At 43.6% G+C, this 286,183-nt stretch overlaps 9 protein-coding genes across 16 annotated transcripts; 3 read left to right on the top strand and 6 right to left on the bottom strand.

Annotated features, from left to right (window-relative positions):
* Positions 1-3,707: 3,707 nt before the first annotated feature.
* ZNF831 (zinc finger protein 831) lies at positions 3,708-20,954 on the bottom strand. 2 transcript variants are annotated; one of them, XM_066198901.1, is made up of 6 exons: positions 20,711-20,954; positions 8,528-12,734; positions 7,877-8,019; positions 6,024-6,193; positions 5,746-5,897; positions 3,708-5,450 (listed from the first exon to the last, which is right to left on the bottom strand). In XM_066198901.1, the coding sequence occupies exons 2-6, from the start codon at positions 12,701-12,703 to the stop codon at positions 4,599-4,601; spliced, it is 5,493 nt and encodes a 1,830-aa protein (XP_066054998.1). In that variant the 5' UTR covers positions 12,704-12,734; positions 20,711-20,954; the 3' UTR covers positions 3,708-4,598. The 2 variants fall into 2 exon arrangements, with proteins under 2 accessions (XP_066054998.1, XP_066054999.1); XM_066198902.1 differs by lacking the exon at positions 20,711-20,954 and adding an exon at positions 16,350-17,863.
* A 16,242-nt stretch (positions 20,955-37,196) lies between these two features.
* PRELID3B (PRELI domain containing 3B) lies at positions 37,197-43,347 on the top strand. The gene is given in 7 exon segments (XM_066198839.1): positions 37,197-37,315; positions 37,934-38,102; positions 38,472-38,561; positions 38,931-39,001; positions 39,823-39,925; positions 40,612-40,678; positions 40,681-43,347. Coding segments are annotated over 7 exon segments (687 nt in total). The 5' UTR covers positions 37,197-37,283; the 3' UTR covers positions 40,836-43,347.
* Positions 43,348-48,914: 5,567 nt separating this feature from the next.
* ATP5F1E (ATP synthase F1 subunit epsilon) lies at positions 48,915-50,100 on the top strand. The gene is made up of 3 exons (XM_066198873.1): positions 48,915-49,018; positions 49,194-49,320; positions 49,963-50,100. The coding sequence occupies exons 1-2, from the start codon at positions 48,987-48,989 to the stop codon at positions 49,315-49,317; spliced, it is 156 nt and encodes a 51-aa protein (XP_066054970.1). The 5' UTR covers positions 48,915-48,986; the 3' UTR covers positions 49,318-49,320; positions 49,963-50,100.
* A 736-nt stretch (positions 50,101-50,836) lies between these two features.
* TUBB1 (tubulin beta 1 class VI) lies at positions 50,837-54,956 on the bottom strand. The gene is made up of 4 exons (XM_066198872.1): positions 54,816-54,956; positions 53,270-53,378; positions 52,997-53,107; positions 50,837-52,876 (listed from the first exon to the last, which is right to left on the bottom strand). Exons 1-4 carry the CDS (start codon positions 54,870-54,872, stop codon positions 51,798-51,800), a joined length of 1,356 nt encoding a protein of 451 aa, XP_066054969.1. The 5' UTR covers positions 54,873-54,956; the 3' UTR covers positions 50,837-51,797.
* A 3,440-nt stretch (positions 54,957-58,396) lies between these two features.
* On the top strand, positions 58,397-63,470 carry CTSZ (cathepsin Z). Its single transcript, XM_066198652.1, has 6 exons — positions 58,397-58,742; positions 59,408-59,571; positions 60,880-61,059; positions 61,632-61,782; positions 61,970-62,132; positions 62,599-63,470. The coding sequence occupies exons 1-6, from the start codon at positions 58,603-58,605 to the stop codon at positions 62,710-62,712; spliced, it is 912 nt and encodes a 303-aa protein (XP_066054749.1). The 5' UTR covers positions 58,397-58,602; the 3' UTR covers positions 62,713-63,470.
* Positions 63,471-64,209: 739 nt separating this feature from the next.
* Positions 64,210-72,805, bottom strand: NELFCD (negative elongation factor complex member C/D). The gene is made up of 15 exons (XM_066198651.1): positions 72,731-72,805; positions 72,190-72,305; positions 71,916-72,025; positions 70,975-71,084; positions 70,559-70,666; positions 69,845-69,997; positions 68,962-69,092; positions 68,335-68,500; positions 67,577-67,711; positions 67,063-67,202; positions 66,770-66,884; positions 66,362-66,457; positions 66,017-66,157; positions 65,552-65,681; positions 64,210-65,151 (listed from the first exon to the last, which is right to left on the bottom strand). Exons 1-15 carry the CDS (start codon positions 72,794-72,796, stop codon positions 65,117-65,119), a joined length of 1,752 nt encoding a protein of 583 aa, XP_066054748.1. The 5' UTR covers positions 72,797-72,805; the 3' UTR covers positions 64,210-65,116.
* Positions 72,806-79,774: 6,969 nt separating this feature from the next.
* Positions 79,775-213,380, bottom strand: GNAS (GNAS complex locus). Of its 5 annotated transcripts, none has more exons than XM_066198663.1 (12): positions 213,122-213,380; positions 161,017-161,089; positions 129,945-129,999; positions 129,740-129,859; positions 116,829-116,926; positions 88,968-89,022; positions 88,544-88,617; positions 88,062-88,120; positions 86,339-86,459; positions 85,201-85,331; positions 84,609-84,676; positions 79,775-83,734 (listed from the first exon to the last, which is right to left on the bottom strand). In XM_066198663.1, the coding sequence occupies exons 1-12, from the start codon at positions 213,363-213,365 to the stop codon at positions 83,588-83,590; spliced, it is 1,245 nt and encodes a 414-aa protein (XP_066054760.1). In that variant the 5' UTR covers positions 213,366-213,380; the 3' UTR covers positions 79,775-83,587. The 5 variants fall into 5 exon arrangements, with proteins under 5 accessions (XP_066054760.1, XP_066054761.1, XP_066054764.1 ...); XM_066198664.1 differs by lacking the exon at positions 213,122-213,380 and adding an exon at positions 164,722-164,931; XM_066198667.1 differs by lacking the exon at positions 213,122-213,380 and adding an exon at positions 164,646-164,703.
* Positions 213,381-235,315: 21,935 nt separating this feature from the next.
* NPEPL1 (aminopeptidase like 1) lies at positions 235,316-248,624 on the bottom strand. Its single transcript, XM_066199014.1, has 12 exons — positions 248,471-248,624; positions 247,446-247,631; positions 246,066-246,236; positions 243,414-243,503; positions 242,666-242,747; positions 242,341-242,483; positions 241,694-241,771; positions 239,069-239,169; positions 238,267-238,390; positions 237,753-237,929; positions 237,009-237,119; positions 235,316-236,249 (listed from the first exon to the last, which is right to left on the bottom strand). Exons 1-12 carry the CDS (start codon positions 248,618-248,620, stop codon positions 236,091-236,093), a joined length of 1,572 nt encoding a protein of 523 aa, XP_066055111.1. The 5' UTR covers positions 248,621-248,624; the 3' UTR covers positions 235,316-236,090.
* A 2,404-nt stretch (positions 248,625-251,028) lies between these two features.
* On the bottom strand, positions 251,029-261,607 carry STX16 (syntaxin 16). 3 transcript variants are annotated; one of them, XM_066198869.1, is made up of 8 exons: positions 261,278-261,607; positions 257,844-257,951; positions 256,786-256,926; positions 256,014-256,176; positions 255,004-255,095; positions 254,698-254,841; positions 254,100-254,180; positions 251,029-253,027 (listed from the first exon to the last, which is right to left on the bottom strand). In XM_066198869.1, exons 1-8 carry the CDS (start codon positions 261,410-261,412, stop codon positions 252,923-252,925), a joined length of 969 nt encoding a protein of 322 aa, XP_066054966.1. In that variant the 5' UTR covers positions 261,413-261,607; the 3' UTR covers positions 251,029-252,922. The 3 variants fall into 3 exon arrangements, with proteins under 3 accessions (XP_066054966.1, XP_066054967.1, XP_066054968.1); XM_066198870.1 differs by having other exon boundaries at positions 261,332-261,607; XM_066198871.1 differs by lacking the exon at positions 261,278-261,607 and adding an exon at positions 258,973-259,002.
* Positions 261,608-286,183: the final 24,576 nt, after the last annotated feature.

Below are 286,183 nucleotides of genomic sequence, written 5' to 3'. Positions count from 1 at the left end.
ACCTGTTCCTCCTCCCAGCCAAGACACAAACATGTATGTGCACAGAACCCTCTGAATTGCTGCTTGTGCTAATCTCGTAATTGCATTTGTACTTACAAGTTTGGAGATTTGAGGTAACTCTTACAGTCCTGGCTCAGCTTCCCAGTGAAGTATTGCTCTTCTCAGACTGTGGTTTCCTAACACAGGTGGGAACAACCCTGCCTCCCTTTTCCCCGTTTAATTGCTCATCTCAGTTGTTGCCAAAGCATGTAACGGAAATTTTTTTTTTCTTTTTTTTAATTAACGATTTTGAGGGAGAGGAGGAAATCTCTGTAATGGCTTCTCTTTACAGAGGTGAAAGGACAGCAGCTCAGCTGAGTGATCCTGTCATACTCCCAGCTGTGTGTTTGAGACAGAATGTTTAATTTGACCACGTGCAATGAAATAAGGATGTTTTCCAAAAAAATCTGACGGTGATATGTATAATACAGAATGATAAATCATAGATTTTTAGATACAAACACTGATTATAGCTCTAAAAGTGTAAAAATAGTGGGGAGGGATGTTGATATGACCTGAATTGTGCCCTGTGAATACCTCTGTAATGTGTGAGAGGCTTTGCTTCGCAGAGGTTAAGTGTAAGGTAGAAAATGTAATTGAAGCCTGACTCCATCAAGGCTTAACTATCTGTGCTGGTCCTGAATGTCTGACCTCAGCAGCAGAACCTGAGTGGCAGTCACAGTCAGCTGGAAAACACCCCAGGAGGTTATGAAACAGCTCCCATGGCTCTCATCCAATCCCTCCTTTTGTTAATGGCATAAGAATCTTTGAAAAGAATCAGTCTAATATATCCCAACTAGCTCACCCTGAAACACTTCCAGTCCGGGCTGGATTAAGAACATGCTCCTGGTGTTGTACTCAGCACTGCTCGTTTTGTCAATCGGTGAATCAAAAACATGCGGCAGATGCACGTGCACAATCCTTGTGATGCTCTAAAAAAAGTGGATTATAGATTAATGAATCGACTCTGTTAGAATCACCTTGTTTAGCATTGGGTTTTGAACCCTGACAGTCATTAGGGACTGGTAATGAGACTTTTATAGTGAGGGTTTTAAAGATGAAATAGTCTGTACACCCATGGCACAAGAAGTCTCTTTGACTACTGTGCAAAGCACACAGAGATTTGTTCAAGTGACTTCATCCCTTGTTTAACTGGCTCTTGCCCCTCTAAACCTCAGGCATTACATAAATGCAGAACATATCCAGGCAGTTGTCATGAGTAGTCAATAGGTACTTTGACTGTGAGAAAGAAAACCATGGTTTTTTTGTTTAAGTACTTAAGAGGATGGCTTATAACCAAACTGTGGTAACATTACAGCTCCCTGGAAGACACAGCCCCTAAGTACTTCTACGTGACATTTATCCAGTTCCATCAGGACACTTTAAATCAGTTGTTAAAATCTCGAAGTATTTTAAAGTCTAAAAAAAAAACCCCCACTATTGACCCTTTCATCCATGTGACTCATGGAACGCTGATTGTAAATGAAAAATACAAGCCAGAAGTCTTAATGTGTGGCCATAATTCCCCACAAATCCTTAAGGTAAAATTAATGGGTTAACAAAGCTACTTAACTACAGGAAAACTCTTACAATATAAACACTGATGAATGGGAACCAATTTGTTTGTGCAAATAAAACCTAGGCAGGACACAAAACCAGGTGTAGGTGTGTTTATAGGTACCGCTCTGTGTGTGTGTGTCAGCAGGGCATATACTGAAGCACTAAATATATTAGGAATTGTGTTTGGGGAAGATGTTGACAAACAAGATTTTAAGGGTAAAAACACGACTGGAAAGAAAGTCTGTTCCAGCCCTAAATAACATGATGCTGTATTGGGTTTGTGTGGCAGGGTGTTGGTAGTGAGGGGCTGCAGGGGTGGCTTCTGTGAAAAGCTGCTGAAGTTTCCCCTACAGAGCCAATTCCAGCAGCTGCAAGCCAGAACTTTTATTCGAGGTATATCTTTGTATTTGCTGGGGATCTCAGGCTTGCTCTGGTTGTTTCACACCCCTCTCACCCTCTAACCTTTGTGTAAGAGTTGGGGGGTTTGCCAGGCAGATCACGGAAGTATCAATATTTAATAGGATCTACTAGAAAAGTCTGAAACAGTAAGAAAAAATGCACTCCCAGTTAGAGGCAAAATCTGAAACATCCACTAATTTGCATCTGCCTGGGTAGATGTAGGTGGTGAAAATAAACCTTATTAGTAATGAGCATTCCTTATTAATTTGCTTCCTTCACTGGAAGGAGAATAAAATTGATGAGGTGCATTCATGTGCAAAGGAATTTTAGCTTTGCTTATAGCAAAGAGACGATCCACCGGAACTGCCGCTGGCTTTGGAGGAGAAGGAAACACCGATTTTTCCCTCTGTGCCTGGTGCCCTCCTGTGGTTTTTATGTTCAGCTACTTGGGAGTGAATTAAACACATCAGTGGCAGATTCTCGTGCTGTGTAAAATGTACAGAAGAGATTGTTTAGTCTTTTATGTGAGCACAGCATGTTCTGGAAAGCTGGAATAGTTTTTCCATACAGCCAGTTGGATTTGGATGTGCAAACTCCCTGAGTTCCCTGACTTAGACCAAGCCCATTTCTCCCAGTCCTCACTCACTGGTGTACCTGACTCACACCTGGCTCCTCCAAAGGCTGTTATGGCTAAAAGGATTTGTGCTGGAGTCTCTGCCTTCTGCAGTGATCCTGTTAAAATGCCACCACGGGTCTATCGGCACTTTTAAAGAACTACTGTTAGGTCAAATTGTTACACAGGATAGGGAACTAAAATGTCAAGGATTCCTTCTGTCAGGATATGGAGTTTAAAATTTACTTTCCCAGCTACCTTAATCTTGTCCCGTTTTTCTTCCAGCTACAGCTGCAGGATGACAAAGTAATTTCCATGCTGCAAAATATATGCAGGATAAAAGTTTCTTTGCACAGCACTTCTGAGTCTGTCATTAGAATATTTCTAAATTACTGATCTAGAAATTTCACTTTAAAATACATCATTTAGCCACAAATATTATGCAGAAGCGCTTTATACAGAATATTCCTTACATATCCATGTATTATAATAATTAGCTCTTGCACAAGCAAGAGGTGAAAATTGTTGCTGTGGAGGTGTCAGTGGGGTTTGGTGCAATCATTTTTGTGCTGTGCTTTCTAAAGGTGCTTGGCCAACAGCATGGCTGGGAACACTGGTCTGAGGATCTCGATAAGCTTTGTGTTTCTTCTTCTCCTGCTTTTGCTACAAATTCAGAATCCAGCTGTAGCTTTGATTCCATCAGAAAAAAAAAAAAAAGCTCCTGAACTTTGAATGGCTCAATATTGTGTCAGTATTGATGGTTCCTCCCTTTCTTTGCCTCTTCTCCTCCCCATATGCTATTTGTGTTCTTCTCTGAATTCACTTTATTTAAATCCATTGCACCCCAATACTCACCAGGTTGTCTGGGAGCACAAATACTGAACAGAGCAAGATGAAGGATAAATATGAAGGTAATCTTTTACCTGAGCTGACTACAAAGCAACTCCAAATATCCCATGTAGGTTAATCCATTAATCTCTACGTGTGAATCAGAATACAAGAACAGTAGAAGTTTTAAGTACAGAATTTGACTATAATGTAGAAGTGGAATGTTTTTAGTGTTCATCAGTTTAATCAAGCACGTGAACACACTTGGTCAAATTGAAATATCTAATTATTTATTCACATAGAAACCAGTAAATTTTAGGGTTTGTAGCACAAAACTTGTTAAGAAAAGAAAACAAGCTATGCCACATAGCTTCTTTACCCTCCATAAAACGGCATCATTGCAGTTAAAATGACAATAAAAATGAAACATTCCAGATGGCATCAGTTGGAGCACAATGTGACAAATATAATGAGAAAATCCTTGTCAGAAATTTTACCACAAGGAAATACCAATAGCTAACACCCATATTCTCCACCTAGAAATCAAGAATATTTGAGTAGATCTTGGCATAAAAGGCACAAAACACAAAGCAAAGCATGCTTGTGTCATTTCTCACACAGAAGCATTGACATTTGTGCAACATGGAAAAAGACCAGCATTTTTCCAGACTCTTCCAACATCACAGATACCAAGGGAACAGATCTTCCCCTTAATGCCGGTGTGTCATTCCCAGAACAGAGGCAGTGACTACAAGAAATAGGAATATAGAGAAGGGAACGCATCCGTGCCCTTCCAGGAAATCCGAGCTGAGGAACTGAGGAAGCTGCTGCAGCTGTATTGTTGAAGTCACCCAATCCACACCCACGAGCAGCCAGCACTGGTGGGAATTCGGAGACTGGCAGGAACGTTAACAATGCTGGAAACCTGTCAGGAACACAGGGCTGCCTCTTGCATTTAAATGTGCGATGCCAGCCTCAAATGAGCATTTTAAAAAAAAGGTTGAGTCCTTGGAAGGAAGGGCTCTTCCAAAGAGGGTGTTGCCTCTGGCACAGAGGAATGGCTTTGCTGATGTTCAGGTGTTTCAGAGCTATGGATCAAAGATCCCTGGCATTTCCTGCTGTAACGGGCTGGCACACAAGCCCTGGCTGCAGCCTGTTGCTATATTTCTATAACCAGCCTGTCCTCATCATCACTGCTCGTGTCATCATATTCCACCCGCGTTTGTTTCCTCATCATCTCTAAACCTCTCTTTTTGTATGTCTTGGGGGGTGTGGCAGAGGAACTCTTGAACTCAGGGGATCTGAGAGTAACTGGGGGCTTTTTGAAGGTAGCAGTAGCTGTTCCATGTGGCCTTCCATAGGGATTGGGCTGCAGGTGGGATCTGTTCTTGTCTGCACTTCCGTGCAGCTCCAGGAGACGCTGAGGTAAGTTTGCCCTCTGTGAGTGTTCTCTGCTGGGTAACTGAGCCCTCGTGACTGTCTCAGGAACAGACTCTGCTTGTGAGCCAAACAAACACGAACATCCTGGCTGGGAACTGGGAGCTGAGTTTTCAGTGGGAGGTGAATGTGTGTTTTCTTCACTCGGAGCTTTCTCCCTTCTGGAGGCCTGGCTCACCGGGTCTGATATTCCAAATATCTGGCTCTCTGACTTTACCCTCAATATGTTTTCCTGGTTTGCTTCTGGATGTAAGGAAAGAGGAGCTGCAGCCTCTGGGTTTGTGCTGTCAGTTTGGTCACCTGTGCCTGTGTTTGTAAATTCAGGACAAGCCCCAAAGGAAGCTGCCAGGGGGTCGCTCTGAAGGCTTGGCTGGGATTCCCCAGGCAGGGATGGCTGGAGCACGAGGGGCTGTGTCACCCAGCAGCAAATGGCCACGTCCCTGCTGAATTCCTGCAGGGATGTGTCAGCTGTGGAGGAAAAGGAATGAGCTGTCACAGCTATTCCCAGAGGAGCTGCAATGTTCTGGACAGAGGCGTTTGTTCTTGGCTGTTCCCTGATTTGCCCAGAAATGTCCTGTAGGAAATAGGAAGGGGAAAAATTTACAAGTAAAGTTTTCAGTCCAGAGAAATTTCATCCAATTGATGCAAGTTTAATTGTTATTTTAGCTAATTCTAACATCAGTAAGTTTTCATTTTATTTTAACCCCCAAAAATACCTTTAACCCATTTTTAAACATTTTAGCCAAAATCTTCAATACAAAATAGTTTCAACCTCAACTTTTAAAAAGCTGAATATAATTCTGTTTTCAATTAAAAATTCTTTTTTCTGTTAATAAAAAATAATGCAGGAATTAAGGTACAATACCTACTTTTTTCTCCATTTTATCTTTTTGTTTAACATGGTTTAGATTTTCAGTAGGGGAAGATATTCCTGAGTTATTCTTTGCTTCTCTTTTCCTTCTGCAAAGTTGCTTGTCTGAGGTGCAATATGATGTGTCTTTTTGCTGGTGTAGACAATTTTCTATTGAAAAGAGGTTGGATAAACTTTTACTTTGATTTTTATCCCCCCACATGCTTGCACTTGCTACGCTTCTCATCGTATCACTGAAACAACGTGAATTTTTACACCAATATTTCAAATACTTACCTTGCATCTTGGATTGAGGAGGATGGCACTTCTTATGCTTATTAAATCTGGGGGATTGGGATGAGCAGCCCTTTCTCAAAGCATCCAGAGCTCTGTTGGGAAAACAGGGCCTCTTGCTCAGCCGGTTCATTTTCAGCTGAGCAAATCCATGGATGTGCCTCCCTCTGTACCTGCAGTGCCAGGGGCATTAAGGGCATAAACAAATATGGGAGATGTAAGAGCAGCCAGAGGAGAATAACACCACCTTATCAGGTGCATTAAAGTCTAGCAACAATTTATTATTTGGGAGGAGATGCTTGTTTATGTCAACTCAAAAAAAAATCTGGATTTTAGGCAAGAGACCCACAATTATTTTATTATCTTTTTTCCCTCTGTAGGATTCAGTAAATCCTTGATTTTCTAAGAGAAAAGGATTAAGGAATCACAGATCCTTTTTCTTATATCTAGAATTCTAAAACAATATACTTCACAAAGACTTGAACCACACAGGAATCACCTGAGGCTGTGTGGTTGTTGGTTTTTTTTCCTTTTCGCTTCTTGAGTGCTACCTGTTCATTATCACTAAGAGACAACATAAGGATTTTAGTTATCTACCAAACCCACACTGAATAATCCAACTCTGCTTCATTTTCTGCTCTGGCTCCATCTTTTAGTAACTCTGAATGAGTGACACTAAGGTCCCATCCCTAAATCAATAGACTGTCACAATCCAGAACAAGATGTAAATCTAAAAGGATGCACTTATTCAGGTGTTTGGTGTATTAGAAAATTAAATTACATTTGATGGTTACCAGTGGAGCCTACCAGTTACCTACTGATAGGCATGACCTGAGCTTTCAGGACACTGCACTTAATTAAATCCCTGCACTCATTTGACACAAATAAATTCGGTGTAAACAAATTCTGAGACCAGCAGGGAGAAAAAAAACCATAACAACAAAACACCACCCGAAAATCAAACGAGAAAAAAGTCCTAGAAGAAGAATGTCACTCAGCTGGGTGACGTAGACCTGAATCTTCTATTTCTGTTCTTATGACCCTTCAAAACTGCAGTGCTGTTTGCTGAACTAGACACAGTGATTAAGTTACTGACACTGATTTGGCCTCAAGGGAGTCACTCTGTCTGATTTTGGTCATGAAATAAAGAGGGATGTATGCACACAATATGTGCTCCTTACTGAAGCATTCATCAGACTTCCTGCTGGCCCACACTCCTGGAAGAATAGAGGGTAAATGTTCCACTGATATGAATTCCCATTGAAAAGGGGGAGCTGTGCTGATTGAGACAATGTGCCCTTTTGATAGTTTTATGCTCAAATTCTTCCTGCTTTTTTATTTAAACCAAATGATCCTTTGAACTACAGGTGGTTCTGTTCATTTGTGTTAAACTTGATATTTATTCTTCTGCCTTCTCTGGTGAATAGCAGTTCAGGATATGGATCTTCCGAGGACAAAGGGCCTCGCACACTGCTCTGAGCTGTGACAGGATTGAAAGCAGAAGCATTTTGGTTCCCTTCAAACAAAAGTAAATGCTGACAATTTTGACAGATAAGAGTAATTTCAAAGTCACAGAGAGAGTCAACTGACCAGGCATCATCTTTCTATGGGATATGTCTGGCTTGCTTAGAAAAGTCTGTTTCTAATAGTAAAAAACATATTGATATTTTTAGAGTTTACCTTTGGGGCCCTGCTGTGGTATAGGAATAGCCCTTTCTGAGAGATTGGTCTCTTTTTTTCCTCCAGTTTTGACAAGGTTGAGTTTTGGGCATGACTTTTATTTTCTGTGGAGTTTTTACAAGCCTTCCAACAAAATTATGTCTATATCTAGTGAACCTGAAAGCCATACTCCTTACCATTTAGGGGTGACTTTAATCCTTTTCTGTTTGTGACTCCTCTTCAGTTTATTTGTTGAGAGTTTTTCCTTTTTGCAAACTACTGTTTTCTTCTTTTGCTCTGAAATATTTTTGAAAGAACCACCAGGAACTGCTGAGCTTAACTGTTGAGAATATTGGGAAAAAATTGAGTACATGAAAACTGTGAATTACATTGATGGAGAAGTTGGAAATCAGTGCACTTTTTAAATAGCACTGAACAGCATAGGAGTTCAGTAGCACAACTCTGTATTTAAGTCCTACTCTAGGTCAAATATTCATTTAGAATGAAAACAATGAAATACAGATGATATTAGAGAAAAATATTAAAAATCTCCATAAAGGGAAAAAAATCAAGAAATAGAAATTCACTCTTCTCACTATCAGCATTCTGAAATGGTCAAGTGAAAGAAACTTAAATATTCAGACAGAAATGTATCTTTCTGATGCATCAAATGAATATAAGACTTATCTTATAAAAACATGAATTGTAAATTCTGTGTCAGCAAACCCCTGTAAGTGTCCATAAATGCACTTCTGATAATTATTTCATTTTTTTCTAATAAGAGGGTGGAGGTGGGCTGTCAGCCAATAACACCCTCTGGAGAAAGCAAACGGGATTATTAATATTACCTCCTGCATCTGGTGTCCTTTAGAAAAGGATGAAACCAACGTTTTTAAGCTCGTGTTTGTTAAGCCATATGCCACAGTCTTGCTAATATTCCTCATTTTGAAAATGGAGATGTCGTACTTGGACAGGGTGCATTCCTTGCTGGGTTCCTTGTCCCAGGTGTGCACGGAGGGGTGGGCAGAGGCTGCATTCCCACCCTGCTCCCAGGGCAGAGGGAGGCTCCTGCTCAGGCAGCACCAGGTCAGCCGGGGCTCGGCACTGAGGGATGGGAAGGTGCTCTTGGAGCCTGGGACTGCAGAAGTGCCAGAGAAGCTGGTCCTGTTGTTGTGGGGCAGCACTGGGAATCCTTTACAGTGGGTGCTGAGAGTGTGGCAGTAAAAAGTGCCAAAAGAATGGCAAAAATAAGTGGGGTTGTCTCTTGAGCTCTGGCAATGCTGCAGATCCTGCAGTGGTGGTGGGCTGTCCCTAAGGATGCGTGGAGTTCCCGCTCTGTCCCATCCCAGGATTGTTGGCTCGGCACCCTTGCTGGAAACTGATGTCTTTATCAAAGAGTCACTTCCTGAGCAAAGGTGATGTAAAGCCTTCCTCTCGTCTTTGATGTCAGCAGATATGAAAAAGCCACTTGTATACACAGAAGTAAAGCAGACTTTCTTCTTCGGAGTCTGTGTAGAGCAAGTACTTTTACTCATCCACTTCTCTTCTGTTTGCCTTTGATAATTTAATTTATTTTTGTTCTGTTTGTTTTTCCAGTCCTCTCTTCCAATATCTTGCTGCTTGGAGTTTTGGTTACGAAAGGTGTTCTCTGCCGTGGTTAAGATATTTGTGGTTTCTGAGCTGACTGGTGAACAGAATCCTGGAGTTTTCCAGTTTGTGTGAAGATTCCATTGAATTTCTCCTTTGCCAGCTTTTTGTCTCACTTCAGATTTTAAAGGGGACCAAACCACATCACTGCAATGAGAATGGAGGGATGTGCCACTGGAAGAGCAGGGTGGGGTGGTTACGGTGTCTATCACAGGTGTGCCGGGTGTCGTCTCCTCTTCAGATCGATGCAAAGGTGACAGATCTGAAGCTCTCTTGTCCTGTGGCAATTTAAGGATGTATTTTGGAGAGAAGGCATTTTGTTGTGGGACTGGACTTAAATGATCAGATTGCAGGTGATGGCTTTTAGAAGACACATCCACAGCGTTGTCATTGGGAAGCGGCACTTTTGCTCCTGTTTTGTCACCTCCATCTGTTGCATTGTGCAAGGCAAAAGAGTTAGAATCACTTCCTCTTAATTCAGACCCTAAAAATCCCACCAGTGAAGCTTTTGAGATACCCGCAGGATGTGAAAGGAGGTTAATGTCACTGTGTTTAACAGCTTGTGTGGGAAGTTTGATTGTTTTCCTATATTCCACATCCTCAGTACCTCCAGTAGCTTCATTAATTCCTGTGCTTGGTTTTTGCCTCTCTGCTTTACTGGAGAATTTCACCAGAGCTGTGGGAAGACACTGAGTGCCAGAGCAGTGGCCTCTCTCTGCTTCATTTACTGCAGTGGTTTCACTACTGGGACTAGGGCAGGACACTGAAATCGCATTTTGCGTCTTCTCCACTTCGAATTTCAGCTTCTTCCTTTCTGATGGCAAAGTCTGGGATTTCCCTGCAGTTCCTCTGTTGTTGCAATGGACCCACGGGGGCGCCAGGCCATGCTGGCCACTTTCCTTAGTCCCGAGATGGTTCCCATAATTGCGTGAAGCGCTTTTACAATCTAATCCAAATGCACTGGATTCTTTCCCAGGGCATGGTTTCTCCCAGTTGCTACTCTGTGCTGGCAAGCAGTCATCATCCCTCCCGTGGCTGCTCAGCTGACACTCAGGATTTTGATGCCTGAGCTCACCACTGCCTGGAGCCAGCAGCGTGCTGCTGCCAGCTGTGCATTTCTCCTTGTCGTTGCCACTGAGCTCAGGGGAAGTTTGGCCGGTTACAGCTCCGGCAGTTATGGAATGTGATGTCTCCATTAGGTTGGACACTCTGTCTGCAGTTTCCTCAGAGGACACATTCTGCAGAACACGATTACCATCAGCAGAGGTTCCTGATTTACCCGTGGTTGAAGCTGCTGTCACAAGGGAGGAAGGACTGTCACTTGCAGAGCTCCGGCCATCTCTTTCCTCAGTAATTTCGGTGCTGCTGGCTGATTCCCTTGAACTGGGAGTCAAGCTTGTAATATCTGGAACCTTATTCTCTCTTTGTTTAATTTTCTTGGCATTTTGACTGCTTTTCATTTTTTGGTAGATTTTCTTAAACGTTTCGTCTCCATACATTTGCCATTTTTCTTGAGAGAACATCTTCAACTTCCTTTGATTGTACTTCTTATTTTTAGCACTGATTACTTCTCCGGCCCCAAGCTTTTTTGTCCCTTTCAGCTCCTCTGACAGAGGAGGATGATCAGCCACATTACCTAGGGGCAAATCATCCACTGCCGTTTGTCTGACAAGAGCTCGGGGATGGCTATTAGGGAAATCCACTGAATTCGCAGTGAGATCGTTGCTAGGCAGCAAACCAGCAGTGCCTGTGTTTACAGACTGCTTAGTAAGAGAAAGTGGTTTTGAGCAACCTGGTTTGTCATGCACCATCCTCGCTCCCTCCACAACAGGCAAGGAGTTGCTCCGAGTAACAGGCACAGTGTCGATCGTTGTGGAGAACTGGGTGGGAACTGAATGGAAAAACATTGGCTTGCATTTCTCCAGGGGTGCAAAGGTAGATTTTGCCGAACAAAGAGAAAGGTTCTTTTTCCTATTTACATCACAAGTTCTGATATCAAAATGGAAAGAGTCTTTGTACGTGTAAGGCATTGGCAGGTCAATGCTTCCCTGTTTAGAAAGGACAGTTTTTCTGGGCCTGACGTTGTCTAACTGGGTGTCGTCCACCACACTTTTGTTATGAGAAATCAGCTTTGAAATGTGCTCTTCCAGCCTCTTTTTCTCTAGCATCGAGGCTGTAGCTTTGTCAGCTGCCTCTGGCTTTGCAGTGCTTCCGGAGGCACACCTTGGGCTGCTGAAGGCAGTTTCATTTTCCAGTTCCGTGCTGTGCTCGTAGAGGCTGTGCAAGGGGCTGGATGATGTCAACTGCTGCTCCGTGCTGTCGGAGCGTGACAGATACCCCGAGTCAGTGCTCTCACACTTCTTCAGCTTGCAGTCCAAGGGTTTGTAATCCCACTGCTTCTCTGAAGAGGTTGCCTGCTGCCTTTGCAGCTGAACGTGCTTGTTGGCAGTCAGAGTCCTTTGCTCCTGCATCTTCTTTCTCAGACACGGACCATTTGTCAAAGCCCCTGGAGATGATAAACTTTGAAGTTCTCTCTCAGGAACCCCCTGAACAGCCTTTGATTGATTCGTTGTTTCTTGATTTTCTGAAGCAGCTGATGAAGAGCTTGTCGCTGGCAGTGAGAGCTCATGGGGTTTCTTAGTGTCTGTTGCTGCACTGGTCTCTGCACTGGGTTGTTTGATGTGTATCTCCTGGTCTTCACTGGTGCTACTCAAGACTTTGCTGCCTTGGGGAGAGGTGGTGCTCTCTGCTGATCTCTCATTTTGCTCTGCTGCCCCGCTGATGTCAGAGTCTGAGGGCAGCCTGGTGTTGTTGACGTGTGTTTGAGTTCTCCTGTGTTTGTACAAGTTGCTCTGAGTTTTAAATGCGATGCCACAAGTGGTGCACGGAAAGGGCCTCTCTCCCGTGTGAGAGCGAATGTGTTTCTCAAGGACACTTGGCTTCAAACAATCTCGTCCACAGTGCTTGCAAATGTATTTCCCAGATTTTTTGGATTTTCCCAGGCTTCCAAGAGATGCATTTACACAAGAACTTGGCGATGATAAAACTGGTAAAGCGCTGACTATGCTCAGCGTTAGGCTTTGCCCAAGCTGTTTCTGGAAAAGCGGCTGAGGCCGCTCCGCGCCCTCCGGAGGGACGAGCGGGTTGAGGATGAGGGGAATGCTGCTGCCGTCGAGGTGGACGCAGCTCCTGGCGGTCACCAGGGGCCCGTGTGGCTGGAAGCAGCCAGGCTGGACGGGCTGGAACAGCGGGATGGTCAGGGCTTTGAGGTACAGGGGCTGGGGCAGGGCCTGCGGCTCCGACGAGCCCCGTGAGGGTCGCGGGGAAGGGCCCGGGCCCGGATCTGCTGCGGCGGCCGGCGGGTTCGGGGCCTCCATGCCAGGGGCCGGCTGCCATGTGCTCACGGACCTGCCAGGAAAGGGACACACAACAACACCCGTCTGCAGGCAGCAAACAACACGCACACTAACTTCAAATCCTAAAATCTAACTTCCCAGAATTCCAGCATGCATCCCACTGCTGGGCGGCTAAAATGCTAAAGCAACTAAGAATATCACTAATCAACGGTAAAGCAAACGAAGCAACTAAAATGGTAAACTGGTAAGCAACTATAGGAATATCACAAATCTTGCATGCAGGCATTACACAGACAATCATTACTTTCTTTCCCAATTAAACTGATTAATCTTTCATTTCTCCTCTAGGAGCTCAGTACAGTGTAAAGAACACTGAACACCTCACTCACAACCATTCTTACAACCTACACTGAGTGCCAAATCTGAAAACAAATCTGGAAGTTTCAGTTTTGCAAATGGAGGCTCTAGGCACACCAGAAATAATGCAATTTAAATTTTCTGGAACCATATTTCTATTACATATTCACGTAATGTTTTTAAATTTATTTTAATATTAATAATTTGTAATGCAGGGACACAGAACAGCTGAGGTTAAAGGGGACCTCAGGACACCTCTAGTCCAAACACCTGCTCACAGCAGCGTCAGCACCCAGGTCAGATGAGGCTGCCAGGGTGTTACCCGTCTGGTTTTGAAAAACAGGATAAAAACTGCACAGTTTCTTTGGGCAACTGGTTCCAAACACAGGACGTTAAACATGCCTGTGTATTATCTGTGCTTACCCAATTTAAGGGAGCTAAGGCCAAACACATTGCAGCCAGTGGTGTAAAATGAAAATATGTGAACAAAATGAAACTCATGTCCTGTTTTACAAGTCAAACTTGCATAAATATGTGCAAAGTAGACAAGATGGTATCATAGGAACATAGTGTGAGAAATGAAAGCTGGCTTTTGTGTAGACCAAATTAAGTTGGTATAATTAATGGAGATACTATGGTGTACTGCTTGTTTTTAGATGCTCTCAGTGCCAGATGAAAACATCTTCTAGACACAGTTTTTGAAAAAGGTGAAGCTATTCCTTTGAAAACTATCCTAATATACGCAGGGCTGGTGCTGGTCCAGACTACTTCTTATTTCAGCAAAACTTTGTATTGTCTTTTCTTTTTTCTTAGAAACAAAAGAGAAAACTATCAAAATAAGCACGTGGAAATTTTTCTTTGGAAAAGTTAGGGGCATGAGCATAACCCCTTGAAATTACAGCTGGAGTGAAAATCAGGTGATCTGTGAATGTTTATTTGATTCTTGCTCAGCTATGCTCACTGGATGCACTGGCTGCTATGAATAATGGGTTGCTCTCATGCAAACAGCCATTAAAAACCCATTTGGAGTAACATAATCAGTGGCTCAATTTGAAATCTGCAATTTGTTGCTTTACTACATAATCTCTAGCGGTGTTTCTGTAACTTCCTCGGATCATTTTAATAGGTTATCATTACTGGGAAACAGTAAAATAATTGCTTCAAAATGTGGTTTGAAATTTTTACTGGTTCCATCCAAGAAAACAACATATTAAATGAACTGATCTGTGCACAGCAAAATGATAGATTTTTGCCTTTTGTTCTTATTCATAAATGTTATAAATTAAGCTCAGTTATCAAGCATGGACTTTTCTTATGCACTTCTGACATTTCTATGTGGAATAATCACTTAAGTGGCTTTTTATTACAGATAGTGACTATAATGATGAAAGAATATTAAAAGAATATGGCTTGTCAAAGAAATTAAATTATTATCCATATTGAGCAGTGTGGTTACCCCTACAGAATAAAAATGGGATTCTCTAATTTGCAAAGTGATGTTATCAACATTTCAAGTCCATTTAAGATGGCTTCTAAGTTATACTGTCACTTTTAAATTTAAACACAGCATACAATAAGGGTTAAGACATGAGGTAATGATGCAAACTAAGTATGCAGTAGTTTTTCCAAAATATTTAAAAAAAAAAAAAAAGTTTGGGGGAAAAAATATGCTGCAGAGAACAGACTCTAAGAAGAAAAGTGAAGCCTAAATACCCGCTGGGTAGAAGGTCTAACAAGTACCACATCAGACAGAACAAGTCACTGTGTCTTTGCTCCCCTCCCTCCCCCAGAGGGAAGTGTGGAAATACACTTCCACATATTTTACATTTCCCCCCTCCCAGCCTGCACCAGCGGCACAAACTATTTCTCTCTCAGGTTTCCTCCCGGCCATGCAGAGCTGATGGGCCCTTCAAGGCCACCACAGACAGATGTTTTTCATAGGAATCCTGTGGTTCCCAAGTACCAGAGGCTCTGTAATTTCACTTAATGCTGTTGAGTTCCTGGGGCCCACAGCACAGCCTGAGACTCATTTCGGTGTTCTGTAACGCTCTACAAAGAAAATACCTAAGTGGTGACAGAAAATTTAAAGGGAAGTTTTGAATAAAGCTCAACAAGTAAGCTAAAGGTGATATTTAATGTACTTTGAAGAATGTAATAACACATCTCTACCAGGTGTGGTAGTTTGCTGCTTTTCACAGCAAGAAAAAGTCCTTTCTTCCTGAGTGAAACTGCTGTGACTTGTATTCTGCTGGGGCAAACACCATCAGACTTTTCACATCTGTTATTTACATACCAAAAGAGGCCACTGTATTTCTTTGTACCTGGACAAAAATAGCTTATCTCAAAGTAATCCTGCCCCAAGGCCGATTCAGGGTAGTCCTTGGCTAACGTAGAACTTCCTCTGGTGGTTATGCCCAGGGCTCTCTTACTGAGCATCCACCCCTTGTTCTCAGCTCTTTGGAGCTCATGCCGTTGAACTACCGGCAGAAGAATTTGATCCTAATTGGATAAGGAAAATTTTCCAATAAACAAAACTAAATGCAGGATTTGGCCAGCTCCAAATTTTCTAAACTGATTTCTTAAGCTATCAAAACTGGTCACTAAAATTCCATTAAATACAGTTACTCTGTTCCTGGTTTGAAATTCTGTCTTCAGGTACCCACCACAAGCAGGTCTGTGGAACACTGAAAAGTGGAGCAGTTTCAGATAAAAAAATCATTGTAGCAGAAATTGTCTTAGTTGCTTTATAAGTATAAAGTATTTTAATACAGGAGGTTGATTTAAAAAACTAATTTTAAATCCAGTAAGCTCCATTTTTATAGACTTTCTCCTGAATTACAAACACATTTTATAAATCTTGTTTCATTTTGTCAGCACTAGTATAATGATTTTGTACTACAAAATGAAAAGGTTTTTGTCTTCTGCATGGCACATGCGATGCTCTGTCAGCTGCCCATCATTATTAACCAAATCAGTGACTAAACATGTAAATACTTATTTTCTGCACTTTCATATCATTTTTTTGACACAGCACCGAGCAGAGCACCAGTCTCTAAGCAGACTCAGAGCTCAGTTTCTCAATACCCCACCCCGGTCTGCAGGTACGGCCTGGAGACATGACAGAGTTCCTTTACTTTTCTAACCCCACAAAAGCAGGTTTTCAACATGCTGAGCATACACAATATACTCAATTATACCAGGAGTCTTTACCTTTTTTAAAAGCTTTTAGTGATCCCCACCTTAAATACCAGGGAGCAGAAGTCTGGCAATAATTAAATCTTTAGTCTGGAAATAATTTTAGCTCACGTACCTTTGACTGATCCAGGCATTTCAGCAAAAAAGTCTCATTTCTGTCAATACTTGATGCAAGCAGAGAGAAACGAGGACAAAGACTTGAAACAGATTAGAAGTAGGAAGTTGGGGTTTTCTTTTCTTTTTTTTTTTCTTTTCTTTTTTTTTTTTTTTTTTTTACATTGGTGTCACATTAACAACCTTCAGAAAACAGGAAGAGTTGAAACACAAGAAAATGAAGTGGCATTTCAATCTCTCCGTATCCTTTATCACTATTTAATTAGGAAGCTCTAAACAGAATCTTTGAAATGTGGGGGGGTTGTACTCTGCTTTCAGTTGTATTGTCCTGAAATACAATGCTAGGAGTTTTAATTTATACTCCTAAAGCTAAATTTGTTTCAGCTTTACAGTAAAGGGATCTCTTTAGATACGTTGGGAAAAAAAAACAGTGGTGGAGAGAAGACACTTGCCACTTCTGAAATGCTAAATTGATCCAGCGTGGGTGCTGTCCCCCAGCTTCGTCTAATGGTGCCCTGTGGGGCAGGAGAAAGCAGTGACCGGGTGGGGAAAGGCCTCAGGAATGTTAAAAGCACTCAGCTCATGCACGACAAACCTCCAAAAACGTGTGGAAAGCTACAGGGAAAACAGGATAGGGCACAATCAAGTGCAGTGAAAAGGTAATTTAAAAATTAGATTTTATTTGTGGGTCAAGTTCCTAAAGAATGCTCAGGTAACAGAGTGAACTGCACCGAGGGGTCCTGGGAGGGACGTCTCTTCTTCATGCAAACACTTGTTTAAAATAGGGATTGGGATGGCTGCAACCTCCTCTGCTGGTAGACTGAGAGAATCCTAAACTGGAATATGCATTCCCAATAATGTTAAAAATTTGGCATGTCTGGCCTGTATAATTTCCTCAGGAACACCATATTTCGGAAGAAAAAGCTTTTATTTCCCCTGTGAAGAGCAGCTGCCCAGTTCAGACACTGCAGCCTGGCCCTTGTTGGGTAGTGGTGAAATTGAAATATTTAAATTGTCCAATATCCACTTCTGTGGGAGCTCTTTCTTTTGATAGTTCTGGTGATAGACTAATGCCAGAGGCCTCGGTGGATTTTCATTCCAAACAGCTTTATTGATCCTGCAGAATTTCGCCTGTCGTTTGGATTGCTTTCCATTTATTTCTGGAGCCCTGGTTTAGCAGGCCTCTAATTTTGGTGGTGGAGAAATATTTCTGTCTTGTTCTTGCCGTCTTTCTTGCCTGTCACGTAGTTATTCAGGGGGCAGAAAAGCTCCTAACAGGGCCCAGGATTACTGCTTAAAGTCCTCCTGGTTTCTCTCATACCCTGAAATGCTCCCAGTAATTGGTAATGGCGCTGCAGACACTTAAAATCTGTGAATCTAGAAAATACTTGACATTCTGAACTACTTTACAGTGACTCATGCTTCTGCTCTGCAGACTCAGTCTGTCCAGATGGAGAGAATTACATGCAGCAAATAGTTTCAGCTCTGCTGGGAGATACTTTCCTAAAGGAATGTGTTCTCACCTCTAAGTGAGATCTTCTGGAGGATTACTGCATGCTACAGTCAACAAACCAACGGGGAAAAAAGATGCACATCTTATAATAGAACACTGGCATGAATCAAATCATACAAACAGATGATTATGGGCATTTTACATAACCAGTCAAAATTAGTTTGTCTTCAGTTTGATCACATTTCTGGAGCCCATTATATTTTATTCCGCTTTGGCTATTATTAAGTTAAGGTGAATTTACTTAAAGGGGACACAATTTAAACAGTACTAATAATTGCAGCAGTATGCTGGACCTAGTAACAAATTGAAAACATGTATAAGCATTTAAAATTCATTATTTAGATCACTCAGTTTCAAATTCCAAATGCTAAAACTGCAAACTGCTTATCCTGAGAGGCTTAAAGAGGCAATAATTAATTAAAGCAAGTTACAACAAAAGCGAGCGGCCGCCTGGATATTTGCCACTATCACAGGGGTTTCAGGGCTTAGCAGAACCTTTTGAAGCTGGATCTAAAATCTCTACATCTTGAATAAGTGACTCTGGAATCAGGGTCCTTCACAGCATCCTGTGATTCTTACCATTTATATGGATGAACAGGCTGCTGCAATGGCTTGAAGCAACAAAATACAGAGCACCAGTATTACACTGAGTTTTTTTCTGTTTGAACTTAAGTGATTTTTTTTTCTCTTTCTAATCAATCTATTTATGTGTGGTGCTTCCTCAGCTGCTATCTCTATTCAAGATTGTTAATATTAATTAAATTCAAAATATTGTCCTGCTCAGAGAAACTCAGCTAACTTCAGTTGTCTCAATAGACAGCAAAATATCAATCTAAACTATGCACAGAGCTGAGCCCAGTGTCAGGTGCCGCACAGGAGGGAGTTCTGGGGCTACGCTCCTCTTTCCATTCATGTCCCCATCAGGATCTGAGGAGTTAAACCCACACACCATTAGCACACATCTCTGGGTCCCAAGTGGAAAAGGTCCCACCCCAGGTGTTTAAAACCCGGCATCCTTCAAAGACACCTACAGAGTTTTGTCAGGGGTGTGAGCAGGTGAAAGCAGCAATAAACATTCTTCCTGTGCTGGTGAGGGAATAGATTCCAAAGAACCCGCAACTACACGTTTTAAAGAACTTTGCAAAGTCAAATGAAAATGAAGTATCTTCCAGGACTGCTAATTATTATTTTTTCCTGTGAGGGCAGTGATGCTGAGAGCAGCACTCAGAGGAAGATACAGACAGTGGGATTATCATTTCCATTTGCTCATCCAACACTGACAGACGACACAACTCCCTTGACAGACCACACAAAACTTCTACTTCAGTCTTAGCATCATAAAGTCTGAAATAAACTTTGTGCAGGTACTTTAAACATCCCATCTGTGATGGAAGCAAAATGTTTGTGAGTGTACCCCAGGTCTGGAGGTTTTTTACTTCTCAATTCGAACAAGCGAAATGGAACCGACACATTTCCTGCTTAGCCCAGAAACGACTGTTAATCTTGTTCTACTTAAAAACTATTTCTGCCATTGCTCTCTTCTCAGTATGACTTCCTATCTTGAAATGCCTCATACCAGAAGTACTGAGTTCACCTTTCCCCTTGCTCTTAAGGGCTGTGTCTGATCCCACAACTCTGCCAGTTCCACCCGCAGCCTGCACGCTGCCGGTACCTCCTGAACAAAGTTGGGAGCCTCAGTCCCCTGCAGAATCAGGCTGAAAATGTTTCACTCCATAATCTTCTGAAACCTTTAGAGTCTTTCCATGGTAACATCTCAAATTCTGACTTTGGAAAATCTTGCTGCTTGGTACAATCGTTGTTCTGAAGTTTTGCCCTTCTTTGTGTGTTATTAAAGTACAAAGCCACTGGAAAACCTGCTGGGAGAACTTTGAAATTCTTGTACCATCTCCTAAGGACAAATATTTTTGACACTTACTTCCACAATTGTATAACATCAGCAAAGCTGGTGAGGTTGGGCTTTTAAAAACATTTATTTCTGTAAATACTGTACCAGAATACAGTATTAAAATCTTCCAGGAAGAACAGGATCTGCTTTACCTTCCCTTTGTTCCAGAATAGCAGCAACTGGTTTTATCATTATTACACAGTTTTCTATATTTTTCTATGTTCCTTTTCTTGAATATCCATAAATGAAAACATTCTAAAGGCTTAGATCAGTAAAAATATTGTTACCTGAAATACATTTTAATGTGAAAGTAATTGGCCTTTTTGACCTCTTCATGCAATTTGTATCAAGAATATTTCCTTTTCTACTTCTTACACTGCTACTTTTCCCAGCTCCAGCCATAAGAAATGCTTTCTAGTTTATTATATGTCTCGAGTTTAGATTTACATCGCTATTTCTACAAAGAAAGATATCTAACATATCTGTCGGTCTTGTAACACGCTTGGTGGCTTGACAATGAGGAAAAAATTGGATTTTTAGTGCTTAAAAACCTCAAAGGATTTAGATTCTTTTATCCTTTCATCAAATTTGCTCCTGTGCATTTCCCGTGTTAGGAAAGAGTTAACAACCTCCAGCCAGCAGACTGCAATCAACAGGTTGCTCTAACAGAAAAATAATAACCCTAATCCATCTTTTAAAGTTTAGGAGGTTGGACTAAATGATGAAGAAATACCGATTAAAGCCCTCTGAAAAGCTGAAGTGGGGCCAGAACTGAAATGCTTTGTGTTTTATGAAAAAAAATCTTTCTCGTTGCTAAGTGAAAGAACCATCACAATTTAAAAAAAAAAAAAAAAAAAAATTGTAACTTTAAAATTTCTGTCTTGCCATCTAGAATTGAATTCTCTCTCTGTCCACAGAAAATGATAACAAAACACTTGCTAACCTTTAGGTGGCCAATTCACAGGCAGGTGGAGAGGTTCAGGTCCCTGGAATAGCGTTGAGACAAAAGCAGCATCCTGTTTTCTTTTTTCAGTGTCTTTCTCTTCTCCTTTTTTTTTTTAAGCATTTGAAACAGTGAAGGGTGGGTGGTGGGGTGTGTGCAGAGAGAGCAGGGGGTGCAGGCAGCCCACGCTGGTGTAGGAAGAGTTTTAATGGCCGATGCTGGGAATATGGTTTGCCTGCTACAGTGTCTGCACTACTGCAGCTCTGTGTGTGGGCGTAAAGAAATGACACGACTGGGTTTCAAACCATTACACTGAAGATTTGCAAACAGTTAAAAAAAAAAAAAATAAAAGAACAACACACAACCCCATCAGGCTCAAATGAAAAATTATTACTTTTCTCCTTTTATCTTTTTCTAAGGGTTGTTTTTTTTTATTGCTTTGTTTTAACTTAGCAGATGTAATCCAGTCAAGTTTCTTCCTCAGCCTCGAAAGAAAAAAAAAAAAGGTAAATTGAGTATTTAGGAAGGTTTTATATTTTACAGAGTGTGGATATTTTGTTATCAGTTTTGCTGCTATTATTTAATTATTCTACAAGAGCTTGTGTTCCTGAAGGGTATCCAGATTTCCCCAGTGAAAGTCTTCAGAGGATACCTATATTTCTGCTTTAGAGCATGCCAAATAAGTGCCTAAATCTCGGTAGCACCAAGTAGCACAGTACCAAAGACAGCAGCCACTCCTCAACTGGCCAGGCAGGACATCCGAGCCCAGGACTATCCCTTGAAAATCCCACAAAACACAGCCAAAAAAAACAGGACATGCTGGCATCCCACTTTGTTCAGTAGTCCAGCAACACCTCAGGTTTGCTGATCTAAATTGGGCAGAAAACAGACTTGAATGTTCGTTGTAACTTCTGGGGACCAACAGGAGTGAGACAAATGGGCTGTTCCCTGTCATATCATGGGGAATGAGAGGAAAATGGGATTTCAGCTGATATAAAAGTGCTGACACAAGTGACAATGACTAAAACAGTTATGAACACACTGTTGTCAGCAGGGACAGGTGGAAGGTTCTGTCAGAAAACCAAGAACACTTCTCAAACATATTTTTTACCACAAAAAGTGAAAGACAGACAGAACAGTTTTAGAAAGGAACTTGAGAATTTAAAAGAATCTTTATGATTTGGCTGCTCCATGATAGTAAGGGACTGACACTTGATAAATGTGTGTCTTCGAGCGTGTTGAGAAGAGAAAGCCAGGTTGAAAATCTCGTGCTTGGACAGAAGGCATGGGCACTCCGGGGTGCAGGGGTTTAGGTGTCCATCTTTTCACACATTCAGATGAGTCCCAAATCAAGCAGGATTTCTGGTGCCTTTGGTGTTGTGCTGACAGTGAAAAGCAGAGCAGCTGCATGCACAGGGAAAGGGGAGGGAAAGAGGGGAGACTCTGGGTGCTGCCCCCATTGCTGTTCACTGCAGGGTACCCCTGGCAGTCATTTGCCTCCTCTCCCAGAGCTGAGCAGCCAGAGCTGAAAGTCAAACCAGCGCAACTCAGCGTGAGTAAAACCAGCAGGACTGGACTGGAGGGCTTCAGACTGCTGATCCCAAACTTTGACAAAGACTGATAAAGGAGTTAAACAGTGAATCACCCAGCAGAGAATGAACAACGATGCTCAGTTCTGTGTCTGTGTGGTAAAACTCTCCGATATTGCCATTATTACACAGCAGTACAACCTGACTCGCCACTGAGTGGGGTCTGGCTACTGGCCACAGGAGAAACCTAAATTCTTTTTCCATGTATACACTAACAGCTGAGGTCAGCTCCAGGAAAATTTTCCTGGAGAAATATCTGTGTCCTCGGCTGGTATAGAAAAGTGAATGTCTGGAGAGACAAGAAATCTGCCTGCCAGCAGGGTTCCATTCATGCAGACCGAGGGCCATTGCACAGCCCGATGTATTTTGCAAGCTGACATTGCTTAAATCAATTCAGTAAAACTGGTCCTTTTCCTGGCATTCTAAACTTGTGTGTGTGTGGATAAAAGTAAAAGAAAAGAACAACTTTTTTTTATTACTTGTTCTCTAAACTCCAATCTTTGTGTTCTGTCTGCTCAGTGAAGACCTTTTTTTGCCCAGTTAAGCACTGTTAACATTATTAATGAGTGGTATCAGCTCAATCTTTTATTATCATTCATATTTTTAAAAAATTAGGTAATTACTACTTTCTTGCCTCAGTTTGAAAAGTGTAGTAACAAAATACACATCCTGAAGCAGTAACTCTCAGAGGGGCATGTGTTGCTCATTTTTGACTCAATATGACATGAACAACTATTTCATGACCCTGGAGCTGCTGTAATTCCAAGTCACCATTTCTCCATGGTGTTAGTAACTGTGAAGTAGCACCTGGAATGTCTAAATGCACCTGATCCTCCTCTGAGGACTAATCCCCACGAAGAACCATTGTGTAATACGGATACTGATTATCACAAATGCCAATATTTCTTTTATAGACATGAACTCTTAAGTTTGAAGGTACAGAAATCATGGTTGCCTACATATCTTTCATTTGATCATTTCCAGAACGGTACTTAAGGTTTTTTTTTTTTTTCCCAAAGATCCCAGCTTTGTGAATTGGCAGAATCTTTTAAAGCGACTATTAAAAATCTGGGAAAAATATTAAATATATAAAAATATTCCAAAAACTACATTTCTTGAAACTGGACAGCCAACTACTGCCCTCCTATCAACATTGCATAACAACTACTAAGATTCATCTGGCTGTTTATTCTGTTTGTTGAGCCAGCAAGAACTACCACCCAAAGAGGAGTATAACCCTCACAAACTGGTCAGGCCATACCAAGAGCAAAAAAAAAAAAAAAAACCTTAAAGGCAAAAATGTGCTCGAACAGCAAAAGGGAGAGACAAAGCTTCATTAGAAGCAAACATGGGTCTCCTTGCCAAAAAAAGTCAGTTCAAGGAAAATTAAAACAGAAGGCAAAAGTAATGGTTCCCATAGGGAAAAGACTCAAGGGCTGCTGAGAAAATGCTAAGGCAGCCACAAAACTGAAAAGGTTCAGCTGGTTGCAGACACAACCTCAGTGTTTCACTAAAAATTGGATTTTTCCATTAAAGTACTTGGGTTCTTTCCATAGCCCAGCAGCAGGGCTGGACAGGCGGACACTCACCCAAAGGAGAAAGGAAAAAAAAATGAAAGGAAAAAGTCCAGCCTCAAGCCATCTTCCATTAAAATCCCATCGACCTTTTTTCCAAATGTAGTTTTAATGTGCGTTAGGTAAGGCTCTAAATGCTGAATCATCACACTGTTTGATTTGGGGCTTTATTTGGTTTCGGTTTTTAGTATTAATCAATCATAAGCAGGTGTGGTGAAGAGCTGTTTTATGGACTAATTTACAAGGATAGCCTAAAATCCAAAAAAGCCTCTTGGATATCAGAGAAGAATAGCAGATGAGTCCAGCTTTGCTCCTGAAGTATCAGGTGATGGGTGGGAATTAAGAGCTCCAGTTCCTCCTCCTTGTCCAAATCTTTCTTTTGCTGACAGTTGAAAGGTTAAAAAGTGGAGGATGTTACGGTGCCTATGCCACAAAAGAGATGTTTTTCTGGAGGAACAGGAAGGGTCTTTGCAGATCCTACAGACTGCAAGATTAATGAGCTGTAGTTTTTTCAGGCATATCACATCACAAACATGAGTAATTACCATTATGACACACTTAGAAGCAATGTAGCTTTCCGAGGAACAGTTGCTCCAACTCGAAAAGGCAACAAGGTTCAGTGGTTTGTACGTGCACAGACTACAGATGTATTCATTTTTCCATCTGTTTCTTATTTGTCACAGAAAAACAGATAACTCAGAACTACTGACAGCACTTAGAAATGTTTTGAAGCCCACCAAGTACACTGACTTGAATGTGTTTTACAGAGAAAGAGAATAGAATTTGACAGGGTCATTGATCACTTGAACCAACTCAGATCAATGTCAAAACCAGTAAAAGGAAGCATCAGTAACTATAAATAGAGAAACAGTATTCCCATCACTGTGACCCCAGGGCAGCAGCAGTCACCAGTAAACCCACTGTCCACACCATTCAGACAACTCAATTATGTATTTCTTTTTATTTTCCCCATAAGTTTCTACATAGTAGTGGCTTTTCCCAACATGTTGTCAAGGAAACTCTACACTCCTGTAGCTTAGTATCCAGCTCTTTATTGCTATTGACACACCAAAACTTAGGATTTTGAACCAATTGATTGTTCACTGTCCTTCCCATTAGGAAGAGATCTTCACTTAGACCATAAGCTGGGTAGAGTTAAAAGGAGACCTTTCTTGAAAGTTCAGCTCTTCTAAAGTGCCTGGGAGAAACTTGCCAACCAACTCTTCTGTTTATTATTTTATTAATCATTTTACATATCAATATTCTATTATGCTATATTCTATCCACTGAAAAATAGCCCTGGACCCTGACTGGTGTTTTCTTATTTAGCTCTTTCTCAATTCCACTCTTGCGTTATCTTTGAACAATGTTGAGCTCCTCTGATAAAAAATATTTTGTGAATTTTGTGAGAGCTGCCAGCTAAATTCCAAGTGATAACAATTAAGTTGCAGTTGCACATTGCTTGTATCTGTGTCATACTTTTATCCAACAGTTATACAGATTTTCACTGGGAGAAGAGGTGCTATATATAAATATATATAGATATATATATATGAACACTGAATTTAGGATGCACTGCAGGGAACAGGAGCTCTTCAACCCCTGCGGGTGCCACAGTGGTGTCCCCTGTGCCCACGCCCAGCTCATGTGGAGCACATGAGTCACATCCACACTGCAGAGCACCAGGGCAGGCTCAGATCTGGAACTCTGCCTCTCACCCTGGGGTCTGAGAAGCTCCTCCACATTCCACACAACACTCACCTGTTCCAGGAGGGCCCCAGGAGGGTTCCAGTTCTCATCTCCTGCTTTAAGGCTGCGATTCTTACCCTGAGTGCCTCATGCATGAATAACTGCGGGATAAAGGCAGGGAGCGGTCATGTGAAAGAGAACTCTTGGCAGAGTGAAGTTTATTATTGCACTGGACTTGGATTTCAGTTGTCTGCCATGGTGAGAGGTATTTCTGTCCCTCTCTCCTTTGGGTCTCATGGAGCTTTGCTTTTATCTGTCGTCAAGGAAACACCAGGGTTTTTTCCCCCTTGCTCATTAATGTCTGCATTTTTGTTTCCATAGCTACAAAGGAACCTTAGTGTTTTAAAATAGCAGTAATTGGATTACCATGACTTTTTCAAATTTATTGACACCATTAATGGCTCCGATTTTCAAAAGCAGACACCGAAATTGTATCAGCAGTTTTTCAGCTATTACCGTGTTATCTCCTTGTCCTGAAATCCTGGGTACATGCTCAGAAAAGTCTTCAGCAGTCAGACTCACTGCAGCCAGACTCGGGCTCCATACGTGGTGCTCTGAAATTACTGAAAATAGTAATAGTAATGCTCTTTACTTGGATTAGTTTCAATTTCTGGTGGTCTCCTGCAATGGAGTGCACGGGTTCTGTTGTGAATCTGCTCGGTATTAACATATCACAGATCCTTTGTGATTTGACCCCAGAAGAATAATCTGGAAGAATTTTTACAGCCAAGGATCTAGGCAACTCAGGATGCAGGAGCATGGGAAAAGCACAAAGAATTGAGAGTAGCAGCATTGTTAACGACTGGTATTACTTAGCAGGGACATAATTCATGTTTTGAGACAAAAAGTGACACTCCTACACTGTCTGTGGCTCTATGCACCCTCCTACCACCCTGAAAGTGTTCCTGTGCTGCCTTCTAGCACTTCTCATTTACCTGTTACCGTTGCCTATTTGAGGTGCTCACAAAGCACCCCAAGTGCATACCCTGTACCCCCAGCCTTTCTTTCCTGCCCCTCCTGCCCTCAGCCAAGGACAGAGAGCAGCTGAATTCACTGCATGGACGTGCCAGCAGCGGTGCCACCACTCCTTGTGCTGAGCCCCAGCCAGAGACACACAGCAGTGCTACACTGGAACTGGAAGAAAACGATCCAGCAGCTTAAAAAGCTGTAAGAGGTGGACAGACAGAATGTCCAGATACCACCTATTGTTTTAGAAAAGCAAGCTCAAGAGAGTCACCAACCTCAAGTCTAGGCATAGCAAAAAGGTGACAGGTGGCTAAACACAAATAAGTGTGAACAAGGAAGTCTCTTGAATCTAAAATATTAGTTCCTATTTTTCATAATGGATTTGTGTGCAGCCTCGAGGCTCAGACATTCTATTACCATAGAAACAGCATCCTGTGTCTCTGAGGAGCTGCTGTAGCTGTGTGCTGTTATGGAAACAGCCATCTGAACAGCTCAACTCATGTCTGTGTTCCAGTGATTGTCTTTGTGAAGATCCATTGCTAAATTTTCCTTTCAGGATTCACTTTAATAAAAACTAAGTCCCTGAAGTACATGGCAATTTAATAAACTCCTCAAGGTTTCTCCAAATCAGAAATACAGGAATGGAAAAAAAAAAATATGTTAGAATCACCTTGCTCTTTTAATAATTAGCAACCTCTCCTAATCCCTACCATCTGCAGAGGTTTGGGGAAAAGATGGATCTGTCCTCCCCAACAACCATTTATAAAACTGCTTCAGGAAAGCAAATTTTGATGTCACGTTCTGTGCAAGGACTCCTTCACACACCCATCCTACGTGCCAGCATGGAAGTGAAATTCAAAACATAAGAAGGTGCAGGGAGCAAATGTGGCTCACAGGACTGAACTGAGAATTCTCACATTTTAACTCCAGGTGAACCATTCTTTGTCTCAGAAAAGCCATCCGAGACAGATTTTGGAAAAGATAACATGTGAGTTGGAAGCTCAACTCCCACTAATTTTTTTCCTGGGAATTGAGTCCTTAGTTGATCCTAGAAAATCTCCTCAACATTTTCATATTCGTAACATCTGAGATACTACTACTTACATATTTCACTAGAGTTCTGTGGGCATGAGGATTTTGTATTTTCTTGAATAAAGCCATCAAAGAATCAGGAACACAGCTAAAAGGTGCTGTTCAGGTTAACAGTCAGCTGTAAAGAGCTTCCGGCCCAATCACACAATTTTTTCTATGCAGCTACTGCAACTTAAGACTGTAAATTCACACTTTTTATCTTAATCTTTTTTTTTCTTTAATCGAAACCATCCACACCAACAAGGTCCTTTCCAACCCAAACCATCCCAAGAAGGTTACATCCTATCTCTTTATTCCTACACCAAATACTGGTTATTATGGCTGGTAAAGGGAACACTTCCTAACACTGAATATCTGAATATCTCTGATTACAGCAGCATTTTATAATGTATAAAGAAATCACCCAAACATAATGAATTTGTGAGTATAATTCAAATACCTCCCCTGGACTTCAGGGAAGCAGGAAAACAAAAGCTACTCAGAAATGTGTCCGTTTCAAAACGCAGATCTTTTCCCCTCTTGAGAGGGATGCAGTGATACCTCAGCAATATCACCATCAGCATCATCTATTTTTTTTTCCTTTAGAATATTTACAGCCTCTTTTTATCAGCAAGGATTAAGATATGTGACACTGAAACACACATTTATAACAGGAACAAACATTGCTTTTTGGAGTAAGCAAATTAAATGAATTTTAGTCGTCGCTGATACGAGGTTGCCTCCAAGTTTTGTGATTAATGAAGCTTTGTGGAGGCTTTTTATTAATACCATCATTTTCCTTAGAAGTCTCCTTGCCTGCTGCTCCCCTCAGTGATGGATCTGGCAGCACCAATCCCTGTGTGAGTCCGTCTGCTCAGGAGTGTCCAGCTGGTCACACAGTATTTGTTTTTCCCGTTCCTATGCTACTCATCCCACTGCACGTTTGGGAGCTCCTGGCTTTGAAGACACATAGAATGCACATCTTGATTAAAAAGAAGAGCTCTGCTCTTCATCTTGTTTTTTACAGACTTTTATTTTTAATAATTACTGCTTTGCAGTATTTTGTGTATTTCAGAGAGCTCCTGGATACTCAGAATTTTTCATCAGTTGAAAGTGTATATAAAAATTTCTCCTATTTCTGAGCATGAAAACCAAACATTGACACTAAGACACTTAAACTCCATTTCTTCCATTTTATCAATCATGAACCCGCTGGATATCCCATTGAATCAGTGCACTAGAACTGAGATAAATATTGCTTACTTGTGCAGCAACTTGGAAGTGGTTCCTAAATGACTTAATTTAGAGAAAAAAAAAAAAAAAACTTGAGGCAGCTAGGTAGAAAGTGCTTTAATGTACACTGTGCAAGACCTAGATATGAAAAATTGCATTTCAAATGGTTTGGTGAGAAGAGCAGTCAATGCTAAAACTACTTATTCCTTTTTTAAAATATTTTTAACTTCAGTTTGTAGCTGTCTGTTAACATTTTGGACTCTGTGCTCATGTAACAGAGAACATATATGCATCCTCAGGAGATGGATTAATTCAAGCTGACTTAATCATACTGGGATGAATTTGATGATTTCTCGGTGCATGGAATTCAACTTTTCCTTTTTTTATTTATACACGTGGCTTATCCCTTTTATTATTGCTGAAACACTTAAGTTGCAGACAGCTTCCTTTCAGCAGCACAATGGTGAAAAAGCTATTTTCTCTCAAAGGGCTCTCTAATTAATCATCACTAATGAGGCTGTGCTAATTAACAGGCCTAGAAGGGTCTGAGGGCTGAGTCCAGGCTGTGAGCATTTTACTCGCTGTCCTTCACAAGTACAACACACCCAGGGCTGGCCTCCAAATGGATATTTAACAGCTCATACGTTCCTGCAATATTTACTAAATTCTTAGATCCTCTTCAAGTTGTTGCATATGTTTGACTCAAATTTTCTTGGTCTGTGTGTAGCAGGTTTGTACAGGCCTGCTAAATGTGTCTGGCTTTGGATCAGGACAGAATGTAGTGGAGTTCTTTTGCAGGATTTCCAAGATTATAAGTATTGCCACATATTCCTCTCACTTTCCCTAAGTGCTGTAATATTTCACAGCTAAGTACATACAAAAGCCCCCATGGCCTGGAGAGTCACACAGCGGTTACAAGAAATGCAGATTCAGGATTTTATCAACCTGGACTGAACAGTTTTGATCACACCACCCCATGGCCTTTGATCTTCACTTTTCCTAAATGGAATCTATGACTTTTACATTAGTGAAGATTTTATGGAGTTTGCTTACTTTCCAGTGTAATATGTTTATTAGAGCATACCATGAAAGAAAATACTTTTGTCCCAACTGCGCATGACGATTATTCTGTTACTTTATTTGCATGGAAAATGCTTGCATTATGTTTCCATCTTAAACTCTCCTATCTGATTACTATTTTTCTTTTTCTTTTATAGTTTATCCCTTAAATTGGATAAAATGAACTCATGAGAATCCCTCAGAAGGCTCTTTGGAAAAGAGAAATATTTTCAGTGAAGCTACAAACAGGAAACCAGATAAGATATTAAAAATTTAAAACGGTCAGAGCGCCTCATCCCCAGAAGGACAAGGATCATTTTCAGGTGCAGTTTTTGACTTCCATGCTCACTGTTTCCCTCTGAGTTGTCAGTCCTGCCCAAACACCAACATCTCTTCTCAGCTTGGCGTTGGGAATTCCCACTGTCAGGCCCAGAGGAGTGGCTGGGGCTGAGCCTTAAGCTGCTGTTCCTATTAAAGATCTGAGGACTGAGGTCCCAGAGAGGAGGTCTTGTGCTCTCAACTGCTGAGACTGCATCCTCCCCCTGCAAAGAAATAGCAAATACAAGCCCATCACTGAGGACAGCAAAAATACTCTTAAATCCAGGATCCACCTGTTCTCTGGCCCGCAAAACTTCAAAGGAAAAACAGTTTAATGGCTTGTCTTCACCAGAGCTGTGTGGTCAGCCATGGGCACACAGAAGCCTACGTGCCTCAAGACAGGTTTATAATTGATCTGATCATTGTCTTGGTGACGGTTGAGATGTCAGCACTGATGGCTGTGGCCACTCCATGTTTTTATATGAACTGTTGTCATCTTGTGAATTACACAAGGATCACTGGGGAAGAAACATGATTATCTCCAAACAACATAAAACCATCAGCACTTTCAAAGTACTTTAAAATTTGTGGTTTTGTCTTTAATTGTGCTGTTACTGTGCTTGCTCATGAGTTGTGGGTGATAACATATGATTATCATCTGCCTACTTGATCACATGCACATTTGTGATGCTTGCAAGAGCAAACATTATCTGGCTGGGATCTGTCACATTCTCAGAATTCCAGAGGCTGTTTCCCAGACAACAGGACAGTCCCCTTCATCCACCAGCCGCGCACCACCGTGGACCTGTGCTCAGTCTAACACCTGGTGGCAGCTGCTGCTCACACTCCTGACACTGACAAGATGTTTGCAGAGCCATAATCCAACTGCCTGAACTCTGCAAGTCAAGGAAACTGCACAGCCGAAATTAAAAAGTCAAAATGAGTCAAACAGCACCTACCTTGTTACGAATTCTCAGTTTTTAAATTGAAACCAGATCATTCCTTACCAAAAGCCATTTAAGGGCCGTGTACTACCTGTTTAAGACCTCTGCTGCCAAACATAAAGCCAAGAACAGCTGTGTAAGGTGGTAAATCATTTCTCTGTGGTAATTTGAGTGTGTTAAAACAAAGGAGCCCAGAGGGCAGGTGGAAGAGTGTGTGTCAGAAGCAGCTCAGGCCAGCTGGGTGGGATCCTATGTGCAGGGCGTTTACATTTTGGATGTTGTCAGGTGGGGGAGGAAGCTGATAAGAAAAATAATTATTTGCATTCAAATTATATAAACAGTGCCAGAGCCTGGTTAGTGTAGGCAGTGTTAGACAGTGTTTCCCAACTGCGGGAGAAGGATCACATGCTGGGTAAGGAAGGTATGTGAGGCAACAGCACTCTGAAGGTGTGCAGCTCTAAGCCTCTTGGCACATTTTATGGCAGAAGAATAAAATAAAAAGGATCTGAAAATCAATTGTTTGTCCCAGATCATTCTATTAAGAATGCACATTTTTAATATGCCCTAACTTAAACTCTGTGTTGGGAAGCCAAGAAAATGTCTGAGGTTGAATTTATTAAGAGGGGGGCAAGATATTGGCGGGATCTGGGCAGAGTTCTTCAAGGTGTGCAGGGGCATTTGGGGAAGGGAGAGATACTAAATGACAGGTAACAAAATCTCAGTCTCCCCTTGATGTCCTTGGGTCCAATCAGCTAAAAATGAGCTGCTGCAGCAGCAGTGTAGCATCATCCCCAATTAGCAGTTCAGACCCCAAGCCGTCCTTCCGCATCAGGTGGCCACAGGTTTCTGAAGATCTTATCACTAATGTGATACTTGTGATTTATTTTTCACTCGTTAAGAATGACTTCAAATGTGAGTGGAAAATTAAATTATTTTGCTTATTGATCCTGTGATGCTCAGTCTGAATAACCTGTAAATTTGCAGAGGGGCTCTCTGGGCTGTGCCATTCCCTCTGTGGGTACCATGGGAGATCCCTGGTAGGATCTGATGGGAGATTTACCACCTCCTATACCACTCTCTCACATCACTTCTGACTGCAACTCTGCCTTTCAGAGCTTCTCCAAGAAAAAGCACATCCATGGCCAAAATGAAGAGGCCGTTCTTTCTCCAACCAAAGACTGCTTTAAATTTTTTAAAGGTATCTCTCACCTGTTGAGAGCTTCCTCAGCTGCATTCTTCGAATGAGGTCCTTGGCTCTCCTCACTGTTTCCATGAAGCACTAAATGGAAACATTTCGTTTCTTATCTGACACTGAGTGCACAGGTTTACAACAGGACATTGACACTCTCAATTGTTCTCAGGTTTTCCCTGAGACATTTCCGTTACCTGAGACACTGGACCAGCTTTATTGAAATCACATCCCAGAGACTTGTGCAGTGTAATTGTAGCTGGGGTGACCAATACCTGCAAAAGGAAGAAAAGCTACTTCATCACAGATGAGGACTTGTGCAAATTGAAATCCAAAAGACTGTTCTCACAGGGACACACAGGGAGTGGAATACACAGACAACACATGTGATCCAGGCCCCCCTCCTCGTGGTTTTTCCACACAGAAGGCAGGAATCTATTCCAACTGATTTCTTGGGAATGATATAAACATCTGCAACTCTTCTCTGAAAGCTGATATGGTTACTGGAATTTCATCTCTTCTTAGGGAGTGATAGGTATTAGTCTCAAGATAGAAAATGATAATCTGCAAAAATTTTTATTTGTATTTCCTAGGCAACTTGACAGCTATTTCTGGTGGAATATGAAGGACTACAGGAAGGGGATTTGTTGGCTATTTCTATAAGCTGTTTTTTCTTCAAAATAAGGGAGGAAGTAAATACTACAGGATAGAAAACAAAACTCTCCTGGTCAACTGATAAAGTGCAGAAACAAATACAGGCATTCGGCTGTCTTACCCTGCTCTGTGTTATAATTGAGTTGAACTGAATTGTGTGATACAAACAGCAAGTCAGTGCTTGTCAGCAGGTGAAGAACAAATGCACTGAACTGACAGAACTGCTGCAGGTCTGGCTAAAGCCAAGCTGGTTCCAGTGGGCGTTTTGGGGGTGCACAGCACTGGCCAAATCAGCCCTGATCAGTTGTTCTTGCTCTGCAGCACTAGCACGGCCTTCCTGTCATTTTCCCATTTCATTTATGGCTCACTGTGCAAACAGAAATTTATCTGCCTTGCTCCTTCACAGTGCTCGTCCTGGCCACGTGAAGAGCTGTCCCAGAGCAACATGAGCAGCAGCCCCAGCACAGAAATAACTGTCCTCAGGTGGCACCAGGGGCAGCTCACACAGCTCACACAGCCTGCCCAGAGCTGCAGAGCAGCTGCACAGGGGCAGGTTGGCAGTGCAGCTCCCCTGCTTGAGGCTGTGAGGTTCATGGAGCTCAGGGAGCCCTCCAGTGCTGTTTGCTGCATTCTGGTCCTTCCCCTCTGCCCTGGGTCAAATGAGGGCTACAGGCCTCAGTGATGAGGAATTTGGGACACCATCTGTACTGAAGAAGGAAGGTGAAGGGCTTTGGAGGAATATTTTTATTCCATTTATATTCCTCTGAAGAGACAAAGAGATGCACCAAAGCACGTGAATGTTAATCCCTGCTACAGTGTGAGCTCTGTTCTGACCTAATAAATGTCTCATCATGGAAACTCATTTGTGCCTAACACCACTTTTCCAGAATGTTCTGTAGTGGCGGCATCTCCCCATTGGAGTCTTCTTTAGATATTAATCAGAAATCTGGAAGGACCCAAATTACTTGAACAAAACTCCTGTTAAAGCATGGGCAACGCTAGAGGAGTTGGCACCATCCTGCACTGGGGTATTGCTGCGCTTTCTTTCTGTCACTAAAGGTATTTGTTTATTAAAAGCACCATTTGATGTGACCTTGTCATGAGGGATGCATTATGACTTGCCAGGCATTAAGGAGCCAATCCTGGAAGCACTGAAAAGGAGCTTTGCCGTCCAACAAAGTTTTCTTTAAGAAGTACATTCAGGAAAATACAGCCAAGCATGAGGAGGCTGAGATACTGAATTGACAGCTGATGAAAGAGTGTTTATAGATGGGCAGCCACGAAGAATTGTATAATGAAGGTCACTGAAGGGGTATTTCTGGAAAACACTGACAGTTTTCTATCATTACAACTGCCAGATTGACAGAGGGAGTGGGAATTTGTTTTTCCAGCTCAAGAAAAGAGCAAGGCCTTTGAATGGTTCTCATTAATATTGCCTGTGATTACCAATATTTCACACAAATAAAACTTGGATTTCAGATCAAGGAACGTGTGCAGCGTTGCCGCAGCACAGCCATATTTCAGAATATGACAGGGGGGAAAATACATCACAAAATACAGATTTATTAAGTGTAAGAAACAGTAAACACCTCAGCTGTCTTGTGAGAAGTGCAGAGTTGTGACACCTGAAGCGGGGAAGCAACCAGAGCCCGTGACGGGGAGTACAGCAGGTGGGTACAGAATTCCCCACTCACCCCTCTCTGTACCAGTCCCCTGCAGTGTCACCTCTGCACAATTCAGTTCTCACCCATGAAGCACTTCAGGCTTGCATTCATTTCCCTCAGAAGCGCAGCTTGAGTCGCTGCCATTGTCACCAAACCCTTTTCAGGGTTGAATTCAGTGACATCTCGCGCTGCAGAGTGCGCTGGTTGATGTCTGGAGCAGGACCGCGAACCAGGGTGGTGTTTGCTTTCCTCACAGAAACACAATGCCTGTATTTTTACCTATCTGTGTAAGCCTAATTGGGTTTGACAGTCTGGGGTTTTGGTACCCACTATGGAGAGCAGGAATGATCTGGACATAATGCTGGAAATAAAGAGACCTTTGGATTGTGAGTTATTTCCTGATATTTATGCTTTTTGGTCAAAATGATGAGGCTGCTAAAAGGGGACAAGTCACACCTGCCTACTGGCAAATATGGGTCTGGTAATACAGAATCTTCATGCCTTATTGAGCAGATAAATTGTTTGGGACCTCAGAGCACTTTCCCACAGAATTCCTAAGGCAATTTCCAGTATTTCTTACCCATGCCAAGGGGATTGCTCTGCCAAAATCTGGAATGTAGAACCACAAGGCTCATTTCAGGCATCAGCTGCGTTTAGCAGTTGTGAGCAAACAGCCTCTGTAAGACACATATGGACTAAGGAATCTCACCATGGGTTTCCACCGGTTTTTATATTCTCTTGTAGGTGTCCATCATTGTCCTCAGTGATCATTTTGTTTGTCCAGTCCTACTGTCTAGGACTGGACAAACAGCTGACAGAATGCTTTCCTTTATTTCACTTATTAGACAGATAATGGCAATATATAGGGGCAAAAATATTGGAATTTATGGTATTATGATCTATGCAAATAATTCTAATGTTTAGGATGTGCCACTTTTTATTCTGCAGCTACAAATGTGCATTTTATTTTCATAAAGTCTGGCTGTATTATTTATAATGGTGTTATTTCTCTTACAAGGCAGGTTTATAAGTAGTCCCACACTTGGTATCACTCAGATATAGAAACCTACTTTAACAAATCTTGTTAAAATAGCCTGAAGTTTATGTGAGCAAGAACTGCTGAAATGTAGCTCCTAATTTGCGCCATATGTTGGCAGGCTTCCTTCTTGGAGATGACATTTTGCTTTGCTTCCAGTAGACAGCATTTCTTTTACAGAAAAAAAAAAAAACCCTGAAGAGGCTACAGGCAGCCTGATGGATAAGGGACGGGTACCGGCTGCACTGTCCCTGCCGATTTAAGGGTCACCACCTTCCGCAACTCTGTGTCACACTGAGACCTCTCGAAATGCTTGGCATTTTTAACATCCTTTGCAAAATTCTCCAGCTGAAAAAAATCACTCAGTGGGTATTGAGGCGACAGCGGATTTAGAGCTGGATCACCATCTCCCAACAATAACTCTGTCCACTCTGACAGATCAGCAGTGTGTTAGGAATAGTCCATGAGGTGAAAGAGACAGGGAAAACAGGATCAAACAGGTACGCCCAACAAAAATTTATTCGCTTAATAGCTCTCATTTAAGTACTCCTACTGGCTGAACCTGGTTTTTATCATTAAATAGCAGCTTCTCGGTAAGAGAGCTGCTGGGTTGATGTTGGGATACCCACGGCTGTGAGCCCTGGCACAGGCTGGCCGGGGTTTCTGGCAGGCAGCGGCTGTCAGCGATGTCCCTGTGCCACACAATCTGGGAATGTTTCTGGGAAGTTTCCCTCTCGTGCTTTTCCACTGAGGCTATTTCTGCGCGGTTACGAGTGCAGAGGTCACTCCCTCTTCGAGCGCATGAAACGCTGTCCCGCAGTTTGACAAAAGCCCCGTTTGCACTGAACTCGCGGCACTTCCCAACGCTGTCGAGAATTTTAGGAGAAAGCGCCTGGTGGCGCGCCAGGCACCGCGTGTGGGTGTGTTTGGTGCCGTGCCCGCTCCCCGGTGCAGCCGCACATCGGCCGGACCGCCCCGCGGGTGCCACGGCCCGGGGCTGGCAGCGCTGCGGGTTATGAAACCCTTACGAAACCTCTTACAAAACCGGCCGGGCCGCGCCTCGCGCGCGTGACGTCACCGCCCCGCCCGCGCCCCCTGCCGGCCCAGCGCGGTAACGCCACCGCGATGTGACGTCATCGACCACCTACGGCCGCGCTGACGTCATAGTGCACTCGCAGCCCGTGCAAAGCCCCGGCCTGACCGGAGCGCGGCTCACAGACCGCAGCCGCCCGTATTTGCGCCATGGGCGGCGGAGGCGGCGGAGGCGCCGGTGCCACGCCCGGGCCGGGCCGGGGGGTCCCGGGCGCGCCCGCGGCCGCCGCGACCTCACCCCGAGCGTCCCCGGCCGGGCACGGCCCCGGTCACGCGGGACGCGCCCCGTGACGTCAGCGCGGCGCCGCGCGGCGATTGGCGGGCGCTGCCGGCGCAGGCGCGCGCTGCCGGCGGCGGAGCCGGGCCCGCGGAGCCGAGCGGCGGCGGCGGCGGCGGTCCCGGAGCGCGGCCGGGCCGGGCCGGGCCCCCGCAGCCATGAAGATCTGGACCTCGGAGCACGTGTTCGAGTAGGTGCCCTGCGGGCCGGGGGGCGGTGGGGCCGGTCCCGGGCGCGGGGGGCCGTCTCCGGCGGGCCGGGGGCTGTGAGGGCACCGCGCCGCGCCGCGCCAGGGCCGCCCCCCGGGAGCTCCGCGCCGCAGCCCCGCTCCGGCGGCCGCGGCCTCTCGCCTCCCCTCGACCTTCCCCCGCGGCCTTGCCGGGCTGCGGAGCCTCGGCGGGGGCTGTACCTGTGGGCGCCGAGCACGTCCTTGTGCTGCCCCCGCCCGCCCGGGGCAGCGCTGCCCGAACACACCGGGGGGCCCTTCGTGGTGTCGGGGCACAAGTGCTCCGCAACAACTGCGTTAAAAATAATCTGAAGGGAATACTCGTTAGAGGGAAGTAGAAACTTAATAAATCACTCGAGTATTACGAAAATCGGGATAAAGTGCAGTCTTAGCACGGTGTCACGGGGAAAACATTCTTACCGAGTCATAACAGAACTCAGCACACGCAATTAATCAGGTGTGTTGTGTGCTTGATTTTCATGTGCACTGCTCAGTCAACGAGATAGAGATTTTTCTCCAGGGAAAGATACAATCCTGTTGAAAACAGGTGTGCAGCTTAATGCCGTGATTGTGTTTGGGCAGTCACCCCTGGGAAACCGTGATGACAGCGGCCATGAGGAAATACCCCAACCCCATGAACCCCAGCGTGGTGGGAGTCGATGTTCTGGACAGACACGTGGATGCCAGCGGGAAGCTGCACAGCCACCGGCTCCTGAGCACGGAGTGGGGAATTCCGTCCATTGTGAAATCGGTGCGTGTTGTGTCACGGGCGGAAAGTGACACCGCGGGGAGGGGAAGCTCCTGAGCCAGCTGTTGTCATAGATGTGTATCATTTCATAGCTTTAATGATTTAAAAGCTTAATGGTTTAAGCGTTTGTGTATCGGGAAAGTTGTAACAGCGGCACACAGCGACCCCCATAGCCAAAAGCTGCCTGGATCTCAGACTGCTTCCATCTGGAAAAGGAGATCTACCTCACCTGAACAGCTTTGTTTTCAACTAAATCTTGTTTGTGTTCTCTTGGTGTCTGTTCAACCCCAACGCCCTGCCTGTGCATTTAAAGGCATGAGGAATTGCAGTGGGGCAGTGGAACTGATCCCATCTCTGTTTGCCTGTCCCCAGCTCATCGGCACCTGCAGGACAAGGACCTATGTGCAGGAGCACTCTGTTGTTGACCCTGTGAAAAAAACAATGGAGCTTAAATCCTGTAATGTAAGTAGTTGTGTTTGTGCCACTGACAGGGATCACAGAGTGTCACAGCACCTTGTACATATGAAAAGCAAAATCATCTTGAAAATTGCATTAGAACAGTACAAGTTAAAGGTTTAAGGAATGTGGTTATAGTTGATCAGTTCTGTTTTTCAGGAAGGAGCCACTTGGCTCTTGGAACATGTCACTGTTGAAGCTGTGAACATACTAATGAGCAGGAGGAGTTTTGGGGGTGGGGTTGGTGTTAAGAAAAAATGTTTTAAAGCCTTTTGGTGTGTGTACACTGTGACAGTTTCCTGATCACGTCATATTTTGCTCTCGGTAGTACTCTGTTATTTGTGTCAGAGGGTAATCCTGTCCTGTGTTCTACAGATTTCATTTACAAACCTGGTGTCAGTGGATGAGAGGCTTGTCTATAAACCACACCCTCATGAACCACACAAGTGAGTACACCTCCCTGCTAAGATTGCCCACAGCTACTGGATTTTGTTTTGAAAATGCCCCTGGTTTCCCTTGATCAGAAGATGAGGTTTACATGGTCTCTGTTAGAGTAAATTGTCTAAGACACGATTAGATGGACTGTCACTTCCTGCAGTGACATCGGTTCTGCAGAGTCACTGGGAGACTTTGGGTCATGCTGTGCTGGAGTCCAGTTCAGGGAGTTCTGTCTGTAGCTGAGTTTGTGTACATCTGCAATTTTCAGCTCCTTGTTCCTGATCTCTTTGGCAGCCTGAGCACAGATCTGCACTAGAAAGGGCATTTATGTGCCTTTAACCTCTGATTTTGGAGGCTTGTGTTTTGGTGGTTGCTCGGGGTTTTTAAGGCAACTTAGAGCTTATTGAGTCTGTACTGCTGAGAGTGGTGATAGTTCTGAAGAGTCATTCTAGGGATTCTAACACTGGAGCTCTTTTCTGTCATGACAGTCAGAAAAGTCCAATCCCTAATGTTGAAGGGGATGTTTTAATACTGTTTTCCCAGTATACTGGAACTCCAAATCTGTTTCCACTATTAACATCCTGATGCTAAAGATGGAAATGGCTGAGAGCCACAAAGGGAGACCTGGGCTTGGCGAGCACTCTTAGGCTTTATTTTTATAAGTAGAAGCATAATGCTTTACTTACACAGTGTGGAGGTGGGTTGTGTTCAGGGGGCAAGAAGTTCTGTGCTACACAGCAAAGCTGATGAGGGAATGTACTTGTAGGGGGGGATGGAGTTGCTTTTTTAAACTACTCAGAGTATTTCAGTTTCCTGCTCTCTGTTCCAGAACCATTCTGACACAAGAAGCAATAATATCTGTAAAAGGTGTCAGTCTCAGCAGTTACCTAGAAGGGCTAATGGCAAACACAATTTCTTCCAATGCTAAAAAAGTAAGTATGGCCTTTGTGTAAAATGTGTGGTCACTGGCTAAATGTCAAAGGGAATAAAGATCTCTGTTTTACTTTTCGGCTTTGTCAGCAATCTCAGGAAGGGGCCACATAGTTCTGCTGCCTTTATTGCAGGGACTGAATGCTCAACATGCTGAACTTCCTCTTCTTTTTCCTCTTGTGAATGGAGATAATAAATTGTTACTGGCAAAAATCTCTGAATCTTCACTAGAGAAAACATCTCCGCTCACCCAACAGTGTTGACACTGTCATTCTTTTGCTGCCCTCTTGATGCCATCCGTTTGTTTTTGCTGTCAAAAAAGCATCTACAGATCATACAGATCTGAAATAGTTATGTGGGAGCAATGAAACAATATTTTAGTTGAGTCTGTCCTCTGGCAATCCAAAGATATCTGGAGTTCAGCCTCGAGGATGATAAAGCAGTCTGGGTAAAAAGTCTTTTGTGGATCATAATGTGAGAACTGCTGATATAAGGGATTGTTTTCATTAAATGTAAGGCAGAACATGTTCCAGCAGTACTCCAGTAATTGAAATAATAATTATCAGAGGCATGTATTTCTGTTCCTTCCTGTCTCAACTACTGTGTCTTTAGTTATTTTCAGTAAGAGTTTAACTGATTCACTTATTTACTAAGAATTACACACTAATACACTTCTTTTTAACTGTAGGGCCGTGAAGCATTGGAATGGGTAATTAAAAGACTGAATGCTGAAATTGAAGAGTTTGCAGCTTCAGCAAGAGGAACCATGAGGAACTCGATGGCAGCAGCAGCATTTGTAGAGAAATGATGATAGTTCTTAGACCTGTGTCACTAACGAGGCTTAACGACCTGCAGCTTCTCTCCAGGCCTAAATACATGGATCCTTTATTATTTAAAGGATCTGTGTATTAGGCATGTTATAAATTTATCTGGAGAAAAGCTGAATTCTTACCAAGGCTGAGGCTCAAAGGCTTTTTAATACATCGGGTCAGCTGGACCGAATTGCGGTTACAGATGAAGAAATAAATTTCAAGTGTAGTTCCTGTATTTACATGAACACTAATTTATAATGTTTGCAGATATGAAATAGCCTCATTTAGTGGTGAGGCTGCATATGGTGGAGGACACTGGCATGTTAGGCTAACTTTTATTTTTTTGTGTGACTTATGGACTACCTCTTTTGGGACCAAGCCCAAAATTAAGCAGAATGGTTGTTCCAGCATTGTTCTTTTTGTTGATTTTTGACAGTTGTGTGATACAACTTGGTTTTACAGAAAGCTTATTACTTGATGCTTGACATATAAAAGAATGTACAAAATATTTTTTGATAAGCTTTTTAACTTGACTGGTTGAACTACCACGGTACTCAAATAGTTTTTCAGTCACTATAGGTAAAACATCAAAGTGTCTCTTACCTATCTACCAAGACCTAAATCCTGCTCCTAAATGCAAATTAATGAGCTGGGCATGCAGTACCTTAAAATCAAATTTTATCTTAAACTTCTGCAATAAGTATCTCCATTTCTAGAAGCCCATTACATAAAGGTACAGTGAGCACAGAGCCTTAAAATCTTGTAAGCTGCTACAGTAGTAGGTGTTCACTTCAAAGAACCAACTAAAGACTAAAAAAACCTTTGTGAAGGTGGCTGAGGAGATACCTAAACGAAAGAGGAAGTAGTATTTAACAATATACTCATTAATTTGATCATGTTGCAGAAATAACCTGCTCCATCCACTGGATATTGTGTTGTCCTTTAACCAGTGTTCTAAGTTCCAGATCCTTTTCCCCTTTGAACTAATTTGCTCACAGTCCAAGGCCCTTTGTATTGCCAAGGGTTTCACTTGGTGTTCTCCAGTCTCTGTTTCCTGGTACTCGTTGCAGGTTCTTGGTACTGTCACCAGTCACTGGCTGCAGGAACTGAAAGGTCAGCCCTTGGCACTGGTCTGTGCTCTGCAGGATGTCCTGGGCCCCTCACAGGGACTCTGTCCCTCGAGGCTCCTTCAGCGTGAACAGGAAAATGCAAAGGCACAGCCCAGATGTAGCTGATGGTGGTATTTTGGTGCCCAAGGGTTTTTCCTGGAATTTTGATTCTAAGTTTACAAGAGATTTCAAGACCCTCTTAGCCTTTATGAACTGTAATGTCACCCGGCCCAGCAGATTTGATTTTGCATGCCATTTCTGTTACATCAAATTGCCTATTAAATAGTGTCTGCTATATAGAGAACCAGAGCTTATTTGAACAAACAGGAACACTTCCGTGAGGTTTGTGCTGGGGGAAGAAAACAGGAATATAGATATATAACTTTTAAAAATTAATTATTCTAAACAGAATATTTTTCTAAACAGAAATGGTTTGAGACTACCTTACTAATAGAAGTAATTGAGATTTGCCATACTTTTACAGGACATCATTACAACTGAAACAACATTTCAATTTTAAAAGTATATGTGAAACTTCTGCAAAACTCTCATTTCTGATGGTACCATCATTTCTGATAAAAATGCTTAGCTTGAAACTCATTTTATATGTTTGCTCAGCCATTAGCATCATTTGAAATTCTAAAGTCAATTTTCTCATTTCCAAATTTTTCTGTACTAAGGACTGCATAACAGAACTCACAGTTTGGCCTTGCACTGAACCTTACTGTTCAATTTTTACAGGCATTCAACAACTTCTTTCTTCTGTTTTATTTATATGCCTGCATTTTCATTCTGTCAGAGTATGGCTTTCTGTATGTGGCGCTTTTTAAATAAAATTTTGTTTCAGTTCTGGCTAATTCCTGAAACTTTCTGGTCTATTTGCGTTTTAGAACTAGGAGGTGAGTAATCTAAAATGAGAGAGGTGAAGAAATCCCTGGAGTGAGTGGCTTCTTTTCTTGAAATGTGTATCCTAAAATGCACATTCACAGCTGCTGTGGTCTTTTTTGCTTCTTAATAACTCTGCTTTTCTGCAAATCTGGCTTTAACTAGCAACCAGATTTCACAGTTTGCTGTGGAGAATCCATCCTGTGGAAAGATTTTTCAATCTGCTTGCGCTGAGATTTGTGTTCATGTTCACTGCAGTGTGGGTTGCTGTGGATGAATGCAGCAGTGCTGAGAGGGGCAGTGCAGAGGAGCTCTGGGCTCTGGTAGCTGGAAAGCAATGGAGGAGGTGGGGAAGGAAAAGCTACAGCTGGAGGAACAGAACTGAGTGACCAGGAGGAAAGAAGAGCTAACAAAAAAAGGGGAAGGAACACGGGAAGTGGAGGGGCAGAGGTGGAGGAATGTGATGTGAACAAATCGGTGCCTCCTGCTGGTGCCAGCCAGGGGTTTGCTTCCAAAAAAGCAGGAAAATTGTAACCACCATTTCCTGCAGCATTGCTGATCTGTCTCCTGTGGTCTGTACTTGCATTTACATTTCCAATAAATGTCATATATAGTAAACATGAGCACCCACTGTGTGATAACTGCAACATTTCCAATCTGGCCTTGACAGAGGATTGGTTCAAAGGGAACGTCAGCAACCTGTTGTTCACTTTTATGGAAGAACTGAAGAGTGCTGATAAAGAGCTTGTGTGGAAGCAGTGAGTCATTTTAGAATCCTTCCATTTCTTAAGGTGGAGGTTGTTCTTTCACTTGCACAGGACCTGTTAATTTCTATCTTAAATGCTTTGCTTTACACGTTGCTGCAGAACTGAATTATTTACAGGTAAAGCTACATATTACAACCAAGCTGAACTAATTGCTTTCCTTAGGAGGACCATGAGCACCAGCTGTGGACAAAATATCTTACATCATCATGCTATTTTGTTATAACCACTTTCAGAAAGCAACACAAGCTACTAAACACATGAAAAGAGGAAGTAATGCACGAGATTTTTAAAAATTGAGTGTACCTGAATTCTGCTCTGCAGATCCTGGGTCCCTCCTCAGGCTATTTATGCCAGATTTTGTAGAATGGACAGCTGAGACTTGGATGACACTGCAAAATTATTTTTGAAATAAATAGTTGAAAATTTATGTCTTCATCTGCTTCATCAACTAACCTTCAAAACACTGTCCTGCACAGAACCGAATCTTTATCTCAAGACTGGAGCTGATTTCAGCGAGGTGTTTGCTGGCACTCGGGGCAGTGCTGTGCTCAGACAGGAGATTTACCAGGAGATGACCTGTATTGTCATCAGCATGGCATCATTTCCAGTAGCTGTGCTGCAGATTAGGGTCAGCAGCAGAGAGAAGAGCAGAGCTTTACCAGCACAGCCCAGTATGGCTTACCCAGGCAGAGAAAGGAGGTAAATCCACAGCTACCCAAGGTAGGAAATGTTATTACTGACCTCTACATTTTGTACAAAGGTGACCATAATTCCACATTTCTTGTCAGTGTTATATCATAGGAAAAAGTGCAATAACTTTGTTATTTTAAATTAGGACAGAAATAACTCAGTGCTAAGAGGTGATGGAATTTATAGCCTGTTGGACACTGGCTTTTTATTGTAATTTGCCTTTTTAAAAAATACTTGTTCTCCCCTGTAAAATGCATTTGAGAAACCTTTTAGGTTAAAGATAGTGGCAAAATTATAGTGGTTTTAGATAGCGAGGGATTCTCATGGGGTTAATTTTATGTTTTATTAAAAACACAGGGCAGCAAGCAAACTTGTCATTTCATCATAAATTATGCATGTTTGGAAAATGTAATTTGTTTTGCCTCTTGATCTATAAACAATTGTACTCCTGAAAGAATTGCAACCACGTCACAACAGCTCTTAAATTATCTATAAATGTTAAATGCATTCAAGAACTTTTGGGGGTGTCATCAGTGGTATGTAAGCAGCTCTTTTTTTAGCCTGGCAATTTTTGCATCGTGCTAAATCCCCACGATTTTAACGTTTGCATAGTAAGACACCATTCAAATTGAGTGGCTGTTCGGATGACACCTGCTTCGGTTAAGAGGTGACCTGGGTGGGAGTTGCACCCGTGGTGATTATGTTAAATCCATTACACACTCATCTGGACGTGGGTTGTGTAAGAACATGGGCAAAGCTGGGGTGTGTTCACCTGCAGCCTCCTGTACCTGTATCTTGCACTTCCTTGGTCGGTAAAACGTGGTTGTGATGGGGGAAGAGCTTTTTGTGCCTCCCCGTGCCTGTCTGGAGAGGCAGCTGCAGGTCAGAGTGCTCTGAGCTTTGCAGTCTGGAGATGAGAGGAGGCAGCTGTGGATCAGCCTCTTGATCTACTCACACTATAATTAGATGCACCTTTTTGAACTGAAATTTAAGCTGTTCTGTTCCCTTTTTAATCACATGTCTGCCTTCTATTACTTCTCTTTATGATATTTTTATTAAAACAATTCAAACCAGCACAAATAGTTGTTGCTACTATACAGGTTTTATATTCCAGAGGTTTAAAAGAAAGGTAACAAGACAAGACCTGTGTTTATCTGAATAACAGTTAGAACCGGTGTTGCTGAAATGTGTATTTCTTGGACACAGAGTCAGTTCAGCACATTGTTAGCTTCCATAAACAAACCCTGCACATGTTACACAGAAAAATAAATTTGGTTGAGCAAGGACAGACATGCCAGGAGAGAAGACTTCTCTGCAACTGGATGTGTAGTTCTGTGGGCTCCTATTACTGGAGCTTTTCTGCACCGGAAGAGAAACTACTAAGTTTGAAACTACACTATTTGAATCATTATTTTCCAAAAAGAGTAATTTTGGGGGTCATGCTGTCTTTTTGTTTTGGTGTGATGATAGAGATCTTTTGTTTAAAATACTCCTGATTTAACACCCATCATGTTGGGGATTTATTTGGCTTTTCAGTGTCATCTCTTCAACTTACCTGGACCTACTTGGTCTCACTTTTTTGGCCTCCCTGGACCCCTCCAGTGTCAAGACTTTAGCCTCCTTGGAACTCTTTAAAATCCCCTTTTCAGATTCATTGGATTTATCCAGTCTGAGCTCTTCATCCTCTGTGGAATTCTCCAGTCTCACTTCGTCATCCTCTCTGGACCTTTCAAGCCTCACATCTTCATTCTCCTCAGACTTCTCCAGTACGTCCTCTTCAATTTCCTTAGAGCTCTCCAGTCTCACCTCTTCAGATTCCTGGGAGCGCTCCAGTTTCTCCTCTTCATTTTCACTGGACCTATCAAGTCTCACTTCATCGGGCTCTCTGGATCAGTCTGGCGACAGTTCTTCAATCTCTTTAGATCTCTCAAGCGTCACCTCCTTATCCACAGATTTCTCCAGCCCTACTTCTTCACTCTCTCTAGACCTGTCCAGTCTCACTTCTTCATCCTCCACAGATGTTTCCAGTCACACCTCCTCAGCTTCCCTGGACTTTTCCTGTACAATCCCTCCATCCTCACCAGGTGTCTCTGAGTACAGCTCCTCCACCTCGTCGGAATCTCTAGACCTCACAGATTTTAACTATTTCATGTTTCAGCGCTCCTCTGGATTATCTTCATCGACCCCTGAGGATGTTCCCAATCTCATCTCTACACCTTTTCTGGATGTCTCCAATCTCACCTTCCAGGATGATGCTTCTTCCCTCACTCCCCCAGTTTCTTTGGACATGTCTAACCTCACGTCCTTAGTTCCCCCAGACCTGTCCATGCTCACGTTTCTGGATGTTGCTAATTGCACCGCAGCGGCTTCTCTTGATCTCTGCATCTAACCCTCCTAACCCATCCCCTTCTCTCTGCAACCTCTCTCTGTCCTAAACTTCTCTCCTTTGTCTGCCCTCTCCTTTGTTCTCTCTCTGAAAATTCTTACCTGAGGAAAGTTCAGGGCTTTACAGAATATCTCCTGGCATCTAAACTGGGCATGAAAACAGGTCGTTCAAATCTCTGACGGTGCCTTGTAACAGCTGCAAAAACATCAATATTTATTCTGGAATTTTTGTAGAGCACAGTTTCTGTCACTGACTGATATCCAGTCTGCCTCAGCATGGTTGGTACCTCTCCCAGAGGTTTATCTTTTTCAGTTCATGCTCAATTTAATTTTTCTTTATCAAGACTAACAAATCGTAAATAAAGCTAAATGTGTAAATAATTGCATACAGGTAGTGTATCCCCATTATGGATTAATATCTGATTTAATTTCACAGAAATGCAGGCAGAGGCATTTCGCAGGGAGGTACAGAGAGAGAAGATGTGGCAGGAAAAGAAAATTGAGGAGCAAAAAACAGTTGAGGAATGGGTCAGGGAGAGGAACCAGAGAAGTTGTGGGGCAGGAATACAGGGGCATGTAGCTGGGGAAAAGATGCCCAACTCTACAGGCATGATTTTTCTCTGCCAAGCCATCTATGTGGCCTGGGCTGCCCGAGAGGCTTAAAATAATCTTAGTGCTGATTATTTTGCCTATCAAATAATCAGATGTTCCCATTAAAGAAGCATTTGCATGTAACATCCCTTTTCTCAATATATGTAAGCTACTTGTTTTTGCATCAAATATGCTGCTTAGTTAGCACAGAGGGGCTTCCCAAAATCTTTGGTGCTGTCTTGTGTCTTTTTGTTATCATCGTTATGGCTGGGGCTTTGAAACCAAACATATTTCCTTTCAATATCACTGGCACCTCTTTGTGCTAAAGGTGCAGAAACACGTTTGTCGTAACAAATATTTTTAAATTTATTTCATTTCTGCAAATTGGAAAGCTTTGCTCCAATATGCCACGTCTGTCACAAAATTAGAATACGTTTCACGCAAAAATAAAGAAGAAAACAAATGCATGAAGTAAGATTTGTTTTCTGCCTCATTTACACTAGCTATTTCTTTAAAATTAAGTAGGAACAATTGCAATATGTGGGTTTAAGGAACGAAGCCAAAATTCTATAGGAGCAGAGTTGTTTAACGGTTAAAAAAAAAAATACAGATCGCTGGTGCAGATCTTACTGTATGCTGGAGACAGACTGACATATCTGGTGAACAGTTGTTCTTTTCGTTCTGGTGGCTCTTCCCTGACATTACCGTGCGGATTGTTAATTGCAATGGTTCTGGGCTAAATGAGACCTCGAATAAAGCTGAAAATTACACTGTGCTTTAAAAATGGTTTGACTTTGGATGAAAGGAAGTAGGCGAACAAGGCAAAAGCGAAAGGATTTGTTTAAAAGCCAGTATTTAATCTCCTTAAGTATTTTGTCTTAATTACTTAAATGAACATTAGGTTAGGACCAAATTGCTCGTGTATCAAACATGATTTGAATCATCTAATAGCTTTTTGATTATATGTGGGATATATATAATTATATGATTGTTATATGTGGGATATATTACATAATATATATTATTTTTTCTTTGTGTCCACAGCTTCTAGTTTACTATGTTGTCTTTCACGGATTTGTTTAGAGCAAATGATTGAATTTCAGGTTCTTGTATCAACGTCAGGAAACCCACGGCAAGGCACCGTGTCCAATGGGAACTGTCACAGCCCGGCCACAACCAGATCAACTCTAAAATGAAGACAATCTGTTAAAAAAAAAAAAAAAATCACTGGCTCCTCATGCTTGTAAAATGGGGGAGTTTTTTGAAATGTCTTATCTAGAAAAAAAACAAAAAGTGACGGCATAGAGTGGTAAAAACACACCCTTTTAACTGCTTGCTCCGATGTTTAGATTACAACAGGATTACTGGGAAAGGAGTTAATGTGCAGCTAACACAAGTGCTCTCTAACTAGCCCCGAGCCTCATAGACAACTCGGCCTTTAACTGATGTTCCTTAGGTAACTGACGTCCAGTTTATTTCCGGCAAATTACTCTGAACCACTGAACCGGACACACACACTCGCGCGGTTTTAACAGGCCGGGGCCGCCGTGAGGAGCCGCAGCGCAGCCCGCCGCCGCCATGCCCCCGCCCACCGCCCCTCACGGCCGCGGGGCCGACCGGCCCGAGGGGAAGGGGCGGGGCGAGCCCGGGGCGCGGCGGGCGGAAAGGGCGGGAGCCGCGCGCCGCAACGGGGCCCTCTGATTGGCCGCCGCCGGGGGCGCGCGCCCGTGAACGCCGGCGCGCGTGAGCCGCTCCCGCCCGCTGATTGGCCGGCGGGCGCGCCCCCTGCGGCGCGCGCTGACCTTGCCGCGCGGAGCCGCAGCCATGGTGGCGTACTGGCGACAGGCCGGGCTCAGGTACCGCTGTCGCGACAGCCCCGCGACAGGGCGGGGGCCCGGGGCTGGCGGGGCGGGGCTGTCAGGGAGCGCCTGGCGGGGTCACAGCGGCGCGGGGAGAACGCGGGTTTGGGGCGGGGGAGGCGGCTTTGGGACCGGGCCCGGGTCTGACCGCCCTCTGTGCCCCCGGCCGCAGCTACATCCGGTTCTCGCAGATCTGCGCCCAGGCTGTGCGCGCCGCCATGAAGCCGCAGTACAAAGCGGAGGCCGAGAGGGCAGCCGTGGCCACGGTGAAAACGGTGAAACCCAAAAAGGAGTGAAATGTAAGTGGGTGGGGTGGGCTGGGTGCGTGGCTGGAGCGCTGTAGTGCAAGAGTGGCTTTAGCGATAGTCTGTAACTGCTGAGACCATTAATCCCCAATATCTAGCGATAATCGGCTCGATTTCCCGGCCTGGGAGTGGAGGGGATTGCGGCTGGTGCGGTGCGAATGTGCGCAGGTGTCTGTGACCTGATTGCGTGTGGGATGGGAAACAGCCTAATCCCATTAGTGAGGTGAGATGGAGTCTGTCAAGCCCTGCATTGAACCTCTTGGGCTTTGGTCGGACTCTTCATGGGCTTACACAGAACAGCTGGGGCTCTGTAGTGATGCTCACAGGTTTCTCTGTGATATCCACATGTTTCATCCTTGCTAAGCCAGCAGACAGCCTCTCTGAACAGCTCCTTCCCCTGATCAGCATATTCATTGTATGGGTTATCTGCTCTCTCTAAGGCAGATGTTGCTGGTACCTTTATTTCTGCCATTCCATACATCACAAGCAGCTGAAATATTTTCTTTTCTGGACAGAACTTCTCCTCTGAAAAGAGCTTCTATTCCTGATCTGAGATTAAATATTATTACCTTTTCTATGAAGTGTACCTTATACCCATTCTTGAGTTGAGTAACTTGTGTTTTTAATCTCTTGTAGGAGCTGATCTGTGGTAAATAACAGCAAACTGCAAAGCTGTAGGCAAGCGCAAGACTGCAGTGTAATGTCATCATGTGAACTGTAGAACTTGCCTCTGTATGTAAATTGGCATGCTAATAAATGTAATTTCTGAATGTGTGGAAAGTGTTGTTCCTCTTGAAACAAAGCTTCTGTTCTGCAGAGACATTTACTTTCAGTTCAGTTGAAATAACAGACTGCTTTTAGCGTAGTCTGGACATTCAGTAGCAGCATTGTTCGTTTTTAAGCCAAATTTCTTTTGGGGTTTCATGCTGATATTTCAGGTACTTTAATGAGTGAGAGATTTGATTGTTGTTTAAAACTTTTCTGCCTACTACATTTTAATGATGACTTTGAAAAAAGAATCCTGGCTAAAATCTGTATTAACAGGTAATACAGCATATAGTTTTGAATACTGGAAGCAGGATAATTGTGCCATGGATGTGCTGCTGGGGATCTGATCTCCAAGTCTGAGGCACTGAGCAGTGAATCAGGAATTGGGAGACCTGGTGTCATGTAAGAGGTGGAGAAAGAGACACAGGAATCTGAATTCTTTGTCCTCATTAACACTTTGTCATGAGAGGGAAAAACGTTCTCTGGGGAGCAGGAATGGAGAAGGACACTTCTCTTGGCTGGGTGGAAAAGATGCACTTCAAGCTGCCTGGTTTTTGGGGGAAGTTGTTGCATTTTCCTGCTGCTGTGTGTCGTCACAGCAGAGACAACATTGTCCCATTGCACAGGAGAATTGGTTTCAGGTTCCTTCGCCAAGACTGAGCTCAAACATGAGGCATTATTGTCTTCAAAGCACAACAAACCTTTTCATCAAAGAGTATAACTAATGTAATTCAGAGTTAGTTCTTGCAAGAATAAACTTAGGGGGTTTTGTCTATCAAATGTTTCAAGTATAAAACTTGCATAGAATGGTATATAATCTTTATTTAACAGAATATTATAAATACATCGTAGGCAGCTGTGATGGGAAGAATTTTTTTTCACTGAAGGCAAATATGGCTTTGTTTTAGTGACTGCCACAGAATTTATATTAACAAACTACAAACCATTCTATGTCATTTTTGTTGTACTGAACGTTAGGGGAAAAAAAATTTACAGTAGTTAGTACCTAGGAAAAAAAAATACCACACCAAACTTTTATACAACATCACAACTTAGTGTGCTAATGTAACTCAACGTTGTAGTTAGAAATAGAAACAAACCACACCATGATAATGAATACAAGCTCTGCAATAATATAAGCCAGCAATGTGATAGAGCAATTAGAGTACTCATAAAATAAGAATGTGCAGATTCAGTCATTTGCCCCATGTTTCTGCAGATCTACATCAGTCTGTGGAGTGATAAAAGAGTCACTGCCATTGCAGGCCTTAGAGATGTGCACATGTTCCTAAAACAGTAACAAGTTCACAATCAGCAGGGACTGTGTTTACCTGAGAATAAATAAATGTGATGAGCTGACAGCATATTTTACTATTGCGTATGATCCTGGTCTATATACACAGGCACAGCGGCTGTATAGTACATTCAGTATCTGGTGATTATATTCTAAAAGTGAATCCATTTACAGCAAAGGCTGGTATGAGATAACGTGTCTTCACAGTGGATTGGTTTTGGGAGAGATTCAGTGTCAACAGTTGTTTAAGACAGTACAGCAGAGCTGCCATTAATTTCAAAAGCACTGTGATATCAGATGCAGAGAAAAAGTCCTGAAGAGATGTGTTACTTTGGGTATGCAGATGATGGCTGTTGCTTTGTCCTTGGTGAATGTGAACAGGCTCAGTGGGAGAGTGTTTGGATACTTTTTACTCTGCTTCCTTTTCTGGCTTGGGTTCTGCTTCCACTTCTACCTCTTCAAATTCCTCCACGTCTGCAGTGGCATCCTGGTACTGTTGGTACTCGGACACGAGGTCGTTGGTGTTACCTTCTGCTTCAGAAAACTCCATCTCATCCATGCCTTCCCCCGTGTACCAGTGGAGAAACGCTTTCCTTCTGAACATGGCTGAGAACTGCTCGGACACCCTGATGAAGAGCTCCTGGATGGCCGTGTTATTGCCAATAAACGTGGCTGCCATCTTCAGCCCCCGCGGCGGGATGTCACACACAGCCACCTTCACGTTGTTGGGGATCCACTCCACAAAGTAGGAGCTGTTCTTGGTCTGGACAGACAGCAGCTGCTCGTCCACTTCCCTGGTGGACATCCTGCCCCTGAAGATGCAGGCGACGGTGAGGTAGCGGCCGCGGCGGGGGTCGCAGGCTGCCATCATGTTCCGGGCATCGAACATCTGCTGGGTGAGCTCTGGCACGGTCAGGGCCCGGTACTGCTGGCTGCCCCGGGCTGTCAGCGGGGCAAAGCCGGGCATGAAGAAGTGCAGGCGAGGAAAGGGCACCATGTTCACCGCCAGCTTCCGCAGATCCGCGTTCAGCTGGCCAGGGAAACGCAGCGAGGTGGTGACGCCGCTCATCGTTAGGGACACCAAGTGGTTGAGGTCCCCGTAGGTGGGATTGGTGAGCTTTAATGTCCTGAAGCATATATCGTACAGAGCTTCGTTGTCAATGCAGAAGGTTTCATCTGTGTTCTCTATCAGCTGGTGGATGGAGAGGATGGCGTTGTAGGGCTCCACCACCGTGTCGGATACCTTGGGTGAGGGCACAACGCTGAAGGTGTTCATGATCCTGTCAGGATATTCCTCTCGGATCTTGTTGATGAGGAGTGTCCCCATGCCTGAGCCTGTGCCACCGCCGAGGGAATGGATGAGCTGGAATCCCTGAAGGCAGTCACAGCTCTCACACTCGTTCCTGACCACATCCATGACGTTTTCTATCAGTTCAGCACCTTCTGTGTAATGGCCTTTGGCCCAGTTGTTGCCAGCACCTGAATTACCTGTGAATGGAATTAGAGAAAGAACAGACACAAAGTTAACAGGAGACTTTTTAAAGGACCTCCAAGGCCCTTCTGGGACAGTTGCCTGCAGTCAGTTTGCTGGCAGTGTGCTGTACATACCATGGATAAAGTTGTCAGGTCGAAAGAGGGGGCCGATTCTGCTGGACCGGACACTGTCCATCGTCCCAGGCTCCAGGTCCACCAGGATGGAACGGGGCACGTATTTATGGGCTGTAAGAAAACAAAAGGAATGCAAATAATTACTGCTAGCAGTCAAAGAAACGGGCTTACAATCCACTCTGGAAAGTCCAATCCACCTAGAGTGGTTTAGGCTTTCCGTGGGTTTTTTAATTACTTGTTTTACCCTCCCTGTTGGCTCTGCTGGACACTTACAATAAGCCTCATTGAAGTACACGTTAATTCGCTCCAGCTGCAGCGGTGAATCCCCACGGTAGTTCCCAGTGATGTCAATCCCATGTTCCTCACCAAGCACCTCCCAGAACTGCAAAGGGAAAGAGGTACGCTGAGAATGATTTATTTATTTTCAGCACATGTTCAGCACCAGCTCTGGGAACTGTGCCTGAAGCAGGCGATGCTTTGCCATTTACTTACTAGATCAGAACAGGGATCCTCCTCTACCCCTCCCAAATAAATTTGAGGGCAAACTTAAGCAGACCATTTATGCTGTTTAGCTATTAGCTGTGCACTAATAGGTGGAGGGCCTCAGTTTGTTCTCTTTAGAGTAAAAGAAAAGGGATGTTAGTTTAAAAGTTTAAATGACAGTTACTACTTGGTATGAGCTTAACAAAAAGGTTGTGAGGGTGTGGATTAGGGAGAGTTGCTTTGAGTCCTGTCATGCACAAGTGGGACCATGGCATGACAAAGCTGGCACAGAAATTTGTACGTGAGCAAACTTTCCACAAACAGCTGCTGGTCCTAAACGTCCTATCTTGACACTCATATGGATGTGCTCTTGTGCTGGGCTCTTATCTGGGCAGCAGCCACAGCAGTGTTCATGCAGACACACCCACCCACTGTAATGACCAGGCTATTCTAATATTAAAGGTCTCCTGGGTTAGCATCCAGTCCCGTTTTGAGTGTACAAATACACCACTGCCAGCATTCCATTAAAAGGAATCAAGGTTAGGTGTGGGAGAAAGGGGGAAGAACACAACAGAAAAATCCCTCAATTATCCCATGACTTAAAATACCTCCCAGCCCAAAACAGATAATCTTTAGACAACTTCCTACTCATCAATTAAAAAAAAAAAAAAAAAAAAAAGGATGGATATCACACAGCATAGTAATTGGTGGGTCTTTTTTACTCCTAGCCCAGAAAGTCAGCAATAGTGACTACTCCCTGTGTCACAGCATGCCAGTGTTTGAGCTACACAAAAATACTCCAAAAGATACCTGTCTCTCACAGGAGGCCAGTGACGCTTTGTGTCATTCTACGCTCTAACACAGGTTATGCTGTTGATTAATATGATCCCATATGATCTTTAGGAGCCCTTCCAACCCAAACCATTGTATGATTCTGTGATATTTAAGAATAAAATGTGGCAGAGCTGCTGCTGCATGGCTGAACTAAAGTACCAGCAGCACAACTTCACAGCCCTGGAATTACTGGCTCTGTCACTTGCTCCAGTATCTTGCAGAGTATATGAGTTCCCCCAGGGAACAGGAGTCCCAGCAGGAATGGATGCTCTGGTGCACTTGTAATCACTGGGCCATGGTTATTACAAATGAACATTAAACTTTGCATGAGGAGAATATCCAGCTTTTACCTTTCCTATACAAATACTCAAGTTCCCTGCTAACACGCCATGCTTCCCGCCACTGAGTTACAAGTTATCCCCCCCAAAGTCCCCATGCACTGATGATGAGTGACCTGCTACCTCTGATCTCCTGCTGATGATCCGCGCTGAGGAGACCTTACCTTGGATCCAATTTGGTTCCCACACTGGCCAATCTGCAGGTGCACGATTTCACGCATTTTGTGTGTCTCGGACGTGTTGGTGGCTACAACCTCTCCCAGGCTCTCCAGCTCCCCAGAACGAGCCCTCTGCCTGCTGCTCTATCAGCTACACCCAGCACAGCCCGGCCCCAGGGGCCCTTTTATACCCCAGGGACTGTCACTCAGCCAGCCAGGGGAGTAGCCAGCCCCAGGCACTGCACCAGGAGCCCAGGGCCTCTTTACTGCCTGGCTACACATACAACAGCACAGGTGCACCTTGGAAAGCAACATTTGTCACATGAACCCCTTCCCAGTTCTCTGTGCATCAGTGTGGTGCATGAATATATGTGCATATTCTGTTTCTGTTTCATTATTTTATATTAGACGTAATATATATACAAATATATGTGCATATAGAGAGATCATAGCCCAAAGTGAGGGATCTTAATTTATTAAGCACATGTGCTTCTGCCACATAATTTAAATTTTAGCATCGTATGAGTCATAGAGGACAACACCCATAATAAAAATGGTAACAACTTGTGAGCAGGAGCCTCCTATAATCACAACATTCAGTGCACTGCAAGGCAAACTCCAGCTCACTAACAAGCATCGTTGCTGATGTTTGACTGCATGAAGGAGGGAACAGGAGCAGTAACAAAAAATACTCTGTAACACATAAAAATAACACTGTACTCTCAGTGATGCATGGTCCTTAAATAGTTCTAAGAATCCATCGTTTTTAGCCAATTCTTGAATTAACTTGTGATTGACTTGCACAGGTGCTCTTTCTTTCTCCCTCTCTCTCTTCCTGACCTTAAGAAATACAGCATTTCTAATATTTCTTAATTTCTTCTATCTCAGATGTACTTCAGATGTACTTTCCTTGCCAGGAAAATGCTAGAGGTGAAAACCCCGTTTCACAGAAGTTCTCTGAACTGAACTGTAACATTCACTGAGTGAAACATCTCACTGTGCTAAAGGAAACGATGTGAGGCAGAACAAAACACAGCACAGTCGTGTTTGGCTGCTGATAACCAGGGACCAGTATCACTGAGCAGCAGAAACCCAGGATAAAATGACTTCTGCAAGCCTAGAGCAGTTTCATTACGTGTCAAATGACTGTCACTGCCTTGCAAGTGTTCCTTTTAAGGATGGGGAAAGGGACTATAATTAGGAATTATAATTATAATTAGGAAAGCACCTTAAACTATTTAGCATAAAAGGGTGACAGTGGAAGGGCTTGACTCACTGAACCTACTCTACCACTTTATGGGTTGCTAGAGATAAGGGATTTCTGAGCTTCCATATGGTTCCAGAAGAAAAATCAGCTTAGTCCAGGCTTCCCCTCCACTTGATGACTTCCACTTCTCCCACCAGCCAATGAAGGAACAGACAACCGCTCTGAACACAGAGTTCAGCGCCAGAAGTGCATTGTAAAAAAGTAGAGAGCAAACATCCATCATCCTCTGCCATGCTGTGAGCATACTGAGCAGGGAGCAATAAAAGGAAGACTTTAAATTCAGGTAGATTAATTTTGTTTGTAGATTCATTTGTTTCTTTAAAACACAATCATTTTATTGTTTTCCAAAAGATAAGTATTCTCTAAGTCATTCAGTTTACCCAGCAAGACACACAAAACGTTCTGTTCCATTGCCACATTGTCAATATTTCCAAGGCCTTTGGATATCTTCTACAATTCCCTAAGAAAATTCTGAAAAGGTTCTTTGGACATTCACTTTACAAGCATATCTCATTTTATTTATGCAAATTTCATACTTGTTTTCTCCAACCATCCTTAGCTAAGAGTGAGTGGTAATGCACATCTGAGTTATAGATTCAACTACTGCACTCTGAATGGGACCTGCCTTGACACAATGTCAATAATAAATACAAAATGAATACAATTTAAAGTATGCAGTGTATTCACAATAGAGACAGCTTAGGAAGAGGCTATAGGTGCTAACTCAGTGTCCAAAAAATATGACAGAATAATTCCAGGAATAAATATATTCGCTGAGCACATCTTACAAGGAAAGGGGAAAAGGGGAAGTGAAAGAAACATGCAATCACTCAATAGGGGCTTTTCCTCTCGCTGAAAATAGGTCCCCAGAATCATGTGCCTCCTCTGAAGCACTTCCTTACAGAGTCTAAAGAATTCTGGCACATGACACCAGGTAGCTGAGATGCTTTGTGAAGCAAATGTGGGTTTGGGCCTCTTTTCCTTGTCCTCATGTGCATTTCTGCGAACCTCTAAGTCTGACTTTATCCCAAACCCAGCCTAGCAGGGCCCTGTTTCTGTGTCGATTGAGTTGCAAGCCTGTCTTTGCTCAGCCCTGAGAAGCCCCAGACCTGTTAACAGCCCGAGGCTCTTCCCAGGCACAGGCACGGCACATGTGCAGCTGCAGATTAGCAGAGAGAGGCTCTGGGGAGAGAGGGGCTGTGCTGGATGGGCCGGCTCAGAGGGACGTTTGGCACTGGCGAGATTAGGAGCAGCCTGGCACCGGGCACAGCTATTGCAGCTGTGCCACAGTGGCTATTATCAGGCTGCCCACTGCTTCCAGTGGCTCCAGAGCGAGCCCCAGATACCACAGCCCTGGTGATGGGCTTGAGCTGAGACCACAGGCACCAGGCTTTTGTGGTTGCTGGGCTTTTTGTTGTTTTGTTTTCTTGGTTGGTTGGGGTTTCTTTTAACACTACCCCCAATAAATATGCACGTGTGAGCAGGCATTCTGGGATACTATTTTTTAATGGTTTGCTTGGGAGGAACTGGCTTTTCAGAGTAGCAGAGAAGATTGTAGAGAGGAAAGCCTATTCAGTTTGAGATAAGCCTGGCTACAGGACATCAGATAATTTCAGAGATCTGTAAATGGCTACCAGACAAGCTGATGCAAATCTTAACTAACCAGGGCTAGCTGAATCACCCTTAAGAATGATACCAGAAAACGCGGCATTCAACTCACAGGCTCCATTCGTGCTCTGCTGTTCCTTTTGGTGCGTTGGTTCTCTGTGTCTCAGTTTCTCTGATCATAGTGTGGAGCTAAGAAACCTCAGGCCCTCTACAAAAGTGCTGAAAGCTAAGGAAGAGAAGCTAGGAAGGGAGAACTGTCTGTGGTTTACTAAACCTGTTTATCAAACATGAAAGCTTCGAGCTAACGTATGGAAAAAAGACTGGTAATCCATTCACACAGCCACCAGAAGCTTCTGCAAGGAAAATTAGAAAACTATTTTTACTATTGACTATATCTTCTAGCCAATAATAAAGAATCTTCAGATGTTCAAACCCTAAGGAGCAGCCTAGAAAATGGACACAGGCCTGCGTTCCTTTGCTGATTGTAGCATTAAAGGGCTTGAGAAATCCAGAACTCGGGACTAGGAGAAAAACACCAACCAGACAAAAAAACCACAGTCACGGTCGCTGGCCAGTCGAGCACAATGCTGAGGTGTTAGGCCAAAGGTGAAGAAGCCTGGAACAGCGCCTGTCCCAGACACAAGCCCTCTGCCCACAAACCCATGTGACCACAGTTTTGACCGTGCGAGCTGGAAGCGTCACTGGGGCGGCTGGGAAGGCGGGATCAAGGCTTGTTCCTCGTCCCCAAGAGATCCATGGGCCGGCCCTGGGCGCTCCCGGCACAGACCCAGGAGCCGTGTCCCGCTGTCCCCGCCCGCCGCAGGTGAGCGCGGCCCCGCCCGGCCCGGCCCGGCCCGGCCCTCCCGCCGCCCTCAGCCCGCGCCGCCGGCCGCGTCCCGGAGCCGCCGCCGTCCCGGCATGGCCACGCTGCTGCAGCCCCTCAGCCCGCTCCTGCTGCTGCTCTGCGGCTGCCTCTGCCCGCCCGCCCGCGCCGGGCTCTACTTCAGGGAAGGGCAGCACTGCTACAAACCGGCCGCGAGAAAGGCGCCCGGCCTCAGGTGAGCTCCGGCCCCTCGTCCCCTCACGGGGCCGCTCCCGGCTCACGTTCCCGGCTGCACGGCGGGGAGAAGCGCTGGGGAAGGGCTGGGCAGGCACGGCCGGGGCTTGGGGTGGTTCGGGGGTGCCCGGGGGGGTTCGGGGGTGCCCGGGGGGGGTTCGGGGGTGCCCGGGGGGTTCGGGGATGCCCGGGGGGGTTCGGGGATGCCCGGGGGGGGGTTCGGGGGTGCCCGGGGGGGGTTCGGGGGTGCCCGGGGGGGGTCCGGGGATGCCCGGGGGGGGTTCGGGGGTGCCCGGGGGGGTTCGGGGGTGCCCGGGGGGGGTTCGGGGGTGCCCGGGGGGGTTCGGGGGTGCCCGGGGGGGTTCGGGGATGCCCGGGGGGGTTCGGGGGTGCCCGGGGGGTTCGGGGATGCCCGGGGGGGTCCGGGTCCGGTCCGGCCCTGCCGGGGTTGGGGGGGGGGCGGTCACGAGACTTCGGGGCCGGAGCGGTCACGCCGCGGTCACGTGACCCCGCCGGACAGTTGCGGCATCGTTAAGAAATTCGGTGAAAGCCGTGTGGTTTTGTTTGTTTGTTTGTTGTTTGTTTGTTTGTTTTTTTGTTAATAACCCCCGCCCGTCCTGCTCCGGGGAACGCCGGCTCTACCTCCCCGTCCCCGTCCCCCCGCAGGACCTACCCCCGCCCGCACGAGTACCTGGACGTGTCGGCGCTGCCGCAGAGCTGGGACTGGAGGAACGTCAATGGGGTGAATTACGCCAGCACCACTCGGAACCAGCACATCCCCCAGTACTGCGGGTCCTGCTGGGCCCACGGCAGCACCAGCGCCTTGGCAGGTAGGCTGGGGCTCACCCGCCGGGCTGGCTCCCCGCTGGAATCAGCGGTTTTCGAGGAGTAAAGGAAGTTTAGCTTCAGCTTACTGACAGCTGGTGTAAGGTGCTAAATCACTGCAGTGACTAACGCAGAAAAACTGAGGCTGAGGTGTCTGTGAATACACCAGAACAGTGGGAATGCCCAAGCTGAAGGCAAGGAGGGTTGGTTTCAATAGAAAAAGCAAGCAGAGTGTGGCTGTCTCCACCTTATCCAAAGGCAGCAACGGGGGAACACTGGTGTGTGGTGTCTGCAAAATTCCTGTTTGCAGAAGGAATGTGGCCATTGCTCTTCCCAAAGTGCTCTTTAGGTCCTGGGGTAAGAGCTGGGCTTTCTGCCCTCCCCTCGGAGTGTGCTGGTAGCAGCAGCAGATGCAAAAGGGTTGTCAGGTCTCCTTCCCCTTTCTGGTACCTCAGCCTGTGGCACTACAGAAGGGGCTCTCCAGCCGTGATGTGAATGAGGAAATGAAAGAAATTGCCTCTCGTGGGGTGTTTGCTACAGGAGCCCTGTCATTACAATGGACTGACCACCACAGCAGACACACAAGTCTGATTTCAGCAGGAATCTTCCTATCAGCTTTTTTCTTAGTCAAGGGGAAGCAGTGGTTTGCACATTAAGACTGTTAATGCAGAGAAGCAGTTTATAAATACTCATCAGGAAGCTTTTCTGCCAAGTAAGTTCATTGTTTCTGAGAATATAAGGCAGCAGAGGGGTGGTGCCTGTCTGAGATGGCAGGATAACAATGAGATGCTGATGTAACAGCAAGGAGATACCTCTGAAAGCTTTCTCGTGCATTAAGACTGTCTCACAGAGCCAGCAGCCTGGGCTCCGTGGGATTATGTTTATGTATGGGCTTATACACAGATCTCTACTGCTGTAAAAGATGCTGGTCTGAGTTGTTTTTATGATGTGTATTTGAAAACTCTTCGCTGTCAAAGTCAGGAAACATCTTGAAGTTTTCAGAAACTGTGGCTTAAATTAAAGGTCTAGGGCTCTTCAACGCTTTAGACAGATCTTGCTCATCTGCACGTTTTTGCTGAGTTTTTAATGGGAAAAACCCCTCCTAATGGAAACCCACAGTAATAACTCAGCCTTGGGTTTGAATTGGGTCATGCTGTGTTCCCCACTGCAGACAGCAGAGGCTTTTCCAACCACAAGTGCTGCTGTCTGCAAACAGTTACAGGTTCAATGAAGAGGTGACAGTTTCTAAACCAGATGCAATGTGTAGCCACCCACGTATTCCAGTAGCAAAACCCTGTTTTTTACCTTTCCAGACCGAATCAACATCAAGAGGAAAGGTGCTTGGCCCTCTGCCTACCTGTCCGTCCAGAATGTCATCGACTGTGCCGACGCCGGCTCCTGCGAGGGCGGGGACCACTCCGGGGTCTGGATGTACGCCCACGACCACGGCATCCCCGACGAGACCTGCAACAACTACCAAGCCAAGGATCAAAGTAAGGCTGTCTCTGCTTTGCTGTGGGATTTCTTCCCAGGTTTAGCAGATCTTAAAAAAATAAAAAAAAAAGTCTTGGGTTTCTTGCTGTTTGACTGACAGAACAGGTTTTCATTCTGGGCCTGTGTGTGTCTCCTACCCCAGGCAGACAGTGTAGCACCAAATCATGCTCAGGCAAGTTTGCACAGCTGAATTGTTTTAACTTTATCTCTTAAATCTGTGACACACAATCTCTAATGTACTGAAATATTTGCAAGTGTCACCTCAAGCTGACCAAAGGAGAAATTTAACCTTTGGCTGGTCATGTATGACTGGAATGGTTTGTCTATGTCCTCGACAAAGTATTTATACCTGTGAAGTAAAGAACAGTAAGTGGTGATAATAGGGACTTTAAATGTGGTTTCCAGAAAATAATTGGAGTTCACCAGAGAGAATATGTATTAATAATTACTCTGAAGTTATTAATATCTGCCTCAAATTATAAAAACTCAGTGTCTTACAATCACTTCACTTGAAGAAAAGCACCTTTCTGCAGATGATCTCCAGTGGTAATCTCACTGCTGTTTGTTACAGAGTGTAAGAAGTTCAACCAGTGTGGAACTTGTGTCACTTTTGGAGAATGCCACGTGATCAAGAACTACACTCTCTGGAAGGTCGCTGACTATGGGTCTGTCAGTGGAAGAGAAAAAATGATGGCAGAAATCTACACTAATGGACCAATTAGGTAAAAAATAGAGACATGAAACTCAGTGTACATGCTAGAGTGAAAACGTATCAGCAGCTCTGCACTAACATGCAGACTTTAGTTTGTACATAAACTGAGATCAGAATTCAAAATGCAAGAAAACCAGTTGGTTTTTAGCCAGGCCCCTGATCCCCTTGTATAAAACCTTCTCTCTCTTTTCTTCCAGCTGTGGCATAATGGCTACTGAAAAGCTGGATGCCTACACAGGGGGACTGTACACGGAGTACAACCCCTCACCTACAGTGAATCACATCGTGTCTGTGGCTGGCTGGGGCGTGGAAAATGGGACAGAATATTGGATAGTTCGTAACTCCTGGGGGGAGCCCTGGGTAAGGAGACCTGGGAACACACTCCTGGCTTTGGAGGGAGGGTGGGGGTTGTCACTTGTGCAGAACTGCAGCCTGTGGATATAGAACTGAAACTTTCTTTGAACTAGACTAACAGTTTAAAAATGACACCCAGCTAATCTGTAGACCAGGATATTTGGCTGAAGCTACGTGAGTAATGTCAGCTCTTATCCCAAATTCTTCCTTTCAAGGATGTGCAGCTCCTGTTACGGGCAAGTGGAGGTTGCTGTTAGTTGTAGGCAAAGATCAAGTCACGTAGCTGGACTGGATGAGTGGGATGCAAATCCACCAAAGCAGGTGGCCCCATGACTCCAGGGTTACACTTCAGCTAAAGTGAATTCCTCCATTCCCTTAAATCACTTATATTTGGCAGACAGAACAGACTCACCACCATAAAATTCCTATAGTTGTGTTTCCTAATTTGCAATGCAAATTAAATCCTTTACAGGGTGAAAGAGGGTGGCTGAGGATTGTGACCAGTGCCTATAAGGGTGGAAGAGGAGCAGACTACAATCTGGCTATTGAAGAGGACTGTGCATATGGAGATCCTATACTGCCTTGACGTGCTACAGCTTTTTGTTTAGGTACTTGGTTTGGAAGCTTCCCAGCACAACCTCCTTTTGTTTAAAGAGTAACAGCCTAAGACTCTTTCACAGTTCAACACCATCAGGCAGTTCTGTGAAATTAGCCCAGATGCAACACACAATGCCTTCAAAAAATACAGAACTGCCCTGATTTTATTTACATCTTGAAGTAATTCACTCATGAAGGAGCTGTCTACCTTGATGCACAGTATTAAAATCACACTGACTGAATCACAGAACCTCTATGTGTAAATATCTATTTTTTTAAAATACAAATCATGTAGCTGTTCTGGAAAAGTATACTCAATATTTGGGTCCAGAGCTTCTTTTACGTTCTGTGACAGTACTGACCAAACATGTTGCAATGATGCAAAAGCCATGATAAGTCTGGAGAGGATAAATCCAAAATCCCTGTTGCCTTTCTGGTGAAACAGTGGTGTTGGAAGTCTCAAATAACAAGGTTCCTTTTATCCACCAAAATTATATAATGGGAATTACTTTGAGCAAAAGACAGTCTAAACACTTCCGACCTAATTAGTCTTGTCTTTGCACAAATTTCTTGCTTTAATATGTGATTGTGCCCCCTTTTTTTTTTTCCTAAAGAGGCAAAATATAAATTGCCATAACCCAGAATTCCTCACTAGTATGACAAATCAGTGCCATGATTTGCCATGACAAATCCAATGTTACTACCTGGCATTGCTAACTGCATTTAATAAACAGACTTTTTCTCTTACAGGACTGAGTATTTATTTTAAGAGCTTATTCATACACATGTGGTTGTCTCCACCAGGATGGTGCTGCTTTCACTGGTCTTTTTCTTGTGAAAGGTCTGCTGGACAAGTTTATACAGCAACGATGCTGGTTCAAACAATTGGGTATGAACAGGATCACAAAGGGTTTAACAAGTTAAAAATCATCTACAGGACTCAGTGCAGAGGAACTGTTTAGAGGAAGTGATACCAAGCTGAACACAGGAAAGTAAAAATAAACCTTATTTAAACTGCTGGCAAAACTGCAGTGGACAAAGAGGAAACTGCTCTTGGTTGTCACCAAGAGCTTGTACAGGGCTCTATCCTAAATTAATTCTCCACAAGCTGAATCATTTCTGTTGTTAATTCTACAATTTACTTAAATTATGAAGACTAGGTGTCATGCAAGTTTTAAATGGTGAGAGTTAGCTGGAATAATAGTAAACCTATTTAAAGATAAGCAAGAAAGTTCAAAACAGTCTCTACAAAAGCAACTTTTGCCCTTTTCAGGTGCTTTCCTTTTTAAATTTGCATCCAGCTGGACATAAAAGACTTTCAGTGTCTTTTAGAAAGGTTCTTCAGAAAACAGATGTGCTTGGAAAAGCAAAAAGTGCTGGTTTGTTCAAGAAAATGACTTGTTTGTTTAAAAGTGAGGGCTGTAAAGAGGAATCCGCCCCAATGAACAAAGAGAATGAGTGATATTAATGAAACTAAAGACAGCTCTGGAAAAGAACAAACACCTTTATTTAAAGGTAAGTTATATTGTTGGGTTTATCTCCCACTGTTTGGCATTAGCCAGGACAGAGTAGAGAGAAGTATAAAAACAAAGCCACAAGGAGCTGTAATGAAATTTCGGCACACATTCATATTTTGGGACAGTAATGACACGGTAATGAAACTTACCAGTAACATCTGATGCATCTATTTAGCAAAAAATAGATTCTGAAAGGTAACACACATACACACATAGAATTCATCTCTTAATACAAAACTAACCTTGATTGTTACAACTCTTGTGTTACACAAAACAGGCTTTTTGTTTTCATGTAGGATATTTAGCATTCTAATATAATGCAAAGGGGAGGAACAGCCATCAGGGCTTCTCTGCAGCACAGAGCAAATCTCACAAATTCCTGTTTTTTACAGCTTGCAACATCATAGCCTAGAGCATTCAAGACCTATTCAGAGATCTGCAAAGTGTTTTTAGTAGGGATTGCCTTACCTGTTCTTCATATTTTTTTATCACACAATGAATCAGTGACAAATTCTTCAAGTAACCAAAATAATATTCTTTCAAATAAATCTGTTTCTTGCTATCCATACTCTTCAGAACATTGATTTATACTGATTTGTGTAACAACACAAAATCCTTTGGTATCATTCCATTTTCCAAATGTCATTAACAGTTGTCTGATATGAAACACAAACACTCCTCTGATAAGAATTTCAAGGTCACCGTGCAAGTCAAGCAAAAATGCCCTTCAGCCTTTTTCCTCCTTGTTTTAGGTTTGTTGGTTTTGTTGGGGGTTTTTTTTGCTGCTTTGTTGCTCATTTGTAGAACCTCACCGGTGGAGAGCATGGCAAAGCAGTGATCATGAGCTCTGGCTGCATTCTTGATGTTTTCCACTGCTTAGTTCATCATAATAAAGTTAGATTTGCAATGTGCTTAAAAGGAGAGAGGAAAAAAAAGACACTGTTCAGTACATTACCTATGAGTCTCTGATTTATATATTTGCATATGAATTTCTGCATTATGTAAATAGGATTTTAGGGCCTGGACTTCGTTTTAGGATGGAGTATGTTATGACAGACAACTTTCCTTCCTCTCCTTTCCCTGCTGCAGTGCTGGTTCCCAAAAAGCAGTATTTATCTTCACTTTCCTCACTACTGCCCACAGATTCTTGATCACAGGAAAATTGCTAAACAGTTTGGGTCCCTGAAAGGGAAGTTGTCTGAGAAAATAGCTGGCAGGCATTCCTATATTTAGCAATCTTCCCCCTAAACATTATTTGCAAGTTGCAACACACAAATGGAAGCAGGTATGCAAGGAATAAATGTGACTTACCTATGAACTCCGTGACAGGATCATGTTCACCCTCTGTTTTTATGGTGCCTGCAATACTTTCATTCTCCAAGATCGGGAGAAAAAGCTGTACAAAGTCGGAGGTATAAGGAGGAGCAATCACATCGAGCACCTGAAACAGCAGACAAAACCTGATGATTCTTGCACTTACAGGGGGAGGAAGGACAATATTTAATTCATATACCAGTCTTGGAAGCATACAAGTGAGCTGTATGGAGAACAAGAGGTCTCAAATGTAATTAATTAATTATGTATTCTCAGGGTGCTCTACTGAGTACCTTATCACTTCCAGAAGTCAGGATCAGTAGGACCAAGTCACATCCTGGTGAGCACTGAGACACTGCTCAAAATCTGACCCGAACTTGAGGTAGTTCTGACCATCCAAAACACATGGAGCTGATTTTAACCTTGATCTCTAGACTTCAGTAAACAGTTTTTGCTGCTGACCTCTGTCACAAAGTATCTGATGAGCGAGATGTCGGTGTCCAGCTTCTCCAGGCATTTGCGGATGTAGCTGACAACGGGCAGGACGTACCCTCGGCTCAGCAAGTGAACCATCCTGTCCAGGAGAGTCTTCTTCAGCTCCAGCTGATGGAGAAGGGAGGGGAGAGCCAACACATTAGAACTTGCTCTCAGAATCTATTTTATTTAATTAATTTTTTCATTATCTGCTACACTACATTTTAACCACTTCAAAATTAACTCTGCCATGAGAGCAAAAGCTGTTGAACTGGGTAAGAGTGACCAATGTGAAGTAACAAAAAACAGTATTCAGAATCCTCTGAGTATCACCTGCTCCATGACATCCAGCTGAGAATGTTCTGTTTCAAAGAGCTTGACAAGAAGTTGCAGAACTTGGGGATGAAGCAGCTGATGGCATGTACTGATCTGCAAACAACACAGCAAAGTGAGCTCCTCAGAACCGCAATTTAAAACACAAGGCACCAGACAAGTTTACATGGATGTTCAGTTCCAGACAGAAATTCATCTAGAAAAGCATTCCATCATTTTTTTCTGTGACGCCCAAGTTTTCCTGGTGTAAATAGCGCTGAGCTGACAAAACCAAACAATTTACTCTAAACAGATTCATCCCTGCATATTTACTGCCTTACTGCAAATGACAGGCACTCAGTGCACTGGGTGTTACACAAGAATCAGAACTGGTTTTGCTCTGCAGCAAAGTTTTACAGACACTCTTACCTCATCCAGCAGTGCCAGGTGAACTGGGGTGTGATCAGTCTGCAGCTGGAAGTACCGTGGCTCTGACACTGTCCAGTCCACCCACTTCAACACACCCATGGCCACCACTGGGAACCTACAGAGACACAGCACTTCAGCACAGCAGCATGAAAAATAAATGGAAGTTTTATTAGGAATCCCGAGTAATCTGCCATCATTTTCAGAAAAGCATGTTCTGCCACCCAAGGAGGACAAGTTGTGTGTGAAAAACAGGATTTCTGTCCTCATGAGAGATTCCCAGCCTCTCTGCTCACCTGATGCACTGATAGAGAGTGCTCAGTTCTGCAACCAGCTCTGATGCCCCTTTGTTCTCATTGCAACACAGGTTGTGAACAGTTTCAATGGCTTTTGAGGTTGACTTGAGTTCATCCTTGTTGATGCTGACTCTCTTGTTCTGCAAAATTATTGCGAAGTTGGAATGCAAAAGTTGCAGATGTCTGGTTATTTAAGGAAAGGAGCTGTAACCTGTAATAAGCCTAGGATTGCATCCAGTGTCTCAAAATACAGTCACATGCAAGTTTCAGAAGAATTAATTACGAGTGAGCTGAAGTACAAAGACGTTTGCAATATTTAATTCTCAGTGCACTCAGACTTTTGTTTGATCATCAGGATCTACCTCAGTTGGAGGCAGAAGCATTTCATACTAAACTAAGTAAAAAAAGCTTAATATACTATTTTAAACTGAGGAACTTCACAACCATACATTTTCTTCAGCACAGGCAGGCTGCTGTAGGTAAAAATAATATTATTCACAGAAGTGAACATTACCTTTTTCCACATCTCCACAACACTAGCTGCATATGCCAGTATGTGGATATATTTATGTTTGTGATCCTGGTTGATCTTAGCGCCTGGTTTAAATAAGGACTGCATGAAGAGGTCCAGAAATGCAGGCACTCGAATCTGTGAGGAGAAAGAACATTTTATCAGAGCCTAAGAATCGTGAGAGGTGACTAAGAATGGAGTTTTTGCACCTGATATACCTTACATAGAACAAGATAATGCATTTTCCTTTAAGAGTATATTAAACAGTTTTCTGAAAAGACCCAGACTTTTGAAAGAAAAAAGGAATCAGTTACAGACCATATTGCTAACGCACAAAATCTTGCCTTTTCTTACCAAAACCCATGTTAGAATAATGCAGTGAGAAATGTAAAATGCAGGCCTGCTTATAACAAACTGCTAAAGTGGGCAAGGATTTTTTTTTCCAGATTTCTTTTTGTTTGTTTGTTTAAAGACTTAGTTCCTTGCAATCTTTATTTCCTATGGAAAAGTCCTTTAATTTAGTTATATGTAAAGCCACAACTTGCAATGATTAAAAAACCCCAACAAAAGTACCATGAAGCTAATGCAAACCAGAATACAAGTAGCAGCCTCACTTTTAAACATCACTTACAATTACAGATGGACAAGTGAGTGCTAATTTAATTTTTGTGTCCATACAACACTTGGCACAAGGCACCGCATTTCCAAGTGCTACTGTAACAGAAATAAGTTTCAGAGGTTACACACAGGTAAATACTGACCAGTTCTACTGGAGGTGGGTCCATGCTTGTAAACATTTTGAAGAGGACAGTGATATCTGCTGGATTCAGAGCTCCTTTGGACAGCATTGCCCCCAGAGCCTGGCAAGCTCTGGGGTAGGAGGCTGCAGTACCCAGTGCTAAGGTGATCTGACTGGCATCGTGGCCTCTGCAGGAAGAGCAAACACACACAGTGACTTATTTTCTTAATTCAGACATTTCAGATGAAGCCTCACTGAGTCAACAGGACATATTCTACAGAATGTAATGCCTTAGGGTAATTACAGAAATAGGCCTGTGTTTGCCTTGATAATTTCCAAAATGTTAATAGAAAAATAAAAATAGGTATTTCTTAATAGACAGAAACTTCAAGTAAAAAAAAAAACACAAAAAAACCAAACAAAAACAAAACAGAAACTTCAACTTTTCCAGTTTCTCTGCAGGTCTCTCTGGTACAGGACACTGAACTTTTCTGCTGTTCCACAACTTCAAGCCCTGCTACAAGAACTGCTCTGCTGCACCTAAAATCTCTCCTTTTGCTGGTGAAAGGTGACCAAGAAGGAGCAAAAGCCAGCAGAGCTTACAGCCTGTGGTGGGTTCCACCTCCCTGAGCCCAGAGCTGGCACTCACTTCTCGTGGGCGTATCGCTGCACCTCCTGCGCGATCCTTCGGACGGCGGAGCCGCCCTGCTCCTCCTGGGCCAGGATGGACATCATGGACTGGGCAAAGAGGTAAGTGTGTTCTCCGTGGCACACCATCTTCTGTGAAAGCACAGCACACAGACCTCACCAGTCAGCAAGAAAACACCCCAGTGTCTTTCTGTGATTCACATTGCCGTGAGAGCAAAGAGGGAAAAAAAAAAAAATTGCAAAATGGCAAAGGAAGAAAAAAAAACCCAAAACACGAACAGCGAAACAACAAAGCCAAACCCCAAGAGCCAAGAGGAAAACACAGAAATGCACTGACACCACACAGGAAGAAATGGCTGAATTGAGAGCTTCATTTCTCAAATGCCAAAACAGAGAGGAAAATCTATTCTACTTATGCTCAATACTCTCTCTGCAGTATTTAAACACGAAGTTCAAAGCCAGCTGAAAATCGCTGTGCTGTTTCACAACACTGAATGCATGCTGGGTTGTTCAGATGGAAACTTTCCCACCAGTGTGGATGATAAGAGAATTATTTTCATTTCCCAGGGGACTGACAAGACTGACCTTTAGACCTTGTAGTACATGTGAAGGACAACAGTTCTACCCCCACCTTTTTACAACCCATTTAATAAATATAAAAAGTGTCACATAAAGCAACCCAAGGAATTCCTGGTCACAGAATGACATTAAAAGCATAAATTTCTGGATTTAAACTCAGATATACCTTCTCTTCATAAGCTTTTGTAGGACATCAAGATTGTAGGACATCAGTCCCACAGTGATCTGTATCTGCGAACTGGAAAGCAGAATATAAATTCTTTTTCTACATAAAAGGGGGGAAAAACACCAAAAAACAAACTTACAGCAAACTCAGGTAGGTTTTTCTCAAGGTTTTCTTCTCCTCCATCTAAAATTGTTGCCAGAGATGTACGCAGGACTCTGGAAAATACTTCTAGTTGCTGACATGCTGTTGAAACACTGGTTATTTCCCCTTGATACCCAGCATCAGATATAAGCTATAAAAATAAAAACATCACAGAAATCTTGTGTTATTTACATTTCTATTTCTGATATCCTAACAAATCTAGATGAACACACAGAATCGAAGTTTCATCTCTGTATACACTGGAATTCACATTTATACTGTGGTCTACAGAAAAGAAAACCAATAAAGATGTAGCAAAACCAAAGCACAATAATAAAAAAACGTAGCAGAGCACACCAAAATGTAACATTCTTTTCTTGTCACAGAAACATAAAAAACTGACTGAGACTTTCCACTGCACCAGAAATCCAGAATTTTCAAACAGAGATCAAAGGAAAACAAACAAACATCAAAAAAACCAAACCAAAACAAAAACAAACCTCTCACACCTCAACAAAAAATGAAAAAGCAGTACTTCAAACTGGCAAATTACACTTACTGCAACCTGTAGCACAAGTCCTCCCACCAAGGTGTACTTTTACTAATTAGTATTAGCAGGAGTACATAAAAGATACAAGCAAGACCACAACTAATATTTGATGCCGGAACAATTAGCCCTCTATGGATATTCTTATTCATTAAACTTTAGTACCTTCACAGTAAAATTAAGCATTAAACAATCAGGATGGGCTTCTGCCAATTTGTAAAAAAGATCTCTCCACGTGGTATGTGCTATCATTTGCTCAAGCCAGGCTGGAGTCTGAAAAGAACAGAGCAACAGAAAGAAATGTAAGAATACCTTGTTGTCAGGATCATAAAAAAGCAAGGCTTTTACCTCTCAGCAGTCCTGTTAGTTGTTCTACAGAGCTCTATTACAAAGGAGGATGCATTCCAAATTTCCAAGTTCTCTAAACCTCTGAGGACTCTAGTGAGACAAGAGCTGGTTTTCTAAAACCAGTTATTCCTCAGCCAAAGAGCTGTGAAGGTTCAATTTCCCTTCCCTTCACCACTCCCATCAGATGAAGGAAGGATCCACTGCAGAGACAGCAACAGGGATTGCATGCACACCTCTCCTTCCTCCGTAAAGATGGAATCTGCTTTCCGAGGGTCAAAGTGCTTGATCAGTAAACTCTTCAAGTGGTTCTCTACAGTCTCCTGGACCTGCATTGGCTCAACACCTGCACAGAAGGAACAAAACACTTGGCAGATGCAATGCAGTCCAATGGAACACAGCAGCAGCATCCCACATTTTCCAGTGAGAACAGGAACTACCCCAAAATTTAACAACACAGAGAAGATGAGAGGAGAGCCATCAGTGCTACTATTGAGCCACACTGATACAGATTTTCTGGCTTTTTTTTCCTAAATGCTAAACTGTTTAGGATCTCAGGCAGGTCACAACCTTCCTCTTGCTCTCCTCATCAGACACACAAAAAGCAATGCCAGTCATCCCCAGGACAGTTACTGGTGTAACAGCAAAATGCAGGGGTCTCTTAACCGAAAAAGGAATTACCAGGGCTGGGGCACAAAATCACATTACTACACACTAAAGTTGATCCTTTTAAATATTGGTTATCAGTAGCTTTGACAGTATTCTACAAAATAACACACAAGTAGCAATGAGCAGTTCTCCATTTCTAAAATCAGAGTACAGAAATTGTGGTCATGTAACAATGATTCTATAATTAACTCTATTACAAGATATCTAACACTGCTTATACTGTCTATAGAACAGCACCCTGGCTCTTTGAGTGAAATTAAAAAGAAACTGTAATTTATGCAGTTGTTCCACCTATAAAACTCTTTACAACAGTTTGCTGGCATTTCATCAACATATTGCTTCATTATTCTCCAAGCGGAATAAACCTATTATTATAAAGGATTTAGCCACATACAGGATGACAATATAACAATCCACTTCCTGTGTATGATCAAATTTGCCACAAATTCAGACACTGCTGACAGAATAACAATTACAGACCCAAGCTACTCTGTATCTTGTGTCATACCTGTCTGAATGAGCCACTCTGCCAGCAAATTGACAGTCTGTGCCACTGCAGTGTAGTTTTCAGAGAGAAGCTGAATAACGTTCTCTGGAGATCCTCCTGCTTGGAAATATCTGATGAAAGGATTACAAAAGAACTATCTGAGTCATATTAAACCCAAAAAACAATCGAAGTCTAAATTTAAAGGGAATACAACAGCAACATGTATACATTTGCACGCATTTCCATATGAAGTGACACCTCTAACACACCGTAACACACATCATGTCATGCTCACCTCTTTAAGGTGTTAAATATAGACGGTTCCATTATATAGTCAGGGGTCGAAAATTTCTTCAGGCACTCCTGCTGGACCTCGGCATCATCTTCTCCCTCCCCATCCTCATCATCTTGCTGTTCACAAGCACAGTCAGGTCATCCTCCCCTGCCCCGTTTCCCCCCACACTCCCACATTCCGGCTCTTTTTGCCCACAGCAGCACACACACCTCGGCTCAGCGCCGCAAGCGACCCGCACCCCCACAAACAGCGACGATTAACGGAGAAGGCACAAAAACCAGCGCAAAAGGAAGGCACGAACGCCGCCTTCCCCCCGTTTACCGCGGAGCCCCGGCAGCCCCGGCGCCCTGCCCTCACACCCGCCGCTTGTCGCCTCAGCCCGGAGCCCCCGCGGCGGAGCCGGAGGGCCCGGGGGACGCTCCGGGACCCCCCCGGAGGATGCTCCGGATTCAGGGGAATGCTCGGAGTCTACGCCCAGGGGTTGCTCCCGGACACGCCTGGGGCCGCGGTCATCCCTCGCCACGCTCCGCCCGGCGCTCACCGCGGCCCCGTCCGCCTCGCCGCCCCACTCGGCCGCGCTGCCCTCGAAGTAATCGGCGTCCTCCATGGCTCCGCAGGCCGGCCCTCCCCGCCGAGCGGCCGGAACGGGCGGGGCGCCGCGGAATGGCGGCGGCGGAGGCGGGCCGGGAGCCGCGGCATGGCGGCGGCCGAGGGCCGGCTCGCGGCTCCGGGCGGGCGGCGCATCCCGGGCAGGCGCTGAGGGGAGGCGGGCAGGGGGCACGCATTGCCTCCGGGGGAAAAGGAACCGGTGGAAATGTAAAATCAAACTGCCCTGCGGAGCCTCCCAGCGCAGCAGCAATCGGACGGGAATTGCAAGGGAAGAGGGGGAAAAAGGGCTGCGCTGCTCCGTGGAATGTGTTGCTCCAAGGGGTGTGTTGTCCATGGGATGCGTTCTCCATGGGATGCGTTGCTCCGAGGGATGTGTTCCTCTTCTGGCTGCGGCTGGACAACAGCACTTCCCTCCCTCGCGCGGAAGCGTGAGGAGGATGTTGAACAACCGCAAGCTGACAGGAATGCTGAAATGTTACGGTAGAATAGAAAAACTGACCAGTAGGAAAATAAAACAAAACAAGGAGGGTGGTGGGGGGGGATAACTTTGGAGAACCAAAGTGGTTGTGTCTGGGCGGAGGAGAGGTGCTGTGAGAGCCGCGTCCCCTGTTCTGAGGGCAGAAGTGATGTCTGTGACCAGGCGGGGCAGCCTGTGGCACGGGATTTGTTCCCCGTGCACAAAACTGGATCCCCGCAGCACCGGCTGCGCGCACCCCGGGACCATTCCATGCTGGGCAAGGACAGCGGGTCGAGAGGGTCCCTAAGGAAGGGAGGGACGAGGAATTAGATGAACGCGGGACAAGCCTGCGGTGAAAAGTGATCACATCATCAGGCCTCAAGGCAAGGAGAGAGGCATTTCTGAGACCATGTGAAGGAACAGAGTCCCTTTGTCTCTCTTCAGATCCACTCCCGTTCTTCAGCTGTACAAGAGCTGAACTGTGAGAAAGGGGAGGGTGAGGGTGTGTTCTGGGATTTGGAGGCCAGCCGGGAGTTTTGCTGATTAATTATTTAAAAGGTCATTTATTCTCATTCAGGTTCTGACTGAAAAAATAGTAAAAAGAAACGACATTGTCTTCCATGCGTCGCTTGCTAAGAAAGGCCAGAACCCCCCCCTGTTCAGAAACAAATTACAGGCTCTCCGACAGACAAAATCCTTGTTCAAATGTGCTAATCAAAGGATTTGCTGCACTCAAGGTTCGGTACGGAGGATGTAGCCCAGCACCTGAGCTGCAGCACAGCACGAATTGTGCTGTCGTGTGCTGCCCTACAGTGGTGAAGCCCTTCCTGAAACACTGCTGGCACAGTCGGGAGAGCCCGGGATTGTGTTCTTTGTGCCCTGCCAGCAGAAAGGAAAAAGGACTTTTTCGGAATAAACGACATGGATTGAAGCAGAGCCACAAGGGACGCGTTGTCCACTGCGGGCAGGGGGACACTGAGGGGCATCCCAATAATCGTGGAGTCACCGGTCTTTTCTTATGAGGGACGAACTGGGAGCGAAGGGACAAGCTGAGGCTGGGAGCCAATGGAAATATCCTTGAGAAAAAGCGTTTGGCTCATCTCCATTCGGTTAGCAGGCAATTTCCATCCCGTGGATGTGAGAAATAACAGGGAACTCGGAACAGACAGTGTGATTAACCAGTCAGAGCTTCCTAAGAAGGTTCCGGATCTGAATTTAATCCATCCCAAACCAAGAAAGAAAAAGTGCTTTCTGAGAGTCTCATAAGAAACACTTCTACACCTCCTGTGCTTCATCAGTTTGTGGGTTTGTTTTGTTTTGTTTTTTTGGCTTGCAATGAAGTTATAGGATGTGTAATTAGGTGTAAAACAAGTCCTCTGGAGGTGATTTCAGAGTAACCATTATAGTACCTTAACAGAGGGTTCAGAAAACTTCAAATTGGAGAAAAAGTGAGTCCAGAATTTAACACTTCAGTTTAACTGAATGGGAAAACCACAAGTCTGAGACTTCACGAGGCTTAGGACGAGATCCTGGTTCTTTACAGGAAGTTCAACTAAATACACTTTGCATGACAGTTTTTATATAGGTAGGAGAATCTTCCTTTCCACAACCAAAATTTGCATCTCCTGGGCAGGACATTGGGATCTGCAGCCTGGAGAATTTCATCTTGCCAGAGCTTATAGCCTGAAACACTCTCAGCTTCAGTAAAGCATTTCCAGAGGAGGTAAAAGTTTTGTCTGGTGACAACAGCTGGACTTGTGGGGCTTCAGTGGTAATTATGCTACAGAACTTCCTGCTTAATTGAGCAGAAAATGGGAACAGTCCCCAGCACCAACTGCCATTAAGAGACATAGTGGAATTAGACATTTACGATACAATTTCAGTGCCTGAATCTTAAAACTAGAGGTTTTCCGTCTTTGTATATCTCTTTATTTTGATTGCAGTAAAAGAAAAAGATTTTTTTTTAATATATAAAGAATGAACAATACTCAAAGCATTTACTTTCAGCTTCCCTTGAGAAGAAAACTGGGATCTGTAACAGCCAGACATTTACTGAATAGCCCTTTGCAGAATTGCAATATCCAAGTTTGCCTCGCTTCAGGTCAAAAAACAAGAGGTAAAATCAGATTAAACCAAACAGTTTCAAGAAATCACTTAAAATATGATTAAATATTAAATGTACCAGAAATTGATTTCGCTAACTAAATCTTTACAATTTTGAATGGAAACAATGTTGGTTGTCTCTTGGGCTTAACTGCATTTCCCCCATATGGATTTGTGTTTTACGAAGTTTCAGTGAAATGTTCATGACTAAAAGCACTTAGATTTACCTGAATGTCCCTGAAAGGTTTTATTTTGCAGCAAATTAATGCAACAAATTTTCCCCTAAATGTACATGTGACTACATTTAATATGTAAAATATTCTTGAGGGACAATTTCTATCTAATGAGATTTTGATGAGGCAGAGAGCAAATTTTGAGATAAATTTTGAGACAGAGAGAAAATTTGGAGCCCAATATATCCAGTGAAGGTCAGCCTTGGTGTCCCTGCTGCATGATTTGAGGAAGCAGTAAAGGCATTCTGGAAAGTAAAGTGTGTGAAGAAGAGCCAGATGTACAGGAACATGGAAAATTACATTATTTTTTCTTCTTGTACCTTTTTTTTTTGTTGTTGTTGTCATTTAACAGAAAAGTAAACAAAGTATCAAATGATCAAGTTTCAATGCCAACTATCAAAATTTGCTTGATTTTTGACCAAATGATTGAACAACTCTCCTTCAGGATTTGCTACCAAAAGGTCTAAATGTAATACAGCTGACGAAATCATCCAACTTCACTTGGTTCCTTCCTAAAATACAGAAGAAAAATCCCAAACAGAAGAGCCGACTTCCAACAAAGCTGTTTGCCTTTTATTCATATGTTTTTTAAAAATAGCCAGTCTGGCATTCATTCTCTGTCATTCCCTCTGCTCCTTGCCCTCTACAAATTCTTTTAGCATAAATTTGTATTTTTTGTAATCGTTAGCCCTTTACAAAGCAGCCAATACATTCAACTAGAGATAAGGTAATAACTTTCCAATGGAGTAGGAAATTACAGCAGCATCGTTAGGCTAATGAATTTTGACTAAAGAGATCTTCCTTCTCAAGCAGAGCCTCAAGACGAAACATTTGTTTGTAGCTCGAGTACTGCTAACAGTTATTCCAGACATGGAACACACAACACTTCACCAGGTAACCAAGAATGTTCTGAGACAAAACAAGGTGGGTTTGAGGTTGCTGACGTGGTGTCATTCTAGTGTCCTTCAGATGTCAACTTAAAAGTTGGAACTGTATTTTATCTACTGAGGATTGCTTAAAACACTCTTAAAAAGACTGAGCCTCCCAATGCCCCAAGTGCTTCTCAAGATGAGCCTGTGGTGGAAACATTTTCTTGCTTCAAAGCAAGTTCCAGTTGATTTTCACGCTGATCATTAAACTCACCTTTCACTACACTATCTCCCAGCTCTAATGGTTGCACAAAGTACCTTTTTTTTGCAGTTCCTTAACTGGGTATCCCTGGCCTTTTGGGACAGATTAATTCTCTGACCTTGAAAAGGTCAAGAGGATCCCAGACTGGGTCGCTCACCTGGGGAATGAAGAATTTCCTCCCTAAATCTCTTTTTCATTGTCCAAGGTGATGGATTTTTAACTGAAGTTACCTCATAGCTTTCTTTAATTACTGCTCTATTCTCTTATCAACCACACCATTAAAAGAGTAAGGGGGGGGGATGAGGACAGGAGAAAGCAGCTGAACCCAGAGGCAGCAGGGCTTTGGGACATGCTGCAGGACAGAGCTGTTAAGTTTCCCAGTTTTAAATCACAAACAGGTTCACAAAAGCTGTTGCTCGTGGCTGCTCTGGGCTCCCAGTCTGCCTTACACAGATGAACCTCTGCAGCCCAGCAGAGCTTTGCCCTGTGAGAAACAGAACTCAGGGTTAGCACCAAAACTGTCACAATCTGTTACTTCATTTTGGATGTTGTGCCTTCAAACAGTAAGAGAACAGAGATTAAAACCACTGAGATATTCATCACCCCTCACACCCCTCTCAGGACACATCTCCATGGCTCTACCTCAGCACCAGTCTGAAACGCTTCCCATTAATACTTTGAGCTCTTCCACAATATTTCGTTTTATCACCCAACCCCTAATGTGTCTTTTTTTTTTGTGGAAGCTCTTCTGATCCTGCCAACAGCAGACTGAAAATGAAGCAAAACAAGAACTGGAATGTGCCCCCGTGATGTGGCAATTCCTAACCCTGACACAGCTGCTCCTTCCTCTGCCGGCACTCTGGCATTTCAGCTGCAAGAATGATACAGTTCCAAAGTCACATCAAATACCAGAAAACTACAGATAGAAACACTGTACTTCACTATAATTAATTCACATAAAATTCACAGCCTAAAACAATAGTTTGCATGACAGTACAAGAGAACTGAGAGAATTCCCAACATTACTGCCTCTGTCCTAGGCTTGTCTTTCTCCAAACTTGAGTAGTAGTATATTAAAAAAATAAATTAGCCAACTCATTCAATAAAACGACTGGGTAAATTAAAGTGAAGAGATAAATTCACATTTTAATTTTGAATTTGCTTACATTTGTCTGCTGGAACCCCAGCATTAGAAAGCATATTACACAAAAATCCCTAATGTCAGTATGTCCCTCAAAAATGTATCCTTCTCCCTAGCTGGGACAATGCTTAAAGGTTTTATTTTGTTCTGTCATTCAATAATTTCGAGTCAGACTTCCTAAGTGAAAAAAAAAATTAGGAAAATCTGTAAGTTTTGTTTTTTGGTGGATTTTTAATTATCTATTACATATTTGGTCAGTTATCCACGTTACAGAGGTATCAATGCTGTTGTTACCTGGGGAATTCTGTTTTCCACAGAACCAGGCTAAGTTTATAGGACACAGAAGTCAGGAAAAAACCTCCACCATATAATTTTTACATTTAATGCAGTGAGAGATTTTATTTGCCTCCCCAGCTCATCCCATGTTGCTTTTCCAGGTCAGATTTGTGCTTTGTACCGCACCCATTTTGCTCAGCTCAGTACACTGAAAGTAACCAGGGTAAAAAGCAGTTTGAGCTGTTAATGAGAATCAGGGATCACAATTAATTACAAAGCCAGTACTTACGGCTCAAATTTTAGCAGTCTGTGCACTACAGTAAAACTCTGAAGCAGTTTTGCCTACCCTGACACACATCCACTCACGGGACTGAAGCCAACTGGGTATGACCAGGATTAAAATAGGCTCACTCTTGGAATTTGTCTTGTCAGTTACCAGAGGGATTTTTCAGTGTCAGGCTTTCATCAGCAGAGCTTCAGAAATCCCCTTTGTAGCTTATTTTATTTACACAGACACTTCAAAGTTTGTCATAGGACAGGAAGATTTTTTTCCTAACAGATGAATTTTTAGAGATACCAAGCTGAGGAAGAAGGGCACAGTTTGGTTTTGGACTGCAAACAGATGTTTGCTTCTAAATATTTTTACTGTTACACAAACTCAACATGTATTTTAGAGATGAGGACCTGCTCCTGTGAGAGACTTCCACTGATAGTCATCTATGGCCCTGATCCTGCTTATTGAAGTTAGTAGGAATTTTATCATCTACTTCCATGGAAGAGGTCTTAGGAGTGCCAGCCCTGTTAGGAATACACACAGCACATTAGGTACAGTTGGGCAAAGAAGAGAACTTACTCTCTTCCACAATGAGTTACATAATTTTATAACTGAGAACAACTTTATCACTCTTAAGACAATTGTATAGCACCAATCACCAAGAGCATTGTCACTAAGGCACTGGACTGGTACTCAGCTGTCACGGGCTCTGCCTCCAGGTCTGGGGTCAATCTCCTGTGTTTATGTCTTTTTTTTTTTTTTTTTACTGGCACAAAGTTTTTGACATTGGAAAATAAGATAAATAATACAAAACATCCTCCATCATTTACAGGAACAACACACCACGACGAATTACAAGGTGCCCAAGTTCTGAAGCCATGAACATGAATATTTCTGTGCATAGATTTACTGGCAGAAGGAAATTACCCTGCAGGTATCAATTCCGTGCAGCACAGTGGAGCAGTGTTAGCTTCCCTTCCTCTGGAGTTAGGACATACCCTCAGTTAAACCCTGCCCTGATGCCACGAATCAAAAGAGTTTTCAGATAAATGAAGAAAAGCCCTCAGGACTCCTGCCTATGACAGCTGATCCAGGATGCCTTCCTAGGCTTTTGCATCAAAGTCTGCTCCTATCAACTTGCAGAGCTCCACTTTCAGCCTCTGAGAGCAGTTTTTGATGCTTTCACAGGCAGCTGAATCCGTTTTTAGTCTGTAGTGGATTTATCTCTCCACATTATTAAAAAAGAAAAAAACTCTTTAGGAGTTATCCCTACTCTGCTGCACCACACTGAATGTGTGCTCTGATGCACAAATTAGTAAAAGTTCTTGGGTTGAAATAAGTTACTGCAAATGCACAGTAGCTGATTTTGAAACCACAACATCTCTACAATTTATTATTATTTTTACAAAATACCCAAAGTGATCAGACCATATTTGTAGGTTACTGGCTTGCCGAAGGTTGTTTTAAAATCAAAACCATTTCTGAGTTACAGAAGTGCCAAAAACAATCTTGAACCGGGTTTGTTTGTTGTTTTTTTCTTTTTTTTTGTTTGTTTTCTTTTTAAACCAGCCCCCATCCAACAAAACAGCTGTATAACTTAAAACAGAAACAAGAGTTTGTGTTGGAAACTGTTGAAAAACCAACCCACCAAATCACGCTTGAGCAGAAGCCTCGTATGGCAAAGATTCAGCTTAGGGCAGTTTAGTGCCAAGGTAAGACCCTCCAGAGGTTTACAATGGAAATACTGACACAACCTCAACTACAGCGATGCAAATGTGCCCTAAAAACACTGTATTTGCTTTTATTAATAAAAGTGGTAGTGTTTACATTTGCAGGTATCTTACACTTCAGCATCACGATGAATACTGAGTAGAATGAGTTAAGTTTTGGCTGTAAGGTCAGAAGTTTCCAAACAGATGAATGAGACAGAAGTGACAGTCCTCAATCATGAAAACAGGAAGTTCAAATAAATAAATAAAACAAAACTAAGAAATATGGGTAAGCATTAGGTTGGAATGGTTCAATTAACTGCAAATTATGGCCACTAAATTAGAGACAGAAGAAAACACAGTTACGTATTAAATAGCAAGCATTAAAGCTTTATGGTTTTGTATTAAAAAAAAAAAAAAAAAAGAAAAAGGAAAAAGAAAGCTGTTAAAAATAAGACTTGCATTTACCAGGCCACCAAACTGCATGGACTAATAGAGACTAACAAAGGCAATACTGAGACATTAAGACACACACACGCTCCGTACTTGTGCAACTCAACCATATTCAAAACAATTGCCTTTTTCCTCACATAAGGAAAAAAAAAAAAAAAGCATCCCCTAAACATGTCTGTTCATGTAAAGCTTTAGGTTTCTTAAACTGTTGCTGTCTTATATAACTCATTGTTATGATGTGTCCTCCTCATCAGAGGAAGAAGCTTATTTTGTTAATTGTTTTAATGGAGGTGCTTTGTTTCTCTCAGACAAGAGATTACATTCCTCACACTACTACAGGTTTTCTCCCTTTATAAATTTGGTGTTCACACCAACTCCTCCTAGGCTTAAAAAGATAAGGGTTGGCACTAAAATAAAGATTTTGGCTCCTGTAACTAAAATTAAGGCTCACAATGAATTTCCTTTCCACTACGTGTCCCATTTTTACCTAGTGGAAACGCCAGCCCTTCAACTACAGGCACTGGATACATTCGGAATTGGAGGGGGCCTATTTTCAGTCATGTTTTCTACAGCTCTACAAAGTCCAGGTGGCAACTGTCTAAACCTGTGAACAGGAAAGATCCTTCTTGAAAGGCGAGCAACCACCGCAGCTAAAATGTTTCGACTATTCGGTGTCTTCTGGAACTAATTCTGAATGGAGATGGGACAGTAACTCCCTCACATCCCTGCTCTCCAGTGAAAATGGACTGTGTGATTCATTTTAAGACTTCAGCCACAAAAGCAAACGAAAAGTCACAATTCTGAGCAGTTGCAGTTCTTAGTATTGAAAAGGCATCCGATACCTGAAGCGAATCTAGCTGCACAGACATCACTGACCACACCCTCACCTGAATTTAAACTGGATCTCTTCCCAAAAAAAGAAAAGCCAACACGGTCTCTTGGGTGGAGGGAAGCTAGTGTGAAAGGCAAAGAGGCAAGAATTTTGGTGTTTGTTTTTGTTTCTTTTCCTTTTAAAGTCACTGCAGTTAAGATCCAGATCAGTTTAGGGGTGTAAATGAAGGGGGAACAGGGGTGTTTGAGTAATATAGGCTAACACTGTTCTAGATGTGTTATTACAGCTGTAATTTCTGACTCTGTACAAATTGTACACGTAGGTTTAGACACATGAAAAAGTAACACACTCACAGAGACATAAAACACCTAGGTATAAAATATAAAGCAGTGTAGTAGTTACTAAAATTACATGCTCTCTTATTGCTACAGTGATTTTTGCTCTTTTTTCTTTTTACTGTACCACATGTTGTTCTAAGCATATAATTTGCATAAATTATTCAAGTTTAAGAAAAAATCCACACATCTTCACTTTTAAGCTACTTATATAGTTAATATAAAACAAAAAAAAAAAAGGTTCTAAAGTATCTCTTTATTAAAAGAGAAATAAAAATGTCGTTTGAAACTGGAATTCAGTGGCCAAATCCAAGGGCAGTGCACACCTTGTCATTCCGGTAGTCGTTGCCCACGCAGCGCAAGCCGAGGTTGGTGGGTATTTGGCCCAGTCTAGAGATGGTCACCAGACCTGCATGATGCCCTACGTGTCTGTTATTGTTCTGGTTTGTTTGTTTTTTTGTCTTTGTTTTTTTTTTTGTCTTTAGCAAAAAAAAAAGGACTATGAATGACCAAAGACTAACATTTATAATTTGTAGCAAAATTTGGTTTTATGTAGAAACAAGCCATGTTTTGCATTTGGATAGAGATTTAAATGAATTAAAGCTAAAAATTAAAAAGCACGATGCTGCAACATCTGGTCACTTGTTGAAGACCTCACTTTTAAAGTGGTTAAGTTTGCACAATTTGTACTTTTTTCTTTTTTTTTTTCTTTTTTTTTTCCTTTTTTTTTTTTACTAAACAGTATTTTTCCTTCTTTTATAAACCAGAAAAACTAAACTACAGATAAATTTTCCCTACCTTGAGCTAATGCTGAAGATAGGGTTGACAAAGCTGTACAGCGCAATCAAACATACTTACATCTTAGCTCATTGTACAGGTACAGCCATAATCAAGGCACAAAGATCTTCTACAAGTTATTTTCAATAAAGTTGTACAAAATAATACATTTTACAGTCTGTACAAGAATAATAATCCAGCAGTAAAATAAAAAATGAGGGAAGGGAAGAAGAAAAAGAAGGGAAAGACTGTGAGGACTACAGTCCAGATAATGATTTTTAGAGCAGACGGGATCATCAGTGGACAAACTGAAAACAGTGTGTGGTTAACTCTTTCTGCAATCACAGGCCATACGCAGTTCAATTCATAAATGTCCATGGTTGTCTTTAGACCACCAAGACTGGATTTAAAAATACCCTTCTGAAAGGTAGCAGTTGGTTTTTGCACTGTCTAGGTTCTGTTGGAGAATTGTCAGTATTTCCGCCCAAAGCCACATTACAGTCAGAGAACCAAACTCAAGGGTCTGTCTTCAAACTTGGTCTGTGACTTGGCACCTTCGTTACTCGGATGCAGTGAGTGATACAAAGTGGAGATCACGGGTTATAGGATTATGCCCACAGCAGTGCTAAATTACCTAAAGTTTTCTCTCCCCCAATTTTTGTTTCAACGTTTTAATTTTTTCATCCCCAATTCTTTCAGGTGCTCCACATTCAGGGCTTTTAATTAATTAGGTTTTATTTTTTTGTTTGTTTGTTTGGTTTGGTTTTTTTGTTTTTTCCTCTCTTTTTTGTTAATAACAGTGTTAGGGAATCCTCATGGAAATGGCCTTTTAATGTTAGGGGCCATCTCAAACTGTCCGAGGGGTACAGAAGCAAGCTTAGAAGTGCTGCTATTGTCCAGCAAGGAGAAAAAGTTGAGGGGTGCAAATCAATGGGAGATTTAAACAGTTCTCTTCCACCCTGTGTGGGCAAGGGTGGTTTTCTTTCTTTCTTTTTTTTTTTTTTTCTTTTTTTTTTTTTTTTTTAATAAGGAATAAGGAGTCCAAAACACAGAAAAAAGTGCTCTCCATCACAACAACTCGTATTGGCGAAGGTGCATGCGCTGAATAATGTCCCGACAGTCATTGAAAACCCTCCGGATGTTCTCTGTGTCCACAGCACACGTGAAGTGAGGGTAGCAGTAGTGCCTTCCATCTCCACTTGCTGTGCTGATTCTCTGTGCAAAGCAAGAGAGAGACACTGGGTTAAAATAAAACCCACTGGGGGAACTCCGGCCCGTCCCCAAAGCTCGGCTGAATGAAGGTGAGATGTGCACGCGTGAGCTGCGCCTTCAAAAAGTGCAACTGAGGGGCAAAATGCCCACAGGGTTTTCACTCTCTCACCTGAAATTCAAAATGATTAGAATTGCACAGTGCTCACTGCAAGCTGGGGAATTTGAGAGAGGAATGAGGACTCAGGAAAATGCCATTATTTATGTGCAGCTTTGGTGGATTTAGCAACACAACTCCTAGTCCATTTGGCCATGACAAAAGTAGGATTTTGCCTCCCTCTACTAAGATTTTATCCCTGCTTCACTCTTACAGAAAGCCTCCCTTTGACTTTTTGTTTTGCTCCGTTTTAAAATGAGTCCACAATTTGATTACCAGGCTCACCATTACAAGTAATTGTAAAAAAACATAATAATCTACATCCATTATACTTTCAGCTGACCAGTAATGGAAGAGATAATACGAAAAGAACATTAATATCTGACTAATGAGGCATTTTTTGATTAGTCTCTATTTTTAGAAAAAATGCATGGAATAAAAATCTGTCCCCATTAATAACAGCAGGAGTTCACTCATCTCATTCTATTTGGGGTTTCTTAATTCTCACCAATTCTTTTAATATTTAATTATATACAAACAAATATCCAAAAAGCAGGTAAGAAACAGCAGTAAAGATCATCAGTATAACGGTGGCTGATGCAACGTGGATGTTAAATATAAACAACACAAGAAGTGGCAGCACTTTGCAGTAGCAGAAGGTGAGAAAGAGCTTGGGTTTGAGAAGAATCATGGAAGAAATAGCCAAAGAAAGGAAATACTTACAAGAAACTCGTCTCTAATAAAATACTTGGCCCTTGTAACTCTGGGATCCTCACCAGGCTCTGGTGTTGCTGATTAATAATAAAATAAGTATCTTATTAAAACAGGTGTTTTCTGGTAATAGCACCTAAAAATCTCAACTTGTTCTGTTTTCTGCTCACATATGACAGAAACACACTTGGCAAACTGACTGTGAGACAAGACAAACCATAACATTATTTAAACCAGCAGGATTTCAGGAGAACAAGGGAATATTATAATGGCAATTACAAATACCAGGCATTTGGCAGGTAAGAGAAATGACCACAGGCAGGATTAGGGGCAGTCCTGAGGACGCATTTGTGACAAAATGTCAGACTGTGATCTACACCAAAGTAAAAGGATTTTGTCGTGATGAAATTATTAACGTATTAAACAAGAGGCAGGAATCTCTCATTATTAATACCTTAAATTCATCATTAAAAGATGATGGCTAAAAGACATTAATAATAACATCTACTTAAGAGTTTTCAAGTCTTAGCTGAAGCTACCAAAACCATCACAAATGTGATTAACAAGGAAATGATAAATTGCAAACAAAACTTAAAAAGCTTACCATCATCTGGTGTAGTGTAGCGAGCAAATTCTGGAAAGTAGTCTTCAATTTTAGATTTCCCTGCCAAAACTTTCTCTGCTAGCAAATCTTGTTTATTCAGGAAAAGGATTACTGAAATGGTCCGTAGCCACCTGTGGAAAATGGAATCCAAACACTGTGAGGAGGCACAGCCCAGACCATACATACAGAAACCTAAAATAAACTAAGTCACACAAAATGTCTAGAGACGAGATCATATGACACACTGGAATGATTTGGAAAGGTTCCTTTTACAGCTGAATCCAAGGGTGTAATTCCAGGTGTGTCCTCACACCCTGAGGCTGTTTGGGTGCTCCCCACTTTGTGCTGTTAACCCAAACCCATCCCAGGGGAGCATTTCCACATCCCGGAGCACTGCTCCATCACTACTTGAATTACTTCAGCCTCAATATGACAACCACCAATTAGCAGCTGCGCAGAGCTCTTTTCAGTGATCTGAGTGCAATAAACATTAAAGGTGGGAGGCTGTGACCAAAGAACCAGCCCAGACTGTGCTGGGAGATGTAAACAACAGAGCTCCCCGTGCCGTTAACCCTGGGGGGCAGCCAAGCGCCACACAGCTCCTCACTCACCTTCCTCCTCAGGGGATGGAGGAGGAGGAAAGGAAGAATGAGAGCAAAAAAATCTGGGGGTCGGGATAAAATAGAAATGATGACTGTTTAATTAGTGAAGGATAAGTAAAAGCGAGGTGAAGACAAAACAAGTGATGCAAAGGCAATCACTCACCACCTCCTGTGGGCAGAGCAATACCCAGCAAGCTGGGTAACCTCCCCAAATCCCCTCTTTTCCCCCTTACTGAGGTTATGTGGCATAGGAACACACCCTCGGTCAGTTTGGGTCTGCCCACCTGTGTCCCCTGCCAAGAGCCCTGAGGATTCACTGCAGGGACAGAGTGAGGAGCAGAGGGCCTTGATGCTCTGCACACACTGCTCAGCAGCACCAGTGTGTTATCAGCATTGCTCTGGGCAAAACCTAAACCACAGAACTCTATGAGCTGTTACGGAGAAAATGAACTTTGTCCCAGCCTGGCCCATCCACGAGTGGTGAGTGCAGTGAGAGACAGGAGCAGTACTGCCAGTGATAAGAGCCTTTCACAGACCTGTTGTTCCAGATACTCTTGAAGAGGTTTAGTGCTTCCTGCAGCCGGTTGGTCTGATTGTCCTCTCGTATCACCATGTTGTAGCTACTGCTGGCCACCACAAATATGATAGCAGTCACATCTAAACCAAGAAATAATCTTTAGTTAATGCCAAACGTCAGAGGAAATATCCAGGAATCATGAAGTTCAATAAGAAGCTGCCAGACTTTCAGCTCCCTGCAGAGAACAGGCTGGGATGCTGGTGCTCACAGCTTTTTAAGTATCAGGAATCAAAAAAGAAAGTGAAGAAACCACGGAAGACAGGCAAGGCAGGCCCCAGAACAGAAGCTGACAGAAATGACAGAAAATGTAGCAAAGAAAGGAACTGAAGCAAGAGAGAAAAGCTGAAGAAGCCAAGAGGAGAATTCAAAGATTTAAAACGTGCCAAGAAAATTGGAAAGAACTGTGAGCTTTTGGACAGGGAGGTCCTTGGGGGAAAACCTCAGGACAAACAGCACTTTTGATTTGTGTGAAGAGTAGTAATAACAACAGCAGACTGCAGTGAATTCATGGTTAATTGCTCTGTCCCCCGGTAGTGTGTTTTACTGCTCAGAGCCCCATCCCTTCCTGGGAGGCATCCCCAGGATCACAGGATCCACATCCCCGTGTCTGTGCTGCTCCAGCCCCTCACACTGACTTCCAGGCTCATCCACCTCAGCAGCAGAACAGATGAGTCAGACCATGAGGTAACAGGAAGAGGAAGGAGCAGAGGTAAAACCCAAACAAACCTGTTACTAATAGCACAGAAGAAAATACTGCACAGTCCTTCCACACACATACACAGTGTCCAGGTGATCCTGTGACAGGAACTGTGGCAATGTACCGTGAATTTCCAGTTGCATTCTGCCTTGTTTATTCTCTAGGACCTCATGGTAACCTCTCTACAAAAGGTGGGTTTTTTTGTGTAACTTCATTGTGGTTTTGTCCAAACAACAAAGAAGAGAAAATATTTTCACTAAGTCTAGGTTTAAGAAAACCTGTGCGGAGAAAGGTTTCTCATCTAAAGAGATACAGAGTAAAACAAAGAGCTGCAGTGAAGGTACCTGTCACACTTCAGGACAGACACAGAGCTGCCCATTTCAGTCATGTGGGAATTAAACCTGACCTCAGCTCATGGGGACACTAGTGCTAAGAGATTCCAGCTGCCACCAGTGTGTCCAACCAGACAGAGGCTCCCTACAACCCCATTCTGCAATGTCTCAGTGCTGATTCAGAGAGAAGCACCGCAACAGAGCCAAGTGGCTGCAATTACACACAAAAAGGTGATAATCTGATTTTATGCATACAATAATTATCCTGAATTTTGTATTTTGCACAGGCACATCCATACGTCAACCTGCACGTGGAGGACAGAACATGGCTTGGAATTTACACTCTCACAGCTGGCAAATAATGCGCAAAGTCACCTCCAAAAATACCTGAGTAACTGAAGAGAGGGGAGCCAAAAAAATGGACAAGCTGAAGTTACCAAACACAAATTCCTCCCCACCTACATTCTCCTTGAAGATATTCTATGTAGTTACAGGAGTTTACATGTCAAGAAAAACTCAATCCTGTATGACTGTTAGGTAACTCCTTACTGAGCTACGTGGAAAGATGATGGATTTCACTGAGAAAATGAAGATTAGACACTACAATTCTGCAGAGAACAATTTCACAAAGGCAGCAGAAATCCTAATCCTACCATTAAAACACTGGATCCATTTTCGGCGTTCATCTCGTTGCCCTCCAACATCAAACATACTGAGGAAAAAAAACATAAATCCAGTCAGTCAGAATCATTTTATGCTGAGTTTTTTGTTTGTGTCTGCATGCAAACAGAAAAAGTAGGAAACTTCAGGACTTCTGTGTCACAGAAGTTACAAGAACCTGAACAGGTAAACAGTCCATGAACACATGCATGCAGAGGAAATAGATTTAAAACATTTTGCTCTTTGTGATCTAAAATAAAGCAGAAATTGCACACCAATTTGCATTTCATTTTCAAGCCAGACTACTAAATTAAAAAAATCAAAATATACTTCCTTTCTATTAAACACTGATACTTGAGAAATACAGTAGGCTCAATGAATATATGGTAGGTTCTCCTCCCATTTTACACCTTGGTATTTCTCTGTGTTGTATTAAAAAAATACAAAAACATAAAAAAGGAAGAATTATACTTACTGAAAATTTACTTTATCCACCTGAAACTTGGTTTCAAAAATTCCTGATGTCAAAACTCTGCATCTGAGAAGATCCTAAAGCATAAAGGGAAATGCATTGATTCAACACAGATACTTGATGAATTTCCACATATCCAGCAATGGAAATAAACCCTTTTTTTTCCCAATGCTGTACTACAACACCAGGGAACAGCACTGGAGTGTTCAGTGTCACAGAAGCACGATGGAAATCTTGTAAGTGATGCAACCTTGTACATCATTTATGTGTATAAACATAATCCAAAGGACAAAGCCATTTTTACTGGAGTACTAAATACGTACAGTGCATGGCAGTATCTGAAATGGCCATTAGAAAATGAATGAATTACCCCCAAAGCTGAAAGGGGCAGATAAATTGTGCAATTTCCTCACCAAGCTCCACATACCTGGTCAGACGGGGTGTACTCGTTCTGTTTGACTATGTCAATCTTGTCTAGAAAACTGGGGAAGGGAAAAAAGAGAAACTTGTCACTCTCAAATCAGACAAACTTTCCGATGCTTTAGTAACCGACAGTGCCCAGGCAAATTTTGGCACAATTACCGCTCTCAGGCTCACAAAATGATGAAAAATCACACAGAGAAATGGCTCGATTTGGCTTCTTTCCTCAGGACGGGCGTTGCCAGCAGCAGCCGGCAGAGGGCTGAGCGCAGTTTAATTAATCCAGCCAGCGCAGTTTAATTAATCCAGCCGGGAATGTCACTGCAGCCCCTCCCCACAAACACACCGCGAGTTCCATCTGGGTCATTTGTTCACACAGATCTGGGATATAACCTGCTACTAGGAACACTAAAGCGATGACTCAAGCAAATTGCCCACATGTACTTCCCCTGAAAGCAAAATGAGTGTTTTTAAACAACTTATCAACTCTATAGTTCTTGAGATAAATGAAAGCTCTAAACCAACTTCGGTACGATTTCAGTGAAGTGAGAGGGGACGCTGATTCTTCTGTCAGCTGCTCTATCAGTGTCTCAGGAGCAGCCGCAGGAGCTGGCTAAATGGATAATAAGAGATGCATTTTGTTCAAATTCATTAGGCATTACCTACAGATGATATTCTGCAGTATTTAATTTTTTTTTTAACCAATTAACCATAACCTCATAATTCTCTTGCACTTCAACTCAAAGAGCAAGAATCTCAAGGACTCGGTTAATTCTGCTTTGTTGTGGCGGCAAACCTGCGGCTCAGGACGCAGATTTTATGGTGTTTGCCCCAAGTCCCACTGCCCAACACCAGGTCCTCGGCCAGGTGCCCCTTTGCTCAGCCCCTTCCACTTCAGCAGCGCCTTTACCCCTAACATTAATGATTAATCAGCCTTTACCCCCATAGGCTTTGAGCTCCCTTTGAAATTCCTCTGCATGAATTGTTTTCTCTCTGAAGCAGAAATCACAAAGGAAAGGCGAGTTTTCCCTGCCTCCTTTAAAGTGCACTAACAACAGTCAAAGCTTCAACAGGGGAAAAGGGAGCCTTGTGCCAGATTCACGAATCACAAACCCAAAAAACTCCCAGCAAAGCCACCACACGTCTCAGCCCTTTTCAGCCCCAACTGACTTCCTAAAACACCTAATGAGGAGCAGGGAAAGGGGGAAAAAATAATCCTATATTTTGACAACTGCTTCGGTGCAATGCCCTTTTCACTGATGATCTTGCTTCAGAGACACATGAAAATTACTTTCTGCTTAGACTGAATTACAGAATTCTAAACATATTAAAATGCTTCTTAAGTTAACACGCTACAAAACCACGTGAGACAAAGTGCAAAGATCAATCTCCATCACGGAGCGTGACATGGCCACAGACACACAAGGATCAAGTGGTGACAAACTGTGCTCTGCAATTTGCAAGCTGGATTTTTTTTTTTTCCTCGTATTTTCCAAGCTGTTAAGTCATTTTTTTTTCTTTTCTTTTTTTTTTTTTAAGTCCAAAGGGAAGGAATAAAACTCTCTGTTCAGTACACAGAGGATGTTAAATACGTACAACAGCCGTGCGTTCCAACTAGCACGAGTGTTTCCACCCCATCCTCTCCCCTCAGAGAACAGTTTCAGAATCACGTGGCAATTTCACAAGTTGGAGGATGCTTGAAAAATGTTCCGAACAGAACATGTTCATCAAGATACAAAGGTGATTACTGCAATCACCCAGCCTCTCTGTATGAATTTATCCAAGCAGAACATTTTATTCCAGGTTCCACAAGAGGTGGGTTTTTAGGTTTTGTTTCGGGTTTGGGGTTTTTTGTTTTGTTTTATTTTTAAACACTCTGCTAATCAGCTTAATGGATTTTGGAAGCTGGAAATTAGAAAATAACAACAAGATATTACTAAAACCTGGAACTGAAAGTACAAACCTCTTACTGTTGTTTGTGCAGACTATTTTTAGGCCTATGATTTCCTTGAAAAACATCAGCCGCATAGGAGCAGTAGTACTGTACTTGAGATGAATTCCAACAGCAACGCTCATGCCAGGTAAAACAAGTTCGAATGGAATAAACATTTCTTCTTCCCCCCCCCCCGCCCCAAAAGAACAAGCTTCAACATTCAGCAACATCTGACACTCCTAACAATGCTCCTTGGAGAAGGAAGTCTTTCACTGTGTGACAGTCACCAGAAAACCCCTCCTGCTTCCAGGGTATTTTAGGGAAAATGGAGCACAGCGATACGTTCAGTGAAGATTTCCCCCTGTGCCAGTGCCTTTCATCAAAGTCTGCTCCAGCAGCTTTACAAAGGGCTGAAGGCATTCAAAAGCAGTTTGATTTTTTTTTTGCTCACATGTAAAGAAAGGGGACTGTTCTTTCAGTTAGCCAGTGTAAAAATAAATGCGAGGAGAAATGGGGGGCAGAAATTTGATCCGCTCTGATACACCTGAAATAAGGAGCAACAGCAGGAGCATGAGAGTTCAGAGAAGATCAATACACTGTGTTCAGAGACTTCTCAGCCAGTGTTAGTCAAAACCAAACAATTTATCCAGTAAATTAAACTAATAATCCAGTCAGATGAGAACAAAGCCCAGTTCAAAATAAACACAAATTCACCATCATTAATTTCTATTTTTAATTCTTGCTATGCTCTACCCAAAACATAAGTGAGGCCACTTGAGTACTACTCTGTGTGCCGAATTCACTGCTGGGAGAGATTGTTCTAAGCCTACTGGAGACGTGCCCACCATCTACTGTGTCAGCAGTGAACTTACAGGCAGAAACAGAAGTGACCTTGATGAAATAATTCACATAAAACTGTCAAACCACAAAACCAAATTTTATACTGCGAGCAAGCCTTGAACCGAGTTACAAAGTTAGTGTTTTTTTTTTTGTTCTGTAAAATCTGCCCAGAGATTATATGGAAAAGCTGTTTTCCAGAAAGCAAATAATTCATTCAGCATTGCTGCCAATTCTCACTTTGGGCCACATTCTGGACATGGACTAAATAACAAGATCAGCTACTGCTCTGCAAAATTCTGTCACGTACTAAGAGGCTCTTTTGCCTGTGTTATAAAACGTTGATACTGCTCTGACACTTACAAAAAAAAACCTCCAAAGACTTCAGGTCACTTGTAGTCAGCAACACTGAGAGGAAGCATCTCTAGGACAGCACCACTTGTGTCTCAGATATATTAAAATGAAAGGTATTTTAAAAAAATAAAATAATCTGAAATTTAAAAAAAATGCTGCATTTTTGTGTCCACTTTTTTTAGCTTAGGGAAGGAAAACCACATATGAAATGCTCCAAGCAGATCTTTGTGAGAAATAAAGTGTCTTTAATTTTAAGGATGCGCTCAGGAGGCAGATTCACAGAGAGAGCCACACAGAGGCTTCTCCTTAGCTCCAGCAGGTCTAAGTAATTAAGCCATACACGTATCCTCAATCCTTTCCAAGTTTTAACTAAAACCTATTATGTCAAAACCACGTCCCAATTTTCAGACGAAGATACATGCCAGTACCCGAGTGATTCTGGAGTTCTTTCATCCAGAGAGAGCTGCTTTATCCCTAAGAGGAGGGAATTTCCTGAATGAACAGTGCTGCTGCCAGACAAAGAAGTGCCGCCTGTTTTCCCTGCTGGAAAGGTGTGTAACACACGAAACCTTCCACCCCAGAAGCAGCACAGCTTCACTGTCTGGAGCAGCACGGGAGGGGAACTCAGGCTGCCTTTCCTCCAGCATTTCCTGACAGCATTCCCAATAAACTTTAAGTCAAACGTTACTCTCTGTCATCTGATGGAATGGTTGGCAGACAGGATTTTTTTTTTTTTCCTGCTTTGTGAAGAAGAGCTTTTGTTTTCAGTCTAGAACAACATTGGAAAGGTGTCTTCAAACTGACAACACACCTATATTTGAAGAGCTTTATTTCCATCAGGGTTTGTTTTTTTTTTTCTGGTCAAGTCATAACTTGAATTTGCATATAAAATGTCTCCCTTAAAAGACACAATAAGATCTCATCTTCAGTGTCAGCAAGGTACTTCATGAAATCAAGATTTCAATCCCAACTAAAGACAACCTTTATTTATAACTTATAAGCCTCAGCAGTAGCACTGAAACTCTGTATTTGTGAAGTTGCTTGCCTCTGAAAGCCTCAAGGCATTTTACAGACAGTAAATCAGACTTCCAGCTCCCGCCTGCCTTCACTGAGGCTGCATTTCCTGCCTCCATCATCACACCCCAAAATGCACACTTGGCATTAACTCTGTTTTAAAGGCAGGCACACTGAGCAGTTAATTGCCCCAAGTCCCTCGAGTTAATGGAAATGATTTTTCATTTCCACTGAGTCATGTGTTTCTACCGAGATACTACTAAGAACTCACCAGAATATTACTAAGAATTATCAAGATGTTACTAAGAATTACACTGGCATTTCTCCTGATCACCTTTAAAACAGTCTTTTCAATTCAGCTTTCTACGACCAGAAAGAAATTACTATTTTTCACTCATCACCCTAAAGACCAAACTGTGCAAATGCCCAGCGGATTTTTATTTATCTACACAGTATCAGAACTACAAAGTACTACTTAAATTAGTTTGAAGCTGAAATTTAATTCAACATTAACAGTGTTTATTGTAAACAAGAGTGCATTTCTTATTTTTCAGAACAGACCCTGCTTTACTTCTGCTTTCCTGCCTCTTCAGTCCTTGCCATAATCCTTTATGTTATTCAGCAAAGCTTTCTAAAAGCTCTGCAGTTAACTCTTTGATAAATTTCCTTCAGCTACGCTGTCCGTGCTGAGCCAGAGACAGAGGATGAGTACAAAGATATAAAACTCCCTTTTAGAAGGGTATTTGTGTGTGAACGAATTGACTGTCCCTCGACTCTGTCCCTTTCTGCTGCTCAGAGCAAGCAGGGGTGGGGAGAGGAGGGAATCCTATTCCTTAAACTGGTGATAAAGATTCCAGCTCGTTTATTTTGCAAGAGGAGCAGAACGGCAGGCAAAGTTACAGGAATGATGCAAATAAAACAAGCAAACTTTCAATCTGCTGGTATTTATAGTGTCCTGTAAGCATGGACAGCATGGGAAACCAAACTGGTCAGGTTTTTCCTCAAAAATAAGTTAAAAATCAAAGCTGAGACATCAGGAGATTTTGATTGTTTGTTTTCTTTTCAGATATACTGGAATTTTCTATTATGTGCAAAGGGGGAGCTTTTACTGCTGAGGGAGTAGCTGAAAACGTGCCACAAATGTTACTGGAAAATTAAAAACGCTCAGAAAGGCACAGCTCTTTTTTGTGCCTAAATAAAACTCGATAAGGAGAGAGAAATTCCAAAAGCTTTGTGATTACTTTAACAACTTTACAATTAGGAAAGAGAAAAAAAAAAAAAAACCTTTACAGAGACAGGCACATAGGGACTGTACTGTACCAAGTGTTATTGGTATAATTAGGAGAGCACTATATTGCGTCGAAAAACATCTCATATCCCATGTCCCTGTAACAGCATTCCCCATGTCAGTCCTCAGACATAAGGATCCCATTGAAAACCAGATTTCTGTTGGAAATGAACCTCGAAATGTAGCGTGAGACGTCAGCAGAAGTAAACCAAAATGCGACTCTCCAGAAAACTTCCCCAAGAAGCTGCAAACACTTTTTGATTTCCAGTTTCAAGCTGAAGGGTTAGGATGATTTTCTTATCGAAACTCTTAAGTCAGTCTAAAGCTCAGAATTTAATTATAGATGGCATCAATGCGTACATATCCCAGAAAAGTGATTCTGAGAGCGGCCCCAGCTGTAATTCCAAAAGAACCTCGAGCATTCCAGCCACTTGGAGGCGGAGGGGCACCATGGGTCTAATTTTGAAGCAAATAATGAGAAAGCCGAAAAGTATGACTCCATATATTTGGAATCATCTTGTGGCAATCAAGGTTACAGTTCCTTATATGGCATGGAGAACATGAAGCACACACAAAAACCAGAGTATTAAAACGATGGGGTACAACCAACTGCAACTATTGCAAAAACGCCGGGCCGGCGAAGCCCCCTTCGGTTTTTGTGTCTCGGTGAAGTTCAAACCTTGCCCTACAAACGAGGCTGGCTCCGCACCCGGCTGCCCAAGCCGCCTCATTAAAGCAGCGTAACCCGCCGGGAGGCATGAATGAATTGCACAGAAACCCAGCGCAAGGCAAAGCGGCCCTTCAAAAACTGCCGAAAGGGAAATGGGGAAATGGTAGGAGAAAGAGAAAAAAATCTATTTGAAGAGGTTGTAGTTGTCTCTCTTTTTTTTTTCTTGTCCCCCCCCCCCCCCTTCTCTCTGCCTGTCTAAAGTTAGTCTGGCTTAGAGGATGCACTAACTTTCCCAATCAGTTTTACATTACAGCACAAGTCCAGAAATAGCTCCCAGCCGCCTTGGCCTCTAGCACGGTTGCCATGACAATGGAACCACAGGGCTATAAATAGCTCATCAGCACCAAATCTTGTGAGACACATCTGGAATGGGGCCAGCCCAGCCCCGGCCTGACAAATAAAAATAGGCACAGGCAGTTTCAAAGGCTGGAAAGGTACAATGTGGCTCGGGCTGTGCAGAGCAGGGCAGGGAAACGGGTTTGATTGCTTGTTAGCACGAGATTTATTTGATAGGAGATTGGGAGAGGTATAAAAGTCACTTTATTGCATGCTAAACAGCCAGCCTTTCTCCAAGGTCTATTTTTCTTTCTTCTCCCCACCCGTCTGCAGCACAACCACCCTGCTTTTGAAACTGTAACAATGCAGCCTTTTGCCCAGGAGACCATTAAAATAAGGAAAAACAGAAGGGAAGAAAAGAGATCTTCAAACCTTCCCCCCCCCCCCCCCCCAACTATTTCTGTACGTTTTTGGCTCAAGTGCATTGAGCGCTCCTGCGGGTCTGACAGGCATCCTGGCCGGGATCCTGGCCGGGCTGGAGCACTTTGCTCCAGCTAAAATCAGTCCCCGGCTGCCCCAGGAGCCTGGAGAGGGACGTGGTTCCCAAACCCTTGTGCCAGGGCTGCTCTCAGCCATCGTCCCTTTGGACCCTCAGCACGGGACAGAACCAGAGTCACAGCATATCCCATCCCAAGAGCTCTGTGCCACCCGACTGCCTCTGGAGTGAGCATTTTCTTCCACTTAGCGGGTGAGAAAATGTCGTATTTTTAGCACAGACTCTTGATCAACCCATTCAATTACATCCAAATTATCTGTGTGGGAACAGAATGTTATGTCAAAAATGTTATTCAGTGTATTTGTCAATATTACCCAACAGAAGCCATTTGTGTAATGAGGAGATTCAATATTTTCTCCAGCACAGGAAAGCAGCAGCAGCTCAGGAATCAGACTGAAGCTGTGAGACTTTGTTATTTCACAGACACTGGAAGTAGTAAGTCAGCATGATATAAGACAGAGAACACCACTCCCAAAATATAAAATCCTAGTCTCTCTATCAAAAACCAATAGAGACTACAGATGGTGATCAAGAAACTGCAACTATAATAAGCATTCAGGCACAGTAAAATATCTTCTGTCTGCCAAAAAGGCACCGTGCACGCGCTCCACGCAAACTGCACCATCAGCCCACAGGATTCCTTTAGGTCCCTACGTGGGGATTTTCATTGCTAAAAATTGTGGAGTTACTTCCACCCAGGCTTCAAGCTGTATGTAAACTTCCCTCCCCCCTGCCTTTCACCGCATCCAGTTTGCCCCCCCGCCATCTGAACAATGTGCGCCTCAGGAGCAGCAGCTTGCACAGAAGGATTTCGGATAATGTACTTTAAAACGTGCGAGGCAGGATTTATTGGTTTTTAGAAAGATACTCCAAGGTAGTCTAAGAGCCTATCACCAGCTGCAAGTTCTGATTTAAATCACATAAAAAAAGATTTTCTTTTTTGTTTTCTTCCTTAAGAAAGCAAGTCATACATCACTACAGGACAGCCCTTTCTGCCCCACGTAAGGGACAAACTTTTCTCATTTTGTCTGGGGGAAAAAGGAGGGGGAAAGGGCTGTAGAGTAGCAAACATCACAAGGGATGACCCCAACCTGGCCAATATTCCAGTCCTTCACTGGAAGGGCTTCCATGGCACCCCCAGATCCTCTCTGCCAGGAGAACCAACACGACCCCAGGGCAAGCACTGAACCAGACGGATTAAACCACGCCATGCCTGCGGCTGCCCCGGCCAGACAAGCCTGGGGATGTTCAACAACTCTGGAGCAGCCCCTGACCCCAGCCCGGATGAGCTCAGCAGCTCCCAGCCCGGGCTGGAACACAAGGGGAAGGTAACGGTGTGGATGAGATCACCACCATCATCCCATCCCAGGGCAGGCCTGAGGGAGTGGGGAGGAACATGGCGCAATCCCTGTTAACCTTTTTTTTTTTCCTCTCCTAACAAGGCTGCAAAAGGAGACAAAAAACCATGGGGAAAGGCGAAGAGATGACGTGTTCATGCAACAGAACTCCGCACTCCGCTTTGCTCGCTGCTCCTCTGGTGTTTCCTCCCGAATTTTGGAGGGCCATGCACACCAGAAACTTGGGCCTAATTAATGAACCTGTTTCTTGCAAGACACTATGAAATCTATGGCTTGAGATATGGGATATTTTATCTTCTCTACACTTTAAAGCAATTTTGCTTGCCTACCTTCATTTTTACTTATCCTCATTTCTGTCCTTCCTGACGCTGGCAGTGATTCTGACCTCCTGTGACTCTCAAAGATTGTCATCTTAAAAAATCTAGGTACTCCACCAAGTTTGCTATCTTTTCCAGTTATTTCAGCAAAAGTTCTGCACATCAAAAACTACAACTTTCAATTTTACACATGGAATTAAAAGCTGAAGCCTAACACTTCATTGTAAGAAAACAACTAATTATTTCCATGGTCTTCACTATCTAAAAACCAACAAGCTGGATTAGTGACAACTCCAGTGTGGCTGCTGGCGAACTTCTCTCCCACCTGGCTCCCCCTAAATATCCATATATTTAATACAGTTTTTGTCATGCTCTGTTTTCTGAAAGGTGGAAAAGTATCTATTAACAAGGTCAGGGATTTTCCTGTTTCAAACCCTTTTGAATTGTAAGCTAAAGTCACAGACCTTATATGCTGCAGAAGAAACCAAAAACTGCATCACTGACTGCAGCATCCCTCCTGTGCTCTGTGAGAACTGAACTTGGAGAGAAACTCGAAATTTAATGATTTTTCACGATCTAATCTAACTTAAATCCATCAGGTGCAATAAGGATCTTCTCAAGTTTAAGAATACTTGCTGTCAACTTAGACTAAGGAGTCTGTTTAAGTGAAGTCAAACTCAGAATGAAGAATTTTTAATGAAATGTGAATATGAATTTGTTGGAAATTCCCCATATCTGATTTCAAGTAAGGATATGAAAGCTTCCTTCTATGCCAGATGCCATTTTTAATATGGCAACAACCTATGCATGTTATAGGTGTAAGTCCCCTACTGTAGGCTGCTCTGAGCAATTAAAAAAGGTGAACCTCATGGGATATCCTTTCACTGTGTTTCAACCAAGTATTTTTATGAACCTTGTCCTCATGGTCTGTAGCTCCCTCCAGTGCCATCAAATCCGTAAAATTGATTTCAGCTGATAAAGATCAGCATGTGTCTATAATTTCAAAGCTGCATTATTATGACAGAATTAATGGCATCGCTAATAAATAAAAAAAATATGTTAACAATTTAAAATATTAATAAAAGTACATTCAGATGATAAAAGAATTAACAAGCTTAATACTCCATGCTAGTTTCCCTAAACTGAAGAGACAGAGCTATCTGCAAAACCAGATAAAATAAAGGTTCAGACAGTTCTCACATTTTTTCAGCTTGAGTGTGGCTTGTAAACCTAAACCGGGAGAACACAGAACCAAGCACTTCCCCAACTACTACTGGAAAAATGGGCAACATCATTTGTAACTGGAATTTTAGGGACAAGGCTAGGTGGAGCTGACAGGACCTCACGTGACACAAAAGGAATTTTGAACCGAGACCGAGTTTCCGCAGGAATTAAGGAAGCAGTGACAGCTCAGGGAAGGAATCGGGCCCCAGATGGGCCCAAAACAATGGGAAGACAAACCTCTGCCGGGTTCTGAGCAGGGTGGTGAGGGAGGACTTCACCTCCCCCTTTAAATACCCTTGTACCAAGATCTTCAGAAAAACAGTTTGCATATATTTAGATGCAAGATATAAATCCAGTGCTGGAACCTTGTCTGCTTAGGCACCAGCCCAGCTGAGATTTCTGTTCAGTGCTTTGGGAAGTTGGGTTCTCCGGCAAAAAGGCAGTAATTTTGTCTCTGATGCTGCTCACAGGGCACTGAAATGTTCATTTCTGTCCCAGGCAGGCCGGGGCTGGAAGGGCCTGGGTGTCTCCACAGGACTGAGAACCTGTCAATACCTGCTGGGGTGACAGTGCCGCAGCTCACTTGCATTTCCACTTCTGCTTTCCTCAGAGGAATGTGGCTTCCCCCCCTCCTTCTAGTTCAAATGTTCTGCTTTCAACTCAGCAAAAACGACTGCAGGCCTCTGTCAAAGCAGAGGCACAAGCTGGCACCTGGAGCTGAAAGCATCTGTAAAGAGCACACCTCTCATCTGGAAGCGAGTTGCAATAATGCAGTTAGTATTTTTTTTTTCCTTTTCTTGAAAACCTGTGCTTGATCATGAAATTTAATACCAGGCGTATTTGAAAAATATAATTTTAAACTGGGCTGAAAATGATACAGAGCTGCAAAAGGATTTTATACTTGAATTTTGAGCAGTGCAGGGACGCTCATCTTTGGCTGCAGTGAAAAGCAAATACCTGGTTCTGTGTTCTGCCATACAACAAAATGAAGAAGTCAAGTTTAAGTGCTTGTCTGTCCCTGGCACACATTACACTCAGGCAGATAAAAGGAACAAGAAATCAAGCTTGAAGCCAAAATCAAAGGTAAACAATAAAGGTGACCACACTACTCCTGTGGAAAAGCCATTCACAGGAGTCACCATGGCTCTGGAATAGTGCAGCCCTCTTTTATTCCCAGTGAAAAACGTTTCAGTCATCCAGTTTCACGGTTCTGCTTTTTGCCGAATGTTTTGCTGCTCTTAAGAGGAAAATCTAATATAGAGCCTCCATCTTTGCTTACTCACGTGTCTGTGACAACCTCAACACACAGCCAACAACAAGACAATGCAGTGTTTCCACAAACTGCATTTGGGTATTTAGTGCTTTTAAGCCTGCAATTAAAATGGACACCTCGCAGAATAATGTACTTCTACAGAGCCTCACAACAGCCCTAATTTAACAGGGGACATGACAAGCCATTTTAGAATTTTTAAATAAAATATTTTGTCCCTTCCCCCTCTCTTCCCCACTGACCTAACTTGACTCAACTCACTCTGAAGCAGAATTTAAATCATTACGAAAATACGAACTTTAAATCTCACCTCTCAAAAGACACAGCTGGCTATAAAAGACCTTAAAATAGTACTAAAAGCTCTAGTCATTCAAATGTCTGCAAAACACAGCAGGACAGACTTTGTATTTACGAAACATACTCTAACATTTGCAAAACGTGCTTTTTCATGCCGACTTTTCTAAGCCGTGCTCTTTTAGGGCACAGAGTCACAGGGAATTTAGAATGAAGCGTGCACAGGAAAAGTAAAATCCCTGACAAGGCACAACCCCCGCCTGTTTCCTCTCTCAGCCCAGAGTCACCGTCGGTTTGGGCTCAGCGAGGTTTTCCATGGCAGTCCGACTCACAGAGGAGCAGTGAGGTTCTGTAAAACACGGAATCCAGGCAGGACTGGAGCGAGGGGTGTGGGTGAGGCTTAGGGAAATTCTGGGACAACTCTTAAAATCCCTTATTCTCTAATTAGCTTGTTTTGTAATGTTAGAACGAGGAAGTCATTCGGCTGTTTCAAGTGGAATTAGTTCTTTTAAACTAGCTTTATTAACTCTATTTATTACCTATATAAAAGTGTTGCAATTACCTAAACAATTACCCAATGTATTATTCACAGAACATAATTATTTCAGCATTACAACCCCAAAAGCCCTCAGCAGCAAAAGGCAGAGCTCTATCTTGAGGTGGAACCTTACACTCAGAAGAATTAAGACTGAATGAAGATTCAGGAGGTACCAGCGGCGACATGCTGACCCTTCAGCATCCTCACTGGCCTCCCTGTTGGCAGACTTTACAGAGGCCAAGGACTGGGACAGCCTGGGCAGGGAATCTTCTCCCACAGCCCCATCCCTCTCTGACACAGCTCTCTGTGCTCCCAGGCTGTGCCAGAGCCCTGACCACAAACCACCCTGGGCCGAGGCTGGAGAGAACCTCTGCGCTGAGCTACCCCGGACTAAACTGCTCCATTGAAATTCCTGCCATGTTCTCTGGAAACCTGAACTCCAGTCCCACCTTTCCTCTGCGGATGGGGGCAAGGAGAAGAAAGAAAGAAATAAAGAGAGAAGGATCCTACCCATTTCATCATGAAGCAAGTACAAAATGGTGCAGCGAGCTCTACCTGTGCAGGGAGCATGACACAAACACCGGGAGGTGGGGAAGAACTTCATCTCAGTAGGCATTAATTCTGAAACGCCAGTGATACTGGGTTATGCTTTTTTGGTTTATTACACTGAAAAGAAAATATCACAGAGCTGTGAAAAACAACTCATTTTTGCACCACCAGTGGGTGGACTCCCGACCCTCATGCACTCAGGCACAGCCAGGCAGCTGGGAATCCAAGGGAAGGAAAAGCCAACCTGAAGAGCCAAAGGTATGCACTGAAGTTACAAAAAAACCTCCAAAATCCACTGGATGACTAAAAGCCATGATTCCAGTAGAAGACATGCACATCTTCACCATCTCCTAGTCTGCAGAGGGCAGTGTCTCATGTTTGCGTCTCAACTGGATGGAAACCTAAACCTAAACTACTCATTAACAGATTACAAATTTCCTCTTCTACATGAAAGAAACATTTAAACAGTCTCAGGAGAAGAACTGAACCAAAAAAGACACTACAAACCGTGTGTATAATTGCTGCAGTGGGAAAGATGAGAAGGGGTCTAAGATGGTATTTCTCTTCCCCAAATATTGTGCTTATTCCCACATCAACATTAGTTAAGTCCCAGCTGGGGCTTTTGGCTGCCCAATATCCAAGCCTGTTATTTTGCAAAAAGACATAAAAACCAGCAAGCCTCTTATAACGTCTAAAGAAGCACTAAATGAACGACAGCACCCTTCAGATTGCAGTCTGGGTTCAAACGTATGCCCAAAACTTAGTGGCCACAGATCTGGAAATAAATGTGCAACTCAAAGCTGTGCTGGGAAGCAGAGGCATGAGGCAGCTCCAGGGAACAACCCCGGGCTGGCTCACCTAGTGCTCTGATACCTGCAACTGGCAACTGTGTGATTCCAGAGTGCTGCAGACAATTCCAGGATTTCCATTTGTTCTGCATTGCTATAATTAGAGCTTCCGGATCGTGGTTTACTCTTAAGCACAGCAGTAAAGGTGGAAGAGACTCAGATCAGATGGGTCAGGAGAAAGTCTGCAGAGAACACTCACAGGTTCTGGTGAAAGGGAGGTGTGTTCCTACATTACCTACCCCCGTATCAGGTGCTTATTTATACATACACAGTCTATAAACACCATAACCATATGTGAAACACAGCTTTTATCACACAACAGCACATGAACTCCACTTCCTGTCCTCAGCAGCAAATTATTAATTCACCACAAAAAAGGGGTGTCTGAGCACAGCAACTGGTACATCACACAGAAGTTAAGATTATGCGACTACTAAATTTAGCAGCTCCTGCTTTTCTTCTACATTTTGCTGCCTAAGAGATTTTTGCAGCATCTTGCACACACACGCTGGCTTGCCCTGCATGGATGGTGATGCTCAAAACTAGTGACAGGTGCAGAGCTTTCCAAACAGCACTTTTCCCTCATGCCATCCCACCCACGTTTAGCTCCAGCTTGTAAAACTGCAGTTATCTGCTTTGTAGGAACGCACACGCACAGGAAGTCCAAGGAACAGACTGCCAACAAGCCGATGAGAAAATTAAAAAAGATCTGAGATGCTAATAAACCGTGCCAGAATTACACACTGCATCTAAATACAGGTTTTGAGGGAACATCGCTGGAGTACTTCTGCAGATAAGCATATCCCTCATTTTAATTAAGGAAGAAAATTTCCCTCCTTCGAATGAGCTCGCTTCCATTGGAGAGACTTGTTTCACTAACATATCTTATGGTTTTTGGTTTCTTCGCCTAAAGATAACAGAGTGGGGAAGGAAAAAAACCTTAAGGCCTGCATGATTTACATTTGGGTCACTGACTTTTTTGGTTGTGGCTCCAAACATCAAGCCTTTAAAAAAACCCCACAAGCCCCACACTGCTCTGCAGCAGAACTTCCTCCTGTTACCTACATTCATTTTGATCAGCACCAACTGCAGATATTCACTGGGGTCACACTCAAAAAGTATACCAAGGGGAAAAAAAAACAACCTTTGACTAACATCACAGTCAAAAAATGCATATTTTTAAAAGCTGCCTGGACACAACCCTGAGTAAGGTGCTTGAGGGGACCCTGCTTGAGCAGGGAGTGGGACTAGACGGCCTCAGTGGTCCCTTCCAACAAGACCCCTTCTGTCTGATCCAGTGATTACTGCTTTCTAAGAAGGAACGCAGGGAAACTGCCGTACATTTACATAGACAGATCGAACTCTGCAGAGAAAAATCTGCTTCAGCTTTCTGAATGTCCACCTTTAATCCATTATGATCCCTCGTGGTGTGGACGTCAGGAAAAAATGTGAAACAGCTCAGAACTTAAAAAAATCCTGTAGCTTAAACATGGATATTCCAACCTGATTCACCCTGTAAACCGTGTATGTATAAAAGCAGCATGTGCTTGTACGGATTCTGGTAATTACAGAGGTTTGTTTCAAAAAAACACCGTGTTTCACACAATATAAACACGGTAATTGTCACATTATCTCACAATCTACATTGTGATTTCAATTATGCACAACAAAGGGACTGCTCATGAGAACTGAACTGAGAGAGTAAATCACACCCCTCATAATAATAGTAACAAACCTGTGTTCATTAGTGTTTGTTTGTTTTTAGAAGGTATTTGTTCAACTACTACAAACATCTCTTGCAGACTGGTGAAAAAGAAAAATGCACTGGGTGCGGCGTCAATCTTTCATTTGTAAGACTTGTCTTGAGAGAAGTCAGTTCCATATTCTTCACAGCCACGTGACTTTACCAGAAAACCACAGTGCACAACTTTGGCATAATTAGCAGGACCTTCTGAAATACAGTCCAGAAGAAAGCTCTGAGGGAAACAAACACGTTTCACATCATCAGGGAAAGTTAGAGCTGGAATGGACGTACCAGCCTCTGCACACAACAGCAGGAATCTCACCTATTTTTAGTTCACAATTCCAATAAGAAAACAGCTGGGAGTCTAACGAAATTATCTTGGTGACAAATTTAATGGACTGAACACTAAAGTTACTATTTTTAAGTAAAGTTCCTGATTATCCTTCAAAACAAGAAGCAATTAAGCAGCAGTGGAGCTCCAGCTTCCCAAGCGTCTGCAAGGCTCGGCTCCAATCAGATTGAAACTGGGAAATGGCTCAACACCTTTCTGATCCTAAAACTTGGTCGAGGGCCAGGCTTGGGGTTTGGTTGGGGTTTTTTTTTTTAGTCTCATGAAAGCAGTTCTGCTTTGACCTGTCCAATCCTGCCTGGTGCTGTTTTCCCTGCCTGAGCTCCGCGCAGCTGCACAGTTCACACCGCGCCCGGGAGAGGAGATGGCAGGGAGGGAAAGGGAGCACGGATGGGCTGGAGAGGGCTGTGAGAACCCGAAATGATAACACACGGCTTGGATCACAGAGCAGCTCAGCTCCCTGCCAGAGAGGTGCACAGGGAAGTGCTCCAGGAGCAATGGAGAAGGGCCAAGGATCCCACCTAGCAAAGAGCTCTGAGAGAGCACAGAGGAATTCTGGTATTTTTAAATTTACTGAAACAGCCACATTAATCACAATAAAGCAAGTTATAATCTGACGTGTTCTTCTCCAAAAAGCTTTTCAAAACTGGCCATTTTAATTAGTTTCCCTTGGTGACACACTGTGGTACTAATGAGTCTGTTGCACTTTTAACCTCACATAAGGCTATTCCACACTTCATACATACCACACACCTTCTTCTGAAACAAATTTTGAACGATAGGGGTAGAGAATTAGAGTTAGCGCTGAAAATACACAGATAATGTATTAATATCTGCATTTTAATGAGACATGGTAACATCCTAGAGTCTGGAATGCCCATTTGGGGAATATAGCATGGTAAAACAGGAGATCTCTAAACCCGTCCTCTCATCCCCTCCACCAAACCACTTCATCGTGAGATTCAAGATCAAGAATCTTGATGACAAGATCTTGATCAAGATTCTTGATGACATCACAATACTTCTTGGCATTAGAACCATGAAAGATTGATCATCCTTCATTCGAGACTTCACTTAAAACCTTACACCATCCAAAATCACCCAAGGGTTTTTGCAGATGTGAGCTTTTATAATCCTCTTGAAGAAGAGCCGTATCAAAACACCACTTTACAAACGGGGAAACTTTGCTTCACCCAAGCCTGGCCTCAGATAACAAAACGTGCCTATCCTAAAGCAGTTCAGCTCCCTGGGACAGAGGTGAACAGGGAAAAACAAGAAGCCATTCCAACCCAGGGAAGAAAAGCAGTCTGCAGACCTTAACTGCAAACCCTGTTCTTCCTCATGGCACACACAGTGATGTCAGGGAGAGCTAATGAAAACACCAAAATAAAACAACAATCAGGAGGCTCACTCTTGAGACTCAGTTCGATGAAAGAATATCCAGAAGAGCCACACTTTATGAAGCTGTGTAAGCAAATTGTCTCGCCAGACACAAAGCTTCACAGTCCCTTCACACACCTCCTCATCTTGGAACATTATAAATGTGTAATTAAAGTCCCTCTTAGACACCTTAACAGCAGAAGTGTGGTCCTCAAAAGTCTGCAAGTATTACCAACACTGGCAATAAACAAACAAACAAACAAGGCAGTTTTACAGTTGTGGGGATTTTATACGTATTTTCATTCATTTATAAAATTTACTTAGGGTTCAGAAGGATCTTTTTTTTTAATAAAAAACCACAGATCTGTCAGCCAAGATCCCACAGCAGACCTGGCCACCTGACCCGGGCTGGATGTGGCTCCTTCAGCAGCCCAGGAGCCAAGGCTCCTTCCCTCCCCCAGCTGCAAAAGGCTTCCTAAAAATAGTCCTTTGCCAGCTTTTACTGGGGCTGCAGCTTACATGAGCCCTCTGGGGGAAGGGGAACCTTGCAGAGTACCCAAGGCACTGGCTGAGAATTTACTGGGCAGCCAACACGTTTCAAGTGTAAATTATCATCCAGACACTGAAACCCCTCACTTCCACAACCAACACATTACAATTTAGCTTTGTTGGTGCAGATCCTTCTGAGAGACTTAATTAGTGTACCACAACACAAATATAGTGAACTGAGATTTATATTTAACTACAACAACTTATTTTAACACGTTTCAGGTCCAAAATCAATGTATAATACGCTACAGAGTAATCAGTTCAAAATCACAACGCCTATCAATGACATCCTGCTACAAAATTACTCCTAATCACATGTAAAATTAGCCAGCAATTTCTTTCAGTTTGTTTAGAACTTAGTCACATATTAAAAATACCGTATTGAAACTTACTTAAGCTCAGCTTCGGTTTGAGAACTTCACCTAATAGGAGCTTAATCTACTTTTTAATTTTCAGCTTGCCCCTCCTTGAAGTCAGGATTTTATGACCATGTTCTCCTCATGCAAGCACATGGTCTCAATAAACTTTTGAGCCTGCTGGTAAATTTATACCAAATGTCCTCCAGACATCTTTGTCAGGGGTCTCTAAAAAACAGAAACTTCAGCAATACCTGTGATTGCAGGCAAGCACCCAGACAAAAGAAATTTAACTGGAAGTCCCCAGTGAAGGAAAGGCTTTGGCATATCACCGAGCAGTGGAGTGCACAGAAGAGGAAAACAAAGGGGAGAACGTGCAAGTCAGCAGCATCCAGTGCTCCCTCTCCCCAGGACTGGCAGTGATGCATCTGCAGTGTTTCAGCCCAGGGAATAATTGGGAATCGAACGTGGTGCTTTCACATTGTACCAGCAAATGTACTGGCCTCATTTCATCCTTGGATCAGGAATTTTCTGTTGCCTCCCATCTTTCGGAACACGGGAGATGTTTTTACTTCCTTTTCTAAAGCAAGTCTTTAATAAGGTTTACAGTAGCTTTTTAGGTCTTAAGCTTGATAAAAATATTCTCCTAATTGTCATCCTGTAAGACAACATCGTCCTGAGACGTTCTTTTTCTGCAGCAATGCAGATGAGCCATGAGAGCTCTCATAAAACCCTCCCGTGCTCCAAAAGCTGTGGTGCCTGCTCACGGGGAACACCAGAAACAGCAGCTCCCAAGGTCAGGCAAAAAGCTCCAGCACCCACTCACCCACCCAGGCAAGTGAATTGCAAAGTCCTGAAAACACTGGTCACACCTGCTTCAGGACGGTGGCTGTCAGAGCACCAGGGATGCACATCACTCCTGCAGCCCTGTCCTGCTGCAGCAGCATCTTCTGTGGCTTCTACAGCAGCAGCAGCAGCAGCAGCCAGACCTGGGGGTCCCCTGCCAGGCCCCCCAGCCAGTCCAGCAGTGCATCCCACATCAGCTTCCCAACCCTCTAAACTATGGAATCCACCCAGGAACGATGCTCCGGCCTTACACGGGCCGTGCAAAAATGATGCAACCAATGCCAAGCTCTTCCTTGTTTCCTCAAGTGTTTATTTGTAGCTTGCCCTGTGTTTTGTGCCTGCAGATCTTCCTCCTGGCAGGAGGGAGTCCTAGGCGAGGCTGCTCCAGCCCCTGTGGAAGTCTTTTATTCCTCTTGTTTCTGTCTCACTCTGAACTGTTTGTTTGAACCACAGCTCAAAACTAACCTCGTTCAGGGCTTTCTCTGTGTGCACAAAGGGACCCTGCAAGAGCCTGGGAGGGGCAGTGAAAATTCCTTCTCAGGAACTATTATGAGTTGTAAGAGTTGTTTGGATGGATTCTCACCATTTGACAGCTACAGTGTTTCACCTGTACAGCAATCCAACACTGCTGGACCATTAAGCCCAATACTCACAAGTCAAGAAGGGATCTGCTCTGCTTTATCGTAAGTTTATGTGAATTTTATGGTAAAACTGAGCATATTTTTTACGTGAATGGGTAAAACTTTAAAAAACTTTCAGAACTCTAGTAGACCCGAGGTGCATGACAAACTTAAGAGTTTACAGTCACAATTCCTCCTCTTATTTAACTTCTCACCCGAATTCATTCTGACCAATTCATTAATGACATTTATTCGTTTCCAGGTCAGACTGACCACTACCTGTCTTCACAAAAAACCAGAGGATTGAAGGATTACTACGTACACAACAATCTACCATTTTACTCATTCCAATTTTTTTAAAACATTTGAGCAATGCGATTACAGAAGTTTCACCTGCAGTAAACTGTTACTTTCAGGGTGAATTTGTTGCACTTTCCTTAACCAAAAAAAAAAAAAAAGGTATATTCTCTGCCAGGCGAAATTAAGATTAAAAATACAGAAAACCAAGGAGCATCATTGCAAGACCCCTGTAGAGCAAAGCCAAACCCAAGGATCTGGAGCTTTCAGCCTTTATGTGGCTTTGCCAGCTGTCTGACTCTCAGCATGTGTCAAACCCCACCAAGCACAGGGGCTGTCCTCAGCAAAAGCACCGAGGGTGTGCTGCCCACCACGGTGTTCACTGCGCTGCTGGGATCCCCCCGCTCCAGGAATGTTTGGCATCACGGGCAGGATGAAAGGCTGCAGAGCACCACGGAATCCACACAGTCAGAGATACCTGTGAAACCTGTTGTTAATGAGTTCACTCACAGGAGGAGAGTTTTAACATCATCTGCTTCAAGAGAGTTTCTATTAGCGTGGATCCAGTCTCATGAATTTTTCTTAATCTTTGCAATCATGAAAGAAAAATAGAATTGCGTAGTTCTGCTGTGGGAGTAGCTGCACTTAATGACCTTACAGAACAATCAATGCAACATACTAATTCCTTAAATACATTATTTTGTCTGTAACAACACTGATGATTTGCTCAGAATGGATTGCACATTGAGTCAGGGCTGTGAACAGACACGGTATCTTTACTAATATATTATTAGATGTTTGAAAACTATTGGTCATTTTAATTATGTGGAAAATGATTTATGAAGCCTCAAAACTTTACAATCAATCAATCAACAAAAGTCAACCCTACACATCTCCTCAATGAGAAGTTTGGTAGCAGCTCTGTACCTGTCTTTGCAGCACTAACCCCAGGTCAGGTCAGCTTTAGGCACAATGTGCAGAGCCACTATTGTTCACTAATTCTCATTGTATTACAAACTTGCACCTATCAACAGAGCAAGAGACCAATACAACATTCACAGCGTCTCCTCCAAGAGCCTCAGTGGACAAAGTAGGTTTTTTCATACATTTCTACCATATTCACTCACACTATAACTTAATGCCACAACAAAAACTTTTGAGGATGGAAAAAAAAAAACCTACAGTGGGAAGGAATGAGGAACCTGTTGCCATTAAAATGCAAAAATTTGTGAGAGTTTAATTAAACAAAGGTTTCGGCTTATATTCCATCTCTTGCTGTATTGCATTGCAACACTTTCCCCTCACCCACAAAAAAAATTCCACTGTATTTGCATTTGTAGGTCTGCAGAGAACAGAACCACAAAAAACAAAGCAGAAGCCTGAACAGGTATCAGAAATATGTTGACTAAGAAGTCCAGACACTACTGAGCCAAACAGACTTGAAAGCAATTACAAAAATATGCATCAGATATTTGTTTTAAAAAAAGCTCAAGATTACTTTATTTTCCCTTTCGGAAATAGAAATCCCTGGGATTAGGCATATTTTGTCATTTAACTGTATGTTTAAAATCACTTGCTGATGCAAGCACAATATTCTTCACCAAACAACACAATTTGCCATTTTTAGCACCAGTAACAAGGAATCCGTTCTTCTCTTTACTGAATTATTTTTAACTCTGTTAATTAACATTATGGGTAGAGGCCACCCATCAAGAAATTTGGCTAAAGAACTTTGTCTGCAGAATTCTGGACTGTAGCCAAATACTTTCAGTACAGAATTATCTTCTGAAGATGCATCATTCTTAGGTTTATGCAGCAGTACTTATACATTTACATTCTTTGGTAATAACAACTTTGGTTTCAAAGCTGACTAATAAAGTGAAATTTTAATGGAGCAAATTACACCCTGGACTCCACTCCAGTATTCTCCTCCAGATGACTGAAATGTCAGTAAGTTTGTTATCTAACCCTGCCTTCATTGCATTCTCCTCCTGTTCTTCTGACATTCAAAATGAAACTTCTCAGTTAGAGGAGCACAGCAACCTACTGACCAAATCATGGGGGCATCTGCTTATGATCTCAGCAAAAATCACTATTTTGAAGACAAATTTTATTTAAATAAAATGCTAACATTCATGCCAAACTTTGACAAATACTCTTGATTCAGCGCAAGCCTAACCTGAACAAATGTGCATGTGAATTTTGTCTGAAACAAAGAAATAGCTGTTGTGAGAGCAAATCCACTCACACGTGAAAGCAAATATAAAACACCCATTTCCACTGAATCAGGCATCCATGAACACTTGAGTTTATCCTTAACCCCTGCAGGCATTAGCAAGTGATGCACTTAAACTAAAAGGTGAAGTTTGAATATTTGGCCAGAGGACTGTGTCAAGAAATTGGGGAAGAAGTTCCAAGCCAGCTTTTTCATGCTCTACAACCAGGTCAGCCCTGCCTCCAGCTGAAGGCAAATCCTCAGTATTTACAACCAGGCAGGGAAAGGAAGTTGCATCTGCAGCCAAAGGCCAGAAAGGAACTGGCACATTCACAGATGTGTGGAACAGAGGAGAAACAAAAGCAGCAGATGAATGAAGGCAATGAATTCAGGAGGCTGGAAGTGGCCGAGGGAGTGAAAGTGGAGGCAGAAACCAGATTCCAGGAGCAAACAGTTAAACCCCTTGACAATCATTCAGGATGGTGCAACGGGCATGGGGCTGTGGTATGACTTCTTCAATTATTCACATTTTGGACTTCTAAAGGTCTTTCTGCCATTATGGCCCATCAACTTTGTATCTTCCTTATTGAAGCACCTAATTCATAACATTGAAGCGACCTATTCCAGGACACCTTTTGGTTTATCTTGCTTCAGACTGGGATGTAATTTATTTTGAAGACAGAGGAGTTTATTTAGGGTTGAGTGTAGCTTGAATTTATGATCAGCTGTGACAAGAGTGGGGTCACGTGCTGGATTCATAATCCATTTATTGGGTAAATTTAGGTAATCTGGTTTTCAGAGCACTTGCCAGCAGGCACATCCCTGCTATGGACAGTCAGCAAGAGGGCACACACACGCGGAGGAATTGGGTATTATTCAGCTATTATAGATTTGGACTCATGTTGCTGGCAGTGACTTCACTGAAGTCATGCAAAGACAGGAGCTACTGTGCTGCCCATCACACACACCTAATACCCCACTGGACTGCAGAAAATGTATAGCCTGGGCTGTACTTTTTTAATTGAAATTTAACCTTGTTTAAAACACGATCTTCTATTCCCTCAGGCTGAAGATGAGCAGGGAAAAGACGCTAATTCAGTTATCTCTAAGCACTCTGGAATAGAGTAATGTGGATTTTGTAATCAAGACCAAAAATTGGGAGTTAGATGATCTGGGTCTGCTCTTCGGCTTGCCAAGGAATTCACACAGCAGTAGGCAAGCTCATCAGTTTTATTCCAGCAAAAGGGGACATGAATATTATTCTTCCTCATGGAAATGTTTAACAATGTAATTGTTACTGTCCATAAGAAGCTCATGTACGCCAGGAACACGGGCCAGGGAAATTCCTGCTGTTCAATGTGAGCACTCAGAGGAGCTGCAGACAAGAGAAACCACTCGGTCAAAATCACACTGAATGGAAAGAAAGTAAAAGGGGAAAAAAAAAAAGTAATAAATAATATGGATAAGAAACCAGACTAACAGCAGTGGCCCTGATAAATCAGGCACTATTTAAAAAGGTGAGACTTTGAGCGAACACACTTTACTGCGCGTTCACGAAGGGAACTTTGTCATGAAGAGAAAACATGGAAGAAAATCATTAAGTGCACAGATTGGGGCTCTTAACTGCTCCCTGCAAGTCTGCAAATCCAGAAATAAAACACACCATAAATCTCAATAAAAACATAAAGAATTCACAACATCAGAAATTAAAAAGCCTGTGTGTCCACACGTGCTGATCCTTCGGCAGCCCTGCACAGCAGTTGGCTAATAGCTGCACTCCCTGCCTTTCTTTGATAAGTATTTTAAAAACAAACATCTTAAAAAATACTCCTCATAAAACCCTTCTGGAGGAGCCTGGCAGAGTTTCAAGGTATCAGCGAGGCTCTGCTGGTGCCGGAGTTCCAGAAACGTGAGCGTGCACCTCCAGAGCCTCCTCCTTCCCCGAAATGGCAGCGCGGGAGAGGAGCGGGGGGCAGGAAATCGCGTGAGAATGGGCTCCCTCGTGCTGCTTCCAGCCCTTCCTGACTTCCAGGCTGTGAAATGGGCTGCAAACACCGGCTCTCACTTTATTTCCTTTTCCACCCCGGCCAAAACCAGGAAGTACCAGCGAGGAGATTCGCAGGGCAAGCGCGGTGTAAAATGAGGCACAAAATCAACTGAGTGGCCAAGGCTGACTAAAGCAAAAAATTCAGGGATCTGCGGGCACAGCCTGATGCCAGCCACTCTAGAAAAACCACTAGAAGGCTCGTGTAGTGCCCAGGCTTTGCTCTTAATGTGCTGAGCAGTTCACCCAAAGGCTCCTGACATCAACGCAGGTTTCTCCAGGCCATCCACAGGCTTTGGGCAAGACCTGCCAGGACAGTGCGGGCACCCTCCATGTCCTCATGCCACAAACAGCACGTTCCATGGGGACAGATCCTGCTCACTCTGACTGCTCTGCCAGGTATTTTGTGAGGCTTTAAAACCAGGGCTGCTCAAATGAAACCTGAGGTGGAAGTACTGGCAACAACAGCGCTTCAAAGAGATCCTGTTTGTAGTTGACAGAAGGCAGATTTGACAAACAGGCTTTGGCACATCGCAGTGGAAAGACCTCCTGTATTTTTTAATAATGAGTTATATATTCTAAATAAAATGCGACCCTGTGCCTTCAAGGAAGTCATATGAAGGATGGTGAATAATTTAACACTGTTTGGGATTTTCTGTATTCTAGACACTTCTGTGTTCTTCTGTTTATTATTAGCCAAGAGCAGGATCATGTGGCAGCTTCATACAAACACTCGGTGTCGACCCCTGCAAGCTGCAAGAGCAATGAAATTTGGTCTCCCCACAGATAAAGCTCCCTCCTCACTGCTGAAACACAAACTGGTGACAGTGCCACAGACTGTGTTGTTCTAAACGCAGAATTGAAACTGATTTCTTAGTAAGGCCAGTTAAGAAAAGGGAAACAAACCTTCTTTCCTCTCGCTGCCTCTCAAGACTGTAAAATATGCCTGGGCAGGAAGTACAGTAAAGCTCATGACGAGCAGAGGCAGCTACTCTTTCAAAATGAACAGGGCTCCTCTGAAGTGACATTTTCACTTAGCCAGTGAGCTGGAGGATCCAGGGCAGGATACCAGAAGGGCTCTCCAGCAGATGAGGTTACTGGCCTCCCAGCCTCACACCTCCAAAGATCACAACTGCAGGGAAATGGGAAACCAGGATGGTACCTGTGGCTTTTTGTAAAGCCGTCTTTTCTCAGCCAACACAACCGGAGACTCAGGGGAGCTACAGTAAATGTGCAATAATGTCACTTCCTATGGGAAGACGCTGAAAATTGCGGAGATGCAGAAGGAAGCGCCGTACATTTAAAGTTACTGCTCCAGAACAGGTGAAAAATACCATTTTTGGACTCTAAACCCCTACACCGGAATTAGGGAGATAAAACATCGAGAATTACATTTGTTCCCACTTTCTTGGGAATAGACATGCAGCAAAAAGTAGCTTTTCCCTCACTCTCTGTCCATCCAGGAGAGCTCCTGACCCATCAGCAAATTCCCATCCCTCCTCAGCACAAATTCTGCAGAAGTTTAAGCTGCCATCTCTCCAGAATCTTTCTTTTCCAGATTCTCCACTCCTAAATCCTGGAAAACCTTTCCTCCACCTGGATTAGAGCTAAAATGTCCACATGGAGAACTAGCTTTTATCCATGGAAAGCAGAACTGCTGAAAGACAGGCAAAACTGATTTTTAAATGTTTGGCAGAATCTCCTTGCAAAGCTTCCTATATAAAACTGTGTCACAACACTGACAAAGCCTCCTTTTAAAAAAAATTCAGAATGTTAAATAAGTTCATACCAAGACGAACTTTACACCAAGCGACTCAGCCTTCAAAAAAATGACAACTGAAAAGCATTAAATTCTTTTACAAATAACTCTAGAAAGATAATTTCTGTGAACAAGAAACATTGTTTAAAACTTGAAGGCAAATCACTGAGCAAAGAATCCATTAATATTTAAGATTTTATTCAACTTCCAAGTGCAAGAAAGGATTTTTTTTTCCGCAAGAAGGGAAGCCAGATCGATCTTGAAAGAGAAAAAGCCTCTTTTCCATCTCCCATTTCCAGTGTAACTTTTCTTGCTTTAAATGGGGACTTCAAAGCGGGAAAAGTATTCAGAATCCAAAACTCCTCTCTGAAAGAATGGACAAGCCCAATAAAGTTTGCTCAATGCTCTCTTTTAACTTCTATTGGCACTAACAACAGTAACTTGCTAAAATAGCCACGCTTTAATAAATCTCAGATACATTTTGCATTTTGCCATTGCCACATTTTTGTTAGTATGTGCTCAACAGGTTAATTTAAAGGTATCAGTCAGGTCAGATTTTATAGGAAGCACGTTTTGTCAGGTCCCTCGAAAATTTAATGTGACAAAAGCCAGTTCAGCATTTCAAAGTGACATTAATCTCCAAGATAACATTTTGCCATTAAAAAACACCTACTGTGCACATTCTCTTATAACAAACAGCACCACTGCAGGGTCAAAAATGCCAGAAAGGACAAGAACTACCAAAATTAACAATTAGAAAGCTCCTTCTGGAAGATTATAGTGTCATATGTTTTACTATCAGACTGAATCAATTATTAGCATTATTAAAATATTTTGAGAAGAAGACAGCAATTTTAATTTTATTTTCTTTAGGGGAAAAAAAAATCTAATTTGTCAGCAACGTTCAAAGTTTATTTTTGGCTCAACAGCCCATGATGTAGAATTAAGTGTTCCACTAGATGGAGCAGGATGGTAAAGCCATCATGAGGGCCACCTCCCCTGCTGATCTATGGAAAAGTCAGTGTCCAGGGATGATAAGAATTTCACTTTTCTTCAGGGCAGAAAAAGGGCAACACAAAACCCTCTTAGTGCTCAACAATTTCCCTCTTCCCAGCACAGAAGACATTAACAAACACTGATCAGAAACAAACTCAGCTTTTCCTCCCTTCTATCAACTTTACACTAGAAACACAAAACTTACTGGGTGCTTGTCTGAAAATGAGAATCTTTGTACTTTTTTATTTTGTAGCAACTGAACTTGCAAAAAGCTCCATGCCAAATGATCAAACATTAGTCAACTAATGCAAAAGACATCGTTACACATCAAACAAATTCACTCTGGAAACAATGGCAAAACTTCAAAGAGGCTCCTACAGACCTGGAGCTGTGCAAGGCATAGTAAAATTATCTCTCTTGTCTCTTTTCAAACAGAGCTAATTGTTGATTTACCTTTAAGTCTACCTAAACAAACAAACAAAAGAAGAACTTTGCAGATTTTATTTCATCAGATGTTCCTTAAGAGATGCAGTATTAGACAAACTGCAGTTGCCATCATGGTGAGAAATGAGAAACCTTCATTTTCTTGACCACTAAACCTTACTTCAGCTTCTCCAAAAGAAGCAGAGATAATATAAACAAACGAAGAACAGTTTTAACCATTAATATCTCAAATTTAAGTCCTGCAATTCTTGAGTATGCACAACAAAAGTACCAGGAATGGTCACAATTAACTCGAGCACCTTGCCATAAAAAATCCTGAGCCACAGTGTATTGCTGGATGTGATAAATAACTGCAAACATGCAGCAGACTCTCAGGACAATACTAATTATCCCAGCAGTATAAATACCAGAAGAGAATGATTCTCAGATATGTGCATGAAGGCACACAAGCAGAACTCTGGTGACTGATCACAGGCTGCTTCCCACGATTGTCACTCCCAACTCTTTGTTTCCAGTTAAATAAACTGCACTAGAAACCAAAGTGACAAATGGATTTATTTCCCACCAACACTCTTTCCAACTCACTGCAATGTGCTGCAGCACCTGAAGCTGACATCTGGAAAAAGATGGGCCAACTGGAAGAGGTAGGAAACCAGGCCTTGGAGACAATAAAACTGTCCCCTCATTAAGGGGCCTTTTGAAAGACCTTTAGAAAGCACCTGTGAAGTTTTCCATGAAGATATTGTCTAACTGAACACCAGTCTGTCCCACCTCTCTGAACAGCTGATTACCAAGAATTCATTTTGCAGCACACATTCCTTTTCCAGGGATAAGGAAAAGCAAGCACCAGGACACCAAAGCACTCCCCAGTCCCAATACTCACTACTGTGCACAGTCAATCAGCTGGTACTCGTTGGATCTCTCGTAGCAGGCTTTCACACCTTCATCCTGCCAAAGTGTTTTCGTGTGTTCATAAAACTCCTGAAATGGGAAAACAGTGTTAGGGAAACGGGTTAGAGATGAAGAGAATCAGCAAATAGTAATGTATCATTTTGTTTGCCAGCGAGCAGGAAATTGAGGATGTTTAACAAAGATCTTTAACCATGCTTTAGAACCTCACTACAAGTTCAGCTGGCTTTCTAAGTTTGACTTTAACACTCTGTAAAGTTAACCGCTTCTCAACCACTGATTGAATCCAACCATCTACTCCAAGAAGGGTTAATGCCTCATTAATGACAATTTCGTTGGCATTTTTAATAATCAATGCTATTTGGTAACATTTGTTCTTTAACTCGTGGCATCGCTGTATTTTACATTTATGTGGCTGTCCTGATTTTTTTTTTCTTCAATGAAACACTACTTCTCTGTAATTCCATGAATGATAACGATAATTAAGTTTTACATGACTTTGCAAGTTAGTGACGCTCTTCAGGGACTACACAGACATCTGTATCTTATTTAACTCTCCACCACTTTCGTAAATTTACTCTTACGGTGTAAAAAGACACTGAGCTACAGAAGAAGGACAGTGATACAAGGCTAGATCATGTTTTGTCTCAGCCTTAAAAACTGAAAGCCAAGATATGAAAGCAGACAGCCAAAAATGCAGTGCTTCAGTTCTGTTGAACCTGTAACACACGCTAACAGCACAACCAAAAGCCCTTTCATTTTGCATATGAAAGATGCACTTTGGCTCCACCAGTGCGTGTGCAACACGGGATTGAACTCCTGGCCGTCAGTGTAAGAACTCTGAATAGATTTAAAAAGAACAGCAGCAGCCTGGTGACTAAAATCCACACAGACACCACTGTGGGCATTCCTCTGATCAACAACCATGGGTGCTCCTTGGCTATCTCTCAGAGCTTTGAAGTGTTCTGTATAAAATACTTCCATTTTGATTTTAAGTGGCAAATAATTTTTTTTTTTAAATCCAGACCAGCGCAAGACCTTTAAAATAGTTGCTGCATATATTCTGTGTCTCCCCACCTTTTTTCTTTACAGCACGACTATTTTGAAGAAGAAAAATGTGTTCTTTTTGCTGCTTCAAGGTTCCTCCATCTCTTGGGATATCAGCCTCTCGCATTCCTTTACTATCAATGTAGTACAAAGAAAGGGGACACATTCCAAAGTTTCACTTTGAAAAGAGTTTAAAAAAAAGAATTCACGTTCCTCCCAGAATCTCAACTAACACCTGAACTGTAGCAGAACAGTAAATCCTTTAAACTGCATCTTAAAGATGCATAAAGGCATCTTACAGTAAATCTAGTGATGCTGATTTTCAGAGCACCCTCTTCTTGGCAGGTATAAAATGCGTATGTGCTTGTGTGATCACACAATTATGAATACCAACGATGGAAGCAGCGCATCAGATACAAATCTGATCGTCCTTTTATTGCTCTTAAGTATTCCCTAGCTGCACACACACAAAAATGAGAGTTAACACAAAATACACATCTAAACTTTGTTCTGATTTCTTTTAAAGAGATTATGGTGTTTATTTATGGTATTGGATGTCAGTTTGTTCCCTGCTTTTATGAACTGTTCATGAACAAAAAGACCAGTTAAATTTCTCTCAGAAGCAGGTAAGAAGACTTGACTTGATTTTTAGTATTTGCAGATTGCATGACCATTTGCTTTTGCTATTACAGGAAACAGAAGATGAACCAAAGTCTTAATTCCAGTCCTCAGTTTTCTGTCTCTCACTACTGGAACTGTGCTCATTGGATACTCTGATTTTGCAGATTTCCAATTTCTTGGCAGCTGGGGGGGCTGTCAGTCACCTTCAGCTGTATCAGAGCACAGTGAGGAAAACGTATTTCTAAAGCAAAAGGGAGAAGGAAGAGAAAGTAAAGGAGAGAGGGGGAATTATCTGCCATTTCACTGCATATGAACCAAACCCATTTTGGGGAATGTTTCTATATTTGTTTTTAAAAGTAACAGTTGTTCAGTACAGAACATCATATGGCTCACTCAACTTATGACTACAAAGCTGGGAAATTGAAAAATGGAATCAGCAATTGTACAAGATATTTTTTTTGCTGAAACAGCAGCTGATTCAATGGACAAATAACTAGGCAAAGGTAAGTTTACAGAATAAGCAGTAAAACATTCTTCATCACCAAAAAAATGTAGATAGAAAGTGAAAAAAGTCAGTGCTTTAATAAGAAAAGTCACAACACAGTAAAACTCTGCCACAAAAATTCTTCCTCACTATTGTTTCTCACTACGACACTTTGGTGGAAAGCTGATATAAAGCAATTATTTCAAAGACCTTTTAAACTCCATAATGCCTTACATTTGGAGTAGTTTCTGCAATCAGATCTTAAAATGGGATGAAAAATAAAACCAGTTCCTGGCCCTAGCATAAACACATTGATAGCAGAAAGCCCAGGGTTTAGTTGACCAGAACAGTTACATATTGTTTAGAAGAGCCCTCCCCCTGCTCTAAGGGCAGTTTTCACTTCTAAGAAAATACATGAATTACAAGAACGGGGTAAAGATCAGTGTTTGTGCCTTGTTAGGTCAAATTAGCAATAACATGTTTAAAACTCCCTTTATGCCTGTCCTGCTAATCTGAACTATAACCAGCAATACTTGAGCAATCTTCTCAGGAAGCTTACTAATTCCAAGTGGGATGGAAAAAGAATTGCACATTCTTTGAACTTCTTACTGGGGTTTCAGAATCAGGATCTACAACAAGTAAAGATCAATATACTTATGGCACAGCAGGGTTTCTTTGGGATGGGTTTTTGCTGTTGCTTTTGCTCTTTTTTTTGTTTATTTGTATTAATTGTGTTTCAAAAAGTGAACTACACGGCTTGAGATGGTCAAATATGAAGGCCTTTCATCAATACACAACCTTTTGTCTTCAGGCCACATCAAACACACCTACACACATGCTGGGACTAATGCTGAGCCACCTCTCACAGGAAGGTGTTCACCCAAGCAAAGTCAGAACCAGGCAGAACTCATCTCCTGCTTTATTAGAATCCTCCTCACTGTAGTGACTGATTTTGGAATAAAGATGTAGTAGCTGGTTGCAAAAGCTCCAGATTCTCCCTCCTCCCCAGTACACCTACACTAACCACAGCTCTGAAATAATATTTAAGAAAAAGAATAACACAAGAAATCCTCAGCATCCCATTTGAGTCATGGAATGTAGCCTGGGGCTACTCTCAGGGAAGGCAAGTAAAACCACAAGATTTGTTATGTATTTAGGTAAAACAGGGGCTTCAGAGGCCACTAGAAAAATCAAGTTAGCAAAAGGGTTGGGTTTTGGGTTGTTTTTTTTTTTAGTTAAATAGGTGCAATTTGTATGAGAGCTCTAAAAATAATGAGTTAGGAAACAAATTAACCGAAAATAGCAGGAAAATTTCCTGAAAAGAAATAGCCAGAAAACTAGTCCTTACATGTCTGGTTCTTGTTCCCACAACACTGATTCATTTGCTGGCACATTCTAATGTAACAGACTCTACAGCAGCATCAACACAGGTTTTTCTCGCACTAGAAAATGGAACTCCTAACAAAGCAGCTAAAATAAACAAATAATACTAAATAACAATTTGGTTTGAGATGACATTCCACAACAAATAGGATTTGAGTGCCAGGTTCCAAATGATCCACAGAATTTGAAGTGTATGACCATATCATCCATTCTCGCCCTATGCACACTTAAAATTGAAAAAAAAAAATAATTCAAACTATGTAATTTTCCATTAAAAAAAATAAAATGCTGCAGTGTCACAACACACACCCAAGATCCTGTTTAAAGTACAGCTGAAGCTGTGTAAAGCAACGAAAGTCAACAGAAGTGGTGACAGGATGGCATCACCAGGGAAGGTGAGGAGTGAATTCCTCCTGAGCTTTATGTCTGGATTGGAGCATTTATTCACCACCAGACCAGACTTTACACGTCCCAAAACGTTCACACAACCCTGAAGAGGGAGAAATCCTTGAGGAGAGCACTCAAGGGAAGGAATGTGGATGTAACACAGATCTGAAGAGAACAAACAGGGCCTGACTCAATCTGCTCCGGCTGGGCAGGGGCATAGTTGGAATTCCGGGCACAATCCCCAAGAACAGGCTCCACTGCTGGGAAACCATAAAAAACCCTGAGAAAATCCTCTGTCTGGCTAAACCTTCTCTGGTCTTGCTTAGATCACTGAAGGATCAAGGACCACGACTTGCGTCTGATGAGGAAAGCTCATGTCTCACGATACCGTAACACCACGGTGGTTAAAAAGCCGCGTTCATGTGAAATGTATTTCATTATTAACGTTTTATTTATGAGGTGACAGTTTCTCCACCTGCTGAAAGCTTCCCAACACAATGAGTCAATAGGCAACATTTGTAAATCACTTCTATTCACTTACAGGAATCTCTGCAGACCTCTAGAGAAAAAAAACCCAGGAGTGGAAATGTGGAAGGGATGCTTGGAAAATGGTTCTTTGTTCCAGAAAGATCTTGCTGACACAATTCTGGATTAGAAAAGGGGCAATGCAGAGTCTAATCAAGTTTAAAACCTACTTACATTGGACAATTTCAGCAAGCTGAATAAATGGCAGCAGATAAACAGTGGTTTTGCTCAACGTTAAACTGCAGAAAGTGTTAAAGAACTTGGGGATTGAGCGCTTCGGTTGTTAAAAAAAATAATTCTCAAGAGACAAACTCCAGGCCTGGGAAAAAATAAAGGAACCAAATGCTTTTGAGAAGCATTCTCAAAGGATAAAATACTACTAGAAAATGAAAGAGTGTAACTGGACATACTGTCTACAAGGCATTGTTCCCTCCAGATATATAAACTCAGGAGACTTAAAAAAAATGTTTATGAAGCAATATTTTATAGGCATTAGGATGTTGGCAGGGAAAAAACATTGGCACAGTCCATGCCACTGTGACACCAAATTCACAGGAAACTTAGCATGGACATGCAACATTACCTTTTCTTTGTAAAATATAATATAGGGTGGATCCTTCAACAGAACAGTTTATTTACTAATTCCAGCAGAAGTCAATGCCATTGAAAAAAACCTTACCTCCCAAAAGGTGTGTACAACCATTACACAATGTTGTGGTTAAAACTGGGATTCAATTCCTGGGCAAAGTTCACAGTCCCGTGGAGCTGCACATTTCATAATAAGAGTTTTAAATAGGTCACCGACTTACAACTCTAATGATTAAAGGTCAAACCACCCCAGCTTCTAACAGTAAAACTGTCTCCTGGAGGACGCTGCCTCCCAATGTGTTCAGCTTTTAAAAGCAGCACTGACCATTGGTTTCAAACCCCATTTCCAGACCCGCTCTGCCAGGGGGAGCAGAGCTTTCCTTTCCTGGGAGCCAGGCAGTTCTGCTGCATTCCACACGCCAGGCACTGCTGCAAGGCAAGGTCATGGGATGGCAGGGCAGCACAGAGCATTCCAAGACAAACTGCACCAGCTGATTTTCTCCTTCCAGGATAGGTAAGTACTCATCAAATGGATTTATTTCTCACTGCTGGTGTAGGAAATCAAGCCATCACTACTGACCGCAGGGCTGCTCAGGGGAGGGAACTCATCTCTTCATTCTCCCCAAGTTTGGGCAGGGAGATCAGAATGTGTTGAATTTGTCAAATCAGACAGTTTAATAAGCCACTCACTCGAATAGGGAAACATCTGCATTCCTAATGGTGTGAACAAGTGTTAATTATTGCTTGCTATTTTAGGGCAAATACGCTGATGATATCACAAAGGAAACACATACCTACAAATAGTTGAAGATATTCTCCAGTTACTGGCACGTGTCCAGAGCTGAATACAAAACTCTTTGGGAGAGGCCCAGTGCACTCAGCACTTCCCATAACTGAGTCAGAAATATTTTCAGCAAGGATTTAGTCTCATATATCAGTAGTTTTTCATGCTTGGAGAAGAAGAATATTCTCTAATATTCTGTGTTTCTGCTTGGTAACTTCTAGTAGTACAAATTAAACTGGATGTGGCTGCCAAGACTGGCCAATGGGAAGGGAATTCTATTTAGGAAACTTCTGTCAAGTTTGAACTCACATTATTCCCCTTTGTTAAGAGTTTCAAAACAACAGAGCATTTGAGAAATGTGCCAACACCCAAATCCATACCCATAAGCTACAACGTGCCTTTGGTTAGAACTCCTCACCAACACAGTATCAAATCATTTCTCTTTTATTTCTGCTCTCACAAGAAGTTTAATTGCCACAGAAACTTTATCTGTCTCTAAACCAGAACACAGCTCCTCATGTTAATTAGGGAGGAAAACTCACTTTGGGTGAGAGCAGAAAGCCTGCTCCCTTGTATCATCAAGATTCCTCTGCAATTCAAACCAAATAACCAGTGTTCTTCTGCTTCTTCAAAGCGTATCATACATAGAAAGAGGCAATTCATTAATGGATCAAACTTCCTGATAGCATAAAAGGCACAAAGAAGTCTTCTACCCCATTCCAGCTCTCTCAGGGTAGTTTAGAGTGGTGACAGAGGCAGTTCAACCACCACTATTTTTGGAGACTTCAGTCTAAGAAAGAAGGTTTAATAAAACTGAGAAATTTCCTTTGAGCCTTAAACCAGGGTTTGGAAAATGTCTTTCATACTACATCATTTAGCTGCTTTTTGTTTCATGAATGTACAGTAAGCTTGAACAGTCAAACCAAATGACCTTATTCATTTACCTGGTGCCAAGAACAAACACCTGGGACCACACCAAACTCTGCTGCTTCCTTTCAAGTTGGAAACAAAAAGCCTCTTTTTGCCAGAAACTTCCACCAACAGAAAAGGGTGTAAGATAAAAGAGTTCTCCTCATTCTAAATTCCCACAAATCCCAAGGACAGCTCTCTAACCCCCTTCCAATCTTTCTGAAGAATCAGCATCTGTACTCATGGAAGTGTTCACAGGCCCACAATAGAATCTACATGAAAAAAATAAAGCTCAAATATACTTAAAATAAATTAACTGAAAGTTCTGCTTCATTGCTGGCATTTCTTTAGAAGAGTAAAAAGACACCCTGTTTCCTGGGAGCTTAAAAAAAAAATATTAAATTTTACTGGAACACTGAAGAAATGTCATGTACTCTCCAAAGACCAGCTGAAAGTCAGCTGAGCACAACAGGGCTGTGGCTGGATCCACTGTGATACCAGGGAGGCTCACAGGTATAATTTTATTTCATCTATGCATACACCAATATTTTGTGATAGTCTCTTACTGTGATTAAAACCAGAAAATGCCTAAGAATTTCCATATTAAATTATGCCTATTTCCTGTTTAATTCAGCTGACAGCTCTTCTATTTCAACATAAAATCGAATTAATCTGTCCTTGTTCTTTAAGACTGCTCCGAGGAAAACAAAGAAGATGTATCAAGAGAAATTAAGTCACGTGAACTTCTGAACCTGTAAATATGGTCTGGTATGGTGGGAATTTACTGGATAAAAATACAAGTTCAGAACAAGGCATTAGCATTTACTTCAACTACTAATCAAATAAATTAGTAATAAAATAAAATACAGGGTGAAAGGTTTTTGTACTACAAAAGCAACTGGACTACAGAAAAGACCTATATATAATGCCCACTGTCTCAAGTCCTGGGCTACAGATTCTCCAATTTAAGGAAATTCTTTGTGGGATTTCAGCAGAATTATGTGAACACCTCAGTGAAAGCACTGCAGAATTCGAAGGGGTGAAATTAAAAAACCAAACCAAACCAATCACTTCCAATAAATACATTAGCACTAACAAAATCTGCTAGATATTGCTAATCACACGGAAGAGTAAAACATCCCCATCAGGCATTTATCCATGCAGACAAAAATCAGAGACTTCAGGAGATTCATTTGCAAATTATTAATAGCTATACATGTTTCAATTATGAGAAACAGGAATGAAATCAAGCGGCTGCCTGCCTCACAGACCCTATACTAAAAGGCTTCAAAAGAACTCTTTAATTAATCTTTATTCAAGAATTTATTCTGCTATTCAAGGATAGGAAAACCAGCTTTACACAGTTCCTGGTAAACTCTGATCAGGTAAACTCAATTGGATTATCTGGAAGTCCATTTAGAGGGAGCTGCTCTGTGTAGATAAGATAATAGAGATTTAAAAAAGTAAGGATTATTTCAGAGGATCTAGCACCACATCACTGATACTGTCTGTGAGGCTTCCCACTCCTTCTCTGAACAATATTAACATTCTTGAGGCAAAAATACTTTACATATCCACATTTTCTACTAGTTTTGCACCTCAATATGCATCTCAAAGACATCTATTTATCACTCTTTTACACATACTATGATAGAGGATACTAAAATAAGGTTAATAGGACATTGAGGTGTCTTGCTCAAAACCATAAAAAAATCTGTACAAGAAGAAGCTGGAGCCCCTAATTTTCTCTCTGTGCTAAGTATCCAAACTGCACATAATACTGTGCAGACACCCAGGAAACCAGGCTCTGTCTTCCACCTTTCCCAGCTTCCCACGAGTATCCTAATCAAAGAAAATGTTTTGCCTACTTTCACACCCCAAAATGTGTGACATTTGAGATATCCCCATGGGAAATGTCCCTCACTGCAGTGAATATGTTTGTCATTACTTTATAAAGCTAGTGATGCTGTCAAACCAGAAGAGCTCTCTTCTTCTCCCATGATGTATTTAGACAGGAATAATAATATATCTATCATTACACCCATCAGGGTGGTTATCTACAGGGACAGATAATTTTGTTCTGTTGCCTACATAATTAAGGAACACTTCTAGCAGCACAGAGATCCCAGCTCACATCTCTTCTTGCTGAGACTCTATCATCTCGTTACCTTCCTGAAGATTTTGGTGTCAAAACCCTTTTTAAGGACCCCAAAGCCCCGCTGTGACCCTGCTGCAGGTTAAGGGACCACACTGAGCACCGCCTCCTTTGCACCACACTGGGCCAGGTTGTAAATCACACCTCAAAAGTGATCCCTGTTAAAAATAATTTCCCCAAAATAGAAGAGAGAAGGAGTAAGGGTTACCAGGGTTATTTTTAACCCGGGCTGGTTCAATGGTCTGATTTACACTGGGGAGCCAGAGGAGGTTTTTCTGGCCCAGGGCGGGTGGCACATCCCGGTGTGGAGCGCAGGGAAGGGTTGGCTGTGGGCACAGGGGATGCTGAGCTGCCTTTGAGGCTGAAGCCAGAGTGTGGTAAAGCTCAAGGACACCACTCAGAAACCATAATAAAACCATTCAGCAGCAGTGGTGGTGGGAGATTCAAAATAACTACAATGGAGCAGTGTAATAAAACTTAAACTGAAACCAAGAGACCTGCAGACAACACCAGCATCTCTTCTAAACATCCACAACCTAGAGAGCCATAGGCTGCAGTCATTCCTCTGATATTTTGCCTTTCAACAGCTAATATTCTGATTCCACTACTTTCTGAATACCATTTTCCTGAATTCAGTATGGTATTTTCAAGAGACATCTTCCTCAGCTGAGTCCAGACCAATTAAAAATAGGCAGCTGTAAATCCTGCTCAGCTATTTTGAATATTTCATTAAAACCAGAGAATTATAAATGGACTGTGACCCAAAGTAAATAGGTTTTATTTGGTAGCTTGGTTCAATTTAGTTGATCATGGAGTGTGAAATGTTGATAAAATGGGAACATTTCCTTCCCTCTTCTAAAAGTAAGAGCAAAAAGAAAGGGATGAGAAGAAGGCCACTATTACTGGGGATGGAGAAAATATCCTAACCACTGTCTGGTATGCAAAACAGGAATAAAAATATCATTTTTATAACCCAGCTAACCCAACATCACCTGACATTTGTGACAGATATACAGCTAGTTTGAATTACTGAAACTACTTACGAGGTTCATTTTTCACACTGAAAACACGCACACAGTTGTGTTAAGCTAAATGCATCAAGGGACAATAATGATGGAAATACCATTTGGAAGCCTCTACTACAGATCTGATCTACTAAAAATTGCAATATTTTAGAACACCAGCATGATTATGTGGACAGAATTCCCTTCAGTCAGTACTATGTTTTGCCTTTCTCCATATGCTACTACTTGTATTCAAAAATTTAATTTCTTAATACCAACTGTGCTGAATTAATAATCTCCAACATAGTAAATGTTCAGCTTTAAAGGGGATGTTTAACCTAGCATTACACTGTACCAACGTTATTTTTAACTCAAGCTGTTGTTTTTTAGGGGTTTTTTTAATTCAAAACAATATGGTCTACACAAATGACACACATTTCCTGTAAGTCAAAAACTGCAAAGCAAACAGATGGAGACCCAGACTAAGAAAAGAATTAGAATACAAAAGTTGCTCTTTGAATCCTAATTTACATGTAGAGCCAGATCCCAATATTAGCATCACACTGTAAAGCTCCTACATTCTTCCTGACTTCTGCCTTTCACATTACGCTGAACCTTGCTGTTAGGAGACCTGCATTCCAGCTCCACCTGTTCCACAAGGAATTAGAAACACAGATTTTGGCCTCTACTTTAAAATTCATTTCAACTGCTCCTTCATGAAGGTGGTGATCTTGTGCAGCTGGAGAAGAAATCCCAATCCTTGTGCTGACCTCTGTGTCAGTACATTCTCTTTAGGACAGCTACCTAAATTAACGTTTAGGAAAAGAAGAATGGGCATTCAAGGAGAAGCAGAACAGCCCTGTGTTTAAGAGTACAGTCCTAAGTACTTGCAGCCCTCAAAGAATATCCCCTTGGGACATGAGTGTTCCTCCTCCCTTCCCTCATGTTCTTCCTAGGGCAGAGAAGAGCATCAAATACTACACTGAGAAAAGGATGTCCTCAAGACAGCTGAAATGTCATTTCCCATTAAGGAAATGCAAGAGGCAGAAAGCAAGTTCTGCAGCTCAAATCAGACAGCATCACACAGGGCTGACATTGCTAAAAACTCCCCATCCTCCTTCCCAATCAATACTCTAGATGGGAAAAGGTTTAGCTGCCAGTTTGTGGAATTCTTCCCCCAGTGTACTGGAGGAGGAAGCAGATGATTGAGATTTCCTTGGATTTAAAGCACAATTAGCATAAGGCTGTCCTTTCTGCTTCCATAACTTTTTTTTTTCCTTCAAAGCACTTTTAATTAATCTGTAACAAAATCAAAATTATTTTTACAGCGGTACTCAAGGATTGTGATTTCTGTCACTACGCACCGAGAGCTGGCATCTAGTGACACTCTAGGTCTTAACTTGATTTAAATCATGCAATTAAAATGCAGGTTCAGTTTTCCAGGTACCAAAGGATTACAACCTACATTCAGACAAACTCAAAAACCAGAGACATATTAACTTATATAACCACCGAGGGCAGAGAGAGCCAACAACAGTCCTTCAACATCTGTGGCTAATGCAAATCCAGATTAAAACCTCAACCCTACAAACATTTACATATGAAATAGTTCATCATGCCAATGAAGTAAGCCACCAGTCAAAGTTATGCACACGCCTAAACCTCTGTAGACTCAGGGCTTAAAAATTTAAGACAATACCTTTGCTCAGAGAAGAAAAACTAGTTTTATTGGAGCACTGTTATTCCTGAAGTTGTCTATCATTCAACACCTCAAAGACTCTTCAGTGAACTTGGAATTATTTATAGCCCTTGTAAGTCACACAATTACACCTTCTTTTCATTGAAAAAAAAGGGAAAAATTAAAAGAAGTTACTGCATTCCAACTGAAAGGAAAAAAAAACCCGACCTTTGAGATAGAAGATACAAAGAAAATCCAGTATTTCAGTACGAGGTAGGTCACAGGAACTTGTTGCAGCATTGTTACAGATCACAACCTGAACTAGCACAAACAATGGCAGTAGGAGAGCTGCGGGCACACAGCCAGTGCAGAAGCACAGAGGGTGGAGCAAGGAACCACTGTCTTCTCTCTCAAATATGCTCCTAAAACTATCTTCAAAGCATGAATTTTTCTGTGCCCCCAGCAGGAGAGATCATCCATGAAGGGATTGAGTAGTTCTGTGAGTAACACTGACAAATGTCTAAATTAAAGAGGTGCTAGGTTAAAAAAAATCTCAAATTTAAGATGCTTTAAGACAAAATAAAAATGAGTACATTTTATGTGCTAGAGAGAACCACACATCCCACCTCCACCAACCTGTCTGTGCCTGTTCAACATTCAAAATGATTTGAAGATTACAGTGCAGTATTTTCAATTAACTGGTAATGTCACCTGACTTCTGCCTTGTACACAAAGCATGTGAGCTTGTTTGTTTGGTTATTTTTCTTTTGATAAAGACTGACCAAAGCAGAGAAGTTCCTAGAAGCAGCAACATTTGGAAAAGGTAACTGTTGTTGGTTTCACAGACCAGCGTGTTCAATAATGTTTAGGTATCAAGAATTACAAACTGAATTAAGAATTGCTGTGGTGCAAACTACCCCACATCCTACTACTATTCACACTTGCACTTTCATTTCAAGCATTTGGGACTGCTGGACACAAAATTCTGGTGTAAATGGATCATGGTTTTTGACACTTTGTCCTAATTCCTCCCCTCAGCCCCCAACAATATCCAAACTTTACACCCAGCACTGTCCATCTTGACTCTGTGGCTGATTATTCCACCAGAGCACAAAAAGCAGACAATGGTCTCCATGCTCCTGAAGGATCAGCTGGAATATTCTGGCTGTGTCGCTGTAAATTTGATTAGCACTCACCAAAGGCACCTACCGCAGCAATTCCCAGAGAGCAGCTCACTGCTCTGAGGAAATATTTACTACAGGGCAGCGAAATATAATCATTTGCAAAAAGGCATGGCTGCAGCCACCGTGAATTACTCACCGGAGGGAAATCAAAGTCTATCTGGTTTGCTAAATTTAAGATGTAGTCGATTCGAAACTGGTTCTCTGGATTGGCTAGTTCCACTGGAGGTGCCAAATTGCCCATTGCCGTCACTATTGTCTGCAAAAAAACAAAAGTAAAATATTGCAGGGTGTCTAAATAGCCACCTGGAATAGTTAAAACAAACAACAGCTCCTAAGTTTACCTCTATAGCTTCTTTAATATTGTTCTTAATATCCTGAATTTTCATTTTCTTCTCCCTGTAATAAAAAAAGACACATCATTAAATTTATAAGCCACAAAAGCAGAACATCTTTTTAAAACAGAACATGAACTTGAAAAATATTCTATCAAAGCTGTACTGTCTAAAGTGCTTTCAGTCACTGAAGACTTTTGTAGATAGACTCATTTAAATATCTCAAAACTTTTCTACTAAGCAGTAACATCTAGTTGCATCTATTTTAAGCAGTAACATCTATTAGCATCCAAAAATCAGTGTCTAATTATGCTTTAATAAAAACTTACTACAGCCTTCGACTGGGACTAAGACATTCTGCAGAATCAAACTGATTTTGATTCATTTGAATGCAAAATACTAGACATACGTGAAAGTTCTTTAGGAAAGTATACACTGGAAACAAACAGAAAGGAAAAAAGGGTGAGTTACTAAAAGTAGAAACAAATGAAAGGAGACCAAAGAACCTCAAAGCACAAAAAAAAAATTAAAGCACATGCATGATGCCTTAGCAGAGCAAAGGACTCAGCCTGACACAAGACATTCAAACAGCCTGGAGGTGAAACAACAGTAAAGGGTTAATCCAAGTATATAAAGTTATCCTTGACTACAAGCAGAGGAGTGGGCTACAAAGCCACCTGGAATGAGCACTGTCATTGGGGTTAACTGCAGCCACATGAATGAGCCCAACAGGCTGGAGCAGGACAGTGCAAACCATTGCCTCTGCTCCTCTGTACTGCATTTTGGGTCAAATCTGACAACAGTTCATTTCAGTGCTAAACAGTGCAATAAAATTAAATGCATGATCAAACGTTTGGTATAACCAGGAATTAGCACCCTAAAAGTACTACTAGCATTGAGCCTGTAAACTGTAACTCAATTGCAAAGCACTATGACAATTTTTTTCACGTTATTAATTTCTTGCTGTACACAGCATAAAATCACTAGTTTGAGGTAAACCAAGTTAGCCATGCAATTACTAAAAATAGCCAGCTAAACTGCCTAAATGACCTTTTAATCTTCATTGCTTTTACAGGACTCTTTGATTATGGAATATTCATATCAACGTTTAAAATTTTTTTTCATTTTGCAAACTAACATTTTCCAGCACAGTGTCCCAGAGACTACGAAGTAGCAACAGCATTTCCTTTTTTTTACCCTTTTAAAGACAGTAACTCACACTTTCAGCTTACAGAGCCCAGCCTGAAAACCTCATTTTATGGAGTTAATTCGGTAAGCACATAGCAAATGCTTTTTATCACTTTTTCCTTTCTATAATTACTCACAGCCAAAAACCAAAATGAAACTGAAAGCATAGTCACCAATCAAGAATGCAGAAGAACAGCAAGGAAAAAAAAAAAAAAGGTACTACTTCAATAACAAGGACAGGAGTGGTGGGAATTTTGGCCATAGGATGAAAAATTAATTCAACTTTTGTAAAAGACAGCATCAAGGAAGGTGTGGAGGATTTGGCTGTACACCCCCCAGCTGTTACAGCATCACTGCAATGCAAGTGCTGCTCTTCCAGAGGGGAAACAAACAGCAGCACCAAATCATTGTGCTCAGGATGACTTTGCTGTGTAGGGAATGGCTCTGAATCAGCAGCACAACTCCAACCAACACAAAAATGTGATTATCCCGAAACATCAGCTCCTCACTGGCCACATGTCCTCAGAAGTTTGGGGCAGGGACAGGAAGGTCAGTGAAGCCTGATGCAGAGAGAGAATTGAACGATCAATAATAATCAGATGAAAATTCTGTGTTGTCCTAGACTTCTTTACCTACCTACAGACCACCTTACTCCTGAAGATTACCAGTTTTTTCCTCCAGAGATTTGGCAGCGCTGATGAGAACAAGGCAGTGAGCCAAGAAAGGCCAAAAGCACCAAATTAAGGAAAATGAATTAGACAGGATAAGAGAGAAAAAAAAAAGAACAAAAAAAACTAAGGGCTTTTCACCCTCTTCCCTCCTAACTTCACTGCCTTCTGTTGGCCCAGGTCTTGACAAACTCTCCGTTCCACAACCAAGACTCATGGTGCACAAATCCTGTAGTTTTCAGTACTGCACATAAGGTTGCAAAACCACCACCCGCTTTCAGTTTTTAAAAATCATGTTTAATTATTAAAAATATGTAAATAAAGCCATGAAAGCAGGAAGTGTTTATCAATGACAGTGTAAGCAATTTGTCTGGCTTTTATTCTGCCTCCAAATTTCAGCCGGATCTTGAACTTAATGAACGCGTACCCATATTCTGTCCCGTTTAGATTAAAAGGGCAACTGATACGCTGAAAGCCAAGCAAAATATCAGCATTTTTAAGGAATTAGCACTCATTTTGCTTTGGTTTGGAGTATCACTAGAAAAAGAGAAGTTTAGGGAGTTTGCGTTGTTTATAAGCAAACTCTCGTTATTCTCTCTTCCCCGGAACACTTGCCACTAATTGTCTCAAAGCATCAGTGAGGTGCACACTGACCTGACTCCTCCATGCCAGACGATAAACCTCATTATTTTAATTAAAGATTTCAGTCAAACTTCCACATTTACACCTCTGGGCTGATCCTCTCACTACTAAGTGCTAATGACTACAGAGAAATGTTAACCTGCAGCAATTAACGAAGTGCTTGATAACCATCATCATCTTTACAACAAGGATACTCACAGTTCCTATTTCTGGTGGTGTTGCCATGGCCCTATAGCCTGCCCAGTAAACAAGGAATCCTATTACACAGCAGTGAATGTATCCCAGCGTTTTGTGTTTTGTAATGTTTACTCGACATAAACTTTCCATGACAATGAGACAATTTATTCTTCTGGAACTCAGCACGGTTCATCAATCACCCATCCAACAGCAGCTTGCAAACAACTCTAACTTCTCACAGAAAACCCCAAAAAGGTGACATTCATCTTACTCAGGGACTAATGAGGTGAAGCACACAGAAGCAACATCCCATTGCTCTACCAAATTGTCCTTTTTCTTTTTTAGAAACCCAGTCAGGTTGCACCTCAAATTTCCAGAAGTACTCAAACTTTTATTTTATTTTATTTTTCCACAACCTCAAAGACTGAACATTCAACTCAGATTCTTTCCTTTTTAATTTCTTATTCCCAGGTGTTGGCACTAAACTACAAAAGAAAAAAAAAAAAAAAGCTGGGCTGCCAAAATGTTTTCCTCTGGAACATCCTGAGTAGTTTGGGAATGGCACCAGTGCTCTCCTGGCTAAGGAATGACTGATGTCTCTGCAGGCCTGTTCTGTATCTTTAGATGTCATGGGTTAATAAGGTCATATTTTTAATCTTGTTTAAAACTTTTGCTTAGGCTGTGCAAGGTAGGCCAAACAAAGCATTAAACTCTATTAGTTGAGGATTAGAAGAAAAATCTCAAATCCTGCTGTTTTCAATATTTAAATGGGCCAAAGAAAAGCTTGCACATAGCTTTCAGGAAAACTAATAAAGTCTATTTTAGGTACTATAAAAAAAGATGACATTTTAATTCAAGTAACATTAAATCAGAATGACATCAAAGGTCAGAAAAATCAAATATTCCTTGAAAACCAACCTAATCAGTATTTAGTAAAGAACTTCTCCACCTGTGGTTGAGCTTTACTATTAAAAATGCAACATTTTTTACTCAGACTTTCTCAAATCTTATGCAAAGAACACATTAACAATCAGATTATCAGAAGCAAACTGATTTAATTTTAACGTTCATTTCTGGTTTACTTTACAGATGATACAAGTGACCATTACTTGGACAAAATACTTGAAGTTTAGAAAGAACATTCCAGAGGATAAAGATTCCATTCACCCTGAAACCTTCTGTGTCTCCCAGTATAAAAATAATTTTAAATTATAAAATAATGCTGAAATTAATTCTCACAACAAAACATGTTAAAGGATTGGGGGGGATACAGATAGATAGACAGGGATGACAGGACATCATCCATTAATCCAATTCCTAAAAGCAAAATTCCTTTATGCCATTAATCTAACTCCTAAAAGCTAAGAAATTTGAATTTTTTGGTCAGCGCAGACAGGTTAAGAAACCTTGGGAGAGTTTTGCAGCTCTGGAGAATATATAGACTACTTTAATAGGGCATATTAAAATGTAGTCACAGAGTGTTAATACAGAGCCTTTGTCTCCTTTACAAGGCTGTAAACAGCCCAGCCTCTATCACCTGCAGGGACTGGTGTAATGCATAAATTACCTTCATTTCTGAAGCAGTCAAACTTCTCTGACTCTTAAACCTGCTGACATGAGCAAGTGCAGCAGGGCAAGGCTTCCCTTCCCCAGGCAAAGCACGGCAGCTCATCAGCCAGTGTGCAAGTGGGAGAGCCAGAATGAAAATCTTACAAAGCAATCCATTTGCCTCTGACTTTTTACGGTAGAAAATGACATCGTTGTGTTTCACACAGGTGCATCTCCCTGCTTTTCCAGGTGTGGCCAAGAAATGTGAATGCCCAGGGAAGCAGCCACAGGCTGTCTGTCCCCTTCTGCTCACCCTCAAAAGCCCATCAACCACACACTGACAGCCAACGAAAACTTAATAGATCAGTTTTGTTTTAAAACACAACTCAGTTCTTTGACAGGCAGTCATGCACTTCACAGGCACGTGGGATTTAAACACGCCTATTCATTTAAACACGGTGTCTTTGATGCAGTGAAACATGCTGATGGATTTAATAAATATTCCATAAAACCTGCATTAAAATTTATTTACTGAACCTCACGGAAACTAAGAGCACTACCTGCCAATCCACCTCAGAGAAACAGAGCTGTGCAGTCGAGATCCTCTGACACAAGACCACGAGCAAGGAAATTCAATTAAGGTTTTGCTACCAATCCACATTACAAAAATCCTGCAGTACTTTGCAATTGAACTAAAAGATAAATTTGTTTTAGCCTGAGTTACTTCTAACAGAACATGGCAATTACCTCAAAATGTAACAGCTAGAACAGCAAAGAGGGCAGAGGCCAAGTCAGAGGCACTTGAAAATGGGGAAAAATAGTTGCCTGGAGTATTCGGAGTGAAGCTGCAATAATTCATCTCAGACCTGTGACAAAGTACCAATTTTACAGACAAAAACTACTGAAACGCAACAGCAAACCCCACTACGTATCTTCTGCAAGCTCAACACCATTTATATCGCACTGCTGAGGTACCTCAGGAGCTCTGCCAATTTCCAAGAGATTTTTCTGGCTTGTACTGCTCAAGCCCAGAAAGGACAAACCCTCGCAGTGCCATGGGGCAGAACTCTGTACAGCTTATAACAGGAAATAAGATTTACTCGGGTCCTCACTTGCAGTGGAGCTGAAAGAGATTTTCTAACCACGTTAATACTTTGTTCTTGGTCGGCACCTGGTAAAATGAAATGGTAGCCAAGGCACAGGGAGCTGACACAATGCACCCTAAAAAGCACTTTACAGTCAGTGTGTGCTGGTAACTCTGATCACACAAGAGCTGAGCATCACCCTGGAAGCAGGAGACCCCCCCTGCCGAGCAGATTCCCCTTCCTACCACTATCTCGTTCCTCCTACACCACCTTTCCTCCACCCCAACACCTACTTCACTCTGAAAATTCTTCGTTTTACTTCTCCAAAATTCCAGGTATCAACACACTGTACCATTCAGCTACCAAAGATCTGTGAGAGGAAATAATATTAGAAAAAGAACAGCTATGAGGACAAACTATTTGCTTTCTCCGTAAATAAGTAATAACCTTTCGGAAAAAGGAAAAACCCGTCAGGCTGAATAATTTTGTTGTGATATACTTTGAATTAAAGACACAGTTAAGAATTGATTATGTTGCACAGATCTAACTGTGACCTAAATTATTTGGGAGAACTTAGTTCAATTATCCCCTGAAGCATAATCACTTTCTCACACAATATGTGATGCAATGAATGGAGTAGACATTACAAAAAGGGCTTCCACAAGTTCCCATTAAGGATTGTGAAAAGCACTGCAAGTTGCCTTAGCACTGCTTCTTTTAATAAATACATTGCAGTATTTTTCTCCATAAGTAACGTGCACATCTTACTATGTAGCCATAAACACATGAACATACAATAAGAGATACAAGCACAAAGAGATGCCTTCTATTAATGGAATGACAGAACCACTCTACAAGTCAAAAGTCAAGAAACACAAATTACTGAAGTGTTGATTAAAAAAAAAATGTATCACAGCACTGTGAAAGCAGAAATCTTGTTATTTTTCATCATTTTTTACGTTGCAGTGTTAGGGGCCGAGATGTGACTTGTTTCTTATCTTTGGGAATGGTACCACAATGAAGTTACATCGCACTCTAAAAAAGGCATCCCCGAACACAAACGGAATAAACTCCATTTTTAGGTTTATTTTATCTCTGCTCCCTGTGATACCCAAAGTGCAAAGGTTAAAGGGCAACGTTATTCTGCCTCTATGGATATTCTGATGCAAAGACTGGCTGTGGGCAGACTTTGCTCCTGATGAAGTTCCAGGACTCTGGCACGTGGCACCCTGGCCATACCACCTGCCCAGGTGGATGTGGCACAGAGATGCTGTTCTGGCTCCAAGCCACCTTGAGGCTCCCCTTCAGCTTTGCAAATTCCTACATAAAACCCGTTTAACTGGTTTACAGTCCCTTTACACCTGTTAGGGGCACAAAGAGACTATCACAGACACAATATTAAGAAGCATAATTCTGCTTATCCTGCTCCATTTACCTCAACTAATTAACTAGCAATAGTTTAGGTAAGGGATGAAAATAGAATTGTTCACAAAGAGCTCTGTGATCTACGAGCTTGACAAAGGCCCTTTAGTTCCTGCAGTGCAATTAAACACCTCTGTAAATTGCAAACCCTGCCTGTAGCTCCCCAGGCATTCAGAGGGGAACACACCAGTGTCATTTTCCTGCTCTTAGTACAGGTAATTAAAGCATATTGCAATAAAAGGTGTCCTCAGAAGTTGAGCATTCTCTCCAGACACTCGATACAATAATTAACAAGGCTGTAGAGTCTTCAGAGGACACCGTGATTCCTTTCTGGTCCAGAAGGACACCTCAGAACCGGCAGGAACAGGAGGACTCAAGTCAAACTGCTGAATCATCTCGCCTTGTACAATTCACTACTTCGAGACAATCAAACTGCTGTCAGGAAGCAGAGACCTTTTTAATTATTTATTTAAGTATTGTGAATGTAGCCATTATTAACACAGAATAAAGGAAATGTCCACTGCCCATCGCGTTATTTTTAAACACTTCTGCCCAACTGCGCAGCAGCACTGAAAAACGGCACACAACACCTCTGCTGTTCCAGGCTTGTCTGTTTTTGTACAGCCACCCCTCAGGGCAGAACCAACCTCCTGCGTTCTCCTTGATCTCTGCATGCCCAGAAAAAATACTATTGTGGGAGTAGATAGTGCCCAGGCACTGCATACACCTGCTGTTCTATCTGGGCCATTCGCTGTGCTGTTCACCACCTCATCCTTTGCTTTCAAACACAGGCAGGTAACAGCAGTTGTGGGGGGTTCCTGTGCCCACCTCAGTTCTCACTTTCAAAGCACTTTTGTCCAACCTTTGAAACATCAAGCTGATGAGTGTCCTAAGCCTGCCATTTGCTCTAAAACTGTTTAGCAAATGTCTGCATTCCAGTAACTCCTTCAGCCAGGACTGGGTATGATGAAGCTTTTGAAGAGAAGGCAGATCACATCCCAGAGCTCTTCAGGGGTTCGTGCACAAGAATGAGAGGAATAGTTCCTATAATGGCTGATGACCTCAGTGCTACTTAAAGCTGAAAAAGTACACAGCTGGCTAAGGGCCAATATTAAATGGAAAGAAGCCCTAAAATAAAAATGGCTGGAACAGTGGATGCCAAGTAAGTGTGAACACAGACCAGCCAAAGCAGGATGTGGTGCAGTAGGGAAGACACTGATGAGACAGGTGGGAAACGGCTGATCCTGAAAATCCCTTGGTTTGGGGGGGTTTTTTTTGTGGTTATGATCTCTGTTATCATCTGAAACACTTCTGGCATGTGATATTGTAGACAGACAATCTGGAAGGTGGTTGCCTCCAGCAGTGACAAAAGACAAGGTTTTTTTGCCTCACTCAAATAAAAAGCAATTACCTAACGTATCTCACCATTTTCCCCCTGGTACTTCTAAAAGGAATTTCTAAAAAATTCCATTAAACTCTCAATGACCCAAACCCTTAATATTTTCTAAATGCTGTAGGATTTAGTACTGGTAGCTCCTAAGTTCAGAATGACAATCTGAACAGGAAAGCAGTTAAGGCAGGGGATGTAGACCCAAAAGAACAGGGAACTGTTTGGACAGGAACAAAGGAACTGTTTACCAAACTATGCAGCTGCTACTGAAAGTTAGCATTTCAGAGAGATATTAACATTAAATGCTTTGTTCACCACACTTTCTTACAGCAGTGTTGATCTGCTGTCACTGAATCAAGTCTTTCCTTCACAGCTGTTAAATCCGGAATTTCTACCATGGATAAAGTCTGAATTCAAGAAGACTTCCAAAGTTATCTTCAAAGATAAAGAGCTGTCAGGTACCTGCAACTTGGCTCATAAGCCTTAAAGAATTACAGACTCAGCAGTATCAGCAGAAACTAGAACAGCCCCTACCGATCTCTGTTTTGGGAAGTTCAAGTTCACAGTCATTCTTAAAAATGTGCTGTTACACCTAAATGGTGATTTCCATGGTACACTTTATTAAAATACAAACTTCAGCAGAAAGATAGTTTTCTGAAAAACATTATAGATGTCATGTTTCCTCTGAAACATACAGAAAAAAACCCAAATCTTGTGAAATTTGTCAAGGCTTGACAGATTTCAAGAGTTGTAGCCGTGTATTTATACTTCCAGACTGTGTATGAATTTACTATGGCTGTGCACACAAATTGCAATTTTAGGACACAGAGCAGCTAAATATTGGAATGAGCAAATCTGAAAATGTGTCCCTTGAAGACCCAGTTTGGGGCATGGGGAGACAGGTACCACAGCCCACAACAAAGCAAGGTGCTGACAACTTTGGCTCTAATCCATCAAAGCACTTAAGCACATGTTTAATTTTAAGCACATGAGTAATTCTATCAACTTTAATAGGGCTACTCATGGTTTAAGTACTGTGATGGATGGGGGCCAGAACACCCAGAACCTTTAAGAATGCTGCATGGCCTATGTTTCATGGAGAAAATACAGCATTCTCCCACAGAACAATTAAGTTATAAACTCTTTGAAAGCAAAATTTACCATAAGTTGAACTCAGCTATGTTTATGTAAACTCAGAGATGTAAGTTCCTCCACAGCCTTTGAAGATGAAATACGACGAGGGTTCTCATGTCCAAGATGTCCACAAATTTTTATTTTGCCATTCTTTTTCTGTGACAGGTCTGAGTCACCTCTGCCCATCACACCTTGCTTTGAAATAGAGAGATTAGTTAAATACACCAAAAATTTAGCTACTAGTAACACTCTTAAATTAGATGCTTCTGGCTGCAGTTTGCCAACATCATACTACAGCTTTTCTTAACCTGTCTCACACATGTCCAATTGCAACAGGCTTAACAGTGCAGTAACTCCTGCCTAACACTTATTTTTGATATTCAAAGCTGTGACCTGCCTCTTCTGTACAGATATAAGGTGTTGCAAATACGTGTTTTTAAGTACAATCAGGATTTCTTTGAAGTATTTTATACTGCCAATATCAAGGATGTGAAAAAGAAACAAAACCCCACACCTGCTCTGCAAATAGCCTCTCTAAATCAGTGCTGACCTACTCGATCTCTAAACCACTCACTAGGAAATTCATCTTGTTCTATGGCTCCACAACATGTGATCAAGTCTCATGAAATGATTTGCTAAAAAAAGGGAAGAACGGAACAATTTGAGAAATCACTTACAGATTATTTTCTTCTGGGTTTTTTGATTGTTTGGTTGAGGTTTTTTCTACTTGTTGGTAAACAAGCAGCAGGAAGAACACAAAAGCCAAATGATCTTCTGTGTGGACTATGAACTCTGAGATATCTGCAGCAAAGGAATTATAAACTACTCCTTATGAGGTGGGTTTTATAGCAAATGAAGTACACTACCAGGGAACTTAAAAACTCCATTAAACACAATTCAAAAGGAAAAAAAGAAGTTTTGAAACTATGTTACTGCAGAGTTTCCAGTTTTTAACCAGAATTGTCAGCTTATTAAAACAGTGCATGTGGAAACAAATATTGCAGGGCTACTACTGTTCACAGATTTAATAATAATTTTGACAAATTCTAACTTGAAATGCTTTTTAAGTTATCACAACAGAGCGTTTTACAGTTCTTTTAGTAAAACAGATGAGTTTATCCTTGACTTCTAGTATTTCTACATCACTTGTGCACATCTATCACAGCAGTACCCTGTGAGCCACAAGCCTGGAATCCTCATTGAGAAGGGAAAGGTGGCAAAGTGACTGTGTCTGCAAAAGGCAGTTCAGAGTAACTATGACAGAATTAAGCTTTTCTCCAAAAAACCTACAGGAGGCCAAAGCTGCATTTCAGGCAAAAGCAAACCAAAACAGAAAACCACCACAGACCCTGCTTGTAAAAAAAATACATGGCTGTGCCTGTCTCGGAGTGAATGTAACATAGAACACCCAGCTAAGGCTGTCTTTATTTCACATTAATACATCCAGTGCTTTTGCCACACCGTGCCATCTTTAAAACAAGAAATGTGCTTTATCTTGAGAGCCTCAGTGTGTCCTCACAGCTTCCAGCAATCCACTGGTTAATCCGGGCTGTTACTCCATATTCAAACACAGACACACTTCAATTCTGTTCCAAACTGGAACTCAAAATTTCTTCTCTATTCAGGGTGGTTTTAAAATATTTTTTCTAGAGTCCCACTCTTCCCTTACCTCTGGCACAAGTGTCAGGGTGCAGGTAATCCTCAACAGAGCAAACCTACCCACATCCACCAGAAATAAACCATTCGGCTCTGTTAACCCCTGATTACAGCTCACATGGAGCTTCTCAGCCTCATGTTTATAGAGGTTTGTTAATGCCACAGTCACACAACTGCTTATTAAGATCTATGTAGTAAGAAGCAAGTCTGTTATGACACAAGAGGACGAGAATAAAAACAAGCAAAATTCGGTGTGAGCTAGCTCCACTGAAAGAGCACTCGGATCAGAAAATCAAACCTCCTGCATACAGAGTCTCACATCACCTGACTGCACTGCTATTTATTCTGCATCTCCCATACCACTGATTTTACTACTACATTTTTACTGAGACAAGACCATGCCAAATCTCAAGGTGGCACCAGACAGGGGCTGAATGCCCCCGCAGCTGGAGTGCCCAGACCAGCTACAACAAAGCCCCACTGCTGTGGGCACCAAAGGAGACTCACCACAGGGAACCCAGCAGGGAACATCTGGCACGAGTCTCAGCATCGTTCTAAAAAAAGATTTCAGCAGTAAAAAGCTCGTTGGTCTAAACCAACACCTGCTTTTCCTTAGGAAAGGTCTCCTCCTGTCACTGGTGCCACTGAGCCCTCTGCAGACACCAAAGCTGCTCCAACACCTCCGGGGACATCGCTGGAAGGGAACACAAAACTTTCCCCCGTAGATTAGCACGTTCCAACCCTAAAGCTCTGAGGTTGGCTTGGTTACAGCAAAGGTCATTCAGATCAAGTTAAGGCTGCCCCCAATGTAAAAGAAAAAGGTATAGTTTATATCTGTTTAGTGAACAGCCAACGCATTCGCATTTCCTACACAGCTCATGGGAAACTCCTGTGATTATTTCGATAAAGAAGTCAAGGAAGCACAGAATCCCCCGTAAGTTTTAAGATCTGTTGTCTAATATTTTCAAATCCTCTATTGTTACAAACAACACTTATGTGTCGTGAAACTGTAAAATTACAGGAGGACAAGTTTCCCACTGCACCTTACTTGTGCAATTGCCAGCGTTTTTGGCCAGTTTCACGTTCTGAAAAAGTCTTCTCTGTTTGAGTCCTCCAAAGTAACAGGAACGAAAAATCACTTCAAGAAATTATCATCTTAAGAAAGGCAGTCTCTAAGTACAGCCAAATTAGACTTAGCAAAGCTAAATGAAAATTGTAGCTGATAGCATGCTTTCCTCATCTGCTCAGTGATGTTCCAGTGTATGCACACACAGATACCCTGACACACTGAGACAAGCAAAGTTACTCTTAACAGCCCAGAAGTAACACAGAAATTCTTTATATCCAACTTGCCATTTCAAAGCCAACACTGGAAAAAGGAAGCATAAGGCAAAAGTGCAAAGAACCAAATCTGTGAGTAAAGAAATTCTCCAAGAGCAACTTGACACCAAACCCATCAGTCTCAAGGGCTACACCACACTGGTAACAAGCCCAAACTCTGACATTTTTGTACTAATTATCTCGGGTGGCCCAGAGATCAACAAGTAGCAGGCAATAGCTGCCTTTAAAGAACCAACACTGATTTCTATATTTCATATGATACAAGGTATTTTAATTTCTTTTTCCGTTACTAAAAGTTTTGCACTACCAGGGGTGAAGATGATACAAGAGAAGTATTATTAGTAAACAGCAAATATTACCAGGCAACAACAACAAAAATACTCTCACTTCCTTCCAAGCACAGACACCGTCAGCACCACATTAAACCCATTAGCAAAATTCTTCAGGCAGTGTGAGGGAATATTGTTTCAGGCTACAGCATCTACCTGATGTTCTTGCTGGCCTGACTAGAAGACACTGTCAACTAAAAGACATCAAAAATACCTTTTTTTTTTCCCTCTAGACAACTAGGGCTCTATTTACTGAAAAGCTGGAGTCAATTTACTGAGAGAAACACAAGTTCCTGTATCGCTACTTCTGAAATAATTTTGCTTTGGATTAATTAGGGGGGGGGAAAATCTTCCTTTGATAGAGAGGAGCAGTAGAAATGAATCTGAAAACACAATACACAGTTCCCACACCTAGATACTGTATTTCCCATTATGCCCACTCACTTAAAATGCACAGTAAGAGAACAATACTTTCAGGCCACACTCCACCACGGTTCTGGACTTCCAGGGAACCAACCTCACCTTTAGTACCAAGGGAGTTTATTTAACCAGGAAGGTACAGTTTAGAACCAGAATGGTTCATGGATGTTTTCGACAAACAAATTCTGGATCCAACTAGAGCTTTCCCTAATGCAACATAAAGTAAGTGGAAAAATTCCAAACAGCTCTTATTAAACAGTCTGGAAGCCACAACGTGAAGAAACTTTCACTTTACTGTATTTAACATCTACATATATTTGAACTCAACTTGTAAGAAGAATGACCTTTTACTGGGTTTAAAATTGGAAATTAATTATACCTGAATAAGCACATTTATTTTCATTTCCCCTGATAAAAGGGAAGTTATATTGTTGTAATATAAGTCAAACTGTGACAATGGCACAATTATCATGTCCTGGCCCTGACCTGACATTTCTAAACGATAACAAAAAAGTAAAAGACACAGTTCATGCTGACAGTATGTAGTGAATGAGAATGTCAGGCCAAAAGTTATGTGAGAAACTACTCGCTGATACTTAGCTCATCAGTTAGAGCATGCAGCACCTCGTCATAATCGTCCAATTACTTTCACAACATATGGTGCTTTAAATACAAATAATATTGTTTGAATGAGAAACTTATACACAGCTGAAGAAAACAATCAAGAGCGTGTGTGTAACACAGGAAATTACTTAAACAGTATTGCCTGGGCACAATTATTGATCCAATCAGCTGCTACCCTGGGTTCAACAAAACCCCAGCAAAAGCTCTGAGGAGCTGGAGATACCTTGGTTCTACCTGGATCTGACTGACCTCACACCCAGCCAATGCAGAGCTATGGAACCAGGCAAAACAACTGCTTCACTGGGTTTGCGTTCTGTTTGAAACAAAGGAAAACTTGAAACTTCAAAAGGAAAATGAGGATTTTTTTTGATTATTCAAGGACTAAGCTTTTTAAAAGAAACAAACACACTCAACATGACTTAGCTTCAAAACTTGCCATGAATTTCACTTCTTGGAGTTCCTGAAGCGGCAGTGGACAGAGCTTGAAGAGCAATCACAGTGAATCTCTTATACTTTTTCCCTAATCCTCCCCAAGTGCCATTTCTGACACATAATACTGGACTACACAAACCACTGGTCTAAACTAGTGTTGCACTGATTCTTAGAAATTCTCTTCCTAGAAATTTCAGCAGACCAGATGCCACTATGTTACAGAAAATGTGTGCTTAGTACCACAGATCTGATTAAAGGAATTTGGTGAATCATCAGTATCTACAACATTCTAAAATATATTATTTATGAGATACATAAAACAGACTACACAAAGCTTTTTTTTTTTTTCATTTAAATAAGAGAAGCTCAGCCATGGGCTAAGAAGATACTTCCCAGCCACTGGGAGGAGAAAGGGGAGAATGTCCCACTGTAAGAAGGACAAGGCTCTCTTCCCAAATATTTCACATATGGGATTGAAAAACCCCTTTCTCTGTGTAAAGTTCCACAGAAAGATAAACCAAGTTTACTCCCACCAGGTACAAGCGTGTATTTTCAACACATGCAAACAATATGCAGACAGGCCCAACGAATTTACTACCTGGAAATCAGATAACCACACCAATGTAACAGCAGCACAATGAGATCCACTGGCACCTCCTCCTGTACTATTGTGCAGGAATTAAGAGGGTCCTGACAGGAGTTCAGACCTAGAGAACACAACATAACCAATGGCACATGCTGTGTGTTCCAACCACATTTATGAAATGTTGAAGTAATGTATTTTAGGAGGTTATTAACAGTTGGTCTTGGCAGCAAAAGGCTACATTTCTCTAAAAATAATAATGTAAACCTAGCCATAAACATTTTTATGAGTAAGTTTTGCACTGACATGAGCTAGTCAATCCTTTCCTAAAGGGCAGATTAAGTATTAAAGTACATCCAAGGCGTGGCATCATATCAGTTTACCCTTAGTGGCAGTTAAACTTACATAATTGGAGAAAATTCTACGTGAGCTTCATCATCTGAAACCAGAAGCCTGTGACAATGCTGAATTCTACCAAGTGATTCTGAGGGAAGAAATCCCAGTGGACAACTTACAGCCTGAGCTGTGTAACTACAGATCAAGTCACTAGGGAGGAAAAAGAAATAAAATAACCATTTTTACATGACATGACAATTACAAAATCCACAAGGTAGTGCAAGTAGTAGTTCCGTCTTATGCACTGTGCCTCAGGAGTATTTTAAGTATTTGTCTGACCTAGCTCTGCATTTATCCTTTCTGCATTAGCAATCAATAAAGAAAGAGAGGGAAGAGAAGAAGTATCTGGGTGATAATTTCACCGTAGGCCATCGACATTCATATCCAGCATTAATATTCAGGAAATGCCCCAAGTCTCAATCATTAATGATTAAGTATCACCACACCCTGGAATATTTTACTACATATCTGTATTGACATCATGAGATCCAAACTTCAAACGTAATTGCTTGCCATTTTACGGATCTTCTTGGAATTCAGGGACACTCACTAAATCTATAGAAACTCCTGTGCCAAGGCAACAAACAACCAAATTTAGAAAGCTGCAGTCTCAACTTCCAACACACTGCAGCAGTCTGAGGAAACTTTAGGACATTTTAAACATAAACAATCATCTTCTGGGAGACAGAATTTAGAAAACTTAAAGCTTAGACTAAGACTGACTTCTTCTATTTAATAAGAAATAATGCCTCACGTTTTATAATTTCACCTGACACTGCCACACATCTGCAACACAACTTGCCAGCTGTACTCCTGAGCTTACCCAGCCCAGCTCTTGGTGAGCACTCAGCACATGGAAATAGCTCTGGGAATCAGAGCCAGCCCTGGACACCCAGCAGGGCACAGGAGTTGTGTGCTCCAGTGAAGCAGAGATGGCCATGTTTAAACGTTTATCACCTTTTGCAGTATTATTACTTTTAAAGACACTGATGAAAAAGCCGAAATAAGTCACGTGTTTACTTTCTTTTTGTAAAAAGGACGTTGATTTTTGTGACAAAGATGTTCTCCCCAAAGTAACTGGGTGTCCTATTTTGCTGAAAGATGGATAAAGAGAGAAAAGCAACAAGGAAACCGCATTATCAAATTAGATGACACATTCGGTTGAAAACCTAAAGTTTCAGGCACTGAGTACGGAGTATCACTGCATACAGAGCTACTCACAAAGGGTTAATGTACAATATGCAGCAGCTAATTGCCATAGATAACTATAGTTAGAGTTCAATAAATTGGTAGAAGGATTACAGTGCAGTTTTATTACTACCTCCAACACTTTTACTGATGTGCTTATTACTTTTTTTATAGCGTGCTGCTCTTGAGCAACCAGTTTATAATATTTACCCTTTTAAAACTAGATATACAGAGAATACATATATATATATATAAAAGGGCAACTAAGTTTACATGGCAATACTGGTGCAGCAACTAACATAGCACACACACACACACATATATATACACACATACAGTAATTACCCACATCTTGCATGGAGAAACCTACTTACAAGCCTAGAGGCAAGAGGCAGCTGCCAAAATTGATGTATTTTATGCATTACAAAAAAAGCATGAACCAGGACTGGTCTTCTCTTCGAAGATGAGGATAAAAATACCACCACTACAAACAGTTTTTGTATACACATCACACACACAGACTATTTTTCTATCTCTAAACTACCTCTATTAGCTGCAGAATGTCAAAAGAAATGTTAGTCCAACAAAAATAACCCGTGGTAAAAATACTGTGTAACACTGGGATGTTTTTTCATTTGTGTTTTAACCATTTTATTTGTGTTTTAACTATTTGCAAGTATAGCTCTTTTGTATACCTTCCTTAATTCCATTTATCCTTAAACTTAGAATGATCTAGTATTGTTTCTAGTCCTCACATTAAAAGCAACAACCAGCTGACTGAAATTCACTGCAGCTGGAGAATAATTCACCTCTCACACAGAGCAGAACCCAGCTCCTCTCAGGCAGGCACTCCTTTGGGTCTGTGATTCAGATGAACACAGACTGATTGAAAATATGCATATTCTGTTAGCAGCAGCTCCAAGCACCACTCTACCCGTAAAATACCTTCCCCTGTGTGGAAGCACAGAGCAGGAAGCCACCTTGCAAAGATAAGCTGTGGATTTGCACACTGAGCCTCCATTTTTTGGGGATTTATCTGCACCACACAGCAAATGTCTCCTAAATAATCCTGCCTCGTTTTGTTCATTTGATCCTGAGTAGTAGTGTCCAAACAGCCACGTGGAGATGCAGTGTGTAACACTGGGCACAAAGCAGGTAAAAATGTGTGTCAAAAGCCTCAGTGGAGCATGTCCAACACGTGGATCTGTGTGTTAGGGAGGGTGGAACTCACAACACATCCTACTTAGAGTATAAATTGACACACCCCCGTTCCTGACACATTTGCAGCACATCCCTCCGTTACTACCCTCTCTCAGAAATGGAACAAGCATCTTCCTAAGACCACCATCTTCAGGAAAAAATGAGCGGGAAGGAAAGGACTGAACTGTGACTGGGGCCAACAATCCTCTAGACCAGCACCTGAAGGACAGCCCAGCTCTCTGGTGCCTGTCCAGGGCACACAGCTGGTCATTCCAGGCAGACTGTGACAGGGAAAGTGAGTGTTCACGGTGTCAGAACCTGCTGTAAAAAACCCACATTCGAATTAAAACTGCTGTTTAGGAGTCGGTTAAAGGATTTAAAAATTACCTTTTTATATAGGCAGTCATTGGCAATGGTGTTCTAAATTAAAAAAGAACTCAAATTATGGCAATCTTAACTCAGATACTTTCTAACTTAAGTGTATCTTCAATAATGTTGCTTTGGTCAGTCTACATGAAACAGAAAATTGTCCTTTTGAATAATCTAAAACCAGAATCATTTTCCCAAACCAGCTTTCACTTCCCTTATGATCTCCTTTGCTATGATAGTTTGTTGCTTCTCAGATCACATTTTGCACAGGAGACAGAATACAGAAGTAAGTTCTATTTACAGCTTTATAAGCATTACAGCATTATCAAATAATAAAGGACCCACACACAATTTTTCACACTTCGAGTTTAGAAGGCCTTGCAGGTGATAAATAATGAAACCAAAAACACTGCAGTTCCATCTGCACGAAATAAAGAGAGAGTGCTGGCTATGTATCAGCAAACACACAAAGAAAAATCTTCCCAAACCCTCCAGATAATCTGCAGTCCAACTAGAAATATGGGAAGTCAATACAGGTCAGAGAAAGAAATATATATACTAAACTTTTTCACTCTTGGGATTAAATCCTGCCCTCCGCTTTAGGAAGCATAAATACAATTGTGCATCACTCACTGAAAGGAAAAAAACAGTCTTTATTTAATAATCTTACGATTGCTTGATTAGTGCTTGGAAAATAAAAGGCACTACTGAAGTGCTAAGTGTTATTAGCTTTTTCAGAACACCAGCTCCAAACTCGCCACTCCCCATTTCCTTCCCTCGTAACTCCCTTCATTCATGCCATCAGAAGGCATCTTATTTTCAGCAACAACTACTCACCTTTTCTTTTTTTTTTTTTTAATGCTGCTGGATGTGCAGAACTACTGTTGAGGTTGCTTGGCAACCGGTGAGACATATCAGGAGGAGAGATAAGGTCCAGAATGAATGGAATTGAAGAGAACTATATTTGGTTTCGTTAGGAGATACTAATGCACTCCAACTCCACTGATTTGTATTACCCACGTTAAGGTGAAATTTTGCTGTTTCTTTCAAAGTACAGAGATCCAGAATCAAATTTGGTAGGACTGAATCCAGTCAGCCACCTCCTCAGCCACACAGAACAGACTTCAGAACCAGAGCTTTGAGCTGGGCTAACAGTTTGGAACAGCATGGAACAGCCAGGAAACACAGGAATTTGGGGGGTATTGTGAAGAATTTTACGCCAGAGACTCGAATACTTCTGTTTGCCGTACAGTGTATCACAAACCACTGAGCTTCTCCATATGCTTTAGTGTTGAGATGAAATTTCAAATAAAACTATTATTTCTGAAGGTCACAGTTTGAAGTGAGATGAGATTGAGCACCCAGGACTCCTGCAAGGACAGGGAACTGCTTACAAGAAGTCTGCTCTAATGATCCAAGGAGGCCAAGAAAGCCTTGTGCAGGAGAAGACGGAAACAATCCAAGCAGCCCCTAATGAAAGAGTTTCTTATCTCAAGCTCTTCAACTAACTTTATCTGCATCACTTGAGTAAGAATGCACCAGTCTGGCCCGAAAGACGATCTTCTGACATCACCTTACACCCTGCGAGAGCTTTGATGCTTCAGGAGGAAGTGAAAACAGTGACAAAACAAGCAGCAAAATTATCTTAAGGGAAAAAACCAAAACCAAAAGTCAACCCCCACGCTTCTCCCACCTCTCTGATGCCTGTGGGCAGACACGGGGCTGAAAGATTTCAGGGCTTCAAACACCAACACAGAATTGCAAATACGTAATAATGTTCAGGGTAGGAAAAGGAAGAATTTGCAGCACGTGCTGTAAATCAGCCTTTGTGCTCCCCAAGGCCACAGTGGGCACCCTGAGCACACACACCTGCATCAGGAAAGCTGAATCTTCAAAAATAAATCCCTACCTCCATAAGACTGCTTAAATGATGCTTCCTCTTTCCCACCAAATTATTTCAAATAAAGTATCTCAAACGTTAAGGAAGTCAGTCTCATGCCTGCCCTCGTTTTCAGGCATCCTTCTCACACAGCACCACCTGTGTAAGGCCATGAAATCACGTCTGGCCACCCCTTTTCTGGACCTGGGACAACTCCTGGGGCTTTCTTTTAACTCTAAGTTCTTCCCAATAATTCTACATCCTTCATGCAGTGAAGGCACCAGCATGGCATATACTATTTAAATAACACTCTTATCAGATTTGGAAGTCCCCTTTATCACTTACGTTTCACTTTCCATTTTTTCAGTCATCCAAGCCTCCATCCAAGACATCCATTTGTCTTTTTGCCACAAAAACATCCCAAACCAGACTAAGGTAATTTAACTAATTGACTTTCGAGTCCTTTTCCAATTTTACAGATACAATCTAAGCTCTGACTCCTGCGGGACTCTCTCACGTTCAGCTGCATTAAAACAAATTTCTGAAGTACAACTTATCAGATCACCCCTCCCAGTCATAATCATAAATAAGTTATATAAATTGGTGTTTCCCATAGTTTCTCATAGGATATCCTCTGGGATTTTTCTTCATTGTTTATTGAAACTACCCATATTCTATTTCCATAACACTATCACAGAATCACACAGAGATGATCCCAATATTTTTCCTTCTAACAGACACCAAACTTCCTTTTCTGTTTGCAGCATTATTCAGGATGGAAACATTCTTTCTTTGGGTAAGGAATAACATATATAGAATATTTCTACTTTCTCTACCTAACTGTGTATAACTTTACCTTCTGCATTCAGTTAAAAGAAAAAAAAATCTGTTGCCAAACAGGGTTATTAAAAATTAAGTGGAAAAATATTCCCGTTTTCTTACTGTCTGAAATTATTATCAAAGTGGAACCCATGAATTTCAGTTAAGAAAACAGAAGCCTTGGTCGACTCCAGTTAATCCCAGAAAAAAATACATTAAAAAAATTTATTCAGCATGAATAAAACTGTGAGGAGAAAGTCAGACATTATGCTGCCTACATGATTTCAAAGTGTTTTTACCAACCCTCGACGACTGCACAGAATACAGAAATGTTTTATTAAACTCGGTCTTTTTCACTCATTTCTTGCCCCTTACTTTGCAGTGTGAAAAAGATACTTAGGTAACAGAACACTCCCAAGTTCTTTGGTAATAACCATAAGGAAAATAAACATTTGATTGCATAATATACAATTACATAAAGTGAAGACTGCCCAATTAAGTGAAAGCAAAACACAGAGGCAGCGCGGAGCATCCCAAGTTCCCAAGACTTCGGGGAAATTAAGAGTGACACAGTTCCAGCTCAAAAAACTAACAGCCAAAATAGTTACATTTCAGATTTTCAAGTGTCCTATGTGTAAATTACGGAGCATATTTTTTATCTCCAATGTTCAGCAGAAGCAGAATGTGTTCCTATGAGTAACTACTCCGAAACAACATTAATCATTTTGACACAGCAAAATTAAAAGGTTGCATCCCATTTCCAGGCATCTATTTTAGGGTGCATCAAAACCCAGAACTGAAAATCCAGTAGCTTCCCACAACACAGGAATTTAATGACAACCCCCCCCCCCCCCAAAAAAAAAAAAAGATTAAAGCAAATCTTCCAGAAAGTTGTGTAACAAGCGTGCTGCAGGAGACACTGAGACAAAGTACTAGGAAATTTAATTTTTGTACTGACACTGAGCCCTTCCCCTTTCAGTTTTCTCTCTCATTTGAAGGAGAAGTAATTTTCCTAAGCTTTGCATTGTGCTTATAGTTTTCGTCCATGAATAATGCAGTGCTGTGATTACACTCTCATTTCAGAAGATATTCAATAAAATCATTTCAGTAAATGGCTTTGTCCTTAGGATTACTGTATTTTGCTTATTAAAAAAAGTTGTTACAACTCTAAGTTTTCTTTTTTATCTTAAGTAGTCTTAAACTGCTAAAAACAAACAAAAAACCACAAATATACACAAAGCTATGCCAGTCACTGTTGTGCAATTAAATTAAAATTCATGAAACCAATTCGTTTAATTTTTACATAGCAACGTCACATTAAACCGAATTTACCTAGTCAATTTTAATTCAAATTATCAGGGTTAAAACAGGTGTTACACGTGGTTCTCTGAGCTTAATGCGCTAAGTGTCCCACTACACATTTTTATCTACATTTAAAAAAAGAAAAAACATTAAAAACCAAGCAAGACTGAAGCGAGGCATTCTTTCTCGCTACAAACGTAAGGAAGAAATTTACTTCACAAACGCCCATTTCCTCGCACCGTTTCCTAATTAATATGAACAGTTATATTACAAAGATAATTGTACTGTCAAAACAGAATAAAAACGTCTTAACTTGAAGGAAACCAAAGCGATTTTAGGCACGCAGACCTCCGAACAAGAAGGGAGTGTTTAAATCCCAGCGATTAGGGAGCAGCAGTAAATCCCCCAGCACAGTAAAGCTGTGAAGGTGCCACTCAAGGCTAAATGCAGCATCTCCTGGGACTACCCCGAAGCCCAGGAGGAAACCCTGCACACCTCTGCCTGCTCCATTAGCTCCCCCACCACTCCCGGGAGGCTGCAAAGGTGCAGCTGGGCGAGAGAATTGTTTTCTAGTGCCTTAACTAGAAAGGCAAGTGAACACAATGACTTGTTCAATAGCCCTGCGGAGAATACAGCCAGCAACAGGTAGCTCAGGGAGGTCACAGGCTTTGCTGTACCTCTGTAACAGCCACACCTTGGAACAAAACATCCCACTGAGATATTCCACTAGTACATTCTTCAAAAAGTGGATGCTTCTGCCTCTTAGCTGTCAAAAACAGCCCTCAATGCATTGCTGTTTCTGAGCAAGCTCCGTTGTAAACAAGTAATTCCAATTAAATTCATGTTTACATTAGAGTACAGTTGCAGAAATAACCATCAAAAGCTCCGGCAGCTACACTTGCTCTGTATCCTAAATGCTTGGATTTACTATTAACTCAAGGTTCAACTGTTGAAGTAAAATGTAAGGCATGCTATTTTTAACATCAAGATTCAAGTTATACTAAAAAAAAACCCGCATCAGTGGAAATTCCTTCATATCAACTTGAGAGCTCTGAATGACCAAGATTTAGATGAGCCATTTCCGCATCTCAGCTCTTCATCAGAGAGGGGACCTGGGTAACCCTAACACACAAATGCATGATCTATCTAAAAATAAAGATAGAGAGGACTTTGCCTGCTGGATTATACTTCAAAGCCTTAGCTCTGCCTGTCTTGATCTGAGACGCTGGGGAAGGATGTTCACAAAACTGGAACAAGAGCAGCGTTCTCACTTTTTAGAAAAATGCCTCAAAATCCCTCAAACCTGCTCCCCCCAGCCCAAGAGAACAACACAGGAGCTCACAACCTAAGAAACAGGAACAAGAAATCCCATTCATATCTAGATTGCTAGAAGGAGCAGGGAAAGGCACAGCTTTTATTAATAATAAATTTTATCTTATGGGACAAAACCACAAGGTTTTAATGTAATGAAATTGGGGGAAAAAAAAAATTCCCAGCTGGAATGACTGGCAAGAGATAAAATGTAGCTACATCATGAAGTAAGGGGAATCACCAGGGTTTGCAATAATGTGAATGAAGAGTTCTAATATCAAATAGATAACTGCAATAAGTTTAAGATGATGAGGAGCACTCTGTTCATATATAAACTAATTCAAGTGTCCATCTGGAAAAATTAGTAAAAACCATTTTTTTTGGAAAAATCAGAGTACTGCCCAGTCTGTCCATCTAAAGCATATGGGGAATAAGAAATATAATGAGATACTACAGAAGAAAATTCTTCATGTAGTGCTGATTCTGCAGCACTGGCTAGAGAAAAGGTAATCACTCTGCACCATCTAATTATTAAGAAAAGCTGGTGAAAACCTACAAACCCAGTGAAAGTCTTCGGAAAGGACATGGAAGCGTGGACTATAGACATACATTTAAGATTCTCCACAGGGAACTATATTTTTGAAGTTATCTGAAGTTTTTTAGCATTATTTAATACAGTTTGTGATTTATTAAATAACAAGTTAAATGGAACACGATACATTGGTTTATACTACTAGATGTTTGCTTAAGATAAGAAAATGGAGAAAAATACACCACTTCCACTATAACTCATGAATGTGGAAACTAAAAATATTTCAAAACAAAAAAGTGGAGTGAACTGAGGACGAGGAAGACTTTTTTAAGCTGTCTTTTCTAAGCCTCACTCTATCTCAGATTCTGCTGTGCAGCCAAACTTGAAGAAGCGTTGTTGCTACAAAATTAATTTCCAGAAATGAAAATCAGAGGCTGAGTAGAAGCGACACCAAAATTAGCACTCCAATGAGGAAAAGCAGGAGGAGTCCATGTAGATCTACATCAGCCACAACACATTCTGACTTTGTCCAGAAAACCAGAAAAAGGAAGATGAAGGGTGGGCTGATGCAGGAATATTTAGGGATCAGTGCTGCATCAGGGAGAAAAACAAGGAGTGGAGGAAACAGGAGACACTCAGAAAGCCACAGGTCCCAAAGAGGAGCTGCAGATGCTGCAGGGGAGAAAGGATTTGGGAGACAGAACAAGTTCCAGAGCCCAGACTTCACTCACTCAGCTACCCACTGAACGGTTTATTTTCTGTTTGGGAAAATAAAAGGAAACTTGCACATTTGTTTGATTTTACCAAAACTAATGAGTAAAATCCCACATCTACCATCAAAAGTCAAAACCCTCACAGACCCATTCACAATGTTTTCCACATAGTTAAGCCTTAAGCTCTCTTCTGTCTCTCTCTTTTGCTTCTCGGATTACATCACTCGTGCTTATTCCGCTATTCATAGTTATTGCTCTCCAAGCTCTCTACAACTATAAAGCTTTCTCCTAGGTTGATAGCTGCATACTTAAAAAGCTTTTGTGAAATTTAAACCTCAAAACAAATAGAACTACTGCCATATTTTTGGCCAGTCCCTTCACATGCCAAATCATGTCTGCAGCATATGCAAACTTAGCTTGAGGGGTGAGTTTACTACTGGGTTTTGGGTTGTTTTTTTTTTTTTTTTCTGTTGCTGGGTTTCTTCTTCAGAAAACTGAAATATTTAACTGAAAGCACAAATGTCAAGTTGCAAGCCAGGAAAAGTGATTCAAAGGACAGAGAGCTCTCAACATGTAACAACATAAAATTGGTAGTTTAAATACTGTTTTGCTAGGAGAATTCAGCATTTCCCAACAAGTAAATGCAGATAAGATGCACGTTCTGCTCTGAGCAATACCATGCCTCCCATGAAAATAAAGAAATTATGTTCAGTTCACACTTTTCTTCTTTTACCTATGTGAAAACAAAGCACAATGTAAAAATGAGAGTCAGTGCTTTCTTTGAACACTGTGCTGTCCTCTCTCCACTGATGGTTAACCTGAGCCTACCAGGAGCACCTAAAAGCAGATCAAACTAACCAGCTTTTTAAACATCTAGATTCCTCCATGCACTACTTTCCTGCAATGTTTCAGGAACCTAAATAACGTGATTTTTCACCCTGAAAAGCAATTCATTTCACTTGCACGTGGGAATACTTTAAGGGCTCGGTTTCAGAAAGCCTCTAAGCAAGGTGAAGGAGTTGGTCCAGTGACTATTGGAATTTTCAGTGCCACAGTATGTTAACAATCCTTCCCAAACGAGGCCTGGCGTAGGTATTATAAACAATCACTATTTTCTGGAAACTCATTTTACAGCATTTAAAATTTCCTCCTGAGCAGCAGATCTAAATTGCAAAGCATTTGCACAAGTTCTTAATGGACAATGTCTTGGAGCTTCAGGCAAGATCCCATAAGAAACTTGGAAAAAAACCCAACACAAACTAGGAAGGTTTTTTCCTTTTTTTTGTTATGCATAAAAAAAATACTAATGCTGCTTCACTGAGCTCACTTTTACGCTGTCACAGAACAGAATTTTCGCCCTTGTAGAAATAAAAGTATTTTCAAAGGAAAGATAATTTCAAGCACACAGAAACTCTCTTAAACATTCCAACAATTAAGGAACTGCTTGGTTGCATAGGTAGTTTAACACCACCTGGTATTACCTCCCCTTTCTTTCAAGTTGATGAAAGTTATATTTAACTTGTATAAACATTTTGCATAAACTTTTACGAGCTATATGCAGTAGTCAGTTACTTTTTGTAGTATTTATTAGCTATTGGCATATCTTTGTCTTTTGACAAAATTCAACTGCACAGCTGTGTCAGTTCTCAGGACAAGACCTAAAACTGAGGGAAACACAAATCCTGCTCCCCACTTTGCCCACACCTCCATTTTACATTCTACAGCACAGATTTTGATCAAACACCATGACCAGTTGTTCAGATGGAATTGAACAGACGTGTACACACAGATTTTCCAGCACCTCACTGGTGTCCTGGAACAGGAGCTGAGAAAAAAAAAAAACCAACCCAAAGTTTGCGCCTCAAAGCTGCAGAAGCCTCCCAACAGACACTGTGATGCAAAGAAAGAAAGAAAGGGGGAGAGGGGAATCACACACCCCAAGCCTCCCCCACTCCAATTTTCAATTTTACTCAAACACCAGGAAAAAATTACTTTTGTTGCCAGTCAAGTAAAACACAATAAAGTCTGTTTTGTTTCTTGGCAAGGACCTGAAGTGACCATTCTGAAAACATGGGATTGGTACGTGAATGTAAAGGAACTGTAAAAACAGAGCAATGATATTTGTGTACACAAGCTAATATTAGCCATTAGGAGGGAATTCATTATTTTGGAAGACCTAGTTATAAATATTATACTTTTCCCTCGCTCATAACATTAACTCCTCTTCCATAAAATCACATGGCTAAAAAGACCAAAGTTAGGAAAAAATCCCACAGTATCAGACAATTGAAAAGCACACTTACTGAACCTGAAGTTGTTTCACTAACAAGAGAGACTGACACTGACTAAAGTGAATAGATAATATTATTTACTGCTCATGTGACATAATGGTGGTAATGGATGTATTAAGAAAAAATTAGAAACCATCAATGACTACTTCTCCTTACTCACAAACTCCTAAATCTTGGTGAGAAAAGAGAAAATGTTCAAAATCTCTAAGAGGGTGACATGGCTTTCTTTGGTTTCCCACTAAGAGAAAAAAAGTTGAAAAGTACAAGAGAAATGCAAATATATTTGTCATCTGAGTCTTGAAAACAAAGCTATTCAGCTCTGCTTATGCCATCAACACTACCAGATTTAACAAATACACAAACTCCTATTCAGCACTTCAACATACTAGTTCAAGAAAGTGTCAACATTTTACATCATCATTTGAGAAACTGAGGCTGAAAAAGCATTACCTGAAATTTCCTGTAACCTCAAGACTTCCTGAATCCTAACCACTATCCAAACTTAATAATCACAAAGGCATATTCCCCTTATTTGTCAATCTTTGTAGTGGATTTCATAAGTCACATTTCAACCATTTATTTCTATTTAAATATTTCTGCCTGTCCTAGTTTTTCCCATGACACTTCCAAATTGTCTCTTGCCCCTGCCAATTATTCCCTGCTTTCTAAAATTGTGCATGACAATGACCCCTCTCCTTGGAGTCTGTCAGCCAAAGCCACAGTGATTAGAGGGGAAAGATGACTTAAAGAAATCAGAAGTAAGTGAAAGGCCATGTTTTTTAGAAGCAATGAACCCCTGTCTCTAGATAGCACAAAAAGGAGTTGTCTTTCTTTTCCTCTTCAACCTGAGCTACACATTTAATTCTTCCAACTATATTCCTTACTCCTCCTTATCCTCCCTTTTCCATTTTTCATCCTTTCCAGCTCAGAAAGATTGCCATCTAAACTTCTGACCAGACAAAAAGAGAAGGTTTTGGCTCCACCTTATCAGTGGATGTTCACAAAATACAGTTTGCAGCAGCAGATACCTACTCCTCTGGAACTGCCTCATGAAAAGGCAGCTGAAGTGTTCAGGAGGGAGGGAAGGAAAGGAAGGGAAGTCGCAGCCTTCCTGCTATTAAAAGCCAAATTTAAACCCTTTCTACATCAAAAGGGCCTCTGTTGTTGGCAATAATGCAAAGAGTAGAAAATTTGGTTGATATGGCTTCCTCCTTGTGCTTAGAAGGCAGCTCTTCCACGTTAAAGACCAGGAACACTGGGAAAATTCTGTGGGGAGGCCACACTCCCATTTTTCATGGAACGGCTGCAGGAAGGTGTCAGATGATAGCACGACCACCTGAAGCCATTCTGCAAGAGCTGAAAGTGGGCTAAGTCCTTCCAAAAAAACTCCATGCAGAAAAACCTGTGCTGTAGAACATGCCTCGCTTCTCCAATACTCTACTCCCCTCACCAATGCCACAGTGTTCTTACATCCCACACATCACCTTCACTACAGCAGCAGAGGAAAAAAAATAAAAATTTTGTCTCTAATTCAACTACGGATTATAAAAGGAACATTGAAAAAAAAATAGTCTTTACTGTAGTTAACTTGCCTACAACTTTAACCACCAGCACATTAATCTTAGCTTTAACTATTCAGCACATTAATTACCTGGAGCACTTGATTCCATACAGTTCCTCAAATAATTAATTAGCTAAAGGGATTGAGAATTGGAGTCCCAGAGGAAATTCTAGTTTTGTAGAACTACACAGATTTTACCCTGCTCAATGCTACAACAGTTCACCTAAAGGCACACGACAGCTTCAGCTCTTTAGGGCCAGAATCCTAAAATCAAACCAAATAAAATCCCCTCACACTCACTGAAGTAGGCCAGCATTTTTAGCACTGGATATCCTATATAGTCACCAGAAAGAAGAGTAACACTAAATAAAAACTTTTGATTCCCTCGTTCATGGCATTAGACATTTTTCCAAACAGGTATCCTCTCCCTGCTTCCAACACCCATTGCCAAAGGGCAACCAAACCAAACGCAAACAGCTCTAAGACAGGACTTCAAACTGGATTTCTTTCAAAGCACAAGAGTAAGCTGCACCAACAGAAATAATTCAAATCCACTTATGCACGAGTGCACTAAAATTAAAGAAAAGTCTCCTCATCTGCAGCATATTACTGTTTTCACCACCTCCCTCCTGCTATTCATCACATCAGCTGTGGTGTTGTATGCAAGCATGTTTATGTTCCAGAGCAACCGACCAGGACACGAAGAGAAGTAATGCTTTGCTCTTCCTACCCTTCCAAAAAAACCTCCATGCTCTCTCTTTCATTAGCTGAATCCCACATCATTCTTCCACAAGGTAAGCTGGGCAGAAAGGGAATGAATCAGGCAAAGAAGGGTAACGGAAAGCGACACAACACAGAGAGCAGTTAGTTATTTGGAAGAAAATGCAAGTTATTTAAGGACAGATGTGCAACTTGCAAGAATTTCAAAACACTGAAGAACAGCCTTTTCCCTGCTGTAAAGTGTATGTTATGATCTACTGATTATTTTTGGCAGTAGAACCCTAAAAATGATGCGTTCTAACTTACCCCTTGTACACTTTAAATATACCACACTCCTGCATTGGATTTTTAGCTCCTCAGTGTTCCGACACGTATTCCCCGCCAAAGGAGAAGCACAAGGGACAAACTGCCCTGGGTGGGCAGCCCCCATCTCCTGAGCCCCTGGCAGCCCCCCTGCCATTCCCGCACCGGGACGTGCCTGTGATTGGCAGCAGGGCTGTGCTGGCACAGGGCTGCCCCGTAATCCAAATCCTTTGCTAGGAGAAGGCAGAAGCCAGCAGAGCCTCCTGAGGCCACACTTGCCGTGTTGCCCTGGATTCCAGCTGCGGGCTGAGCTCTGCCCAAACCTACAGCGCAAAGTGAGACACTCGAGGAACCCCCTGCTGCTGCAGATCCCAGTGTGTCCCAGTCCCTCACCGGTTCTGCACAGGTCTCTGGGCTCCCAGCTCCACACAGATTCGGGGATGCAGCTTGCAGGGTTTGAGGTTACCTACCCACACCATACACCATCCATTACACAGCACTGCTACCCATTTAAGAACATCCATGCGCTTAAAAACTTCGAAAAACCCTGTTGCTTAAATGGATTGATACTTTCAAAGGTACCAGGGATCCACTTCCACTTTCACTTACGAACTTTTTACTCAGCACCCAATACTGAGACCTACTCAACCCAGTCAACTCATGCAAGTCTTTTAAGTCACACAAGTCTTTTAAGAGGTCTCTGCAGCAGCCCAAACAACAGAGACAGCTCAGCAGTAACAGGATGCAGGACTAGGCACTTATGAAAAAGTCATTTTGGAAATAGAATATATTCCTTATAAAGAGGAGCTAAAAACACGTAGCACGTAACGGATTTATTATGAATCAGTCTGAACTTTCATCCAAAAGACTGTGTACCTTATCCTGAACTATCATTTGCTGATTAGGAAGAAGTACTGTCCAGACTCCTTGGCTAAACTTTTAGCTCAGATATTCTTATTAAAGAATTAACTACTGGAGAACTAATGAAAGCTTAACCTTCCCAAAAAGGCAGGATTCACAAAATAGATGATACCACTAAAAGCTAAAGGACGGCAGCACAAAACTGTTATGTTCAAAAACAAGCAAGACAAAACCAATAATACAATCTAAAAAAAAAAAAAAGGCACAGAAAATTTCAACACTTTGATCCAATTAGTATTAATTTAGCAGCTTTTGCTATACACACACACAGAATTGCAAGCATAAATTAATATGCAGAAGAATCTCCTCCTACTCTCCAGCAAAGTTAGTCAGAAAGTTAGCGAACATAAAGCTTTATCAGACAAACAAGATATCCATTTTCCCTATCTTAATGCCATTCTCCTCTTCACAACTGCCAAATAACAGATATTGGATGCAAAAAATAAAAGCCCTTAGAAAGACAATTTAACACAAACATCTGGACAAGCAACCACAACAAAATATCCAAAATTCAGAATATGATTTCATTCTGTGAGGACACAGAAAATAAAGCCTTACTTGCTCCAAATAAAGAAAACTGTGCTTCATTTGTACACTGACATAAGGCAAGTTTACAGCAATATGAATCAATGTGCTATAGCTGAGGTAAATCAGTGTCAGCCATGTTGTGAAAGAAACTGCAGTTAACAAACCCACCAAGCTCAATCAAATCAGCTCTGCCTTGATCTAAATAATTTTACACCGCTACATCTTACTTATGACTGGTGCCTGACTTCTTCAGGTTAATGTCTGTGAATCTCATCTAAAAATACACATCCAGATTCTAGAGGCAGTGAAACAGCAGCAAGAGGAAAACACACAAGACATAAACCAGGAGCACCGACTGTGGCGCAAAGGAGGAAGGTGCCTTGTGAAGTGAAAAAGCAAATGCACTTACTCAGCATTAAATCCATTCACGTGCAGGATCCTCATCTGCTTGACTATTGTGCTTTTACCGGATTCACCAGCACCTAGAAAATGAAAGTAAATCAATTTCAGAAGGAAGCATAAGTGATTAAGGCACACACTAGATTTTTTTTTCTTTGGGGTAAAATCGAGAAAGTTTGGGTTTCTCAGCACAAGAGCGAAAAGTGAAAGAAATAATTGCCACTGGAAACTTCAGTTGTAGCTAAAAATAAATGCCCAGCTCAAGTCATGTGTCAGATCTGAATCTTGGATCATTTCACTGTCCATTTTTCCAGTGTCAATGTTAAAAGCAGACCGCGGTGTTCGGAAAGAAAATGGACAACTTCAACATTTTACAGAGAAGACGACAGGGAACATCACAACCTGGTTGCCCTGTCACTCTATCTGACAGAGAGAACGACTGACTGAAGTCCCTATTAAATCAAAGAAATTCTGTTATATCCTTAAAGCATTCTAGAGTTTGGCTGCAGTTCATCATCACCCAGTCAAACTCCGCAACTTAAATCACAAGGAATAAAATATGTAGATACTCACATTTGAAAAAGGAAGGCATCCCTTTAAGCCTCCACCCACAAAGCTACAAAAAAACCTCCTCTTATTTGTGTCTTGTAAGCAGCCTCCCACCCTCCCCACATGTTCCAAAATCAACCCTACACACGACGAGAGGCAGAGACCACCTTTCGTGGCCGCCTGCTCCTAAGAGCCCCCCCTGCAGCTCTCCCCTCCCGTACCTGCAGTGCAAGAACCCCACTCCACTTTACTCCAGTTTCCATAAGTGGATGGATGCTATTTCTGCTGTGCTGCTCGGATGCCAGTGCACAGGGCAGCCCATCTGCCTATAGTACCCGTTTTTCCATGCACGCCGAACAACTCCAACAGCAGCATTTAATTGAGCTGCTCCACGCTGCCAGATCGGCAGCTTTCTATATAAAGCAAACGTATTTTTTTGCAGGAGTAGTATCGTAACGTGGCAGGATTTAGACAGATTCCCCTCAGCATCTCCTGGCTACTCGTTTATTCCCCTCCTCAGCCCGTGTCTCACCCACAGGAACCGTACGTCCGTGGCAGAAGGGGCAGGGAGGTGCAGTTTGTATTTATAGGATGTCAGGCCTCTGCTAGCACACACTGACAGCACAAGCCTCCATTTTGAGCCTCATGTTCAAAACTGTATTTCAGCAGTTACGTTTCAAGGTTCGTTTTCTCACAAACCCTTTCCCCCTCTGCTTTCTCCCTTCCTTTCCTTCTCCCTCATGAAGTCCCAAAAGTCCTCCTCTGCTCTCCAGAAAACCTGGCTGCATGTTTTGCCACTTTAACCCCAGAGCCTTACTCCTTTTTCCCCTCCTTGCTCACTGGCGTTTTGTAAGCATTTAGAGAGCAGTTTTTATCTACAACTCTTCATGCACATGCCGCTTCTCCCCTAAGCTGCTGTTTTATACCATACACCCTCTGTCTGACCAGGCAGACTGCAGCACGCAATAAACACAGGTGGTTAAACCAATCAGGAATTTGTGCCTTGGGATAAGATACTAACGGCTCATCTTCACAAGTAAGAATTATTCACAAAGGCAGTATCTGCTACGGTCGTATGTCCACTTAAAAATGAATAACAACTGAATTTCAGCTGTAACACTAAATCACATTTTATAAGCATTGGGAGCCAAAATCTTTACTTCACTTGGCCCAAGGAGGAGGCTGGACAGTTGCTGCATTTGCTATAAACACACAGGGTTTGGTATTGACACACCTGGGCCCTCTGGATCGGACACAGCACCAGAGAACCAAAATGATCTATGACATCTACGTTCCTCCGTAAGTCTGGCTCCGTATCTGGCTGCTTGTTAAGGCCACATTCTCGACAATAATTACACACACACGTTTAACTTCACCACCAAGGAGAGTTCCATTAATTTCAGCGCGACTGCTCGTGGCAGCGGGGCAAGCACGTGTGCAGCGATGGGGCCTACGAGCAGCAGCACAAACCCACTAGAATATTCAGCAGCTCTTCTTTGTTGTTATTTGAATATGATTTGAAAAGATTAGGAACACTTCCCAAGTGCCTGGCTCCTTATTTCACGTGTCTTATAGAGGAAATGCAAGATAATAACAGGGAGGTGAGCTTTTCTATTTTTTACCAGTGAGTCTGAGTTACTATCCACAATTCATGGCAGAAACTGTAACAGCTGAACTATCGCTTTAAAACACACACACAGATGACTTTACTGCCATCGTTAACACACGCAAATTTTTATTTGCAAGTATCTAAACTATTTTTCAGCCACCAAAACTAAAGAAAAGAGAAAGAAAACCCAGGCAAGCCCATCATGTTTCTGTTTGCTGAAATTTTGCCTCTTACGAAAGCAACTCATCTGATGACAAATAGTTTCTACGTATCTACGTAATGCTCAGCCTGAAATCTGGAAGTCCAAGACATTTCCCAAGAGCTGAAGTCCAAATTACCCTGTTAAAAGATTTCTGCTGAAGCCCTGGCAGGCTCCTCAGTGCTGCAGGTGCTGCTGTAGTCCCAGTCATTCTCCTCTTATACTAAGTCACTTTCTTCAAATGAGTATTTGAAACATTTTACTGGTGATAGTAAGCCTCCAAATTCACCGCCTTCAAAAATTCTTTTTTTTCCCCCCCCCCCCTTTCAATTAAGGTTTTTTTTTCCCCCCAAAACTGAGTCAGCTCGGCGAGGCCTAGCCTGTGCTCCACGCTCCAGCCCTGCAGAACGTGCACAGGCAGTCCCTCGGCGTGACCAAAACAACCCCGGCTCGGAACTGCATCTGATCCTCGAACACTACTTCAAAATACTCCGAAATAACGCGCCTGACAAACGTTCGCTTGCCCTCTCCGATATCGATATTTGGATCTTTCCGTGCCCCGAAAGCCACAGCCAGCGTTTGTAAACGTCTCTCGTGAAAAACACGGGCAGGTAACCCGAAGGAGCCGCTGGAACGGCACCCGGAGCCCGGCTCCGCCAGCGCTCCGAGGCGCGGTACCTCAATTCCTGGTGCGACAGCGGCGGGTGCCGAGCCCGCCGGGGCCGGGGCCGTGCCCGCCCGGCCCTGCGCTGCTCCGCGGCCCCAACGCGGCCGCGCTTCCCTCCGGGACCGACATCCTCCCTCCGTTTCCCCCAAACGATTCCCCGACTTCCTCCCTTCCTCTTCCTCCTCTCCCCGGCCTGGCCGCACGTCCCTCGGCACCCCGGCCCCGGCGCGGGGAGCGGTGTCCGGCCCTCCCGCGCCCGCCGCGCCGCTCTGCCCGCGGCCGCTGTCACTGCCCTGCCCTGTTTATCTGCCGGGCTCCCCGCGGGCCCCTCGCCGCGGCATCCCCGGCCCCCTCCCCACGCCCGCCCGAGGCCCGCTGCCGCCCCGGCGGCGGGCGCTGCCCCGCGGGCGGAGAGCGGCCCCGCTCCGCCGCTCCGTACCTGCCCCGGCCCCTCCCGCGGCCGCCCCGGGCGCTGCCCGAGCCCTCCCCGCCGCTCCCCCGCACGGCGCCGGTCCCCCCGGCGGCCCCGGCCCCGCCGCCCCGGGCGCTGCTATAGCGGATCCCCGCGGCCCCGGGTGGGCCCTGCGGCTCGGCTTCCCCCCCCTCCGGCCCCACCTCTCTCCCCCGGCCTCGCCGTGCCCGGGCTGGGGCCGCTGCCCCGGCGGGGAGGGGACGGCCCGCGACCCCTTACCCAGCAGGAGGAGCCGGTGCGTGGCCCTATAGACCTGCTTGTCCTTCTGCAGCTGCTTCTCGATCTTCTTGTTGGCCTCCCGCTGCGCCTTCTCCTCGTTGCGCTGATCCTCCGTCTTGCTGTTCCCTAAACAGCCCATCTTGGGGAGGGGAAGGCAGGGACGCGGGGCGAGGGGACGGGAGGCGGCCGGGGCTGCCGGGGGGAGGGAGGGAGGGAGGCACTCCCGGGCTCCCTTCTTCTTCCTCCTCCTCCTCCTCCTCCTCCTCCTCCTCCTCCTCCTCCTCCTCCTCCTCCCCCCCTACTCGCTGCTGTGGCGGCCGCTGCCCAGAGCCAGAGACATGGAGAGCGCCGAGCCCGAAGCCAGCCGAGGGGGGGCCGATAGCGATGACTTTGCTGCCGCTCCGCCGGGCCTCCTCCCCGGCAGCTGCAGCTGCCTCTCCTCCCCCGCCCCCCGCCGATCCCCTCGGCGCACCTTTCCCGGGGGGTGCGGAGCGATCCGCGGGGATCTCCGCGCCCCGGCCGGGCCGCCGGCTCCTCTAGAGGCAGCAGAAATGCCCCCCCCCGCGCCGCACGCACAGGAACAAATCCAGCTTCAGTGCCACCCCCAAAAAAATAATAATCCTCTTTAGATCCAAAGGCACGGGCTCCAGGCGCGGAAACCTCCCCAAATCGTCGGCGGGGAGGATCGGGAAACGTCTCTTCCTCGCCTCTCCCCCCTCGCCGCGGGGTCACGCAGCCCCGGTCCCTTCCCTCGCCGGCCGCCGCAGCTCCTCGCCCTCCGGCCGCCGCGGGTCCTTCCTCCCGCACTGGGGCGGGGGGGTCCAAGCCAAACCCCCCCCCTTTTTTTTTTTTTTTCCTTTTTTTTTTTTTTCCTCCCCTCTCCTCGCTGCTGCTCTTTTCACATGCGGTTTCCAGGCGGCTGAATCCTCTCGGCGAGGAGAAAATACAAAATAAAAATCTTTTTTTTAAAAAAAAAGGCAAAAAAAAAAAAAAAAAGCGCCCGTTTGCTCTGTTGTTCCCCGAGCAAAACCTGTCCCCTCACGGGCGGATTTTTCCCCGTCTTATTTTTCCTGCTCTCTCCCGCATTTTTTTTTTTTCTCTCCTCTTTTTTTTTTTTTTTTTTTTCCCCCTTTCCTTTTTTTTTTTTTTTTTTTCCCTTCCCCTATTGAGCGGCTCCGCGGCGGCGGAGCGCGGGGTGGGGCGAAGCGGGCCCACACTGCACGCTGGGAGCGAGCGGGGCCGCTCACATGATGCCCGCGTCACCCCGCGCCGCCGCCGGCGCCCTCTTCGAACCGGCCCCGCCGCCGCCGCGGGGGCCCCGGAGCCTCCCCGGTGCCTCCGTCCCCCGGCACCGCCCGCCCCCCGCCCCACGGCACGGAGGAGCCCGCAGCCGGGCTTGGCGGCTGATTGGATTCGGGATAAATTGTAAAGGGAGTCGTGCACCCTGCCGACGCCTCGAAAATAATTCGTGTGGAAGTTATCGGTGCTGAATGGTTTGTGTCTTGTTTTCGCCGGCGTCCGTCCCTGCCTGTCCCTGTCCGTCCCTGCCCACCCCGGCCAGGACGGGGGGCTCAGGGTACCAGGGGGTGCTCTCTGCGCCAGCAGAGTACCGCTGGATGCACACACCTGCTTCTACGTATGGTTTTACTCCCGTCTTCTCCATTTTCTTCTCTAAAATATGTTTTGGAAACCTTACACAACTTACCAGTTAGACCTGGAAAACAAAGGTTGACACTTTGCTCTTTGTATAACCCCTCTTTGTATAACCCGGTTCCCTAAAATACACAGGTAGTTTTTCTCCGTGCACACACCCCCACACATGAGTTAGTGAAATGTCCTTTACTATACAAATATTATTTACCCTCATTTGCAAAATTCGATTATCTTCCACGCTGTTCTCACGAACACACACCTTCTTACATCATCCAGTTACTATATTTAGAAACACCCACAGTAAAATAATTATGTGAATAGAGCAAACAACTAGGAGGTCACTGCTATTGTCATCAAATACATCTGTTGAGCTGCCCTTGCTGGAAGAGGGGAGAACCTCTGGAGAAACGGGGAACATCACAGTCACTATTTTTAAATGCCACAGAGCCTAAGAGTTCTGGAGTCATGAGAGACACTCTTGCTGGTGTCCCTAGGTGTTCTTTTAGGCTAAGAGCAGTTTTAAAAGGTCTTCCAGAAGTTTGGCTCAGCAATGCCCAGATTCGTCTGAAGAAAAGATGGCAGTAATTCCTCGTATCTTTTATAAGCTATTTGTTTGTATAGTTTCTATGTCATACACAATATTAAAATATATTTTAAGTGTGGAGTTTACAAGGCATAAAAGACTCAAAAAAGCAGAATTTGGACTGAAAATTAGAAAATCTCATATTTTTTTTACGGTTTCAGCTATGAAGAGATTCCAAGCTTTGCTTCCCTCCGGGTGCCAGCTGGGGCTGAGGGAGCCCATCTCAAGCTCCAAACATGAAGGAATACACAAACAAGATAAAAGTTATTGTTGGGGATATACAGAAAGCTAAAATCTCAGTGCACGGTGTCTGTACAGGGAAATCCGTGGACAAGGGAGTCATGGCTGTGTAAATGCTGTTGTCCAGCAGTGCACACCCATCCCTTCCCAAACAGAAACCACGACAGGCTCTGCGAGGTTAAACTCCCACAGGAATCGCTCAGGAATCACTGCCCTCCTGCTGTAGACGCCTTGTGCCTCTGTCTTAAGGCTGAGCAAAGCATGAGGTAGCTGAAAAAGAAAAACACAGCTAATTCACAAAGCTCCCAGTTACTTACAGCAGAATTAAGAATTAGCTCCTTGTATTACAAGTGTTACTAAAGTGTGAAAGTGTCAAAAGCTACATGAAACAAAAAGAAAACTCCCACATTGTGTAACCTATCAGCAATTACAGGTTGTTTTTTCTTTCTGAAATATGACAGGACTCAGGACATCAGGCACCACCTGCACTTCACAAACCCAGTGAACTGCCAGGAGTTGCTGTCCTGATTAGGAGCCCATCGTTTTAAGAGTGAGCATACCAACACATTAGCTGTTCTCACTCTTTTTTCATTTGTTTAAATAACATAATCCTGCTAATGTGTCTCTAGAACAAACTGTGTTTCTTATTGGAACTAGTTCCATTAGCTTCCATCTTGTAAAAATCCACGAACTTGAGTTTCACGAGACTGCTGCCATCAGAAGGGTAAGTGCAGGCACAATCTGACCCCTGACTCACCATAAAATTAAATCTCACTTCTGAAGAACCTGCAGCCTTAGGAACAAATAATGCAAAGATAAAATAACTATGTGTATGGGCACAGTGCCTCGGTGATAAAAAGTCTTAACTATCTGAAGCTTCAAAATAGGGTGTTAAAGGACACTGCTGCATGTTAAATGAAAACTCTTTTCCAAAAAGATAAAGGTAACAAGAACGTGGAAATGGCTGTAAAAGGACATCAGAAGACTTATGGCTATTGACTCAATCCTGCACTAATTAAATTAATGGGAAATACAAGGTTGCACACAGAAGATTGTGAGCATGGCACACTTACAGATTAAATCCAGATTCACTGATATTCCTTCTGTGCTTGAATATAACACTTTGGATAGAATAGAGGCTGTTGGTTTTTACTTATCATTCCAAAGTAAATGCAAAGATTCTGGTGCACCAGCACACATCTCAGGGCAAGAATGTCCCAAAAAAGAACAGGGGCTTTGGCAATGTGAAACAATATTCTGTTGCTTTCACTTCTCAAACCAGAAAAGATCTCACAAAGAGAGGTAGCAGGATAATTAAAAGCAATAATTTTTCAGTGGAATATTTGGGAGAAAATGAGGGTGCATAAAAGTTCCTTGTATCTATAATCCATTTCAGTCCACTCGATGGCTCTAGTTAATGGATTCTTAGTCCTATTGACCTAATTTCTCTTACATCCTAATGAAAATCATCAGGTCTCTCAACTTTGTTAATTTCTTTTTTGGAAGAGAAATTTTATTGCAATTATTTTCTCTACTTTCCCTCCACAGCTTTTGCCCCAAAATCTACCCTCTGGTGCCTAAAACTAAAGAAGGATTTGTAACAATATCCTAATCCTGTAAATAAATCTGAACTTGAAAGTCGAAGCAGACTATCAATAGCAGTAGGAGAGAGAACTTGTTGAAAAGTTCACATCTTTAATGCTTCCCTCACCCTATACACATGAACTTCTGTCCTTTTAAGATTTACATGTAATACCTGCTGATAAAATCACTCGAGAGGACCTCAAGAAAAATACTATCTTTTTTCCTATTTTAATATATTTACTTTATATCTGACAGACGTGTTACATGTATTTCAGTGCGTTTTCCTTGTGGTAGTCTCCCTTCTTGCGCATGAGGATATTCACACTTGTATAGGTAAAAGACAAATAAATGCTGCTGTAAAATTCACAAACATTGGCTGGAGACGTAGATGCAAGACTTAGTTTTGGAGAAACTATTTGCCTTAACAGAGGAGATTCTGAGCCTGTTGAAAAAAGGCTTTTCAGACACGTATTTCATGTCCTGTTCTTTTATCTTTTTAACTAAATGGATAAAACCTTCTGCTTGCAATTCTGATGCTGCATCAGTTTTATTCTAAATTGACCAGAGTCAGGCTTTGAATTAATTTGTAATTACAGCTGATTATGAGACCCAGATCAGATGCCCACCTTCCCCCACAGCTTCGTCCCAAGCCCTCCAGGTGACAACATCCTGATTTCCTATTGCAAATAATTCACGTTCGCTAGTGAGCTGAAGGCACTGAGCGCTTGGGTGCCTCCAGCCAAGAAGAAATGGTTAACTCATTTTCAGATGGGATAGTTGTGCAGTTCCTTACGGGCTCTCGCTGTCCGCAGTGAATGTGACCTCGTAAACTTTTGGCTGTGAACTGTGGGGGTGGAGTTGTGACCAAGCCAATGTGCTCATTTGGGAGAGAAGACACGGACGACATCTCGCTCCAGCATCCCTTAGCAACTGGAGTGAAATGGCACTGCAGCCTCTGAGGAGGCTGTCAGCCTTCCTCGCCTCTGGAATAGCCTGGACTCCACTTCCTACCGCGGCTCAAGGAGACACAGCAGACAGGACAAAATTTGTAGCTCCAAAAGTAAAAGCGACAGCGCTGATCTAATTGTGCAATTTCCTTTGTTTCTGTTTGTAGGAAAGAGCGTATTTTCAGCAAGTCTTCTCCATGGAAGGACACAGAGCTCAGTTAACCTGGGGGACACATGAAACAAACAGTTCTTATAGCAACACCTGGATTTTTGTTAAGGAGGCTACATTACCCCATGCTTCGTTTTGCTGTCCTACAAAGTTGGAACTGACCTTCCTCTTTTAAAAGCAGAGATTAACTCTGGAACAGATTGACTCTTTCAGTTAAAGCACATTTTTTAATAGCACACACTGTATATTGTTGTGTATGGGTACCTCTCTGACTTGAAGTTAGTTAAATTTAGGGTCTCCATCCTGGGCTGGTAGTTGAGTATCAAACCTATCAACCACATTGTATTTAATCCCCAGCAAACTTAATCTTTTAGTTACAGATAAAGATTAATTAAGGTTCTGATTTAGACTTAGATCAGTGGGGGTTTTTTCATCTAAGAAAAACTGCCATGGCTTTTTGCAGTGACTCAGGTCTGCTGCTCATGTTTTCCTTAGATGGAGCCATCCTCCACGAGCTATCGAGCTATCGTCCTGAAAATCCTTTGGACTCTGGGAAGAACGAAACGTGGTGATAAAAAGGGAGACGGTTTCAAAGTCTCCAAATTACCCTTTGACCTGCTGAACAAGGAACCCTTGAGTAATCTCAAACCCGTTTAAAGGAGAAACAAACAAATTAAAGCCAAACAATAATCTAAAAAGGAAAACCAAAGCAAACAGATTGGAACTGGAGCAAGAATTCAGTGTGGGGTGGGTTTTTTTTCATCTGTTTCCTTTGTGGGGGCCAGAACAAAAATCACTTTAAAAAGCATTCAGAGGTAAACAAGGTAGGAAATGCAGCCACTAGCAATCAAACCCTGGGAGGGCAAAGCAGGATCATCACGTGAAAGGACAAGTTTGTCTGTCAGATGGGAAGGAGTGAGTGCAATGAAACGAGCATTGTCAGGCAGGAATTAATGCACCACTAATGTATTCAATAAAGAACAAACACAAAACACTTAACTACAGATACTCCAAAACAAACAGAAAGAAAAGGAGATACTTCCCTCTCTGGCAAAGAAGAAGAATTTTTCCATACAGAAATTCTAAACTTGAGAAGGATTTTTGTTTTGTTTTCAAATAAAATCGAGCCCAAAGTCTACTAATAGAATTAACCAAGATCTTCCTTTAAACCAAAGGAAAAAAAAAAAACCCCTTGCCTCCCTCCTTTCACTTCGAGGCTTTCCCTCAGAAACATTAAAAAGAGACTTTAAGGAACTCATGTAATTATGGAAATAACACACTGAGTAAGAGCTTTTTACTTAGTAGCTTTTCTTATTTTCATGTAGTTCTTTTTCTTGATATTCCTTCTCATGCATTCTGCACTGCATTTTATTAAAAAAGAAAAAAAACCCTCTTATGTAACAGAAGTAGCAGCACATCCTAGCTCTCCACATAATACATATGGAATGCCGATTTAAAAAAAAAAAAAAATTGGAACAAGTCTTTTCTCATATTTAGTTTCAGTATTTGTCAACATTCACTGCGGACCTACCCCTGACTGCAAACTTTTTTCTGTATAAAGAAATATTCTGCTTTAATCCTTGTTATGTTTGGGTCACAAAGCCCAGGCAGGCAGTTGTGGCAGAGGCTGTTTTCTAAATACTGGTCATAGTTAATTCCTGCAAAGAAGCACGAAACTCCCCAGCTTTTCTCCTGCCCGGGGGTCAGCAGAGGAGAGGAGGCTCCTGCCTTCACCTCCCCAGCACCAGCCACAATTCCCACCGGAGCAGGGTGGGCTCAGCCTGACCCAGCCTGACTCCAGGAGCACGGTGAGCCGTCCCTCCACGCCAATATTATTTATTACTGACACTGCATTCTCATTTTATGGCGCATAACAGGAAAGGGAATAAGAGGATTGTTAAAATAGTTCTTGCTAAGTTGTCACACAGGTTTTTAATGTGCTGTAAACATTCCTCTCCTTCTTTAACTTTTTTTTAAAAATAGGATGACGTCCAGGCTTTCATGCTCAAAATAACTTTACGTTTTAGTGCTAGCAAACCACAATACTCTCAATACCAGGAGCTATTAGAGACGATCTGCAAGGAAAACAGGACTGTGATTTTGCTACTCTGTCTCGGCGTTGCTAAAGGCCTAAATGTATTCCTTTTGAAAAAGGGTATTTTCTCCCTTCTTTTTCTTTAGATGAAAAAACGTTAAGTCTAGGTCCAAAGATTACATACTGACACAGTTATAGAATAGGGGTCTTTTGTACCCTGTTTTTCCTGGAAGAATCTGTCTGTCTGGCAAACTAACAGCACCATTACATCTTAAGTGCCTTGATGTTAAATTAGAGTGCCCCACACGCCCTAGGGCAGTTGCAGAATTTAGACCCTTTTTGCAGTGAAAAAGTCTTTCTGGTGGTTTGGGGGGTTTTTTTATGTCTGTTAGATTTTAGAAAGTATATGAACCAACTGATTGTCTCCAAGGCTTTAGGTGCACAATGAAAGGTTTCCCTTGTTGCTCTATCTCAGGCTAAGTCAGGAAAGACATCCATGGCCAGGGCTGTGGGAGGCAGGCAGGAGCTGCGGCAGAACCTGTGGCCCAACACTGGATTTTGCCTCTGCCACATTAAAATCAGCAGAGCTGAAGGATTATCCCGTCCTGTGGACCCAGCTGGGGGATGATCAGACCTGTCTGAACACTCACAAACTCACAAGATGAGCGTGGGGATCAAACAGGGGAACAGGATCCAGGAGACCTGATCTACTGCAGATGGTTCAGTCCAGCACAGCCACCGATCCGTGGGTGACCTTGGACGAGCCACTTCCCTTTTTTGTGCCTCTTTGTCCAGCTATCTTTTATCTGCCTCTCTCTTACAGGTTGAGAGCTGTTTGCTTCCGACATGTCTGCACAGCACTGAGAACCAAGGGGCCCTGGTCTCACTGCTGACCTTTAAGCCCTTCTGCTACGTGTTTCATCATCAAATAATTATTCAAAAAGGAAGCAAGTTTTTCTACTAGTCTGTCTTCCTTTTCTTAACACCTCTTAAACGCAGGATTTTCAGCAGCATTTCATGAAAAAAAAAAAAAAAAGCTCTATTCAAAACCTTAATGCTGTTTTCCTTAAATGAAAATGGTGAGAAAGCTGCTAGTACTCTGTCAAGTCCTTCTCCCACAGGCCCTCCAGCAAAACCAGGGAAAGCTAGAACCAGCATGCTTGCTACTTTCAAAGTACCAGGCAAAGGTACTTTATATTTTGGAAACAGGGAAAAAGAAAAAAAAAAAAAAAGCCTGCACACTTTTCAGTCTTTCTTTGCCCACCGTGAAGCACCCACCAGGACAGAACCCAGTGCCGTGTTCTTCCGCAGGTCGCTCCCAGTTTGCTTTATGCTCTCTGGTGTTACAATAACGAATTTGTTTTTCCATTGCTCCCTTGTCTGACTGTGACCTGTTCCCTTCTGAAGCAATCGGCTTTTTACAGCTCCGTCTCCGCTGTGCAAACAGAGAACGAGCACGGCCGAGCCCCCGGAGCTCTGGGGCCAGGAGCTCCCTCCACGGCCCTGGACGTGCTCCAGGTGTCATCCCAGGAGAACGAGCTCCCCAAAATCCCCCACTACTCACAGCGAGCCCCCTCCCCTCTGCCCGGTGGGATCACAGCCATGCCAGCATTCCCATGTTTGATGGGAAGCCCTTGGAACATCCAGGGAACCAAGGGATGCTGCAAGGGGCAGGGATGGGATGGCTTTGAGCCTGCTGCCACCACCTCTGCAGCCCCATAAAACACAAGAGCGGCTGGAAACCTGCCCTGCCCTCATCCCCAGCCCTGGGGTGACAGCCAGGGGACTCCCGTCCCCTCCAGCCCTGTGCCATGGGGGCACCTGGAAGACGCTGGATGCCCCCAGCCCCGGCCGTCCCTGCAGGCAGGGCCCTCCTGCAGGGCTGCACTTCACACCCTATATATAAAACACACAGCTGTACAGTGAGTCTGAAACATTCTTCCTATGAATTGGTGTTACTGAAGGATATATATACTAACTCCATGCATGTGAGAGTTAAGGAAGATTTGCCCAAGGAAATACTTCCAGAGGAAGTGCTGGGCAGCCACATTATTTGTTTTATTTAAAATGATTTCAGGCTTGATAATGTCTCTTTATCAAAACTACACATGTGCTGAGCATGCACAGTGCTGTGGGTTGTGAGCCATACAGGAAGGGGTGGATTTAATTTATTTCTTTATTATGAATATTGTGGTGCTGTAAGGAGAATCCTGGCTGACAGTGTGAAATAAAGCAAAACTTTCAGAGGATATTTTGGGAGCTGAAGTTCCTGTGCTGCCTTTTCAAATTCAGTCTTAAATTCTGTATTCCTAATCCTCTGTTCTGTCTGGACCATCTCATAAATGGACATGTATATTATTACAACGCTGAGCAAGTACCTCCAACATTTGCCATTAATACTCATTTGAAAGAAAAATGGGGTTTCAGTTTCCTGGTTTTCCTTCCCTCGAGTGAGGAGACCAGTGAGGGAGTTTATAAATTCACAATTCCGGCAGGCAAAAGGGACCAAGGCAATTGTGACACACCAAAAATAGTTCTCCATGAAAATGATAACCACGTTTTATTTTGCAAACATAATTTTGGCTGTAAGGTTTGTTTACATTTCTTTGGTATCGTACCCTCCATGGTGGATCAAAGCACTCTGTACCCAGCTGAGCGACAATGGCCCCAAGCAGAAAGAACCACCAAGACCAGCACAGACCATCTTTCAGCACAGAAATAAAAAAAAATTAATTCCTCTCCACCCTAAAAGCTGGCTTGGAGGAAAGCAAGCAGGCTAGAAAGAATTGAATTCTGACTCTCTATGGGCTGCACTGGAGGGATGGCAGGAAGAGCTGCTGGTGTAGGGACAGTGACCCAATCCAAGACACACCAGCCACGAGATCAAACTGTGCAGTAGCAACTTGCAAGAATGCTCTTTTTTCAGTGATGTGTACATGCTTACAATTGCTCATGACTGCAGTTAAAAAGGCTAAGAAATTCCTTGCCCAAGGATGAATAAAAGATTTCCTGTTACCAGAGAGTTGAAACTGAGTTTATATCACGGAATTAAGAACGTGAAGTGCTGAAGCACTGCTTCTACCAGCTAAAAAATGCACTGTAGGATCTCATTGCCCCAAAGAGGGTCCTCAAGCAGGTCTTTATATGGAAGCATCTGCAATGATCAGGTGAGAGGTGGCAGAAGGACACAGGTTCACTGGCAAACACTCCAAACTGATCTGCATAAAGAAAAGGTGGGACAAGACATGACAGAAATAACCTACCATGGCTTGAGACTTCCTGCCCTAACAACAATTATGTAATTGTTAACAGTCTCTTAATACCCAAGAAACCTTTTTATTGCATCAAGTTCTCATGTCTAGACAGATACACATCACAGAATGAATCACTACCTTTGAAGACCCGAGCTGAAGAGCACTCCATGATGGAAAGCCACTATCTGGGCACATCAACACTTGGAGAACAATTTTCTGGAGACAGGTCTTTCAGTACGTTTCAGTAAGCTTTACTATCTGTGAGAAAACTCTGGTTTTACAACAGTGTCCTTAAAGGGCTGATAAGAAAGCAATATAGGCTTAGTAAAGGAACCTCTTAAACACAAGAGTCCAAAGTCTTCAAAAATACCCCAACTTTGCCCCTCCAAAACAACTAAAAAGCTAACAAAAATGCATAAGCAAGGCAAAAATACATGGAAAAAAACCAACAGGCTCGAATTCGTCTCTTAGCCTGATTATGCCTTTCCTAGCAACAATGATTCTGCCTGCTCTCTGTCTAGAAAGTTTTACTTCTTTGAGAGACAGTGCCTATTCCCTAAATAATTGGAACCCCTCTTCTACCTCTTTGCTTTGGCCCCAAAGGTTCTTTGTTTTGTTCCTTTCCAGAACTGCCAATCAGCTTCTCTGCAAAATGGTCACATCGTACAGAATTCTTTTCCTCAGTTGTTCTGGATGATTCCCAGCTTTCTCATTTATCCTCTTGGAGGTGCTCCTCTCCCTGGCAAGGACATAGGGCATCTCCAACATTAAACCTGTATTTTAATTCAGCACAGATGTTACAGCACAGGGCGAAGGATTTGGTGAAGGTGTTCTCAAAAACTGTGTTCTCAAAACCACAGTTTGACTCACATATGCCCCCAAACAATCATACATTAGCAATTATAATGATCTTTAATTAAAAAAAGAAATATGTTGCTGCTCTTACAGATAAGGATCTATAGAAATACTTGTATAGGTGCCATGAAATTTTATTTTTCAAACTACATTTCAGTGAGGGAATTTTTAACTACCTTACCTGCATTACTCGAATTCTACTCTAAAACAAACTTCTTTGAAGTTTTCTTACTAAAAAAGCTTTAAAAATAAGCAGCTTGAATTCTTTTTCATGAACTACCTAATCTTCTAAAGTAGTAAAAAGTTAACTTCAGCTCAAGTCATTCCACTTGGAAAAAAGCAATGAAAAAGCAGTAGATTCACCCATCTCGCCCTACATTTTCTGTAAATTTCATCTAACCTCTGATTATTATAATTTTTCATGGTAAAGCCTTCTGAGTGTTTTTAGCCAGCAGACTTTGGCTTTTATACTGGAAAATCTGTTACATAAATGTCACTTTCATTTATATCTTCAGATATAACAAAGCCATTAATGCAGTTGATTCTTAAGAAAACTTATATTTTAGAAACTTCTTCTAGCTCTGGTACTGCATAAACACGTCTAATGCAGAGCATGAGGAAATGATACCTTGGAGATGCTACACGTTTTAAATCAGGAGCAGAAGCTAAATTCTCACTCTTCTTGATATGAATATCAGTTGTCAATGATACATTTCGTTCCCAGAGAGCCACGATCTCCTAACTACATTTTGTAGCTGCACTCACATTATTCTGTAGAGAGCTGTGGCTTGGATCCTAAGGTCTCACAAGATGAGAATCTGGGGTTGGATGCCACGGCACTAAAATTGCTCTTCAGGAGATTCCATCGCTGCCGAAACCAGAACCCCCAAAAAAACCCCTCCCCTCCTGGTTTTTAATCCTGCTCAACACCAAATATTGGAAGGAGGTTAAGATCTACGAACTAACAGATCTGGCCTCCTGCCACGTGCCACATTAAGATGCCATGTTTGGCTCCTCATTCCCTAATAATCAGCCGTTTACCCTGTTGCCTCCAGCCCTTTCATCCACTTCCAGTGTGCCTCTAACCAAGATGTCTTTCACTCTTTCCCTCTTCCATTTCTCGTTGCTGTTTTATGGACAATTAGCGCTGCTATCCCATGGCACTGGAAAAGGGACTGTGGTGCTCCCTCTGCTGCCTGCTGGGCTCTGCAGCAACGCCGCAAGAGGTGGTGAGGAATCAAGAGTTCTCCTCGGAAGAAGGGATTACCATGATGTGAAAACTCACGTTGTTACGTGTGTGGAACCCAAAAATGCCAAGCAGGGAGACCTCTTCCCCATATTCTCCACGGACCTCTTGAGCGGCTTGCAAGGAGCCAAGAGCCTCCTGCCAGAGCCCCACAGGAGCGTGGAGAAGACCAAGAGTGGGCAGGAAAGAACACAAATGGATGGGGTGACACTGTCTAGCTCTGGTTCCTGGGCATTCCTGGTGGGAAGAGGGCCAGGCAGCTTCTCAAGGCTGGCTGCAATGTTGGTGTCACACGGTCCTTGGCAGCGGAGCGGCGGTCGCTGCGAGGAGCCTGGGGCAGAACTCCTGGTGCAAGGTTAGCTCCCAGCTGATCGCAGCCATGAGAGCACAAACTCCTCTCCATTCCATTGTTGTCAGGGCTGAGGGGATGGAGAAGGACTGTGGACAGCCAGTTATCTAAAGAATTCTCTCGAAACCCTAACAACATGGAGCACTCTGTCCCTCCGCTTCAGTGCCCGCAGCCCAGCGCTGTGTCTGTCCTTCCCACGGGTGATTCAGCAGCGAAGAATATTTACTGTTATTTAACAATGCAGTGGTCTACAGACATAACTTATGACTCAACAGAATGCAGACCTTCTAAAGAAACGATCAACAGATTGTGTCTTGAGTTTAAAAAAAAAAAAAAGAAGGAATATTTTATTTATTTGAGGATCATAGGCGAATAAAATGGATGGAGTGGAAGATACCTTCATGCTGTTTTTAGAAATCACAGTCTTGGTTGAGTATTTTTAGAAATAATTAATATTTAGGGAATTATGAATTAAGTGAAAGGTTCACTGGATTCTGTCAGAAACTTCTGAAAAATAAGCCTTCAAGTCTTTGTTTATGTTGGCAAGTAACCTGGCTGGGTATAAAAGCCAAAGGTATGATTGACTATCTCACATATTTTACAACTGTTACACTAAATAGGTATTTCAGAATTTACATCCTTACAGAAGGATCCTTAAATAGACTTTCTTACAGCGCTTAAAACAAACATACTTTAGGACATACTTCCTGTTTCGTTACAGAACTTAATATACTTAAAAAAAATAAGTTAACTTTTCCTTCAACAAAGATCCAAAAATTCAACTTTAAGGGTACAAAAATCACAGAAAGTTATCTTACTGTTTGTAATGTACGGAAATTGTATAACGAATACCCACAAATCCTTAAAAGAAAAAACATCAGAAGTAGTGAAGCCTTTCAAACACCTCAGTATGTGTGCATTTAGCACTTAAACACAAAAGGCATGTCTGCATATTGCTCAGAATGGAAAACTCCTACAACTGCAACTCAAATAATAATTAAACCCCAGATCATTGATTAGATGTGCCTGTTACAAACACTGAAAAAGACGATAATGACAGTTCCCTCCACTTCCTTTAGCTTTGTGTGGGGAAAATTCGCAGCACAAATTCATGCAAAGGGATGCAAACTGATTTTTTGACAGTGTTTAATATTCATCACCATCTCTCAATGTTGACAAATGGCTTTTATAGGACCTGTAGTTAGGGTTGTGTATCAGTCTGGCACTGGGAAGGTCAGTGACAGTGAGCGAGGCAGCTTTTAATGACAATTAAACGAATTTTATTCGAGCTTTCTGAGTTTCCAGGTGAGCCAACCAATGTCCCACCACTGCTCACCATTCCCATTTATTTTCAGCCTCGCTGCCAGTCACACACCTCCTTAATCCTCCACAGGGGCTTTGCAGCAGCTCTAAAACTCTCTTATTGTTTCTCAGCAAGAACATGGATGTTCTTCCTCCTCCCCATTAACAGCACTTTTCATTTACAGAGGGGAAATAGAGCAGGTTTCTGCAGGAAAGGAAAAACAAGGATACAGTCATCCAAACCCTCAGCAGTGAAAGGAATCTCCCCCAGCACTCAATCTGGGAGGAAAGGCTCGGGTATGGCAGAACTGGTCAGAGTTAGAGAGGCTGATGGCATCCTGCAGGAGCCCAGCTCTGCAACAACTGGAGAACTAATCGTATTTTAACCAGAAGCCAGTCATGGCTTCTGCTTTAACTTGATACACTCAAAGGTACTTACAGTTCTGGGAACTAAGTTCAGCTTATTAAACAAACCATTTTTTCTGCACTTTCTTTTTTTTTTTCTTTTTTTTCTTTTTTTTCCTGTGATGCATGATACAACTTTTTCAGACACAGTTTTGGGAAGGCACCAGATAAAAAGCTGATACTCAGGATGTCTGGGGAACAGTTTCCAAAAGCACATGGAGACAGATTTCAGAAGGTGCAGATGCAGGTACACCTCAACAAGGGCTGAACCCATCCCGCTGAACCCCTGAGGTGACTCCGTTTGCCACACCTTACAACAGCAGGCTCCCACGGGGAACTCTGCTGTGTTTTCAGATAATTCTAAATAAAATACACAACATTTTACTTTCAAACGGGGCACACGTGATTCTGGAGCACAAGGCTACGGATGCACCGGCTGGTGCAGGAATTCGTGTCCCTGCTCCCTGCGCTGCAGCACGCACCAGATTTTTGGAATTGTATTTCAGCCTTTCAAGCTCTTCTTTCCCTGGATTCAGAGAGGGGAGGCTGAGTGTTTAGGATTGTTCCTCCTTTTGTTTGCCTGTTTCAGACCCGCAAAAGGACCCTTAGAAAGATATGCGCTTGGGAAGCTCACATGCTGTGCGTCAATAATATTAGTGCGCGGCAAATTAAAATCAGCAAAAAATGCTAATGCTGTATATTTATATTATGGGTATTACATTAAAACAAAAAAGCACTTGCCAGCAGGCACAGAAGTCTCGTTACTTCAAAGCACTGCTGAACATTCACTGATTGCAGTTGGTGTTCTGAGTTTTTCAGCTTTTCATTCCTTTTTTTTTGTTTTTTTTTTTTTTTTTTTTTAACTTAGCACTAACATTTTAACTCAAATCCCTGTGAGCAGTGAGCTGTGCCTTCTTTCTCCCTAACAATCACTACAAATTTCCTAACTCAAGCAGTACAGAATGCATCTTGTGTTGCAGGGGGTATTTTTACATTTGTCAGGAGAAGATTCTAATAAAAATTCCATGTCTATGAATACATCTAAGCTTGGAATAACGATTTATCTACAACTGCGAGCTCGCAGAGTCCATGGAGAGGGGATTCAGTGTTCCCTCAACCATCCAGGGAGCACACACCAAGGTTCACACCCAGGCCAGACCTGTGTAAGAAATTCTACAGAAATCCTCTTTATTCACCAATATTCTTCTGTTTTAGTTGTTATCTCGTGTGAAAACATTCTCTCTGTGCCCCTCATCATTTTCAGAATAAAGAACCCCAAATTAATTGCCAAAGCTGTGAGCATTCACTGTAAATCAACAAACTATGTACAACTTAGCCTATACAGTGTCCAGCCCCAAACCCACAAACCGCTCTGAACTTTTTTTTTCCTCTCTTTTTTCTGCCATCTATCTTTTGCAAAGCTGTCGTCTTCTGCTTTCTTGCAAATTCATGCTTTTCAGGGGGCTCTTGTTTCTGCTGCCTTCTCAGATTACAATTTCTTTTGTGTTAATTAAGCTGAAAAATTGAAAGAATGTCGCTGACTCTACAAAGAACACAAAACAGGCTTGCTCGGGAAGCTAAAAATAGATCGCTCTGTTCGGAAGACAGACGACTCAGTCTTCAAACTATTTGTACAATGTGAATTAATTGCAGATGGCCAATTCATTTATTTAGACCCCTGTGACAGAAATGAAAGTGCTACTGCCGTGATTATACATCTGCAGAAAGCTCCTTTCAGGTAGTTGGGATTAATGGAAAACCGGGAGGCAGCACTCGGTTGTTTTCTGCAAGTCAGTCTGTCAAAAAGTTTTCTGATGCGATTCTCCCTCTGCAGCCTCCCGGCCCCTCTCCCAACAGCTCAGATTTAGGACGTGAGACTGATGTACACAAACTGAAGTTACAATGGCCTGCCCACATGCACTTCCAGCACTCACGGCGCATGCTGTAAATCAGTTACATTCCTTTGATTAAAATCACGTTTTATGATGTAAATGTTGTAACAAAACCCACCCTGATTATTTAACTTATCTGAAAATAATGGCATTTTTCTTATGCCTCAGTATTTGTTTTGAATAGAATTTTAGGGTTTTTTTTTTTTTCCTTTTTAGCCTTTCTCCTTAAAAGCAAAAGAAAGCTTAATCTAAAAAAATAATGTTATTGATTTAACGGGAGAGAATTCAGGAAAATCTAAGTGGAAACTGATATTCCATCCTGGCTCTTATTGTTAGATAAACGGGAGGTTTCCAAAAATACCAGCTATTAGACTAGGGCCTATAAACTGTAGCTGTGAAATAAAAATATCATTGAACTAGATAAATTGTTTGGGATACAGAATGATCTGTACTAGAACTTTACAGCAGATCCTGAACAGCATGAAGCCTCCTTTGTGCTAGAAAATTAGAAACGCTGTCATTTGGGAGTCTAAATAATGCCAAGAAAAAGAAACTAAATATCAGAGTCCCTTTTCTCTAACGCCACTGTCTCTCCTTTGCAATTTTACTACTTCACAGTCTCTAAATCCTTGTTTGCAGCCTTGCTGACTTGAAAAATGTGCAGAAGTTGATCCACACAGGGTCTGAGCTGACAGGGCTGGAAGAAAACCTCCCAAGAAGTTTCAGGTGATATGATATCTGGCACGCTGATAGTATCACAAAGATTACAGTTTTCTGTTACTTTTTATAACTAAATTAATGTTGCTGCTTGCATTTCAAAGTATTTATATTACATCTTACAGCTTTTAAATCAAGACTGGACTTTTTAAAAGTCATTAGATCTTACGAGCCAAAAATAAAGCTTGATGCGGGAATGAATTAAATTTTCTGCCTAGGTAAATGATTGTAATCTATTAAAATTAAAATACCAGTCCTTGCCACTGTTCAGACTCCTTACAAAATACCTTTTAGGAAGTTTCTTAAGCTTAGTGGTTATCACAGATTTAGAAGGGGGCAGGCATAACCCTCTGCCTTGTATTTTAAGCTATATTCCTTTGCTGCAACTTCATCCTAACTCCCACCAAGGTCAAGGGAAACAATTTGTTTTCAAGCACTACAAAGCAGGCTGTGCAGTCAGGCCACAGCATCTTCCTCCTGCCTTTATGGACTACAAAAAGAAAAGTTTAAATAGAGCTTCTTAGCAAGAAAAAAGAAAAAAATCCTTTCCTCAGGAAAGAAACTTCCTAGGATGCCTCTGAAAGATGACCTCAATCCTGCAGGCTTCAAAATGTTTTCATCTACTTCCTGGAAATCCAGGTGATACCCGAGGTGGAGCAGAGGACAATAAAAAGCTGCCGAGTACCAAAGGTCACCTGCCTTTAACTACATCCATAAAAAGGCTGAAATATCCCCTCGGTTCAGTCCGGGCAGAGATTTACCGGGGCAGGGGGACACTCAGCACACTGCTGCACACAACCTGCTCCTGCCATGAGCGTGTGCCCCCACCTCGTTTTGGGGGGAAAGCTGAAATTCTTTGGCCGCACGTGCAGAGGAGGAACCTGCCGTTGTCCCTCAGGAAGGCGCAGTGAGGAAAATGCTGTTGGGAAGCAGCATCCAGCACACACCAACTGTGTCCTGACGAGGAGACACTCCACAAGCAAGAGCAACAAACCTCCTGATTTTTTTATTTTTCTTTATTTTCCACCGTAGATTTTTTTTCCCCTTTTATTTATACTCTGTGGTAGGGCAGACTCCATAGGGACCATGTCCTTACACAGACACATCTACCTCCTCGCAGAAGAGAAACATCTTTGTTTACTTAAACTATTTGAGTTAGACCTAGTTTTTACTGGTTCTAAAGAGTTTTGTCTTGCTTGTAAAGTAAACAAAAACATCTCCGACAGAAGTATCACCTTTGAGTGCCCACTCTTGGTAGACTTCAGGTGACATAAAAATACCTATATATATATATATATATATATATATTTATTTTTTTTTTTTTTCACTGCTTGCTGAGATGAATCATGTCAGCCAAGATCTTTGTAATAAATAAAACGCTCTCAAAGCATTATCTATTAAAGATAGAGGAGAGAAGAAGTGGAAAATCTCTGCACAGAACCAGAGCAGGGTCTGGTGATATAAAGCAATACACTTATCAAACATCAGGGCTGCAAAAGAGGACGGCCGGACCCAAATAATGCAGTCAAGGGCTGGGTGTCCTCTCAGCGCTTCCCAGCCCTGGGAGGATTTGCAAAACCTCCAGCATAACACACACAGAACCCCATGCAGAGCTGGAAAAGCATTTTTTACAGGCTCTGATAAAGCCTGACACAGCACAAATAACCAGAGCCTATGGGGTGATTTCACTTCGGGTGCATCTGCTCCACTGAAATTTGGGGGCTAAAGGTTCAAGATAAAACATAAAACGCTGGAAAATGCATGTGGAATACCCTCCACACAAACTGTCTGCCCTGCAAATAAATACCCCAGAGGTGAACCACTCTGTCCCTACTGTGATAAGAGCAAAACAGTGAGGAAAGGAAATGGACTGTTAGAATAATCTGTCATTTATTTCTTGCCAGGATCCCACAAGAAGGCACAGCTCACCTGTAAACTGACAGCTCAAAAGAAAGCACCCAACTCACTTTTCAGCAGGGACATCTTTGTTATAAAGCTGGAAAGCGATTTTTTTTGTTGTTGCTCAAGTAACCTTTAATGGGTAAACATGAAAATTCAGTGTTTGTGTGCTCCATGGGGCAGGAGGAACACCAGACAGAGAGAGTATGCAAGTAATGCTTTAGCATTTTTTTCCCAGCTTTGTAAGGAATTGTAGGACACCCCCTCTTCAGCACCTTGATTACATGTTCCTGAATAATTCTTGAACCTGGAGGTGTGCTAGAACTTAACATCTTCCCAACTGAGAGCACAAATAGGGGAAGTGTAAACCCAGCACAATCTGATTGGGTTTGTCCCCTTTTCCGGTGCCCCACACTGGTTTCTTGGAAGCATCCCTGAGGCTCCTGCCGGAGGAGAATTAAGTCAGAGAGTTTACATTAGTTCTTGCATCTCTACAACCCCTGTCCCAGCAGAAACTTCTCTCTCTGGATGTAATTAGAGCTCAAGGAATAGCCTGTCTTCAAGATGACAGAAATCAGATTCCACTATAAAAAACAAAGAGAAAAACCTTCATTGTACAGACGGCAAGATTTCCTAAGTATTGAAAACCAAGATATCCCACTGTTTTTCAGGATGACTGAGAAGCTGCAACATTCATGTTTTCAAAGGTCGCTGTCATGTTTTTATTTCCTCATCAGGTTGCATGAAAGAAGCACTTTCTTTCACTTTGCTGAAAATCCAAACCATCACATAAATATCAACATGGTTAAACTAAAATAAATCCATCATCCTGTAACTTTTTAAATAAATCAATATACTGTTATGTTTTGAAACGGTACAAGACAAATTTTCCCCCCTCTATAATTTAAAACCAGCCTTAATCAATTACTCCAAACTTTTCCCCAGACACATCTCCTTTGGCTACACATTTCACATGAGAATTTCCGAGCCAAAAAAGAGTTTTCTTCCAGAGACAAAATTGGAAATGAGAGATTGAAATCACCCTAATGATAGGTACTGGGTTATGCCTTTCAACTATGGATCCATGCCCGTATCTCTACAATTGTGACGATATTTTTCCAAGCAGAGTATCATGCTGTATGTAACACTGAAACTTCCTGGTCTCTCTCTGTCTCTGCTGCATGGTTACCATCTTATTTTTATAAGCATTCCATTCTGGGGCTGGCCCTTCAGCTTTGGCAGAGCGAGGCAGCTTCTGCTTTAAAGCGGCTATTTTGCAACTAGCTGCTGCTTGCTGCATCCCTCTTTTCCAGCCAGGAAGGACCTGCAGTGTTTTCCTCTCCAGCTCCTGAGAAAGTGGCACATTCCCACAGGTGCTGCCCCTAAAACAGGGCACGGTGCTGGCAATGACTGGAGCCTGCCAAGAATGGCCAGGGTGGGTTAATTCCTGGGGGGGAAGAGCTGCAAAATGGCTGGTTTCAAACAAGTTCAGAAGAAAAGTTTCTAGATTCACATCCTGCTCACGGCTGGCACTTCTGCTGCTGAAGTAGGCAGGCTGGCATCAAAGGAGAGTTTTCAGTGCCACCCCAAATCCAGGGATGAACACCAGAGGAGCCACAAACAGCAGCACCAGGCACTTCTGAACGTTGCTGCCTCAAAAACAGTGGTCAGCAGGGCAAGGGTAGCAAACTTCACCCTCTTCTGAGTGAAGCAACTACTGTGTGAATTAACTTTGCTTGAGCTGTTCAGTAGTGAAAATCCAGCCCTTTACAAATAACAATTAATGTTCTATTTTTACCCTAAAAGCACACAAACGTGAAACCCCAAATGAGTGGATTTAGAGCACCCAAAATGCTACGCAGTGCCTGGAGGGGAGCTCTGCCCATCCTGTTCATAAACAGCTACCTTGTCCTAGAGGTGACATTCCCATTTTCCTCAGCCTTTTAACTGAGGAGTTAAGAGTCTCACACACAGGTGAACTGCAACCAAGAGAAAAATTCAACCCTGGTCATAGTCCCAGAGGCATCTCAGCCTCCTGATGGGCTCAGCAGCTCTCAGGACATTTTTGCCTGAAACTTACTCCAGATCAGACATGTGCATCAAGGCAGTAAGTACATCATGGATTTTTAGCAGAAGCTCCTCGCTGCTCTGGCAGGCAGTAATTAGATTACGAGAATTACAGAAACGACAGGCTGCTTGTCTACTCTCTGTATGGGCAGCCAGCAACAGCTTGGAGAAGAGTAAAGCACTCAGATTAGTAAAGGGATGAGCTCAGTGCAAATCCAAATAATACCAAGATAATATGTATTAACAAATAAGGGCCCTGAACCAGCACATTTAGTGCTGCCGCGCTCATCCTTAGCCTCTCCTGGTTCTCTCACCAAACTACTGAGGCAAAATGTCCCACGTAAGAGGCCCTCTGGTCATTTGCTTTCCTAGGGCATCTCAGCACTGTGCCATATCCCATGTTCACACAGCTGTTAGAAAATCCTAAAGAGGTGGGAAAACACTGGGAACCTGCCTTCACGGAGACTGCAAGCACGCGTTGGCAACCGCAGCGACAGCGTGCCAGATGCTGGCACCCAGATGAACATAACAAGCATTCAGCTTTGCTTATAAAATTCCCATATTCAGCACTGCCACAACACACAGCTTTAAAAATTAGAGCAGGGTTTTCCCATATATGGGAACGTTGACCTGCTGCTGCTGCTGCACCAGCTCCCCAGGCGCGAGCGGAGCCGAGCAGACCCTGCCTCCTGCTTTGCCTGGGCTCCCCCTGGGCGCTCTGGGGTGATGCTGCTTTGCAAGAAGCCTGAAGCCACGTTTCTTCCATACTGGGCTCGCTCGCCAGCTTGACAAAACCTGTTTCGATAAAACCACGACGTTTTCCCAACCCTTCCATCCAGTTGTGTCTGCACGCCCAATAGTGCCGTGCCCAAAGCTGAGGTCTGAGCAGCAGCATCAACCTCTGGGCTTGGGCTGGATGGGAATACAGCCCTTAGGAGGCTCCCTGGGCTAAGGAGCTCCACTTGAAACCCCTGGGTCGGGTCAAGGGACGGTATTGGGCCAAGCTTTAACCCTCCTGCGTGATCCATGAGCCCCAGGAGTGGCTGTTTTTAGGATGAGCGCGAACAGACATCTCCCTTGGCGGTGGGAGAGCATCTGAGCAAACACATTGCTGCAGAGCCCTGGGTGGAGGGTGAAGGACCACACTCCTGACCCAGCGGTGGCAACTGCCAGTGGTTTGTTGGGAATATTCTATTGTTTTGAATGTATGGAAAGCACAGGAAGCTGTGCCAGGACCGCAGCGGAGCCACCGCCGGCAGCTGGAGGCTCCCGGCTGGGAGCGGTTCTTGCGCGGGTTTGGGAACGCACGGAGCCCTCTGGACTCAAACAGCCCACAAAATCCTGACCCCAGCTAACTGCACGAGCAGCAGAGTGTATTTATAAACTCCTTACAAAAAAAAAAAAACCCAGCAGGATGAGCAGGGCTGGGACTATCCAGCTGCAGCTCTGGTAATGCCAGACAGCTGCTCTGTCAAAGTGCTGGGAGAAGCCGCGTTTCCTTGCAGGGGACGCCCTTTGATACTCCGCAGGAGCCTGCCTTGGCAGCTCCGTGCTGCCTAAGGGAGAGATCTGTCAGAGGGGATGCTTCGGGAAAGCAGCAGTGTGCACGGAATACCTGCCTGTGCTCCTGGCTGCAAGGGATTCGCAGAGGGGAAATAAAAAAGAAGAGATCCAGAGCAAGCGCTATTAATCACGACACAATCACGACTGCATTTTCTTTTTCCCCACAGTTGTTAAAAATCAGGCAAATCGATCACACATGACTCTCGAGCTTCTTGGCACACGTTTCATATTCTGCAGGTCCATGTGAAGGAGACCCACCAGCAGCTCTCCCTCAACCTCACTGCCTGTGCAGCAGGAATTAAGCTGCAGAGCTCGTGAGCAAGAGTAGAGGTTTCAAGAATGAAAACCCTGTCTCAAAACAGTAACAGAACCAGAACGATCCGGCAGAAGAAATTAAAATTGCAGGTTTATCGTCTCTCTTGGTTTTGTTATTAGCGTGCAAATGTCTATTTAGGTGACTGAAAGCGTTGCATCACTTTAAGAAATGTTAATTACTCCAGTGGTTTTACTGTAAAAAGTTTCTTTTTCCTTTCCAGTTTTCTAAAGCCTTCGAAGTATTTCAAAGGGAATCCTTCCCAAATATGCAAACAGCAAGTCAATACTCTTGAGGTTTTTTGCCAAGCTTCCTTTTCCCTACATTTCTCACTCAAGAAAATACGATTAGAAATACACTGAAATAAATAGAAAGGGATTAGAGTTGAGCAGGTCCAGCATCGCCAAAAAATTGCAGATAATCACAATCATCACTAAACGAGTGGCAGCTTTCCCCACCCAGAGGGGCCTCCCAATGTCCCTGTGCTCCCCTCTAACAAGCAGCAATTTCAGGGAGAAGAGCAGGAGTTTGGGAAGTGGGAGCAGATCTGGAGCTCTGGCAGAGATGCTCCTTTGAAACACACTTTGGTGGGTTTGACTACTTGAATCACACCAGGAGTAAGCTGGGTTCTTCTTCTTCTCTCAACAAAAACCCTCAGCATTTTCATTGTTTTAATTAACTAACTTTCCCCACGGGGTAAAAAAACCCACTAAGGATTCATAACAAATGTCATAATTAGTACCTCACTAACTGCATTCATTTATTTAGAAATGCTATGCCACGCCTCCCCAGAATATTAGTTTTCCTTGTGTTCATATTTTTGTACTTTGAAAAATGCTACAAAAATTATTTTCACCAGATTTAGGAATTTTATGGAGTGGCAAAAAGAAATTATTTAGTATTACTTTCTCCCATCATTTAAGATACCCAAATTTCTAATCATGGTTGCTGCCATCAATTCTCCTGCTTTTCCTCAGAATTTAGATATTGCAATTGCATGTTTAACACTATGGTTACAGTTCACATTTAGGACAAAGGTGACTTAGCATTGAGCCAGTATAAAAGTACAGAATAACCTTCAATGTAAAGCAGTTTCATGGGTCTTCATGCCTTTCAGCATTGAATTTGTAGAAATGCTAAAAAAAAATTAAGTATATTTATCTAATAATAATGTAATACTATTTATATGAAAAAGTGGACCAACCTCAAATTAAAAAGGAATATATCAAAATTCTGAAAACTGCTAACTCAATCCATCTTATTCATCCATGTACAAATGAGGAAGAAAAATATTATCCAATATTTAAAATGAACAAATTTTATTTATGACACCTCAAACTGAATGCATTCAGGGTAGGGGAAGGGGAGGCAGGTTTCAAGGAAAAATGCAAGTATCAAGGAAGTTGATTCAACCCCCCTCCCTTATGCCCTTACTGTGATACTATGCAACAGGAAAAGTTTACCAGCAAAAATGGTAACAATCTTCTTTATAGAGATTTTTGGCTTTGCAGTTACTGTCTGGTTTTCTCTAACAAAATATAATTCTTCTGTTAAGTTTCTAGAGAAGAGTATTGAATTCCCTACCATGCATCCAAAAATTCTAGTTCTGTAAAAATCATTCCGAACAAACAAGGGCTGCAGGATCTCAGCTGTGACTTTCCAGAGATGTTCTCTTTACATTGTCAAAAAATAACAAATTTTTCACTTGTTCTCAAAACTCTCCAATATATCCTCTTTAAAACAAATAGATTATCTGATATTTTAATAATATGTTATCCCTTTCAAAATGCTAAGTTATCAATGCATTCCAGATTCTGAGACATATACATAAATACAAAAAAAATTATTTTAGAGGGTAGTAAAATACCCATGGAGCATTCAAGTACTCACTGTATGTTTGCAGTCTATGAACAAACAATATCCTCCCCATCAAACCATTAGCATGAGGAGGGTTAAATTTTATTACTTAAAACCAACAATCACAGGATTGATTTCTTTAAAGCTGGGGCAAATGAAAAAACACAAATGTGGAATTCTGATTTTTAAAACAGCCTAATCCCAGGAGTTAAATCTCAGCTGGCTGTTATCAGTTACCAACATGCCACCTGTGTACTCCAAGTTTGGAAAACATAAAGTGCTAAAGCAGTTACAAACAGGAGCAAAAGAACTCAACAGGCAATGCTAACAATTGAAAAACACTAACAAGTTTGCAGAACCACATGTAGAAATACAGGAATTTCATATGCTATAGGTTGGCACATTTATACTACAGCAGTGAGAAAAAAATCACTTTTTTTTTTTTTTTCTTTCACTCCTGTGCCACCAATGCAACTTGGAATTAGATGTGTATAATTCAAAAATCCATTGACACAAAACCAATAAATGACACATCAACACATCACCGTTTCTGGGAATCCAAATCTTTCCTACCTATGCAAGGCAGTAAAATAATACACTTGTAAAATAACTCTATCTTGTGCTCACTTCTCTTAAATTCCTTCCTACGATTTACAATCTCAGTTTAATTTCTTTGCATACTTCCAGGGGATTAATTTCAACTACATTTGAGCTTTTTTTCCCCCTAGTTCTGACCTCATAAGTTATGAAAGACAAGAACTATTAAGTATGTAAAAAGGTAACAACTTTAAAATGTCAATCTCTGGAAAAAGAAAAACACTCTTTAAGCATTAAATTCCCTGAAGAATAGAAATGGGCAAGATGTATTTCAGACATATGACTATTAGTCAACTATTGTTGAAGTGATCCAATTATTAAATAGTCAAGAATTATTTATTTTACTTATATAAACTATCCCTCTTTTCTGGGTCTGGAATAAATTAACACATCCACATGTTTCTTTGTTTACTATGCCAAGAAGAATGACTAATATTTTTCGATAATAATATTTTGATAAGAAAATGAATGTTCAGTTTAGATTCATAACAGGAGTCTCTGCATCATTTTTGTGTGCTGAATCAAATTTGAAATGATCAAATTAGAAGGATTGGAACAACCTAATTCAAAAACAAAACAGCTTTGCTCAAATACAAAAAGGGTTTTTTCTAGGTACTCTATCAAATGAAAGCATACTTGTGCTTTCAAAAATATACTGGTTAAAAGATTTAGACAGGCTTCATATGAAATATATTTAAACATCAAAACTAATTTAAAATGATCCAGAGAAACAAGCTGCGGAATGTCCAATCCTTAAAAAAAAAAAAAAAAAAAAAAAGGAAAAAGCAATTAAATGCTCAGGGCTTAGCCAGCTAAATACAATTAGGGACATTCTCCTCCTTTCTCGTTTTCCCAGATAAACGCCCTCCCTTTCACCTCCAGCACTGGCACCACCCTGGAGGGCTGCACCAGACCTGGGGAAAGAGGGAGACATCCACCTGCATCCGAGAACCCCTTCCAGATGCATCAGCATTGCCTCGATCGAGAAACCCTGAAAATCCCATTTCCCACGTTGGGTTCCCCAGTTCTTCAGCAGAGGAGCCCCCGGAATCCCACAGGCAGAGCCTGGTTATTTCCTCCACCCACAGCCAGAGCACAGAACTGCCCCGTGGGGAGGTGTTAAAAATACACCCAACCCCTTCAACCTGGGCAACGACGTGGAGACCTTCAGCTGCTAGCTTGGGAGGAAAAAAAAAAAACCTCTGATTGAACTTTAATTGCCTCTGAGCTGCAGGGCTCCCAGTTTGTCCCTGTCCTGTGGCGGGGCAGCTTCGGGAACCAGGTCTGCCTTGTCTGTCACAGCAATTGTTTCTGCCTCAGTCACCCTGTCCAGTCAAGGCAGGCACACTTACAGCCAGAGCTATAAAAGATCTCGAAGGAGATCGCTACCAGCGCTCCCGAGCTGTCCCCTGCCCACCCCTGCTCCTCCCTGACCCCTTCCCACCCTCAGCGCCTCCAGCCCAGCCTCTGCTCCACAGAGCCACCTCCTCAAGGTCTCTCCATCCTTTCTCGTCGCCCTTTTGCCGTCCCCGCCGTGCCTGGAGAACAGCCGGCAGCTTCTCCCGTGCGTGGGGAGCTCGCTGCGGGGGCTGCAGCTCCTCCCGCCCCGCGGCTTTGGCGCTGCCGGGCCGCAGGGCCAGGGCAGGGCGACGGCGCCCAGCCCTGCGCTCCCAGGAGCGACAACACGCTCTCGAACACCAAAGCAAGGGCACCAACAGGAAAAGGGAAAAAAAAAAAAAAAGAAAAAAAAAAAAAAAAAAAAACCACACCAAAAAGGTGTAAAGGAAGGGAAAAAAGAAAAAAAAAAATAGCGAGGAACAACCCCAAAGACCTCCTAACTGCTCTGTCCCAGGACCGCGCGAGTCTCGGAGAAAGAGGGATTTGCTCCCCCTTTCTCTGGCGCGAAGTTTCAGCAAACAACAAAACAAAAATCCATAAAAATAGCCGCGAAAGTCCTCAGAGCTCGTCCTCTGCAGAGTGCAGGGTCTCCTTTGATGGTTTCGGTCTGCTGGGGGGGTTTGCTTTGGGGTTCCTGACGGAGCGCAGCGGGGCGCAGGGCAGGGGCGGATCGGGAGGCAGCAGCTCCCAGGAGGGTTTCAGGAGTTTACCGCACGTTTATTTCACCAGATGCTATTTTTAACCCCGCTGTTACTATTTTTACCCGTGTCAGTGTTTTCCATTTGCTGAACTCTGTCCCCAGGCCGGCCCCGCTCCCCCCGGGTCCCCCCGCTCCCCCTCCAGCGCTTCCATCTCAGCTCAGGCTGCACTTTTGGATCTCTTCAAACTGCACCAGAGGAGCCCGTTCCCTTCCCCCGCCCGGCGATACAGATCTATATATCTCTGTCTATAGAAAGACACGGGCAAAGTCCACGGGCAAAAGCTCCTGCTCTAACTTCATTCCTCTCCAAACACATTCCTGCCAACGGGGAGGGGAGGGGAAAAAAAAAAAAGGAAAAAAAAAAAAAAGAAAAGAAAAGAAAAAAAGCAAACAAACGCCACTGTTGCTAAGTTTTGCACTTTATACCCTTTTATATTTACAATCCTCTCTCGGCTAAAAATAGCAACACATGATCCATTTATAACTGGCCGGACATGCCCCGCAGCCGCCGGCGGGGCCCTGGCTGATGAAAGGAGCTCTCTGCGTTCCTTCTACCTGAGCTCATCTCCCGCTTAAAGGGCTCAGACAGCTCTGCTTCCACAAAGCGCACATTGAAACGGCTGCTGCTTCCCGGGGAGAGCGGCACAAGTGACGGGAAAAAAAATACCAAGAAAAAAAAAAACCCCACAGTAAGCCATGCTGGCTGCCCCATGCCCTCCCGGCCCCCGTGCCCTGCTGCCCAGGCTCCGGGGAGGAGGCAGGGGGCAAAGCAGAGGTGGTGGGGGCTGGCAGGGGGCAAAGCAGAGGTGGTCGGGGCTGGCAGGCGGCCCCAGCAGGACCTCACCCCGCTGACAGCACAGGCAGGTCTCCAGAGGCAGCTCCAGCTTGGCTCCATGTGTGATCAACACACTAAGTCACGCCAGAGCGGTGTTGGGAGCCACCGCACACCCTGGCCCAGGGGCAAGTTCAAAGGTTCTTCTATAAATCACCTTAGAGATGGAGATTAACTCTAGACATGGCTTTAGAGGTGGCTCTAGAAATTATGCTGGAAACAGCTCCTGGATTGACTCCGGACAAGTCTAGATGTTGTTCATGGGTTTGAGTGTGGAGAGGGGCTGGAGGGCAATGTTGGAGTCAGCGCTAGAAGTCGGTCGAGAAGTGGCACCACGACTGGCAAAGGCATAAACACTCAGTGTTATCTGCAGTAATTATTCACCCAGGAGGCTTTAACAGTGCAGGATTTATTCCTTCACTAATACCTTGTGAATTTGTTGTCAGAAATTCCCAGTAGCATGTGCAGGACTCAGAAGCTGCACGTGCAGCAGAAGGAGCTGCGTGACTGAGCAGAGTCCCAAGGGCACGGCCAACCACCCAGTTCAGTGGAAGCCACTCCTTACCACGAGAAGATCCAGGTGCCACACTGAATGTCACCTCCCATCTCGCATGGACGTGCTTGTGTGTTTTAAAATTCCTGCTCTTTGGAAGTGCAGGTTTCCTCACTTTGTTCTCATTGCTCAAACAAAGAATCCTAGCTCAGGAGGAGGATAGTAGCTCACACATCACCGAACAGTGGCAACGAACACCACACCACGCACAACAGTATTTTAGCAAAATTCATCACAAATGTGCAAATCCCAGCCACTTAAAACAAGGGGTCAAACCCTCCCAAAGTTTCGAGACTTTAGAGGAAAAATACACCTTCCAGTTATGAGCCTTTTGGGAACACTTGAAACGTTTCTCAGAACTCTTAAGAGGTAGAAAACGTGGCTTGTTTGGACTGACAGCAGAAGTTCAGTGCCAGTGCTCCACGGATTGTAGCTGAGGGGAAAAAAAAAGCAATAACCACGGTGAGACCCAGAGAAAAAAATGACTGTAACAGTTGGCAACATCATTATCTACATTTATTCCTCCTAATAGCCCCATTTCAGTTGCTTTTCTGATACTCTTCTTGATTGGCTTTTCGGTGGGAAGTCCCATCACCTCCTGTCCTGCCTGCACAGGAGTTTTCAGGCTGTATTTTCCCTCCACAGCTCGACCACGTATGCACTCACATGCTCTGTTTATACGGGAACAAAAACTGTCCATGTGTACCACTGCCTGTCCAAAATTTTACATATCACCAAACCAGACATGCAGCAGGCCGGTCAGAATCCTTGGAGCTGTTCTCCTTGTATGCATTATAAATTCTTTTTATTATAATATACGGATTTTTACCAATTTCCGTTCGCTTTTAGATGCCTGCTACAGGCAGGGGTTCAGACTAACCACCTCCCATGATGTGACATTAGCAATCAAGTGCCATTTGCAGGCTGCTTTCAGAAAGGCTAGAAGCAAAAATCACTGAAAACCATGATCCTGAAAGTCATTAATAGGAGAATGCAGCAGCGGTTCTGCAAATGCTTTTCTGGGAGCTGATGCTTTAAGCAGGGAAAGAGAAACTTTGCTGCCACATTGCTATCAGTGTTGTAACTCTGTGTTCGCAAGAAATCCCGATTATCCTCCATTTTGCCATCACCAAGCCGTTGCAGAATGACAGCCAAACATGCATGCAGAGGCACAGGAAGATGGGAGCATCCCTGGACAAACCTGTCTTGCCATGGCTGCTCTGCAAAATGTTTTTCTGAGCAAGAGCGAGAGTTCAGCCCAGGGGCTGGGGGCACTTTCCAACCAGGCAGAGAGTGCAAATCTCTCCAAAAGACCTGAATTAGCCATGGAAGCACTATGTCCTGGGTTTCAAAAGCAGAGACAGAGACAAAAAAGTACAACTTCACCCAAGCTATGAAGAAATGCCTGCACAGTAACGTTACAGAAATCGATATTATTATTAAAGCGAAGAATAGCTCAACCAGCTTTTTTCCTCTCAAATAATAACCCATTGCAGATGTCAAAACTGCAGCCAGAGGACAGTGGCAGCTGTAGCCCAAGCTGGGCAGGCACAGCCCCAGCTCCCGTGGGCAGGCTGAGCCCAGTCTCACACCCACAGCACTGCTTGGGAGAGGCTTCTCCCACGCACCCAGAGTGCTCAGCCCTTCACTCTGCTCCTTCACTTCCCTGGCTCCTTCCCATTGTCACCCTCTTCCTTTTTTACCCTGAAACCCACCCTCAGTCCTTGCAGCTTTGGCCCCCTCTTCTGTCAGCAGAACCAAACTCCCTGGGCTTGTTCCCCTGGAAGCTTTGCCAAATTATGCCACTTCCTTTCTCTCCTCACGTTCTGGTTTTGCATTTTTGTGGGTTTGTTTTTGGGTTTTTTTTTCCCCCTTTCTTTCTCTTCCCCCCTCCTTTTTGAAGGGCGATGGTAGAGGTGTAAAGAGAACAAAGGGACAATGCAAGTTGTCCCTGCAATACCATAATACAGGGTGTGGTGTATCCAAAATTTCACACAGCATTTCACACGCTGCCCCTGTATTCTGGTCCAAAATGCCCAAGGAGCCTGCTGGATGTCTCACCTGGAGAGGGGTATACCTTTAGTACATCTTCCTCCAGCCTGCACGCTGAGGGAGCTGTGATTGGGACTGAATCCAGTGACCAACTCTTCACAGCACTGCTCCGGAGTGATAAAACTCCCAGCGAAAGAAAAGCCACCCTTTTTCCCTTGTGCCAATCAAAACCAGCCCTGGGTCACCTAAGGAAGCAGCTGTGTGAAACTGCTCATGTGCAGCAGAGAGAAGCACTTGGGCCAAAGGCTTTAGAACTTCCTTGTTTAAGTGGCCAAAAAAAGCCCTGGACTACTGAATTTCTGGCCACTGACCTTTGTATTTGTTTATTTAAAAGATGCGTCAGTATTTTTCTCATAAGTCAAACAATTGAATGATTTCTAAATTCTCTTCCCTCCGACCTCTTCCTTTCTTCCTGTTTTATTCTAGAAATATTCATTCAAGTCTAAAATATAAGGAGTGGGTATGGCCCAAATGTTGCAATTCCTCATTCCACAGATTGCTATCACGATTGCAATTGCTATTCCCTCTGGATCCAGAGAAGCCCACACAAAAGGACACTACAGAACACACATTTGAATAGTGCATGCTAGCAATATGAAACAAAGACTTTGAAGTATCTCTACAAAAATACTCCTTAATAATTAGGAGGAAAGGGCATTACTTTTACACAGGGAGAGTTGCAAGTGATGGCTTCTGCTCTGAGCAATGCCTCAGATGTTCGTTTTGTGGATACAGGTAATTATTAGGTGCTGTGATCGCATTACCCCCATGGAATCATTCCCTTAGGCTGAGTTTGCCTCTCCAGACACGGCAGCATCGCTCGGCAAAATTCTGCTTTTGAATAAAGCTGACTTGACCTACTTTGATCAGACGTGCTGGGAGACGAGGTGAAGAGCTCAAGAGAAGGGAATTCAGGAGAATTCAGGAGGAAATCACAGACAGCTTTGTCAGATGGCGGAGAGAGATGCTGCAATTCTAGGAGCCACTGGGGCTTCATTACTCACAAGTTGAGGAGTGAGTGCAACCAGGGCTCCCTCCAGCAGCTGCCTCAAGGAGAGCTGCAATTCTGCCAGCAAAGACACAGTGCAGCGAGTCCAGGGCCTGCAGGCTCCTTGCACACCCACAGTGATGTATATTTAGGATGTGTAACACCTCTAGCAGACCACAGTTGTTTCACACTGCTGTAGTTTTGTCCATGCAGTTTATACCATTTACCAACAGCGTGCTGGTTAAATCCACAGCCTACCAGTCACAGTTCCCTCAGTACCAAAGGAGAGTGGATACTATGCCTAAATCCTAAATTCTCTGTTAAGGTAATGAATCCCACCAGGGGAGGTTCTGCTCCTTTGGCTGTGCAGCCTAAACTGAGAAAAGGCCACGGGAGCTGCAGAGCGGTTGATAAAGCTGTGCACTGGGCTCTGCTGGCACCGAGCATCCCAAACTCCAGATCAGCATCCCGCAGGACCTGGCGCACGGCCGACCTGTCTGGAGAAAGCTCCTCTGCTCAGGTCTCCTTCCACCATCACTTCCAACCAAACTGGTCCTGAAACCACCTTCCTTACCACCGAGCAATTAAAGGGGGAAACTCCCAAACCAGCACCCTTCCCTTCACTCTGGCATTGATTTAAATAGTCTCACAGATTTGTGTGAGCACTCAAAATTCCACCAAAATAATTTACATGCTCTTACCGGGCTAAATGTGCTGAAGAATCAAACCCCAGCACCGGACACTGTCCCACGGGACCGACACCACCAGGCCTAGGAAGTGTCACAGCACTTGAGGGCGCTGCTGCAGTAAATTTAACTCACCCTAAAAACCTTGACTTGGGTTTATTATGAACTCAGGTCTTCTGTTAAAATGTCAGTGCCTGGTGTTGACACTGACTTACATTATTGCTGTTACACAGTGGCCCTGTTTTGGTAAACAATGAGCAGAAGTTAGTCCTAACATTAAACACTCAAGGTTAGCACCTAGTTATGCCTTCAAATATTTGCACGAAATGATAAAGTGGAAGGACGACACGAAAACGGTTTCGTTTGTAATTTTTAGTATAATTTCCTCGCTTTAAGTTAAATGAGAAAGTGTGAGAAAGCATGTGGTCATGGAACTAAAGAAGAAGAAAACTGGGGATGAAGACGTAAGCACCCATTTCTCTTGGAAAGGAATACATGAGCTGCTGTAGTTCTCTATGGGCAGGTTGATTACCCTGTTTTGCACTATTTTTCCTGGTCTTTAATAGCATCTCCCCTGCAAGGGCTTCTTGGCCCTCACAAATAAACCCACATCCCTCCTGCACTTTCCACCTGCTGCATTCTCCACTGCATCCTTCCCGCATTCCTTCTCTCAGGAGCCAGGTCCCGCAGGAAGCTGATGCGCTTTGGGATGCTCAGTGCCAGCTCCAAGCTCCCCAAATCTTGGGGATTGTTTTCTTGAGGTTCTACCCCCAGCACTCATCTCCCTCCAGTGTCAGCTCATGGACTACTTTGTTCTCCACGGGTTATGGCAATGTTTCAGCTCTTTCCGAACTAGTGCAATTAGCCCCCCCAAATTTTTCCTGCTCCAATGTCAAACAAGCTGGAGGGAAAAGTCTTTTTTGAGTGAAGTTACAACTTGCCAGTCTGAGAAAACTCTGTTCAAAAGTTCTGACAATGCAACACATTTGATAACATCCTTTTTTTTTTTTTTTTTTAAAATAGGACTTCCATATTTTGTTCTTTCTCAATTTTGACTGGCACACTCAATGTTTTTCATTGCAGGAGTTACATGGTTTTCTCCAAAAAAATATATTGGGGGTGAGCTAGGACTTCTAACTTTGATCAATACTGACTGCTTAACAGAGATAAAGGGAAACAGTGACAAAAGAAAAGACCTTTCACAATGTTTTTTTGATATTTCCCCAGCATTGTATTTCTCCATCATTTTGTAACAGTGATCTGTGTCCTCAACAGTTTTAATATTTAAAAATTCCATTGACAGTATTTCAGAAAAAACCCTGACTTTAAATTTGAGAAAAGAGAAGTGTGGTAAAGGAGGTGTGCTGGACAACACATCCAAGAGTATATGGACTGCTCTGCCAAAGATCAAGGACAATTACAGCATCAGTCTTACAAAAATATATTAATGTACAGAGTACTGCTCATATGTCAAAACCAACTCTAAGTGTAAAAAGGCAGGGACAAAGTTAATAAAGACAAAGCAATCAAAGAAAGATGCCCTAAAACCGACATTTGCCAAGAAAAGATAAGAAACCAAAGAATAGAGCACAAACTCAGCCCTTTATCTGCAAAGGAACGAATCCTTTCTGCCACAGTCTTCTGTGGCAGTGAAGAGTTATGCTTAAAAAACCAAATAATAACAAACAGTACACGACCAACTTTATCAGTTCTAGTTGTGACATGATACGGATCTCTGTGTTTATAGCTGGAAACCAGAGCAGCACATTCTGCCCTTGAGTTCTGACTTGCTGAAGCCCTCGAGACAGATCAAGGGGCCTTGGGACGGCAGCAGCCCGATGGCCAAGCTGTCGTAAGCTGAAAGGTTTTTCTCCTTAGTTTATGCTGAGTAAATGCTGAATTAACACTAAGCAATGCTATGATAAATGGTTTTATATGTTGTATGTTGTTGTATTTCATCCTTTGACAAAGATCGTTGATTTTTGATCGTTTATTTTGATATTTTTGCCAAGGAAACTTTGGTGTGATTTTCACCTGGCATCTACCTGGTGGGGATTTCTCCTTTGTGCTAAGAGAGTAATAGAACCTCGAGCTAAAGCCAGGGCTAATAAAGCCAGGATCCAGGGCTAAACAGGTGCCAAAACAATTGGGGCAAGGCCCCAGCATTGCTGCTCCTACACCTTCCCTATGGGACCAGTAACCCACCAGGACATCTCCATCTGGCAGGGCTGGAAATTTTTCCATCTCATCTCTTTTCCTGCCGACCCAGCAATAGCTGGAATCTTCTGTTGACAGCCAGCAGAGTAATTTGCTGAGCTTCAGATTTAGCGTTTTACCACGATATATGCAAACCTCACACATCTGCGAAGTTCAAACCTTCTAGGAACAATTCCAGTAAGATGCTTCATGTTTCCTGCTCCATGCAAAACCAGAAGAAAATAAATCTCATCTATAATTGACCTTGACAGATACTGAGAGCGTTTGGCACCTATTAAAACTCCTTTAAGATGAAACCCGCTAAACTATAATAAGAAATGTAAATCTGAACTTTACGCCACATTTTGTTCACTGGAAACACTATCATGGTAATTTCAGTCACTTATTTTCCATTGAAAAGTTCTCTTAAAATATGTACAGAACTACCTTTTTAAACATTTATTGAGCAGATAGGACCCTTCTATTTCATCCTACACATCTGCTTTCTCAGGCAGACTATTAAAATTAGCTTGGAGATCTGCATAGGCTTGACATTGTTCTTCTGTCTGATCCACATACATGCACAGGGAACAGTTGGAGAAATGCAAAAATCTGAATTACTGAATACAAAAATACCGAATTGACTTTTCTACTGAGAATTATCCCTACTTACAACTTGGAAGACCATTAGAACCTCTATCTGACCACATCTAGGAAGCAGAGACAAAGCCAGGAACTATCAACAGTGAGCAGCTCTGTCTTGGTTGACACAAGGGCTGCTGCCATCAGAGCCACAACCCACTGAAGTGTCAACAAACAAGTCCTTAATCAAAGCACAGGAGGAGAAAAAATACTGGCGGTTTTCGAGGTCCAGGGACGCTACTCCCACTTGAGAAATAAGAAGGTCCGGCTTGGAAATGGGGCCAAGCCAGCCAAACCAAAGTGTTTGACTGCTCCTTGAGTTAATCCAAGGAAAAGCTCTTTTCCCCCAACACTGTCCTCACCGCTGTGATCAGCTCCTGAGTGTGAGGGTCCCTCCCAGAACTGACTGTGCTGAGACACACTGTTTTCCAAAAGCATCTGGGTCAGATGTGACATAATCCCTTTCTGGAGGAAATTTTGGGAAGCACTGGAAAACGGCTGCTTCTCAAGTCACAGAAGCAAGACTTTCTCTGTGCATAGGAGGATGCAAGTAGAGGATAAAATTTAAAAAATAAAATAAGAATCTCTTCTAATAATGCAGCGTGGACAAATTCCTAATGGCCATGGCACGCGCTCTTCTTGTGACATCTTCTCAGGAGAGCTCAACTGAACCAAACTTCCCCCACAGACCCGACAAATTCATGCCCTCCCAGCCCTGTTCCCATGGGGAGCTGGCAGGGATCTCTCCCACCCTGCAGGCACAGCTTTAGCTCTTAGGCTGTACAAAAATCCCACTTTCTCTCCTCAGACACAAAAGCTCCAGCAGCGTCTCCCAAAGGATGAGCCGCTTCCGTTGCTCCAGCACAAACCCTGTTCCATCCCAAGCGCACAAACACAAAGGGCTGTTCTTGCCCACGCCCAGGGCTTGCCCAGTGCCTTTTGCTGTCCCTTCTGCACCTTATCCAGTGCCAGGCTGTCCATGGAATGTGGTGTGTGAGCCACAGACGGGGGAACGGCTGCCCAGCCTCAAAGGCACACAGGGTGCAACGTACCGGGGCAAAGCCTGAAGGTGGCTCAGGGCCTTTCACTTGATGAAATTGTATGAAAATTGAAACAGTCCTAGTAGTTTTGGCAATTTAAAAAAAAAAAAAAAAATCCCGCCTAGCACAAGGAATTAGTGTGCTGGTGGCTCAGGACAGAACCAGGAGGGTAGCAATGAGCTACAAATACGGGACTGAACTACAAACTCTCCGCCTCAAAAGTAATTACAGATCCTGTAATCTTAAAAGACTTAGAAGCAGCACAGTTTAAATTTAATGGTTTGCTGTTGGCTAATGATTAATTAGCTGAATAACCAACGAAAATATTGGAATTTCTCTGGAATAAATTCAACTATTTAGAACTGATGTTCTGCGAGTTATCTGTGATCCTAAGGCTTGTACAATGTCCTGGTGGATTTTTCATTATTTCCTGCATTTTCCACGTTTGTCTGTGACAAAGAAGAACTCAAGCGAATGCTCCTGAGACTCCATTCATGTCCTGCTGGAGCAGCCACCACCAAGGATTTCACGAGTCCACATCACGTTTTGTTTGTGTAAGAATCCTCTATACCCCTCCACGGAAGTTTCAAGTGATCAGAAGCAAGTTGTTCACATTAAAACTGCAATCTCACGTGATCATTTCAAAATCGCAGAAAATTAACTGGTCTGAGGTGAAGCTTTACAAGTGTCTCTGGAGGCAGGGAACTGGGCTTTTTGCTCTTGATGCAAAGAAATATTCCAGTTGTTTCAAAATACATTTGCCATCGTTTAACCCTTGCATCATCAATAAGGTAGCCTGCATGAAAATGCTGTTCTTTGAGAATAACATACCAGATAATATTCAGATTTTCCATCTAATTCTGAAGACACAACTGCAACATGCAAGCACAATGCGCTAGCAAACTCATTTTGACTGTACAAACACTTAAAAAAAAAAACTATTTCTGGAGGCCCAGCAAAAGCTGGGCTTGAAATCTCTCAGTGGAATTACATTTTCCTTCAAGCAACACCACACGGTTTGGAAGCCACGGAAAATATCTATTAAGGCAGTTGCTAATTTAGAGAAAAAATGACCCCATCTGGAACAGCGTCTGCAGTGCTGTTCATTGCACCACAAGAAAAATATTATTGTACTGCAGCGTGTGAAGCCTCGTAACAAAGATGACGCCAGGTCGAAAGAATCTAGCTTAGAAAGAGAAGTTGAGGCTAAGGTCTTGTTCTTATTGTAAAAGATTAAGTCCAAAAGGAATTTGAACATGAAGGAAGGGGCGGAAAATAGATGAGCTGAACTGACAGCTAACCAATTTTTCCCCACCTTAATAAAGGTTTCCAGCTCCAAGAAGATGCCTTCCAGTAATGTAAATTAAGAAAAGTAACCTAGGAGGCATTTTTTTGAATGTAAAGAAATTCAAGCATAGTAGGAGCGTTACAGAGCAGATTGCTCAAGGAACACTTAAATAAATTAAGAGATCCCAAAGAGAAACTATGGGAATTACATCCCCGAGTTGGAAACTTCAGGGCCCTAAACAACAGTGAGGGTAAATCAGGTATTTATGGACAACAGCTCCAAGCCAGGGTGAGTAAGAGAGTACCAAAACCACCAAAATGTGTAACACAGAGGGTTTTACATCAGGTGCTTGCCCATGCAGCAGCACTGAGTGTGAGCAATCCCCTCCTCAAGTGCAGCATCATTTGCCACAGAGATCTACAAAAACCTCATCTCCTCAAGAAACCCCAAATGAACACTGCCCGTGCAGTAGCAGCGGGGTAGCGCCACAGTGCCATGGAGACGTCCTGGGTTGCCCAAGGAAATATCCTGGCTTGCCCAAGGAGATGTCTGCAGCTTCCCCACCACTCCCTGGCCCTTGGCTGACTCCATCTGCTGGCACTGCAGGGAGGGCCATCTCCCTAGTTCTCCATCCCAATTCCACATCAGATTACTCCTAAGAAAGAGGTGATCTGTACTGGGTGAGATCAGTGGGAAATGAAGATAGTAGGCCGTCTAATACCATGCCAGGCCTGTTGTTGAGCAATCCAGATTTCGGAGGAACAAAAAATAGCAGGCAGTTATATGGGACTACAAACATCTGTTTTCAAGAGGTGTCCAGATCATTAGCGGCTAATTCTGTCTCTCTGTTACGTTCCCTGCCATATGCTGGGGGATAATCTCAGCAAGCAACAGGGATTTTCCTCTCAAATCCCAACAAATCTGGTCTATAAGGCTTCATAGTTTTTCTTATGTCACTTATGAGATAATACCTCTAAGCTGCTCCTCTCTGCTCTTTCTGTGCCTTGTGTATACTCCATCACAACACCCAACAGCTCCAGCAACATGCCCAGTTTAGACTGACAATTTCTCCATGCCATCCTGGAAAAAAAAATTCCCACCCTTGTCAAGAGGGAATATAAAATTTATCTCTTGGATGAACTCACACTGGGGCCGTCCCCCTCACCCTACATGTCCCATCCTCCAGACAAAACGATGGATTTGAAACGATCTTGAATGAACCGTGCAGACCAAGCTCGGGGTGGTGAGGATTTGGTGGTCCTGCCTCCTGCCAGCCCCCAGAGCGATGAGAAGCTCCTGCAGCCCCAGAGTTTCCACCAAAGCCACGAGCGGTGCTGCTGCTGGCGAGGAAGGACGCGCGGACGGGATATTTTTATCTCCTCCTCATTCCCATCCCTGCCAATCCAAAACAAACTTGAACTAGTGGGAAAGATGGTTCATGATGAGAAAAGGATTCCCTGGCTCGCTCCGCGTGTCACCGCTGGAGACATGGATCCGTGCCACTGCGGTGGCACAGCTGCATCAGCCCTGGCTTCCCAGCTCCCAGTAACCTTCCCAGACAAAAATAGCAAACCTACTGCTTGATTTTTAGCAGCTGAAAAGCAGCACTAAACCACATAAGTATTATGTAAAATGATCTTTTTCTAAGTATATGTTTATTGTGCACAGAAGAAGTGGATTTAATTACAAACAACTGGAAGTTTTTAACAGGCTGGATTGCCCCCTACTCCCTTTCTAAAAACTAAGGTTTGGCAGCAGCTTTTGGGTTTCATTGCAAGTCTTCTAAGTATTTCCTTGGAAAGACTTTACACTTGGTCCCAGGCAAGAAGTCAAAATCAACATTTAAAAAGCATGCCCTGCATAATTTCCAGGATTCAGCAGCATTAAGGTATACTTATGGAGGCCAGGAGGAGAACTGCTTTTTGTGCTTTTCGACTTCATGCATAAAGCTGGTCTTCAGACAAGGAAGTTTATATTCCAAATAATATTTTTAACTAGATGCGGTCAAGTACATAACTTATCAGGCCTTTCCTCAGCCCCTTCCCAAAATAATCCTGAACACTAAATACCTTTGCAGCATTTAGGTTTTGCTTAGACCTCTACTAGAGGCAACAGATTCTCAAACCTCCTAATGCAGAATAATTCAACGCCAAACAAAGTTTCGAATAACATTTTCTTAAATTCCTTTGTACCATAAGACTCCCATTTAGGCTTGACAGTTATATTCAGGCTACATTGCCTGGTTCTGAAGTGGGTTACATGCAGCTTCAAGGTGTGTCCCTGTGCCTTGCCCAGGGGATGGAGGGTCCAGGTGGGATAGCAGCACACAGGTGACTCTGAGGGGACAGTGGACACCGCCCCTGCTCACATGAATAATCCCACTGGAATCACAAGGATATACACATGTTTAAGAACTATCCACTCAAATTTCGTGTTTATTTTTGTTTGGGGAAAACAGAGGAGAAGAAGCATTTTCCTTGTGAATACCTGAAGTGCTGTTAAAAACAAATCCATGGTCTTCTGAGACATGAGCAAGTGAAGTCCTGCATCACTCAACATCTAAAACCACAAAATGCTGAACTTCACAGAAGCTGGGAGAAATGAGAGCCCAGGTAGTGTTAAGGGATCAGGGGAGAAAATATCTTTCAGCTTTTACAGTCTAAAAGGAATTTGTTCCATGCTTTTCATCAGCAGGGAAAAATCGGTTCTATCAAATTGTGAATTTCCTGTGTGGAAGTAAGGCAGGGAAAGGCATCAAGACAGTATTTCAAAGAGTATTTTTCTTCCAAGCAGACAGTTTTAACTGGTATTTATAAAAAACCCAAAACATCTGAGTGCAGATTTTCAGCTCACAATACCATCCCCTTCCCCTCAGTATCTACATTTCCTCCCTGTGCTAAGTCCCAGTCACACAAATCCCTCTGTGCTCCAGAAAACCTCCCAGCCGACCAGCGATCCTGAGATTTCAGCACGAAAAACAACCAGGAAAAATGCAAAGCCAAACAAATACAGCCCACAAACTAAAAATGGTGTTTGGTGGGGGGGGCGGGGTAGGAAAGAGGAAGAGGTGGCGTACGCGTGCAATGAGGATGACACAGAGAAACAGAAGGTCAAACCCTAAAAAGTGCCTTTTCCCCCTCATTTGTGCAGCAGCATCTCCCCATCAGAGCTGCCAAGCAGGCACAGCCCAAGTCCTGCGTGCCCCGGGGACCAGAGCACCCACCTTCTGTGAGGCAGGCTGCTGGTTTCCCCTCCAGCCTCTCTGCCCTGAGATGTGTTTGTCACCTCCACCGAGAAGCCAGCACAGCTCATCACCTCCAGCCAAGCGCCTGACACGATTGCCCAGTTGTCCGTGTCCCGCTCGAGCTGCCAAAGGCAAAACTGAAAAGTCAGAAAGGACTTAAAGCCTGGAGAATCCAGCCTTTGGCCCCTGCCGGGGCTGGCACACAACACACATTCGCCACGATCCGAATTGTTCCGGGGTATCAGTGAAATCTAAAATCTCTGCAATGGGGCAGGAACAGTTCACAGCTGAGGCTCACGTTTCTGGCTGCCCAGGGGAGCAGCACACACCTCCCAAGCTGCTCTGCAAGGCAGCTTCAGCAGTCAGAAACGGCACAGGGGCAAGACGTGACTGATTTCAAAGTCAAAGGAATGCTCTCAAAATGCAAGCATTACATTATAAAAGCAACTTATTTGGGTTTAAGTCTCCTGCAACGTAATGTAGAGGAAGCACAAGTGTGACAGCGCTTGTTCCCTCTTCCAAAGCACTGAGACAGAAGTGGCTAAACAGAGCAAGACTCTAGATTGTAAAACTGGATCTTATGCCATGCAAGGAACCAACCCCATCCTCCTTAGCACCCCCTTCCTTCAGTTGGCAAAATAAAAACATCAACTTTCTGACATCTGCGTGACACCTGCTGCCTCCCCACCCTCCTCAGTGCAGAGAATGCCCATCAGCTTTCCTGCCCTCTTAGTTACATACAGATCTTCTAAAATGCTGCCCAGACACAGACGCTGTGGGTTTTCTTTGCAGAGGGAACACATTAGAGGAAGTAAAGAAAACTTTGGCTGAGCTATTTATAAAGCTTGCATGGCTTGGTTCTCAATTGCTTCACTGAGCAGGGGAACAATAAGAATAAGTCACGGAGTTCAATTTCTCAAGACACATTCTTCAGGTCTGAATATCTAAACCATCATGGTTTTATATGCCTGGTAACTGGGCTTTCTCATGAAAAGCATCTGAGTTGTCCTCGCACCAGGGAATTGCCAAGCTCTCTTCCTGACATTTTTAAATTGTGGCAATTAGAACGACATTCAATGAAATCATGCATATTTGTGAATAAGGACACTCCCAATTTTAAGGGAGCCCGGGAAGAGCTGCATGTAATTAACTGCACTCCTTCAGGCTTTTCCTCTAGGGAAGCCCTTGCACAGGAGACAGTTCAGTTTAAGATATCCCAGCGGAGAATGGTGCCAGCAGTTGCACAGAAGCAAGCAAGACGTTTTGCCTGCCCTGGAAGGAGATGGTGCTGACCAAGCAACAGGATCACAAGCTCAAAAAAGTCAGTCGGAAAGAGAGCACTGTTGGGGTGGAGTTTGAGCTTTAAAAATAAAGATTCTCAGATAACTGAAGTTAGATCCATGGCTACAGATGAATGCAGCCTCTCTGGAGTGATGGATGATGATCTTTATGCCACCAGGCATTTAATGAGTGAAAAAAACAGATTACCACTAGACAGAGATGGCATCTCTGCTGGGGAAAGGGAGGAACTGTGTACATGAATGCTGCTGCGTGACTGCACAGGCATGGTTGGTCCTGGGGATCAGGGGATCCTTCAGACTCCTCACCCCCTTTCCCACAAAAATTCATGCACGGAGCATCCCTTCGGCATTAGCTACAACTGTGAAAGTAATTAGTTTGCAGCTCAGATCCCTGTAGAGAACATCCACCTTGCCTCACGCAGCATTGCCATCCATTAGCAGCCTTCCATTCTCACACACTCAGAGCAGAGCAGCTCCAGCTTTTCAGACACCTTCCCCTGCCAGACCCTGTTTGAAGCAGCTCGAACTTTGCCAAACTTCAAATATGCTGGCTGAAGCTCCCCACATCATCTGTCTGCCTGAGACTAATGATCTTGTTGTTTGTGTGGAGGAAAGTCACCATCAGGAGCTCTCAAGGAAGAAAAACCAAACAAAAACAAAACCAACCAAAACAAAACAGAGCAGGAAACGAGAAGCAGCTTGCCTCACCCCTTCTCATGAAATTTAAAATGAGAGCAGGAGAGAAATACTTTACTAAGTGATCTAAAGCATTGAGGTGGCAACGGCTGAGGACACGAAGTTGTTCTGACATTCAGCAATCAATCACAAATCACATCACAGGGGCAGCAGCATTGCTTGCACACTGCGTAAAGCTTTCTTAAAGTTTGCAAAGCTTCCCAGTTATTTTTGTTTGGGGTGAACATATTCCAATCCAGAAGGTCTCCATTTACCGACTGAAAAGGCACCACATTTTGGACACGGCTGTGGGAACTGAGTAGGACTCCTCTTGCAGAGGCTCCTCATTGCAAAGGAAGATCCATAATTAGCATTCCACCTCCCTGCTGTCCACGGCAGGATTGTCATGTCTGCACTGGGCAGATGGAAACCACAGAAATTCCCATGTCCAAGTGTCCTTGTAGTATCTGGTAATTACTGGGAGCCCTATTGGAAAATATTGTAATTCCTTCACCGCTAAAGACAGTCCGTTTGGAGAAGTGAACACTGCTGCCTCTCCAGCTGGTATCACAGTGTGCAGGCTGCTACAAGATGCACACATCACAGGCATTCCCTAGGATTTCTTTTTGTCCTATTCCTGCTTTTCTTAAAGGGGAAATTTAATCCCAACTCAGTATAAGATGTTTAGTGTGAAAAATCTTGTTCCTGAGAATTAGGAAGCACCAGGATAAGGATTCCCTCTATATTTTTAGTCTATTTTGTCCTGTACATCGTTTCCATGATCTTCTGAGCAGGATAACATGCTTTTCAGCAGGGTGTGTGCCCTCTCTTGCAGCTCATAATACATGGGGCACTAGAAACAAACTGGTTGCAAGTGAATGAAAATCTTGTGAAAAAAATGGAATTTTGTCAAGTGCTTGAGCACATGCCTGTCTTTAGAACTGGATGTCTTCCTCTCCCATACCATCCCAAGAGAAGCAGTGCCAAGATAACCCCCTCCCTGCGAGCTAACGAGACAGGGAATCACCACAAGAGAAGGAATATTTCGTGGGATTTGCCATTACAGCTTCAGTCTGCCACAGAGCTGCCCCGACCAGCAGAGCAGCACGCAGCTTCCATCAGGGACAACCAGCTGCGCTTCTCACTCCTGGGCTGCACTTCAGAGCACCTAAAGCTCACTTTGCACAAGTGCTGAGTGTTCACAACAATGAGGTCCATGATCTAAATACAGAAAGTATTTACTAAAAGAGAAAAACCAAACTAAAAAAAAAAAAAAAAAAAAAAAAAAAAAGCAACAAAAAAGTTGGGTACTATGGGTTAAAATTAGTGTTTGGCAAAGACGGGGCATATAAAATCCGTGGTGCCTTCGGACAATCTCAGCTTTAGTCTTTGGTGGCATTTCCCCCTCCAGCATCCACAAAAAGAGGAGGATACCACCTCATTTCACAGCAGTGCCATGCACTGACATTTGTGAAGCATTCAGTCCCTGCAGTGATCAGTGCTGCAGCATGAAGAGCTCAACAGTTCTTTATTCAGCACAGGGTATGGATGGAGTGTCGCAAAGAGGGCACAGGGTGACACATTGTATGAGGAGGATAAGAATATTGAATAGCTGCTCATTCACTACACAACATCCATCTTGTGCCCTGAATGAAGCACCAGCCCTGTGGAAAAAAATACAATGTAAACCATACAAGAAAGTCTTTAATTCTATGGGGCTCACCATGCAGCACACACAGAGAGGGTGACTGTGGTCAGCCTTCACGCTGATATTTCCCCGCTTTTTAAAGTGTGTTTTCCCTCTGTATAAAATATTTCCCCATAAAAACTTCCCATTTGCATAGCCTATATTCATATTTGCACCAGCATAAATATTTCTGCTAAAAAAACATTTTTACTTAAGCACTGATGTAGGGAAGGTTCAGAATGGTTGTTATTTTATAAGCTGTAGTTTAATATAAATATTTAGGGTGACAAGTACATATATCTGTATTCATATATTGATATCCACAGTTCCTTTCCAAGATGGGAATAAGCTACAAATACTTCTTACACAGTCAAGAGTTCAGCCTGAGAGAGCGAAAAAGCCAAGTACAGAGAGATTGGCAAAGCACTGAGAGGTGACCGGCCCAAGTTCACTCTCTTATAGCAAACCAGATTCATACTTTCAAGTCTTTAAAAGAAAAATAAAAAGATAGAGGAAAACCCATATTACTGTCACCAGTAAGAGAGCACACAGGTAGTGGAATTGTTTTATGACGAAGACTTTCACATTTAGAGCCAGGATTGTTCTCCAACAAAAAAAAAAAAAAAAAAAACACCAAAAAACCTCCATGCAATGAAAAATCACCTCCTATTCCCAGGAGTATCCCTGAACTCACACTGTGCTGCCAACACAACAGTGATTGTAATCTTGAAGTTGTGACTCTTACAGCTCACTAAACAAAATCCAGTAAGATTACACCTGGCTGAGCATTTCACAAAAACAAAGCAAAAAACCTCCCACTACTCCACTGCAAATACAAAGTCAGATTATTGCCTCCAAAGCAGAGCAGATGCAAGATATTTGCTCTACTGAAATTAAGAGAAGTTCCAGGGCTTGAGATTTTATCTTCTACAACAGTGGTGATGACAAAGGACTGAAAAATTATTCAAGAAGTCTAAGTCAATTAACAGCATAAAGCTGTCCACTGAGTAACTACACTGCACACCCCTGAGCACCCAGATAAAATGATGAACTTGTCCTTCCAAAAGAAGGAACTGCAACGTGGGAACATATGCTCAGAGTAACAGACACGTAAGTTACACACACACTACAACAGCAAACCCCACGGCACAGGCACAGTGACTTGGTGCACTCCCCGTGTCCTGTACAGCCCAGCCATAGGAAGGAACATTCCACATTCCCAGCACGGCCCTTGGAAGTGCATGAGCTTCTGCAGCCATTTGATACAAAAAAATTAGCCTTGGCGATAGGACAGAGCTGAAACATCAGAGCAGTTTTGATTTAGAATCCGTTACTCTCAAAGAAGGAGCTGGCACCCCTGGTGTCCTTCGCTGTCCATGTTGGTGATGCACTCCTATGGGAGCACGTCAACCTAAAAATTGGGAATAAAAGTGAGAAACTCCAAGTATCTACTGCATCTTTTGCTATTGAGCTTCAGCCCAAGTGAGGAGACATTCCTGGCCCTGCCCTTTCTCCCCACCCTGACTCCATTCCTTAGAGAAAGACCCAGCTGCAGGTTTAAATCCCAGCTGGATGCTCCTGCCCCCTGCATTCAACATCACCCTGCTGCCCCATTTGTGTGTGCAATCCCTCTGCAATGTCAGCACAGACGCACTCAGCTGTGGCAGCAATACCTGCTCACATTACATGAAGGATCACCAAATGTACCCCAAATTTCATATTCCAGTTTAGAAACAGAAAATTCTCCAAGCAACAGTGAGAGTGGGATGCAGGGGAGAAGCAGCAAGGGAAGGAAGCTAACTGGAAAACTGACAGTCCTTGTGCAAGGAGCAGGGAAATGGGTCTCTTAGGCATCCCAAGATTTACAAGAGGGCCAAAAAGTGACTTCCTGCTATTCAAGTCCAGGCTGAAATATAATAAACGACTGCCAGCATAACACTGACTCATATCCATCAGATTTATAAATCGGTATTTCGACAAAGAAAGCTCTGTTGGCTTCACCGTAGACAACTCTAAACCACTCAGATGTGTTGTTTAACTCACTCAGTGTTCAATGCCACTGCAGCAAAACCCAGCTCTTTATTAAAAACCAGGCAACTGAAATACTGCCCACAGAAGCCTGTATCAGATAGCCTTTATGACTTAACGGCTTGCAGATTAACATCAAAAGTAGCCCTGCTGTTGGGGTTTTTTTCTGACTTATTTAATCTACAAAGGAAGAGAAGTTCTCACGGCTCCTCCTTCACGCACTTGCTCACTACAGAACAAACTGGAAATAAATTAAAACCAAACACCAAACGATAACACACCTACGGGTATGGTGTGCTTGAAAGGAATGCACGTTGGGTAGAGGTGTGATTCCTTACCAACAGTCACAGCACATGAGCTTTACTCTTCCCACAAGTGTTGCTCAACCCCCCTCCCATGAGAAGGAGGGACACCTTTATTAACAGACTTGCATCAGTAAAGCTGCAGCCACATCAAAAGAAGCTCTGCTTCTGGAATAGGAGCTTTTACCACCAAGATGCAGAAAACCAGGTCCAGTATTGTTTCCTAAAGCTCCTTAAAATTCTGCCCCTCTATTACAGGCTGCAAACACACACCAATAAGATGAAGGCCAAATTTTGCTGTTTATGTCCTGCAGAACCACGCACGCTCCAAGGGCGAGAGGCGCTTAAATTATTTGTGAACATGTGAAAATATTCTCTATTATTCCAGGATGCTCAGGGTAATTCCTGTATTCCACCTGCATTGCACTGGCGGGGGGAGGAGGAGGAGAAACATTTCCAGCCTCCTTCGACTTACCTGAAGGCCAACACATGACTTTCTAAGCCTGTTTGGGTCGGGGTTTGTGTCCTACACAAGCTCAGACATCGCATAATTTAATAATTAAAGTGCCTTTCCATAGGGCACCTCTCGGGAAGGCAATGCCGGCGCAGGAGCATCCCTGCCCGTGAGCCCTGCGCAGTCCAAGGCAGGGACGAGCTGCCACGCAGGGAACGAGGGCTGGTGCACGGGGCAGCGCTGGATGGACCCGCACCGCCCGGGAGGCTGCATCTCCCCGCTGTGCATTCGGGGAGGCGGAGCGGACCGCGGCAGATCGCTCCCGCACACGGAGAGCTCGGGCTTCCTCCTCACGGCACAGCCGCCCCCGCTCAGCCCCCGCAGTGCCGCTGCGTGGCTCGGTGCGAGCGGCCGGCGTGCGGACAGGCGGCCGCGGCCCCGTTCTGGAGCATCACCTTCACGGGGGCGCGGCCGCTCCTCGGCCGGGGCCGGCCGCCGGCTCCTACGGCACACAGCGGCGGGCGCGGCCGGGCGCGCAGCGCCCCCCAGCCCCGGTAGCCCCGGTAGCCCCGGTAGCCCCGGGCGGGCACGGCACATGCCGGCCCCGTTCCCCCGCGCTGCCGCAGCCCCGCCGAGCCTCCGGAGCCCCCGCCCGGCGCCGCCGCCACGTGCGCGCCCGCCCCGCCCCGGTGCCCCCGCGGCCGCCGCCCCCTCCGCCCGCCCGGGCACCGGCAGCGGCCTCGGGCCCCGCACCTGCCGGGCCGGGCCGGGCCGAACCGCGCCGGGCTGCTGCGCCGCCCCGCTCACCCAGCAGCAGCAGCCGGTGCGTCTGCTTGTACTCGCGCTTCTCCGCCTTCAGCGTCTTGTCGATGCTCTTGCTCCGCTTCTTGTCCGCCCGCTCCTTGGCCACCAGGTCCTGCCGCAGCCGGTGCCGCACCTGCGGGTCGCCGTGCTCCGCCGCCGCCGGGGTGTCCGGCTCGCCGCGGCTGCCGTAGGGCGCCGAGGGGTGCGCGGCGGCCAGGCGGGAGCGCAGGCTGTAGCACAGCCCCATGGTGCCGGAGCCGCCCGCCCTACGGCGCCGCGGGCATCGCTCTCCGCCGGGGCGGGCAGGGCGAGGCGGCGGCGCCCGGCGGCCTCTTAAAGCGGCCCCGCTGGGCCGGCGGAGCGCGGGTCCCGTCCCGTCCCGCCCTCCCGGCCGGTCCCGCGCCGCGGCCGGCGGGAGCGGCCGCACGTGATGCGGACATGTTTACCGTATTCTCTGGAAAGCGGCCCCCGCCGCAGCGCCGGCCCTGCGGGGGAGCGGCCCCCGCACCCTCCCCCCGAGCAGTGCCCGGGGCCGGCGGGGACCTGAGCGCTCTCGGCGGGCTCTCCTCCTGCCCCGCGGGGAGAGCCGGGGGTCGGCGCTTCCCACTCCCCGCGCCCCAGACCACCGGAGCCGGCGCTGGTTTGACGTTTCACTCCGGCTTTTGCCAGGTCGGGACCTGAGCCGACATCCCATGGTGAGGATGCTGTGGTGCCAAGGAGAGCCCTGGTCCACGGAGAGCTCGTGTCCGCTTTGGACGCTGCGCCTGAGCTCCTCGACGCAACACCTGAGCCCACTGGAAAGAGGGACACCAAGACCTGTGCCATTTTCATGCCCCATTTTTAATTCGCTTCCTGCCACACACACATTAGTCAGTGACTTCTTGTTATTTTCTGCCAATGCCGTCATCCAATGGAGAAGTTACTGATGAACTTCCTCTGAAGGCACCACATCTGCTTTCTGACAAACTTCCCATTCGGCTCCTCAGTTGTCTCCGTTTACCTGGCCTGGGGTGATGGTGCAGGTTGTGGCCGTACCCCCTTCCCTGGCAGCACGGGCTGTGCACAGCACTGCCAGCTTTGTCATGCTGTATTTTGTACTCATCTCCGGCCAGCTCTGAGCATTCACTTATGAGATGACTAATGCTCTCTGGGGCCTGGCCACACATCCTGCACTCTGGAATTGAAGCTTTCCAACCAGCTCTCTGTGCTGTAGCCTGTCCTCTGCAAATAGCCTGTGTGGTTTTCACTGAAATCTCCATTTCTCCTCTCCGTGCTTGCTCACAAGTTAGGTGTCTTCTTGATGCAAATTTCTCTTTCAAAATCTCCTGCAATTGGTACAGCAATTAGTAAGAATGAAATCACTACACAGCAGGGAAGTTCGCTTTGCACATCACTGTTAGCCCAGGATTCGGCAGCAGTTGCTGCCTGTTGCAGGAATAAATCCATCTCACATCAGGCTCAAGATGCCCACATGACTCATTCTGTCTCCACTGTTGTAATGCCTTCTCCTCTGGGGCCCAGAGTTCTTTCTTCTGATGAACACACCCCTGAGAATGTAATATAACAAGAAAATGTAAAGGTCAGCCTGGAAGATTATTAATAGTTTTCTTTCTCTTCCTGTGCTTTTTGGAGAGACACTGAGACAAGACGAATCTTGTACTTAGGGACAGGACAGTTCTTTGAAACAGGCTGGTTTTTGGGGATCTGTCCATGTGCTACCTGCCAAAAGGAAAGGGAACACTTTTGAGGGCTGTGAAGAAGACAAACCCAAAAACTAAAATGGCAAACTAGTAGGAACATTCAGCCTATAAATTTGTTCTCCTGGCTCCGGGGGTAGGCAAGCAGAGTTTTCCTGCTGGTGCAATTCACAGCAAGACAAGTTTAAGGCCGGCCGGTCTTGGTTTGGTTGCTCTGAAAACTTTGCCAGTGCAGGTGCCAAGTTCGGCAAAGCACACCAAGCCTACCTTGGCTGTCAATGTCCATCCTCTGAAGTGGAAATCTGAAAGTGAAGTAGGGCTCCAAAGTGGAAAACAGGCTTTCCCTCATCCTATTATTCCAAACCCCTAGAACAACTCATAAAACTTACAAATTATTTGTTTCAGGAAATCAGAAATCTCACATCCTGCTGTAGCCCTGGCTGTGGCCCTGCCTGTGGTTACAACATAGACGTAGTTACTTGAATTCCAGCTGTTAACAATGCCGGGCACAGTTCATCACTTCCCTTACACCAGTTTTAGTTAGTGGCAAAAAGTGACACCTGGGTGAAGACTGCATGACACAGACTGACAGCTTTTTGAAATCACACAGTTTCAAAGATAGAAGAGGAAATTACCTTCAAGATCTGCCTCTCCCCAACTCTCAGGAGGGAGGAAGGGAATAGAGAGTTGTCTTTTCTTGAGCACTGGGCTGCAGGTCTCTGTATTTTTATTCTGGTGTTTCTACCATCCGCGATGGGGGGAAAAGATGGAGAGGTTAAAAAGCAGAATGGGCCATCTGAGAATACAAAAAAATATTAAGGAAGAAAAGAGGCAACAACTGCGAGACTGCAGTGTTAAAATAAGAGACATGGACACATAAGCAAAAACACTTGAATCAACACTAGGAAATTCGACAGCAAGAGAAATGTAGATGAGTAAAATTTGCATTTATTTGTACCTTGGGAAGGAATAACTGACTGAACTCAGACTCCCACTGCTGTTAGAGTAAGTGATCCATGTGTACAAGCCTCATTTCTTGGTGCAAAGCAGCATGTGTCAGCCCTTCTGCTGGCACTGCCCTCCCACAGCAGCCACTCTCTGGGGCCCCAGTTTGCACTCAGCTTTTCCAGTGTAGGTGGCTGTAGCCTGGCACGGTGGTTAAAGACATCTGAGTAAAGGCTTAGCTCTTGAAATGGGCCCTGAGGCTGCTGTGCACGGTCTGGCTGGGGCAACAAAGGGGCTGAGCACCCCTGAAAATAAACCCTGCCACCCAGTTACATAACAAGGCTTTCAGGGCATGAGGACAGGAATCGACATTTGTAGGATTTGCTCAGCGTTTATATGACTGAACACCCACTACAGACTGTGAGAGTTTCCCATGAATTTTAGCTGAAGCAGATTCTATTTTTTCTTTGCTTTTGGTTGTTTCCTTCACTTAACTCTTAATTTGCTGTCTTTTCTCTGTTTCCTGCATTGTAGTTTAGATTGAAAATGGTGACTAAGTGGCTGATTTCGATCATGGGTTCCTGAATTCTTGTTTAAGTATCGATCTAAACTGTTAAACTTTTATCTTCTTTCTGAAGAAGTCTGAAAATCAAGAGCTCCTGATACCTATAGCCATAAAGCCACAGTCGCTGGCCTCATCACATCTCTTAATCTAAAAGGTGGCTCATCTGTAAAGTAAACATCATGATGCACAGATGAGGCACGATAGGTAGAATTAGCTCCGTTGGAAATGTATTTCAGATATAAAATGACAAGAGGTATTGGTGCTTCTAGCCATGGCAAAGTGACTGAAGACATGGTCAACAAACTGTGCCGCTGTTACTGCAGAGCAGCTTTCAGCTTCCACCTGGGCCCACGGGGCGTGGGCTGAGCAAAGCCACCTCCATCTAGGACATTCAAGACCATTCCAAGTACAAAAAAGGCCAAGTCTTTATTTGTAGAGACTGGAGCATGTAGATACAGCTAGGGAGAGGGCAATGTCCTGCTCTAAATGCCGGTTCTGACTGACACCCTTCTAGTCCATCTTGGCTCCCATCAGCCACAGGGACAAGTCCTGGACTCCGGGAGCAAAGCTCTGCACTTCACTGTGTGTGGTGTGTAGCTGAGTAGATAAGCATCCAACTTATTAATATCCTGATTAACTTGGTGCAGGTGTGAGAATTCCATGAGGTCTTTCATCCCCTGATCCAGCATTTGTCTTCTCTCTGGTCCTGACACTGCAGTGAGGGATAGAAGACCAGGCACAGAACCAGCAACTGCCACCATCCAAGCTCCAAAGTACAAACGCTTCACTCTCAAATACAATAAAACTTGCTACCTTTCCCCTTGGCTATCTTAATGGTTGGTTTTCCCCTGCCTATCTCAGTTTGTGGCTTCATGCCCCAGTTTGCCTTCAGGGATATCAAAATGCTTTCACCTTTTTTTTTTTTCCCCCCCAGTAACAGACCATGTGTGAGTTTCCCTAGAGAGGCCTTCTCTGTCCTAGAGCTGTCACCTGAAAACATAGTTATGGTAAAAAAGATGAAATGCCATTGTCAAATTCCCTTCATTCAGACATCCCTTAACCAGATAACCGAGCCAGTTCCCCTGATTTTCTGGGCTTCACACACAATACCTGGCATTAACCTGCTGCAGAAGAGGTGCCCTGCGCTGGGCTAGAAAGCCACTGGGATCACACTTGTGAAAACAGCAAAGCAATATTTGGATAAAGCGGCTTATTTCCATTTCTTAACTGCTTTTCCTACAGCCTGCAGATATTTCCTGCTTCCCCTCTGTCCCTCTCCAGCAGATAAAGGGACGCATTTGTTGTTGAGATCATTGTGGCACCCTCAGCAAGCCGAGGTTGTCATGGGACTCTCTGCACAAACAGAGCGGGTTTTCAAGGATAACGCACAGCACAAACGAGCGGTCTTGTTCTGTCAACAAAAGTCTGCGTGTCTATAAGGACCCTCGAACGTGTTTTTAAAAATACTTGGGCGGGTATTTTTAGCCGTGCGAGCCCTTGCAGCCTCCCCTGGCACACGGATACCGCTCTGGGCGCCGCTCTCCCCCTCGCCCAGGTATCCCCGACGGCGGAACTCCCACCCGGGGATGTTTCTGCAGGAGCAGAGCCCCGAGCAGAGCACGGCCCCGTTGTTGTTCAGGCTGCACTGACATCTGTTGGCTCTTATCAAGCCGGGTAGGAAAAAACAAGCCCGTGTGGTTTCGCGCACGGAGATAGCGCCTGCGGCGGGAGCGAGGGACGGGGCGAGCGGGGCTGCAATAACAGCGCTCGCTGCGCGGCGATAAGGGACGGGCAGACAGCGCCGGCCGGCAGGAGGGCGAGCAGGCACGAAACCCCGCTGGCCAGGACCGTGTTCCCTGCGAAACAGGCCATTCCCAGCGCTCGTCCTTGCCGTGCCGCCGCTGTCCTCGCGGCCCGAAGGAGCACGGGTTGCCTCGCTGAAGGGGAAGGTTGAAGCCAAGCCTGTGTTGCTTCACTGCGAGCGCCTCGCTCGCTCCATGTGACTAATTAAAGCAGTAGGACACGAACACTCATTCCTGAATCAGTGTCTGAAAGCATCGCGCAACCTTTTGGAAAACGCAAGTAAGCTCCGAGTGAAGCGTTTCGGTTGAAGTAGCAGGCGCTTACTCAGATGTGCAATCGGGATAACAGAACTGCATGTTTAGTGTAATAAGCAGAGAACAACTGCATGTCCTGGAGTCCAGCCAGCATCCTGCTTTGGTTTAAAGCTCCGTGCTGCAAACTCGGGCTCGTATGTCAGCGCTCCTATTCACGGAATTACCACGAGGCTGAGCTGCAGTGGGTGACAGGGCCACACGCTGCTCTGTCAGCCTTAGGGATGGAGCAGTGACAGACCTCTGGTTCGAGTGACTAAAACCTGAACTGGGGCAAGTCCCAAGCCTGACTCTGCAGCCCAAGGGGTTTTCTGAGAAACACTCTGCAAACGTGGGGCCCGCCTGGTTGGGGCACTGATGGTGCCCACAGCCCTTTGAGAGCAAGAAAAAGGGCAACCAAGTAGCAGTGAGCATTGTGGGCATGGGAGGATGTCATGTGGAAGAGGACTTTTAGAATAGCAAGGACTGGAGGCTTGAGAGAAATGGAGACTATGATCAAGTCTCTCTTTCAGTGGAAACCATCCCAGAAACCCTTGTCCCTGCTATTCCTCACAAGTACTTGTTATATGATTGGGTCAACGGCATTTAATTTTGGCCACAATGTATAATCTCATTTTTTAATGTCAAATTTGCCCTTTGATTTTAAAGACAGCTTGTGCTGTTCAGGTTCTGAAATAATTTAAAACAGAATTAGCTTATTTTACAGCTTTATAAATCTCTCCTGGTTGGCTGCAGTGCAAGTAGGTTGTTAAATTCTACCAGTAGAGATTTCATCATTTCTCTGAGCGCTGCAGTTTAATATTTGCCATTGAAGCACCGGGTCAGGCTGACTTTGCCTGCTAGTCTTCACTGTTCTCATGCAGCTTTAAAGCAGAAAATGTCAGAGAAACAAGGGATCTGCCTTCTTGGTGAAAAAAAGCCCAGAAGATGAAAGCACCTCTGACTGCACAGGAGAGGGGATGTGGGGAAGGCTGGTGTCCCCACTGCCAGCAAGCCCTGGAGCAGCCTGGCAGCTCTGCCACTGAGCCTCTGTGCCAACACACTCCAGAGCCAAGGGAGAGTCAGAGCTGCCAGGACCAAACCGAGCAAACCCAGGCTCTCAGGAAGGTTCTGCAGTGACATTCCCACAAGAGCTGGGAAGCAGCAGCCCTGCAGAGCAGTTGGAGCTCCCACTGACACCTCCTCTGTGCATTTTTTCATGTTGCCTGACACCTGCCTGTCATTAGGACTGCAGGAAATAGAGGCATCGATGCACAGTAGGTGCAGTTGTAGTCATAATTCTGATTATTTGTGCGCTGCTTCCAGGGCAAGATCCCGTCAGTGGCAGCGAGGGGAACAGGGGAGGTGCTCCCGGAGCACAGCAGCTGCATCTGCTCTGTGTCACACACTGTCACTCGGCCCCGCTCTGGGGACAGTGTCAGAGCTTCCCCAGACACAGGCTCCTCATAAGTCACCCGCAGCAGTGTAGTAGCAGGGTTCGGTCTATTCCTTGCCTGCAGAGGTGCAGTTTACACCCTCAGTTAATGAAATCTGAAACTCCAGCGGGGCGTTTCCTCAGAGGCAGTTACACGAGCTTTATCCGTTTTTAGTGTCCTCCCCTGCCACATCCCTGTGAGATGAGCTCAGCGGGCAGCAGGAGATGCCCCATGGCCGGGAAGCCCATCCTTCTTCCCCGGCACGAAGCCGTGCCTGGTGCCGAGAGCTGGAGTCCTCTAGATGTCACCAGTGCCACGGGCTGGCTGTGCCTGGCCCTGCGGTACCACGTCCCTCCAAGTGTCCGGCAAGAACAAAGGCAGAGCTGCAGCTTTGAGATGGGCAGCTTCAGTGCCCTCTGTAAGCTGCTAATGAGGCCCCGGTGTATTAACACCAGCCTCATTAAAAGTTAAAAAAAGAACGACACTGCTCTTCATTTCTTTCTCGCCGTTTTGGCTGTTATTTCGTTCCATGCCTTCACTCATCTGCTGTCTCATCAATCCAGGGGTCTGCCTTTTCTTCCTCCTTGCTAATGCTGCGTGCTCAGGTGCAGGCACAAAAGCGAGTGATCAGGAATATATCACCTTTCCTCTTCTGGTGCAACAACAGAAAAAAAAAAAACCCTGGGCGAATAAAATGTTCCTCCTCATCCTCCTCGCGTGCCGTGTTTTGCTGTTGCTTCACTGTCATGTTTTTGAACTTCCCAACGTTTTCTGTAGAGTGAGGATTAACTCTTGGCCTGGACCAAGCCAAAACACATCAGGTTGGAGTGTCTGAGGAAAAGACTTGTGTTTGCTAGGACAGACAGACAGCTGCCCTTCACCAGGAGGGTCCTTCAGTGCTGGCCTGGAGAGCTGCAGCCTCCACTGAACCAAATGGAAAGGCTCAAGTGAAGGAACAGCAGTGTCAAGGGAAAAACACCTTGAAGCCTCTCATTTATAAAGCCCTCCTGGAAGTGCAAAGCATTCATGATTCCCCTTGCTGTTAATACTACTGAAAAAAAAAACCCAAAAAAACCCCACAAGAGAATGGAGCAATGAAGGCAATGAGGTCTTTTCATGATAAGAAACAGTTCCATGTGGCAGAAAAGACACCTTTGCTTACATGATACACGATACTTTGGTTTCTCCTCCATTTAAAAATGTGCTTTTCTGTATCTCAAGGACTGTTTTTGGCTGGGCAGCAGAGGAAATTTTGATAAGCTTGATTAAATTTTGCTGAGGACCTGTGCTCCCATTATGAAATAGTTCTTCCTACAGCCAGCACCAGCCAGTCTGAGGTCTTTCCAACAAGATTTTAAGTGCAGAATGCAAAATTGACCATCACTCAGCCTTCACATGGACTGAATTAAAATCCACTGAGAGCAGCAATAACCTGGAGCTGGAATAGAGCAGTAGAGAATAGAAAATGAGTGTGTGGAGCCTGCAGAGTGTCACTCCTTAACTGCCTTACTCACACTGGGGACTTCAGAAGGGCTCGTTCCTCTGCAGCACTGACGCTGCACAGAGACAAACTCCCTTTGCACAGACTGTAATTAAAGCACAGGCCCTGGACTAATTCCCGTTCCTGTGTGGGAGCAGCCAGGGCTGGGGAAGCCCTGGGAATCGGTGTGATCCAGGGCATGGTCTGACCACCTGCATTGCTTCAACTGAAGGTTTCCCTCCATGTGCTGAGGGGTGCAAACATATTCCAGCATCCTGACTGAGCTCTGGGTGGGAGCTCTGCTTCACCCTCTGATTAATTCCCTTTAAAGCTAACAATAACATAAAAGGAGACTGCACACAAGTACCAGCCTCCAAACAGTTTGTAATTGCTTTTTTGGCAAATAATCCTAAAGGGCTCTGTGTTTTCAGAGCTGCAAAGTTCATTCACAGATACATTTGGCAACAGAAATCACAGACCCACCATACACTCTCTGCTGGATTATCCACTACAAAATCCTTAGGCAAAGATTAAAAGGAAAAATCACAGATGTGTTTCGGCTTTCACTGTTTAAGTAGCAAATGGCTTCAGTGAATAATTAATATGACAGAAAAGGGATTTGCTGAGTAAGGCAACATTACCAATATTACTAAATCAACTTAATTGTGTTCTGCCTTGCTAGTTAATCCTGCCCTGAGTATTACTAAGGATATAAACCAGAAGTCTTGTGCTGCTGTACCTCTACTGTCCCTGTCTCCAGCCTAGTTTGCTCTGAGTTGGGTTGGTACAGGATGAATAGGTGGAAATTTGGAATATTTAACACTGTAGCCATTCCTCAAAAGCAGTTGAGTTAATTTAGGTGGATCATGGAAGCCTCTGTGATGCTTGGGTTGCTACTTAGAATGTTCTTTGAAGTGTCTTCACTGGGCCTACTAGATTTAAAGGATGCATTGCATGCAGACTGTGTGCATTCATCTTAAACTCGAGAACTAGACTTTTGAGCAGCAACTTAAAAAAAAATCACGGGTTAATTTTTGTTTGTTTTCAACGTGAAGAACACTTCTGCTCTGACTAGTTATCTGTATCAGGAAAGAAACCATGCAGAGAAACTCTAATTTAGAAAGAGTGATCCTACAGCCACATTTCAAAGTACTTGTTCAGCGATAAAGAGTCTGGATTAAAGTGAAACATAAGGGATCAATAGTTCCCATTTCAGAGAAAATGAGGATTATTGGACGGAAAGCAAATCCCAGCCTTTGGTTTGATGATTGGAAATGTATACAGTAAATGTACCTGCAAAGCAATCGATGGACACAGTTTGTGCTTTCCATCTGAGAACTGAAGGGCAAGGAAACAGGAACAGCTCCCTGTGAGCTTGTTCTCTCTTTCTGGAGCAATGAGAACAATTGCTGCTGGCACAGGGACACTCCTTGCACCTCACCCTCACCCCCAGCTGGATTTCTGTTTTCATAAATGGTTTCTCCTTACTCAAAAAATATGCATGATTTGAATTGTAGTCTATCATATATAACTTCATTATCCTGCTGAAACTGTAGCATTCTTACAGTTCTTGTACATGAGAGCAATTTAGCATGGAAAACTCTCTTGGAAAAGAAGGATAATTTTTTCCGCTCTTCTATTATAAAAAAAAAAAAATTACTTTAAATTCTATTAGCTGAGCTTTTAATAACTGATACGAACTTGCTTTCCTGTGTTTATTATTTTTGGGAAACTTGTTTTGGAGAATAGTCTGTACAATAGAACCTTGGTTATTCTTTACCCTTTAAGAAAATACTCAGTAAACTTGGTACATGAAACAATTGGACAACATGAATATATGACCTAATTTATGAGTGTTGCTTTTTTTGGCACAGCTTTCCCCTCATTGAAAGCATCACCCTGTAACTGCATTATTAGCCTGGCAATACTGCAATGAAGAGGTAGCTGAAATCTGTGCTCCTCCGTCCCATTCACAATCCAAATTTTACAGCCCCACACCTTGAGGGAATAAATTGGCAATAAAAAATTGTTGACTTACAAAACAGGCCAGTTCTTCTTTTATTTTATTTTAAACTGGCATTTGGTCAGCTTTGTGTCTGAAGAAACAAAATCAGTGTTTCAGGGTTTTTCCATGTGCTATTGATTAATTTAAAATAGAGATTTTGTTCATCGAAGGTTATTAACCCAATTTTACTTTCATTGGTTATGCCATAACCACTCTGATTTCAATAAAAGATGTTTTACATTTGGGGCAGAAGCCAGGAAAATGTACTTCTCTGTACTTTGAAAAACAAACCCATCCCTCTCTCGTTATCTAAAAGTCAAAGTTTACCCAAAGCTTCTAGTTAATAGATTTCATTTGCATTCATGTCAACCTCTTGCCACCTCCAAACCTTTCACCTCTTATTATCAGAGCATCTCCCCTTCAAAATGCACCAACAATCCACATTCCCAGTTTGCCTTCAAACTGCAGGGAAAGGGTCTAGGATGCTCTGATTGCAACAATTTTCACGAGGAGATAAAATTTTCCAGTCACAATCAAAACTGAGCAGCAGAGAAGTCAAGTTCATGCTCAAGGCTGTCCCACAGAGGCACAGCAGAGCCTGTGAACGATGGAGAGACGGCTTCGAATTAAAATACCTCCTTCCCAATATCCACAGTATTGCCAAACAAGTGTGGGATTTCTTTTAATGCCATCATCGTTCTCAGTTGAAGCCAGCTCCTATTTCAGAGCTCCAGCACCCCAGACAATGCGCTTTGTTTCCTCTCTCATCTTCCCATCTGATGGCTCGTGACCAGAGGCGCTCATGCCTTGCGTAGTTCCCCATTCCTTCCTGCTTACGGGAACATCCTGCTTGTCCCAAGTTTCTTTGCAGGGCTAAATTCCTCCCCAGAGGAATCCTTCCCTCCAATCACACAATCAGTTCTCACCAGCTTTGGCTTCAAACCAAAGCTGGTGACTGCCCAGCGTGCTTCTTGGCACAAAGAGAGGAGGAATTCCACCTTTTCTCATCCCCTGCTCAGGTGAGCCAGCCTCTCAGACAAAAGTATAACTGTGTTTTCACTCTGTGCTGTATTGCACTCTCCCTCAACCTGGAACATGTGAGGAATGATGTGAGGGACAAACCAGAATTACTTGGCAAAGGCACTCACAAAATCCCGGCAGTTTGGCTTGTTCACTGTCAGCCTTTGAGGGCAGGCCACATGCAAAGTCCAACTCTCCTTATTAAATCCTGGGAGCTTGTTCCAGCCCTACCAGTTTATCATAGCTCAAGAATTTGGCTTTTTAGGAGAGCCTGGAGCAGTGAGTGGCCAGTGCTGGAGGCTGCACAGGAGAACACTGGTGTTGGGAACACTTGTCATTTGGTTTGTCCGCGGCACTTCAGCGCGGGATGTGGAATCCGGAGGGGATGGTTTTGTGTAGCCAAGGGAAACTTTCTGCTTCCTATGCTGACTTAATTAACTGTTGGGGAAAAGAGCCATTTGCTGATACTGAAGGAAAGTGCAACAATTAGACTTCACCTCCGTTTTCTGATAGTGCTCAGAGCTCACAGTGTGCTGAGCAATGCCCACACAAAGCAACTCCTGCCCTCAAAGCCTTTGCAGCCTGAACTCCCTGATTTACACCTGTAAAAGCCGTGGCCTTTGGGATTGGCATCCTCTCCAAACTATGCTGCCTTTTTGACTCGTGGAGTTTGTAATGTTCTAAATCTCTCTCAATTCCACACCAGGAGAGGTGTTGCTTGTGTACCTCTACAATTTCTGTGGGAAAAATAAAGTGCAAATGTGGTTTAATGGCGGCTGCTCTGTGCATTCACAGTCTGACAGTTGCTAAGGCAACTTGTGATTGAGAGACACAAGATAAACAAGAATCTCTCCAAAAAGTGACAGGGAATGGGCAGAGTAAGGAAAGAACACAAGTTCCTCCTGGTGTGGTGCTCTGACTTTCTCTTTAGCAGCACAGTTAAACATTGTGCTAAACCAAGGCTGTAACCCGTTATCAAAATGTCCTTAGGACAGTTTCACTAAATGTCAGCTGTGCTAACACGAGCATTTGATCTGTGGGCACGGGTACCCAGCTTGGCTGGGGAACTCCACGTGTGCTCTTGCAAACCCCTCAGTCGTGCTTTGCTCTGGTGCTGGAATGGGAACAGGCTTTTGGGTGCCACAGAACAGCACATGGAACAGAGATGGAAAGGGTTCACAGACCTTCCAGCCCATCTGGCAGTGACACAGAGTATTGCAAGGACCATACCTGGCTCCCTGTAGAAGTTCCTGCTGCCAAGAGCGTTCCTTTGTTTTCACCTGTTGTTCAGCTTCCACTGGTTGGTGTTTCCAGTATTTGAAAAAGACAAGCGATGCCGTGGAAGGTAGAAGAGAACACGTTACATGTGTTCAGGAGCAGCAACTGCTGTTCAGGACACCAGTCTCTGCCTTTTCGACCTCAGTTGCTAGGTGACAATGTTTAAGGAGAGATAAGTCACCTACACAGGGGCGTTTGCAGCCCTGCATGGGGATAATTATAGAAAAGGTGTCAAGTCACTGTGCTGAGAGCATCACACCCAACAGATTTGTTTTCTTCTTATTACAGGAGGGGACAAAACCACATCATCCTCTTTTGGAAATCCTTGGCCCGCTGCTTAAGGGAACGTTAGTTAAATACTGGAGATATTTCTGTGCTGCCACATTGTCAGTTCTCAGCTTCAATGGCAGCCTGGTGGCATTTGGAATAAATACACCCTGCTCTTTTGGTCCTGCGTGGCTCAGCACCAGGGAAGCAGGAAAACCAGACCAGACCCCAAGAGGGTCCGTTGGCACAGATTTTCAGAGGGAGGAAAAACTGTTGCTTCTCTATTGAATTTTGTTGGGGAAAAGAAAAAAGGAAGGTTTTGTGAGCTGCAGTTCCACTTACAGCACTGTGGCAGCCTGAACTCCTGCTGATCCCCAGGCTGATGCTGAGGGCCCCAGGAGCAGCAGGGCTGTTTGACCCTGCCTCGAGGTAGGAGCCTTATTTTAATCACTGACAGGTTTCTGGAGCAATGTCACAGCAGGGCCAAGCTGTACCAAGCTCTGCTGTGTCTCAGGCTGTGGTGGTCACCAGGAGAAGAAAAGCCTTTCGGTGTGAGCAGGGTTTGCACTGAGTGGTTTTGGGGTTTTTCTTTTGCACTAACTTTCATCCTTCTATTTTTGTTTGGCCTTCTCTATTAAAGAGAGCTGCAATGTATTTGCCAGTTGGCCAGAAATCATTTCAGTGACTCCTGCTTCACTCAATAGGCTAAATAATCCATTACCCTGCATGGGATACACAGGGGGCGAAAGGTTCTTTAAAACAAAAATCCTGTTTAGATACTTGTGAGAGCCCATGGAGAGGAGATGAATGAAGGAAATGGTGAGAGGACCTGCAGCAAGGGGATGCAGAGAGCCCTGCCAGCCTCAGGTCACCCAGGCTATCCCAACACTGGGCACACTTTGCAGCGAAGCCTTTCCCAGCGCCTCTCTAGGTGAACGAGGATTGATCAAACCGTTTGTGTTATCTGCAGCAGAATCTCACAGATGTTTCCTGGCAGAAACCTTAAGCAGAACACCAAATGTTTCAACATCACATACAAAGCTGGGCCGGAGCCAGCCCTTTACGGTGGTGCTTTGTGTTTGCCTATAGTGTTGCATGTGCCTGTCAAATCCGCTTCCTGTTTTGGATATCAGATCTGGGGATGGAGAGCTTCCAGAGGCTGGCCAGCTCCAAAGTAAGCTGCGCTCCGCAAAAATAAAAACAATAATATCAGAAGAAGTATTAATACTCGGATGAATAATTGTCTCTCTATTATTTCCTGACTTGCAAGCTTACATGTGTTCTAGGAGGGGGACAATTTTAAAAGGCACATGCTCGATTCCTGCTGGCCAAAGAGATTAAAGTCTCTTTCTCTCACAGCCTTTACATCTCGCATGTCAAAGTGATGTCCAACAACACACGTTAAAACCATCCTCATCCCTGCTGATATTCGTACAGAAAGGGCCTTGGGTTGGGTTTGTGGGCTTGCCCACTGCAGAGTCTGCTGGGGACAAAGGGAGTGCCATTTTGCTATCATGGAAGGATTTCAAACAGATGGGAAAAGTGATGAAGTGCTGTGAAATTTCTTGTGAAGGATGATTCAGGGAGAAGAACGTTGGTGGGATACCCAGTCTTCGGAGAAAGAATGCAATAGCCAGATGGAAAATGAAGTTGTATGTGAGTGTGGAAGCCCGTAACAAACGAATGGCTGGTGTTTAAAACACCAGGGCTACAGCCAGTGTCTCCTTGGCTTTGGTTTAACCTTACGTCTTCAGGAAAAATATTTCCCGATTTGCAATCTGGATTTATTCATTAGGGCTGGTCTGACAGGAAATTAAAAAAAAAAACAACAACAATAGAATGATATAAAAGTATGTGACTAGTTGAAAAAAAAGTTTAGAGTAAAAAAAAAACTAGCATTTCTCATTTCTTAAGTCCTTTCTAAATCAAATCAGAGTTTTCTGGTAATTTCTATATCACTGAAGTTACAGGTTTATGTCACGAGGACAGTGTTTGTAAGACACTGAGTTCAGACAAAGTGCACAACCTAATTTAGAGTAGTCATTGCCTTAACTTTGTTTTCAACCAGTTGGATGAAACGAATCGAAATAAGACAGAAGAAATGTGAGAATTTGAAGCAAACCAAAAGCCCCCTGGAGGAAGAGCAGCATGTCCCAGATGCAGGTGAAGCAGCAGCGTCACTTTGTGTCCCTGTGCAGAAAAATGACAGCAAAAGGAGCTGGTGGCTGCCCTGGCTGAGCCACGGCTCGGGGCAGGGAAAAGCCAAGGAGCCATTTCCAGCAGGGAGGATGACGGGGAGGTGGAAACAGCCCGGCAGGATGGAGATGTGTCTCCACAGGCAGCCAGGGCCCGCAGGAATGGAACTCTCTGCCCTCCAGGAGCTGCACCTTTGAGCTGCCCTCGCCCAAAGGGACTGAGTGTATTTTAGCCAGACATGTACGATTTTCCACTCTGTCCCTCCCAAACACTGCCGTTGCCCGGCACACTTCAATGTACATGGAAAATCGTTTTCTTCCACATGTTCCTACTTAGAACTCAAGAACTGCCTTCGACTATATGAACATCACATTAAAAACACTAATAAAGGGAATAAAAACACGAACTTGTGTTCCATGATGCTATGGTTAACTGCTGCTAAAAATCTAAACATGCACTGAGACCAGCACACACAGCATTTACAGGCACAGCTCCCTTGGTTTTTGTCTTTCTAAACCATCCACAAAACTCTGGACTCCACTGATTTTTAGATTGTTTTAGCGATTTGAACTGGTGGTTTCCCCTCTTTGAGGCTGATGATGAAGAGGAGGACCTGGGCACACAGGAAAGCACAGGTGAAATATTTGCCACTGGGCAAGAACCTTCTGTTCCCTGTGCCCAAAATGACAATTTTCTATTAATTTTTCTCTTCTGATAGGCTCAGAGATGTTCAAACCCACACATTTGTGCCACAGTGCTGAAGAATTGAGCGGAGCTGAAGCAGCAGAAAAGATGGGAGCCAAAGGCAGCGCCGAGGCTGAGATGCCAGGGGTGGATCCCTCACCTGCTCCCCCTTCTCTGTTCTCAGCCTGAAGAATCATTCATCAGGGGCAGATCCCATCCCTTCCCCATCAGTCCAGGAGTGAAGGAGCAGGCAGGGTATTAAATGAAGTTCTCATCATGACCACTGCCCAGTGATCTGTTTCTGAACAGGCAATAAAAACCTCAAAGCTGACCTAACTGTCACAATATGCATGTGATCAGAGTGGAAAAAAAAAAATTAAATGCAATAACACTTAAAAGTTTTTCGATTTTTAAGGATATGAATCTTGTGGGGGCTAAAAAGCTGGTGTCAGTTGTCCTCAAAGGGCGCTGCTGCCCTGGCAGGGGGTTGGTGTCAGTGGGGTGTGTGTGTCTGTCCTTGTGTCACACCCAGGGGCTGATGCTCATTTTCACACCGTACATCAGCTCTGTGGCCTCTTAGGGAAAAATCAGCTTCTGACAAAGTAATGTGGCAACAGCTTGGTGCCCTGAGCGATGGGTAAGTGTGAGCCCACCCTGGTAATTCAGAGGGGTCACAGAACGGGTGCAGTTCAGGTGAGTTCACTCACATAATCCTTTTAGTGCCCATAAATCAGCCCAAGTATCTCCGACTGGGATTATCAGTGGCTGAGCCAGCAAAAGCTTTTAGGAAAGCCGTGGTTATGTTCTGTTACCACCTCACACCCGCAGTGGTTAAAAGTTCCATTACCCCATACCCTGCTCTGATTTATTTATTCATCTGAGCTAAAAATGCTCTTCAGCAATCTCAGTCCCTTGTTCCTAGAAAACAGAAATGATTCATTTGAACTCTCTTTTTTTTTGTTGTTTTTTAAACTCCCACCTCCGTGGTTCAGGATATTTCATGACAATGAAGCGGAGCAGTCAGAGGTGTTTTATCTGTCTGCCTTGTGCTTTGCTTTGTGGTGTCCAAGACAGACTTTCTTTTTCATGGTCATTCTGAATCACAGGAATTTCTGCTTCAATTCTCGCTTTGGCTCTGCCCTTTATTCTTTTTTTTTTTTTTAATGTCATTTTAGTGGTTCCAAGGCCAACAAAATCCTTCTGGATGACAGATCATTTATCCACAGGTACGTTTTTTCTTACTACTGATGAAGTTTTTCTTAGTATTGAAGTGAGTAACTTTCCAAACGAGACATTTTTGAAGTACAATGAACGTCCTTCAGTCCAAAGTTAGAGTGGATTAGCAAGGATATAAGACTTGAAACATTTTGTTCATGAACTGTAGACAATTCATGGACTTGAAAATGAGAACTAAATTGAGTAAAAAGAAAAAAAAATATTTATTCATCCTAAAGTTTCACTGGCTTTCAAAGCAGTATTTGCTTCCAGAGTTTCAAGCCATTAAGAATGTCTGTTGGAACCGTCCCCTATACTTAAAAATCTGTAGATTCCTCTGAGAATAATTATAGACCAAAAAGCCAGCTAATTTGGTTTCTTTCTCCTCTCTAGATAACAGTAGCTGTCAAAGATTTTCACAGTTTGGATTTTTTCCCTGGACCACTAAATTACATTGTGCCTTCAATGCAGAAGAATCATTTGTTCTGCCAAGTATTGTTGGGGTTGAGGGTGGTTGGCTCTGTGCACTTTGATCTCATCCAGTTGCTGCTTCGTTACTGCACAGGTCAGTCCTGAAGGTAGATTTTCGTTTATGCAGAGAGGAATGTTTTCCCCTCCAACTGTGATGCGTGTTTGCAGTTAAATTAAGTGATGCCGAACCCATTTTGTCCCAATTTTTGTTATAAATGCAAAATTTACTTCTTTTCCTTTTTTTTTTTTTGCATTGAGGGATATGACCTCAGCATCCAAACTCTGATTTGAAGGTTTCTTTCAGATTTGTAAAAGGCTCAAGCACACAGCTCAGGACCATTGTCCTGCTTCTGCTGCCACATCAGAGTGAGAGAGACACTTCAGTCCCTTCAGCTGAGGGCTTCGCTCCACCGCTGCAGACATGAAGGGAATTCCCTCTGATCCACAGGCATGGATCAACTGGAGCAAGTCCAGAGGAGGCCACAAGGATGCTCAGGGGGCTGGAGCTCCTGTCCTGTGAAGACGGGCTGAAAGAGCTGGGGTTGTCAGCCAGGAGAAGAAAAGGCTCCAGAGAGATCTAAGATCCCCCTGCAGCGCCTAAAGGGGCTCCGAGAGAGCTGCAGAGGGACGTGGGACAAGAGTGACAGGACAAGGGGAAATGGCTTCAAGCTGAAAAAGGGCAGATTTGATTAGATCTTGGGAAGGAATTCTTCCCCGTGAAAGGAACCACATCACCCCTGGACGTGGTTTCCCAGGGCAGCTGTGGCTGCCCCGTCCCTGGGAGTGTCCAAGGCCGGGTTGGACAGGGCTGGGAGCAGCCTGGGAGAATGGAAGCTGTCCCTGCCCGTGGCAGGAGGTTTGGAACTAGACAGCCTTTCAAGTCCCTTCCAACCCAAACCATTCCATGATTCCCCCTTCCTTCATGGACGACTGGTCCAATCCTAAATAATTCCTCCACAAGTATTTCAGACTCATGGTCTCACTGCTGGCAGCCTCCCCTGCACTAAATTCTCTCTGGTGCCTGGAACAGCTGCTTATTCCTCCAACTTGGGCCTTTGAGATGTAAATAGTGTAATCCGACTTCAAGAGGCAAGGAAATATTAGCAGAATTTAATGTAAATATTGTATAAATCATCCCAAAATAGCACGGCCACGGGATCAGCCAAAGACACTAACTGAAAGTTAAACAGACTAAGTAAATATAGACTAAATATATTCCCCTCCTGGAATTGCCACTGGAATGGATCCAGACAGGAAATAGGTTAAAATACAGTCTTGTGGTAGTGATATTAAAAAGCCATTGGCCCGTTTGGTGACATTTATAATGAATTTTATGTACTCCATACATTTTTAATACACGCCGAGTTAAATATTATCAAATCTATAAAAAGATTATGGAAAAAAAAGATCTGGTTTCATATGGGTGGACGCTGCCTGGAACTCTCTCTGTGGGTTTTGTGCAAGAGAAGTGTTTGAAAGAAAACTTGAGAGGGAAAAATAAAAATCCCTGCACAGCAGTTTTGGAAAACTATTGCTTTCCCATCCAGAGCCCAGGAGACATCACATACCAAGGCAACAGAATTTCCAAGACGCAAACCACAATGAGGATGGAGGAGGGAGATGTACTAATCCCAACCCTCACACATGCAAATGGGGAGAAATCAATTTAATTGCCCAGTGTGCCTTTGTGCAGCTTCAGGGTCAGTGCAGTGTAAGACAAAGGGGCCCTTTGCCTGTATGGATGCTTTTCCAGCTCCCGCAAACGTGGTTAGTAAGAGCTTCGTGCATGGGTAACTAGAAAACAAAACACGCTCTGACTCACCAGGAACAACCTTGGAGCACAGGTGCTTGTCTTGATGGCCCAAAGACTGTTTTCCAAAAAGCTGCTTTGTCCAAAAGTTTGTCCACATTACAAAGAGGAGGGATTTCTGTGCCTCTCTCTCTCACACTGCTCCCGGGGAGAGCACGGGGTGTTGATCTCTCCACACCCAGCTCCAAACCAGAGGCTACAGGTGAATTCCAACGTACCCAAAGGAACCCAAATCTCTACTGCACCTCCCCGGGGTCAGAAGTGCCCAGTAGAAGTTAATTCCTAAATATTGTTTTGCCCAAATCCATCTTTCTGGAGCACCAGGTAAAAGTCTGGTTTTACCAGATGCCTCTGTTGGCAGTTCCCCATTCAGACAGCACTTGGCAGCGCCAAAACGGGACAAAACACACTCCTGGCTAAATTTCCTCCAGGCAAAACACAACAAAGCCAGAAAAGGCCTTTCCTGCGGTACGGTTTACAAGCTGAACACATCACAGACAGGTTTTTCCCTGAGTCCAACTTCACTTTAAGAAGCAAACCAGCAGATCAGCCTTGTCCTCCCAAGTCTGCCACGCATCTCACAGCAAGCTGCTGCCCGAGGATGTTTCTGTCACAAGGTGAAGAGCAGGGATGGGCTGGACCACGGCAGAGACTCTTCTCAACTCACCTGCTGCCTGTGCCAGCTTCCACTGGGCCTTCCTGGAAAGAGCAGCACAGCCCCAGGGAGGAATTGAGGAGATCTCCTGAAGAGATGCATTAGCTCCTGGTTGCCAACCTCCTCTTAAAAGCACTGGGCTCACAGCTGCGGAAATTTAAGCTCCGAGACCCACAAAACACCACAAAGAGGCACCTCCGTGGCTCTGTGACCCTGCTCTGGCTCCTGAGCTTGCTCAGGAGGCAGCTGAGGAGGGGGAGGACATCTGGGAACCTGGAGTTTGGGGCTCCCCAAGTTACTTTGACACCCCAGGACCTTTGAAGGTCCAGGGCCCAGCGGGTTTTGCAAAGCTCTGCAGGTGCTCCCTGCCCAGCGTGGGAGCGTTTGTGTTTAAAGTTGCTTAAGTGGTGCCAGAACACACTTGAAGTGCAGCCCTACACCCAGAGGTCAAAGCTCTGGTGCCTGGAAGCGTTTCCTGTAAAAAACTGCGGCTCTCCCGGGGAGCTTTGTGTCAGTGACACATGGTCAGGGTGCCTTCTGGAACCTGCTCACCCCAGGGTGGCAGCTGCAGCGACAAATTCCAGCTCTGCTGCTCAACATGGGCTTATTTTTTATTTTGGTAATGACCACAGATATTAATTTCTGTGTATTTGCTTATTTGCAAGGCGGTTTTGGGATCTCCCCTTTTGAAGATTGATTCTAAAGGGGGAAAAATCCTGGCCTCACACCAGGATTCTTCAGGGCAAGGAGTTAAAATTGCCCAGCACTCAGAAACACGTGAGTGAACTAAAGGAACTGAAATTCTACTCATCAGGGGTTAAGAAACATTGTGAGCGTAATGGGAATGATCCCAGTGCAAGCTCTGTGAAACACAGAGGGAAGAGAATCATTTATTTGGCACATCCAGCTCACAAATCACTGTCCTGTGTAGGTCCAAAGCTTGTGCTCTGGAGAATAGACCTTTTATCCTTTTATCAAAACAGAAGGAAATAATAATGTTCATGAGGAATAGCAAGGGGTTTTATTACAGATTTGAAAGGAGCCTTGATTTTTATTTCGTATCTTCGATACAGAGGAAGCGTCAGACTTCTTTATTATTAGGTGTTGAATTCATTTATTTTACTGTCCTTTAGCAAACTTCAGCTGGTTTTCAGGTTTTGATTTCCCAAACATCTCATTTGCTTTTCAGGTTTTTCTTAATAGATTTTTTTAATATGAGGTACTTAGTTTTACAAATGGCTTCTATTAAGTGCCTTCCAAATTAAACCCAGCAGAGTTCTGTGCCTTGAGACACAGCAGAATTGAAGAATATGATAATCAGCCACCAAAATCAAACTTCTCTGTTGTCATTCAGTGAGTAACATCAGAATTGAGCCTCGTGCCACAAAGCCACAGGCTACTTTTTATGTAAAAATCTGGCAAAACACTACATTTCAAAATTAGAATTGATTAACTTGAAGAATACTTCCACTAAATGGAGATTGAAGATGATCTCAGAGCACTGAAATTAGAACACGTTGCTATTTGCTTCAATGCTGAGTCTGTAATAAAAATAACTTCATCAACACATTTCCCACGGCAGTTTTTGGTGCCAGGTACTGCTTTATACCAAGTGTTAAGAATGACCAAAGGCAGAACTCACTCAGATTTAGGTTTCTTAAAAACTCAAGCGGGACCAGGGAGCCAGAACAGCAAGGGGGAAACGAATCCAGGAAGTAATGAAGTTCTGGGGTAGTGTGGGGTTTTTTAAAGTTACATTTTGTCTATCAAATAGGGCCACACAATCAGAACGAGACATGTTCCTTCTCCCTTCTGCATTATGCTTTCCAAGAAGTCTTTAATCAAAAAGACTCTTGGCGTCCCTCAGTGCTGGAACTCCAGCTAAAACCAACACCAGTTCTCCAGAGACTCCCTCAATAGGGACAATCCCTCACAGCCCAGCTTGACTTGATCTGCAGAGCAGCCCAGGGGGTGCTGGGTGGGATTTCTCACCACTGAGGCTGCTGGAGCCAGGAAATGCTCCAAAGGCTGATGCTGGAGCCCCAGGACAGGGACTTGGTCTCTCTGTTCCCAGCCCCGTCACTGCCGTGACATCAGCTGGGACCAGTCACTTCCTGTGGCAGTCCCAGCCAAGTCAGGGCCTGGAAGCTCCCTGTGGCTTGCACAGAAACTCACACCGAGCATCCCTGACTGCTGCTGAAGCAAATGAAGTGAATCACAAAGTTCTGCAGAACTGCCCCAAAGCACTCGCTGCAAGCTGTTCCCCTCTCAGCTCTGAGTGCTGGGAAAAGGAATGTGAACAGGGTAATGATGTCGTACACAAAGTTTTGGAGCACTCAGTGTTCTCAGAGATGTAAATAACACCACAGAACACCACATGGGATATGTAAGCTTCTTTAATAATAATAAATTTATTAAGTGGCAAGAAGCCACTCCGCTTTGTAAACCGATTTTACTCAATCACAGTCCCTCTATTGTTTTCCTCATTTAACATGAATACATTCCGTAATTTGTATGTGAAACAATTACATTAAGAGATATGTTCTGAACCCTTCTTGCTGATTTTACTGGTCAGAAGAACATTAAAACATGCGGAAACAGCACCTTATTAAAACTATAGGCCTTTTCTCATCTCATCTCCTTTGCTGCGAAGCTAAATTGTCTCTGAATAAGCCAAGTCTACAGAGTTTTTTCCCTTGTCCTGTGCTCTGAGATGAAGTGGGGCCTGCAGAAATGTTTGATAAAACCTCACATATAATAAGTAGTTCAGAAGGCTTTGTAAGCAATAGCTGCAGTTGCTTCTTCAGACTAGAGGGAGCTTCTCATGCATTAATGCACTTAGTTAGGTTTTGTGAGGAGCTCAAAGGAGGACGTGGCCTCTTCCTGATACAGTTAGTTGAGCCTGGACTCTGCACCACTGATATTGTTCAGCAACTGTGTGCACCAATAATTTAAAAAAAAAAACCAAAAAAAACCCCCAAACTAAACAATACATCAGGCTGTTTTTTATCAGAAACAAGTAATACATCTTATCATGATAGTAAAAAAAAAAAAAAAAAAAAAAGGAAAACGGGCGATTTCTGACGTGTGACATTTCATTGCTTGAGAACAGATCAGTGCAAAGTGAGGTAACCCCAGAGCAGGCGCGGGGCACGTCAAACCAGGCGCCGTCTCTTGGAGTCCCTCTCCATCTCTTCAGGGGGAGAGTCCCCATTGCACCCCAGGGGAGACACCAGGTTCAGCAAAGGGTCTTCAGAGGCCCCTCCAAACAGGGACAGCAACAAAGCCACGCCATAGCCAGTAGCTCGCTCGCCCTGGAACAAACCAAAACCGCTCAGTTCACACTTGTAGGATTTGGGGAGGTTTTGATTTGGCTGCTCATCCAACGAGAGCTGTGGTGGTCAGCAGCCACAGCCAAGCCCGGCTCTGTGCTGCTGAATCCTCGCTGCCACTGGAATCTGTGCCAGCTGGATTAAGCCAACACATGAGAACAGAGCTCCCACTGACTTGTGGGTGGAGAGAGGCCAGCGTCGTTCAGGGCAGGGGATCTCCCACCCGGCCTGAGCATGGATTTGGAATATGAGCTGAATAAACTGGGGTTAAAAAAAAAAAAAAAGAAGCAAGTGGAGTGAATTGGCTTGGTTTTTAGGAAAAAAACAAAAGAATATACACAAGTTCCATCAAAGGGAGGAGAGGAAATCTCCAAGAGGGAACGTATTTTTGGAAGGATGATCAGTTCTGGTCAATCATCTTAAAACAACATGGTTGAAAATGGAAGGCTGGGATTATTGCCATGAACAGAGACCAGGCAAGTTGTCAATGCTCACAATGATAAAGATGTCACTGATTAAAGTGGCTGTTAGAATATTTTCAAACCAACACGAAAAATACGAACAGATGAAACCACCAAACCAAGAAACTCGCAGGAGAGACGAGTCAGTGCTTTTCTAAAGGAGCCTTCCCCACCTATTTCTGTCACTCTGAACTGGATGGACACAACCCCAGAGCTGCTGCAGGCAGCAGCAGGTGTGTTTCCCCAGCCTGTGTGCCCAGGGAGGGGCAGGAACACTCACAGCATGCACGGGGGCAGCGATGTCGACGTGCACCCACACCCCAGGCCAGTCGAAGCCGATGTGAGAGGCAATGAAGAGCCCAGCACAGGAGCTTGGGGTATTGTCTCGGTCCTGTGGGAGCAGTAAAAATAAAAGAGTTGTTGAGTAAATAAAAATTCATTTGTCGACGAAAATAAGAGTTGGTCTCGCAAGCAAAGAAAATGTAAATGGTTCATTCTGCCTAGAGGGAAGACAGTTCCACAAATGGCCCAAAACAATCTTACAAACCAACTTTTCTGTAAATCCTTGACTTAGTCCCTAGCAGCAGTGTGGCCCAGCTCAATTCCTCTCCTGCCCACACTCCTGTCTGCAGTGCTTTTGGAACCCCACTGCACACTGCAACTCTCAAATGCAGCAAAAGCAGCTGCAGCAATTCCATCCTCAGTTTCCTGATTTCTGCACTCCCAGATACTTTCTCTGCTGGTGATGTATGATCTGAGGAATGCCCATCTTGATTTCCCAAAAGGTCTCCATCCAGGAATTCAGCATTCATTTAGGGCCATGTTTAAAAGGCAAGCAGCCCAAAAATACCTTTGCAGCAGATCATCCTGTTTAAAACTGAGAGCCTGCAGAGCCCCAGGTGAAAGACCCCGAAGGACAATATGGGCCATTTCTAAAAGGTGCTCCCATGAAGAGCTTTCAGCAGGCCAGCTCACTGTCTAGAAAACCCCCATTTTTATGTAAGTAAGAAAAAATAAATCTTACTGCTACAGAGTTCTTCATATCAGCTACAGCAGAGGTAAATTCACTGAAGTGCAGCTCAGGGCAGTACACCAGAGGATGCACCAGGTCTCCACAGTTCCTGCCAGCTTTAACACAAGCCTTTTCCCACTCTTCATTATTGGTAAGGACAGCAGCATGGTATTTTCCTGTAGCAATTCCCTGGTGAGGTAAAGGACAAAATCAGGAAGAAGTCATCTTCCACCACTGCTCATCAACATAACCTTGTATAAAACAGGAACAGGTGCTAGAAAATAATGGTGTTAAATTTGTACCCTCGTACCACCCTGTGTATGCCATTTCATGGACAAGAAAATCCTGATCACTACTAACAAATCAGCTCCAGTAATTATAAATTGAATTGCAAACATGGAGCGCTGGCCCGCTTACATCAGCTGCTGCTGTCACCAGAACACCCCTTTTAACTTAAATATGCAAAAGCAAAAAAGCTGCACAAAGACCAGAAAAGAAACTGAGTTATAACTGTAAAATGTTGTACCTGAGCTCCAGTAAGAGTGGCCATGTCCAGAATGATATCAGCTCCAAGGTCTTTGCAGGCGTAAGCGACTCCATCAGCCAGGATCAGGCGACCTTCTGCATCAGTGTTATTGATTTCCACAGTTCTGGGAGGAAGAGAGGCCATGTCACACTGGAGTGCCCCAGGATGGAATCAGGACTCACCTGTCTGGATTAGAACCCTTCAGAGAGCAGCCTCAGACCTCATATGCTTCTCTCATTTGACTCTGCAAGTCTGTAGGGCTGCTGTTCCCCAGCTCCAGTGACCCAGACAGAGCACACAAGGAAAAGGGAAATGACAGCACTGCCCTCGTGGCAGGCTCTGCATGTTGAGCCTGCATTTTTTATCAGAAACAAGTAATACATCTTATTGCATTATACATATATATCTATCTTAATGTCCCAGAACCTAGCTGGGATTCTACAAATTACTGCCAAAGAAGTAACATCTGTCCTTAAAAGAGATTCTGATCCATTGGTGGCCTGTCTTTGCTGCTTTGCCACATGGTGCAGCTGCAGATGGACACAGAAAACTGGTTCTACTACAAAAACTGAGTGCTTTAAGGGAAGTGCAGCTCATGATATACATGTATTTTGATGTGTATTTACATACCCCACAGGAAAATCTAAGCACGCTTAAAACTCATTCCTATGGATGTCTGAAATGCAATTATCAGTATTTAGGGAGGCTGATTTAGGGACAGCTTCACAATCTGCACGGCTCTCAGATTAACAGAAAAATTGTATTTGTTCTGTTTATGGGAAAGGGATAGATACAATCTTACTTTCCAGAGTAAAGAACATGAATGTCATCAGGTCTCGTTGCACGCGGTCCCACTGCGTTCTCAGCCAGACAAAAAACAGCATGAAGATTGTCCTTAAACCCCTGTAACAACCAGAGGGGAGAAATGGCTTTTGATTCACATCAAGCTGATTTATTGGGACTGGAATCAGTGAGGGATTACGATTTCTTGACAGCAATGCTACATTTTTCAAAGGAAATCTGGTGGGGTTTTTTGCACAGGTGGGTGGGTGTTAGTTGGGTTTTTAAAAATGTGTCATTTTTGCTGGGAGGCACACAGCATTTTTAACCTGGGATTTTTGTTTTTTCCTTAGCCTCATCTATTCTGGTTTATCTCATAATGTTTTAATTTTGCTTTAAAGTCAAGTGCTTATGTGGTTATGGATGGTATTTCAAAATGGATGATGATTCTGTTATTTATACAGCAGCTGTATTGTGTGGAGGGATTCTAGGAACGCACAGGGAGTCAGCGGCATTTAACAAATGAAAACATTGTTCCTCCTTAACTGGGATAGTTAACCTTAACAACATCAAATTCTGGGGGAAAACCTGGGCCAGTCTTAATCTCTTGACAAAAGTCTGCGGCTGAAGAAATCTGGGTTTGCTGAATCAGCTGATATTCCGAAGTCTAAAGGGCAAAGGCATCAATCAAAACCTTTCAAAATAACAGGCAGCATTTAGAAGGCAGAAAGGAATTCCAGTTTCTAGCCCAGCTGGTGGGCAAACAGCATTGCTGGAGATGGACCTTCCCTCCATGACCCAACTATTCACAGTCTCACTGCACTGCACTGGATTCTTCTCCTCCAAGAGACACATGTTGTTAATCTACTGTCAGAAAGTGAAAATCTATTTCCAGTATCAGTTGCCTTTTTCTGAACCTCATTCTGCCTTGCAGCTCTTCAACAGCAGGATTCACTATGCTAACATGCAGGATCGTGTTAACAAGAAAGAAATCAAAAATTTAAGTCAATGTTTTTTCTCTTCTCCTTTCTGTTGGAAAGCTCACAGTGGAGGAAATGCATCTTTCTAGGAAAAAATAACTTTTTAAATTTTGCCCTCCAAAGCCTTTTAAAATCGTGTTGTGTAAATGTTGAGCAGCATGCAGGCAGATATTTTATGAAGACGGAAAATAACCTCTGCCCCTCTTCCCACTGAGCTTTCTATCCATCGCACATTTCCCACTTCAGTCTCTGTGACAAAGCATAGCTCACTGAAACCTCTTCCACCTTTCTTTTATTCTTAGAAGGATTTAAAAAAAAAAAAAAAAGCCTTGAAACAGTAACAACAGATTTTTCCCACTGCCCCTCTGAACACATTTTCTGCAGGGATGTGATTTACAGGTCTTCTCACACAAGACTGTAAAATTAAGCAGTGAGTTCATTCGTTCATTTTTACACATAAAGGCATATAAAGATTTCTCCAGACTCAGTTTGTCCAAACACATCTCTGGCAGTTTATTCACGGTTGCAGTAACTGTGTTTGGACTGACAGATCACTTGTGCTCACATCTACTGGGGCTGTGGATGGAACTTCTCCCCGTGCAGACAGTCACACACGAAACTACTCTGGGAACAAGGACCGAACCACTGAAAGGATGTTCCCCATCCATGGTGATCCCAAAGTCTCCCAAAGCAGCACAGTCCAGCTCTTGTCCCTTGCAGACCTCTGACAAAACTTTCTGAGGGATTTAGTTATGCAAGGTAGCTCTTCTGCCTGAGATGCAGCTCACAAATCTGTTTTCAATTTTAATTCTCAGCAGATAACTGTGAAGTTTACAATCTTTCCACATCAAACATGCTGTTAGGGCCAAGGCACAGAGCTAGACTATTGAGAAATGGGAGTTTGGCACTGATCAGCCCCTGGACAAAGCATCCATCAGATCTATGCATTAATCTGCAGCAGTAAATATTTTTTGAACTTTAGATACTCCTTGGAGGCAATAGCTGCTCTGTCAGCAAGACTCAGTCACTGGATTTGTGGAGAGGGCAGCGTTTTACTGGCAGCAGCCACCTTTCCCCAGTTTGCATAGTTAAAGTGCAATAGGAATATTTGGAATTCTTCGTATTTCAATACCTGGCTTCTTCTCAGCTCCCCCACTACTTTCTGACCACAGAAGCAAACCAACAAGCAGCTCCTGATGACACTAGAGCTGCTATTTCCCCACCAGGTTAATATTAGACCTGGCACAGGATTTGGAATACAGAAAGACTTCATATCCCAGAGTCACTCATCCCCTTCTTTGCTAAGGTGACAACAGCTGCCCCAAATCCCACAGCTTAAACAAAATCAGCACTGGATAACTCAAGTATAGACCTGATTCAAGGAACTAGAAACCACTCAGTCCACAGAACAAACTCTGAAATTCAAGGAAGATCCTTAAAAAAAAAAAAAAAAAGTCAGCACTCAAGGAATTTCTCACAATTCTCAAGATCCCAGTAGAGATGTGAAATATTTTCCTGGAATAGGAGAAAGAGCAGAGTGGCTCAAGCTCACTAAGAGCAGAGGCAGGTCAGAACTTCAGGATTAGACAGGCTTCTGCCTCTGGGAATATATCCAAGCTCCTTGGCAGTGCTGGGATACACGATATCAATTAACACATTTTACTTACTTGCTTTACAGTGGCTTTGAAGGCACCCAAAATAGCAGCTGCTCCACCACAGTCTCGTTTCATTCCAGGCATAGTAGTCTGTTTAAACAGAACCATAGAAATTTTTTTTTTTTTTTTGTCTTTGAAAGAGAATTTCACAGTAATGCCAGCTAGAACCAGCCAGTGTTTCTGATGCTTCTGAGAGTGGTTTTGACAGTGCTCAGCTGTCAACAACACAGACAAGGAACATGAGCCTCTGTTTATTGGTGGATCTGGTCTTGAAACTGAAAAATATTAAACCTGGGCTGCTAAACTGTTAGGAAGGTAAAACGAAAAACGTTGTTTATAAGCTTCACACTGAGGCCAACTGCAGTGGGTTCTGGTTCTGTCTTTGAAACCAGAAATTAAACATCTTTGTTCTTCTTTCTGCCTTTCAGCAGGCAATATTTACAGGGCAAATTATCATGTTGCTATTGAGCTGTTGTGTAGTGGTCCTTGGATCCCATTTGGTCTTCTCCCCTGATAGTTTGTGCCCTTACGGATGACAAAAGATCAAGCATTTAACTCAATAAAAAGGTACTTTTGTTTCTTACAGACATTATCTGAACTGCTTTCATCAGAAAACAGGAGAGTAAGCAAAGGCAGCAGCAGAACAAGTGCTTCTGTACCTTTCCCTTGATGCTGAGTCCTCCAGTGTCATACACAATACCTTTGCCCACCCAGGCAATGGTCTGTGTGGCACCATCTGGAGTGTGACTGAGAACTGCCAGGGCTGGAGGATGCAGAGCTGCCTTTCCAACTCCATAGATACCTGGAAAACAGAGAATTGAACCTGTGGGGAACAAAGACTACGAGGAGCCCCTGTGGGTATTTTCTTGGAATACTATGGGCAATAAAAAGTTTCAAAAACGTGCAAATGAAACATTACAATGGAGATGGCAAAACATTCCAGTCATCTGCCAGGAAAAGAGTAGAATACTCAACAAGATGTACCTCCAAAGCCTCTCTCTTTCAGCTCCTCATCTCGGATAATGGTAGGAGTAATCCCAAGATCCTTGCCAACCTTTTTGATTTCCTTAATAATTCAGAAAAAAGGACACTGTCAGTCAATCATCAGGACACATTTGTGACTTTCCACACAAATGGGTACCCAGTTATGGGGGTTTTGTGATTTCGGCATGCATACACATGCAAACATTCACAATTTTGGGAGTGGTGCTGCTTTTCCAATGGCCTAATTCCACTGACACATCCTTGACTTACTATGGCATGAAATATAAATTTGACCTTTAGGCTCTGCCAGTAAAAGAAATCTTCTGAGGTAAAGGACAACTGTTCACTCTACTGGATCATGATGTAATAGGACAGGAATAATTTCATTCTCAACAGCTTTCCAGATCTTTATGATAAAGCTCATCTGGAAATATGTCAACCGTCCCGTAATTTCAGTAACTCTGGTCACCAGCAGGTTTAAGACAAGGATTCAGTGCCATGACCAAGTGAAGAACTCACTTTCTCAGCTCCCCAGTGCCCTACTCCAAGCTGCAAACTCTGCCTCCTTCCTTCCAGCTTTGCACAGTTCTACGAAACACGAAAGGCCAAAGGCAGAGCCTGAGCACCCCGGTTTGATTTTCCTCCCGCTGCTGGCACAGCTTTCACTGACAGACAGCAACACTTGGGTTTGATTACTGCCCTCCAGGCTCCCAAAGAGCAATTGTCCCTGATCAGGTGCATCACCAACCTCCAGGAAGCTGTCGGTGTTCATCTCGTTGCAGGGCGTGTCCACGATGCGCGCGGCCAGCCGGACGCCCTCGGTGGCACTGGCCAGGCACTGCCAACACAAAGTGACACCTGAGAAGGGGCTGGGCCCTGGCACAGCTCTGCATTTATCCCTCTGCAGCCAACACCTCCTGTGGGGTGCCTCTGGAGCATGTTAATGCTTAACTGCCACCACCACAGGCACTGCACAGTTAAACAGTGTCAGCCAGGCTAACCATTAGTTTCTGTATGGGTCCAACTTATTTTTCTGTGTGCTTTCATTTTGTGTATTCCTTTACCCAGCAAACTGCTGTTGCAAAATTAGTATCTTTCTCTATTATCAAAGGGAGACCAAGAAGGCAATGTGAGGTGGAGGAAAGAAAGATAAGAGGCAGCTAATTCAGGAAGTCACAATGAGCTTACGGGCTGCTGGGGTTGGAAACCTGCAGGGATTGTGTAATCTGCAACACGGGAAACTGCCGAGTTTGTACAGGGCACGCAGAGTGGCGGAGGGCAATAAAGATTACTGCTGTGAGATGCTCTGTATGGCAGGCCCATGGGGAAACTGGAGTACTTCATGTTTGTGTAAAACACGCACGGTTTCCCGATTTCTGTGGCAAAATGGACTGACCCTCACCTGACTGACTGAGCAAAAAACTTAACTAAGCAAGAGGGGACAGAATCAAAATGGTCAAGCAGCCAGAGCTGTTTCCTTGCAGAAGGATCCTCCTGGCAAAACAAGGACCACGAAGGCACCAGACATCAAGCTTCAACTTTTAACTCCCATGAACTAACAACTTGAAGCTGTAAGACCTGGGGGAAGGAAACTTTGTGCAAGCTTTCCAGTAGCCACAGCTACACTGAGGACCACACACAGCACAAGGGTGAGTCAAGATGGGTTTCACAGGAATCTGAGGTGTTGGACACTCACTTGTGCTGAGGGATCTGAAGTTTGGCTTGGCCAGACCAGCCTAAGGATTCCATACATTTGTATCCCAGCACACTCCTAAACCTTGGCTTGCTTTGGAATGCTGCCCAATTCCCTGCAATTACTTCTGATTGCTTTACTGTCCCTAAAGGGGTAAGGACCTCCGCAGGAGCCAAGCTCTGTGTGGAGTGATTCCCTGCTAGGGCTATGCAGGTAAAAGGAGGTGCTCCAACCCCAAGGCCAAGCCCCAGGGGAGCAGCATGACTTCCAGAAATAAGCTGTGCCTGTGTTTGTATTTCCAGAGTGCTCCAGAGAACCTGGATAATGGCAGCCTTTAATAAGTGCCTTGTAAAGCTCTGACAATCCCTGCTAGTCCTCACCATAAAATACCCTGTACAATGCAGTAGGTGTAAAATACAGCACGCCAAGGGAGAGGTCTAGATAAAAAAGTCCCACCACATGCCTCATCCATGCTCTGCATTAGCTGTCTGGTGCTGGTTGAATTTAAGGGGCGCAAACTCAGCTAAGAGGAAGCCAGTAATATTTTTGGCATAGACATCAAGGGGAAAAATGAGAGGTAGAAATAATTGCAGCTTTGTTTTTAAGTTAAAAATAACCCAAGTGGTTTGGAATCTACCTATCTGAAGGAACTATTTTTGACACCAGCTATGCTTTTTCTGATTTGGGACATGGAAAAATGGAGTGATCAAGAGTTGTACTCTCAGCACGCCTGTCTTTGCCACTTTGCTGAAAACTGGGCTGGCACCATTTTCTGGGGCCAAATCAGTTCACAGAGTAAGGATGAAGCACAGAGGGAAAGTTACTAAAAAAAAAAAATACCCTAAAGCTGTAATTCTGTGGATTTCAAAGGCAGCAACACCATATCCTTTGTCAAATCCACTGCCAAAACTTCTAAGGGATTTCTGTAACCTCACTGACTGATCAGCTAAGGAAGCATCCATCTGCACTGAAGCACAGAGCCTGGAGCACTGAACAGGGAGTTCCCTCACAGATTAACTTGGAATAGCTTTTAAGTTTAGGGATCTTGAAGAGGAATGACCTGGCATGCCAACAGTTACCTGATGTGGAGCTTCCTCTCTGTAACAGTCAAACAAGGGAAACAGCCTTTGATTTTCTGCCATTGAAAGATGACTTGGACATATTTCACAATTCACTGTCATGTACAGCTCATCTCCAAGCTGTTTTGTTTCTTAGGGTCTTGTTTCTGGCCACAGCTCTGCCAGAACAACTCAGCCAAAGAGGTATATCAGACAGAAATAGCAGAGGCCATATGTGATCCCTGTTAAGAGACTTTTAGTGACTTCACTGTGATATTCACCTGCAGTCACACAGAGCTTCCGCCTGGGTAGGAGAAAAGTGAAGAAGCCCATCCACAAAAGGCAGTGCAATATTAATGGCTAAAACCAGAGTTTGCATCTGTGAGACAGGTGAGAGAGGAGACGTTTTCTTTGTGCTGTTTGGTGTTTCTCACCCCTGAAATCTAAATTCTGAGTAACACCCTCAGACTCTGCTGCAGCAGTATGTTCAGTATTTCTACTCCCAGATGCTGTGAGCTGGTCAACTTCAAGGAACCCTGAGCTAAGGTAATTATACAACCCCTATTCCAGTGGCAGCTTGAGACACATGCACTTGCCCATGCAACAGACTGAAGGAAAACATGGCAGAAAACCCCCCCAAAAATCTTACTTTGAGCGTTGCCACTTCCATGGGTCCATTGTTTTGGCCAACCAGGAAGAATTCCACGGTCACAGTTTTCTTCTCCGTGCGTCTGGAAGCGCTGGAGCGATGTGTGAACAGGGGGAAGGCCCTGGCCAGGGCACAGGCCGAGGCAAAGACTTCGGAGCGCTCACACACCATCTGCAACAGCAGCAAAACGTGTCACACAGCACCAGGGGGGCGAGGATGCACCTAAAAGGATCTGCTACCTGGGGTTTTACTGGGGAAAACGGGGGAAAAAAGGAGGTGGTGGGAAATAACCGAGCCCTGAGTCAGGACAAGCTCATTCATCGTGTTTTGCACGGACAGAGAGGCAGAGTGAAAGTGCCCCAGTGAACTGGTCCAGTTCATTTCCCACATGGAAATGAATTACACTGCTGGAATTAGTTCATCCTCACAAAGGAGCTGGAGACTGCTGTAATTATACCAGTGTAATTATAACACCTGTACACCTGTAACAGTGTAGGCTAACCTGTGTAATAAATAACACAGGTTAGCCTACACATCAGGCTTAAAAAAGGCACAGGAATCACCAATATGTGCTCAAAACAAATGTAACAAAAACAGAAATTATATGAGAGTGTGAAGACAGAGACTGCATGAGAATGTGGCTAATATTAACCCAAAAGTTTGTTAACAGGTAGATTATTTTTCTGAAGTTCATTATGGAAATTACCAATGGAAAGATGTTTTAGCTAAACATTTTCAAAGGGTAAAAATTAAGTGGAGTTATTACTCTTGCAAATACATTTCCCAGGTGAAGTGTACTACTAAATTTTGTCACTGACACCGACTGTATGAGTCTTCTCCAACAACCCACAAATCTGATATTAACTGGAGAACCCACAGAAACAAATAAATTCACCAGGCTCGTATAGAAGATGATCAAAGAAGTCCAAGAGCTAGTGCTGCAAAGGACTCACACTGGAGCATTATTTGCATCAAGACTTTTGAAACTCACTGAACAGCACAAGCAAGGCACCTCTCACGGGTTCTGTGATACAGACATAACAGCCTCCACTCAGGCTACATCAGTCTCCTGACGCATGTGCTGACACCCCGAATCCCAGTTTGGAAAACGCCACTAATGGCTCATTTCGCATGGGCATTCCCGGCTGAAGATGTTCCATACGAATCCCGCCTTAATTTCCTCTTCCTGATGTGCTTGAGCATGCACGAGGCATTACAGCCAGGCCTTGCCTACATGTCAGCGCAAACCCACTCATGTCAGCGTAATTACATCAGTCAAACCTGTCCACGTCCAGTCTCCTTGGAGACAGCTCCAGCCCGGAAAAGCCAAGAAAACACTCAGCCAGACATTTCACCAGGAGCGTTTCAAGAGGCACTTACAAGAATGCATCTGTTGACGCCCCCCGGCAGGCAGTTCCTGACCAGGCGGGTGATGAACTGCGCGGCGGACGGGCTGTTGTGCCGGCTGACCCGGGACGGCAGCGCGGCCACCGTGGCGTAGTTCAGGTACAGGGGACAGCTGTCCGTGGGGTTGGGGTTCAGAGTGCTCAGAGCAGACTGCCAGATCTGCGGAGAAACGGAGGATTTAAAGACAAAGAGCCGCGCCGGACTCTCCTTCCCACCTCGCTCCTGCTGTGCTTAGGCACTTTTTAATGACAAGGGGTTGAGGTGTTGGAAACAAAGAAACTGTGCGGATCAACCTCTGGAGTGAAAAGAAACAGGAAATTTGACAAACCCGTTCATTACCCAGAAAATATAAACGTACTTTCCATTACAGGCATCTCCTTTAAGCCGTATGAATTACAATCTAAACCCGCACTGTTTAGTGCACAGGCTGGTTCAGAGCTTTCTTAACTTGACACAGTTTTCCTAGTGATAAATAGGAGGACTGATTTACTAGCTCCGAATTATTATTTCACATAGCCATTTAATTAAAAACAAATAAACCCAAGAAGGGTAAATATTGTCTTAAGAGACTGGGGAGCCCCGTATAAAAACCCCTGCCAAACATCCAGCGACCTAAAAGCCGCAATGCAAAACGTTGATCGTTCTACCACAAGCCGTCACCGCCGCTAAACAAACAGGTCCGCGGCTCCCACCGCAGTGCCTGCGGGCGGGGAGGGGGCTCTCGGCGCTCAATTACGAGAGGGCGAAGCGCCTTTCCCCGGCCGCGGGTGGGCACAAGGGCCGCGGGAGCGGCTGCCCGGGCGGCCCCGCCGCAGCAACAGGCTCGGCCCGGCTCGGCGCGGGGGGTTCCCGGGGCACGGCGGCGCTCAGGGCCGGGCCCGGGGCCGCGCAGTCCCCGCGGGCCGGGGCCGCACCGCCAGGCCGCCGGGCCGGGCGGACACGCGGCGCGGGGGCCCCGCCGGGCTCTGAGGGGGCGCGGACCCGCGGCGCGGCCTCACCTCCTCGGTGACCCGCGGCTGCAGCTTCCCCCGCAGCTGCGCCCAGGGCAGGCGGTGCAGGTTGTGCAGCTGCCCCAGCACGAGCAGCGGGCGGCTCTGCGGGTCCGCCTCGCCCGCGCTGGCCTGGAACTCCAGCTGCACGTTCGCCATCTTCCTGCCCGGCCCGGCCGCGCCGCCCCGCCCCGGGCCCGGCCCCGGCTCCGCGGGGCGGGGACGCGCCGGTGCCGCGGGAGCGCCGGGCACGGCCAGGGCAGGCTCCGGGCACGGCGCTGAGCCGCCGGGGCTTTCCGAGGGTCTGCTCTCATACTGCGCCTACGTGGTGGGTTGGAATAGAATAAGGTGTTGATTCTGATGTTTTTGTAGTTGTCAAGAGCTTCCTGGTAATGTTTGGTCAGCGGACAGTTATCGGAATGTGCTGATTTGGAAGTGCCCCACAGAGAGCATAGAGTCCAACTCCTGCCATGCACGGACACCCCGACAATTCCAGCCTGTCCCTGAACGCTCCTGGAGCTCAGACGGGTTTGGTGCTGTGACCATTCCATGGGGGAGCTGATGCTCAGTGATCTGCAGCCAGGAAAGCCGGGAAGGTCTGTGCAATCTTCCACCTACGCGGGAAAGGCGAATTCTGATGCATATAATGGAAATACACCTAAAACCCCCCAAACCCCAGGCTGAATTCCAGAAAAAACCCCAACTTCTTAGAGTAAGGTCTTTGAAGGGACATCACAGAAACTTTATTGAAAATAAAAGTTGTAGGAACATCTGTTGCAGAGGTCGGTCGTGCATCCTCACAGTCGGGAGAGTAACTCAATATACAGGCTCTAACTTTAACGAGTCTCTTTACTGAGCCACAGAAAACACACTGCTCAGGGGTCCACTGTTATCCCAATGTATAAGATCAGCGTGGGAGTGAGAAGACACAGAGCAATTACTTCAGGATTGAGACATTCCAAAGATTCCTCCAGGCAGTAAGCTCCCAATCATCGAGTTCAAAATCTGCTTGTTCCTGCTGCTCTAAGAGTCCAAACCCAGCACATTCCCTGAATCCACAGCATCTGAAAAGCAAATAAAACAGTAGGAAACGCTCACCTAACCCACGATCCTTTTGTTGCAGGGAATGTGTTGTGAAGGGAATGGACTGAGGAAATCAATTTTATCTACAGAAATTCCCTGTGACATCCCATCACCAGCCGCTGCAAACGCTTCTACTGGCCTGAGCTTCAGCAGAAGCTGCAGCAAGGACCTCTCTCCAGTTATTGATCCTCTACAAGTATTCATGGAATTAAGCCAGTAAAATATATTTTTACACAATCCATCATAATTAATATGCAAACTTATAATGAATCCCCTGTTTTAATGAGTTTTGTGTAAGGTGGATGTTTGGTTTGGGGTTTTTTAAATAGTAAGTGTATTTTTTCCAACAAAATCAGTTTCACTGTCACCTATCCAAGAACTTAAATCTTGAAAGGCTGTACCAAAAGCAGAGCTTCCAAATACTTAAGCAAGAGAGTTAAGACTCCTTTGTGTTGTGGTTCATAAAAGCAGACCTTAAATCAATGCAATCTAGGCAGTGAACATGACATTAAGTATAGATATTCCAATTTTTAGCATATTCCAAAAATCAGCAAGTGAAAAACCAATTCTCCCACATTACTTTCCAGTTTCTAGAGAAAACTTGCAGTGAAAATAAATTTGCTATTACAGTGCTTTTGATACTGTCCTTTCGGCGTATAATTAATTTCTGTTAACAAGTTGCAGCTCATTTTTTGCACCCTCACATGCATTTTAATGGAGAAACTGTGTACAAGCCAACAGCTCTACAGGCCATTCCCACCAGCTGAGGAGACACAAACCCTTGGGAGACGCTTTAGCAATGCTGTTCTGTTCCCTTGCGAGGAATTTGAGCTTCCATACCGGCTGAGAAGAATCCAGCAGCCATGAAGAAGCCCCGGGCTCAGAGAGGGTCCCAGCTGTGCCTGCAGCAGCACAAAGAGATCTCCAGGGCTGGGCAGAAGCGAAGGCAGGAGGCTCAGGCAGCTCCTGGAATACCTGAGGAGGCAGCAGCTGCTGTGGCTTTTCTGGGCTTTCATTGCCCAAAGGCACAGACAGATCCCCTTTTGTGGGGATACTCCCACAAAGCACAGCAGCAGGTCTGATTGAACTGCTGACAGTTATTCAGACTGACTCAGAATAAGCCACACACCAGCAGTGATTTAGAATCCAGCCTGTCCCGAGTTTTCTTCCTCAAGAGAATCAAGCTTCGAGAAATTCCAGCTCAAGTTACACAGGACACTTGACATGTGAATTTAACCTCAATAAAAATGCATTTCCTCATACAGAATTTTGGTAGAAAATAGGTAGACAGTGGACATAACTCATGGGAAATAACTCTTGACAATGCAAATGACATTGTGCTACTGAAAGTTACTTTTTGAAAAAAAAAAAGGATATTTCACATCACTGCCACTTTCATTTATTATGAACAACAGAAACATGTTAATATCACAAAAGTATGTTTCAGTTTATAATTTAAATTAAAAAAACGAATAATTGCCCAATTAGGTTGGAAGTGTTTTATTACTTCTTTGAAACCATCTGCCATGATAAAATGTCAAAAGCACCGGTCAAGACAGAAATAAATAACACGATCTCATGTTAGAGAGAAGGTTGCAAATACAGTATATTAAATTATAGCAATTTGCTGCTTCACACCAAGTGATGCAGACAGCACGAGGGAGACAGTAGTTTTACTCACGATCATTGAAAGATCTATCACCAGAACAGGGGAGCTGCACACCCAACACAAGCCTCATTCTTCCTCTCACCAATTTACTTCATGAATTCAATGAAGTGTTTGAACTGGCAGTTTTGGTGGTTCAACATCCCCTTTCTCTACAGGTAACAGGAGTGGTACAAAACTTATAAGCCCCACAAAAAAGCCAAGGCTTTCAGTATTTTTGCAGTCTTTGCTTTCAGGTCCATCCCTGAAAATGGTCAGTTTAAAGCCAGGTCTCAAGTCCTCTTTAGCACAGAGTAAAGAAACTCGGGGCAGGCGACAGATGCAACTTCAGTATGATAGTGTTTTGAAACTGCACTTCTGGGGCTTGGAGCAGAGCATCTCTGCAGGTCTGTGGGGAGCACTTGTATCCGTGAAAAAAAATGAAGGAAGCTACAGTCCCTTTGGAAAAAAAAACAACCACCCAAACATATAAAAAAGCAATATTAAAAATATTAAGACAAGGCCTCTACAATTGCACACCACTTCAGGCCTGAATTAAATTAAGAGCATTCTATTACTTATGTGTTGCCTGAATTTCTGTTGTACGGCCTGCAGCAAAGTTTTCCACTGAAAAAAGCAGTGAAAACCCCAAATTCTCCACTGAAGGCCTTGTAACATGTCACGTGCGTGACATCTCTCATGGTCAGTAAAAGACCACAAACATGTCCTCTTCCAGGCAGACGTGAAAGAGAATTTCCTGTCAGGGCAAATGGATGTAACATGTACTGTAGTGAAGCCATTTCTTATACAAAAAACATAACCCATATGGACAAATGCACTGTAAAGTAAACAGCTTATACAGCAGCTACAGTTTGAAACATCCAAGACCCACTGCAGCAGGCCAGAGAGATTCTCTTTTTTGAGTTTCTACTCTGCTTTTTCAGCTTAACTTCACTGCTTTAATGTAATGTCTGTACTTCAAACTGAAAAAATAATGCATGAAAAATATATTTGATCATCCCAATGAAGGAAAATCATTCCCATGATTACTCAAGCTCAGAAAATTTTTTAATTAACTAAACACGTTAAATTATGCCAGTGATTACATCTTGTTATTTACAAGATCGAGTACCACTGATTCTTAGTAATGGTGCAGTATCTAAATTAAGATCACAGGGGTTGGATTACTTTCTGGTTGCTAAAAGCTTTCCTTTTTAGCTGTCTATCCAGTTCTTTGGAGTTTTTGAGTCTGGAAGAAAGGGCATTCAATCAAACAATTTTATGTCTCAACAAATTTTACATCAAGATCACTTTTTGATATCCAGTCCCATTGACTCAGTAACATGGTTCAAATTTGAAGCCTGTAACAATTATGACGTAAGAATATAGAAGACAACACATTTTTGTTCACAGTAACACACTAATTACCGTAGTCACTGGTAAACTTCAAAATTTAATTATTCTTAAGTACTGTTTCAAAATACCTCTGTATAGAGAGCCAATTTTTTTTGTGTGTGGGAGCATCAAATTTCCTGACATTTTCCATATAATCCTTACAAACACCTCACAGATCACCAAACTTGTACTTTGAAGAATTCTACAGAAACATTGCACAGACGTTGCACCACGAGGGCTCGTACATTCAAAGGCTGCTTTCTGGAGTGCAGGTCCATCCATTCACATTGGGAAAAAAGTTCACAGAAACTCCAAAAATGAGAAAAATGAAGCAAAACCTAGTGTGACTTTACACCGATAAGAACAACAATAAGGACAATTACTATAACAAACAAAATTAAAATAACGAGCATCTTCCGATTCTTCTTTTGATATTGCTCTGCCTACAAAACAGAGAGGAGAGAGTCAATAATTAGATTTCTGCAAGGCTGAAGTACAGATTCTCGTTTAGTGTAAGTGAAGTCCATGTATTTCAAGTTGTTGTTTGGTAACCTGACAATGTATATTGCAGGCAATTCCCACACAATAACTCTGATCTGCGCCAGAAGGCAAATGTGCACTTTAACCCTGTTAAAAGGCTCAGTTTGCTGAGATAAGATTCCTGTATCATATTTGAAGGACATCACAATTCACAACAAACTTCCTTTTTTAACAGGCACATTTGTTGTACCTGGTCAGCTGTGCATTTTCATTTCTTTTCAATTAGAACTGAAAGTTTTATTTTTGAGTCGGTTCTCAAGTTTTCTGCTTAATTTCTTCTTTCTTCTAACTATATTTTCTCATCCCTCTCCTCCTTTTCCCAGGGGAATTAAGAGGACACAAGACAGAGAAAACTCTCCAAAAGCCAAATGAAAGTCTACTAATAGAAGCTAAACAAAACAAAGCCTGTCTTTTGCTTTTAATTAATAAGCCTTCAAAATAAAACCAAAACAAAAAGACCACAAAACTCTGATCTGCTGAGATCAATGCTTTTAAAACTTTTCAGGTGTTTACAGCAAAAGCTTCACATTAAAGCAAGAGGCTGGACCTGCCATCTAACAAGTGTCTGATGGTAAGAGAAAACATCAATAACCATTCTTTCTGCTCATGTGATTGAGATAATGTTTCCAAATTAGAATCTGCAGTGAGGGACCCAATAACCAGCCCTATTCCCAAGTGCCTGGCTTTTCAAACAGGGAAGGAATTGCAGACAGGTCCCACCGGGTCAGCAATATAAATATCAAAGCACATTGGTTGGATGCCCAGAAAGTCATTTAAGAAATTAACTCGAGGCATCAAGCATGACATTACCAGAAGTTATATGGAAAGTTCCTCCTGCGGTACAGCTGGACATTTCATACTGTACAGAAGGAATTTCTAAAAGGGACAATGTTTAATTGAAAACTAACTTAATAGCTATTTAATTATAAAAGCTTATTAGATATGCAAAATGGCTTAAGTATTCCATCAGCTTACCTTATGCAGTTGTTTTAGACCCTCTTCAGTTTTCATACATGACTGTTCAATATTATAGTCAATTCTATCTAGAACTGTTCCCTAAATAAAATGGAGAAAACAAGCACCAAATTGAACCTAAATGAACTTCATAAAGCAAATGTTATCATAAGCAGCAGAGTAATTAACAACACTCACAGCAAACAGCTCATGAACTATGTAAACAATGAACTTTTACAGAACTAGTTGGGACTTTAATAAACAACTTCCTTGCTCAGCTCCTAATAGCAGCTCTGTCACCATCTCACATCACATCCCTAAAAATCATCTTGATTCCAGACCAGGTGCTCTTGGCTGACACATTTACCATAAACTGAATCTCTGGGAGAAATAACCAAGAAAACCTTGGCTTTTGATGTTTTTGGGTTTTTTTTTTTAAAGTTGAACACACACTACTAGTTGAATTATTATTCACTTATTTTCCTTAACTCAACCTGTGGCATATTTCAAGCACAGGAAATCTGAGCATGAAGAAGTAAATTAGGAAAAAGTGAGTCTGGAAGCCTTAACACTACATGGATTGTTCCCATTTCTCACTAACACTGTGCTGTCGATGTACCTGTTCTACTATCATTGCTCCCAGGTCCCTAAATATTTCGTTGAGATCAGAGATTGACTGCACAATCTGACGGATTTCTCGTTCCCTCTCTTCCACCATCAGCGTGTTTTGCTCCACCAATGCCAGCTGGTCATCTGTAAAACCCTGTTGAAATACAAGATTTACATGTTGAGGTAATATCAACAGCATGAAAATATTAGAAATAACTAAAAGGATAACAAGATTTCATAACTCGGACAGATATTTATAATCTGAGAAGAGAAAATGCAATTCATATTGAATTTGTGTGATAACATCTTAACTTACTCTATCATAAAGTGTATCATCCTCTCCATCATCCATCAGTGGGACTGAGGTGTCAAAGAAGTGTTTGGACCTTTCTTCTCTATTTTTCATACCTGTAAAAGACAAACTATATTTAAGCATGATATTTAAGGACACTATAATCAGGGTAAGGTCTGAAGCATCAGACAGAAAAGGATAAAAAAGAAAATCTGGGTAGTAAATGACATAAATCACAATATTTAAATTTTAACTGAGGCTTACTATTTAACAGAAGCATAACAAATTCAACAAGACTTGCAAGACTGATTAAATCAGTGACTTTTAAGTTGTTATGTTCCATGCAGTTAAAAAATTAGGAAGGTTAAGAGCGTTAAAGTGTGATCACTCCAGGCTATTTTGTAACAACGTCTCTTAGGAACACTCCTTGCCTGGTGATCTTCAGTTCCACCTGTGCCATTTACACCACAGGAGGAAGAAATATCAACATTAAATTTAAAAATAAAGTTTTTGTGGGTTTCTTTCAAGATTAAAATAATCTGACTCATCTTAAAAACAGAATCGAACAAAATTTTACTTTTAAACAGAAATGGTCCCACTTGCAATCTGTTTATGGATGCAGAATTTTAATTTATCACAGACTAGCTCTTAAGCTTTATCCATCACAGCCTGCCATCTGCAGCAGGTATCATGGCTGAACACCAGTGGCTGCTTCACCAGTGTAACAGATGCATCTTTCCAAACCACAATTTGAGAAGCAAAATGCATTAAAAATGTGGATGGATGAAATACTGTTCTGTTGATATGCTCAACTATGACATGTCTTCTTTAGCAACAAGGAAAAGAAGCAGAACAAAGCAGTTTGAACATGAGCTGTGAACCAGAAACTCTCCAATTCTAACCTCGACTTAGTCCTGTGTGCACCACTTAACCCTTCTGTGCTTCAGGCTTCCCAACCAAGAAAACCAGCACACCTCAGTGAGTGCTTTGCACAGAAGGGGTCCATGCATTACAGTTACATCTCTTATGCTTACGTTTGAGATAGTCAGACTGTGCATGCCTAAAGTTGGTGGAAAGGTCCTGAAGGGACTGTGCTAAGGAAGACACTACATTCCTGAGAACACGAGCTTCTTGTTCTGTACAAGTGCGTGACCTGCTCTGCAACACCTGGACTGCTCTCTGACATCTGTGGAATAACTGAGAAAACAATTCCGTTAGTGCAAAAGCATACAGCAGCACAGGCCTTGAGCAGCACACTGCGAAAGTGCCACATTCAAGACTGGTATTTTGATTTCTACATTTTTAAAAGTAATTTCTTAATTTGCCCCGAAAGTGCCACATTCAAGACTGGTATTTTGATTTCTACATTTTTAAAAGTAATTTCTTAATTTGCCCCGTGCAGTGTTTAAAAAGACAAGGAAACAGAACATAAATGAACAAATAACTTCAAGCTAACAAGGCAGCAGAGTAACACAACTCCCTCTGACTAAAGACATTTGCTTCATTATAATTAGCTGGACTGCAAGCCTCAGACTAGACATCTGCAGAGAGGGATTTCTCTGAGATAACTGTAAATTTGATTTGGTTAATCTCCCAGCCCTGTTCCAAGTAGAAAATCAAACAGGTAAGGGAAAGAACAAGGAGGTTTAAGTGACTCGTTGGGAAGTTCAGAGCAGAGCCCAGGACTTCTGGCTCGCTCCAATACCGATCACAAAATAATTCCTTTGCTCAGAGCAAACCACTGCATCATCCTAATGCATTAAAGATGTGGCAAACTGGAGGTTTAGGACCCAAAGCACTCTGTACCTGTGTGATCTCCTGGGTTGTTATTTCTATTGCCCGTTCCTCTTCACTGCTGTCATCCAGTGTGGGTCTGTTTAGATGTTTATCATGAAGACTGGCTAATTCTTTCATCTTCTGTTTAACCCTGGCAATATCATACTGAATCTAAAACAGAAAGCCCAACAGGAAGAAAGGGAATTAATTCATGCTTCGGGGATAAAGGTTCTGAGAAATGTTAGACAAAAATCATTGAGAGAAATCTGTAACATAAAAGGCAGACCAAATATTATTAAAAGCCACATAAAAAGTTGACTAAGAAACTAAATACTCTTAATAGACTCCGAGTTTGCTACTTTTTAAAACCTACTCATTAATCTTAGACAAGACTGCTGCTTTCAAATATGCTTCATTAAGTTGAAATAATATTTTCATAATTATACAGCATCACAGCAAGAAGATTTAGCCAACTTCCAAAAAAATAAATGAAAATTCAGGTCACACCTTCAACTCTGTCAGAAATTGAATAGCCTCAACTCAGCAGTAGAAGTTAAATGCCGTGCTTTCAACCAAGTAATTAAAAATAAATCTGTAAGGATGATTATGATAGCAGTAAAAAGGAGACCAAGCATCTCTTTGTACAATGGGTTCTGTCCACACAAACTGATGAGCCAACAGCTGTTCTGAGTGTACGTTTAAAAAAAAGGATTTTCTTCAAGTCAAGAATAGCTTCACACTCCAAATAATTGGAGTTGTTAACTGGATGCTTCCAGAATCCTTCCCTTGCATTTGTCCAAGTATTTCCATAACTTGCAAGGCATCCAGACTGCACAGGTAGGAAAGTTCTCCTGCTAGAAGACACTAATATTTCCTGTTTTTAAACACTGCACTGCTCATCTCCACCACTTTAGGGTCTATTCAACTGCACCCCTCATCGGCTTCAAACAAAAATTCAAACTAAAAATTCTAATCTGAATCTTTCTTCCAATACTATCTCTGCTACAAAGCCGAGAGAATGTGAGTGACAAGACTAACAAAGCCCTGCATGGGAAGTGCAGCTGGATGTGCCAGAGCTCAGCACTCACCTCGTCTGCCCCATCCACCCACTTGGGAGGCAGGCGCTTGGTCACGCCGATGGCAGCCTCGGGGTCCAGGCTGATCCCTGACACCAGGGCCATGCGGTCATCAGCCAGCTGCAGGGGCACAAAACACAGCCAATTAGCTTCATTCTAATTACATCCAAACCCTTGAGCATCAGAAAAAAGTGCATGAGTGCCTTCCCATAGGAATTAACCTCAGAGATGTGTTTGCCTGTGAGCAAACGTCACGTCTCCTGGTTTGGCCCTCTGGGCTAATCACCTCCCACCCTCCCACGTCCTACAGCACCTGAAAGCTCAGAGTTACTCTTAGAATAAATTCTTAGCAAAGTTTCCAGGAGGAAAGATGGTATTGCAGTGAGAATTCAAGTAACTCTCATGTTGGTACATTTCTATCAGACAATTCACAGCACAGTTCATACTGGGCCTGGCAAGTTGGAAAACTGCATTTGGGAAAATCTCGGAAAAAGTATTTATTATAACTGCTTGTTCTCAAACGAGGTTATTTTGAAGAACAAACACTCTTGCAAACTGACATGCAACTCAAATGGTTAGATTACTTAGTGATAATTGTACTAAACACAAATAGCCAAGGCAGTACTGGAGATGTTCATCAGTGATACCACTTACAACATTAACTAATTACTTGGGAAAGCTTTCATACAAACTCTTCCCATTTTCTTCCAAATTTGTCATTTTCCTTTATCAGGCCTGAAAAGTTTTGTGGTTCCCTACCCCATCCCTTCTTAAAAAACAATCCCCCTTCCTTCCTGAGCAACTCCTTCTTGAAAGCAGTTTCTTTATCCCTGACCTGATTTCCTGATCAATAAAGTTTGCATAATTTATGCACAGCATGAAGAACAGTTGAGGGCTTCACTGTGCAAAGTCACTCCACCCCACGTGTGCACAATATGTCAGACTGGTTCGTACACTCATCTGTTCACAATAGAACATCACAAAATGCTTGTTTTCTCTGTGCAGCCTGTCCTTCTACTGTGCACAGACACTTCATCCTGTACAATGAAATTCTATAAACTAGCAGAGTAAAGAAAGAATATTTTAGCTCAGTGATGTAGGCTTGATGCCCCATGGCAGAATAAAAAGTGAAAAACAATACCTCATCCAGCTCCTGAAGTGATTTGTGGATCCCATCAGCCCCATCCAGTTAGAGACAGCAAAAGATAAAAGGGAAAAAAGAGACATAGGACAGATATAGGGCATGGTCAGTTGAGAAAACACTGATTTATTTTTAAAGCATGATGGTTTACCAAGAACAAACAAACTGGCTTTTAAGACATGGTTAATCAATAAATACATCATGATATTGCATTTCAAGTCAGCATTTTGCTTAATGCACCAACTTTGCAAAGAAATATTTCAGTTCCTTGGTAAACAGCAAGAACATAAGAAATCAAGTGCAGAGCTTGGTTTGTTTTACAAAGTAATTGCACAGTGGAGTTTCTAAATCCTGAAATGTCAGGCAGAAAAGCTGCAGTAGAATACAGTGAAGAATGACAGCAAGGGCAGCCTGACTGCAGCACTCAGCATCCCCTGGGTTTGATGATGATTGGAGGGGGCACAGAGAAGCTTTTGTGGGACATTTATTGACAAACACCCCAGTTGTCACAGGGTCAAACAGACAGCAAAAGACAAAATGCAACAGCAAATGCTCGGTCACTTCTGTACACACTTGAGCTGTGCTCTGCTTCCAGGGAACATTAACCCTGCAGGGACCTGAAAAAACACACAGGACACGGATCTGCACCTCCCCTGTTCATCAGGCCTGGCACTGGGGAGGGGACGTGTGAGCAAAAGGATATTTCACTGCAAGATTAACAAAGTCAGACCTAAAATGGGACAGGATGCTTGTGCTTTAACAAAGCAGCATCAGCTGATGATGTCTTATGAGATTCCCCAAGATTGTCTTTTGGAACAGGACTCTTCTGTTAGCTGCTGCTTTCACTGTCTGACTTCAGGAATGGATTCTTGACAGAGAGTTCTCACAGTGAAGGATTTCTCCAGGAGGAAGATGGAGATGAACTCAGGGAAGCTGAAATTCCTGCAGGCTGGAATTGGCCACCCTGCCCTGCTGGCATCCAGCAGCTCTGCCTGGGGACACCACCCAAGGGAAACCTGCAACTCTGACAGCAACAGGACCCAAACCCAGGGGAGACAAACAGCTCACACTGACAGCTGCACACTTCTGCCTGCAACAGTTCACCTGGAGCCACTGTGGGACTCTGAGATGCCCCCCAGGGCCAAAAATTCCTCCTTTCACCCACTGCACAGATGGACAACCTCCAGGCACTGAGAGCCTCCACTGCATTGGAGTGGGCAGCTAAAAGCTTCAATTAATGTTAACAAACACTGCCAATAAATATTTGATGCAGGTGATAAATTCCACTGGCTGCTGAGTGAAGTGCAGTTTCATTGCTCAGGAGTAGTGAGTTCAAAATATCACTGCTTTTTCTAGGTGATGTTTTAAAAAGCCCAAGGATCTACAGAAGTGACATAAAAAAAAAATGAACAAGGACTAAATGCAGAGCCAAAGTACACGTGTAAAACACAAATGACTGTGGACATTTCCTGTTCTGCAAATGCAATTTAATACACAGCTTAGAGGTGTAATAAAGTTAGCAATGAAAAAAGACCATTGAGAGCAACAGGAAGCACAGCTTTTCCCAACCAAAATGCATCAATGTAAAGCTGTTTGGAGTGATGAGACTGCCAGCAGGTATTTGCTGGTGGCTATGACAAATAAATGATGAGCTTAAACAGAAAGTGTGAAAACCTGAGCAGAGCTGAGCTGCCAAGCAGCCCATCACAGCCTGACTAGCTCAAAACCTGGGAAAAGTGACAGAAATTGCCTCTGAACCAGTAACTTTTGGTAGTCTCTGTAAAGAGGAGTTACACCAGAACCTACTGGCCCCCCTCCCTCACAGATGTGTTTGAGCATTATTTGTATTTAGGGATAAATAAAAAGGGCAATGAACATTCGGAACAAGTTATGGAGAAATTTAAGCAACGGGAATAAACCACACCCGTGTATTTAACAGTGCCCACAGTGAGGTGAACAGAAGAGATCTGCTTTATGGATTTATTTCCTTTTGGAGGTGAGGAGGCATCAAAAAACCTCCTGTCAATGTCAGAACAGCATTTGATTTATTACGCACGAAGCGAACAGAGATCTCTTCTATTCTTTAACGTGAGGGAGTGGGGAAATAGGAATAGACAGGGTGGGGAGGGAGGGGCAGGGGGAGGAAGGTCGGGGCACGGGGCGGTTTGAGGAGAGGGCTCAGGGAAGGGGAAGAGGGGCGGTTTGAGGAGAGGGCTCAGGGAAGGGGACGCGGGGCGGTGAGGCCGGGGCAGGCGGGGCCGCCCGGGGCGCGGCGAGAACAGAAGGATGAAGGGAGGAGACTCACCGCAGCAGCCATGCTACGTGAATTCAGAGGGCTGGAGGAGCCGAAACTACTCACTTGCTCGGCCAGCAGCTGCCGGCTCTGCACCGCGTTGTTCCGCAACAACAAGAACGCGTCCGTGAGACGCCGGGTGGCCATGGCCCCCCGCCCCGCCGGGCCCCAGCCCAGCGCGGGGCCCGCGGCGGCCGCCCCTCAGAGGGTCGGGGCGGAGACCCGTCAGAGGGCCGAGAGCGGGAGCCCTCAGAGGGCCGGGGCCGGGCCGCCCCTGGGCGGGACCGGGACCCCCCAGCCCGGGCCCCCGCGGCCGCCGGGCGCCGCCATCGCCCCGGCCCGACCGGCACTTCCGCGTGGTGCAGCGCCCGCCGCCTTCCGGCCGCCCGCCCGCGCCGCTCCGCCCGGCACCGCGGCCGCGACGACAGAGTTCCGGCCTTCGGGGGCCGGGGCAGCAACACCCACGTCCGTGAACATGGCCATCCTCATGGCCATCCCCATATCCATGTCCATGTCCATCCACACGGCCATCCCCATATCCATGTCCATGTCCATCCACACGGCCATCCCCATATCCTTGTCCATGTCCATCCTCATGGCCATCCCCATATCCATGTCCATGACCATCCTCATGGCCATCCCCATATCCATGTCCATGTCCATCCTCATGGCCATCCCCATATCCATGTCCATGTCCATCCTCATGGCCATCCCCATATCCATGTCCATGTCCATCCACACGGCCATCCCCATATCCATGTCCATGTCCATCCACACGGCCATCCCCATATCCATGTCCATGCCCATGTCCATCCTCATGGCCATCCCCATATCCATGTCCATGTCCATCCTGAGGTCCATGTCCATGTCTATCCTGATGTCCATGTCTATCCACATGGCCGTCCCCATGTCCATGTCCATCCCCAGTCCATCCCCACATCCATCTTCATGTTCTTCTCCAGTCCGTCCCCACATCCATCCCCTGTCCAACCCCATGTCCATCTTCACGTCCATCCGCATGTCCATTCCCCATCCAGGCCCCATCCATCCCCAGTGCAACCCTTCATCCATCCCCTCATCCATACCCCCATCCCATTTGGTTTTTTTCTTCTAAATCCCTCCCACCCCTTCCTTGCCATTTCCTTTGCTTCCAGTCAATTTTCTGTTTTCCAGACAACGACATGTGGCTTATATATATATATGTGTATTTTTTTTCTGATCCCAACCAATCAAACCCCAGGATGTTCCCTGAAAGTGAACAAACCATTTAAAACGACAATATGGGGTTTGACTTTTCAGAGGAGACTTTTCAACACGGTGACTAAAATGACTTTCCCCAGCTGCTCTATAAGTCCCAGTGTGGGGCAGATGTGACACGAGGCTTGGGCTCCCTCCGGTGCACCCCATGCCTTTATTCCAAAGGACATCTGACAAATTCCCCATGGAAAACGCATTTGCCACTGCCCAGCACAGCCAGGGGAGCTGCTGCCCAGGGATCGTCAGGAGACTCCCTCGCTTAAACCTTCAAAACACCCTCCCAAATAAACCAGTTTTTACACACGTGGTTGAAACAGGGACTCTAATCACAACCACGTTTTCTGGAAATGTTATCTCATTTTATTTAACCACCTGGGCAAAGTTTTACTGTGAAAAATAGGGGGAAAATATTCCCTCTGCTATTATAAGATATTTGGGGAGTTTTCTTGAGCAGCCCTTCTGCCTCAGTGGGAGAGACCTAAAACTTGGAATTTAGCAAGGAAATAAGCTCGAGCCGTACAAAGACTAACACACGCATTTCATTCTTCGTGGTCTGGTGAAATCTGCTTTCGCTTTGGCTGCCTGACAAAGGCTTTAAAAATATATGTGTGTGCTTCATTTCTTCATGCTAATTTTTAATCTACTGTAACAATTTTTATACTATGAGAACAGCTAATGACCTTCCTGCCTTCTCTTGGCACTGCTGCTGTGGCTGGAGGTCAAGAGAAATTTCTCCTGCCATCAGTGGTCTCGCCATGGTCTTTTAGAAAAAAACCTTTTTGGAATATCTCATTTGGATGGAGAACATGAACCCAGTAGGAAGCCCAGTGCGCTGGAAGTTGGTACACAGCAGCAATTAACATGTTTTGCTTTCTGATTTTTGCCAGCTTAAAAAGTTTTGGATGTAGGGCAGGCTTGGAATTTATGCAGGGGCTATAAAAAGTATTTGGGACTTGTACACAGAGGGATAAAACTCTGCAAGGAATGGGTCCAGACTCGGTGAATAACCACTTCAAAGTGGATACTAGGAATAAGCAAAGGGAGGGGAAGGAATGGAAAAAGGATTAATCAAAGAAAACGACGTCTTAGAAGTTAGGAAGTGTAGGCATGAAGGGAAATGTGCCAGAAGTAAAGCTAAGGTAGATCTTGCAAAGGAAATTAAAACAAATAGCAAAATGTTCTTCAGGCAGACATAGCAGGAGAGGAAGGAGAGGAGGGGGAGAGGTGGTGAAAGGGGGAGAGGCAGGACACAAATGAATGTATAATATGTAGTGGAAACGTACACAGAGGAAATGAATGCATGGAGACAGAAATTACCTCATCCAAGTGGAACAAATCATCAAGATCATAATGCGACAATGATTTGGGCTAAATGATTGTTACAGACACCTTTCAGCTGGAATATTCTAATTTCTGACTCAGACATCCAAGAGCACTTTATATCTGCCTGTGTAACAGCATCCCTGCATGAGCAACACAACACAATTTTAGAACAGGAACAATTCTTCCAGCTTTTAAAAAGAGGAAAAATGATTCAAGTCTGATCCAAATAAAATACAAGACTTTGGGATAAATTTAGCCAGAAAGAATAATAGCAGACATGATGGCAGAGACAAATGGGCTAAAAGGCAACAGGGATTTATTTACTGAAGGTGGACTGTGCTGGACTAACCTGATGACTTTGTAAGGTAGTTGGTTTCATAACAGATAAGAGCTGTAGTTCTATTCTGCCTGGTAATGAATAGATGTAGGCTGGAAATGAGAAGAATATGTTCAGCCATCAGAGGAACTGGGTCCTGGGATGTCCTCCCTACAGGTCTGGCAAGGGCAAACAACCACATTAGAATGTTGCATTTGATCTGATCATAAAGAACCCAGATCATATTTTTTCCCCCCCTAAGACAGCACACATCCCTAAATACATCCTTTAAGTGTGTCCTGGTAATATTCAGGGCTGTTGCATGTCTGTGCCTAAGCCCGCTGCCGTAGGTTTGGAGCCTGTGTCTTCCTTTGCCCTTTTATCTGCTTTTTTAATGCCTGTTCTCTCCTGCTGCTCCCAGTGAGCCATAAGATAGCAATGCTGCCTGCACTGGCACATTCCTGCACCCACCTCCTCCCACAGCCAGGGCCTGGTGGGGAACTTTCCCGTTACTACTGTGGCATTTGGATCTGGCTTCTGGTGGAAAAAACCACTCCATATTCAGAAGAACATTCTATTTCGAGGTGAATAGATAAGCATACCTTTTTCTTTTCTTTTTTTTTTAATGACAAGTTAATCAGAGACATATTTCAAACTCCAGCTTTTAAGCTGCAAACTCCTTTACTTGTGCTTAAAAACTCCTTCATTGTGGTTCCTGCCCTTGTATCACTGTTTGGGTACCCAGGCCATGTGAAGGGCAAGCAGACCTTATGCTCCAGTGATCAGATGAAGGTCAGTCCCCACGATGTTTCATCTTGTGTAATTGAGTAGATACACGGAGGAGGTGAAATATTGCACTCTTTTGAAGCCTGAGCAATCAGCTTGTGCCAAATTCAGGATTAATGGACCGTGAAGTGCATTTTGCCCTGAAAAATCCCACCATCCTTTTGCAGAAGGAGCACTTCTCTGCCAGAGAAGTTATTCTGCAGGAAAGTTTCTAGAGAAAAAACCAGCAAAGTGTCTGGGTTACCTCTGTAACTCTGGGTTACCTCTGTTGCTAGAGGTGCACTCTCTGCACGGGAATTGAGGGATAATTGATCATATTCTTGCCTTTATCTTGCTGCAGAAGGATTTCAGGTTTTAGGGTCGTCAAACTCGCAGTTTCCTGAGCAGGTTAATCACCGAGCGAGGGTTTGTTTGTCCAGGGAACTGGAGCTTCCCGAGGTTTGCAGAGGGTGTGATTCTGACAGCATCTCTGTAGATGGTGCTGCAAGGCAGGGAGATGGGAACAAGAGCAGCCTGTGCTGCTTGTAAAATTCAGTCCCTTGGTTTCTCAACCAGCTCTTGGTATTCCAGCTTCCTTACAAGAAAATCAGACGTAGTTGCCCATAATGTCTTCATTTTGATGAGCTATAATCTGAATGCATCCATTGGAAACATAAACAGAGGAGAACTGTTATTTTCTCTGGGTTCAAACAGCTGACATTCTGTAACTCCGCCTGGAAAACTGCTGTTGAACAAACTGCTTTTCATATTGATCTAACTGTACCAGCATTTTAACAGCAGAATGTGGAACCTAGCGAATTCCAGAAAAACATCTGAAAAATTACAGTAATTTGGTCGTGCAGAGACACTAAATTATGGATGTTTAAATAATAAAGAGAAATTTACGTCTCTAAAGGGGCTCTGTCCTTTTTTGTTCAACCTCAAGAGTTGCCTTGAGTTCAGCTGCTCTTCTGCACACTGAAAAATGGTAGAATGGATCCTGCAAATGCATCTGTACTCCTCCCCTGCTACTGAAATGCAATCAATCCAGGTGGAATCAAGTCTTACTTTAAGCTGGGTAGGCAGTGAAGACTGATGTGTCTGCTTGGAGGGCTGGGAGGAATTTTTTAATCAAAATTCAGCTGCATGAATTTGGTGTTTACAGGCAGACATACTTCACATACATAATTACACAGGCAACCTTGTTCAAAGGCAGATGTGAGAGGCACAGCCTGTGAGTTTGTACCCCAGTCTCGTGACAGACTAATAATGCCTGTGGTACTTAAACAATGGAACAACTCTGTCATCTAATATTGTGCAAAATTCCTTCCCTCAGCTGGGCACTATATTAAATCTTCTGTGTCACCACGGTGTAGGTCACCTCTGCAGCAAAGATAAAAGGTTGTTCATTGTAGACATTTATATCTCTGCTTACCCTAATTCTCTCTCCAGTAGTCACATGAGGATATTCTGGTTTTAAATTGAGTTGTCAAATATAAAAATGTGTTAGTGGTCTCTTCCTTGTAAGGTATATATAGTTTTAGATCCAGGAGGGACTCCTAGCACCATGGATGTGGTTCTTAGCTGAGCAAAAGTTGTGGGGCTGGAGGTATGGCAGTAATTAGATGTTGATGGGCAGGGATAGTGTGAATTCAAGATGTTCTGTCCCCTAAATGTTTGCTGCTGACCATAGCGATGATGCTACCCTGCAATTTATCTACCACAGTGCACTCTGTGAGTGCTTCCCTCGTGCTTCAGTGCAAGTCAGTCAGTTCAGTCACTGACAGAGCAGCTTTCCCTGAGAGGTCAAACCACCACAGACAGCAGAGCAGACATTCAAGGGTCAAACAGTACCGTGCCTGCAGTAAGAGAGAAGAGAAATGTGTTGTTTGCATCCTGGGGCAGACTCCCACAGTGCTTCAAGGACATCCAAACATGGGCAAAATGTAGTCAAAATAAGGAGACAAGAGAAGTATTATTATTGCCCTTTTAGAGATGAGGCGCCAAGGCATGAGGAGATTCAGTGAGCAGTTCTCCTGCAGATATGTGTAATGCAAGAGCTGGCAATAAAACACAGGATTCATCGTTACTGCCATTTTACAGATGGAAAAACTAAGTCACAGAACAACAGTGGCTTGCTCAAGGTCGTACAGGGTATTTATAGCAAACCCAGAACCTGAATCTGGAGCTGCTGAATCCTGGTCAGCATTTTTCCTAAGGGAATCATGGATAAAGAGATTAATGTCAATAATTTCTCTCAAAGCAGCAGAATTTCAGTAAGAGAAGAAAGACTGTTCCAGAAAAATATACCTCTTCTTATGTTAGAAAAAGAAGCTTAGACTCCAGTATCCCCAGCAACTCATACCTGCGTTCTTGTTATCCTAATTAGTGGCAATGTTCCACTTCCAGAAGGTTTTATCTCTTTAAATGAGGTGGGATTTTTTTTTTTTTTCCCAACTAACAAAATTAGAGAAGGCAATTCAGAAAGATGTATTACAGTAGATCATGGTCTGACATTCATTCCAGCAATAACAACTGTTATCAAAGAAAGATCTTTTCCACAAACCTAGGAAACAAGTCAGGCTAATAAAGACATGAATAGGGTTTTGCACATTACAGTGTAAAAATAATCAATGAAACAGCGAAAAAAATCTAGTCAGAAAGTCTGCCTAATGAGTGTTATCTTGCACAGAAGTAGTCTGGTTCTGCTTTATAATGATAGCATTTAGCCATAAATCATTCTGAAACGAGGGAATTTCAATGCCAGTTGGGAGCAGCAGAGGGCACGTAAGAGTGGGGTCCTACTTAACAAATCTTCACTCTTTTTTTGGCCTAGATCTTCCTGTAGGGTGAAGAACTGTAAATACTGATTTTCTTAATGAACTGGTGCCAAATTATTACCAAGTGGGTGTCCTGTGGTGAAGAAATCCTAGATTTCCAGGCTGGTTTTCTGTCACTTAGAACCGCTGCCTGCAGCTGATGTGTTATGCCAAGATACTGCTGTATGTGGTGCTTATTGCTATTCTCAGAGGTGCTTGGAAATAGGAAATGATAGAACCTGAGATAAGTACAGAGATGATGTAAGAGATGATGTGCAAGGAAGGAAACTGGATCAAGCAAAAGAAGTTTATTAGACCAAGGGGAGCATGGCAGGGAGGGGGGCAAGACTGGCTGCTGAGAACGCCATGGGGAGATGATGAAATCCCCTTTCTGCCATAAATAGCACCACAGTAGGGAAAAAGACCAAAAAGCCCAGAGCAGACCATACATCTGAAATCAAAACAGAGGGATTGCAAGGAACATCAGAATAGCAGCTCCTAGAAATGACCAGTTTTTATTTCTTTCTCTTTTCTTCCTGTTGCCCAGATAAAAGAACTACAGTGTCTCTGCCATCTGAGAACTTCCACTCCCCAGAGCCTCAGAGGAACATATCCTATTGTCCCCAGTTTGAAGAAACTGAGGCAAGGGATTGTGATGCTGATTTGACAATGTCCTGGTTTCAGCTGGAAGAAGGTTATTTTTTTCTGCCTAGTAGCTGGTACAGTGCTGTGTTTTGGACTTGGGATGATAATAATGTTGATGTTTTAGTTGTTGCTGAGCAGTGACCAAGGACTTTTCATCCTCTCATGCTGCCCTGCTAGCAAGGAGGCTGGAGGGGGGCACAAGAAACTGGGAGGGGGCACAGCCAGGACAGCTGATCCCCCAGGCCAAAGGGATATTCCAGACCATGTGGCAGCATTCTGGACAAAAAAGAATTGGGAGAGTTAGCGAGGGGGTGGTGAGTGCTGCTTGGGGACTGACTGGACATTTGACAGTGAGTGATAAGCAATCACTTTGTGCATCACTTGTTTTGTGTATTCCTTTGTCATTATTCGTATTATTGTCCCTTCCTTTTCTGTCCTAGTAAACTGTCTTTGTCTCGACCCAGAGGTTTTGCCTTTATTCCAGTAATCTTCCCCATCCCACCATGGGGGATTGAGTGAGGGTTGGGTGGTGTTTTGCTGCCTGCTGGGTTTAAACACAACAATTGTTTTTTCTCCTAGCTACTCTTGTTTCATCCCTCCGGAGTCATGGATGCCTGATCTTGGATGACTCGCACAGCCCAGGCTCCTCTAGTTCACCTCCCACTGATGTCCCCGTGCCTGGCTTTAGGCCAGGGCCCCTCAGCTGTTGTCTGTGGGCTGCAGCTGCTCTGCAGTGACAGTGAACACCTCCTTCAATGACCCGTGCCCTGAACTCCCCAGTCATCCCCATTGCTGGGAGAGGATCAGGATGGGAATGATGTCAGGATGTGAGTGATGTCAGCGGTGGGCAGAGTGGGCAGAGGGTTATTTTGACCTCACACCTCCTTGCTGCTGTGTGTAGGCTGTTCTGGGAGGCTCTGTGCTCTCCAGGCTGTGTGGCCTCATCTCTGTGCTGTGCTGCCCTTGTTGTATCTCTGCTGGGTAAGGTAGTATAGGGCCTGTTGGCTGTGCTCTTTGGGGGTGGCAACATCTTCCCATGCTTGGAGTACATCCACCATTGACCACAGAGGGCTCAGGGTTCTTGAAACCCTGAGCTGAGTTGCAGGAAAAAGCCAGAGACCTGTGGTTGAATTGTTGCACCCAAGGGAGGGCTGGATCCAGCCTGTGCCAGTTACTCTGACACAGCCACCTCATTTTCCTTGCATGGGAATGTTCACCCTGGCTTCTCTCCACTATGTCCCTCTTAAATTCCATAGAAGAGACTGTCAGAATCACTCAGCTGCAGGAAACACTGGGCACTAGGACCGTGGAATCTGGGATCTGCCTGAATCTGCTGTTCTTGGTGCTTCAGTGTCCCAATCACAGCAGTGGCTTTCTCCACCATTGAGAACATGAGCACGTGGGAGCCCAGGAGCTGTTCCATAGCAGGGGCCAAGGAAAAGGTCCCAGTGCTGCCCTGCCTTCCCTGCAGCAGAGCTGTGGAAGGTGTTGGGCTGGGAGAAGTTAGCGAGACATAATTTGGCTCTGCGTGTTTTCTTGAGGTATTCTGTCTAAGTAGGCTCAGCAGCTTTGCCTATCCGCATCTCAGTTTCCTGACCAAAGATGAGGTGCGAGGAACTGAACCACATTCCCTGGGAAGAGCTGATAGAGCCTCCCCCGCTTCTCCCCCTCCTCTGGTGCTTCAAACCAAAACAGCTGGAAACTTCTTGTGGCTGGAGATGTGCTGAGTGGCCTGGCTGGAGTTCAGGGAGAGGTAAAGCAATCCCACCCACCGGTAGCAAGGGCTCTGTGCCACCACCAGCCCTTGCGTGCCCTAAATCCTGCCTTCCTGGTAATTGCTATCTCCATAAATACCAGCAGTCCGGCAAGAGAAGGGACTCGCATCACTGGCCTGTGTTTTATCGTGTGAAATATGAGGTGTGACCCAACACACTGGCATGAGGCGAAGCAGTTGTGTGCTGATGTGGTGACACACTTGAGGCAAAACTGGAAAATTTGATCCCTTCCTGCCCGCGGTCTCCCAGGCGCTGTGGTGAGGCGTGGTTCGCTCTGCTCGGGATGTCGAGGGAAAATGGGACCCCGGGCCAGCACCAGCTGCAGTTCACGAACTCAGACGTGTCAGGTTGGCAAGTGCCCGGTGGGTTTGCTGGGCTTGGGTCCTGCCACAGCTGGGTTATCCAGGCTGAGCACAGCCCAGCCAGGTTTGTCCCCGCCGGAGCTCAGGGGAGGTGAAGAATGTTGAGCTGGTTTTGGCACTGTTCTATCAGAAACGACTTGGGCCAGTTGTTAGTCTGGCTCCAGATCCAGCTCAAAAGGTCTCCCTGCTGCACCAGTTACCCTGTTCCACTCCCTGTGGGACCAGGATTCATTCCTATTGAATTGAAAACAACAGAGCTGCTGAAGAACAACGGAGCAACTGTTGTGTTTGATTCTCCTGAGCGTGCAGTCTGAGAGTGACAGGGACCCTTGAATTTTTTTCTGTGCTCCCTGCATTTGCTTCTTCACCTTTCTTTCCCTCATTTCTGTTTCTGGATAACTTTTCTCCCATTTTAAGCAGATGATGGCATCTGTGTTACCGAGATCAAACCCCTGGAAAAGGAGAATTTGCCCTTTCCTGCAGCACAGTTGTTAGTCTCTTCCTGTTTTCGTGGCCCAGGGATAGAATGATGCTGTCTATTAATGCTCATGAAACCAGTGCACTGTGGTGAGAGCAGTTGTAGAGCCAGAACTGCATATCTAATCTTCATGTGGTCTGAAAGCAGAGCAAACACGGCGGGGGGGTGACAGCAGGCACAAAATGCTGGGGGATGAGAGGAGGAATCTCCTCAGTGAGATGCCTCCTGTTGCTCCAAGCAGCCCTGCAGATACTCACCCATCTGCCTCCAAGTGCCACTCCTGGGAGTGTTCCAGGCAATTATCTTGAGGTTCCCATGTGGATTTTGTAAAACCAATGTCAAAACCAGCCCAACAAAGTCACACCAGGGATGCTAATTTCTGTCAGTTCTAGCACAGCACTCGCACAGGGAAATGAGGACCAGCGGCGTTCCCTTGGGTGAATGTGTACAAACACACTCATCCAGAAAGGTTTCTGGCTTTTTATGTAATACAAGTGTCTTGAAAAAGATCTGTTTGCTCAGAAGAGCAAAGGATTAATGAATAATGTGCAATTAAAGCCTGTACAGGAGGTAGCAAGTAAGAACAGCTCCAGCTTTGCTCCCTTCCCAGGATCTGAGGAGTGCTTGTTTAAACTAATACCTCTCTTTCTGTTCTTTGGGACAGATTTCTGGTGTTGGCTGCAGAGAGGAGCAAACCCCAGGAAGTTTGGAGCCCATTTTTTCAGGTCAGGTTATTGCCCAAATGGTGAGCACATGGATGTGGACTTTGTTTTGCTGTTGGGAAAACCTGGGCACAGGGTTTTTCCATGCACAGAGCAATGGAGAGGCAAACCTTTGGCTGAGAGTGACACAAATAACACTTGAGTCTGAGCCCTCACCAGCAGATCAAGACCTCCATATCACTAGAAAAATGTGCTGAAGTATTCGCTGCACATACTGTTCTCCCTCAAAGGAGCAGAAGTGTGCACATCATTAAAAGGAAATATTTTATGCTGATCATTCCCACATGCTTGCTCTCTATCTATCTGGGTTCTTAAGCAGCACCCATTCTGCACATAATGTCATGCATTTACATCTCACAAAGAAGATCAGACCTCCTCAGGCTAAGGAATTGTGTTCTGGGCCCTGATAAAACCATTTTATGGAGATGAATAACTTGTGTGGTTTCATGCTTCCTTTCCCTGAAATGCCATTAGATGAACATCAAGTGCTTTTGTATTTATTTGAGGGAATTTCCCTTTAGACTCTGCAGGCAGAGAAAAAAATGGGCATGGGAAGGGAGCTGGGACTGAATGATGCCTCTGAGTGGCAGTGCCTCAGCGAGAGCCCAGGAGCTCGGCTTGCTGCCTCGTTTATATCCATCAGAGGTGCCATGAGCTGCAGGCTGGGATAAGTTACCTCATCTGAAGGACTGAAATACCACATCAAAGCACCACGTGGATCAAAGGTGAAAGCAACAGGCATTCCCGTCTGGCTCATCTTTCAGACCTTTCTCTCTCTTTAGTTTCCACTTTGAATCTGATAATGCGGCCTGAACGCAGCCTTTCATGCGCCTCCATTCCTCAGAGCACAGGTGGGATGGAGCGTGTGTTTCCTTGTCAGCAGGCTCCGTGGGGCTTGGGATTTCCAGGGCTTAGCTCTCAGGCATCACTGATGGAAAAGATCTATTATTTTGAGCAAGGCAGAGTAAGAGTGATGGAGTCGGAGCAGCAGAGCAGAGCTCTCCTGCCCCAGGTACACAGCAGGGTGCAGATCTACAGAGAGCAGCTCGACAGTGAAGCACCAAAATTCATCGGCAGCACGTGCCCTCCCAGGGAATCAACCCCATCATTCGAGACTTTATATAAAGAGACACTAAAGCATCCTTGAGCCTTGGAGAGGACACTCAAACACACGAGGTAAAACTGAGGAGGCCGTGTCCACTGACACTCAGGTCCCATTGGCACTTAGAAGTACCATGAAAATTTTTTTTGCTAAATGTAATAATGAAGTAAATGGCTTCAGAAACTCAGAAAGGAGCCTTTCACCCCACTGCTGTGCGGTTTCTGTCACAGGAGGCAGATGAAATTGTGCTGCTCAGTCTCTATGAAAATCTGGATGTTAACTCTTCCATACTGTAGGTTTATCCTGCAGTGCTTCTTGTCAGAGGGAATCAGAGTCATCACAGCATGAAAGAAAGGCCTCATGACCTGAAAAAAAAATCTTGATTCTGACATTTTCCATCATTCAGACCCTTTCACTCATGTTGCCAAACTTTTTCCGAGTCCCTAGTAGCTGTCTCTGGGTGCAAGCCTCTCTTTGATGGATGTTCTCAGTTGTGTATTCCTGCTGCAGTTTGGTGTCAGAATCAATAGAAGTGCTTAAGTGGGATTTGTGGAGATGCCTCCTGGATTCAGAGCTTGATGCTACTGTGCAGGGCCTTAGCAAGTAGCTTTTGAATTCTAGACCCTTCTATATCTGTGGGTTCATGTAAAATGAAATATCACATTATGTTAAAGCTGAGCTGGATTCCTACATGTCAGGGTTGATCCGGTAGGTTTATAAAGCTGTTCAGACTGGCAGCAAGATGAACAAGGCAATTGTATGGTTCTTTCCCCTGCTCCAATCTGCAAAAGGAAAACAATGTGACTCACCAGCAGAGAAGTTGTACTTTCTTCAGCAAGAAGCTTTGCAGATTCTCTGCTCCCAGATCTCGTTACACTCTTCCATCCCACCACTCTGGAAAAACTCCCACGGAAAGACAAGCAGATATTTTAATCAAGAAATGGCCCTTATTTCCATTAGCAACAGCTGTTTTCCTTTTAATTCAATTCTCCATTCTGCAGTCTGTTTATGAAAGCTGCCATTAATTACATTTTTCATCAGTCAATGTTCAGAGATGGCTAATGGCCCAGCACACCTAATTAGTCCTTCATGTATGATAATGTTTCATCAAGTCTATAGTTAGTGTGCAGGGCAGATATCCGCTGTGCAGCGGGGCTGGGAGCGGGGCTGCCCAGACCCTGCCGGCCTGGGACAGATCCGGTTACAGCCGCGTTCCTGCTGCTGCCAGCGCGGGGAGCAGGGGCTGTGATAACAGCGACTGCCAGCAGTGGCTTCCAATGGCACTCCGAGCATGCCAGCAGCGGGGTGAAGAATTCAAGCTGCCTTTGGAAGCTCTTTGAAGACAGGGAGTGCAGAGACTGGCATTACAGCTACCTTTGGAGTTATTTTTTCTAATGATGCACTCGATAAGTGCCGGTGATGGCTAAATCCACTGTGTTAGAGTGCGTTCCTCTTGCTTCTTCTGTGCAGAAGCCTTCTGGTCATCCTTGCCTAGATATTCCCAGTTGATCCATCTGTCTTAAGCCACAAAGCTGGCTGCTTGTGATGCAGAATGCTGCCTTCTTCAATGTCACCGTGGAGACACTGGCATGACGTAAACTTACCCAGTGATGCATCTGGGTTTAGGAAGGTCTTTGGTTAAGTATAGCCAAACGCTTGACACAACTGTCCAGAAACTATGGGCATGAAAACAACTCATCTTTGTTCAACAAGATGCAGGAGTAGGCTGAATAAATTCCTCACATAACTTAATGCTGGAGCTGGAGTCTGAACATCACACTCAGCTGGAACTTTGCCTTTATTTTGAAGGTGTTTGCAGCTGCAAAGAGCAGCAGTAGTCATTGGCAGGTAGCCTCAGGTAAGAAACATTTCAAATCCTCCGGTACAGAGATAGTTTTGAAAAATATCCCACCTGTCACAATCGTGTATTGCAATCCCATCAGCGTGTGTGCAGAGCTGTCTCTGTTCCCTCTCCCAGGCTGTCACCTGCAGAGTTCAGGGCATTGTGGAAAATTGCACGAACTGAGTAGGGACATGTTTTGTTTATCTTGGTAGGAAAGTGGCAAACGACCAGAGCAGGATTTGCAGTCATGCATTGCATAAGGCAGTCACTCACCCTCAGCCCTTCCTGCGCCTGAAGCAGTCCGGACTCACAACCCCTCTTTGCTCTCTTCATTTGCCTTTGCTGTGAGCCCCACGGGAGGCTGCCGGAAAGTCAAACTGATATTTATTATTACATTACAGCATTTGCTGTATGTAATAATAACAATGTTCAGCGGTGAGACCACCTTGCTGTGTCTGAGTAACGAGAGATGCTCTAATATTCTACCTGATGCTGCAGGTACTCTCTGTCCTGTACAATCACATCAGGCTTATGCAGAGGTTCTCTGGTGAGTATGCAATTGGCCAATTTCTGACTGTGACCTCACTAAATTAAAGCCTTTTGACTGTTGGAGGAATGAATCTGCCATCCTGCTAAACAGACAGAAGCTTTTTCACAAGACATCTGCTTCCAAAGCAAATGAAATCTGCTTTGATTTTCATGGCCTGTTGAGGGATGAGAGCAGCACTGCAAGGAATCACACAGGATTGGCTCAGAAACAGTTTAAAAAGGAGGATACAAAAGCAGCCAAGGTTCTGGCATTTGAGAGGAGAAAGAAAAAACTGCAAGTGACCTGTTAAAGAATATGTCCTGCTCCCAAAGCCTCCAGGTCTCATGCTGCAAAGGGGTATAATTGCAGACAAAATGGGTATAGACACAGAATAACTCTGCATTTAGTATTACTCTGACCTAACAGGATTTTTTGGCCGGGAAAGGAAGGCAAGTGTCCTACTGCTGTTCATTGTTCGGTCACCTCTTTGCTGTTTGATCACCTCAACTTTGAGCTCTCCTTTGAAACGGCTCAGCTGGAAAGTGCTAGATGTATGGAGCTCCTGCGATGGTGATATAAGAAATGTTCTAGCAGGGTGTTATGGTCCTGCTGTCAAGTCCTTCACTGGAATCCCAGAGTAATTCCAGTGCAGCTGATGGGTTACTGTCGTGTAAGTGAAGGCAGCATTCATCTCTTGGACATCACCTTTTGGCCTCTTCTGTTGGCAAATGAACCTGATGTAATATTGCAAAAACACATCCTTTGAGTGAAAGTGATAAGAAAGACAAATGTTTGACTTTAGCCAGGGAATTTAAAACTCAGAGTCCTTTGAAGATTGCTGAGTTCTGCGCTGTGTTAGTTGTCCATATCTATCTAAGAAAACACTCATTTCATCACAACTGGTGACATAAATTCAGACTTGTGAGCAAATGGCTAGGTTGAGTCAAATCACCTCTCTATCTGCTAATGGCATTTTTGCTTTTGCTTCACGATGAAGGTTATCTCCCTGTTTGGAAATTATAACCTACAACTGTTAGACAGCATTATCTGCAGACTTGGGTGAGATAATTTGTATGAAAAATCCAGGGAATCTGGAGCTTATTGGCTTCCATTCACGTGAAACAGAAACTCTTCAGGTCTCCAGCCACTCTCACATATTCCTGCTGCTATACAGTGGGGAAGGAATAGCAGCTGGCAGATGATGGATAGCAATGCTGCAGCCCAAACTAAGGTTAGCAGTGACATCACTGGTAGAAAGGGAAGCAGCTTGAGCTGTTTATAAAACTCCAGTTGGGAAGTTTGCCCCAGACTGCATTAGCCTCTGTTCGCTGCCTACCCTGCTTCTCCCCACTCAAATTCCAAGCTCCTTCAAGGGAAACAAACATCTGCAGAGACACAATGTTAATTGTTCCACTTAGGGCTGCTGTTTACATTTTTGGTGCAAGCAAGTCAAAGCATGTCAAGGCTATCCTGATGGCTAAAACAAGCCAGAAATCTGGTTCCGGCTGAAATAACATGGGGCTGGATTCTGATCTCGCCTACCAAACCTTTTGGGATTGGCCACGGAGGGTGGAAATCAGAACCTGTACAAATCAGAGGGTGCAAAAAAAAAAAAAAAAAAAAAAAAAAAAAAAAAAAGAGTAGCAGAGAGGCTGGTAAGAGGGGGAATGTGCTGGAGCCATCAGGGAAACATCACAAGGTTAATGCAGTTTTCCATTATCTGAAAACAGGGGGATTACTCTGCATTTGTAAGCTTAAAATTGCCAGCTTCCCCGGGTTCTGCTCCCATCACAGTCGGGCCTAATGGCTTCTTATCAGGAATGATGAATCGCTCTTGAGCCTACACTTTGGTCCCTAATTTCCACTTTCCTTGCATCTGCCTAAAGTCCTTTTTAATTTTAACACGTACAGCAGCCTCTGAGCCAAGCGTGGCCCTGGTGCTCCCAGTCGTGCTGGTAATTACCGTGCTCACCAGGTCCCTTTAGGATGCAATTTCAATGGGGTGTGACTTTCACAATATTTTTTTTCTTGTTGTTGCTCGAGCCACTCCAGGAAGGAACTGTTAAACACGAGTCTCAGCAGGATCCATCATGACTGAGGACAGAACAGAATGTAATGAAACAGGGTGAATACGTGTCTCACTGGGCAGGATATGTTCTCTTATTTATATGGTTGATAAAGCTTTGGCTCAGGTTCAAAAAGGTGTTCAGCTTTCATCTCTCTGTCTTCCTTCCTCCACTCCCCTAAATATTAATGCTGCACTCATGCCTCCCATACTCCTGGCAACTTTAATTGTTTAGAGGCTTTTTTAATAAAGGCTTTGACCTTTTGCCTGTGCAGTACAACAGTCTCTTTTACATCATTTACATGCCGGGAGAGCAGGGGCAGCTCTGTGAGAATGTAATGTGGCAAAGAAAAGGCAGCAGGATTATGGAGTGCCAGGTGACAGTGGGAGGAAGGTTTTGTGGGGTCGGGGTGTGCCTGTTGAACCCCTCAGTAAGCACCGTTTAAGAGCTGGGTTCCCAGGTCAGGAGGAGATGTCAGGGCAGCCAGTGATTGTCTATCCACACGGATATCTATGCCAGGAGCAGTGGAAGAACGTGTAGCTCCTGCAATGCCGACTGTTTCTCCCTGGCACCAATTTCTCTCTTCATGGGATCCCATGTCTCAAGACACATTTCACAAAAATCGCAGCAGCTGGGAGTAAATCAATCACACTGCTCTGCTTTGATCCTGTGCTCTGCTGTTTCTGTATCTGCCAACAAACAGATCATGAAATTCTCCTTTCTCACCTTTTTGGCTATGTTTGCTGTGCAAAATTATGGTACTTGAATTAGGGCCTGTATTTATGAAAAGAGGCAAGGATGATTGATATTTATGTGAGCATGAATTAAACCAGTATTTTTAATTCTCTGGCAATTAGTTAGATCAGGGCAGTGACAAATAAGAGCATAGACATCCAATTAGGTGCTGTTGCACAGGCATATGAAGAAAATAAAGACATTTTTCTGACGTAATGTGATTTGGATCAGGCCCTTAAGAAGGAATAGACTTTCTGCTCCAAATAATTATTCATTTGGTTGCTATCAGAAGAGGAATTTACTACAGTGTCTCTGGCCAGCCTGTCCTCTCCATCTGAAGAAGCTTGGGTTCCCATCCTCCCAGAAAAGATTGTATATACAAACACACTAGCAAAAAGCTGTGAATGAGAAACTGTTACAACATCATTAATAGTTGGTAGCTGGGAAGAAGTTTGTAAGTGATTCAATATAATGTTTATTTTCTCTCAGAGTTAAGCACTTTTAGGGACATCCCCAATGTGCAGGGAGATGGGCTGGCTGGTGATCTGACCCTGCTTCTGCAAGGGACCAGGCAGCGCGGAGAGTTTGTGAGCAGCCTCTACTCCCGGCCCCACAGCTCGGCTCAAAAGGACACGGATTATTTTGTCTCACACCACCCGGGGGCTGATGGGTTCCAGAAGCAGAGGCAGGAGGGCAGGGATGCTGGTGGGGCTGGGGCAGATGTTGGTGAGCCCGAGCTGGAGCGCAGGGGCCGGAGCGCGCTGGGAAGCGGGAGCGCAGGGGCCCCGCGGAGGGACGGAGCCGCTGGCACAGGCCCGGCAGCCGGGCAGGGCTCCGTGCTCCGCATCCCTGCCCGCCCCGAGCCGCCCAGGAGCGCTGACTGTACCCACAAAGTATTCAGGAAAATAAAAGGAAACCATGCTTACGTTTGGGTTTTCGTGGCTGGCTTTTTATGGCTGGCTTTTTTACATCTCTCTTTCTTTTTCTTGGTCATGAAAGCAGTCGGGCTGCTCAGCAATCCAGATCTGAATTCCTTAACGTGGGAGGCATTTTGTGCAGTCTAACGTCTACCAGCCTAAGACCAAGTCAAGCATCATGCACCAGTGATCTTCATTTTCCAGGCTGGCAATTCTGGCTTTACTGGAATGAAGGACAGACGCTGAATAAGTAAAAGAAATAGGGGGGAAAAATCCGTATGGAATGGACACATTGGTTGAAACATCCCATTTCCTGAAAAACTGATTTTGAGGTATCTGTCAAAGCAATCCCTGTATTTCTTATGATTATTATATCACATGGCCTTGGCGTGGATTTGGGGTATTTCAGGAGGACCACCCAGAAGTGGGCCAGGTTTGGTTATTGGATTTACTAAACAGAACAAGAAGCACAGAGCTCCTGCCTCCTGTTCAAAAATAATATCGCAAGGGAAGCAAACCACAGGGAGACCACAGGGAGGTGAAGCCCATTTTCCACTTGCTGAGGGAACTGCCCTTGCTTGCTGCAGAATGCAGTCTCCATATGCTGGGAATGATTCCCAAAAGTACTCCATCCTTGCCGACTCTGCTTCCTTTCAGAAGCTGCATCCACTGGGATGTAGGGCAAGGAAGTGGCTCTGAACAGGATACTCTGGGGTGTTTTCTCTGTGCAGTGAGGTGGAGAGAACAGCCTGTAAGAGAAAACACCAAATGGTGTTGGAGTGGAACAGAGAAAGCCTGTTTCTCCCTGTCAGTGTTTCTCAAGTTATGGATCCTGGACCACCCAATGGCTGGGGAGAGCTTTTTGGGCACAGCACACAGCAGAAAGGCCTGCTCCTGGGCCAGATATGCCTCAGGGCTCACTTTGCTCTTGGTGCCCTGCTCCCTTCCTGCCTCGGCCAGTGGGATGGGGAAGAGGAAGATGATGTGCTAATGGAGAGAAAGGAGAGGATTTGCCCCTCACTAAGAAGCCATTGAAATGGAACACAGAAAATAGGGTAGGGGGAGGATAGGTGACCTGCAGGGGCTGGGAATTTAGGATAGCTGTGGAAGCCAGGCTTCACTTGGTGATCTGCAGGAAGAACCATTTTCAGAAAGACAAGCAGTGGTGAAGTAAATATGGCAGATTGTTTCAGAAAGAAACAACTCATCGTTCTGAGGCACTTGGATCTGAAAAGAGAGGCATTGGCTGTACATGGAGCTGTGCCTTGTAGCCCAAGCACAAAGTACACCAGGATTTCCAAGCAGTAGTGCGTAAGCTGTGGCACACAGGTGGGTGAGCTGTGTTGGTGGAACAAACCCCAAGGGATCTGGAGGGACCAGTGGGATCTGGAGGATGTGCTGACAGTGTCCTGTGTGGGCAAGGTTTCACCACCCTCTTATCTGTGTGGGTCATTACTAAAGGCATCAGCTGAACTAAATCATGCATGGGCTGACAGAGGTGCAATGGTGCCACAGTATGGCTCAGGGGCAGGAGCCAAATCTGTGCCCAACAGGTCAGAATATGCCAGGATCTGTGGGCGCTGACCGCAGTGATTCTTGCCTTCACGAAGTCACAGCGTGTTTTTCCAATATCAGCACTGTTAGGTGCTGGTGTGGATGGGAAGGAAAGAGGCAGTAGAGATCTTTAGCTCTCTGTGCACGTGCTAAGTGACTACTCTTTTCAGCTTCTCAGAAGTTAAAGGGTTAATGAGAAAAGCTCCCTCCCCTGACCTCTCTCCCTCAATGTGCTTGTTGATTCCTCCTCCTCCTCCTAGGCATGATTTTTGTTTGGAATGAAATGTGCTTACTCATTCATATGCATTTGTTACATGGACGCGGTGTTTGGGTACATCATCCATCAGTGCAAATGTCACACTGTGCAAAAGCCCTGTGTCCAGAGTGACAGCTGAGTTAGTGCCTGTGCTCTGGAGCAGCCCCCTTGCCAAGATTCTGCAGCTGGACAGTTTTAAACAGGACTCAGTTATGAAAAGATCCACCAGAAAAAGAATCTGTGGTCACATGCTGCTCTTGGGGAAGCTGCCAGCTCCTGTGGGCCACTGGCCTCCTCATGGGGACACTGAGGTGGCCATGGAAGGGCCACAGAAAGGGTTGTGATCACAAGTGTTCTCGGCTGATCGGTTTTTGACTTCTCCTGCAGAATGACTCATCACTCTCCTTTCTGCTGAATTGATTTGAAAGGTGCTGGTGCTAATTCTGCTGCCAAGCTCAGGGCTGAGGATTAAATGACACAAAACCTCATCGCTGTCACTTCTCTTGTTGGCTGGAGCCCAGTTTGGAGGAGCAGCCTTTGGTGCACAGCAGTGATGGCACACTTGCTTGGGCAGATTCATTTCTCAGTGTGCTACTTGCTACTTCTGCCTTTATTCTGCTGCACAGGCATCTATTTATTTATTTTTTTTTACAATGATTTGGAGTTTTCATGGCAACAGCTGTGAAAGCCAATGGCACTCATACAAGTCAAACTTCAAGCAACACTCTGCAGAATACACAGCAATCTATTTTAGTGCACCACATCATTAATTAGGAGAGACAGACTGGGCAGGTTTGGAAAATATGATCTCTAGTGTTCAATTTTTAAATAGGATTTTGAAGTGGCCATTGAGATTCTCTGCAGTTTCTGCACATAGAGGAAAATACAGCTAGAAAAATTAGGTCATATATTGATTAATCTCAGAACTGAAATAAATTATTTATATTAGTTACCAGCTGACTCTGGTTGTGATGGTTCTCCTGGCTATGGTCTTATTAACTTAATGTGGTAATAACAGGAGGAGAGAGAGGGATTGATGGCATAGGAACCCTGAAAATCTCAAGAGCTGCTAAATTTATCCCTGTAATTTTGTGCTTAGAGCAATCAGGAATTTCAATTTTCATCCATGCAATTTATAAAATGCAGGTATTGTGCATGACAGGAATAATTTCCTTAACTCATGTGGTGAGACATTCACACTTGAGAACCCCAGTGTGTCACCAGACTGTGTCACCAATGATGGAGCTACAGTCCTACAGGTGACAACATGATGGGCTCCCACCTTTAGAGGCTGATGCCTATTTAAAAGCTGTGCTTTTATAAATAAAAGGTAATCCTATAATTATTAATTTAGAAGTCTATTTTTCTCCAATCATGCTCTTTTTTTTCTTTTCTTTTTTTTTTTTGTAGGCTGTGTTCTTTTCCTTCTAGAATTTTGAACTGAACCTTTTCTGCTTACATTTTTTTCACTTGAAATGTTTGGCGGGTGATTTCTAAAGGTAACCAAATGTCAACATTATCTTTGCTTCAAGTGAAAATGCAATTAATACAAAAATCTGCAGATTTCTAATATCTTTTTTTATATTAGAACCCCAGCATTTTCCCAAAATTGTATTGGATCCAATTCCCATTTTGGATTTGGAAATGCTTTCAGTGAAAACCAGCTTGCTTTATTTTTAAAGCAGCAATGATGGTTGCAGTAGGGTGTAATTATCTTTAGTTCCAAGTTCTTTGATCACAGTGTGTTCACATCTAAATCTGAGTTGGGATCTAGATCTCTCTTTTTTATGCCTCAGGCTATAATTTGTGGGGCTTCTTTGGCAAAAGAATTTCTTTCATGAGATACACACAGACCAGAGCAGCACCACGTTTGCCCTGGCCGTGTGGGAGTATACAAACTCATAAAAAATGGATTGTGATGCTCTTTAGTGGGAAGGGAGAAGGGAGAAATCTCGTATTCCAGCCCTGAGATTTTGATAATATTGGAAGCATCATCAGGTGAGCATCAGATATTTGAGGTTTTGACTGCCTTGTGGAAATTGGTGTGCTAGGGGACTTGATTCTTGCATAAAAGAATAATATAAACATAAAACTGGGAATTTAGAGACAGGAGTGGTCTGAGAGCAGTGCTCGGGGCTGACCAGGAGGGATGGATGCCTCATGTATTTGTTTAACCACACTGCAAAACAACTGAGGCTCTGCAAGATCTGACTGAAAAATATGCAGAAATAATTGCAGAAATGGTCCAGTTGTTCAGCCGCTCTTTTGCAAGAAATTTCTGTGTCTGTAGGAGTATCCTCTCCTGTTTAGCTTTAATTTGAGTCCCTAAAATAGACAGCTCATCTTGCCAGACTCCCACGGAGGGAGGCTGGGGCTCCTCCACAGGCTGAGTCAGGAGGACAGAGCAGTCCCTGCCTGTTGGATCCACAGCATCCACAGCGTGTTGTGAACAACCCCCATCCCTTCTGTACAGCCCCTCAAAAATGGAAATAAACCTTATCTCATTTCGACTGGCAAACCCACAAGATTCCCAGTGAAAACTGTTTATTTGAGTGCAAATGGGACTGGGATTGCTGCTCTCAATAAAAATCCCAGATTTCTCTGAACTATCAGGTTCATCTGTACTGCCACACGTCAGCTACAGAGTATAACATGAAAACCTTTACTTATGTGTTCCCAAATTTGATTATAGGACTTCCATATTAAAACATACTTTTCCAAATAAATAATTTAAGCATGGCTAATATGTTTTTTTCCTGATCACCATTATTGTGATAATGGATGATGAAAACAACTGTGTTCCTGAATTGCTAAATTTTGGGGAAAAAAATGAAGCAAGTTTTAGCTGTATGTGTATTTTCATGTTAAATCTGTATAATCAAGATTGCACAGCCTCAAAGATTACCATCCTCACCAGGCAAAATGATTTAATTTCTGCTGAAATCTTAAATCATTGTCTGTTTATAGAAAAATGCCAGATGACAGGAGCAGCGAGAGGTAAATGGGAGGATGCTGGATGCTATCAGTTTTGACTGAGAAGGCACAATAAATCTATTTCTAGCAAGAAGAGAGCTGTGCTGCTGGTGAAATGCTATTATCCTGCCTCTTCCAATATGTTTTCACCTGATGGATCAGAGAAGAAAATATCGGTATTAGCACACAACAGATTTCCTCTCTGAGTGAAAGTGACTTTATATCAGAAACACGTGCTAAAGATGTCTTTTGCATTCCTGCTAATTTCTCAGATCCAGCCTTGGGCATATGCTCCTTATCTAATCTTGACTGCTGCATTAAACCAATGTCTGCTATTCTACTTTATCCTTTGTGTCACTGCAGACATGGCTTCTATTTTCTTAGCACTTCACCAAGGTAACATGTAACTGCTTGGAAAATGTTAACATCTGCGAACCAAAAAAAAAGAATCAAAGGAAGGGAATTAATCAAAGCCTTGAGATTTATGAGCTAAATCCTTGGACTCTGGGCCAGGTAGTAGGTTTGTTTCTCTGCTGAGGCAGCTTATATGCAGATGCCTGAGCTACTTCTGGTGGGGTAAAAGGAGAGTGATTAGCCTGATTTGAAACCCCAAAGGCAGGGATTTCTACCAAAGGTACAGTGGATGGGTCACTTGGTGGGAAGGCAGCAACCTGGTGGCACAGAAAGAAGAGGGAAAACCTCTGAGACCTTCAAGAGCTAAAATCAAAATTGCCTTTTGATGGCATCCCTGGTTTAATCATCCAATCTTTGGTATTTTTAGACAGGATGAGTTGCTGTGTCATGTACAGAAATGTAGTCGGGCACTGCTGCATTACTGCAAGATGCTTCACAGTTGACCATTACTGTTATTATGATTGTTGTTGTTATTATGTACTTCGGAGGAATAAAAAGAAATTAAGTTTTGGAAGGGAAAAGTCAAAGTTCCTGGAAATGTTTCACTATTCACAGATTACCTGCATAGCTGTGGTTTCACAAGTACCACTGGTGCTTTGACAGTTGTGCTGTTAAATCTGCTGGAGCCATACATTCAGACTGGATTCCCATTACTGGGAATGATAGTGAGTGTCTGGAATGGAAATTGTATGTTCTTTTGAAAGTTTCAGTTGTCACTATACGTTACTCGCAGCATTAATATTGCAAATTGCAATCCGATGTAGAAACATAAAGGGATTTACTACTACAGAGCTGGATGTGTTATGTGATGTAGTGCTGTGATATTAGACAACGTGACATTTCATGAATAAAACAAAAGATCTTACAGCACTCCTTACTAAGGGGAAAAAGTGCTTGAAGACGGTCCCATTTACAGGGCAACCCTCTGAGGACTACTTCAAATGCTAGAAATTTAATGATGGCTCTTAAAAATCCAATTATATACTGATAGAAATTAGTAAAATCCACAGGAGCGAAGATAAGAATTAATGAAATAAGATCAATGAAGCCATAATGCTGAACAACGGGATTTATGTTAACATCTAAAAATCATAATAAAACACCATCTAAAGGCACACAAAACCCGGTGAATGGAAGTTGAAAGAAAAATGTTGCCACGAACTAATAAGGATACTTCTCTTCCTAAGACTAGGCATATTCTGTCTGCCCAAACACTTTCTCAGCACAGTGCAGAGAGGGGAGGGAGCAGTAAACAGCTACTCTTGATTTTTCAGGGTGACCACTTGACCCGTAGTGGGACTGAGCACCCTCAGGGGTGGTGGTCAGAGGTGAAGCTTGGCCAGCAGAGCCTCTCTTGGCCACCCTTCTGCTTCCACGTGTCCCAGCCAAGCTGCCTGGATGGTGTTTGGGAATGGTGATGCGCAAACCTTTGTGTGAACACCCTTTTCCTTGGGCTGTTGGAGGTCAGGCCCAAGCCAGAGTGGCCACCACGATCCATCCCACAGATCTAAACAGAGGTGGTGTCTGTGGCCGCCTCAGAATTTAACTCTCTGGTCTGTGACATCCCCTAAATGCCAGAATGGTGTTGATGACGTGACCCCAGGGAAGCTGTGGAGCTGGGATGGAGCTGTGGCCCCAAATTCACTGGAGCTCTGGGCCCTGGTTCAAAGTGTCCCTCTGGAGCTGCCGGGTGGCTCCTGCCAGAGCTGACTCAGGCTGTGACCCAGAAATGCACCAGGGTAAAAAGGAAAAGCTACCACCACACTGACATGTGGAATGCATGGAGAAAAAGCAAGATGCACTGGCAAAAATGCATCAGAATGCAGGTGCACAGGGGGATGAATTAAAATGATAAAAAAAGTTCTGGAATATTTACATTTCAATTCTTCATGGTGCAATAAAATGTTTCTTAGAAAATGCTTGTGCTTGCTTTCAGATGCAGGTGAGCAGCAGAGCTGGCTTGGAGCCCAGCCTGGGGTTTGTTTTTCTGTAGATGCAACCACTGTCCTTGTTTGCCACTTCCCATGTAGCCCTGGGCAAGTGCAAAGCATTATCCTCCCCGTCATT

The sequence above is a fragment of the Chamaea fasciata genome, unplaced genomic scaffold (assembly GCF_029207755.1).
Source record: "Chamaea fasciata isolate MVZ Bird 193981 ecotype frontalis unplaced genomic scaffold, bChaFas1.0.hap1 SCAF_17, whole genome shotgun sequence".
Lineage (NCBI taxonomy): Eukaryota > Metazoa > Chordata > Aves > Passeriformes > Sylviidae > Chamaea > Chamaea fasciata.
This window is presented reverse-complemented; position numbering and strand designations above follow the sequence as displayed.

What these genes read in the sequence shown, in the direction of transcription:
- GNAS (XM_066198663.1), bottom strand. Translation starts at nt 213,365, where the DNA reads ATGGGGCTGTGCTACAGCCTGCGCTCCCGCCTGGCCGCCGCGCACCCC. An exon ending in GTGAATGGATTTAATGCTGA is followed by an intron (nt 130,000 to 161,016) that starts GTAAGTGCATTT and finishes TTTTTATTACAG; the next exon opens with GGAGAAGAAAATGAAAATTC. An exon ending in CTACACTACACCAGATGATG is followed by an intron (nt 84,677 to 85,200) that starts GTAAGCTTTTTA and finishes ATTATTAATCAG; the next exon opens with CAACACCAGAGCCTGGTGAG.
- CTSZ (XM_066198652.1), top strand. Translation starts at nt 58,603, where the DNA reads ATGGCCACGCTGCTGCAGCCCCTCAGCCCGCTCCTGCTGCTGCTCTGC. An exon ending in CAGCACCAGCGCCTTGGCAG is followed by an intron (nt 59,572 to 60,879) that starts GTAGGCTGGGGC and finishes TTACCTTTCCAG; the next exon opens with ACCGAATCAACATCAAGAGG. An exon ending in CTACCAAGCCAAGGATCAAA is followed by an intron (nt 61,060 to 61,631) that starts GTAAGGCTGTCT and finishes TGTTTGTTACAG; the next exon opens with AGTGTAAGAAGTTCAACCAG.
- TUBB1 (XM_066198872.1), bottom strand. Translation starts at nt 54,872, where the DNA reads ATGCGTGAAATCGTGCACCTGCAGATTGGCCAGTGTGGGAACCAAATT. An exon ending in GGAACCAAATTGGATCCAAG is followed by an intron (nt 53,379 to 54,815) that starts GTAAGGTCTCCT and finishes TTCCCTTTGCAG; the next exon opens with TTCTGGGAGGTGCTTGGTGA. An exon ending in GTACTTCAATGAGGCTTATT is followed by an intron (nt 53,108 to 53,269) that starts GTAAGTGTCCAG and finishes GTTTTCTTACAG; the next exon opens with CCCATAAATACGTGCCCCGT.
- STX16 (XM_066198869.1), bottom strand. Translation starts at nt 261,412, where the DNA reads ATGGCCACCCGGCGTCTCACGGACGCGTTCTTGTTGTTGCGGAACAAC. An exon ending in CACGTAGCATGGCTGCTGCG is followed by an intron (nt 257,952 to 261,277) that starts GTGAGTCTCCTC and finishes GTGCCCCTGCAG; the next exon opens with CTGGCTGATGACCGCATGGC. An exon ending in GTCTAAAACAACTGCATAAG is followed by an intron (nt 253,028 to 254,099) that starts GTAAGCTGATGG and finishes TCTGTTTTGTAG; the next exon opens with GCAGAGCAATATCAAAAGAA.
- NPEPL1 (XM_066199014.1), bottom strand. Translation starts at nt 248,620, where the DNA reads ATGGCGAACGTGCAGCTGGAGTTCCAGGCCAGCGCGGGCGAGGCGGAC. An exon ending in GCGTCAACAGATGCATTCTT is followed by an intron (nt 246,237 to 247,445) that starts GTAAGTGCCTCT and finishes CTGCTGTTGCAG; the next exon opens with ATGGTGTGTGAGCGCTCCGA. An exon ending in CATGTTCTTTACTCTGGAAA is followed by an intron (nt 238,391 to 239,068) that starts GTAAGATTGTAT and finishes TCTTCCTCCCAG; the next exon opens with AACTGTGGAAATCAATAACA.
- ZNF831 (XM_066198901.1), bottom strand. Translation starts at nt 12,703, where the DNA reads ATGGAGGCCCCGAACCCGCCGGCCGCCGCAGCAGATCCGGGCCCGGGC. An exon ending in AAGGACACCAGATGCAGGAG is followed by an intron (nt 8,020 to 8,527) that starts GTAATATTAATA and finishes TATTCTCAACAG; the next exon opens with TTAAGCTCAGCAGTTCCTGG. An exon ending in AAGATAAAATGGAGAAAAAA is followed by an intron (nt 5,451 to 5,745) that starts GTAGGTATTGTA and finishes TATTTCCTACAG; the next exon opens with GACATTTCTGGGCAAATCAG.
- NELFCD (XM_066198651.1), bottom strand. Translation starts at nt 72,796, where the DNA reads ATGGAGGACGCCGATTACTTCGAGGGCAGCGCGGCCGAGTGGGGCGGC. An exon ending in AGAGTGGCTCATTCAGACAG is followed by an intron (nt 71,085 to 71,915) that starts GTATGACACAAG and finishes CCTTCTGTGCAG; the next exon opens with GTGTTGAGCCAATGCAGGTC. An exon ending in TCAGATACTTTGTGACAGAG is followed by an intron (nt 65,682 to 66,016) that starts GTCAGCAGCAAA and finishes CTGCTGTTTCAG; the next exon opens with GTGCTCGATGTGATTGCTCC.
- ATP5F1E (XM_066198873.1), top strand. Translation starts at nt 48,987, where the DNA reads ATGGTGGCGTACTGGCGACAGGCCGGGCTCAG. An exon ending in TGGCGACAGGCCGGGCTCAG is followed by an intron (nt 49,019 to 49,193) that starts GTACCGCTGTCG and finishes CCCCGGCCGCAG; the next exon opens with CTACATCCGGTTCTCGCAGA.